This window comes from Bacillus rossius (genome assembly GCF_032445375.1).
Source record: "Bacillus rossius redtenbacheri isolate Brsri chromosome 4 unlocalized genomic scaffold, Brsri_v3 Brsri_v3_scf4_2, whole genome shotgun sequence".
In the NCBI taxonomy this organism is placed as follows: Eukaryota; Metazoa; Arthropoda; class Insecta; order Phasmatodea; family Bacillidae; genus Bacillus; species Bacillus rossius.
The window spans coordinates 10436182-10656726 of NW_026962011.1; the positions used below are offsets into that span (position 1 = coordinate 10436182).

General features: G+C 35.9%; 2 protein-coding genes across 3 annotated transcripts in view; one reads left to right on the plus strand and one right to left on the minus strand.

Moving 5' to 3' along the window:
- Positions 1-12253, minus strand: part of LOC134541909 (trafficking protein particle complex subunit 5) — a 12932-nt gene extending 679 nt beyond the window's left edge. The window contains exons 1-3 of the mRNA XM_063385652.1: positions 12005-12253; positions 5880-6006; positions 4048-4230 (exon numbers count right to left, since the gene is read on the minus strand). Of these exons, the coding sequence (XP_063241722.1) occupies positions 4048-4230; positions 5880-6006; positions 12005-12168 (474 nt within the window). The 5' untranslated portion in view covers positions 12169-12253. The remainder of the gene's footprint in view (positions 1-4047; positions 4231-5879; positions 6007-12004) is intronic.
- Positions 12254-33785: 21532 nt separating this feature from the next.
- Positions 33786-216217, plus strand: LOC134541911 (nuclear pore complex protein Nup98-Nup96). Of its 2 annotated transcripts, none has more exons than XM_063385654.1 (30): positions 33786-34011; positions 65133-65204; positions 69546-69755; positions 70079-70324; positions 75973-76311; positions 98617-98784; positions 99197-99297; positions 99667-99919; positions 109942-110125; positions 113182-113296; positions 125115-125252; positions 125833-126065; positions 126147-126233; positions 126314-126432; positions 130776-131015; positions 138713-138966; positions 139895-140050; positions 140269-140371; positions 141093-141221; positions 145292-145471; positions 146143-146531; positions 147309-147531; positions 156735-156944; positions 192808-193042; positions 199404-199670; positions 206857-207012; positions 207193-207348; positions 210882-210979; positions 214387-214630; positions 215480-216217. In XM_063385654.1, exons 2-30 carry the CDS (start codon positions 65150-65152, stop codon positions 215658-215660), a joined length of 5469 nt encoding a protein of 1822 aa, XP_063241724.1. In that variant the 5' UTR covers positions 33786-34011; positions 65133-65149; the 3' UTR covers positions 215661-216217. The 2 variants fall into 2 exon arrangements, with proteins under 2 accessions (XP_063241724.1, XP_063241725.1); XM_063385655.1 differs by having other exon boundaries at positions 33844-34011; positions 139895-139999.
- Positions 216218-220545: the final 4328 nt, after the last annotated feature.

Consider the following 220545-nt stretch of genomic DNA (forward strand, 5'->3'; position numbering starts at 1 on the left):
GTGATCAAAGATACAGTGAATAATTTTATTACAAACAAAGTAATAAAATTACATCAAATTTGAAATAATCTCCTTCAAAATACTCTCCTTGGCTAGCGATGCACTTATCCCAACTTTGATTCCATGACTGGAAGCATTTCTGGAAAGCTTCTTTCAGAATGGCCTTCAGCTGCTTCGTGATGGTTCTCTCAATGTTAGGAATGGTGTCAAAACATTTTCCTTTAAGCACTGTTTTTATTTTTGAGAAGATTCAGAAGTTCCATGGTGCTAAATCCGAAGAGTAAGGCGAATGTGGACAGACAGGAACCATTTCTTTGACCAAAAACTCAGAGATAAGAAGCAAGTTGTTTCACGGCACGTTTTTATGATGGAGGGAGACATTTGCCCATTATTTGGTCTCTTTCTCTGTGCATCATTTTGCAAACATTGCAGCCACCCTTGTAATATTCAGAGTTTAAAGTTGTTCATCTTGGAACATCACATTATTTTCTCACTATTGAAAAAAAAAAATGAGCATGACCTTGACGTTCGACACTGACTGATGTTCCTTCTTAGGGCGAGGAGAGCCACTTATTTTCCATTGGGAATCCTGAATTTTCATCTCAGGATCATAGCCATACACCCACCTTTCGTCTCCAGTTATAATTTTGGCCATGACATCCAGATCTGCATCAAGACAATCCTTCAATTCTAAGCAAACTGACAAGATTTTCCTTCTGTTCGTCAGTCAAAAGTCTGGGAACAAATTTTGCACACACTAGTCTCATTTGCAAATTATCAGTTACAATGCTGTGCACAGACCCATATGAGATATTCAATTATTCGGTTTGCTCTAGAAAAGTTAATCGCCTGTTTGAACAAACCATTTTTGCAACTGTTTGCACTTTTCATCTGTTTTTGAGGTTGAAGGACGTTCCGACCATTGCTTCGTCTTACTCATTTCCACTTATAAATCGCTCATACCACTTGTAAACAGTCACCACATTATCATCATACATGGGTTTTAACATTACATGAGCTTTCTTGATACTTTTCTGCAACTTAAAACAAAACTTAATGCGTTGTTTGAAATCCAAGATGCACAACAGACACGGTAAACATGACCCCACTCTTCCGGCTCTGGAAGCCATCTTACTAGTCACAAATTGTTCAAACTTGACACTTCAAATAGATGTAGCATCAGCATTTGCTGCTATAAAAAGCCATATACCATTTTTTTTTATTACATCTCGTAAGTACAATTCAGAGTGCTTCCTACTACCACTTATGTGCATACTGTAAACTTGTTTAAAACCTTTGTTAAAAATTATACAAACAAAACTTCAACTACAGTTTGTATTAAAATTTCTGGTTTTAAAATTTTTATGACAATAAGACACGATTTTTTCCCAGTCTGACGCAGAAACGCCTATATCAATTAGCGCTACAGAAGCAACAGTATTTTTAACCAATGAAAAGTAGTACAGGTTTGCAGCCTACATGACGAATATGGCTAACATGACAGTATTTTAAAATATTGAACCTTATCCAGTCACCAAATGAAAACAAATAGTCAAAGGTTTTTTTAGCGAACATTTTAAACTGCACAGCATTTTTTTTTGCAGCAAAAATTCTTTTCTACCCTCAGTTATAGCTTCCTTATCTAATTCCACCCTTATTTCTAAGCACAACTATCTAAGCTTAATACACACCTGAAAACTGGCAAAACTAAACTGTTGTTTTATTTTAGTACATTTGTGGTTATATAACTTGAACAATACATGCTGCACTATGTAAAAATTTATCTGGAAATAATATTTAGGCAACTTTTTTTTGTCATCCAACCCAGGGGAAAAAATAATTTTATTAGCTATTAATAGGGACGGGAAAATAATATTATGGTTTTATATTTTTGTTAATTTCTTTTTAAAAATTAAGGATTTCGATGTTTTGTGGTTTTATAAAAAAAAGCCCATACATGACTAGGTTACTCGCAAAAAAGCCTTTAAAACTTAAATATTTCCCATCATTAATTTCTGTAGTCAATTAAATTTAAAAAATTATCTACAGTATTTTTTAATAAAATACCTTTATGCATTAAGCATAAACTACAATAATTATTATCGACGATAACGATAACCTCTAAAATGAACATAATAATAATAATAATATACATTAATTAATATTGTAGAACTCCTATATGAAACATATAACTGTTCTGCACTTCACTCATTGAGTCATTGACCATTAATTAAACAGCCATTGTTAAGATTTGCTCAAGCAAAACCATACAAAGGCTGAACTGCTCGATTTATACAGTGCTTAGCAACTGTAGTTTTGTCTCTATATCATTTAGTTTACAACACAGGATGTGTGCTGTTGCATAAGAAGAACCTTCAAGAAAAGTTATTAGCTCTTCAATTGGCTTGCAGTATTCTGAAACAAATTTAGCCTCAACTTTGATTTGTAGCAGTTCTGCAGAGCTCCTCTCCTTTAGCCAAGTAATACCGCTGTTGTCTTAGTCTGGTGAATTACCAGATGATGCAAAGAACTCAATGATGTCAAATAGCTGCAAATGTAAACTACTGAACGGAACCACGAATTCCACCTCGTTAAAACTGGCTCAGGTAACTCCTTTACTTTTCCACTGGACATTCCATAGTTTAAAGGGTACAAATATATTTACCTTCAAACTCTTTTTTAATGTCATTTTCAATTTTTTCGCATAATTTGGGGATATATGTTCTACGAAGGGAACTAGCGGAAAGAATATCCCCACCTCCCTTAACATTTTTGTTTATCCAGTCACGGAATTTACTGTCGTCTAACTTTTCAAGTGGTATGTTCGCCGAAATAAATGATTCTGTGGTTTCCAAAATGAAATTTTAAGGCGTTTGTTGCTGGTACCGGGACTACCTAACCTTACTTTAATGTGAATTTGCCTTGCACATGTTTGACAACATTGTCACGTCTTTCATAAATAATTTTTTATGAACGTAAACACGAATTTGACGTATCAATTTTATTCTGTGCAGTAAATAGTGGATTGATCACTAAATCGATGTATTGAAAAGTGTTACAAATGCGCAAATGTATGGTTAATATTCCAATATCCGTGTCTTTTGTAATCAAACGTTCCACTGTGATTTAAAAATTTTAATTAATTTTATTTCACTTGGGTATCTGTTTTTAAACATTCAATCTCCTTATTTACGTAATGTTTTTGGTAGTTTAGAACACGTTCTCACTGGAGCATTGGTAGCAACACAATTGTCAAGCAGTGTGGCTATATACTGAAGCCATCAGCCATGATGGCCGCCGTATTTACATTTCAATTGCCGAAACAAAATATTATTTTTATGTTCTTAGTATGCTCAATGTTGTATTATTTACTTAGCATAAATTATTGGCAAGTTTGCATACTTCGTTTGTAGGCTGACGTAGTATTTTTTTATTTGTTCCCTCGCGAAAAGATCTACCAAGGTAATGTACAAAACCAATTTTCGTAGTTTTTCGCGAGAAAGGCCATTTTTTGAATTTTGTTTTTGTTTACCACAATATTCGCATAATTTCGCGAAAATTCGCGTAAAAATCATTACACCATTTTTTCCCGTCTCTAGCTATCAAGCACTGCCGGCAGCAGTTATAACACACAAGGGGGAAGGGGTAGGCGTGCGTCCAGATATTTTTTCTGTATCGCATCATAGGTGTTATGCCATTGTTGATTCCAGCAACATGTATTCGCTCACAAAGACATTCACTGTTGGCCTGGTGACATGGAATGGAGGAAAAAAAATGAAGAGACTTAGTCTCACCGCTGTAGAAAGGAAAGCATTACCAACACAACAAAACATTTCCCGAATTATCTATAAATCCACTGCTTCTTCACAGATAATTCCCAGACATCAAATCCTTGCCATTTGCTCGGTTTTCACGTTTGTTGTTAACACCCTGAATAACAATGCCACACCATAGTGACAACTGACAGCTAGCAATGAGGCCACAGCACTAAAATTTAAAAATCAAACAGATTCTGTTAACTTTGTAATACTTGAAGCAACAACTTACGAAACCACATCCATTGAGTACTGCCTCTATGATCCCTGCAGTGAACATGGCACAATTCAAGCTGCCCTTGTCTTTAGGAACAGAGATGAACTTGTTAACCAACGGCTCCTTCTCAATGATGTAGTACGTCCGCTCATCGTCGTTGGAGTGTTCCAGCTTGTCGGCCTCCCTCCCAAACAGGGCCTGCAACCAATCATCTCTCCTCACGTTTTCTACAGCAGTCTCCAAGAAAAAAGTAACAATGCACCAAGGCTGCACAAAAACAAAAATCCATAATTTCGCTAACAGAGCTTACATATTCAATGTTTGAAGAACAATTCTGATTACAGAACATCAACACTTGTCTCATAGTACGATGGGGATTATGAATAGGAAAGTTTCAAGGTGGCACTGTCAGAGAAAACTAAATCTTGCAAGTAAGAGGCTCATGAGTCATGACACATTTTTATATAATTTTATAATTGCGATACAGTTCATGTTCAAAACCACAGCAACAACAAATTAATGATTTTGGTGCATTGTATAAAGTATAAAGGGAATACCAAATGTGAAAAGTGACCCGATAGAAAACAGGAAACACTGTACTGAAATAATAACACAGTAGTAACTACACACTCTAAACGAACTAAAAATGCAATAATGCCATCTGGTAGCCAGAATCCACTTGAAAACATCTGAACACAAGCAACTCAGTTGGTGCCAGATTTAAGAAATTTCACTGTAAAATGGAACGTTTCAAAAGCAACCATTGAGATTATTGAGAGGAACAGTTTTTTCAGCCAGTTATTGTTTGTTATACTGCTTGAATATATCAAGATTCATTATACATTCTTTGCATTATCACCCACAGTAGTGCTTACATTATCATAAACATACTAGCCATATACTTAGTTCTACATTGGGTGAGGCCCGGTGGTTGGAGTCACATCACTCACCTTCTAGGCTTCTGCAAATACTTTTTTTTTTTTTAATTGAATAGAATTTGAATCACATACATCATTCACGAATATTAAATATTGTTTTAAACAAATTTTAATATACAGTGGAATAAAAAAAGAAAGGAATATACATTGAAGCACAATAGAGGTGTAGAAAAAAACTAAGTCGTTACAATCAATTGTGACATGTTGAGCAAACAGTAGATTCAGTTGCCACAATATAGCCGCTCATGCGGCAGCTGCCTCATATCAGTTGATTTCTAATAACAACTGAAAATACATAATGCTATTTAAAATTTATTAAAAAATTAAAGTCTGAAATATGAATAGTTTTTGTTTAAAAAAAAGCATTTATTTAATGGGTAAAGTAATTTTTATGAAATAAAAAACCATATTCAATCATTAAACTAAAATATTGAGCATTTCAAACACTTTAAATATGGGTATTTCTCCAAGTAATTGTAACTAGAAAAAGCAGCATTTTTTTTTATAAATGTATAATTATATCTTCTGAAATTTTGCAAATAATTATCTAATATTAACACCAAATTAAAGCAACCCACATAAAGTTCATAAAAATTACAAATGTCTGCTCTCGCACTGTGTTGATCCCATATTTATTGTTCATGAACTGCCACTTCGGCGGTTCATCTCGAAGTTTCCAATGATATTTGTTCGGTGCCCGAAACAAAATGGTGCAACAGAAAATGTGATTGAATCAAGATCAAACCAGTTTATAAAACGAGATCACGCTTGAACTCTAATAGTGCAACTGGCCATTACACACTTCTGTGTAGTACAATGGGATGCATCACATATTTTTATGAACCAAGTTAAGACTATTCTATTTCAATTTTAAGTTATATTTAATGACATCATTTAAAGCATTACAACCTTCCACAGAGTTGATTTTACGAAGAGAAGCATGTTGAGTAGCTTAATTTCACGTTTACAGTTCCTCTCTCGAACAAACAGCAAGTCAATGAACTTCATGCCAACTTCTTGCCCCATTTCAGCAAGTCTACAACAATGTTAAACAAACAAAACATGTTTTAATTAAAACTATGTATTTGAGAACACAATATAAATGATTACTCCACACTTTTAATATACAAGCCTATATGTAAGAGTACAATAATTATATTAGGGTAGTAATACTAATCCTAGTACTGAAGGCTATGGCTTTTGGCTAAGACTGTTGTGCAATTAATTTGATTAGTTTAATTGTGCAGTAGTTTTCTTTATGTGAACATTTAATAAATGTGTCTTCATAGTTCATAGCTTGTGTATGTTTTACAAATAAACCCTAGAAATAACACTATAACTACACACATTTACTTTGTTACTTACATAACACAATGATTGAAAAAAACTTACAAACTAATCAAACTTATGCTATTAAAATGGAATCTACTGACTAAATTTTCAACTTCATAAAAATAGCTTGCAAAATAAACAAACCAAATACATGTTGTGGAGTAATTTACCACAGACATATACCTGTAGTCAATTTTATTAGCTCATAGAACATATTTCATTACAAATTGTTCTGGGCTGTTTAAATTGTATAATCTCTGAGCACAAATATTAGTTCTGGTGTTATATAGCTTTATATTCTGTTTTACTCTTTGGTTGTTTCAAACGAATCTGATTAACTACCTACCCGATCAATCAGAAAAGATTTCAAAGGTATGAAAATACTTATTTCCTAATTAATTAATTTGTACTTTATCAGGTTATATCTAGATATAAGTTGGCATCAAAATGTGCCCTAAAAATGATAATTATTCACAACAAAAGACAAATTTCAATTTTTACAGTACTATACTTATAAGTTTGATATGTTCTTCATAAGAAGATTACATGATTAGTATATCAACGTAAGCACGAGCAAAAGACTTACACTCGACTCCCAATGTTTTATCCAATCACCTTGTCACCACTCACCACCTCTGGCTAGCTCAAAATTAGGTGATGAGTGGAACATACAGGTGACTAGCAGGTCACAAAGAAATTATTACTTAATGTTCTATCTATTACCTGTTTTTTTTTAATTCATGTAAAAATCACATCATATTTTGTACAATATATAACACAAAAAAAATTAAACTGTACATCTAGAAAAATTAAAACATGGAGCCATCGCCCGCCCACTGCCTGCTCGGCCCGGCGCTCTAACAACGATAGCCTGGCCCGGTGTTCAGACAATGACTAACTGGCCCGGTGTTCGGACAGTGACTGAATTACAGCCTTCCTTCCATTCGTCCGGGCAGTGTCCTGGGCTTGCTGACGTAATCACGGTGCATGGCAACAGAGGCTTCCACGAAATGCTTACTTCTGTCCCCAAGACGCAGCGATTTTGTCTCTTTCTCACACTCCCGTGACCGTGACTCACACGCCTAGCATGTGAAACAAAGCCTCGGTCGTGGAAAAACGAAGGAGAATTGCATCAGCACGCCTTACCATACAAAGAAGACCGCAAAAAAAATACTTCAAAAAATAAACTTATCAATTTTAAAAATAAAAACAATAAACCCAGAGAATTACGTTCACAATAACTTCGAAAGGAAAATTTTTTACAGCTAACCTGAAATTTTACAAAAAAATTTATAACATATTATTATTACTGGATTGTATGAAGAAGGCTGGAATCTGAGTTGTTACAACCTGGTGAATTCTGTCATGGCGTTGCATAGTTCGAAAGGCAAACTTAAAATACAGGGTAATTATAAAGTCTGTGAAACATTTCATGAAATTGGTACAGCGAAATGGAAAAGAATAACGTAACAAATTATATACCGCGAGAAAGAACAACTCTCAAAGTTTTTTTGAATGTAGCGCCAAACAGCTATTTTAAAAAACAACCGACAGGGGCGCTAGTGCATGTAGTTGCTGAAAATGGCTGCGAACCAGGCAGAGAAAGCCTTTTGTGTGCTTGAATGCGCCCGTAGCGTATCGGTAGTGAGTGTCCAAAGAGCTTTCCGTGGCAAGTTTAACAAAACACCACCTGTTACAATAGCATAATGAAGTGGTACAAGAAATTCGAGGAAGACGGCTGTTTGTGCGACGCAAAATGGTCGGGTCAGCCAGGCGTGTCATAACAGACAGTGGATTGTGTACGGGACGTGATGGTGCGGATTCCCAAGAAGTCAACTTATCGGGCTAGTGTAGAATTGAACATCCCTCAGCCAAAAGCGTGGAAAATTCTTCGTAAGCGATTAAGAGTGAAGCCGTACAAATTGCAGCTTCTGCAAGCCATCAGCCACGATGACAAATTGCTCCGACTGCAGTTCTGCATTGCCATGCAGAACCGTCTTGAAAACGATGACTTTGCAAGCAAATTAATCTTCAGTGACGAAGCCACTTTTCATTTCCCAGGAAGAGTCAACTGACACAACACACGCATATGGAGGACAGAGAATCCACATGCAACTCTTGAACACGTCCGAGATTCGCCAAAAGTTAACATGTTCTGTGCCATGTCAAACAAGACAGTTTATGGCCCCTTCTTCTTCGCTGAGAGAACTGTCACTGGTATCACCTACCTCGACATGCTGCAATTAAGGCTTGTGCCACAACTTGAAGCTGATAGCAGGGACTTCATCTTCCAACAAGATGGTGCTCCACCTCATTACCACAATGTGGTACGAGATTATCTGAATGAGACCTTGCCACATCGCTGGATGGGCCGTGGATGGGCAAGTGTTACTCCCGTGGCCACCACGATCACCGGACTTGACACCTTGCGATTTTTTCTTGTGGGAATACATCAAGGATAGTGTTTATGTTCCACCTCTACCACAGAACCTTGACGAATTGAGACACTGCATCGTAGCAGCTGCTCTTACCATCACTCCTGATATTCAGGAGTGGGTGCCCTTTTTATCACCTTCCAGTCAAGCATCAGATGCAAATAATTTTCAGCTTCCTTCAGGTACTTGGCCGTTACTGGATATAATTTACTATGGAATGGTTAATCTTCCTTTATTAGTATGCTAGCCTGGTATAGTGTTTTTAAACCCAGTTTACCTGAACAGATTTTACGATAACTTCTTAATACCGATACTACAAATAATAATCCTTAGATTCTGCGTTAACCAGAGTTATTTCTTTAACTGTTGTCCGTAAATTAACTTCTGTTGCTATTAAGTCATCTAAATTACACAGATCCACAAGAAAAAAAGAAAAGGGCAGCAGTCGCATCAATAAACACAATTTTTATTTTAAGATATAAACCATGTTTTCTCAGAAACCAGCTGTTTTAAGGGTAAAGACAGGTACATCTCGTGTTAGAAAAAAAAGCAGATTCAAAATTTTATTTACTTTACGTAAAAGCCCCACTGTAAGAATATTACCATACATTATTTGTGTTTGTTATTTTTGCAGCATCACTGCACAAACCACCTAATTTAACCAATAAACTATAACTTCTCAATCTAATAGGCATTTACAAACGTTTTAGGGTTAGAGGCACATATTTAAGGCTAGCCTACAAATGATTTAGCACAGAAAATAGCACACGCACTCGCACAGGGCACACGCACAGCACAGAACTTCAACCTACAATTAAATAACACACGCACAGAGAAATCGGAAGTTTATACAAAATATTTACGAAAATTAAAGGAAGTGCAGCGAAGGAAAAATTGTGTACATGTATTGGTAGCCTTGTCAGAGGAAAACAGCTGATATATGTGTTTATTTGTTTTGCGCGCGCTATGTGAGATGAATGGAAAGGAAAATAATTTGGTTTAAGTTAGCAAAAATCACAATTTCCCTCCAGGTCTCTGAACAATCGTACACTTCTAACCTTAAACAGAGTATCCTTCGAAGGGGTACGATGTTACAGACCTTTACATTGTATGGCATGTTTACGTATTTAACACTTTTTTCTGCACAGAAACTTTCTATCTGTAGTTCTAAAATGCTATAAAAATCGTAACTATATAACTAAAAAATGTAAACAACACTAAATGAAAATATGTCATTTTGGCGCCATTAAGGTAAACTGGCATAAAAATAATGTGAAACACTGAATTAAAATATATGACGCCTTGCAAGGTAATTCTATACATTTACAGAATACATATATTTGATATGAACTCCTTGTTCGCACAAGGCATCAACGATCGCCTGCCACGCATTTTTCTTGGCTTCTTCATTTTTGAACCTTGCCAGGGTTTTATCAAATAAAATTGGGGTAAATATGTAGAGTAGCTGTATTTGCGAAAATAAAATGTTAAAAATCAGAAAATACTTTTATTCTATGCTCTTTAACTTCCTCTTTTCATTAAACCCAGCGGAGATAAGAAATTCCAAATACTTTAGGAGATATCGAATTTTTTAATTTTCATCACAATGCCTGTGTATTCATGCGGCATTCAAAATTGTTTCTTGTTTACGAGTATGAAATTTTTTTTTCTTGCGACATTCACCATTGTTTACCCGCCTCTAACTTAGGTGAGGTTTTAACGTTTCAAATTATTTGTTATTTGGATTATGTTGCACAAGTAATAAATTTTAAAAAAAATTACGTGAGTTCCTACTGTTCATCCTTTGTCCCGGTTTGTTTTGATTTGATTTTTTATTTCATTCAATAAACCATACAATGGTATAGAATATGTCAAAAAAAATACAAATAAACATAAATACAAACACATAAACAGGTACAAGAACAGTATTAAAAGCATTACAAAATTAAAATAATATAACATAACAGCTGCTCTTCCATGAATAAGCACCTATTATATATTATATATAAAAGAAATTATATATAAAAGAAAAGTCATACATAAAAAAAATTACGAAGCTACCTCCTGTTCATAATCGTCTATATTATAAAAAGCCTTATGTGCTAAATAAAGAAATAATTCCTTTTTAAATAAATTATATTGGTACATATATTTTATAACTGATGGTAATTTATTGAATAATCTAATACCAAGGTCAGGTCAGTTACATTATAAATACTTTAAAACTAAACAATCATTAAAATTAATTAATATTATTTTTAATGTCCGCTTAGTTTGACAGTATTTATAATGTAACTGACGTGACCTAATCGACCATTTAAATTAATTAAGCATTCACGAACACACTGCAAAATAAAAAAATGTGACGTTCGAATGATAGTACAGGTCTTGTATTGCAAAATAAAAACGGCGATATCTCCTAAAGTATTTGGAATTTCTTATCTCTGCCAGGGTTAATAAAAAGAGGAAGTAAAAGAGCATATAATAAAAATATTTTCGGATTTTTAACATTTTTTTCCCCGCAAATTCAGCTACACTACATATTTACCAAAATTGGTTTGCTTTCAACCAGGCAAACTAAACTTATGTCGAAATTAGTCTCTTCATTCATGTTGTAATTGAAGGAGACTATTTAACTTCCCGCGCATAATATCAAAACAATAATGTACAAGTCTAGTCAAATTACGTACGCATTTAACATTTACAATTGCGCATGACCTCGGTGGTAAGCGAGTTTTCATTGGTCAGCGAGCAGCGCACAGCGCACAGCGCACACGCACAGAGAATATTAAAAAGTTGGTCAACTTTCTGTGCGTCGATCCTGTGCTATTTTCCCGTGCGTATGCTGTGCTCGAGTGTAGGTGGCGCAATTCAAAAACTTCGTTTCTATTTTCTGTGCGTGTGCTATTTTCTGTGCTAAATCATTTGTAGGCTAGCCTTTAGTGTTTATGGAATTAAATTTTAAAAAAACTGCTACTCTAGAACTTAACATTTACCGTTTTCGTGAAAATCAATCTCATTTGTGGCCTTTTGTTACGTTTAAGTGAACTGTGGATACGGTAGACGGATCGTGAAAACGGAATTACCTTGCGGCTTCCGATACGTTTTATCGTTACCTTGTTATTGTGGAAAGGGGTTTAACAGTATGTTATGTTATGTTATATTATGTAACCAATAAATAAATTTACTAGCAAAATTCTGGTGACCGATGGTAATAAATAACCTACTTTACAAATGTAGATAACCTAACCTAAAAAAATTACGTACTTAATTTGAAGATCAGGAACTGTTGAAACACGATTTTGGCAGTACTGAACTAACTCTGAAAACAGCAACGCATAACAACTTAAACTAACTTCTCCGCGACCTCGGCTAAATGATTTATCAAGAATACTAGTTCTAGGCCGAACTGCTGAAATTGTCATGCTCATTTTCAACAACGTCCTTTCATTACTTGTTGAAAACAATTTTTGGATCAAATTAAAAATAAACAAAAAACGATCGTGGCGTCATACACCATTGAATTGACTAGAGGAAGACTAAGATCACTAAATTGTAAATCACGTTCTGTCCCTGCCCGAACACGACCGAATATTCACCTTCGGCCAAACTCGGGTTTAATTATTTATGTATATAAATATATTTCTCTGTTTATTTTAATGTTGCAAGTCTGGACCATGTTCCCTAAGAGAGAAAAAATGGGTGAATGTACTTATGTACGCGTGTGAGAAGTTATACTTCTTTATTGGCATCATTAAAAAATAGTTTTTTAAGGCATGCTGACGCCGCCCGTTGGTGCTCCCTCTGGTCGCACAGGATGTTGTGTGTCCTCAACACCCAACTAGGACGTGTGCAACGAACGCACCCGCGCGTGTCGTGTAGTGTGAGTAAGGGCAGTGCGCAAAATGCCGGGAAGTAATCCCAGCTTCCAGTGTTGTGTGACATGCCCAGGGGGGTTTGGCGTTGCGCTATCAAAACATAGTGCCCACGTAATTTTAGGTCAAACAAAAATACTAAAACTTTTTATTTTCTTAAAAACTTTAATTAATAAAGTAATATTAATTCAGGCGTGTTTTCATCATAAATCTGGCCACTCCGCCCGACCGCCGCCCTCATAAAGGGCCGAAAATCTGGTAGCATTAGTTCGACGACTGTAGGTAACGCCGCGCGCGGGTCCCTTCCTTCCGCCATCCATCGGTGAAGGCGCAGCTTCTCGTGAAAGAAGCATTCCGCCCCTCCTCCGTCCTTTGTGGCAAGTAGTAGAAAAGCCCTCTGGCATCTCGCGCAGACCTGGTCGTTGTCATAACGGGCCTCGATCTGACATACAAAATCACCCCATCCTGTACTAAAACTCCATGCCATGGACCAACAGTTCCTCGCGTCTTCACGAAGCTGTCCATTTGCCCGCGATGTCCATTCCGCCATCCGCACCTTGTATAGTTCTACGAGAAGTTCGCACTCCCACACAAACTCCCGTGGATCATCCTCGCCGCCGATGCCCCTCTCCCCGCGGCCACACTCATGGCAGTGACCCCTCAGGTCCCCCACGTTATAGCGTCCTGAGGAGCCACCCGCTACCTTCCACATGTTTACTATGTCACTGTTCTCCGTGCCATCACCAGCCCCCTTCATTGTGCCCTGTACAGCATATTTCACTGCCTCGCCAACGTCTCTGCATATCGCGTTCCGCGCGGCGTATTGCCCTGTGTCACAAACGTCACTGGTTAACGTGTCCCATGCAGCAAATTTCGCTGCATCGCCAACGTCACTCATGTTCGAGTCCTGCCCAGCATATTTCACTGCATCGCAAACATCACTGGTTTTCGTGTCCTGCGCGGCGAATTGCACTGTGTCAAATATTATTATATCCTCCGTATCTCGCATTGCTCTTCTTCCCGTCATGGTTATCGGTAGTGCACCTATTTCTCGCCGATCGGTAACACAACCCACGCTCGGTATCGCGGTGTTATCGCACGCAGAAGGATCCCGACATGCTACCGTCTCCGGTCCGCATCGTTCCGACGATGCGCAGACACAGTTGCTTCCTGTTCCGCTGCCATGGCGCGCACCAACCCCTGTTGCCGCGTGTACGTCTGTGTCCGGCGTTCAGCATCCTGTTCGTAATGTCCAGTGGCCACTCTAGCTGGGCGCCATATGACGTCCCCAGGGATCTTAGTCCCATCCCGGTCCCTGATTTCTGTCTGAAATATGGATTATTACGAATTGCTCGGATAATCCAGTGAGAGAGTTGGGGTTCTGGCCTACTGGAGCCGGGACCGGGAGCTGAGGAAATTAGGTTCAGACAGACTGTTGGGAGTTGGAAGTCAGATCAAAAATTAAGAAATGTCCGCTAATTGTTCGCACTCTGATTTATTGTGCGGTTAGTCCGCCTCAGCCCTGATCGCACCTGTCCCGCAGTAACGGAAACACACGCTTCCCGTCGCACCGCGAAAAGAATAAGCCACCGAAACTCTAGTCCGTAGACGTAGATATATGAGTACTTTAAACTTTCAAAAACTACGAGTCAAAACGTAAGCACGTACGTGGCTGCAGGCGCCAGAACTCGTGGAGCACGGAGATGAGAGTCTATACTCCTCGGCAGAAAAGCGGCGACTGACTCCCTCCCGCCTCGCGGGCGCCCTGCGCCGCGCGAGGGGAGAGAGGTGGAGGGAGGGAAGTCGGTGCAGAGAGACCACGTGTTTGCAGCGAGCCAGGTGCGGCCACTACATAGCTACACATAAACACTAATGAACATAAAATTATTAATTAAGAAATATTTACAAATATACAAGAAATGTCCTTCTTTGATCGGTCTTTAACATAGGCAGTTACGACGCACGCAAGTGCGTCCCTAATATGTAGCACTGCACTGCACAACACTGGGGGGGAAACAGGGCATGCCCCCTCAAGTACCCAGGCGATGTACAGAAATGGCCTCTAAGCCTAGGAGGGCACGACGACTGTCGTCAGGTTCTATATCTATTTTGTTGGCAGCTTTTTTTCGAGAACCAATGAGCTGTTTAGCGGGCAGCTTCAACCAGTTAATTTTGTGTTACAGTGATGTATGCACATTTTAAAATTTCACTCTCATCATTTTTTCATAACACGCCTAAAGAAGTATAACTTCAAAAAAAAAATTACAAAATACCTACTGCTGAATTTTGAACCATGGCCCATCAGCATTGATGTCGTCCGGCCGAAGACCGCCTTAAGCCCGACCTGCAACCGCCAGCATCTGACCCCGCTGACGGAATGCACCCCTAGCCAAACATACCCGAGTCAGGCAAGCCTCCCAACTCTAAGGTAAAACTGTTGCCACGGCACTTATCCACACATAATTATTAGATGCCACTCACCAGTGATTTTTATATAATTTCCCCAAACCCCGTTAGGGGAAAGTGCGACGCAGGATTGCCCGGGTCACTCCCACGGGAACGTGTTAATCTATGAGCGTGAGTGTCCACCTTGCGGCCTTCCGCCTTAATCAAGTGAAGTGTTATGTCTACCAAATTAGGCCTCCATGTTTTTACGCATAAGAAATCACTAGAGTAGTCAACAAGTGATGAACAGTCTCTAGTGTGAATTTAGATTTTCAAACATAACTTCATGTAAATTTCATTAGCATGATTATTATAGACCTTCTGTAGCCTAATTTGCCTATAACTAATTATTAATAGAATTTGTGTACAATAATAACTTACTCATGTTTCTTATTTTTCGCAAAACATCACATTAGGATACTTGGCGCCAGAGAGTCCTACCCCCTTCCTCGCGCCATGGCCAGATGCCGGTACCGCGTGACTCGTGAACCAAGGGGAACTAGTGTTCCACAGGGAGCTACATTTTTGTCTTCACTGAACTGTTCATTCTGGTAATAATTATTATTAACTCATCGTCCTAACCCTTTTTCCTAATTCACCCCCGGGTCCTTTTACAGTGCAGGGTTTAACCGCTTAATGTCTCGCTCACGTGTGACTTAGATCCGCAGTGTAGTCACTTCACAGCACTGGCCAACTCCCAAGGACTCAGAACTTTAGTTAATGTGTTAGTTACACGAGCGTCGATATCAACTGTGTAACAAATCTGTTCGCTAAATTTAATTCATACCGCGGCTCACACAGGTGAGACTAGCCTCCGCTCGGTTTGTAATTTACGGGATTGCCCGCCTCCAATCGCCGCCCCAACCGAGACTGGCGTTAGGGTATCACTTAGGAAGCAGTGTCTTTCAACCTACGTAGTTTTACAGTGTAATGTATCGTGTAACTTCCTGTGTAAGGTATCGTGTAAATTCGAACAATGAAGGCTATGCCCAATCAGTGCGCGCTGCACAATTTAAAGATGTCTCAGAAAACCAGTGTACATTATTTGTAGTAAGTACCGCCGACGATCCTAGTAGACCACGCAAGGGGCGAAACACCCACACCCACATCTTGGTTAGAGCAGCTAGCCTGGCGTTCAGCCGGAGAAACACCTAGAAGCCACATATCTGCTAGGACACACGCCCGGTCTCGAGCATGAGAACTCAGGCGATAGCAGCATATTGACTGTACAGTATAACCACTGCTCTGACACAAGGTTATGACGAAAATGTGTATTATATTTGATGTAATACCAAAATAATGTCGGTTTTTTAAACATTAGAATTTACTCTGACGTCAGCCTCCTTAACTCTTACAGGCCTATATGTCACACCAATTTCTTCTCGTGCTGAGTAGTGCTTTGCGGAAGTGGTTCTAATCGCCGAGGGTGCAGTGTAGACTTGTGTTATCTTTTGCAGGTACTTGTTTTGTATTGTATTTTATTTTATATTTTATTTGTTTTTATATTTCATATTATTATTTTTTTTATTTTAGTCATTTTATTCACCGCCTTTAGCCAATCCGCGTGTTATGCAGGCTCGTGGAGGAGGGGAATCGCAGTCGCGGCACGTGGGGGAAGCAGTAGCGCTCGGGAGATTCTGGAAGCTAGACGCGGGAGGCGTTGCTCGACAGCTCGGATGAGGCCAGCGTCGGCAACCCAGCAAGTCGCCATCCAATCTGTGTCAGTCGCGGGACGCGGTCTAGGAGTGCTTCCTGTATATTAATAATAGCTCTTATTATTTCTTTTTTTTATCCATTTGTAGTCGCAATTACATGTGAGCCCTCGTGCCTGACACTAGTCGCCATGTGTTAGTTATTAGTTAGTCGTATTGTGTCAGAGTCAGGGTTATTATTAAAGCCATAGGTTTTGGATGCACAGCTACAGCGCCGCCTTTCTTGGTATCATACCGCAAGAGACGTCACACAGACACTACATCCTAACTATCTGGGGGGTCGCGATTACTGTACGGATGGGACTCCCCTTAAGTGTGCAGGGAAACTAAAGTGTGTGGAACCGGGCATCGCCATTATTGTGATTGCCAAAGGCGGGAACGTGGTAGCCCCAAGTAAAGGGTGTGTTTTATCGTACATAAAACCCAAAAAAATTCATGTAGACTTTTATTTTCTAAATCATCCGGGGCAGGATAGATCAATTTAGGCCACCAGCCACGAACCCTACTCTACCGCCCCTGGGCAGCCGGAGACGCGCCACTAATAACAGGGACTAGCCGTGGCCTTGTCAATTCTTTACTATGACTATTTTAGTTTACAAAAATAAATTCCATGGTAAATTCACTATCATAAAGTTTCATTTGACACATACATACGTTTGGTATGTCCCCTAATGTGGGTTTATTTTCAGAAACGTGGGTCCGCAATATTCCTATGAAAATGTCGTTACATGGTGCAAGCGGAGCTTTAACCTGTGAATTTTGTGTTACAGTGATGCGCGCACATATTAAAATTTCACTCTCATCATTTTTTTATAACGCGCCTAAAGAACTTGACGTTGACCCAAGTGTCTCCCCAGCTCCTTCAGGCCGTTATGCCTTGTCAGCGTCCTCTCTTGCATTAAGTGAAGTGTAGTTTGGTGATTACGATCAGGGATGCACCCGCGTGCACCCTGGAATGTCCTTAAACGAATACGTGTTTTGTAAATAATTCCTTTTATCTTGTAATTATCGTGTCAGTGTATTTCCTGTTTTCAAATACATTTTTTATAATACTTTGTAATGTTCTCAACTTGTGTTTACATCTTTTAAAAGAAATTTATAATGTTTCTTAATTCTTAAATAATTTGCATTTAATATTTTGTATATATTTTTCAGTGCCTATGTTATCATGTAGAACCGCAAGTCTGACCCGCCGCGCGAGTCGCGTCTCTCCCACGCCGGCCCGCTTCCCCTTCCTCCCCTCCGCAGCCTGCGCGGGCAGGCGGCGGAGTGTCAGTCGCTTGCAGGCAGCCGCACAGAGCTGAACTGCTACGCTCCGCTCCGCGAGAAGTAGCACGTTACGGAGTCCGGGTCGCAGCGTGGATGAAACGTCCATCAACCAACATGGTCGTCCAGGCTGTAACAGGATTTTCCGTGATAAATCTCGTTAACAAGATCGCGTCTTCTTCACTTCGCAATTCGCTCGAGACGCACGCTGTGCACATCTGAATTTTCGTAACCAGTACGTTTAGTCACGGGACTGCCTCCGCAGTCACATCGTGTCGCGCCTCAGTTATTACCAGTGTGTTTCCGGGAGTCTGGGTCACGGCGAGGGAGTACGCTCGTCCCGCAACGCATCGGCCTGCCTGCAATAGGGCTTCGACAGAATAAAGGAGCTCGTGAAAACGGACAGGAACATCTTCTCCTTGCAACCTTCTACATTTCCTCTTACCTATACACATTTCCCTCCCGGTCCCATGTTTAACGGTCCCGGTTATGTTGGCCTGAACTCCACTTTCTCTCTTCCTGGAGCTACGTGGGCAAATCAGGGCGAGTCTCAGGACAATTTGCAACAGGGACTTAGGGACCACCGGCCGAGGGACATCAAACTATAACTTCAAAAAATAAGAGAATTTCTAATTAAAAAACATTTATCATAAGCGTTCTAAGCATCCTTAACAAACCATCCACACAATTTCATTATTTAATGCTGCCATCGGCCGGGATCTGGAATTCGAGTCCTGCAGTGAGTCTAAGGGGCTGGTGGTGTTTATGGATTTTTTTTTAATGAGGGCACAAGGTTAGCTCGTACGTCTGATGTCGTACCGACTGAAGGCCATTAGCCCTGCCTCAGCCCGCAGTACTTGCTCCTGCTGGCAGAACACATCCCTGGTCAACTCCACCCAGATCAGACAAGCGGAGTAATTGTCCCTCCCCTCTGCACACCAACCCCTGAGGCAGTTCTGATCAGCTCGCGGCCCGGATCGGATGTGCGCGTACCATTGGGAGCCTTCAATCTTTGTCTCTCCGATTCTTCACGATTGGTAATTATAGTCACCACCAAATACCTTTTTCAACGCAACTCCCAACGCGAATCCGGGTCGGTTTTTTCTACGGTGCAGGGATTAACCCGGCTGTCGCTACTTTCCAAGTCAAGCAACTGAGTCTAGGGGACACGCTGGGGCCGATCGACCCACTCACAGTTAGACGAAAGAGCTAGCCTGGTGCCCTCTCGGAAAACACCCTCAATTTTCTCGCACAGCTCCTCACTCACTGCGGGATTCGCACCCGAAACTTCGGCTGATTGAAAATGGCGTCCCTGCGTGTGGCAAGTTGTGCAAAATAAATCAGCAAGAAAAACATTCGCCAAGCAAAACCTGACAGAAAACAAACCAGGAGAAATTTCAAAACAGAATTCTTCACGTCATTCCCAACCCGGACGATAAAATGGGCACGAAATTGCCATTTTGCAGTCCAGAGGCGATTCGGATCAGACATCCGGCGCGTCGCAGCAAGGAGACAAAGGGGCTCCAACATCCCCCCCTCTCATCGAACATTCTGGCCCAGCGCGTGATGCGGTCCACCGACGTCACCACCTGCATCCCTCCCCCACTGCGCCTGTTACCGTCCACCGCTTTGTTCGACTGTCCGGGCGCTCTCGCCCGTCGCTTCGCACGCCCATTCACATCCCCTCTTCCGCCGCGGACATTTTCGACCTCCGCTTTGTGCGGCTGTCTGGGCGCTCTCGGCCGCTGCTGCGCACGGCTATCCGCACTCCTCCCCCTCCATTCGATTGTTTTCGTCTCTGCTTTGTGCGGTAGTCCAGGCGCTCTCGGCCCTTACCTTCACATGTGTGTCCGCACCAACCCCTTCTATCGAGCTACTGGAGCGGCGCACGCAACCATTCCGTTCCCCCCCAATCGCGATCTCCGCTCTGTGCGGCTGTCCGGGCACCCAGCCTGCTAAGGCGCGCGCTGCACATCAACGATAACAGCTGTCCAAAGCACCACGAGTCGCAACACTAATATGTTTCACCAAACATCCAACGGGACATTTGCACACTGCGAGCAACCGAGAACCACCGACTTGGTGACAGGTTCACTGCCTTGGCAAAGCACGTGCCAATGCGCAGCGCGAACCAATACCATGTCACCAACCAACCAAGCGAACCACGAACAGTGGAACATAGACTGGGAGAATATTTGGCAGGGAAAAGTAGAGACAGGGTATACAATACCACCACATCCCACACTGACAATGCCAGTCACCAAGAACTAACCAAACACGTGTTATGGCATGCCCCACACCAAACCACAGCACAACCGATTGGGTACGACATCACAATGCCACCAACCAACACACGCACGGAGTCGGTGCGAACCGCCCCATGCTCATCGAGGTTACCCAAATTCAGTGGTGCGCCTCATGAGGGCCCCCGCGCATACCTCCACCAGTGCGAAATCCGACTCACGCAAAGCGGAACCCCAATCGATGAGTGGCCCGAGTGAACCAGCGAACAGCTGCGGAGAAGCGCCCTAACCTGGTGGCGCCTATGGGGCCGCTTCAATATGGAGTGGCAGAAATTTATAGAGGCCTTCAGCCAACGGTTCGATGCAGGTGCGGCGATGGTTCAATGCACCGCGCAATTCTACGGGAATACACAGCGAGTCGGCGAGCCCGTTGAGAATTTCGTGGCACACAAGCTATAGCTCTTCAAGCGCATATTACCACTCGCAGAGCCCACCAGAGCAATCCTTACCATCACCCTACTGTTGAGTGACGAGCTCCAACCATTCATGCGCGTCACCCACGTAAACACCGTCATGGAATACGTGCAACTCACGGTGACGACGGAGAAAAACGTTCTGAGGATGTGGAAGGAGCGCAAGTGGCCCCGAGCGAGAACGGAGCAGTCCACCCAACTGCCGACACCTGCTAGCAATCCAGGCACCACCACCCCAACCACAACAGAGGGGCCCCAACCTCAGGGAGCCGAGAACGCTACGCACCGACGGCCTGACGCGGCCGGAGGCTAGCACGCATTATCATTCGCCGCAGTGCAGGTTAGGATGCCCCCAGGGCACGTACCGTTGGCACAGGGACTGTCCTAGGGGGTTAAACGCCCGGCGCATGACACGACCTGCCTATCGGCCTTCCACCACTTCGCACAACCAGGAGCCGATGGGAAACGAGTAAGGGGGGGACACAGATAGAGCCCCCCAACCGCAATACCGACACGCTAACCAGGTGACGCCACGACCACGGCAAACCTACCCGCGACAAGGGCAGCACGATGTGAACCACCCATTACGACACTCACATCAGGACCCGGCGACCCCAGCGCTGCATCACGCTCAACCCCCGAGCGCACCCACCATGCCAACATACGCCACGCCCAACAGCCCGGCCATGGCGGACCAATAAAGTTACAACTCCCCAGGATGGGACAACTCACACAGCCCAGCGACCACCTGCTCCGCGTGCCTGTCGAGGTGAATGGAAGACCGACCCTCGCCCTCATCGACACGGGGGCGAGCCAGGTGTTCATCCACCCCTCACTGGTACCTCCCGGCACCCTCCGCCCACACCAGGGCGAACTCCAGCTGGCAACCACCACCCACGCCGGCCGGATGATAGGACACGCGGATGTAAAGGTAAGCCTTTGGGAGCAAACTACACGAGTGACCGCTGTTGTTGTGGGGGGCTTGGGGGAAGAGCTTGTGTTAGGGCAACCCTCCCTGACTGGCAGAACATGATGCCGTGTTGGAGATGGGGCCAGCTAAAATCAATGTGGGGTGAACTGAGAGGTTCGCAATGTATGCGGTGGGTCGAACACCTAGACCATCAGGCCCGACCGTAACCCTAGATGACCTCCACCATGATGTACCCCCAGAGTTTCGTTAGCGCCATCAACAAAAGTCCTGCACGAATGAAGAGGTGTGTTCGCGACCGCCGAGCCCTTATGGCACACCACTTTAACCGAGCACTCCATCGCGACCACCACTGACCAACCTATCTATGAATCACTCCGGGGTTATGGGTACAAGGATCAGAGGATCATACGGAAGTAGGTCACTGAAATGTTGCACAGTGGGGTGATAGAACCCTCCAACAGCCCCTAAAACGTGTGTATTGTTCTGGCCCCCAAAGGGACGGTACCCTGCGTTTTTGTATGGACTTTCGCCCCCTCAACATCGTAACCATTAGCGCACCACCCCCGCAGATCAGAGTCAAGATGGCGTTATCTGGCCTCGGGTGGGCCCGCGTGTTCAGCACGCTAGGACTTAAGTCGGGGTACTGGCAAGTACCAAACACCAAGGCCGGGAGAAAACCGCCTTCACCATCCTCGATGGCAGGCGATACCAGTACAGGGCTATGCCCTTAGGGCTCAAGTGTGCACCAGTGACTTTCCAAGCAATGATGACACGGGCGCTAGAAGGGTACCTCGGCCAGTTCGCCCTTGCGTATCTGGACGACGTTATCATTTTCTCGGAGACATGGGAGGACCACTGCCACAACCTATCACTAGTGATCGAGAGACTCGCCTTCCCACCACCTGACCGCGAATACCACTAAATGCCACCTGGGTACCGAGGAGGTGGAATTCCTGGGACACCTCGTCAACGCTGAGGTGAGCCAGCCTTAGACTGGCCACCTATAAAAGATTGCGGCCGCGGAGGCCCCACGTACGAGGAAGCAACTCCAAATGTTTATCAGCCTGGACAATTGGCTGAGGGTATACATACCCGACTTCTCACGGATAATCGCACCCCTCACCGACCTGCTTTCACCACAAAGGTGCTACCACTGGGGCAGCGATGCACAACGCTCGTTCAAGGAGGTGAAGGGCGCGTTCACTCGCTGCCATACCCTCGTGCGTATTGACCCCGAACGTCCACTCATCCTGCAGACCTATGCCAGCGCACTAGGGGTAGGCGCCGTCCTGTTACAAGTTGAACACCTAGGAGACAAGCACGTCGTGGAGTACGCCAGCGTGAAGTTCGGGCCTGATGAGCGTAGATACCACAGCAATGAGCAGAAGTGTTTGGCGGTGATCTGGGCAGTAAAAAAGTACCGGCCGCACCTCGAGGGCCGGAGTTTTACTCTCCGTACTAATAACCGCTGCCTCACCTGGCTCCAGATAATGCAAGGCAGGAAAGGGAAACTCATACAGTGGGCAGGGCCGGCGTGTCCATATAGGCGAACTAGGCAACCGCCTAGGGCGCCAAGTAGCTGGGGGCGGCGCAGCACGACACGTAATAGCTGATATAATATGTTAAACGATTATTGAAACTAGATGAATATGGATTTTTGTAACAATTTGGAATGTTTATATTGATGTAAGAAATTATTTAAAGTCCATGGTGACCTGTTTATGATTTGTAATAAGTAAAAAAGTAAAAAAAAAACAAGCCTGCTTACATTTGAATGTTGACAGAATATTAGGCTTACGTGCGGTATTTTGAGGCATGGTTAGTTTTTTTTTTGGGTGTCCTGCCCCCAGGGGGGTTTGGCCCGGGGGGGGGGGCAATAAAGGTTTTTCGCCTAGGGCGCCAATTTATCTTGCACCGGCCCTGACAGTGGGCATTACTCCTCCAGTCCTTCGACTTCGTGGTGGAACACATTCCAGGGCGAGAAAACCAGCTGCCAGATCCCCTGTCGTGGCAACCGAGCAACCAACACAAGGCAACCGACGTGGAGGTGTGGGTGGACATGCTGCTGCCCGGTCCCAACACCGAACACCTCTCGCCACTGAACACCTGTTCACGGATCACGACCGACGCCAACCAAACTGACCCACCACCTGACACCGCAACTGACGTCGACCAACGGGTCATAATCGCTCAACGACAACCAACCGAAATGACCCGACGACGACAACAAGCTGGAGACGAACTACACCCGACATGGAGAGACCAGGACGGCCGTATCATGCACCAAGCGCTGGGAGAGGCTGGGTCGTGGAAGACCTATGTGCCCTCCGAGGCGCGTGAGGCCATCCTGCGGTTCTACCATGACCACGACCTGGCAGGACATCCCAGTACAGGTCAGACACGACACGCGGTCGCCCAGCATTACCATTGGCCCGGTGTGGTGTGAGATATGAGGGAGTATGTCCGGGAGTGCGTGATCTGCGTGGTCCGCAAGGCGCGCCGACACGATGGGGAGCAGCAACAGCACCCACGACAACCGACCCACGCCTTCCAGACTATCGCACTCGATCTGATGGGGCCCTACCCCAGGTCGCCCAGAGGGAAGAGGTTCATTCTCGTCGTGAAGGATATGTTCTCAAGGTAGACAGAGGCATATCCATGCAGCAATGCCAGGACGTCCACCATCATTCAACTCATTACGCAAGAGTTCCTGCCTCGGTGGGGCTACCCACAGTCGGCCTTGACCGATAATTGCAGCCAGTTCATTGGCAAACAATGGCAGGACTGGTGCGCGCGGATGCATTTACAGCACCACACCACCCCGGCTTACCACCCCAGAGCCAACCCCACCGAGCGCATGAACCAGGACTTGAAGATCCAACTCCGTCTCCGACTGACTGACGACCACTCGAAGTAGGACCAACACCTCGCCGATGCCCTGTTCTGCACTCGCCGTCATGTGAAGGTAGCCACTGGCCACACGCCTGCCGAGATGGTGCAAAGAAGTAACCTGCGCCTCCCATGCGAATGGGCCACCCACGGAACACCGCACAATGGAAAAGGGACAGAGGAACGCGACCAGTGCCGGACAAACATGTATGAAGACGCACGACGACGACAAACGACCTACTCACAGAAGATCACCCCCAAGACCACGCAGGAGCCACCCCTAGTCCGAGCGGGAGACCAGGTCTACACCCAGGTCCACCTGCTGTCGGCAGCCCTTCGCAACTACTGCTCCAGATTGGCACCGTGCTGGAGTGGGCCTTAAAAAATCCAGAGACGTGTGGGTAGGATTGCATTATTGGTCAGACTCGGGGGGCGACGCATCCGGAAGATCCACAGCGACGATCTACGACTGGCCACGACACCAGGTGAGCTGATGCCGGAAGAACCCGACCGAAATGAGACACACGACGAAATGCACGACGACGAACAACAGGTAGCAGACGAGCTCAAACTGGCTACCGAAGAGTATGACCACGACATCCGAATCAGGACACCAGAAGAGACCCTCGACTACCTGGAAACACCATATGACGCACAAGACCCCACGCACTAGACGACAACGTCACGCCAACTGGGACAGGTGACCCGCCACGGACAGGTGACTATCACCGACGTCTCACTGAGCGACCCGGAGGGCCTATTGGGAGACACCGCCACCATCGTCGACGAACCAGACGACGTGGTACTCGGCGCCGCTGGACAACAACTACAACTCTGTGTGGCTGGGCCAGTGATCGCCCATTCATCAGAGGAGGAAGTGGCAACCCTACCTGAGGGCACAACACCCGTCGTGGAGGAACCCGACGACTAGGGAGGAAAAACCCCGGGTATACCCGAACGAAGAAGGCAACATTACTCTATTGTGCCATCCAACAACCACGACGCAAGCAACCGCCATACAACCCCGACGGAAGACTACAACAACAACACCACGACCACCACTCTGACGCCTCACGACCCACCAGGAGCGCCCGACAAACCACCCACACGCCAAGTGATGAGACCCGTCAGGAACAGGTGACCCCCAGGGAACCTTACCAAGTACGACATCGGGAGGGCCCAGAGGGGCCCCCGCGTCCCCCGCAACCTCGAAGGCACGACGGAGGAAACTCGACCAGCGTTGGACACGCACTACCACCTGCGACTGCCCAGAGCCCCAACCGCCTAGACATGCTGTCAAAACTAGGCCACCACATCACACCCCCACACGACCACAACACTGCACACCACCGCCTCATCTCGCCTACACGCGGCCCCACCATCCGCAGCCACCAGGTCCAGAGCGCCGGCCCCTCCAGCCGCAGCCACCCCAGGCATCATGATGGGGAGTCAACGACATGCTAGGGGTGCAAACTGCCGCAGAGCCTGATCGCGTGCATGGCCCGGGCTTTTTAAAGACCGGGGGGGGGGGGGGGCATTTGACATCGTACCGACCGAAGGCCATTAGCCCGGCCTCAGCCCGCAGTACTGGCTCCTGCTGGCTGAACGCACCCCTCATCAAGTCTCCACCCAGATCAGACGAGTGGAGGAATTGCCCCCCCCCCCTCCCGGTTAGCACACTAACCCCTGAGGCAGTTCTGATCAGCTTGCGGCCCGGAGCGGACGTGCACGTACCATGGGGGGGCTTCAATCATTGTCTCTCCTATTCTTCACGACTGGTAATTATAGTCACCACTAAATACCTTTTTCAACGCAACTCCCCACGCGACTCTGGGTCGGTGTTTTCTACGGTGCAGGGATTAACCCGGCCGTCGCTACTTTCCAAGTCAAACCACCAAGTCTAGGGGACACGCTGGAGCCGATCGACCCACTCACGGTTAGACGACAGAGCTAGCCTGGCGCCCTCCTGGAAAACACCCCTTTTTCACGCACAGCTCCTTAGACTCGCCGCGGGAATCGCACACAAAACCCTGGCTGATGGTACGTCTAACCAATGGGGTAGGTTGATTGGTCCCAGCGTGCTTCCCTAGACTCGGTGGCTGTAACTTAAGGGTGGTATTAACTTTTAGTAGACAATGGTGACACACCCTGTTCTGCATAAGGTGGCTGGTGCGTAACTACAGATGTAATACACGCCATAGGGGTACCCAGGAAATTTTTTCGGGGGGTGTTCTTCCAGATTTTTAAGAAAAGCTGCATAAATACAAAAAAATAACTATTTCTTGAGTAAATAAATAGAATAGTCTCAAATTTCATTTTTTAACCTGGGCTATTGTTGATATGTAATTTGTACATATTTTTTCTTTCAATTAACTTAAGTAAGATCACATTGCAATATTAAAATACCTACAAAAAAACCAAAAAGATATATATATATAACAAATATAAAAATAATTAGTTAACTTAACGAATTTACGTATGCATTTTACAAACTTATTCCTAATAAGTTGACGGCATGACAATAGAATAATTGCTCTATAATTTGATTGTAAGGGTGTTAGCAACTAAGGCCGGAATTACATCCGTCATTCGTCTGTCAATTACGTGACCTGCACCCAATAAGATGGACTGAAAAATGTCATCCACTCGTCCGTCTAAAGCTTGGTAACTTTATACTTTTGATGGGTGAACGGAGGAAACTATAAGCTCCTAATGTCTTCTAGGTGTTTGCATATAAAATATTATATTAAAATGTATTAAAGTTTGTTTAATTGTTTAGTTGATTCGAAAATCATTTCTTAGCTTACGTTTAGACACATTTCGAAAGCTCTTTTTTGAAACAAAATGGTAACTCTGTAAATGTGAAATTACATGCCGAAAAAAATTAATGAGTTTCAAGTACTTACTTTATATAATTGTTTAAGTAATATAATTACATATGATAATTTTTTCCCCAAAATTGTTAAGTTTTCTCAACAGTTGTCAGCATTGAAATGGAGAAATATTATGACGGACGAGCTGAATGTTGTAAATCACCAGCCGACCTCCGTAGCGTAGTAGGATGCACACCGGCTTATCGTGGGAGAGGTTCTGCTAGTCCCGGGTAAGGCATGGGAGTAAAATTGAGACTTATTCAAAATATACACTTGCGATAAAAGATGATGAAAAAGAATAATGAAATTGATATTTCTGGCTAAACGGATACCGTTCAAGGCCAAAATCCAAGCAGTGAAGTGAAGTAAAGTTGTATATCGCTTGGCGGCTGACGGACGAACGGATGACGGACGGATGCGACGGGCTGTTGTAATTCAGGCTTTACAATTCAAGTGTAGCAAAACAGAATTAAATCTTTATATATGAAAATCTTGTGTCACGATGTTTGTCCGGGCTAATATCCGAAACTACTGCATTGATTTTAATGAAATTTCGCACAAATATTTGTAACTTTGTCGAACTTTATATATAGGCTAGGTCGTTGATAGGCTACATTTTATTTCGATTAATGACAGCGTTTCCGAAAATCAGCTCCCAAGGGAGGTTAAGCACTGGCAACAGTGGGTACTCCATCTCCATGACAACGGGATTTTGCATTGTTTATGCCTTCTGCGTCTTCATGGCAACGGGCATCGCTTAGATCGATTTTTATTCAATTCGAGGCATATTTCTGTATAGATTTAATTATTATGTTATGTAAAATTATTTAAATTAAAAAATATATTTGTGCGAAATACCACTGACTGACTCATTACGATTGACTTGAAATCTTTCAACCGATTGAAACTTAACATAGTTACTCATTTTGTGATGTAGGTATGTAGACGCTCACGAAGATATGATTTTCAGAAAATCAGGTCCCAAAGGTGAGTTTTGAGGCTGTAAAATATAAAAATTCCAGTTTTTGATAGAAAATCACCATGGCAACGGCTGTTACTTTGTTGATGCTTCATTCGTCTCTATGGCAACAACTAATTCACTGTTAGTGCAGTCCTCTTCACCGTTGAAATTTTACGGAAACTTTAAATATCAAAAATTGCCCTTTTTTTTTCAATTTTATATCCTACAGACTTGAACTTGACAGTAATGTGCCTCATTTTATGCAGGATGACGTTTTCCGAAAATCAACTCCCAAGGGTGGTTAAGCCCGGGCAACAGTGGGACAGCGGGATTTAGCATTGTTTATGCCTTCTGCATCTCCATTGCAACGAGCATTGCTTTGATTTTTTTTCCATTCGAGGTGCGGCAGTGGCGTATCCACAAGGAGGGGCATGTATAATAAGCGGCGCAAGTGTTCTGCCTGTAGACTGCGGTAGCGAAGTACGGGTACATCAGTTGTACGTTGCGTGCTCGAGAATCGGGAAACCATCGGTGCTACTCGTTTTCTCTCCGGTACATTACAAAGCATTGTAATAAATTTTTGTCGAAATTAATTGCATTTTATTTCATTTATTATTACTGTAAATGGGATATTTAGTCTCTTTTTTTCCCATTAGTATAGCAGTGCGAAGTTGGGTCGAGCAGCTAGTATATTATATATAAAATTATATTGTTCTATTACAATATTCGCTAAAAACACCTACACATTGAGTTGAGGCCATTAAGCTACTGACTCAAACACAACTTCACACCATGTTGCACTCAACGAGGTCCCTTTCATCTGAGGTGAGAAATTTACATTTCAGCTTTTCAATGTTTGTAACAGTCGTTTAAAATTACGCACCTTGCGATAATCAAACTTTTTTCTTCATGTGATACGTACAGATGTACAGTATTTAAATGAAAGTACGTGACTTGACAACACCAACATCCAAAAAACGTCCCCCCCCCCCCCATGTTTTAATAGTTTTGTATGAAATTAGGTCGCAATCACTACTGTTACTCAATGGCCAATTCTACTAAGCAAATCTAAAACATAATCAAAGTAGAGTTGAAGTGATTATTTCATAGGCCAATCACCACAATTTGAGAATTTAGACTGACCTATCATGAACCAACCACTGCAATTCAAATTTGTTTACGTTTACTTACCAATTGAGCTGCTTGGTGACGTTATTTCTCTCGTTTCTCTGTGTTTAGAAATTGAGCTCGAATGACATGAGTGTTCATAATTTTCTTGCCTTATTTCTTCGGAAGGGGGGGGGGGGTTTGAACCCCCAAAACACACCCCCTGGGTACGCCTATGATACACGCACTGGAACTGAAAACGTGTGGTACACGTATTTATTATCAAAATATTTGGGTCCACGATATTGCACAACACTACTCTTGGTTGATAATTTGGACATAATTGATACCCGATATTACACGACACTACTCTTGATTAATTATGATTGTCTCTCCCTAAGGCAGTCCGTTAGAAGGGCGAGTTCGTTAGTTGTCCTGGAATCGGCCAGGTCCGTAATATGACTGACCTTAAGGCAGAAATTACAACGGCAGTGTTAAGCTCTGCACCGTAAAAAAAACCGACCCGCGGTCGCATGGGGAATTGACGTTAAGTACTATATTTACCAGAGTGAATAATCGGTGAGTTATTAAATTGAAGGTCCCCCACGGAACGAACACACGAACACATCCTTCCCGGGCCGCGAGCTGATCTGGACTGCTGGAGTGGGCTTTAGCCCTGGTGGTGGGCGGCGTTGTTTGATTTTTTTGGGTCTTGCGGAGGGGGGGGGGGGGAAACTGTTCCGCCGCACTCCAAACCACGAGTGAAGAAAATAAATTACCGTTATTTGTTTTTTATTTGAAAACTTACTTGTTAATTGCACATGACCCTTGTTTGAATATTAATGATTATATTATATGCATTATGAAGTTTTTAAGAAAGCTTTAGTTTAAGTAATTGAACAAATATTATTTAAAAAGATGAGTCAACTCAAAGAATACTGACTATTTGTTAAAAACAATGGTTATGTTTATGTTTGTGGGTTTGTTCTGGATATTTCTTCAGCACCTTGTTTCTTACTTAAATTGAGGATCTAGGCTGCGATGAGAATTAAGGGCGTTCATTAAACACTGTGTCCGGAGGGGGCTAACACTCGTGCTCTACGACGCACATTTCTTATCATGTGTTAATTTAAGGGGATGGCTTGATGGGCTTTATCCGTGAATTATTATCGGTTGTTTGCATCAGGTGCAGTTCGGTGTTAATATTTATTCACTGGGAGAACTTGCATATCTACTCCTCGTTTGACCCGGGTTGAGTTTGCGAGGTGTGCGTTCCACCAGCGGGTGCCAATACTGATGGGTCGAGGCCGGGTTTAATGACCTCCGGTCGGTACGACGTCAATGCAACTTTTTACCCAAATTATCAATTTTTAAAATGTAGCTAACCTAAACTATGGACTCGTTAAAAAGGTAATAATATGGAAACTATCAGCAATATCGCATTGGCATTTCGTAGAGTTATCAGAAATAATGCAAGGAAGTAAACCAATATTTTTCATAATTTTTTTTTATATCCTTGGTGCCCATCTACACGATATTTATTTAAAGTAGAGAGTTACTGCAGGATTTGATGCACTGGAATGAATTGCTTGGTAAAAAAAAACACTAATGCATTATTTTTATTAATGGAGCGAAAAACATGCAACACTACAAGTAGTTTAACGACTACTTATAACTTTTTTGTATTATCTATATATCAAGTAACTAACTCATTTTGAACATTGTGCTTGTCAGTTTAAATGTAGGCCACACTAGGCTGAGGTACATAATATTTTTCTGCAAAAAATCTACATGCTGCAAGTGTTTAAGAAATGCAGGAAATAATGTAGGAACTGCATTCTCCTTTAATGTGAATTGCTTCATACTTCTCTCAATAATATCAGGTTAAAATAAACAGAACACAATCTGTCAGTTGATGCCTTTCCAGTTTTCCCTTCGAACAGTTCGTATTCATTGTCTGTTAAAATATATGCATCCAAAGAAAATCCGTAAAAATATTTAACCGTATTTAAATACATTTAAACGAATTCAGGAATACATACTTCAAATGTGAAGTCATTTAATGGTTCAGATTCACTACAAATGTAGCATTTGCCGTCCGCCGCGGTCTCGTGTTCGAGATCGGGCGCAGGTCCTTGCGGGGTGGTTGGCTTTCTTAGAGATTTCTGTTCCGGGAGGGCGCCAGGCTAGCTCGGTGTCTAACCGTGTGATGGTCGTGGGTTCGTTGCCCCAGCGTGGTCCGCTAGAACCGTCGGCGTTGATGGAATTTGTTTTCTGATTAGGTTGGGTTGTTTAGGTTAATTTACATACACTGTTCTGGTTGTTCTACGGGTCGCATGTCGCGCACGGGGGGTGCGGGGTGGACTTTTTATTGTTCACGATTGACACTAGTTCATTACATTGGGCGCGAGGTTTACTCGGCGGTACATGACTGCCAATGAGGCGTCGGAACACGTAGAAGTTTTGACTACACTATTATTACAATTACACTTGATAAAACGGCACTCTGTGGTGCTTTTACGTACACGATTGCACTGCACACGTTATCTGAGAGGGACACCTGCGTGCCTTTACGTGCGTTTACTTAAGTCCTCACGCCAGTTGCAGTCGAGGGAGAGCGTTCGATTAGCATCGGCTAATCTCGTAATCTGTAACTTGCGACGCGCGGGCCCACTTGTGCGGACCGCGGCTCGCTATTAAATTAAAAACACGTTTGAGCTTGAATGTAGCCTGTGCCTGTGCACTGGGCGATTAAATAAAGTTCTGGGGTGGCGGGAGACGGCCCGTACCGTATATTGCACGGCCCCACGTAATGCTTTGTGGGGGGGCGTGTTAAATTGACGCGGCTGGGTTAGGCCCTACACCGGAAAAGGACCGGGTGCACACGGGGAGTATTAAAAAAAAGGTTTTGGTTGTGACTATAATTACCAGATGGACGTTCGGTGAAACAAAGAGATGCTGGCTCCCCGTGGGACGTGCGTCCATCCCGGTCCGCGAGTCGCGCTGTACTGGCTTGCAGCCCAGGCGCGAGGGGTGGGGTGAGCTCCCTGTCGCGCCAGAGTTTCTAAAGTTCCGTTATTCGTAAAAATCTATATAATTAACTAATTTTAAGTGGCTCTATATTATAATAAAACTAAATGATTAACTTAATCTCTATATATGTTTTAGAATTGACATTTAATAAGTTTGTCTAAAATAAGTTTGAATATTAGAGTCAAGCTGGAGACTGTCTGTTTCTTGAAAACTACTCCAGTGGCGAACGATAATGCTAATTTGGGGTGGTTTGAATTACGTCACACGTTCCACTACTGAATTTAGGCTGAAGGCCGCAAGGGTTGCACTCACAGCTGTTTTAGTAGAAAACTACACGTGAGTGACCCGGGCACTCCTACGTCGCACTTTATTAATTAGAGGCTTTTGTTTGTTTTTGATTACGTTATTATTGTATGGGGAATTTTGTAGGCACGGGGAGTGCATTGCATGCGTAATTAAAATGGTTCGCTATTCTCTACCTTGGGCTGCGGTCCGCTCACTTGACTCGGGTGGGCCATGGCTAGGGGTGCTTTCCGTTAGCAGAGCCGAGTACTGGCGGGTGCAGGTCGGGCTTTGGGGTGGTCTTCGGCCGTACAATGTCACATTGATGTGGTTTTTTTTTTAAAATATAATTAGTCTGTATTTTGACATTTAAATTAAAAAGTTTATTCAAACCACATAGCTGGGCTGATTTACATATTTCAATAACAATATCTGTCTTGCATATTCAATACATTATTTACTACACAAATAAGTGATATCGTCAATAATTAGTGTATTATTGGGGTCACAGCAGATGCTTTCTACTCCATGATAAAAATGTTTGCTTTTTCGTTATCTAACAGTAATTGGTTTGGATTCTTCCTGCATTAGAACCTGCAATTTAGGTTACTCATGTATTCCAACAAAATTTTTATTTCTACTTTACCCGAATATCTTGGAATTCCGTACTATTTTTCCTACGTAATTAATTTGTTGTAGAATATTGTTTTGTTTTGCTATTGTGCCCTATGTTCGTTTCAGTATTTCGTGAAAGGCGTTTTAAATCTTTCCTTAATATAATATTTACTTTATTTTATTTTAAAAAAATGTTAATTTTTACTGCAGGTACTATGAAAAATTATTGGTAAATTTTTCTGTTAATATCCAATTAACGTTGAAAATAAATTTGTGGTAATTAAATTTTTCTTTTTTTTTTCCGTTTTTCTACGGTTTTCTTACGAACGATAACTGTCAAAGGGTCAAAGCTTAGTTTTTGTTATGTTGATACGTACTGTAATTTTTGTTATTATTTGAGTTGGAAGAATTAGTACGACGCCATATTGTTGTGATTAAAATTTGCTCGGGATTATGGTTTTTTTTTGTCCTTGTTAAGAGCTAGAATTGAAGGAATTTGAAGTATTGAAGAATGTTTCTTTGTAGCGAATGAAATTTTGGGCTGATTAGTGTTCTAAGTTTTGTTTTTTGTAAGTATGATAATAGTTAAACTTGACAATAAGTAGGATTTTTGTTTCAAGAATGTCTCGCATTAAAACATTTAAATTAACTTATTTTCTTAGTATGTAAGTTATTAAAAACTATAAATGAGTATTTGGGTATTGCTATTCGTATGCAAATATTTATTTTGTATTAATGATTGAACTTAATTTAAATTACTTCAGGTGTGAGTTTGTGAATAACTTGGTTGATGCCAAAAACTTATATTGTGAGCCATTTTAGTCTAAAGTTAGATGTGGGGTTGGAAAAAAAATCTTATTGTTTCTATAGTTTTTATAGCCGGAACGTAATTTTTAGATTTACAGTGCAGCTGTTCCGAAATCTATATGTACTTGGGTAAGTGAATTCGACCAACACTTTTGCTGCAGGTTCGTCACTACATAAGTTGGTAAATATGTAGTTGGGCGGTATTTGCGGAAAAAAAAATTTAAAAATCCGAAAATCCCTTTATTCTATGCTCTTTAACTTCCTCTTTTCAATAAAAGCGGCGGAGGTAGTAAATTCCAAATACTTTAGGAGATATTGAATTTTTAAATTTCATCACAATTATAGCAGTGCGTTCATGTGGCTTTCACCATTGTTTCTTGTTTACGAGCATCTATTTTTTTATTGGATAATGATGTCACGTGATTGTTCGTGATAGGCCAGAATTCAAATTAACCAATACGTGATTATTTACTTAATTTATTGTTTAAAACGGTGTTTAATTACCGCCTCCAACTTAGGCGAGTTTCTAACGTTTCTAATTTTAAAGATTTATTTGTTATTGTTGCGCAAGTAATAAGTAACAAAAAAAATTTATGTGAGTCTTTTCTGTTCATCCTTTGTCCCAGTTTGTTAGGTCAGGTCAGTTACATTATAAATACTTTAAAACTAAAGAACCATTGAAATAATTTAATATTATTTCTAATGTACGCTTAGTTTCAAAGTATTTATAAAGTAACTGACCTAACCTAATCGACCATTTTCATTAATTAGGCATTCACAAAAACACGGCAAAATAAAAAAATGGTGACGGTCGAATGATAAACACAGGTCTTATGCAAAATAAGAACGGCGATATCTCCTAAAGTATTTGGAATTTCTTATCTCCGCCGCTTTTAATGAAAAGAGGAAGTTGAAGAGCATCTAATAAAGGTATTTTCGGACTTTTAACATTTTTTTTCGCAAATACCGCTCAACTACATATGATGAAATTTAAAAATTCGATATCTCCTAAAGTATTTTGAATTTCTTACCTCCGCCGCTTTTAATGAAAAGAGGAAGTTGAAGAGCGTCTAATAAAGGTATTTTCAGATTTTTAACATTATTTTCCGCAAATACCGCCCAACTACATATTTACCCATAAGTTGAACAGATCTGGGGGTTTATTCTAAGTTTCTCGGAAAAGAGTTCCCGATCATGATGCCACGATAATCGGAAGCTTTCTACAATATGGTATTCTAAGTTACTTTCATCAACTTGGAACCTTTCGATTCTCGGAAGCCAACGATCGTTATGTTTCGAGTATACAATTGCAGTCGAAAAATCTTTGCCGATCGGGAATTAGCAGCCAGTTGAAATCATGGCGGATGCACGATTTATGTGTACACAAATAGTTAAACATTGTCGAAAATAGTACATTTTTGGGCTTGATTTATTTTCACGATATTTTACGTAGGTGTCAATTGTGTTTAATATTTTGTTAAAGGAAATGTTTTCCCAGTAGGATTGAATATGTATGATTTTGGAGCGTTATTCAAGTAGTTGACCTAACAGTCACGAGAGGGCAGCAGGGCTTGCGGGAGTGCCAGGCAGTAGCGCGCGCTGCGGCGAGTAGGACTACAACAACACTTAATCGGAATTAAGTTTCGCGTCCATTACCGTTTCCCGAGTGGTAACAGTAATTACTGAAGATATGTGTATTTTTATTATGTATAAAATATTGATCCATAATACATATACAAATATCTTCAGTAATTACTGTTACCACTCAGGAAACGGTAATAGACGCGAAACTTAATTCCGATAAAGTGTTGTAGTAGTCCTACCGGCCGCTGAGCGCTACTGCCTCATACTTCGACAAGCCCTGCCATCTCGTGACTGTTAGGCCAACTGACTTTTATCCGTATACATATCACAATGCCGTTTTATAGAATGATTTGATATAACGTATATAAGTAAAAGAAATGCATTCCGTTTTTTTTTTTTTTTAGTTTTGCCTTCTTTCGGATGAGTCCTTACCATGGTTACCGCTTTAAGTTACAATCAAAGAAATTGAAAAATTACATAATGTAAGCAGTGCTCCAGATACATAATAACTAAGTGAGAATGTAAAGACGTTCTTTCTATAATAACAATATGATAACGAAGATTTTATGCAAGTAAATTAAAAAATAACCCAACTTTAATGATACATATTCATAAATTATTCGCCTGTTTCAGATATCAAAAGTTTCAACAATAATTCAGCGTGTGTATTTTGTTACAGTCGTGAAATTCGATGAAAATTTTCTCCGCAAGAATTCGGGGTGCTCCTCCATAAAATAAAGCAACATTTTAATTTGCCTCTCACTCACACGAGATCGCCGAGCAGCCATTATTTCAATAATACAATGACCGACCACGTGCAAACAACTCTAAACATTTCACACCAAATATCCCGTAAAAATAATTTAAGAAATAAGCATGTTTTCGCCAGGGTTGGGTAATGACGTGTAGAATATTAATATACTACATACGTGTAGAAAATGTAGAATATACGCTGAATATGTAGAATATTCATAAATAAATGAAAATCTACCTTTCAGGTAGTTGGAATATTCTTTAAGGGTATTCCAAGTATCCATTATTAAGCACACTAGCTCTGAAACTGCTAAATATTCCTGCATCTTCAGCACAGTTGGAGAGAGTATTTAGTAACTGGTCTTTCTTTCATTGTCCGTTGAGGAACCGACTAACCTTTAAACTTTCCAAGAAGTTGTTGCACGTCTACCACACGCTAAAACTGCATGATGTTGCTTCTGATGAATATTGAGAAATTCTAAAGACTATACATAATGCAATCTATCTATATGTATATATAGTATGTGATTTCGGTTAAGTATCACTAGATGAAACATAGTGTGTTTGTTCCTTCATGAATACTTTCAATTTATTATTACAAAGTTATAAGTAAATTTGACAACCAATCGTATCATGTTAATTTATGTACGCAAAGACACTCATTAAAAGAAGGCTGTAAAAAGATGAGTATTATACATGTAAACAATGTAGAATATTCAATATTTTACATTACATATTCTCCAGTGGAATAAACATGTAGAATATACATATTCTACGCTGTATATTCTACTGACCCAACCATGGTTTTCGCTTGCTCGAACACTTTTAAAATTACTTAAGATTTTTATAAATACTTTTATCAACATTGAAACATCTGGAAAGTATATTGTCTTATAAACTCTGTGTTTTTATTTATAAATTTGTTAGAAATATGAAGTGTTTTTTGGTGTTATGTTGCAGTTTTCAAATCTCATCTTCGCTGCCAGAAAAATTGTGGAGGGGGAAATCGTAACCCGAACTTTGCCAAGATAGTTAGGCCTCGGAACGATACCGCGTTTAGAATAGCAATTTCAGTACCTTTCGATTACGATCGTTTGGAACCGTGTTTTGCCGATCGGCCAAAGAGCTATATGTCGGAATCGATATCGAAATGTTCCGATAGAAAACGCTGGAAACTTAGAATAAACCCCCTGTACGACTTATGGTTGGTAAAATTCTTACGCCACAGCTTTTCTTCAAATAATATAAATATCCAATTTTTTTTTCAGTACCACAGAAATTCCTCTGTTTTCCTTTAAAACTGTGTTTGTAAATACCTACTGGCTGTAGAGAAGTTACTGTTTATTGGTTGCATTAGGTATTCTGTGCAGCGACACGACGGTTGCCACTGTGATTTGCATAGCAACTTGGGAAACCTAAGATTTCCAAAGATCCATTCCGAGGTTATATCAGTTCTCACGTTCACTGAAGAAATGCACTGTTGTGAATCTTAGAATTTGCCATATGGGTCTTTGTATGTATGTTTTGGAATACTTTAGTCAATGGAGGCATTATATTAATATTGAAAATACAGTAGAGCATCCCTCAACCGTAATTCCCACAAACGGAACTCCAGATATCCGGAACTAATTTTCCAAAAAAAATAAAACATTACAAAACATCTCCAAAACATTTCCGCACTGGAACGAGGCGTTTTTGGTTTTGCCTGACTGTACATGTCTTGTAGGCGCGCACGCGCACGTCTGTCAGAGAGCTAACTATAGCCAGTCTTTCCCGTGCATTGCGTAAATACACTGCTGGTTTTCGTGTCTGACGTGAATTACTATAAAGGTGTTTATGCTATAAGTAGTTTTATTGTTTCACTATGTCAAGTAAACTGAAAATTCTGGCTGGCCCGAGAGTATGTACACCGACTCCCACTACACACGCTGACACACGTGATAGCGAGTAACATTTTCTTCCAATGTGTGATGCTTTCAGTTTGTAGACATAATTTAGTGTACAAATATGTATTATGTATATATTTATACGTTAATATATGGTTAAACAGTCTACATTTACCTGTATTTCTCTATCTCTGTGTTTTTAAACGAGATGCTTGAAGTGTTATTCTTGTGTATGTGAAATGTAAACTGTGCGTGGCAGTGACTATACACTCTCCAGGAAGTGTGAATCACTAGCACGTCAACACAGAAGTAACAACACTGCAGCTGTAGTCCTACTACCTCCCCCGAACCCTCTTCTTCATCCTCTTCGCTCACGCACGCACCCACCCACAGAGAAAAGAAACACATGCCTGCCAGCTTGCTTAAATGAAAGTCATTCAACCGGCCCATAGGCCGGCCCTACCGCAACTCCCCTTACCCGGAATTTTCCCATAACCGGAATAGACCTCCCCCCAATGATTTCGGTTGAGGGGTGCTCTACTGTAGTTGAAATTCTGAGGTAAAAACATTAAAAACTTGTGTCATTCCATTCCAGATCATCCAGGGGTGTCCACCCCATTATTTCATTTTTGGATGAAATTTGATACATAGGTATTTTCAGACAAATATAAGAACTGGCATATTTTATTTTTGGAATTTTTACTCTAGTTTGGAGTTAAAAGCCCTTCAAAGTTTCCCTCTGTTTGGTGGAATTTTTTTCATCTGCAGCCAAATTAGAGTGATATTTCTTGCTTCAGCTTACATTTGTATTAACAGTTATTAATGTAGAATCGTGAAATTCATCATACTTATTCAGAATTTTACTTAGATTTCTTAAATCACTTTTAAAATGTAATTAAATGCCCAGAAATACACACAATTTATGTTAGAAGTGGAAAAAATGAATTACTAAAAATTGTAAACATCAGTTCAGTAATCCTATTATAATTTTTTATATTAATCTTTACAATCTCGGGCTAGAAAGAACTCAAATTTTCTACAAAATGGTGAAATAAAATTTGTGGATATTTACCTTCTCACCCCCCCTCCCCCCTTGAAGAAATGTTTGAGTGGATAGAGTATTACAAGTTCTTACATTTGTATGAAGATACCATGTACCAAATTTAATCCAGATCTAAGACGGTGGGGTGGACAATGTGTATCATGGCTGGATGATCTGGCATGGAATGAGCCACTAGAAAATAATATTGAACTGAAAATTATTAATATCGCTGTGTTTTAATTGTAGCATTCTCATTGTTTTTCCTTCAATAATAAATTTAATTTTCAAGTAACCACAAGGCCTTTCACAACTACCAAGTTTCACAGACTTTAGCTGGAATAGAAAAGAGTTTACTTTGCAACAATAAATTCATTTTCACAATTTTACATGTTTTAAAATGTCATTAGTCATAGATATTTTGAAAACTTTGGAAGGCAAATAAAATTAAGTGACTGACTTTCTAAAAAGAAATTCAAACTGTATGAAGTAAGTAGCTAGTTGCATTGCCTTTTAAAACTAAAAAGTTTCAGGTATGTAATTAATTTGATTCTTCTTATTGGTAGGCTTACAGTAAAAAAAAAAAAAAATTAATTTATATATATAATTGTGTGGAAAGTATGAAACATATATATTTTTATTTGTGAAAGCTAAGCATTTCAAGAACTTTAAAAATTTAACAATGTGTAATGTAAATTAAAAAAAAATTAATTTTTGTGAGGGTTACAATAAGAAAGCCCATAGCAGTTTTGAGCATTTCTATTGCTATGGTTAATTATATTTAGTGATTTTTTTACCCCACAGTTTATTTTCTTTGTAGCTATCCCACTTTTGAATTTCAAACGTACAGTAATAATTTTTTTAACTTATTTTGTAAGATATATTTAACAATTAATATCACTCATAAACACAATTTTAAATTTTATAATTCCACAGTCAGTGTGGTAAGAAAATTTAGCATGTATGCAAGTGTTTTATGTGTTTACCCTAAAATGCAAAGTGGTCTAGATGTAGGTAAACCATAAATATAAACTGGCAGGCCATTCGAAAGAGAACAAAATTAATAATATGTATAATGATTTATCTCATCATTTTTGTAAACAATACTGTTTACTCTTTATGCAATAAAACATTTGGTAGACCTATTAACCCCTTAACATATTAACCCGAGTATATTCGTTTTTTTACATTTGGCACGTAATTATTAACCCGAGTTTACTCGTTCGACTAACAAAAACGTGCGTGTGATTATATTATTTCGAGTTTTCTCGAATGAGTTACATGAGCTCTCGCTAGATGTCGTGGTAGGTATTTTCAGCCTTTGAAACAGACTTCCAGTAGTTTTATGTTACCCACTAGATGTCAGGGCAGATTTGATCCATCACGGTAGCCTACTTACACGCGTTCGCCGTTTGTGTTTGAAAAATTGTACATTAGATGTCTCTAATAGTACTATTATGAATTTATGATGTTCCCGCCAATGTTTATATATTTTAGCTGAGGTGTCAACATTACTGTAATGTGAATAATAGAAATTGTTCAAAATGAGTGATTCCGACAGTGAAGGAAGCGACGTGAGTGATCTTGATAAATTGGGATCTGATAGTAGCGACAATTATAATGACATTTCAAGCTCAGAAGAATCAGGTAGTGAAGAGATATCTGGCAGAATGTGGTGTGAGATAAACTGTAGTGTGCCAACTATCTCTCCTCCAAGATACCCATTTACAGGTAAACCAGGCGTCAATGTAAATGTAAATGTTGATGATAATTTTCTTCGTTATTTTCTCTTATTTTTTGATAATGATTTGGCTGAACTCATAGCTACAGAAACGAACCGTTTTGCATCACAGTACATTCAAACACATCCTCAAACAAAATGGAAACCAACAAACAAAGAGGAAATCTATGTTTTTCTTGCATTAGTTGTGGCTCAAAGCATAGTCAAAAAACCTACATATCAAATGTACTGGGCTAAGAACCCAATATTTGACACACCATTTTTTAGGAAAACCATGCCATTTCGCAGATTTGTTCAGCTGAAACAGTTTCTTCATTTTGTGGATAATGAGTCATATGATGCAGCCACCCATCCAAACCCTAAACTGAACAAAATATGGCCTATATATATTCATTTGCAAAATAAATTTTCTGAACTTTACACTCCAGAAAAAGATGTCACAGTAGATGAAAGCCTTATGTTATATAAAGGGCGTCTAGGTTGGAAACAGTACTTACCTCTCAAAAGGGCGTGGTTCGGAATAAAGTCATTCATGTTATGTGAATCGTCAAGTGGATATGTATATTCCTTCGTAATTTACACCGGACGAGGAACCAATTTTGATGATGAATACAAAGGCTTGCCAATGTCGTCACAAGTAGTTATGTCATTAGTGAAACCTCTTCTTGGGAAAGGTTATTGTGTCATTACTGACAATTTTTATACCTCACCACAGCTATCAGATATGTTGCTATCACATCGAACCGATTCTTATGGGACTGTGAAAACGACAAGAAAAGAAATGCCACCAGAATTGCGGAAACAAAAATTGCCGAAAGGCAGTGTCATGGCTTTCCAAAGAGGGAAGCTATTGGCATTGAAGTGGATGGACAAAAAACCAGTCACAATGTTGTCTACAATCCACAATTCTGAAATGAAAAGTGTTACAATCTATGGACAACAGCACATAAAACCACAAGTTGTGTTAGATTACAACAGTACAATGGGAGGTGTGGACATTGTTGACCAGCGCACAACAGACTATGTAGTACCCAGGAAGAGGGGGAAAAAATACTATAAGAAGATTTTTTTCCATTTAGTGGACCTAGCAATATGGAATTCATTTTTGTTATATTCAAAGTTGGGAGGGAAGCAGTCACATTTGGAGTACAGAGAGGCTGTTGTCAAAAATTTGATTGAACAGTTTCACAAGCCAACAATGTCGCCAGGACGAGGTAGGCCTGGAAAATCAACGAATCCACTGAGAATGACTGAACGTCACTTTCCAGCTACGATCCCTCCAACTGACAAAAAAAGCAATCCTACACGCCAGTGTGCAATGTGCAGCAGGGTGACAGATGCACGGGGGAAAAAAATAAGGCGTGAAACACGGTACATGTGTGAAGACTGTGGTGTGCCACTGTGTGTAGTGCCGTGCTTCAGAGTTTATCATACAACAGCAGACATTTAGGCAGAAATTAGTTAGGCTTACAGTCAGAGTGAAATGCATTCAAGAATAACTTCACAAATGTCAATACAGACTCGTGACATTATTCAGCTACTGTATTCAAATAAACATTCTTTTATTTATTGTGCTGTGAAAAAAACTGAATGTCTCACATAAAAACTTTGTTTTTTGTAAAGAATGACATCCTTGACATTACAATGATTTTTTTTTTTGTATTTGTGAATGTTCAGCTATTGCAATTAGTGTATACTGTACAAACCTTGTGAGGTAAATTTTTATACGAAGATCTATTCGGACTGACAACATTTACATATCATATGTACATATTTTGTTTTTCATGTTATTCAGGCAATTTTATAAAAGTAGATGTAATTTTGTAAAAGAAATATGGTATGTTGCAAAAGTTATTTCATTGGTTTCTATGTAAGCTTATACTATATCTGGCTAATGTTATAAATATTTTTAGTAATCTTAGTGAATATTAGCACTGACGAGTATACACGGGTTAGTAAACCAGTGTCCATTCAAAATGACATGATGGTGTGATAAATGTGAAATTTTAATGTATTTTGTGTGGTATGTCCATTTGCATATTGAATAGGTAAAATATATTGCTGCACAAATGTGATTTTCAGATAACTACTTTTGAGAAATAATTCTAACCATGCTGAACATTACTAATGTTTTTATAATAACTTCCAATTTGTGTTAAATGTTTTTATCTAAATATTTATCTATTTAATTATATTCCATAAATATTTATAATGTATTTACATATATTTCAGCAATGACGAGTATACTCGGGTTAGTAAAACAGTGTGCATTAAAAATTACATAATTTTGTAAAAAATGTAAAAACGTATGTTTTACATGTGGTACGTTTATTTGCATATTAAAAACAATAGATTACTGCAAAAAAACCAATTTTAAAAAATGTTTTTTTTAAACACATATATCTAGCCATAATATATATGTTAAGGGGTTAATCTTAAAATGTCAGAGAGAAATAACTAAAAAAATATTTTGTTTATTTAGCCCTAAAATTGATTTTTTGAAATATAGTTTACTTGAAAATTATGGAAACTGAATGTTTTTGGTACTGAATTTAATTAGAAAATAATTTTTGTCACATAGTTCTTATTAAATAGATACTAGGATCATATTTTGTTACGTATACACAAGTAGGCATATAGTTGCATAATCTCCAAAAGTATGTACTAGAATAAGGAAATCAAGTTTATTTTTAATTTTATTTGCGCCTCCTTTTTTTTATTGTCGACGTAGGTTAAGGCGATTGGTGCATGGAAAATATTACGACAAAACTAATATAACTGTACATATTTATTTTTGATGCTTCTTTTTAAGACATAATATACCTAGGATATTTTTAATAAACTTTTTTTTACTGAGTTATGTCATTTTAAATGCATTTATTTTTATTCCAAGCCAGAATTATTTAGAAAACACATAATTATGTTAAACTTAAGTATAGTTCAAGAAACGAGTGTACAAATAGGTTTCTGCACCTATAAAAATAAGAAAAAAATTTTTTCATCATCAAAATTACAGTTTAATATTGACAATTTCCATTGATCACTGCTGGACTACTTCAGGAGCGATTTAAAGAATAAATTTAAATGAAAATGAAAACATAATTGGCAGAACACTATTGAGTTATGTATATATTTTCATATCCTTTTGTTTTTGATACGATCCGACTCAAAACACGCCCTCTGGAGTGACAGTTCTAGTGCTGCGTGTAAAACTCTCGCCGCCGGGAAGAATGTCCCCGCGACGTGGCGCAAAGGGGCGGCGCTTGTCGGAACCAGGTGGTCCGGCGGAGCTCCAGCCGGCTGGCGCTGCCTGCGGGAGGGGAGGGGGAAGAATGGGGTGTAGAGGGAGGACGAGAGAGGAGGCCGAAGAAACTAAGGGTCTGTCAAGGTCGCGCTTCATAGTGGAGTTTATCTTCGCTCAAGCAAGGAAATTGTCTCTGTAGAGAAAAATTTGTACAGCGAAATTCTTTTTAGCGGTTATGTTTTGACTTGAAGTTAAATATTGACACGGTGATTATTCTTTGTGGTGGTTGTTTACACATATGAATAAATTTTTACCCTCCAGATTAATATGTTTTGACAGCATAGAACATCAGTTGTGTATTCCGGTTAGTTAGGGTATGCTATATGCACACTAGAATGACAGATCTAAATTTAACCAAAAAATAGATTTTATATTTATTAAAATTTATTTAGAACATCAAACCAACACTAGGCTATTCCATTTATATGAAATAAAAAAAAAAATTGGAAATGTTAGCTAGCGATGCCAGAATGTCGGGCACACTAATTACAAATGTCCTTTTGTAATATTACATTGCACAGAACACGGAAACACTAATACTTCAAGTGTTTGTTTACAGTTTTATTATTCTGTGCTACGTTATTTAAATTTATATGTTTAATTTATTTTGGGTTTTGAACTATATTTCTGACATTGTTAGAGACGTTTGGGCTTTTCTCTATGTAATTATTAAGTAAATGCGGCTTTGGGAATTACTTTTTTCACGGCCAGAAATTGCCCGAGGTTTCGGCGGAACTTTCAAAAGTTACGCTACTAAAAAGAAGCTTGGTTTTGGCCGTTTTGGTGCGTGCAGCTCCGCGTCAGGACGTTCCTGACGCGGGCCTACTATATGTTATGTTACGTGTGCGGTAATAATAGTATGTATAAAAAGGTTATCATCAGACTACTGATTGTATGTTAAGTTGCGAACGGGAATACGCGATTTTAAAGTTATTAACGTCAGAAGATATCATTAGTCCAGGTATAGCCATTTTGTTATTTCTCTATCACTAACGCTGTACTGACGCCCTGCAACTTTTTAACATTGCCGATTGATATTATTACTTTGTTGATGTTGCTGGGATAAACTTAAACCAGGCGCTATTAAATATTATATTTACTAAATTAATTAGCCTCTCAGTATTATTAATGGCACGATCATATGAACATACAATGCACAACTATCTTAGTGGTCTTGAGTCTATAGGTCTTATGTTTTATCGGACAATTGATTTAATTTATGATTTAGTGAATTTTTCGAACCGTAAATCCATTTTTAACTCTACGTGAAACATTGACATTTGCGAAGTCGTGCCCATGTACCTGGCAACGATAGTTAAAAAAAATTGGAGTGATATTTTGGTCAAATGGAATTACTGTATTGAGGGATACGTGGTATTTGTTTATTCGTGTGTAAGTAATAAATCAGTCTTAAAATCAGTTAATTATTTTGTCTTCCTATTTCGTATTCTAATTTAGATAAATATCAGATAAGCATGTGTTACTTGTATCACGACATCAAGATATTATTTATCAGTAATTAATATTTCATTTTATTTTTTTGTTAACTAATGTGCATAGGGCAGTGCACTAGACATCACTACCTGTGTGTAGTGTTGCGTTACACTTTTTAATGCATTAGAGTTCACGTAAAATGATAAATCCAAAATTTCGTTTAAAAGAATAAATATCAGCGATCAATTTAATTAATGTCCAGTATAACTCAGTCAGTAAAACATTCGGAAATATGTATAGGACCTGTTAACCTAAATATTTGTTAACAGTTAAACTGAACTAAGATGTGTTAGAGTGGTTTTTTCTCTCTCCGTATATTAGAGGTATGGGACATCAAAATACGCATCTGTCGCCCATTTACTTTAAATACAGAATTATAAACTACATATTGTGAAAACATTCTGCAGCAGTTTTTGCTGAACGGAAAAACACGGATGAGAAGACAGACGAAATGTGTTTGGTAAGTGATGTTTCGTCAAATGAAATGGAACAGGACAGTGCTTATCAGAATGAAATTACAGAACTACTTTTGTGCAAGGAAATGTATTTTACAAAGACATTTCAAGAGAAATCACCTTTAAATGAAATAGATCTTGCTGACATGGAAGAAATAGACTTAGATTTAGAGGCCAGGCCCCTTTCAAGTGACGAAATTTCTCTTGAAGGGCTGAAATATGTTTCTTGCTATATAGCTCACCGTTTCAGAAATAAATATCCTGACCTTGGCACTACGGATTTTAATTTGGAGGACGATAGCTGGATACATGTACAATCAAAGGGTAACTTAAAATGTCCCACTAATGAATTTTTTGAATTAATAAAGATAGCTGAAATGTGTTTTGATAATATTCATGGCAACAATTTGTGCAAAAAAGAGCGGATTTTTGAATCACTGACTAAAATTATTTGCGGAACTACTGAAAATAAATATCCAGAAGAAGATATATGCTGTTTTGTGAGGACAAGAACGTATATGCATATCAAGTATTTGAACATGAAATATTTTAACGAACAAGACCAAAAATGCAAAGAAAGAAATAAGATGAGGAAAACTAACTACCCTCTAAGATTTTTCAGTGTGATAGTGTCCACTTTCCTTCACCATAATATGTATGTTCATAATTTATTTACGATGTTTTTTAACTACTATATTTAAGAAAAGCATTTATTGTGAATATCGCAGCAATTATGTAGGGCTTGAGGTATTTATTGTATTCCAAATATTGAGTATGTAATTTTTATTGCCTTTATTAAAAATAATATATACGCTAACGATGTAACAAAATTGCGATATTTTTGTATTGCTATTGCAATTTCGTTTCTTGTAAACATTATTGTAGACTTTTTCATACTGAAATTAAATTTGCTATAGAGTTGTGAGGTAGGATGATAAGTGTGATTATCTCTGTGCTCTATTTCATAAAACTCGACAGGCGTGTCATATGCGACAATTATGTCAAAATTTACAAATATGTCAATTTGTAATTACAAGTGTACGTTTCATATAAAAAGAGGTTGACAGGCAAAGAATCTTAAATAGCTACAATTAAAAACAACTGTCTCATAGACACGACCGTATGTGACAATTAATTGTAGGTCAATTTTTTTTTTGATGTGGCCAAAAACAATCGCCCGCGGTTATGTGTATGTCAAAACATTAGTTGGCTTTCAAGTGGTGCGTGCGATAATCGAACCCTGCCATACCTTTGCATTTAGAGAACTATCAATTTGTACCACAACAAAGTAAGCAGTAAAATATTTATGCGACATATATAACCTTCACACATACAGTACAATGAACAGTGTGGATAAGATAAGTATTTTAAACCTCATTTGTGAGGGAAAGGAGGTGGTGTTTGGAAGATTTTCATGCTGTTTGACACATGAACAGAAAATGAACACATGGAAACGCGTAACTGAAAAAGCGAAAGCCATCGGAGCCTTTACAAGAAATTGGATGGAAGTATTATATCTTAGGGATACTACATGGCAAAACTGGCGCAAGAGAACAATTTTAAGTACAGATTGTATGTGTACCAGATTATTAAGTTAGGTACCAATGGACACAGAGGCATGTTAATCATGTGAATAATTTTTAGGTATAGCTACTCATCGTATACCGGCTAAAATATTGATAATAGAAGCAAGGTGTATTAATGAAATTGCGTCTTTTGTTACGAAAAGTTGTCGCGAGAGACAAAAAGAGCATGTTACAGATGTTTATTTTTTCGATTTTCGGAGATTTTCTAAGTCCCACAAGCAAAATAAATGTATGGACTTGTAATTCGTACACAGATACTAACCTAACATAACCTAAATCAACCTAACATCACATAATGTAACCTAACCAAAAGTAACCAAACCTTAACAAACCTAACGTAAGCATACATAATCTGATGTAAATAAACCTATGTTAGGTTGGGTTAAGTTAGGTTATGTTTGGTGATGTTATGTTAGGTTAGTCTCTGTGTACAAATTACATGTAACATTTAGCTTGTTTTGATTGTGGAACAGAAAATCTACGAAAATCGGAAAAAAATAAACATGTGCCACATGCACGTTTTTACAGGCGACTCATTTTCGTAACAAAAGAGGTATTTTTCTTTAATAAATCTTGCTTATATTATCAATAGTTTAGCTGATATTCAAAGCGTAGGTAGTCTTAACAATTACCTTCATGTGTTTGCAACAAGTAGCCGCTAGTATAGTATAACACTTAATATTTAGCCTCAGTAGTCTAATTAATATGGTTTAAGAAATAAAAAAAAAATTTCAGCTTTTGTATCTGCCTGTGCTAGTAATGGAACACGCCTTTGTGATATAGGATGCATATTATAATTCAATTACTAAAACCTAAATCTTTTTCATGCCCAGGAGAAAAAAGATAACAGAACAAAGACGGGAAGTGCAGGTGGGAAGAAATATATTTATGACGAGGCAGATCATATTATCATTGACATTATTGGAAAAGAATCACCTGTTCTTGAAGGAATAATGGCTCCTGAATCTTCTGGGACTGACATTGCTGCAATTACATTCGCATATCACGAGGATTTAGGAAATCAGATTGGAGAAGTTATCATAAATAATGCAGATGGTGTTGCTGAACCAACGTGTTAAAATGCATCTGACAATTTGAGCGGTACTTATCAAACACCATCTGCAAGCACGGGTGGCAACTAGTGATGGGTCGTTCGTGAACGATTCGTTCAAAAAGAACGAATCTTTGAGAGAACGAAATCTTGCGATTCGTTCGCGATGTAAAGAACCGGCTCTTTGAGAGCCGGTACCTTGAAAGATTCGGAAGAACGAAAACGCGGAGAGAACGAGAGAACGAGATGAGAGAACCGGCCACGCGCCCGGTCTGATTCGTTCGTGAAATGATTCATGACGTCAGGAGTCTGAAGAATTAGTAATCACAGCGTGCGCATGTTCACAAGAGCAAACGATAACTGATCAAATAAAATAGTGTAACATGAAAAGTATCTATACCTGAAAATGTCAACTGTTAAGTAGTGGTTTAAAATTGCTTTTTCACATTCACATACACAAATTTGGAAATAAAAAACAAAAAAAAACTATGAATTAAAAATAACAGGGAAAGTAACTACAAATGTTCAAACTTACCATTTTTGGGTTAATTAATGTACTTCATTTGTTTCTCTTCATATTGAATCGCAGTAGTAGTATTAAATTTTTGTCTTTTTTTCTCTAAATGTGTTGGTCTACATGTAAACACTTTACTGTCACTAGAGTGTAAATAGCCTATATATTAATATTTGTAACTTAAAAAGTAATAAAATATAAATAATCTTGTTTCATATACGCAACTGTGATTCACTGGCTACGGAAAGCAATGTTCAAATTCAAATACAAAAACACGTACCTAATACTCTAAAGGATGAACGAGTTACGACACCTGATAAAAGAGCCAGATCCCATACACAGAAAAGAACGAATTGACCGAGATGAACGAATCGTTCTGAACGAATCTTTTCACGGAACTGATCCAAAAGAACCGATTCGGTCAAAAGAACTGTTCTGCCCATCACTAGTGGCAACACAAGGGAAAAAACATAAACTCTGCAAAGAAGGAATATGAATTGTTAAGAAGAAAAAAAATTAAACTGCAAACGTTATTACTGGTACAGAAACTCGAAACAGCAAAACGAGAAACATTTTAAAATGGATCTAGAGTTACTGAAAATGGAAAAAGAAGCAGGCCTTGCGCCATCTGAATTAACAGCCACCCATCCAAACCCTAAACTGAACAAAATATGGCCTATATATATTCATTTGCAAAATAAATTTTCTGAACTTTACACTCCAGAAAAAGATGTCACAGTAGATGAAAGCCTTATGTTATATAAAGGGCGTCTAGGTTGGAAACAGTACTTACCTCTCAAAAGGGCGTGGTTCGGAATAAAGTCATTCATGTTATGTGAATCGTCAAGTGGATATGTATATTCCTTCGTAATTTACACCGGACGAGGAACCAATTTTGATGATGAATACAAAGGCTTGCCAATGTCGTCACAAGTAGTTATGTCATTAGTGAAACCTCTTCTTGGGAAAGGTTATTGTGTCATTACTGACAATTTTTATACCTCACCACAGCTATCAGATATGTTGCTATCACATCGAACCGATTCTTATGGGACTGTGAAAACGACAAGAAAAGAAATGCCACCAGAATTGCGGAAACAAAAATTGCCGAAAGGCAGTGTCATGGCTTTCCAAAGAGGGAAGCTATTGGCATTGAAGTGGATGGACAAAAAACCAGTCACAATGTTGTCTACAATCCACAATTCTGAAATGAAAAGTGTTACAATCTATGGACAACAGCACATAAAACCACAAGTTGTGTTAGATTACAACAGTACAATGGGAGGTGTGGACATTGTTGACCAGCGCACAACAGACTATGTAGTACCCAGGAAGAGGGGGAAAAAATACTATAAGAAGATTTTTTTCCATTTAGTGGACCTAGCAATATGGAATTCATTTTTGTTATATTCAAAGTTGGGAGGGAAGCAGTCACATTTGGAGTACAGAGAGGCTGTTGTCAAAAATTTGATTGAACAGTTTCACAAGCCAACAATGTCGCCAGGACGAGGTAGGCCTGGAAAATCAACGAATCCACTGAGAATGACTGAACGTCACTTTCCAGCTACGATCCCTCCAACTGACATAAAAAGCAATCCTACACGCCAGTGTGCAATGTGCAGCAGGGTGACAGATGCACGGGGGAAAAAAATAAGGCGTGAAACACGGTACATGTGTGAAGACTGTGGTGTGCCACTGTGTGTAGTGCCGTGCTTCAGAGTTTATCATACAACAGCAGACATTTAGGCAGAAATTAGTTAGGCTTACAGTCAGAGTGAAATGCATTCAAGAATAACTTCACAAATGTCAATACAGACTCGTGACATTATTCAGCTACTGTATTCAAATAAACATTCTTTTATTTATTGTGCTGTGAAAAAAACTGAATGTCTCACATAAAAACTTTGTTTTTTGTAAAGAATGACATCCTTGACATTACAATGATTTTTTTTTTTGTATTTGTGAATGTTCAGCTATTGCAATTAGTGTATACTGTACAAACCTTGTGAGGTAAATTTTTATACGAAGATCTATTCGGACTGACAACATTTACATATCATATGTACATATTTTGTTTTTCATGTTATTCAGGCAATTTTATAAAAGTAGATGTAATTTTGTAAAAGAAATATGGTATGTTGCAAAAGTTATTTCATTGGTTTCTATGTAAGCTTATACTATATCTGGCTAATGTTATAAATATTTTTAGTAATCTTAGTGAATATTAGCACTGACGAGTATACACGGGTTAGTAAACCAGTGTCCATTCAAAATGACATGATGGTGTGATAAATGTGAAATTTTAATGTATTTTGTGTGGTATGTCCATTTGCATATTGAATAGGTAAAATATATTGCTGCACAAATGTGATTTTCAGATAACTACTTTTGAGAAATAATTCTAACCATGCTGAACATTACTAATGTTTTTATAATAACTTCCAATTTGTGTTAAATGTTTTTATCTAAATATTTATCTATTTAATTATATTCCATAAATATTTATAATGTATTTACATATATTTCAGCAATGACGAGTATACTCGGGTTAGTAAAACAGTGTGCATTAAAAATTACATAATTTTGTAAAAAATGTAAAAACGTATGTTTTACATGTGGTACGTTTATTTGCATATTAAAAACAATAGATTACTGCAAAAAAACCAATTTTAAAAAATGTTTTTTTTAAACACATATATCTAGCCATAATATATATGTTAAGGGGTTAATCTTAAAATGTCAGAGAGAAATAACTAAAAAAATATTTTGTTTATTTAGCCCTAAAATTGATTTTTTGAAATATAGTTTACTTGAAAATTATGGAAACTGAATGTTTTTGGTACTGAATTTAATTAGAAAATAATTTTTGTCACATAGTTCTTATTAAATAGATACTAGGATCATATTTTGTTACGTATACACAAGTAGGCATATAGTTGCATAATCTCCAAAAGTATGTACTAGAATAAGGAAATCAAGTTTATTTTTAATTTTATTTGCGCCTCCTTTTTTTTATTGTCGACGTAGGTTAAGGCGATTGGTGCATGGAAAATATTACGACAAAACTAATATAACTGTACATATTTATTTTTGATGCTTCTTTTTAAGACATAATATACCTAGGATATTTTTAATAAACTTTTTTTTACTGAGTTATGTCATTTTAAATGCATTTATTTTTATTCCAAGCCAGAATTATTTAGAAAACACATAATTATGTTAAACTTAAGTATAGTTCAAGAAACGAGTGTACAAATAGGTTTCTGCACCTATAAAAATAAGAAAAAAATTTTTTCATCATCAAAATTACAGTTTAATATTGACAATTTCCATTGATCACTGCTGGACTACTTCAGGAGCGATTTAAAGAATAAATTTAAATGAAAATGAAAACATAATTGGCAGAACACTATTGAGTTATGTATATATTTTCATATCCTTTTGTTTTTGATACGATCCGACTCAAAACACGCCCTCTGGAGTGACAGTTCTAGTGCTGCGTGTAAAACTCTCGCCGCCGGGAAGAATGTCCCCGCGACGTGGCGCAAAGGGGCGGCGCTTGTCGGAACCAGGTGGTCCGGCGGAGCTCCAGCCGGCTGGCGCTGCCTGCGGGAGGGGAGGGGGAAGAATGGGGTGTAGAGGGAGGACGAGAGAGGAGGCCGAAGAAACTAAGGGTCTGTCAAGGTCGCGCTTCATAGTGGAGTTTATCTTCGCTCAAGCAAGGAAATTGTCTCTAGAGAAAAATTTGTACAGCGAAATTCTTTTTAGCGGTTATGTTTTGACTTGAAGTTGAATATTGACACGGTGATTATTCTTTGTGGTGGTTGTTTACACATATGAATAAATTTTTACCCTCCAGATTAATATGTTTGACAGCATAGAACATCAGTTGTGTATTCCGGTTAGTTAGGGTATGCTATATGCACACTAGAATGACAGATCTAAATTTAACCAAAAAATAGATTTTATATTTATTAAAATTTATTTAGAACATCAAACCAACACTAGGCTATTCCATTTATATGAAATAAAAAAAAAAATTGGAAATGTTAGCTAGCGATGCCAGAATGTCGGGCACACTAATTACAAATGTCCTTTTGTAATATTACATTGCACAGAACACGGAAACACTAATACTTCAAGTGTTTGTTTACAGTTTTATTATTCTGTGCTACGTTATTTAAATTTATATGTTTAATTTATTTTGGGTTTTGAACTATATTTCTGACATTGTTAGAGACGTTTGGGCTTTTCTCTATGTAATTATTAAGTAAATGCGGCTTTGGGAATTACTTTTTTCACGGCCAGAAATTGCCCGAGGTTTCGGCGGAACTTTCAAAAGTTACGCTACTAAAAAGAAGCTTGGTTTTGGCCGTTTTGGTGCGTGCAGCTCCGCGTCAGGACGTTCCTGACGCGGGCCTACTATATGTTATGTTACGTGTGCGGTAATAATAGTATGTATAAAAAGGTTATCATCAGACTACTGATTGTATGTTAAGTTGCGAACGGGAATACGCGATTTTAAAGTTATTAACGTCAGAAGATATCATTAGTCCAGGTATAGCCATTTTGTTATTTCTCTATCACTAACGCTGTACTGACGCCCTGCAACTTTTTAACATTGCCGATTGATATTATTACTTTGTTGATGTTGCTGGGATAAACTTAAACCAGGCGCTATTAAATATTATATTTACTAAATTAATTAGCCTCTCAGTATTATTAATGGCACGATCATATGAACATACAATGCACAACTATCTTAGTGGTCTTGAGTCTATAGGTCTTATGTTTTATCGGACAATTGATTTAATTTATGATTTAGTGAATTTTTCGAACCGTAAATCCATTTTTAACTCTACGTGAAACATTGACATTTGCGAAGTCGTGCCCATGTACCTGGCAACGATAGTTAAAAAAAATTGGAGTGATATTTTGGTCAAATGGAATTACTGTATTGAGGGATACGTGGTATTTGTTTATTCGTGTGTAAGTAATAAATCAGTCTTAAAATCAGTTAATTATTTTGTCTTCCTATTTCGTATTCTAATTTAGATAAATATCAGATAAGCATGTGTTACTTGTATCACGACATCAAGATATTATTTATCAGTAATTAATATTTCATTTTATTTTTTTGTTAACTAATGTGCATAGGGCAGTGCACTAGACATCACTACCTGTGTGTAGTGTTGCGTTACACTTTTTAATGCATTAGAGTTCACGTAAAATGATAAATCCAAAATTTCGTTTAAAAGAATAAATATCAGCGATCAATTTAATTAATGTCCAGTATAACTCAGTCAGTAAAACATTCGGAAATATGTATAGGACCTGTTAACCTAAATATTTGTTAACAGTTAAACTGAACTAAGATGTGTTAGAGTGGTTTTTTCTCTCTCCGTATATTAGAGGTATGGGACATCAAAATACGCATCTGTCGCCCATTTACTTTAAATACAGAATTATAAACTACATATTGTGAAAACATTCTGCAGCAGTTTTTGCTGAACGGAAAAACACGGATGAGAAGACAGACGAAATGTGTTTGGTAAGTGATGTTTCGTCAAATGAAATGGAACAGGACAGTGCTTATCAGAATGAAATTACAGAACTACTTTTGTGCAAGGAAATGTATTTTACAAAGACATTTCAAGAGAAATCACCTTTAAATGAAATAGATCTTGCTGACATGGAAGAAATAGACTTAGATTTAGAGGCCAGGCCCCTTTCAAGTGACGAAATTTCTCTTGAAGGGCTGAAATATGTTTCTTGCTATATAGCTCACCGTTTCAGAAATAAATATCCTGACCTTGGCACTACGGATTTTAATTTGGAGGACGATAGCTGGATACATGTACAATCAAAGGGTAACTTAAAATGTCCCACTAATGAATTTTTTGAATTAATAAAGATAGCTGAAATGTGTTTTGATAATATTCATGGCAACAATTTGTGCAAAAAAGAGCGGATTTTTGAATCACTGACTAAAATTATTTGCGGAACTACTGAAAATAAATATCCAGAAGAAGATATATGCTGTTTTGTGAGGACAAGAACGTATATGCATATCAAGTATTTGAACATGAAATATTTTAACGAACAAGACCAAAAATGCAAAGAAAGAAATAAGATGAGGAAAACTAACTACCCTCTAAGATTTTTCAGTGTGATAGTGTCCACTTTCCTTCACCATAATATGTATGTTCATAATTTATTTACGATGTTTTTTAACTACTATATTTAAGAAAAGCATTTATTGTGAATATCGCAGCAATTATGTAGGGCTTGAGGTATTTATTGTATTCCAAATATTGAGTATGTAATTTTTATTGCCTTTATTAAAAATAATATATACGCTAACGATGTAACAAAATTGCGATATTTTTGTATTGCTATTGCAATTTCGTTTCTTGTAAACATTATTGTAGACTTTTTCATACTGAAATTAAATTTGCTATAGAGTTGTGAGGTAGGATGATAAGTGTGATTATCTCTGTGCTCTATTTCATAAAACTCGACAGGCGTGTCATATGCGACAATTATGTCAAAATTTACAAATATGTCAATTTGTAATTACAAGTGTACGTTTCATATAAAAAGAGGTTGACGGGCAAAGAATCTTAAATAGCTACAATTAAAAACAACTGTCTCATAGACACGACCGTATGTGACAATTAATTGTAGGTCAATTTTTTTTTTTATGTGGCCAAAAACAATCGCCCGCGGTTATGTGTATGTCAAAACATTAGTTGGCTTTCAAGTGGTGCGTGCGATAATCGAACCCTGCCATACCTTTGCATTTAGAGAACTATCAATTTGTACCACAACAAAGTAAGCAGTAAAATATTTATGCGACATATATAACCTTCACACATACAGTACAATGAACAGTGTGGATAAGATAAGTATTTTAAACCTCATTTGTGAGGGAAAGGAGGTGGTGTTTGGAAGATTTTCATGCTGTTTGACACATGAACAGAAAATGAACACATGGAAACGCGTAACTGAAAAAGCGAAAGCCATCGGAGCCTTTACAAGAAATTGGATGGAAGTATTATATCTTAGGGATACTACATGGCAAAACTGGCGCAAGAGAACAATTTTAAGTACAGATTGTATGTGTACCAGATTATTAAGTTAGGTACCAATGGACACAGAGGCATGTTAATCATGTGAATAATTTTTAGGTATAGCTACTCATCGTATACCGGCTAAAATATTGATAATAGAAGCAAGGTGTATTAATGAAATTGCGTCTTTTGTTACGAAAAGTTGTCGCGAGAGACAAAAAGAGCATGTTACAGATGTTTATTTTTTCGATTTTCGGAGATTTTCTAAGTCCCACAAGCAAAATAAATGTATGGACTTGTAATTCGTACACAGATACTAACCTAACATAACCTAAATCAACCTAACATCACATAATGTAACCTAACCAAAAGTAACCAAACCTTAACAAACCTAACGTAAGCATACATAATCTGATGTAAATAAACCTATGTTAGGTTGGGTTAAGTTAGGTTATGTTTGGTGATGTTATGTTAGGTTAGTCTCTGTGTACAAATTACATGTAACATTTAGCTTGTTTTGATTGTGGAACAGAAAATCTACGAAAATCGGAAAAAAATAAACATGTGCCACATGCACGTTTTTACAGGCGACTCATTTTCGTAACAAAAGAGGTATTTTTCTTTAATAAATCTTGCTTATATTATCAATAGTTTAGCTGATATTCAAAGCGTAGGTAGTCTTAACAATTACCTTCATGTGTTTGCAACAAGTAGCCGCTAGTATAGTATAACACTTAATATTTAGCCTCAGTAGTCTAATTAATATGGTTTAAGAAATAAAAAAAAAATTTCAGCTTTTGTATCTGCCTGTGCTAGTAATGGAACACGCCTTTGTGATATAGGATGCATATTATAATTCAATTACTAAAACCTAAATTTTTTTCATGCCCAGGAGAAAAAAGATAACAGAACAAAGACGGGAAGTGCAGGTGGGAAGAAATATATTTATGACGAGGCAGATCATATTATCATTGACATTATTGGAAAAGAATCACCTGTTCTTGAAGGAATAATGGCTCCTGAATCTTCTGGGACTGACATTGCTGCAATTACATTCGCATATCACGAGGATTTAGGAAATCAGATTGGAGAAGTTATCATAAATAATGCAGATGGTGTTGCTGAACCAACGTGTTAAAATGCATCTGACAATTTGAGCGGTACTTATCAAACACCATCTGCAAGCACGGGTGGCAACTAGTGATGGGTCGTTCGTGAACGATTCGTTCAAAAAGAACGAATCTTTGAGAGAACGAAATCTTGCGATTCGTTCGCGATGTAAAGAACCGGCTCTTTGAGAGCCGGTACCTTGAAAGATTCGGAAGAACGAAAACGCGGAGAGAACGAGAGAACGAGATGAGAGAACCGGCCACGCGCCCGGTCTGATTCGTTCGTGAAATGATTCATGACGTCAGGAGTCTGAAGAATTAGTAATCACAGCGTGCGCATGTTCACAAGAGCAAACGATAACTGATCAAATAAAATAGTGTAACATGAAAAGTATCTATACCTGAAAATGTCAACTGTTAAGTAGTGGTTTAAAATTGCTTTTTCACATTCACATACACAAATTTGGAAATAAAAAACAAAAAAAAACTATGAATTAAAAATAACAGGGAAAGTAACTACAAATGTTCAAACTTACCATTTTTGGGTTAATTAATGTACTTCATTTGTTTCTCTTCATATTGAATCGCAGTAGTAGTATTAAATTTTTGTCTTTTTTTCTCTAAATGTGTTGGTCTACATGTAAACACTTTACTGTCACTAGAGTGTAAATAGCCTATATATTAATATTTGTAACTTAAAAAGTAATAAAATATAAATAATCTTGTTTCATATACGCAACTGTGATTCACTGGCTACGGAAAGCAATGTTCAAATTCAAATACAAAAACACGTACCTAATACTCTAAAGGATGAACGAGTTACGACACCTGATAAAAGAGCCAGATCCCATACACAGAAAAGAACGAATTGACCGAGATGAACGAATCGTTCTGAACGAATCTTTTCACGGAACTGATCCAAAAGAACCGATTCGGTCAAAAGAACTGTTCTGCCCATCACTAGTGGCAACACAAGGGAAAAAACATAAACTCTGCAAAGAAGGAATATGAATTGTTAAGAAGAAAAAAAATTAAACTGCAAACGTTATTACTGGTACAGAAACTCGAAACAGCAAAACGAGAAACATTTTAAAATGGATCTAGAGTTACTGAAAATGGAAAAAGAAGCAGGCCTTGCGCCATCTGAATTAACAGCTCATTTGACAAATTCAACAATATTTCCTGTTAACACTGAAATGTTGCAATTTGGTGTTTCAAACAGTGTAATTGAAGATGCTATTGTCATTGTTAACAATACATGTGAAAATAAAATATATATGTTCTACACATTAACATCTGATGTATATAATCTTGTGTAATGAAACCAAAATATTTAAACGGACATTTCAAGACAAGCTTATGTTAATTTTCAATAGTTATGCATATTTTGTACCTAATTATTCGTTTCAGTTTTTATAATAGTGGATAAATATTTGTTGATTTAATTATAATGGAAATGTCAGTGCATGATACAAAGCAAACTCATTGATATGTATATGGCTAGAAACAAAGAAACCACTTAAATGTTCAAACACATGTATCAGTTCTTGCAATACTGCAATAGCCTCTGGATCAGCTGCGTCAACATCCTCATGAGCTTCCTGATCCTCGCCTTCTACATTTTCATTGTTTTTATATGGTTCATACACCTCTGATCCTAGGCGTTTCTCAATGTTATGCACAATTATACAAGACAAGATAATGTTACATGCTGACACTGGCTGCATTCTCAGATGATTAAGGCATGGGAACTTCTCTTTTAAAATACCAAGCACATTTTCCACCAGTCGTCTGGTAGATTTAAAGGCTCGAAGAAAACTTGTAAGAGCATTTGTCCGAGTTATTTGTATTGGGGTATTTGTTATAATAAGCCACTTTTTTAATCCATATCCACTGTCTCCCAGTAATATTGCATGTGGAAATGGTCTCCATCCATTTTCCCACTGTTGTGACAACGATGAACATTGTAGTACTTGTGCATCATTTACTGAACTGGGCCACCAAGCACTGGCATACAAAAATTCTAGGTTAGGTCCACACACTACCATTATATTGATTGAATTGTTGCCATTCCTGTCTACAAATGAGACTTCATTATCATGTGGGGCATCTATCTTGATCAATGACCCATCTACAACTCCAGCAACCCTTGGAATGTTTGCTACACTCATGAAAAGCTGTGGAATTGCTTGGACAGATTCAGTTGGCCAGCCAACCTCTTCTCCAAGAAAGGTGTGAACCAGTAACTGACATAACTTATTTACACATCGGTGGATAGTGGCTTTTGATAAGCCATGTGCATCTGCATTTACATGATATTGTGCTCTTGTGCCCAGCCAATGCAATGCGCACAAAAGTTGTTCTTGAACAGTAAGAGCATGATTTCTTTTTGTTTCTGTCTGCAACTGTTGCCCTAACCTATTTATAATGTATTCAGCTGTTACCTTGCTAATGCGGAATTTCTCTGAAATTGAAGGTTAGGTTAATCCGTGGCCTAAAAACTCTACAAATTCGTCTTTCTCTTTCTTCATCACTCCCGCTACTGCTAATGCTGCTACTACTGTCCATTATGTCCAATCACATAAAATTAACCCACTATTTTAACACATTATTGCACTGCTGTTATTACCAATCATTAGGTGACACTAAATGGTTTACTTGTCACTTCCACTCTGACAATATTACAAATTTGTAAAATTATTAAATACAATTTACGTATCTGTGTTTCATAAAACAGTATTACCTGTCAGATGTGACACATTTGTCACATTTTTACCTGTCAGCTTTAAACTTTTATGAAACAGCTAGCCTATATGTCAAATTGTCATACATTTATACATATTTGTCGTGACATGTGTAGACTTGTCAAATTTTATGAAATGAACATATGTCAAATTGTAAATATGTCTGACAATTCATTGTCACCTGTCACCTGTAGAATTGTAACGTTTATGAAATAGGGCCCTGGTGTTTAGCTCGGTATCGTCTCAAAACATAAACTCTGAACTGGTGTACAATCTTCTTGTCTTGCATAAGAGGTGTAATGCAAGTCCTGTGAATGCTTCAAGAATCTGTACTGGGTGTTTCATGGCTAAAAATTATTCTAAAACACACTTTTTAGCTTTTTTCATTCTTTAAATATAATTTAATAATGAATAAACAGAACTACTCATCAGCCCTCAGAATATTAAATGTTTTTTGTATACAGACTGAGACCTAACTAATATTTTTAGGTAACAGTTTTTAAATCATCTGTTTTTTTTTTTAAAGCTCTTCACACCGTATGTGTACTCAGGTAGGCGGGGCCTTTTTCCAGTATGCTTAGTTTAACTGAATGGTGATTCACACTAAAACTAAAATGGTCAATCAAACCATTATTTGTAGGAATATTCAGTAGTTATTCATACAACCGTTTCATAACAACCAATATCTGTATATCTGACCAAAGCTGTGAAAACAAATTTTTATTGCACATTTACAGGAGTACACATTGATCATGTTATTTAATGTGAAAATTATTTGGTGGAAAGATTCTACTCAGTTTAACCTCTATAGGTTTTTTTAAAGGATATATGTATTTCTGTTTGTGTAGGCTTATATTTGTTCCTTTAGGTAATTCTTAAAAAAAGAGGGGGAGGTGGAGACTTATTAAGCCTACTGTGTAGCTTAAGATGTTTAACTGTAAGATTTTTTCAACTGTGATATAATATATTGTTTAATTTTTAATACTTATGGATTTTGTGTATTAGAAGTAGCCATAAAGTACTTACTGTACCAGTATTGGGAACATTGAGTGTAACAAGCACACGTCTATTTTTCCCAATAAATGTGATTCATAAATTAATTTGTCAATATCTTTGAATTAGAATGATTTAATTTTAAATGTTGATCAAATTTTGTACTTTTTTAATTGCACTTAATTTTGTGAAATACTTGTACTTTGATGTTTCTTGTAGCATCATCTCACATTTCATTGTTCGATTTTATTGCAATTCACTATACTGTACATAGTAATAATCCACTTTTTTTTAATCATTTTATGTCATTGTGTATAAAAGTAACATTTAAGAGGCCGTGTCAGTAAATGTTTATTTCCAATATTCTGCTCTAGAAGTTCTCTCTTTTAACAGTGAGATTTAGTGGCTTTTTCAACCGAAGGAACTGTAGCCGCAGCGCGTGATAAAGCTACTATACCCTTATCACAGGATTAGTGGGAAGGTTGACAGCTCGAGTTTACTCGACGAAAAATGTATCTGGTTCCTCGACAATCTGAGAGGATGACAATCTGACCGGCGGCTCACTAGGAAATTGCAGATGCAGGGATTCAGAATCAAGAAACCTCACTTTAACAAATGTAGTATGAGTCGTATCTAAAACTAAAACTAAAAATTTTAATACTTTAAACGTATCGGAATACAATTAATCTTCAAACATGTGGTAATTATTCTTTATCTGGATGTAATAGTCCGTGAAAAATAATGTTAGTTGACATTAAAAAGTATACGAAATTCATCATGTAACGTTTTAAAAGGATAATAACATAAATGCATATGCTTAGATATTGCATATGCATCACACACAATCTAAATACAATCTCACTTAAGTCAGACTACCTAATTTTTTACAATGCACCATCATACAGTTTAACAGAGGTAGGTGAACCTCTTATCGACGTTGTTTCAAAGAATTTAAATTTACAAATATTACTATTTATCTTAATACGATATGTAGCCTACCTTTATGAATACGAACATACAAAAAAAATATTGAATTTATCACATTACACAAGACTAAAACACTAACAAAACTTAATTTTATACATTGCTGTAGCATATTAGAAGACGAAATAACTCACAAGACTAACATTAAGAGGGCTGCATTACAAATTTACTTTACAGAGAAGAAAATATCCTTTCAGGATATTTCATTACCTCATTGATTACATAATACTGCCGTTGATGTGATCGTAGATATAAAGTATTTAAAAAATATATTCCATTATGTTTATGTAAATATTTTGAAAACGTTATTGCTTAAAGATGCTCATTATTTAAATAATAACGAATCTTTTACTTTTATGTACTGAACAAACAAAATACTTATAAGTTAATAAGAATAAGCTTAGTTGAGTAACATCTTCAATTTGTATTGAATTCAATGTACATATCGAAAATCATGTACAATGAATGCAACAGATTGAATTCAATAAATATTTTATCTTGTGAAACGGCCATAATATTGATGTAGATTAGGGACCGGAAAAATTCGCGGTTTCGACGGCCTTCAGGATAGACTGCACATTCCCCTGTACACTCGGGCAAATAACGGCAGTTCATTTGCTGCTGACTTGTTAGTCGTCTCAGCTTGTTTGTCTGTGATTCGATCCTTCTTTGGTTGGTGTTTTATAATTGGTTGAGATTCGTCCAGATGAACAGTAAGCCAATAGCAAAATCATCTAAAAGGTATATGTATTTGACTTCTAGCCTATCGCCGAATGAATCCGCGAATTTTTCCGGTCTCTATTAATTATAGATGCTCACATGCATCGTGAGAGTCCGTATAAAGCCTATTACAATTCTATAAGTATACATTAAAATGCTTTTAAAATATACATGTGTAATATAATTAAAACTTGTTTAAGTAAGATCATCACAAAAAAAATGAAAATCCTTCAACAGTAAGTGATGTTTTATAAGATTTTAACAAAACACATCTTACAATAAGAGAATACTAATCATACCACATAATTCAACACAAAATATACATTCCAGTAGGCGCTACGTAAAAACAACTTCTATTTTTATGCTGATTACTCTGCATTGTTTTATATATATATCATTATTTCTAACTTTTAATATTCTCTACACATTAACTGAAATTACTTATTTACAGAGTCTTAGCTAATGTTGGTCTGTACCACATACAGTTCGTACGATATCTCTACGCAAAACACATACAGTTCATTATTAGTAATATCAATTATATTTCATGAACATAATGAAATTAGTATAGGCCCTAGGTTGTTCACTGTTAATTGAGTACTTCTGAAGTATTTTCATTGTGAGTTAACATACATACCAAATGCCATTCTTCCAGTAAAGTTACAAAGAAGACAACAAGATAATATAAATATGTATGTAGTACCATATTTTAAACTCCTATTAAATGAATAATAACTCAATCTCTATTCTGGACTATTAAGTAATAATTTTTATTACTGTTATTTATAACTTAAATAAAATGACAACTAACAAATTAGTAAAAAATAGAATTACGTGCGATATAGTGTGACATTTGTACTTGGACGGCAAACGAATATAATAAAATGTCTATGACAATGTTAACTTTACTCATTATTATGGAAAGAAACAAAATGGGCAGATAAGCATATTCTACGCTGACATTTAAAAATGCTCAATTCAAAATGAACATTCCCTAGCAAGAAAATTTATTTTATATCACCACAAAAAATCAAACTGCGGCGTCATTTTCCCGATGACAAACAAAAAAGTTGTATGGTCGCGAATAATACATTCGTATAGCGTCACATCAGCGGAATATTCCCTTGGCATAAATGTGTGAAGTCTGTGGCACTTATGGAGAAGTAAACCTTCGCTCGAACACAAAAACAAATGAACGAACAGCTTTTTTTTTTTTTTTGATAAGATGTGCAATCGGAGACCCCTGGGGTGGTTGAAGAGTGTCAGGTCCGTCGCCAGACCAGATAGTAAAAGCTCAGGGGCTGAGGATAGAAAAGGCATATCTCCAAATTATTAAGTATAAATGTTGTCATGTAATTGTTAAAGACTTGATTACACCCAGGTTTATAAACCCATCATGATCATGAAGACACTGATCGGAAGGTAATGTGCAATACATTTCAATGGCGTTTTCAGTTTTTGCTAAATAATTATAAATATAAGCAAAATTTCAATGTATCTGGACAAATCAAAATATTGATAATATTATTTTCATCACAGAAATAATATATGATATGATAACTAAATTTGAAAAAAGCGGTTATGTTAAATGTATTGTATACTTTCAGTAGGCAAAATTTCCGGCCCCTACCTCTTATAGACTTTGAGAAAAACTGCCTTTTAAAATAACATTGATATAGATAGGAGCGCAAATTTGTGACACGGCCTCTTAATAGTGTTTCTACATAAATGTGTTAAGCTTTTTTTAAATGTCTATTTTACAACAAACTACTTTAAATATTACAATTTAATTTTCTTATGTGCATTTTGGGATACTTCTTGAAAAATTATTTGTGTGTTTACTCTTATTTCAGGAATGTGAACAACTAAAATGTTTCCAAATCTGAAGCCAGCTTTCGGCCAGCAAACTGCCACACCAGCGTTTGGTGAGTAATTTTTGTGATTTTTTTTTTTTTTTTTTTTTAGGTTTTACTATGTGTGGAATAAAATATTTTTATGTTCTGGGAGAAAAAAACATAAATTAAGTGTTCTAAATTTTGTGTTCAAACTGTATAATTCAATTTGTGCTCCAATTGGTATTTTTTGTGTCTACTAAATAATGATGGTACCTAATTTTGTCTACTAAATTACTAGACAGCAGATACTTTAATGTTTTTCTTTTTGTCACCTCCAAAGAATACAAATTCAAAACAGAAATTACATACAAAAAGAAAGATGTTGTAATTACTCTATCATAATATAAGGTTATCACAAGTGTTCTTAAATACAGGCATGTATGTTTATAACCATGAATTATGTTGAATATGAAAGAGTATGTATTTTATAAGCTAATTTTTGTATTTTAAGATTTTCATTAGGTATAATGTTTGTACTTGCATTATGTTAACATTTACTGTTACATTACAAATATTAAAATAGCTTGTAGGTGGCAAACACCCTTGAAAATCCAGTAATTAAATTCATACAGAGTTTAACAGAAATAGTATTGTAATGGTAATATTAGTATAGCCTATATAAATATTGTAGGATAGGATTGGGTGGACCGTTGAAATGGTTTCCTTTCTTTCCTACATATTTTGGGCAGTATTGAGAAGCAAAGGGTTAGCAGTTGTACAATTTAGCACTGCTGCATTGATTGAGGAACTAGTGTGTGTGATGGTAGAAAAATGTTTGCATGGGCATTTCTTCTTGGACATAGGCACCATTAATTGTGAGTGAATGTTATCAGGAGGGACTTACATTATTGACTTCTGGGAGTCTGGAATACCTGCCTATTAAAACTGGAAAAACGGTCAATAAATCTTATATAAAAAATAAACAGGTTAAGACATTAATAAATTTCTTAACAGAATACCTTTCTTTTCCTGCAAAACATACCAGTTGAAAAACTGGAATAATACAAGGATTACAGAGTGCTTGAAATTGACTTAATATATTTATAGATACTTATAACTTATGCTATGCTAGATATTAAGATACAGATTAAGTTATTAATAGTTATGGATTAAATTTTGATTATTGTTTAAAAATTAAAAAGAAATAGCTAAGAAAACTTATTTCAAAGGCTATTTTATCCAGATTGTCTTTTACACTTTTTTTTAGTTTTGGGGAGGGGGAGTGGTCTGTTTGTACATGCTCCTATGCCTCTATCTGGATCCACCTCCGATTGTTATGCAATCAGAATGAAGTACAAATAATAATAATAATAATAAACCGTGTGTGTGCATTTGTGTGTGTACACATATATTTTATTTATTTATATTTTTTATTGCAACTTGCTCGCTGACAGTTTGGTAACTTTAATGGTGGGCACGACATACTTATATACACATACAAACAACAATAATAATTACAGAAAGAATAAATACACAAATTACACAAAAATTAAAATAAAATATAAAATATAGGTTAAAGAAATAAAACAAAATACTGCAAAAGCAGGCACTATGGGCTGCCAGGTACTGCATGTTTGCTAGGACTAAGCTTTAGTGGGCAGTACCTGCAGGGAACCTACCATGCAGATACACCACAAGCAAGCAGTACAACAAACAGCAAGCACAGCATACGAGTATCGACCACAAGAAAACAGAACATAGATGAGAACAAAATCAAAGCACAATTTAGATGTGCAATTTGCAAAATAATCTAACTATAACAAAAATAGAACAAGTTATAAAGCAATTAAATATTTTTTTTTTAGTTCAAAGTACATAATGTAGATTGTAGGCAATTATTTAACTGGAGGAATTGAATATCAGTATTGTCGAGTAAATGGTTGCAATTTAGTTTTGTACTTTAGAAATTGTATACAAAGAGAGCATCCATATAAGTTCTACGATTAGAAATAAAATCTAAATGAGGTATCTGATAGTGTCTTAGTCGTATTATTTTGAAAATTTTATTTTGAATAGATTAAATTTTTACTGAACAATATTGTAGCTTGTATCTGACTAAAGCTAGGTAAAGAGAATGGAATCAATAGTAGAGGAAAAAAACAATTTGGAGTCCAAAATGACACCCAAGATCTTTTATACTAGAGGATATGAAATTTGTGTTTTATCAATGAAATAAACATGTCTAACTGGTTGTATTTCCCTAGTGAAGGAAATAATTTTAGTTATATTTTTATTAGGGGAGGCTATATTGATTTTATACCATATGTCAATTTCATTAATGTCTCTTTGGAGCAGAAAACAGTCTTTTAAGGAAATAATTTCTCTGTAGATTTTAAGGTAATCAGCAAAAAATAGACCAGAAATATGATAAAGAACCTGAGTTATATCATTAATGTATATATTGAATAGTGAAGGGAGATAGAGTACCTCCTTTAGAAACAACAGAACTAGCGAAATATAAGGAATTATGTTTAAGTTATACAAAGAAAAATCTGTCTTCAATTTAGCTAGTAAACCAATTTATGAAATTATGACATTATCACTGAGATCAAAGTTAGATAATTTAATGAATAAAATGGAGTGATTGAGAGTATCTTAGGATTTTGCCAGATCAAAATAACTGGAATCAACCTGCCCCCTGTTAATAACTTTATTGTAAACAGGATTGAGGAAAGTAGTAGTCATACCATTACTGAAGCCATGTTGATTGCAAGAAACATCAAAAGTACCTATTATAGAAATTGGACCAGTCATGATTTTTTTTATAGAATTATAAAGACCAAGATAATCACCAAGTTTATAGTTCCTAAAGATGGACTCACTAACATTATTCATAGAGTTAACATCAATATAGAATTTAATAAGCAAGGCGGATGTTATAATTCTTCTTTCTCAAGTATTTCAATTTTTTCTACTTCACATTGCGACAGGTTTAAGAAAAAAGGTCCTATAAGTTTTTGGAAGATCATATTTTATTATACTGTATTAGATCAATATTAGAAGTAAAATCTAGTAGAAATTGTGCCTTGGCTTATATTTAAGCATTGGCAATATTGGAAGTATGGTTAAAGGACCAATCAATACCTGGTACATCGAAGTCACCAAGTTTTATAAGATTGTCTTGATAGTTGACAAATATTTGATCTAGAGCTTCAAAATACATAGCATAAGTATTAAGGGTTGTTTTTGTTGGTAGATAGATATTACATAAGGTTAAGAAATTATTTGGAGCAGTTTTCATTTTGATACGGACTGCTTCTTTTTAAGGGTAATCATAGATCTGGATAAACATTACTTATGTTTATTCACTGCTGTGTTATATACATAGATGCAATTGGTGATTAGCAAGACCACTTACAGCACTACAACTAGCAATGGAAATACCAAAGAATATTGAAAAATATTTTCAATTTAGGCCAAAAATAATATTTAAAAGCAGTGCACAATATTTCTAACACACTATTATAAATGTGTTTGGTAGAATACAAGGTGGTCTATAACTAATTTGAACATTTTTGCTCTTCATGCCAGGGGAAAATACATATGAAAAATAACTACATATGTATGTTAGCAATTTTGCAGCAATTTCAAAATTTGTATAGAAGTACTCATAGGGAACTGAATGGTTAATCCACTATAACAGTGTAATCTCTATCATGTGACTGAGTTAACCCAAAGAGCTGAGGTATTTGTAAGTGCTTAGTTCCATTTGTAACATTTTGTCAAGATGATGAGATCTTAAATGGATTACTTAATTGAAACAATTCTAGGTTAAATGTGAATGCTGCTGGCTTATTCATGACTTATAAAGTACTAGTGACCCGCCCCGGCTTCGCACGGGTGCAATGCTGATACTAAATATACTAATATTAATATAAATATAGACTAAAAACAAAAGATAATCAACAAATAACAACAAAATATACCTATTCTGTTCAGTTCTTTTTTGAACTTAATTACCTTACTTACCTTAAACTACGATTTTCTATAATTAAATAAAAAATATTTTACTTACTATTTGCTCGACTAAAAACAAAAGATAATCAACAATTATCAACAACATATCTATCTCGTAGGGTTCAGCCAGTGTTTGCAATGTAAGCACAAAAAAATGTGTTTATTTACATGACATTAGAAACCTATGAAATTATCAGTGTTTCTCTACTATATTATGCATGCATTATACATATAAACCTTCCTCTTGAATCACTATTCTATTAAAAAAAAACCGCATCAAAATCCGTTGTGTAGTTTTCAAGATCTAAGCATACATAGGGACAGACAGACAGCGGGAAGTGACTTTGTTTTATACTATGTAGTGAAAATAATGTATCGTTTTACAACTGCTTGTTGACGAGCATTTGTTTATAGGTAGTGGATTTACTGGAGCCACCAGCGCCAGTCCTTTTGGTGCATCGACGACATTTGGGAAGACCCCGACAACTGGTTTTGGTACCCCGGCATTTGGGTCGACCAGCACCCCATTGTTTGGCAGTAGCACCCAGAACACTGGCGGCCTCTTTGGTCAGACCGCAACGCCAGTGTTTGGCCAGACTCAGACCACCCAGCCCTCGTTTGGCGGTAAATATAGGAATTGTTGTATCACTTAAGATTTGCTGAAGTTTATTCATAGGTTTCACTTGTTATTTGGATGATTTTTGGTTTTCTCGGGGTTTGGTCTGTGATTTTGTAGTTTTCAAGCATGAAAAATTTACTTTGGTCTAGTGGCTCTACTACTAAAGTTAAATATGGATTTTGCTCCCCATATATTGTATATCTACTTTACTATGTGGAATGTTTTTAAATAGTAATCCTGTGTTTTGTCTTTGCATTTTGTGGTTGATTTAGTGCATCCACGTTCTGTACAGTTAATCTTGATTACACGTACTTTGTTTGTGTTGTAGGCTTTGGTTCTAACACGAGTGGCGGTCTGTTCGGTGCCCAGCCGAATGCTAACACTGGGGGGCTGTTCAGTAACACTGGCTCATCTGCTTTCGGCCAGAGCAAACCAGCTTTTGGAGGCTTTGGCTCATCCATTGGCACTGGCCTGTTTGGACAGACGCAGCAAACTCAGGCCCAGACACCAGGGACCACTTCACTGTTTGGTCAGTCAAGTGGAACCACTAGCACAGGACTCTTTGGATCAGGAGGTACTGCACTTGTTATTCTGCAGTGTTATGGACTGTTATTAAAGTACCTTTGTATTATCAGTAATAACATTTTGATATAATTTTTAAGGAACTATTTTACCCCCAGATTTGATTTCTTTACAGAGTTTAAGATATTGTTCGAAAACTTAATACACAGTTTCAAGTAGCATTCATTTTTTTTCAATTGTAGTATTAATGCATTGAGGTTAATATTTACTTAAAATAAATTTCTTCCCTTTCCCTTAAGTATGTGGATAAAATCTGTGAATTGCATGCCAAATTTTTCTGCAAACAAATAAAAAAAACACTTACTGGGCAACTAATTTCAGTTTTAAAATGATATCAACACAATTACATTTACTTGGGTTGGTACTTGCAGATGCACTTGTGCAGATATGTTGTCTAGTTGGTGGGTTATGGGTTGTGGAAGCTAAGATTTTTGTATTGGAATTGATGAAAGGGTGTAATAGAAAGAAATTTTGTATTTGAATCGATGGAAGGGTGCAAGTGAAAGAAATTAATGTTATGTAAAGGCATGGAGGCTCTCTTGTTTTAGCGACAAGTTAACGAGCTACTTGCCAGCATCTTAATTCCGAGCAAGTGTTACAAGATGCTAGAGCATTGCTATATGTATTGTGGAGGCACAGGCTGTGGCTAGTTTGGTATGGCCATGTATTCTTTGCCTGAGTGTTGTGGTAAGGCATATTCTCTGCAGAAATTGATATTTTACAGTTCTAGCGGAGTTCTGCCCTTAGTAATGTGTTTTGTGATTATTGTTTAATGTTTATGGATGTAACAGTTGCTACAGCATGTGCTATTTCATGCATAGTTCTTAAAGAACTCTTATCTTACTATATATATTATTTTGACGCAATTTATCCTTTTTAAACCACAGGAAGATACACTATCGTATCACATTGTTATGTATGAAAGAAATTATGAATACACTGAACTCACATTTCAGTGTTCATATCACAGTCTGGTTATCCAATTGTGTAATCCCATGGTTTCCTGTATGCTCTGCAGGGTGGGTTGGTTCCTTGTAATTAAATCATGGCCCTTGCCTCTATCATTGCCAGAGGACTGACACTAGACATAGACTATTCTCATACCAACCTTGAAATAATGGACCAACTAGTATGATTTAAAGGTTTGCTTTGTCTTTGAGAGAAACTTGAGTATTTTCAGACAATCCAAAAATTATTTTGCTTCCTTAAATATTTTGTAGTTATAAAGGAATTTAATTTTAGTGTTCATACTCTTAAACACGTGATTTTATTTTTGTAGAATACGTGTATACTTTTGTGGTTTTTATTGCTAGATAACTTAAATCAGGGCCGTGTCTGGGGGGGGGGGGGCAAAAGGGGCATTTGCCCCGGGCCTCACATTCTAGGGGGCCTCAAATTTTATTAAAAAAATATATCAATATTTAAAGTGAATTCCCATTTTATATCTGGCGTAATAATAATTTGTCTGTAAATTTAGATACCTACCTATTTATTTAGTTTTGAAAAGCATGATTCCACAATAAAACCACACCGTGCTGTAACTTGTATGGTTTTATTTATAACTACTGAGTAAGTCACCGACATTAACGCCGGTCGCCGATAACTACTGTACTGCGGACAAAGCGAGCGGATTCATTACACACCACAACAGCGATTGTGGCGCTACGGGTGCTATTGTTCGATTCGAGAGGTCGATTAATGTGATGTGTGATTCGTTTTAGTTCCAAAAGATGTCATGTAATTAATGTAGGCGTAAAACTTTTTAATGTAAGATTGACGAACAACAATCAATATCCCTGTTTTAATCTATTTGTGCAACAAAATATGTTTCTAGTGAGATTTTAAAGCTATTAATTTTGTTTTTGCAGTAATGATTTTATTTCTTTTAATGATTTTGTTGGTTTATGAATCATACGAACTTGTTTATGATGTTTATTCATTTTGGTAGTTGTGTTCAACAATAGAGAAGTCCATCAGGCGGGAATAATGTAAACAGACCTTGATACTACACCAGAGTTTTAGTTTGATAATAATTGCTAATTGGTTGTGTTTTATAATAATGTCACAAAATGAGTGTGTGTAAATTTGATAGTGGTGCTTCCAAATGTAAAGCAAAAAGATGAGAACAAGAAGAAATAAACAAACTTCCAAAACTTACAACCTTCTTCACAAAGAACCATGAACCTCCTCAAACACTAGAACCATATGATTGTGATGGTAAGTTGCCTTTGACTTTACCATTTTCAAGCTCTTATAAAGTTAAAGAAAACACAGAAGTAACTAAAATAGATAATTGTAATCTCATTAACACAACTCCAGAAATCCCCATAACTTCTAGAAACTGAGCTAGGACTGAAAGAAGTTAAGAGTTTGATAGTGCAGTGTTAATAGAAGAAATCCAGCAAGATCCTACGGCATGGCCTGGCAATATCAATGACGAAATGATTAGTTATTGTTTTGATAAGGGGCCGGACTTTTTTAGTAATAATGATGGAGACTACACAGCTTCTGCTAGGCAATATCCAAAATGTACTCGTAAACTAACAACATCTGCATTTGTGAGAGTTCTTGAAAATGGAGAGCAACAGGAGGTAAAATGGTTATTGTACTCTAAATGTATGGGAAATTTGTTTTGCTTTGCGTGCAAACTTTTCAGTAATTGTAAACTATCAAAATTTGTAAATGGTTTTTCTAATTGGAAGAAAACAGAAGAAAAATTGAGGGAGCATGAAAACAGTATTGAACACAAAGCATGTTCTTTAAAATGGGTTTCAAGAAAAAATAAGAAAATGTCAATTTCATCACATTTTGATGCACAAATGACTACTGAGACAAATTACTGGAAGAATGTTCTTGTTAGAGTAGTGGCACTTGTAAAATTGTTGTGCAGTCGTGGTCTTCCTTTTCGTGGTGATAATCAGATGCTTGGATCACCTCGTAATGGTAATTACCTAGGAATTTTGGAACTCCTTGCTCAGTTTGATCCTTTTTTACAGGAACATTTAAGGATACATGGGAACAAAGGAAAAGGTCATGTATCGTATCTTCTGATATATGTGAAGAATTCATTGAGCTAATGGGCAACGAAGTTCGGAAACACATGCTAAATGAGATTAGACAGGACAAATATTATTCACTGATAGTTGATTCTACACCTGATGTTTCCCATACAGATCAGTTATCTTTTGTATTTATGTACTGCCTTAACGGTAACATTTTGGAAAGGTTTTTGAGTTTCATTCCAATTTACAGCCACACAGGAAGAAATTTAAGTGAAGTTGTAACCTGTACTCTAAAAGACAACACCATTGATATCCAGGATTGCCGAGGTCAGAGCTATGATAATGCAGCCAACATGTCAGGAAAATACGAGGGCCTACAAGCGCACATTAAATCAATAAACAGCTCTGTGCTGTATGTTCCATGTGCAGCACATTCAGTAAACTTAGTAGGAAAAAACAGTGTTGGTGAATGTATTCATGCAACAAAACTGTTTCTGTTTTTAGAAAAGCTGTACTCATTTTTCGCTGCTTCCACTCACAGGTGGTCAGTTCTTGAAGGAGTTATTTCGGAAAGCACAGGAAATATCGGAAAGCCAAAAATCACTGCCGAGAGCTTGTCGGAAACAAGGTGGTCATGCAGAGAAGATGCATTGAAAACTCTCGTCATTCATTATGATGAGATTGTCTGTGCATTTAATGATATGTTCAGCGACAAAAATGAAACGCAAGTCAAGTCACAAGGATGGAAGCGAACTCCCTCATGAAGAAAATGCAATATTTTTAATTTGCTTTTATGGCCATATTTTGGTACGACATTATGGAAAGATTCGGTGCAGTAACCAAGCATCTACAGAAGCCTGGACTCTATGTCATAACTGGTCTTCAACTGATGAATTCTTTGAAAGATTTTGTTTCCGATTTGCGAAATTGAAATTGAAGTTAAAGCAACACAACTAAGCAACCATGTGTTACAAACTTTTGTAGATACTAGATCTTCCAAAAATAAAAAAGTTTTTGGATGGAAAAGACGAACTTTCAACTGTTGTAACATCCCGCGATAATTTCAGAATTTCCACATTTCTATGCATTGCTGATAAGCTCCGCATGGAACTGGAGAAGAGAGCTGCTTCCTACAAAGATATTGCCTCAACATTTGGGTTTCTTTGTAACTTAACTACAGCAAGTGAAGATGAACTCGAATATAGTGCTACCGAGTTGGTCAGAAAATACAGAAAGGATCTGCAGCCTGTTATTACAAATGAATTATTACACTTATCATCATTTCTCAGAGAGCAACAAGTTGAAGACAGTGTTACATCATTCACTTCACAAAAGGTTTTGCAGCACTTATATAACAGTGATATAATTATGTATTTCCAAATGTAGCAATAGCACTGCGCTTGTATTTGACACTACCAATCACAAACTGTGGAAGTGAAAGATCATTTTCAAAATGTCAGTTTCCGATCTAACATGTCACAAGAGAGATTAAACTCGTTAGCGGTGATTTCTACAGAACATGATTTTGCGAACAGCATTTCATTTGATGGACTCATTAACTTGTTTGCTGCTAAAAAGGCAAGGATGAAGTTTATTGCAAAGTGAGTTAATAAATATGTAATTTTGATTGGTCGGGATCTGCAACTCATAAAATTGTGTAAATATTTGAGAACGATTTAAGACTTTCATAAATGAAGCAGAGAAATATTGGGGGTGGGTGTTGGCTATGAAATATTACTCCATTTCAACTAGAAAATTTGTTGTTATACATTTGTTTTCCCTGCATAAATATGTTTCGTATTTCTGCGTATACAGGCTGCATTTCATTATGGTACTTCTTGGCCTTTATTATGTTAGTTATTACATACATACATACATACATACATACATACATACATGTCAATGCAAATATGAGTTTTTCATATCTGAAAATTATCACTACAATAAAAAAAAAGTGGGGCCTCCGAATATTGTTGCCCCAGGCCTTGCATTCTCATAAAACGGCCCTGACTTAATAATATTATAATTGAATTTGTTTCAAAAATGGCCCAGAAAAGGTGTTGGGTGCAACTTATAAACAAAAAATCTTCCCAAAATGAGAAGAGTAATGAGAAATTGCCTAGTCTCTGTAAGGAAAAAAATGCGGCCCTGTATGGCTGTAAAATTAATTTTTTTTGAGTATGTAGGTATAAAATGTATATTGACAAAAGAAAGAATTTAAATATTTAACACTAATATATTAGTTATTGGCATTAATATACAGGATATGGGCACTACTACATAATAAAAATCCTTCTTTTCGTAAATATTATTTGATGGTGGTGTTTCCGTCTTTTTTGACTAAGTTCGATATATACAGAGAATACTACCCACCCAACTCTCCCAATAGAGACTATCAAATGAAGAACTTTTGCCAGCATGGAAGTGACATAACTGTTGCTATTTACTCTGCAATAGTTGTAAGCCTCTAATGAGCTTGTTGATAAGATGTAAAACCTCAGTAAAAAATACTGTTGGTTTAATTTTGTCACATGCTTATTAACTCTGTAATGATAATCATGACTGTTGTTACATGGCTGTTAGTAGTTTGGCTTGGTAAAGATTATTAAATATTTGTGTTGCTGTGTGTGTGTGTCAGGGTTTGGGGTGAGCACCAATGCCACAGCTGCAGTTGGTACCCCCCTGAAGTTCAACCCTGTGACCGGCACTGACACGATGGTCAAGAACGGGGTGTCTCAGACCATAAATACACGGCACCACTGCATCACTTGCATGAAGGAGTACGAGTCTAAATCCCTGGAGGAGCTGCGAATGGAGGACTACGCAGCCAACCGCAAAGGACCGCAGCAGGCGACCCAGGCGGGTGGTCTCTTCGGTGGCGCTGCACAGCCGCTGTTTGGTGGCGCGAGCACCAGCACCGCTGGCACCAGTGGGATGTTCGGCGAGAAGTCCCTCTTTGGGAGCACCACAGGAATGGGTAAGTTAACTGCTTTTTAGTGATCAACATTTGAGTCTATTTTTTTAAAAATATCCTCCTTGATAGTGTGAGATATTGATAATATTGACTGTCATTTGAATCATGCAGTTTTTCCATTTATTATCTTTCCTCAGATAAATGCACCGTTTTTACAAAATCAATTTTAAATTAATTTTTTGATATAATTCACCTATTCAAGTATTAACGTTCACAGTGCAGAGGCAGAGGTTTATAGTCATAAAAACCATTCACAAAAAACATAGGTCGGCCTGCGATCGTGCAAAAAGAAAAATCCAATTAGACTTTAACTTAAAAAAAAAAACAATAGGGTGAATATACTTGACCGTCTATAATACAATGTTAAAATAATTTCTTACATTGAGTTTTTATGTATCTTGATCATATTTATTTAATATATGCAGAACAATCAAATTCCGTATGTGTATATTTTTTCTCCATCAACAAACGGGAAAAAATGTAAACAATATCTGGTTGCAAGATAACCAACCTATGTAGAAAAAAAATATGGCAAATGAATCATGATGTGCTTCATTTATTTCTACAGGGTGGCCACTCGACCTGGAAACCTGGAAATTTCAGGGAATTTTGTAGCTACAGGGAAAAATCAGGGAAAGTCAGGGAATTTCATCAAAAATCTGGAAACTTTTCGTTGAAACAGGATTTTTTAAAAATATTACTAGTAAAATAGAAAATGAAAGGTAGGATTTATGTTGAATTTCTGTTTTCGAGACCTCGTGTTGTCTCGTAACATTTTGCGGCTTTCATACATTAAGTTGGTGCACCTGTCTCATTATTATTTATGGTTTGTAAATCCGTTATTCTGTTCTGTTGTTTGCATGATTATTAGGCCTTGCATATAACCATCTGCGCATGGCTTGTTACAGTTAGATGGATAGTTTTTGTTGTAAAACTTTCTTGTGGCGTGTTTTTTTTAACATTGTGAATAAAACAAGTTCGTGTATGTGTATACATTAATCCTTAAGAACTGCGTTTCATTATTTGTTTTTGTGTAAAAATGGCGGGATACGTTGATGAAGGCTGGCAAGTGTTTTTAGTTTTGGTACGTAAATATGTCAATTAAGGCTGACAAACATTTTAGTTGTGGTACGTAAATATTTATTTGTAAAGACAAAGTGACAAGTTTTCATAATGTCGTGCTCCAAACAAAAAAAAAACTAGCTTTAATTATAAATGGCTTGCGTGTGAAGATTTTTCACAATGGTTACTTGAAGACAAGTTGAATAAATTTTCAGCCCGGTGTTGTTATTGCATGACTAAGTTCAGCCTAAGCAATATGGGAAAACAAGCTGTGATAAGCCATATGAATGGAAAAAAACACAAAGAAGCAGCTGCAAACCGTAAGAAGTGTGTGGAAATAGACGTTCTATTAAAACATGGACAAAGCACATCTGAAGCTTCGGTTAGTAAGGACCCAACAGATGCCACTGAACCTGTTAGTCCAAGTCCAGTGACTGATATGCCTAAGAAAACTTTGCATGCTTTTCTATTAAATGATAGCATAACCAAGTCTAAAATATATTGGTGTTTGCATTCTGTGACAGAACATAATTCATTTAGGAGTGGTGCTAGAAGTGCTGACCTTTTTCCAATACTTTTTCCTGACAGTGAAATAGCCAAGAAAATTCAACTTAAGAGGACTAAAGTTACATGGGTTAGGGCCTTATTTCAAAACACAGCTGGTGAAATTGATTTCAGATTGCAACTATGTGGTTGTAGGGTTTGATGAAGTCTAAACAAGGTGGCTCAAAAGCAGCAGATGGACCTTTTCGTAAGATTTTAGGACTCTGAAAAAAATGAAGTTTCATCACAGTACTTTACGTCTGCATTTCTTGGTCATTCAACGGCTGCTGATTTGCTTATCCACTTTAAAAGCTCTCTGTCTGATATAAATTTAAGTAAACTTATACAAGTGTCAATGGATGGCCCAAATGTCAATCATAGATTTTTGAAAGATTTGTTGTTTGACTTAAAATGTGACGACCCTAGTAAGCCGACATTACTAGATGTAGGATCTTGTGGTTTACACACTGTCCTTTGTGTTTTTAAAGCAGCTATACATGAAACTAAGTGGGAGATAGTTGAATTTTTGAGAGCAGTCTACAACTTATTCAAAACTGTACCTGCACGAAGAGCAGATTATATACAATACACAGATACAAGAATATTTCCTATGAAATTTTGTTCTATTCATTGGGTAGAGAACAGCAAAGTTGCACTTCGAGCTATTGAAATTCTACCTTGTTTGTCAAAATTTGTGGAGTGTGCAGTGCGCGATAAGAAAGCATATACTAGACAGAATTAATGTTTTTCTGTTGTTTCAAGATGTGTCAAAGACAACCTGTTTGGAGCAAAACTTTCATTCTTTTATTCTCTTGCAGGTTTGTTAGAACCTTTCTTGAGACAGTTTCAGACAGAATCTCCAGTGGCTCCATTTCTTCATTCTGCTCTCTTCTCTTTGGTACACACATTGATGGTACGTTTTGTTAAGGAAGATGTCATTAAGAAGAATTTTCTTTCACCAGGCAAACTTATTTTGAGCACAGATATCTTGCTACATGCAAAAAATTGTTGATGTTGGTTTTGCTGTAAGAGATGCATTACAAAAAGCAAAAGGAGTGAAAGAACTTCAGATTTTGGAATTCAAGCAATGTTGTCGCCAAGCTCTAACTCAATGTACCACAAAATTGTTGGACAAGTCTCCTCTGAAATTCAGACTAACTGAGGCACTGACATTTCTTGATCCTGCTGTTGCTACTAAATCTGTTCTGTTCAAGAAAAATTTGGCATCATGCTTGGAAATATTGGTGAAACACAATTGGTTATCTGGTGTGCAAGCTGACAGCATTCAGCGTGAATTACATCTTCTTCTAGAGTCAGAAGAAGTGATTGGATGCATGACTGCATTTGAAAAACATTCTCGCCTCAATCATCATTGGATGAAGTTGTTTAGTTCACACAATGTTTCAAGCCAAGTAGTTAATTTTGTTGAATTTATACTGATAATTTCTCATGGAAATGCTATTTTAGAGAGAGGATTTTCGGTTAATGGTGACTGTTTGATTGAAAATCAAAAAGAACACAGCCTTGTGGCGTTAAGACAAGTGCACAATGCAGTTACCTTAGCAGGTGGGGTTGAGCATGTAAAAATAACAAAATCAATGATGCAGTTTGTTAGGAATTCCCATGCAAAATACCTTGAGGCTCTGCAGACACAGCAAGAGCTGGACAAAATTGAACATGATGAACACCAAACCAAAAAGCGACAAGTAAAAGAACTAGAATTGTTGGAAACAAAAAAATTGAAACTGGTAGAAGATATGAAGAAGGAAGTTGATGCCATCAATGCAAAAATAGACTTTATAAAAAAAAATTGAAAGGTTAATTTAGTGTGTTTTTTTATGTACATAATTTTTTGAACTTTCAATTTTTGAGGGTGTTAAATAATAGTGTGTCAAGTTGAATTTGTTTGTGTTGTGTGATATGTATTAAAGTTAGGGTTTCTTAGTGAATAAAACTGAGAAAATATACTTTAATATGTTTTATATTAAAGTAACAAACGATTGCACAGCAAGAATACACAACAGTCATAGACATATATACAAAAATATGTAACACAATGGGCAACGACAACGTGGCTATTCAACCAAGATCAAAATTTTCTTTTTCTTTTTTAACACTCCCACTAAAATTTTACATCATGAGAGCAAAAAAAAATATTTTACATTTAAACATTACACTATTACAGCTTATCCATTATTTGTTCTCTTAGAAAGACAAAAGGTTGAGTGGGCAATGGCTTTGTTAATATATCAGCAAGCTGATTCTTACTTGGGACATAGGATATATTTATTACACCATTCTCCACTTTCTCTCGGATAAAATTGTATTTGACATCTATATGTTTGGTTCGTTTGTGAAAAACTGGGTTATTAATTAACTTAATGGCACCCTGATTGTCAACATATTGCTTAATACAATCATATTTTTCATCCAAGTCCAACAACATTTGCTGTAACCATAGTATTTCCTTTGCAGACTCGCAGGCTGCATCAAATTCTGCTTCGGTGGTAGAGAGAGCAATGGTCTTTTGCTTTTGGCTTAACCATGTTACTGGCCCACCATTCATTAAGAATATATATCCAGTAGTGGACTTTCAAGTATCAACATCGCCTGCAAAATCAGCATCGGAGTACCCGATAAGATCATTGCTTTCTCCATACCTTGTGGTAGGGGAAAACATTTGCTGGTAATCAATACCAGGGACTTGATTGAACCCTCGTGCACATAATCGAGCCTTGTAACGGTTTACTTTTCCATCATCTCCCATCTTAATGGAAAATACCCACTTGGCTGTGAGTGTTCTGTGTCCAGCTCGCTTCACTGGGGTCCAAGTCTGATTTTCATCATGAGCACTTAGTTCTTCTTTAACGGCTTCCAACCATTCATTCTTCTGCGAACTCTTCATTGCCTCATCAAATGATGATGGTAAAACAAATTCCACTAAATTGGCTTCTAAATTCAAATTTCTCCTTGGTCTCAGATTCATTGGTTCATATGTAGAATCATTGAGGGTATGTGATGGTTCATAATTAGGATCATCATTCTTACAACTGAGCATACTTTTCTCATTCTCATTCAGTGAGATTTCATTTAAAGAATTATCACTCAAAGCAGGGTCGTTTTTGAGTATGACTTCAGAGTTATCCTGTTTGACATTTTCATCACTTTCTTCTATGAATATTTTTGCTATATTCTGTCTTTGTTCAGGATATTTATTCTCATCAAAAACAACATTTCTTGATACTTTAATTCGTTTTGTTTTCATGTTGAACATTCTGTAATTGGTATTATCATATCCAACCAATATCATCTTTTCACTTTTTTTTTCTAATTTGGTCCGCAACTTATCAGGAATATGTACATATCCTTCACTACCAAATACTCTTACATGCCCCAAAACTGGTTTGACTCCATTCCACAACTCTGATGGCGTTTTGTCTGATGTTTGGCTAGATGAGGTTCTATTAAGCAAATAAACTGCACAATTTATGGCTTCTGCCCATAAATCCAAAGATACATCACGTGCATACAGCATGGATCGAGCGCTTTCTACTATTGTTCTGATATCTCTTTCTGCACGCCCATTTTGTTCTGGGGTATATGGAGCAGTACATTCATGAACAATTCCTTCTTTATCTAAGTAGTCTTTAAATGCAGTATTAATATATTCACTTCCATTATCTGTATGCAAGGCTTTTACACTGTGCAGGTATTTGTTTTTCACAATTGCATTATATTTCTTGAAATATTCAAGAGTATCGCTCTTATTTCTCATGAAGTACACATGTCTGTAGCTGGTTGCCGCATCCTTGAATAATAAAAAATACCTCATACCTTGAACCGATGTATGACTCATTGGACCACATACGTCACTATATACTAGGTCACCAGGTTGTAGTTCTGCCCGACTTGATTTCTGGAATGGAAACCGAGATTGTTTCCCATAAGCACATGCTTCACACACTAAGTCAGTTTCATTACTTTTTTCAATATTTAAACCTTCAACTATATTGTTCACGCTCATTTGTTTTATTTCTTTAAAGTTTAAATGTCCTAATCTTTCGTGCCATTTTTTAATATCACTTTTATTTTTCTGCACTAAGTTGCATGTGTCAGGAACAACTGTTTCAATGTCCAGTTCATATAAATTGTTCAACTTCATTTTTGCACACATCACAACTTCATCACCATTGTAAATTAGAGCATTACTGTCCTTCTTTACTATGGCATAACCTTTTCTTGTTATCATGCCTTCAGAAACTAAATTTCTTCTTAAGTTAGGCACATGTAGTACTTCATGTAACATGCTTAGCTCCCACTGTCCATTGACACATCTTTTTATTAAAATTTTTCCAATTCCACATACTTCTATGGACTCTTTGTTCCCCAATGTCAATGATTTCTGAGTACAAGCTGTATATTCTTCAAAAAATTCTTTTCTATATGTCATATGGGCCGAAGCACCACTATCCAAGATCCAGGCATCTTCTTCTGAACCACTGCCTATATTTGACTCATCAACTACATTAAAAGCTAGCATGGTATTCTTACCTTGAACTGGTTTCTTATGTATTTTCTTTGGTGCACGACATTCTCTGGCAAAGTGCCCCCTTCTTCCGCAGTTGTAACATTCAAAACGATGCTTATCAGGTTTCTCTTTGCTAATTCTACTTGTACTAGGTTCATTTTTGGTTGATTCTTTCTTCAGTTTAGTATTAGCAACCAAAAAAGCCATTTCTTGTTCTTCTTCACAAGTAATATTAGCTTCCTCATCAAGTATTCTTGCCGTTAAGTTATTCAAGTTTTGTTTTTTAGAATCCAGCGACATCCATGCTTGCCTAAGTGATCTATATTTAGGAGGCAGAGTTCCCAATATTTTCGTGATTATAGCATTGTCGCTGATGCTTTCACCACTTTCCTTGAGCTGCTTTGCGAGATTTTCAACCTTTGCAATATGTTGTGCAACACTGTCACTTGGTGACATTTTATACTGGTAAAACCGTTCATGAATTAACATTTTGTTCAATTCACTTTTTTGTTCATATATGGATTCTAATTTCGACATAATTTCCAAGGCGGTTTCACAGTTTTCTATTAGGGTTATTTGATTTAAATCCATCGACGACGTGATAATGTACATAGCCATGCCATCCTTTTTTAGCCATGCATCCGCATTTGCTTCTGTTCTTTGTATCGAAATATTGATTCCTTTTGCTTTCAGGGCACATTTTATCTGGAATTTCCATTGCCTGAAGTTTCTTCCGTCAAATTTATCCACACTCAAAGTTCGTTCCATTTGGAGGTTATATGGTGTGATTTATTGGAAAATGCAAATTATGACTTCTTCTTTGCTGTTTTCTTAATTCTTCAGTTTTCAGAGTTTCCTGGGCCCATAACCTATTAAAGTTAGGGTTTCTTAGTGAATAAAACTGAGAAAATATACTTTAATATGTTTTATATTAAAGTAACAAACGATTGCACAGCAAGAATACACTACAGTCATAGACATATATACAAAAATATGTAACACAATGGGCAACGACAACGTGGCTATTCAACCAAGATCAAAATTTTCTTTTTCTTTTTTAACAATATGCTACAAAAAATGCAAGTACCAGCAGCTTGAATAGGTATGTACCTAGGCCTGAATATATCTCAATTTTTACTTAAAATTTTAATTAATATTGGAATTTTAACTAGGCCTACACTGTGCATTTGTTTCTCTTTTTAATTTTCTTTGTTAGAAATAAATATTTAGCATGATTTGTCTGCATGTATGTGTTGTTTACAACGGGCCTTATTTTAAAATTAATTTTGCCGATGATTTTGACTGGTCAAAAAAACCTGGAAAAGTCGGGGAATTTTTTCAGCTGAATTGAGTGGCCACCCTGTTCTACCTGCTTACCAGTCTGAATAAATGAATTGAACACAAGTTTTTGAATATGTTAGTTAAAGAAATTCATCCTATGAATATTTATTTCTTATTTTGGTGTGCTTGTTTAAGCTTCAAAATATATATTTTTTTCTTAAATGTAATGTAACCTCAGTTGTATGGTGGACACATGTTCAAAACGGAATTTTACGTTTGAGTTTTTCGCAAAATGTTATGCAAAAGATGCAGCACATCTGCATCTCACCTTACAAAACATGAAAGAAACCATTTTTATAGTAATTACTACTTCACTGTTGTGCACTATGCCAGACTGACAAACTGTAAATCAGCACGCCAACATAGGTTATGAGAGAATAATGTGCGGTGGTGAAGGATGTTGTACACAAACGTGTACTTGAATAAATTAATATTTTCTTTAACATACGTTTGAACTTTAATGCAGGGTTTAATTTTAGGGCGCCAGAGGAATACAACATTGAAAGTAAAAGTAATATTCTTAATAATTATTTTATTATATTAAACATTTTAGCATGAAAAACCTCGAGTCATGGTATCATAAAAACAAATATTAAATAGCTAAATTAGTCCAGTCTATGGTTTTCTCGTAGACAATCTGACTCTTAAACAAAAATAATTAAAATGTATTGAATTCCTTGAAGTTTTCAAAACGTAAAAGTTTTGGGGTTGCACCGTTTTGCTCGAGCACGAGATTCCTAGCTGCAGGACTTCTGGTCCTGTGTGTGGTTAATTTGCAATTCATAATTAAGTTACCGATCTTTGCCAAAAAGTCAATGTTCACGTAATTTAGTAATAGATTAAAATTTGTCCTAATAATGTTTATGGCGGTTAACGGTAAGATTGCGTGTGCGTCCCTACACAAGGACAATGCCGGCCATACCTTATAGCTGGACGATTATGATCGTCCAGAAAATCTGTCGCAACTCACGGAAATTAAATGCCTGACATCTGCATCCAATGTCAGGGCGTCTCTGACAAATTCCCTTGATGTAGACTTAATTTTCACAGTGCTAACGCCGAAAATAACCTCGCCACGTTTATATATTCCCCGAGAGAATTAACTTCACCACACACTAAAAGGCGTCATTTTCACTCCTTTTTTTCTTCTCTCTTGATTCAATGTATTGTTAATTGAAATAGGCCAAGCACGGCCGTGACACGTACGCGTCCTTTTTAGGTGGGCCAATAAAACGTCACTTTAACACAAGCATAGGCTCGTCGAAGCTGTTCCAAAGCCACGCGATTTATTTACATCAGCCGTTGTCATGACGACGCAGCAAGAGCTGCGCGCGCCGCCATGCGAGAAACAAAACAAAACACTGCCGAAAGTCCGGGAAGCGGCATTAACCTCGAATGTAAAACAATAACAAACAGTTTCAGTTAGTCTCATAATACCGTAGTATTACAATGTATAAAAGTAAGTCTGTGAAAGTGATTCTAATGTAGAAGAAAAATTAATTTATTATCTGTCGATGTAGAGGTCTGCTTGATATCAAGGTCGGCTCTATTCAGGTTATTACTGTTACAGGTGGGAGAAACAGGCTTGGAATGAATAGCCCAATTAATTACAGTTTTATTTATTTACTAACATGTACACTGTTGATTAAATTATAACAATTTAATTGTCTGTCCACAAATTAATCATACTTTTACCTTCCCTACTGGAGCTTGGCTCGACAGTGGCTCTTTCTACTGTACGTTTCTTACCACGCATACACACTTGTTCACCGTGCACACAACACCGCACCAGAAGCTCTGGTTCCTGGTGCTCCAATCGTCAATCGTGCTCATGAAGGCTGTCAAATGTCACCTGCTATCGCACACTCGGGTCACTCACCCTCTTCACTTTACTGCTCTCACCAGTCTCGCACTTGCTTGCTGGTGTTGCCACCAGCCTCTGTCACGCACCAGAGATCTTGTTGCCCTGTGAAGTGTCACGTCTTTAGAATCCCCAACTAAACATTAAAAGCTGCAAGAACAATGATATCCTGGTTACACCATAGTGCTCTTGGAATGCGCAGAACGTACCAGGAGAGACAGTAAGGCTTTATAAATTGGAAAGGCGCTGGTAGAGGGGAAGTAGGAGGGGTGGGAATTACCTGGGTCGCAGCTGAGTTTTTCAGAGATAAGCTTGATCAGCCCGTCACTCTAGCTATTATGACAACTACAGTGAAACCTTGTTTATTCGTTCCCGCATTGTAGAATTTCCCGGTTTTATTGTTCAATGTCCGTGGTCCCAAAAAAATCCCGCAAGAACAATGTTAAAAAAATCCCGTTTCCATCGTTCACGAATATTTTTTAACCCGGTTTAACGGGTTGAACTTTACAGGCTTTGTACCGATTTCACATTCAAATTCCCGAGAAATATTCCAGTTTACGCGTTTCTACACGACACGCAATACCAATATTTACATATGGCGGCCATTACTAAAAGAAAACGAATAAAGTGAGCATGATGCTGTTGCTAACAGGTTCACCAACTTCGATAAAACAACAGACGAAAGCTAACGCTCGCACGATAGTTCTTGCTTTGTGCGATAATCGATACAACAATATAACCGTGGTCGATATACTGTACATACTAGCCCAACGTAAACACGTTTCTATTTAGCGACAGTGAAATACTGCGAGAAACATAGACGAAATTGTTTATCCTAGCGTTTCCGTGGCCGGCCGTATATGCGCGAGATTTTCTTTGTTTACGGTAAATTAGCTTTACGCATTTAACTCTAATGCACGTGTGAAATTTGTAAAGGTTCATTGATATGTATCGGCCTACAAAAGAGGTTAAAACCATTAAAGAGCGTTTAGAAATTATAAATGCCGTTGAAAAAAATCCAGACGAAAAACGTGTTGATTTGGCAAAGCGCTATGGTATTCCTCCATTGACTCTTAATTCTATCTTCGCTAGAAGAAATGAGATTCGGAAACAAGCAAGTCAGTTCGGCCAGTCTTCAAAAAAAAACGGAAAATGGCAAGACAGTCGAAATACAGTGAGCTTGAGAAAGTTTTGTTTTCTTGGTTCCAGCAAGTTCGGGCATCAAACATCCCAGTGGATGGCACACTGATCAAAGAAAAAGCTCTTCAAATAGCTTTACGACTTGGAGTTGAAAACTTCACAGCTTCCAATGGGTGGATTTGTAGATTCAAGGAACGACATGGGCTTGCCTACAAACAATTGTCTGGAGAAAGTGCTGTAGTAAATAAAGATACTACTGAGCAGTGGCTGGAACAACTTCCACAGTTATTAGATGGATATTCTCCAAAACATTCTCCATACAATGCTGATGAGACAGGGCTGTTCTTCAACTGTCTCCCCAACAAAACCCTTTCATTAAAAGGTGAATCTTGCCATGGGGGAAAGCAATCGAAAGAAAGAATAACTGTGTTGTTATGTGCAAATAGTGATGGAAGTGACAAAAGGAAACCCATTGTAGTGGGAAAATCAGCAAAGCCAAGGTGTTTTAAAAATGTTAAAACACTGCCACGCCAATAAAAAGGCATGGGTAACTGCTGATATTTTTAGATCATTTTTGTGTGAACTAGACTCCAGCATGGGCACTTACTGTCGCAAAATCATTCTGTTTGTAGACAACTGCGCAGCTCACCCGAAGGACATGTCTTTTTTACGAAATGTGCGAGTAGTCTTCTACCCTGCAAACTGCACTAGTGTGTTGCAGCCATTGGATGCAAGAGTAATCAAGTGCTTCAAGCAACAATACAGAAAAATGCTTGTGCGGAAGGCAGTGGGTCTGCTAGATGCCAGAGAGGAGAAGTCCAGTAAACCATTGAAAATCAATGTGTTCCAGGCCATCCACTATTTGTCAGTTTCGTGGAAAAACATAACAGCGACAACAATTTCCCACTGCTTCCAGAAATGTGGCGTTGGAAAGGTAATTTCACCAGTTGATGAAATTGTGACGGAGAGTGACAAGGAGTTCGAAAAAGATTGGGAAAAGCTGGGTGAAGATGTTGGCTTCGAAACCTACTGCAGTCTGGACGATGATTTTGCTACGTGTGGTGAGGTGAGCATTGAGATGTTGTGTAGCGATGCTCAAGGACAAAAGGAATAAAGTGAAGAAGAAGCAAATGAAGATGATGGAGAAGAGGTACCCTCATTCTCGGAAGCACTAGCTGCTTTCGACAAAGTGAAGGCATTTTGCTATGCACAGAAGCTCGGAGATTTGGAAGAAGACAGAATTTCAATGATGCAAACCTTGCTGTTCAGTCTTAAAAGAAGTTCTGATACCAAGCAAACAAAAATACAAGACTTCTTCAGTAAAAAATAAGTGTCAAGGAGGATGTGAGACTTGTGTTAATTACAGTTCATTTGTACATTATTTCCCCCTTTTATTTGATTTAAATAAGTGTATTTCTTATTGTACATTGTATTAATAACACCAAAAATATTTTGCTGCATAAAAACTCATCTTATAATTTCTCTGCATTATAAATAAGAAAGAAGTGTGCATCTTATAACATGTAGTGAGTATGTACCTTTTAAATTTTGAATAATACATACGTAATTACTTGCTTAAAACATACAAATTTGAAGTTTATTTTGTTTTGTTCATTTAAAAAAATTAAGGAAGTATAATTTTCCAATATTGATAGTGTGTATACAGTGTGCTGCTGGTGTCAGTTTATGGAAATACCTAACTGATTCACTGAAAGTTTTTGCAATAGTACATACATTGTGCATTTGGTAACTTTAGAGTGTGTTCCCACATTGTAGGATTTCCTGGATTATCCGTTTTTTACTCATGGTCCATTGGAAAACGGATAATCAGGGTTTCACTGTAGCTGCAATACCCGGTGTTGCTCGGGCTGAACACAGGGTGTAGTTAGTAATTGTCTTATTAATTTGAATGTCAAGTGTGAAAATTAATTTATATCACTTTCAGATCCCGACAGACGTTCTGCCAGTTTATAGTTATTTACCTGGTCTGTATGTAATTTAGACTTTATAAAGCAATATAGAAAGAGCTGAAGAATAAGAGATTACTAATATTGAAAAGATTCCATTATCTAGCTAATGCTCGGCCTGCATTGCAATGCCTCAATCAGTTTTGTTTTGTAATATGTTTGAAGTAGTTCCACATATACAAATCATCTATCCATCTTTCTATATATATTTTTCTCTATCTACATCTATATACATCTACGTATGTATCTCTATATCTATTTATCTCTTTATATCTACATATATACAGTAGAACCCTGTTATAATGAATCTGAAGGGAGTAGTTTATATGTTCACTATAGAGGGGAAACTTTATATCTGGGAAAACTTTGATATTGGCAATACCTACTCAAAAGCAAAATCTTAACTACACATAGGCCTAAGCCAAGAAAAGAACGAATTAAAATACTCAAAGCAACAGTTTTATGAGCAAATGCAGATAATATTTTTAATGCACTACACATGTACAAACTTTCTATTAATGGTTTTTCGACATCGGCGTATTTTCCTTTTTTCAGGTGTTTAATACTTTGTAACATATTCGCAGCTTGAGAAAGAAGATTGTTCAGCTTGTTTAATATTGTACTTAATTTGAATGTTGCAATTCCCAGTTCCTTTGGTATTAACACGTGCGGGACAGTGGGGTTGGAGTCTACCTTTTCAATAATGTCCAGTTTATCTCGCACAGATAATGCCTTATGTTTTTTACCACATTTTTCACCCTTATTTATGTACGTATTTCTTATTGAAGCACATTTGTAGCTTAATAACACAAAATTCTTTTTACCGTCAAAAGTAAATAAACGACAAATAACGAGTATGGCGCATCAAAGATCACTACATATCATTTAGTATCGCAGTTGCTTAAGCTGGAACGAAATTATCTTACTTTCTATGGAACAATTTAGTCCACAGAGTTCTATCTAGTGGTAGTCTTACGAACCTTACTCCCGAAACGTGAACGATAAAAATGAGACGTAAAAATATTGAATTTGCTGCTATAATGTACATACGTATTTGTGTGGCGGTAATTTATTTATAATTTTGATAACATATTAAATGTACACGTGTTCGCCCATTCTTTAACTATGCATGGAAAACTATTTTTTATTTTTACCTAACTGATCACCATTTTTGGCTACACGTAGCCTACCGAGACCACTAGAATATGACTTGTTTATAATAATATGAACAGTGGACAATCGAGTAGCGTATTGCGGAGAAAAACTTCAATGTAATCCAGAATAGACGTTTTGTGAAAAAACTTTTAATTATATGAAAATATTTGAGATAGATGTGCATTATGTCGGCAAAATTTGTTCGTGGTACACGGGAAAATGTATCAACATTGACAAAAGTTGTGCGCTATATCCAATAAATTAATACGTAACCTCACATCTTTTTGCCGGGACTGAGACGGAAATTCACAATAAACGGGAATTCATTATATGCGGGTTCACTATAAACGGGTTCTACTGTACTTCCCACTATCTCTATTTCTTCTATATATAAGTCTCTATATAGCTCTATACATCTATAGGTATATCTCTTTATTTAACCCATTTCATTCTCTATACCTCGCTCTATCTCAACTTATCTCTCCGTCTATATTTCACTATATATATATATATATATATATATATATATATATATATATATATATATATATATATATATATATATATATATATATATATCACTCTATCTCTGTCTCTCTTTTATATTTAAATAAATTGTGTCATGTGTGCGCACTTATACAACAAAAACAGAATTAAACACATTTTTTGACACGATTCGTGCTTGAACTATTGAAAAATTGTTATACCGTCTCAGTAACCTTCATGGGCATGCGCATAACAAATCACCAAAATTTCATCGCAATCGGATGAATGGTATAGGAACGCATACGGCACAAACAAACAAAAATTAAAGACATGACAAACACATCAAACGATGGTGCATTTAAAATTCAAGGCAACTCTATCTATTGACGAAGTTAAGAACAAAACTGTTATTAGTGCCTTTATTTTGCTAGCCGCTGCAAGCTCCACTAAGCAGACTGGTCTCACCAAGGAAAAAAATATTAATTTGCCAGACCTTACTATGTGTATGATTGTGTGTCAGACATAGAGAAATGACACTCACTCACTATTTTTATGTCTATGACCTATGATTTTCTCTGTTATAAAATGAAATTATAATTTTTTCACTCCCTTAGGGATGGAATTTTATATTAATATGGGGTCTATGTGTTAATCCAGGTTATAAGTTAGCTGTAGGCCAAATTTCATTCAAATCCATTCAGTAGTTTTTACGTGAAAGAGTAACAAACATCCATTCATCCATACTTACAAACTTTCACGTTTATAATATTATTAGGATACAATAATAACTAAACATTTATGTATTCTTGTTAATAGTGTAAAGCCATACTATCAGGTGTGGCTTGTTAGAATTAATCAATCATCATGCTTTCTACAATTTGCTGTAATCTGGTTTCTATCTGGCATACAATATCTCAAGTTGAGCTTGTCACTGTATATTTAAAATGCAGTAAAAAGAGATTAGCATAAAGGTTTTCAGGTTTGTTGCTTAACTTTGTGGTTTTCATTGCTAGAGCCACAGTAGTTGAATGTTCAGATCATTTGTCTCACTAAGGTAATCTAAATTCCATTCCCGGCGGGGTCGAACGCAGATTTTCGCTAGTGCGAAACATGGTGGATGTTTCCATGAGCAGGTGGGTTTTTTTGGGGTTCTCTAGTTTCCCTTTCAAATTCATTCTGTCAATGCCCCATTCTCATATCATCCCCTTCATTATCTATAATGACTCCAATGTTGATGAGATGTTAAACCTTAAAAGCATTTCATTTTCATTGATTGAGTATTTGTTAACATACAGAACCTTATTTTTACATTCCCGGGATTTATGAATTCCCGTGATTTACGTATTTTTTTACTTGCACCATATAATATTAATGCATTGCTTTCCCGCTTCATGTGGAAAGCATTTCCCACAGTCTATGTTGCAATAGCATTGCATTTAATAGCAAACCATCAGAAAATTGTAGACAGAACAATAAAAGTTGAAAGCAAATTGTGTGAAGTTTTGTTATGATACATTACAGCGTGAGCATGTGGTCACTGCAGCTTTGTTTGCAACTGTAAACAACTTACTATTTTTTTTTGTGCAATGTTCCACGGTAACCATATAGCCATGAACCAAAACTTTGGTGACGTGAAAGCGAATATTAAGAGGGCAATAAAGAGCTTCATTTAGAGCTGTTTTAGTGGTCAATGCGACGGCAAGTAGAGGTCAAACCAGTTAATGCAGATGAATGAAATTTTTACACATCATTGAGGAAATGTATAATGAATAGGGGTGGACGGGATCCCGAAATTCGGGATAAAAATCGGGAAAAAAACCATTCCCGAACTTCGGGAAAATAATATTTCTCCTCGGGATAATACCTCGGGAAAACAAGTTTTTTTAAATTGTAAAAACCTTCGTCGTACTAATTTTTATATTATAAAAATACGTTATGTATACATACGTCCCGTAACAACTTAGTATACGTATTAAACGAACAAAGTACAAAGACATCACAAAAATTAAATTGCATATTATAAACATTAACGTAAATTCAACACTCGTTTATAAACATAGTTTAAAATAAATCTCTGACTAATTAAAGAACTCAATGTTGAATATTATTTTTAAGTTTGGCGAATGTTAACGTCTTTATCGTGTTTGTAGGTTATAATTTGTGTTGAAAATTAACAAGAGCAACAATAAGCAGTGTTGCCAAACGCGTAATACTGGAAACTCCATCTTGGTTTCAAATGTTTATGCCATTATAAACGTCTTTCATAAACATCAGAGGGTTTTACGTTTTAGTAGTTGGTCACTATGTAAGAATGAAAGTGAACAATTAAAAACAAGTGGTATTTTTAAAGTAAACGAGATAATTATTTCCAGTAAATTTCATTTAATAAAAAAGGGTAGTTTATACACGTTTGTGAATGATGGAGCCTGGCATTCCAGGCAGTAGCAAAAGTGAACCAGGTGTGTCTTCTGCGCCTATTTGGAAGTTCTTTAAGAAATTACCAAATAACAAGGTGCAATGTACTTTGTGCCCTTCTGTCCTGAAAACGGAATATGGTTCCACAACAGGTATGCACAGACACTTAACACAACATCCGAAGGCAAAAAATGAGTTGGCCATTCTTCAGGAAAAATACACATCTTTCAAATTATCAAGCAGAAGTGAGAAAAAGTCTGTTAAATCAGATGTACAAACAAATCAGCCCAAGCTAGCTAATTTTGTCACCTGGGGTATTGACCACCCCAAGTAAAAGGCTTTGACAAAAGAAGTAGGTAAATGGTTAGCAAATGGTTGCCATCCATACAGAATTGTTGATGAAAGAGGCCTAAAAAATGTTTTAAAATTGGATAAGCCTCTGTACAGTCTGCCATCGAGCAAAACATTCGGCAGGAAAATAATTCCAGAGTTGTACGAATAAACTGTCAACAGTTTGAATGCTAAAATAGGCAGTGCCATTTCCACTGATTTGGACTATAAATGTGGATGGTTTATTAAAGAAAAGACTTAAAAATACGCACATTTTAAAAGTAAATATCATTTTCTGTACAAGAGACAATTTACTGCTCTTGCTCCCGATCCCAATCCCGAAAATATAATGTATTTCCCGACCGAATCCCGTCCCGAAGTAAAAATGCTATTCCCGTCCTCCTCTAATAATGAATGATCTCAGTTGCCAGAATGCGGTTAATGTTGTTATTAATAAGCAAAATTAATTAGTAAAAAGGTTTATATTAGCGCAAATTTGACAACTGGCAGAAAATAAAGTAATCGGAATAACAAAAAAGAAAAACTGAACGATTTACATGTAACATTCTTTTATAGTATATGATTTTTGGAAATAATTATCTTTATACAATTGCGAATTACTTGCACATGCGTAAGTCACTGCACATTCATGTTTGAGCCGAAAATTTGCCACTTCACTGTTTGGAGATAGAACACTTTTATTCCATACCTTCAGCAAGACCCGAGCGCTGTAGATAATCCTCGCCATTAGAGTGGTCGGGTTCCGGCTGTTATCTGCGCCAGGTTGAGTCTGGTTTTCGATAACACATGTCTTGTCGGGTTACTCTGCATTTCTCTTGTCATTGCGTTCGCGTCCACCTCATTTACATTATTCTTAGAGTATTCTTTGCACATATATATTTTATAGTACCGTTTATTTACAAATATTTAACTAGATTGTGGATATACAATTAATAATTTTTAGTTGCTTTTAGGTTACTTGGCATCAGGGCCGGATTTAAGATCTGGGTGGCCCGGGGCCCACTTGGGTGGGAGGCTCATTGATTCAAGGTGTTGCAATATGTAATGCAAAATCACAAAATGAAACGAACACAAGTTTATTTACCAAATTTATTCACGCAAATAATTCAGTTAGAATTATTTGATTTTTTTCATTAAAAAGTATAGTATAACATAACTTATAACACATACATATATTACAAATCAGCAAATGAATAGCATTATAAAACCATTATAATCCAGGCACTTTCCTTGATTTTTGTGCTGCAAAATCGCTTACGATGTTACCAAAGTCCAATTCACGCAGTATATCTGACTCGATGCTCATGATAGCCAAATTTACAAGTCGTTCCTGCTTCATGGATGTCCTTAATTGGTTTTCAATTAATTTTAGTTTTGAGGAGCGCTCGCCACTGCAGTTTGTTACCATAAAAATTAGATATATCCTTAAAGCTATCTCAATTTTTGGGAAAGTGTCCTGTACACCCTTTTTCATGATAAGCTTGTACATGAAAAGTTTGGCTCTTCGTCAGTGAATATATTGGCAAATGTTACAAAGTGACACAGTTCATCAATAAATGTAATATCCAAGTCATCTGAATAAGACCTGACGAGCTGCTCTGCTGCGGCCTTAAGCTCATCTGAAGACAGTTCTTTCATATGGCTAAAAAAGCTAAATTGGCTTGCTATATATTTATATGCCTGAAGACGTTGGTCAAGAGAAGTGATAAACTGATCAATAACAGGCAAGAAAGTTTCTGTTCTGTATTTTTCAGAAGGGCTGAGTTGTACTTCTTCCATGTGGCCATAATCCAATGGGTTAAGACGCACATTTTGGCGCTTATGTCGTGTTTTCATCTGAACATACTCTGTTGAACCAGATAGCTCTATGCCTTGCTTCTCATAAATTTCGAAGGAGTCACGCTTTGATGCGACATAGTTTTTCAAGCTGGTCAGTGATGCCACAGCTGTATTTAGATCGAGTTTTGCTTGTTGTAGATTTTTACTAGTAGCATCTGTTCTTTGCAGGATATCATTCTAAAAGGTGGTGTAAATACCAATTTCAAGCTGATTCATCTGTGTTAACAGTCCTTCTGCTTCACACCGTACACAGCCTTTTTCTTCTAAGTCATCCGCAATCTGTTTAAGTACATTCTTAATCTGCTGATAGTCGAGCTTACATCTTATTTTCAAGCAAATAATAATAGTTGTATAAAAATTAAATGAACTAAATATACCGTGGGATATTACTTTGCAAGGCATTTATTGGGGGATAAGTTTTACAGATTTTGCAGTTCCAGCACTTATAAGCACAGCACAAAATACGAATAATTACACAAAACTGTAAAGCTGATTTGTAAACAAAATACATAAGTTACAATAGTTTACCTCGCGGTTACATACAAATTGATAATATACCTACATAAAAATATTACATGTTTTTAAAGCTATCATGTTGTTTCATTACGTAGCATATAAAAGTACTAGCTGCAGTACCCGGCATTACCCGGGCTAAACACATGGAGCTTTATTGTCTGCGAGTTAAAGCAAACTGGATAACGCTATATGTCAGTGTGTTGGACATAGAGAAATGTCACATAATTACTGTTTGTATGTTTATGACCTATGATTTTTTGTTTATCCATGGTGATCGGTTATTTATTATTATAAATTATTAAGATCATTAATCGAAATAAAAACTATCATATCTCTCAAGTTGGAAAAAATTACACATAAATGCCAATTTTCATCGAAATCGGTTAACTTGGTGAAGAGTTGACTGGAAACAAACATCAGGACACTGGATTTATATATATTAAGATCTCTTGTTTGTATCCCATTTAACACTAAAATGCATTTTATATATAATGTATCACATATATAACACATGTATATTTCATGAATAGTAGTTACTGAAGTAAAAAGGTTTTTTCTTTATTACATAATAAAATACACAATATAAACTATTCATAACGTAATTTCTTCTTGCTTTTAGCATTCTCAGATGTAGTTTCTGCAATTGGCGTACTTTCTTTAGTCTTTGTGCTTTCCTTTAACCTTAAATCAAGGTAAAAAACACATGTTTTTATTAATAACACTGCCTGAAGCTATACACTGAAAACGACCCATGAAAACTATAAATAATTTGTGTACTTACTTATTTTCCTCTCTCCAATTTGCTAGATTTTTACCTCTATTCCGTTTTCTTCGCACAGACAAATGCAATTTACCACGAGCATTACCTTTTAAAAAACGTGCGTTTGTTTTCGCCATTTATAAATGAACATCCATTCATATATCCCGAGCTAACACAGCAACAGCAAGGAAAACGAAATCCGACTGCCTGTCAGTGTCACCCCACCCCTTTCGGTCCTTATCGTGGGACTGAGAAGTGTCGCCTATCGCGAGGGACTCAGAGCAATATCGGTCCAACACACAATATCAGGCGCACATGTTACGCTTCAAGCAGCTGGAATTTCTAGTAGCTATTTATCCCACTCTTAAGTTTATTTTGAAAGCTCTCCCCTTTATAACTATTGCTCTTTCACAAATACAAATTACCCAAAATATCTCATTCTAAGAAAAGCATGCAATGCAAGTGTACATGTATTTTAGTTTGCATAAACAAAAGTTAATTAAAAAGAAATATATCCTAAGATATACTGAATGGAATTTCTTTTTTAAACCAGCAGTAATATAGATACAAAAACAAGTTAGAGTTTGTCTAAAGTTCACTGTCATTAAAGATTTTACAATAAATAGTTCAACTCTATTTACATATCCATACATTTGCTCATTATAGAAAACATTTAACTAAACTAGCACCAATTACAGAATTCCTAGTTTTTTATTAAGAAAACATTCTGAATTTTTTAATGAATGTCTTTTAGTGACATAAAAAATTCCACATGTGCTTAAAAGTCTCTCGGTTGGAACACTAGTAACAGGTACACACATGTTACTTTGTAGCAGGAAGCATAGTTTCTGTTGTACAGAAATTATTTATTTGCCTTAACTTCTCTAAAACTGATATTTGCAACTGCATAGTTTATTCTAGTTATAAAACAAAATTGGTCCTTTTTTAGTTTATAAATGGAAAATAACCTCTCTTTTTTTTAACTTGTATTTTTAGGTAGTTTGTTATTGTTTGTTGACTACCTGTTAGTTGTTTAATTAAACATTAATTTACTAATTGAGGCTGGAAAATTTAACTATATTAAAACATGATTATATAAAATAAGATAATTTAATAATATCTAACTATGAAATATATTGATTCATGAAATGAGAAGTTAAAAAAATAATTTAAAAGTAAATGTGCAAGATTGCGAGACTATGTACATGGTTACAAAACAAAGAACATTCCAATACCAGCTTAATGTGTGCTGCAGTGAAAATTCACGTACCAAACATTTATACGGAAATGCGTTTCATGTGGTAACTTTGTGCGAGAAACACTAAAAGCAATTTATGTTAAGTGAAGCTCTATATTATTGAATTATTTTTTAAATAAAATTTTTAAATTTTAATGTAAGTTAATTAAAAAATGTCTGTCACAATATTACAAACATTTCTTTGCAGCTCAAGCGGTGGGTAATTTCCGTTTGTATTGGCAGCCATGCTCTAAAAAATCAAGTTTTCATTCTTTCAAACTTTACCGTGATGGTGATATATTTATTTACTATGTATTATATTCAAGAACGTTAAAAAAAAACACAGAATGTTTGATGTTTGAAGTTTGATATGTACTACTGGCACATGTAGCTAAAAAATGATGCAAGTTCAAAGTATGTAGTTGCACAAAAATGAAAAGGGTACTCATGGATTTTTAGGTTATGACAGACACTTTCATTTTTCAGTAATATCGGCCGAAAATTAACATGCGTATTGTGAATTTGCAGAAATGCATATTCAACTAAATACCTATCTGCAAAATCTGCTTCTGCAGATTCGTATCGGCACAGCTCTACTTTGTACCCTTCATAATCACATCATTGACATTAGAAGAAGGAAGCCATCTACCATAAATAAACATGATACTATCTTACAGTATCTTAGCTAGTATTGCTAGAATTTTATTTTATTCCCCCCCCCCCCCCTCCCCAAATTAATAAGGAAATGGAGGTGAATAGAGATTACAAATAATAATAATTTAGATGAAAATTATAATAGTTTGTTTTGTTGTAAATGTTTTTCCATCCAAATTAATTATGGCTCAATACATGCATACTATATGCCAGCCAATACAACACTTTAAAAAAAAATTATTTTTTTTCAAAAAAATGTTTATAAAAAAGCAAATATGGTATATTTTCACACTTTAGACTGTTGTTGGAGGTCTTCAACTTTGCAACATGACAAGATGGAAAAACCCTTGAAATACTAAATGTTATGACAGATAGCCGTTGCCATTTCAGACTCAGGTGTTTGTAGAAGTGCTGTGTGGCTGTTTATTTACACTGTTTAATACTTTTTTTTAGGGTTTGGTTCGAGCCCTGGTTTTGGATCAACCACACAGTCAGGTGGACTGTTTTCTAAACCACCTCAATTTGGAGCGCTTGCAACTACTTCAAGTACAGGATTTTCTTTCAATACTACCACTACTGCAAACCCATTTGGGGCTGCTGCTCAGGCAAAGCCTTTCGGAGGTATGTTAGTTGATACCTGTTTCATGTCTATTGCTACCATTCTTCCAAATTTATTGTGCTTTGTCTCACAAACTGTTAAGAAATATTTTTTTTAAATAGGAATTGTTAATTGTCAAATTAAAATAAGGTTATTAATATAATTTTTCTTTTGTGTGTACTAATTTTACTAGGAATTTTTAGCATGTTGGGTTGAAACTAGCAGTTATTGATATTTAATAGTTAACTACATATACTCATGTTTAAAAAAATTGTATTTAATTTTATAAAACATTTGGACACATTAAAAGCACAGTAAATATGTAAAAGTAGTTTTTAAATTTGTCATGTGTGTAATGTGTAGCTTAATATAACTGATTTATACACTTTCAGTGACTAAATAATTAATTTTTGCAAAAAAAAAAATTTGTTTCAGCTGTGGCACCACAGCAGAGTAACTTATTTGGAACACCTGCATCACAACCTTCTACAGGATTTGGAACAACTAATTTTGGGTTCAGCACTCAGCCTAATCAGGTATATCATCAGAAAATGTGGGAATTGTGAAACTTACCAAAGCAGCAGCAGTTCTTCAATAATGTACTTCACTTCATTTGAACCACTACAGGCTTTTTTTCTAAATTATTGATTTGAAAAATTTTATTCTAGGTTTTCTTATAATGTACAGTTTAATCTACATAATACAAGTAGATTCATTTGTTCCAAAATTTTCAATGCTTTTGGCAGTTTATTTTATCATTCATTCAGATCAAACTTTACCCAAATACGTAGTTTGTTAACACTGGTATTTAAAATCTAAGTTGCAACTTTAAAGTTAAATAAAAATTTTTTTTCTGTTCTAAGGAAGATTGTGGTTTAATGCAAGAATTATTATTTTTTCTCCAGAGTATTGGCCTGTTCAACCAAAATAAGCCATTCAGCCTCAATACAACAAGTACAGGATTTTCCTTTGGTCAGAACACAGTTACCAACACTGGAAGCTTGTTTGGGGCAAAACCAGGTGGCACAACAAGTTTTGGAACATTTGGAAGCACTCCATCCACTGGTTTTGGAGCTACTGGTACATCTTTGTTCAACCAGCCCTTCAAACCGGCATCTACAGGATTTACTTTCAATCAGACAGGTGCTACTAACACAGGTGTGTGCAAATATTTACCTTGGGTTTGTTGAATTATTTAGGGCGTATCTGGGTCAAAAAATTCATGAAAGTCATTAATCAAATGAAAGGTAATGAAAGTCAGTGCTGTATATGGTTGAAATACACTGTGTGTAGACAAAAATAAAGTACAGTAAAACCTTGGTATAACAAACTTGAAGGCACTGATATTATGTGTGTTTGTTATAGCGAGGTTCCTTTATAATGAGGTGAATTCAAAACCAACGAACAAATGATTTGTGATACAAAGGGTTTTTTCTGTAGCCATCATTATTTCAAAAAACACAGAAGTAATAGTAGGTACTCAGTATATAGATACAGTATACACGAAGTACTTACCTACTTTTTAATACATGCTACAGAGTCCTCGAGCAGAGCAAATGAAGATTAAGCAAACCAATCCGATTTGATTACAGTACATAAGTATATTTTATATTACGTAATAATGCTGTTGGGAAAGAATTGTTGACAGCGTTGAATTTGGAATGCCAAATCTTTTAGCTATTTCTGCTTTTTTACCTCCTTGATCTACTGCGTGTAGATTTTCCAGTTTCGTTGTAAGAGAAATTCCTTTTCGTTTTTTTTTATCCATTTTACGAACACTAACAATAAATTACTGAAAGTTAAGTCTCATTTATTACCGCACGAGATTTTTCCAACCATAACCTATTTACAAGCGAACAAATTTAACCCAGAAAAACTTAATCTCTAAACAAGATACATAACTGGTTAAATAATTTATTTCCCCCTATAACATGGAACAAAAACAACTTTCTAAACCTACAGGTTTTAATTAAGAAACACTTTCACAGAATCTGTATCCGTTATCGGCATTCATTACAACACGGATAAACGATCACACATTTTCACAGAACAATGATGTAAATTGTTCACGTGATGAAATTTTCTAGGCAGTTTCGGAAGATGGATTAATCGAAGTACAATAGCTTATGTTGGTAGTCAAAGTGCGTTTCAGTACGTCCGTAACTCTTACTTCTATGGCCAATCAGTTGTAAGATGGCGGCAGTATTGTTTACTTGCCAAAGCGTAATTTATTTACGAAGCAAAATTGAAAATTTATGACAATCCTACAAAAATATTTTAAAGATTTTTCCATTTTACCTTTGCTGTAGCAGGTGTTTTTGGCGTGCATCCAAAAAATGCTTGGTTATTAGGATTACATAGCGATTTGGCGGTACTTAACATTTGCTTCGTTATACCGAGGATTTCGTTATAAAGGAGTTCGTTGTGCGAGGTTTTACTGTATGATGCCAATGGGATTGATATGAAACCAATGGCAGATAAATGCTGTATTTGTGCCTGTTTATTTGTTGCATAGTTTGCAGCATCAAGTTCAGTGGAAGCAACTAGCTTTGTGGTCTGGTTACTGGCTGGTTCCAATTTCTTAAAGAGAATGTTGAAAACACATCTTCCACCTTTGTCAGTTGTTTCATCGCAAAGGACACAAATATCTTTACCTTCAAAATCTTTCTTAATGTCATTTTCAATTTTTTCGCCTAACTTGGGGATATATGTTCTACGAAGGGAACTAGCGGAAGGAATATCCCCACCTCCCTTAACATTTTTGTTTATCCAGTCACGGAATTTACTGTCATCTAACTTTTCAAGTGGTATGTTCGCTGAAATAAATGCTTCTGTGGTTTCCAAAATGAAAATTTCCCTGTCATATTTCATCTTCTTTCCAACTATAGCTACCTCTTCCAGTGTTGCAAGGCATTTGTTGCTGGTACCCGGGACTACCTAACCTTACTTTAATGTGATGTTTGTAGGGTTGTGCGAGAATGAGATTTAGGCCTCGAGAAATTTTCGAGAAAGAAAATATTTTTCTCGCGAGAAACGAGACTAGAATGAGAAATTTTTAAATAATCAAGAATTACTGTAGATATCACTTTCAAAATACATTGTTCTGTACATAAAACTGTTGTTTATCATATAGAATGTCAATTTAGTTGCCTGTGCACAACTGACATGCACCACACGTTATGTAAGCCTACACTAAATTATAAATAAACATTCACTCACTTAGGTAAATGTCTAGTAGCTAACATGTTAATTGTGGTTCCCGTTGACTTATCGCCACTTTTTGTGTAATACTGCCACACTGATATGTAGGGACCCCAGAAAATGGTAAATAAAACTGGCTCATTTCGGTGTAAAAAAATGACAAAAGCGGTGCAAAAAATTGATGTAAAAATAAGCAAGCGGTGCAAAAAATCGGTGTAAAAATAAGGAATCGGTAGAGACCCCAAAAAATGGTGAAAAAATTATGCCATTGGCTGTGTAAAAAAAAACCTCATAGCGGATAGGCACTCCAAAGTAGCAGACTCTGCCTTACATCGGCCCTTTTTGTCTGTCGTTTCATCACACAAGAATACAATCTGTTTGTCTTCTACAGCATGCCTTACTGCTTCCTTATTTGCCTGGCCAATTTTTGGGACATAAGTTTCTCCAAGAGTGTTGGCTGATGGCAAATCCCCTGCACCTTAAATGTATACATAACTTACAATATGCTTATAAATAGGTAGCATTTATAAGGTTATCGCTGAAAATATTAATGGGCTAATTTACTCAAAACAATTCTAAGCCAAACCTAACCTAACCTTTCCTTTTCAAGATTACTGCTGGATTACAGAGTCAAACCATCAATAAATCAGTCAAAAATATCTTGTGGTGTGCTCACCATTTCACAATGCAATCCAACCTATTTAAGTGTTTGCTAATCTGAGGTACTTGCATATTTATTTGAAGTAAAGGTAAGTTGGGCCTAAAGGTAAGTTAATTGATAATATTGTAGGCCTACATATGCTTATGAACTTTTATTAGAGGGTAAAAACATTTCTAAATAAATAAGGCTAACCTTCAACATGGGTGTTAAACCATTCCCTCATAGCTGGATGATCAGCTTTTTCCAAAGGAATGTTAACCTACAGCATTATATTAACAAAATCAGAAACAAATTCTTGTTTTCTGCACTTTCAAGCTTGTTTGCTTTATTCACGCTGTCGCCTATCGAGATTTGTTTAGACACGGTAGAATTTTCTTGACAAAATAATGTCTTTTCTGTTTTGTTTCGTGTGTGTCATTTGCCACATGTTTTTTGCACGTGTCTTTTTGTGTCCAATCAACCCGCACGTTGCAGAACTTGCACATCATAATTTTGACCCGCTGATCAAAAATATAAAATCCATCCGATTTCATCTTTTTTTTCGCGATCAAACATTGTCGAAGTTTTCGGCGTCTTAGCCATATCACAAAACTTACAAAATGTGGACGGTATTTGTAAACACTCATAGATATGTGCACGCAAAAATGACTGCCATCTTAGCTCCATGCAATTAAATTAGGTTAGAAAAATCGACACCAGTGCGCCTTGCGGCAGAAACAACCATTATTCAAAACACGAAAACTGGACAGTCAATTTTGTTATGTTGGTAGTGCGGACATATCGATTGTTGACATTTGTTAGATTTTGTTTTCATTTGCGATGGCAATATTTACTGCTTGTAAACAGAGTAATAAAAATACGTGGATTTCAGTAACGTTTCAAAACAAAGATAATATCAAGGCACTAGTCTTTCAGTCTATGTTTATGATGGCGTAAATAAATACAACTTGCGACATAATGACATTATTGTGTGCGAAAAATCGTGAATTTCGCGACTATGTCGAAATCATAGGAAAGTCGCAAAATTTGTTTAAAGTATCAAATTTTCGTGTTATTTCGTGAATTTCGCCTTTCACCATTTTTCGGGGTCTCTACTGATATGTCCACATCTTCCATTTTACCGTCAAAGTTTAATTTGACAACAAAGTTTACTTCTGTTAAACTGTTCTATTCTCGCAACACTTTTTTTTCCACTTGGTTACGCCGCAGTTAGAGATAAAGCAGTATTAGGAAATTATTCTCATATTCCTAATAACATTTTACAGGCATCACATTATTTATTCATACCCGCAGAGTAGGTTGCGTAAACGGGAAACTCTGGTACTGTAATGAAAACAGAGAAATTGATACTAGGGAGGCTTTGGCGGGATTCATTACTCGTGACATCTTACGACTGAGTGAAACAAAGGTGGACAAGGAAATGGGATGAACATACTATTTATTCTGCCTTTTCAACGGGTTTGAACACACACATTCACGTAATTTTACGTAATACAAGGGCGTGAATTGTTCTGCGTGTTCAATCCATTCCTTTACATTCCAGTCCATGTAATAATCACATAACTTGCGCAGTCTTTTATTGGAAATGAAATAAGAAACGGAACAGCGAAGCAGACTCGGTCTGGCAGAATGACCACCATTCCCTTTTGTTCGTTAAAAAGTAAATTTTGTATTTTGCCATAATAATCAACATTTCAGTATGCTATTAAACATTACCGAACAAAATATTATTACTAAATTAAAGGTAATGCTTTTTATAACTTTACCGTAATAATGTGTATGTAAACAAAACCAATTTTGTAGGTTAGGTTCGAACGTATTTTATTATGTATTACGCTTACGTAATTTAAAAATTAAATACGGCAGTTTTTCTTTCAGGATAAATTGGAATTTCATATGACAGTTTTTATTCACAGTTTCGGTTATTGATAAAGGTTTTGGATGGTTGACTATCAGCTAGTTTAATATCTCTTAATGATTTCATCATGTTTGCTTTGTGTTCTGCCAAATCATTTTTCGTCCAAACAGGCAGACGGGTTTGGTATTTTTAAAACATTTAAACTAAAATAATGGCAGTGTGTATGTAATGTTCAACATATAAAAATACAACTATAAATATCAAATTTAGTTTCCATTCCAAATTGAGTTGTTACCGGTACCAAAAAAAATTCTCGTTTTTTTTTCGAGAAATTATTTTTCTCGCTCGCTGTTCGAGAATGCAATATTTCTCGAAATTTTTCTCGAGGTTCGAGATCTCGCACAACACTAGATGTTTGCCTTGCACATGTTTGACAACATGTCTTTCATGGTCCACTCTACAATTACACCATTTGCAAAGCAAAATTTTGTTTGAGGTATACAACCCTTCAGATTTGAACTCTGCTGCACGCGACTCGGGGATGGCTTTAATTTTTGGCATCGCGGTAAAGAAAATCACACTCAATACTACCTCATGCTGCATGAGGTAGTATTGAGTGTGTTTGTATGAGTCATGCACAATGATATAACCTCCACAGATACAACACAGACCACACTATAATCACCAAATATAATTGTTTTTGAACATAAACATGAATATGACGAATCAATTTTATTCCATGCAGTAAATAGTGGATTGATCACTAAATCGATATATCGATAAGTGTTACAACTGCGCAAATGTATGGTTAATATTCCAATATCCGTGTCTTTTGGAATCAAACGTTCCACTGCGATTTAAAAATTTCAATTAATTTTATTTCACTTAGGTCTCTGTTTTTAAAAAATTCAATCTCATTATTTACGTAACATTTTTTGTAGTTTAGAACACATTCTCACTGGAGCATTGCTAGCAACACAATTGTCAAGCAGTCTGGCTATATACCGCTTCGCTGGCCATAATCTTGACTGAAGCCATGATGGCTGCCGTATTTACATTTCAGTTGCCGAAACAAAAATATTATTTTTATACTCTTAGTATGCCCAACATTGTATTATTTACTTAACATAAATTATTGGCAAGTTTGCATACATTGTTTGTCGGTTGACTTAGTTTTCTTTTTTAATTTGTTCCCTCGCGAAACGATCTACCAAGGTAATGTACATAACCAATTTTCGTAGTTTTTCGCGAGAGAGGCCATTTTTCGCATTTTGTTGTTGTTTACCACAATATTCACATAATTTCGTGAAAATTCGCGTAAAAATCATTACATCATTTTTTCTCGTCTCTAATCATCAACTTAAACTAGTAACAGTTCGCACTCTTAAGTTGAACTGATATATTGTAAACTTCAATATTAAATCATTACATACTTTAATAACATTTTTGATTCAATAAAATTAAATAGTTGATAACACGGGTCTGCAAAATTTTTTTTTTAAGTTTTTTGTTAAATGGTTAATATTTGTTTTAATTGTCTTAAAAGTAATAGAAAACGGTATTCATATGATATATACCACGTCACATTTATCAGATTTAGATATAGTATTTGAATACGAAAAAGAACAAAACAAAAATTTAATAAAATGAATGAGAATCATTTTAGAATATTTTTATAAAGTTTTATTGAGTCTGTAGCTATTAAAATACAACATTAAGGTATACATGAAGAAAACAATAATGTTTTATTTTTGACAAAAAGCTGCGTTTTGTTGGTTTTCCTTTATGATTTTTTATTTCATCTCTGTGTATCATCCAGCAATAGTCCGCCATCATATTAACATCCCAACGGCCTTGATATCTTCTTTCCATCTCTTTTATGTCCTAATGAAACCGTTCACATTGTTCTTCACTGTAGTCGCCTAGATTTTATGGGAAACAATCAATGTGAGACTTCAAAAAATTAATTTTCAGACTCTTATTACAGCCTAAATTTTTATAGGCATTTTAACATTTCTTGGCCAAATTTTTATACACAGGATCTTTTGTGTTGCCTAGAAACTTAGATATGACATTTTTAAACCATGCCAGGCATTTCGTTCCAAGGTTGTCATCACTTTTTCAAATTCTGTATCCCTAATCAGTTTCCTGATATCAGGTCCCGTAAATATTCCCTCTTTCAACTTCGCATCAGAAAAGCTAGGGAAACATGAACAAAGATACTTGAAATTATTTCCATCTTGTTGTAATGCCTTTACAAACTGTTTGATCAAACCAAGTTTGATGTGAAGTGGTGGAAGCAATATTTTTTCGGGATCCATCAAGCTCAGATTGATGACATTTTTTACTCCAACTTTCAATTCCATTCTAATTTTCTAGTGATGGGATTTTCGATACTTCGATACCTCGATACCTTCGATACTTGACGGTATCGAAAAGTATCTAGTATCGAAACTGTAAGTTCAATACATTTTTTCGATACCGGAATGCTTGTTCATGTGTATTGAATTAAGTTTTGAGTCGCCATCGTACAAAATACAACTACAGTAGAACCTCGATGATACATTCCCGTTTCATACATTTTCCCGTGTCATACGCCGATTAATTTTGATCCCGCCGAAAGTACTATATTTACAATGGTTTACTTTCCCGGAACATAACATTTATAAAATCATTAATTTCCCGTTTCATACGTTTTTACGAAGCGGAAAAGTCCTAAAATTCACAAATTTTTTTGTTATATTCCTCCTGATAAACTACGTTTTAATGCTTTTATTTTGAAAAAGTTCATTGTTTACCTTTGCAAACGTAAGAAAATAACTTTATCCTACCATAGATATGGATAGTATCAGGAAGACTGTGCACTTCGCTAGTAGCATCTATGGCCAGCACCAAGCGAGACTAGTGGCGCAAACTAGCAATGATTATGAAAATGGTGCACACGCTTTACCAAGGCACGGATTTCATATTTTGTACATTCATTAATCTTAATCTTTGAACTGAATATACTCGTTTGTTATTGTTTTCTTACGATAGGATTGTTTTTGTATTTTACATTTCTCAAGTTAAAATTTTATTGAAAATTGTTCTTTTGCATAAAGTTGTTTGTAAAGTGAAACAAACAAGCAAAAATTTCTGATTTTCTTTTTCAATAGCCTAATTTTTTTAATTTCTTATTTAGGCTTGGTGACTTTTCCCCCCTCCAAGAAAGGTTTTCATAACATTTTGTAAGGCCACTGTTTCTCATGTCAGCTTTACTTGATTATGGACTGTATTTTACATTTCTTGTGGTTTAATTATATGTATATATAATGATGAATTAATATCTTACATTAATATAATGAAATTATTTACACATTATGTATTTAAGTTTAATCTGATATTGTGCTGGTATGCTATATTGAATTTATATAGTTTAAAACTAATTTATGTTATTTGTAATAATTGTTACTTAATGGGAAAATATTTTTCCCTGGAGTATCAAAAGTATCGAACTGAAAAAACAATACAGAATCGAGTATCGAAAGTGTGGTATCGTCCCACCTCTATAATTTTCCAATCATTTTTTTTCCAATATAAATTTCTTGCTCTACTGTCCCATTCACAAATATAACAGGGGAATTTTGTGTAGCCTTGCTGTTGACCAAGAAGCATGCATATGATTTTTAAGTCACCGCAAACTAACCATTTGTGTTCTGTGTATTTTATTTTCTCCAAAACAATTTTCAAGTTTTCGTAAGTTTCTTTAAGATAAACTGAATGAGCTACAGGTATCGATGCAAATTTATTGCCGATATGCAAAAGGACAGCCTTTAAACTTCTTTTTGAAGAATCTAAAGAGTCGCCATTCTTGTGTATTGTATTCAATATTGAATTTTTGTATTAAACCGCCAATATCACAGCAAAATACTAAATTATCCTCTTTCTTAAAATACTCCAAAAATTCTTTTTCTCTGCTTCGATACCAGTAAAATGTAGTTGCAGCATCTAATAAATTGTTTTCTTTTAGTCGAGAACCGAGAAGTTCTGCAGCGTCCTTAGGTAATCCAAGATCCTATACCAAATCATTCAGTTCTTGCTGTTTTAAAGTTCGAGGGGCATTTGTAGGATGAAAAATTTCACCACTGCTTTGCAGATGATCACTTTGTTCTGAGTTTTGTGATAAAGGCGTTTCGAAGCTGTTAGTGTTAGTAGGAACTGGTATGGGTAATTCGGGTCCATGTGGAACTGGCTTTGTTACAGACGAAACATCAGGGTACACAATTTTGGCACGGTTTTTAGAATTATATCCTGTTACATTGGTCAGACAAAAATAACTATCATCTGTATGATTTTTTAATTCCCGCCACAACATAGGAATACCGAATGACAATGATTTTGATTTACCATAAGTCCACTGTCTTAACACTCCAACACATAGCCGGCATACTGTATGCGGAACCCACTGTTTCTCTTGGTAACATAACCTCATTCTGAAGTAAGCATTTATTACAAATTCTGTTATTTTTAATCTTTGCTTAACTATTGTATATTGTCTGCAAATATAGCAAAATACATTTGGATTGTTTTTGCAACTCTGAGGAGCCATAGTTAAAGATTTAATAAAAATCTTTTACTACACATTTTTTTTGCAGTTTAAACCACTATGATTTTTTTTGATACTTTTTCTCACAGGGGAAAGGCAGGTTAGTAACAATAGATTATAGGATGGTCGGTGATACAGTGTAGAATAAAAATATAGATCATGGAATCAATTTTGTAAAAAAAAAAAAAAAAAAAAAACTTGATCAAATGAACTATTATATATTTATCTATATGCAAAAAGAATGTGACGTGATACGTTAAAACAAAGTTTATATTTGCTATATACAGACCAACATTACATGTTTGTGATAAATTTATTTAAAAAACTTTTTCATCGCAGATCTGTGTAATCATCACAATTATGAGTATTTCTATAAATGTCATAATTTTGTATATTGTAAGTTATTTTGTATTCACATTATATTATAAAAATATAATTTCATTATATGTAGAGTTTGAGTTATTGATAATTATTATATTTTACAATTTCTTGTTAAGACACCCAAATTATGTTAAGTTTTTAAATATATATTTATATTGCTATATTCTATTCATAGACCAGAAGTACACATTTCATTCCTTTGCTGTTATAAGGGAATCAGTACCAGTTAATCTTACACATGTACTGCCAAATCATATATTTGTCATTGTTTTTAAAGTTGAGGAATTTTTACAATGTAATGATCCTTGGTGCCTGTGTTTGCTAATTCGTGACTAAAATAATGTATGAGCACCAAGTCAGAACCTAAGTGGTTTGGAATCCTCTAAAATTTTGGTATTCTCCCCTCTTTAAATAGATATTGTAATAGAAATATGTACATACCTGTGTGACAAAGTAATTGAGTATGAGGTGTTTATGTTGAAACCTTGGTCCAGGTGGTTTGAATCTGGGAGGGCAGCCATCACTGTTCAATAACCCAGCAAACAAGCCTGGAGGTCTTTTTGGCACCACTGGAAGTCTTTTTGGCAGTGGTGGCCTCGGCACTGGATCCACTTTTGGCACAGGAACAGGGCTGGGTGGATCCGCCCTTAACTTCGGGACAACCACAATGCTTGGAGGGTACGTATCTCAGCATGTTAGTCTAACTTGGTCACTCAAAGTAGAAAATATGTCCCTTCTGGCATAGCAATGTGAGGAGTAAAACAAAAAAGAGAATGTATCTCAATTTAAAAAAAAAGTAATTGAATCACTGTATTCTTAAGTAGCTACTTTTTATGAGACCACAAAAAAATGTGGTATGATCAGTATGTCTACTGGCCCATGAACGTTCTGATAGAAAAGAAAAATGGAGCCTGCTGACACAGTGGTAAGACACTGGAATAGCATTCCAGATGATCCTAATTTTGATTTCCAAAACCACTGCAAGAATGCTGGGCTAGTTTATAAGTAATGGGCCATGGCCATTTTATTTTCAAATATCCCTGTTTAGTTTTGTGTGTTATCATTAATGATATTGAAAAATAAAATTTATATAATGTTCATAAATTTTGAAAGCATTTCTAGATGCATCCCTGTTTGTATATGTTCCTCAGACATCCCCCCCCCCCCCACCCCTTTTACTCTACAATTAGAAGTTGGAGAATTTTACAGTATTTTTAACATATCTAACGGCTATGAAAAAAGTGATGCATCTTTAATTTCACTTAGGTAGCACCAACTGATTTTGTTGAGCCCTTTATGTAATGTGAAGACGTTAAAACATTAACCAGAATTCATGCTCTACTGGAGGTAAGAAAAAAGGTGTTTTTATGATTAAGTTTGACACAGGAACATTTTTGTCTCTAGGTGCACGGTGGATCTACATACATGTCATAAAAAATGTTAACTTTTTATAATTGAAAAATAGAATTTGTTGTGCTGTCAATATTTGTTTTTACACCCAAGGGATTTAAATTTTGATCAAATTAGCAATTCTTGTGGTCGCCATCCTTGAAATGTTAATGTGCTCAGAATCTCCATTTTAGGGTCTAAAAAGACCAATTGTATCACTAAATAGTTCTGAGAAGTTAGGTGTGAAAGTAATTTCCTAGAGAAGTGACTATTCCTTGTAAAAAAAACATCTGAAAATGGTATGTTTTACAAATATATATCCTTGATTAGCTCACAAACCTGACCCAACAAACAGTTCAAATTATTTTACAGTATTTTAAAAGGAAAGCTTAACAGCCAAATCTTTTCGGTAAAAATACAGTAAGCTTTCAGAATGCTTGTGTAGTGGGGCAATGTGACATGTATTTCGGGCTACCCGTGTTCATGTCTTTCTAACGTCCCTTTAAGCCTCTTGTGACACATAAAAAAAATGCACTGCACCCAATTGGAAAGGACATGGTTGAAAGAAGGTCCAGACTTTTTTTCCTTCATATTTTTCACTAGGAGGTGGTGATGATCATTTTAACTAAAAGGTGAGCTGTGGCAAAATAACTCAAGCTCAATATTTTTTGTACTTTTAAATTAAAAAAAAAAAAAACTACGATTATTTATACGTAGTTGTATACTACCCATGAACTGTAGGTTTTCCTAACAATTTTTCAGCCCTGCATCACAATAATGTGTGTGTCTCCTCTTTTAATAGACCTTTGTTAACCTGATGTTTACATTCATTACCCATTATAATACATAGCTTGCAATTGCTTTGGTGTGCTGCTATATTTTTTATAATTTACTTAATCTTATGTAAACAGATATTTACATTTTATTCAAGCAATATTTTATTTGTGGGGTGCCTAAATTAAATACTGACCCAGCGAAACGGAAGTTCATTTGTATTACTTCTACTAGATATTGCTGCATCACAGTATGCAAGTACAGTGCTGCTCCAAGCATCTAGTGAGACATGAAGCAACTATGCTAATTAAAAGCTAAATTTCTAGCACAGTGATTAATGGGTGCTATTTGCAGTTGCTTCTCCATGTTTATCAGCAGAGTGAAATATACATATTCACAGAAATGTAATTTAATTTGAAAAATATTGTTTTTACTTCTTTGAGAACTGTATTGTTAGTGTTTGTGTGTGTTTGTTTAATTTTTAAGGTATATTAGTTTTATTTGATTAAATATACGTGGTTGTTTAATGTGTAAATTCTCATACGGACACATTTCTAATGTATCAGTCTGTTCTGCTACTGCAGTTTTGCAAGTATGAACTCGTAACCAGCGCTTGTTGACCTTGTTTCGGTGAGGTTAAATTCTGTATAGTGTGTGCACGTGTAGTTGAATATCAATATTGATAGCATGCTGATTGCATGCAGCATGCTTGTAATCTTTCTTGATTTCACGCTCAGGTTATGGTATTTGTTAATTTATTTAAAATTGATACACCGTCGTAGGGTCTCTTATTTTGTGATAATTATTTGCACTTAATATTGAATAAATAAGAGTGGGATAGAATCCTAAACTTTTTTTATAAAAACAAAAGTTTTGAATCATAAAGTTAATTTCAATCCCAAGGTTGTCGATGCAGAAATTTTGGAAATACTTCTATTCTACCTTTTGTATTGTGCACAAAAGTCTTAGTTAATTTAAATTAAAATTAGTTTTTTTCTACAAGAAATTTAATGATTTTGTTTGATTTTGCTAAGAAAAAGTTACCATTAGTCAATTTATTCATGCATACTATTGGCAAACTATGAAGGAGAGAATATATTTTTTTTCTCAGCTAAGATTTTTTTTATAGTGTCCCTTGAAAATTATTGTCTTAACAGAGTTTCATTTTTCTATGTAATCAGAAGTTACTAAAAGAAGAATTTTGTGTGATGCAACTGCAGCATAATATCATTTTTATTCTGACTTGTTTATAAGTTTTTTAAAATTATTATTATTACATGTGTTTACCTTATATTTACTAAGTATTTATTAATATTTTTTAAATTGTATATATCTGACAAGAAAATTTCATTTAATGCTTATAACATTGCTAGTAAAAATTTATCTTGTAGCTTTTGTGCAGACTATAAAGTGACAAATACATATCTTAAATAATTCAAGTAAAATTAAAATTGTGATAGAACCTTTGGTTTAGGCATAGTGGTGTGAGATTGGGCTTGGACTCTATATATTAATTGAATTAAAAGCCAAGGGGTTGCCCTCAATTAAATTGGTTTGTTCCTTGTTCACAGAGCAAACGCTGGTCTGCAGACGAGCCAACAACCCAACAATCAGATCCACCAGCAGATCATGGCGCTCGCTTCTATGCCTTTCGGAGACTCTCCCTTGTTTCGAAACTTGCTTCCTGTGAGTGTAAATCTGCAATACAATATTTTGTGTGTGAATCCCATGGATCTGGAGCAGTTGGTACAGCATCTGTCTACCATGTCTTTTCGCTAAGTATTATTGTCATGTTGTATGGTAACTTGTTTGTATGCACATTCACAAAAAATTATCAGCATTATACTATCAATAAAGCTCTATAAATATTTGTGCATTTGGTAAATTGCTTTGTCATTATTTGTTATGTTTATTTTTAACTGCACATTAACTGACTTGTCAGTGATATGTGAAAACATTAAATGTTTTTCTTACAATTTTATTTATATAATTTTTGTGATTAAAATTCTAAAAAATAAGTACTATTATGTTGATGAATTTTGCAATCATAATCACTTGCCAGTAGTAACAAATAATATAAACAAACACTAGTAAAACATCTTGCTGTTAGAAAAGTGAATCTATTTCTCTAATTTAAATCACACTTTTTGGTTTAATTATTTCAGATTTTAGTTTATTAAAGATGGGACGAGACTCAAAAACTCCAGCTGAGTTGAGCAAGTAGCTAAAGTTTGATTAAACATGAAAGTCGAGTTCATTGTACTAGACAGGATGAGACACTTATCTTTTTGTTATAGTTTAGTATATATTTGACATGTGCAATGAGTAATGACCCATTAATCACGTACCATTATTTTGCAAAGCACTTCACAGCGTAATCTCATGTTTGCATTATCCCAATTTTTTTAAAGTACTATTAATTTGACATTATTACACTGCCCGAAAAATTAAAACACTTATTCCGCTATTTATGTTTCAAAGCATTGAAAAGATACAATTTTGGAATGGCCTGCTGTACTATGCAACATAGGAAACACAATATCAAAAGAGAAAAAAAAATTGGCAGGATATACATTTTTCTCCCCTACTACAGTGACAGTCTTGATAAATCACTGTTTGGCACAAACCAGAAAATCTTGCACCATGTATCTTCATATCTTTGACCATCTAGTAATAATGGTGGATGGTTTTATTTTTGTGTAGAGCAAAAGTTAATATTTTTTTACACAAAGTAAATTATTTTTTCCATAAAGAAATCCTTGATGGGACATTAAAAAATTCCTAAGTATTGCCATTTTTGAAGTCGGGACATAAATTTCCAACCAGAAAATGACAGAAGATAGGAAAACTAATACAGAGTTAATACGTATTCTGTTTGTTAAAATTTTTCATTTCTGTAATAATGTAGTTACTGTGCATGATTTTTGGCATGCCCATTAAATGACATTAAAAATATACCTGGAGAAGATGATAGCAGTGTGTTTTAGATGAAAATATTTTTAAAAAATCTAAAAAAGTTATTTTAGAGTATTTTAATGTTGCAAGTATATGCTGCAAAGATTAATTGTTTTAAATCCGACTTGTTACTAAAAAAAACTTAATAGTTGGGGATGTAATTCTGAATGAGAACATTTTGTCCATAAAAATAAAAAAAATTTTTTGTTTCTTCCTAACATGTTTTTAAGTCCTTCTCTAAGGGATTGTAATACAAGTAGTTTACCTTTTAAATGACTGGTTCAAGTGGGAAATTTTTAAAGAAAACTTAAATATGTATATTTGATAGTTATATTTGAATTATTCTTTTGACACAAAATACTAATTTGTTGAAGAAATACATACATACATTAGTATAATGCTAATGGTACATAGACACAAACACCAGGAACATAAAATTATTTTCTATAATCATGAAGTGTGGATTTGACTCAACTTGACTCATAGGTATTATAACTACTGAACTTGGCTCGATTCGACTCGACCCAAAAATTATTCGTCCATCTCTATAGTTTATATACATCTACTTTGGCACATTATGGCATAAATAATAGCTTCTCAAGCATGTTTTTTTAAATTTATATTTTAACAGTGCAGAGTTAAAGTTTAATATCTAATATGTAATGCAACTGCAGCAGCAGTGACAGAAAACTTATAAATAGGTATTGATCTGTGTGTTGGCCGAAGTTTATTTGTTGCTAGCCATGGATATGGGTTTTAAATGCTTGGCTTTGTCCTCCAGAGTTAAGTAACTGCATTTTTATGTCATAACTTTCCTTAATGTAATGACAGTTTCTAAGAATGTTTACCCATATAAGGCCAGCATATTATTGTGTGCTAGAAAATGTGATCATCAATGCTACACTGTTTGTAAAAAGTTAGTTGAGTTTTCATTTGTTTCATAACTGGAAATCAAATGCATCAAGCAAGGGAAGCAGAGCATTAAATTACATGTTAAGTTTTGCTGTCAGTAAGCATGCCACATTTGTTGAAGTTTTGCCCACTAACATAATTTGTGATTGGATTTTTTTCCTTGCGGGGGGGGGGAGGGGGGGTATGTTTGATAGCTAAAATGATATTATAGTGGCTGTACCTTATCAGTTTTTTTACCTACACATTTTGTGGTAGGGCTGTGCTAATATTTAGCTAAAATTAATTGAGGCATTGACAATGAAAAGGAGGTAAGTGCCATTAATGCTTTTTTTTTCCTCAGGTAAAGATAAACTAATTGAGTTTAAATATACTACCATTGACTTATTTTGTAGTATTATGATAAAATTTGTTGTACTTTTGGTTCCTATTCACTTTCGCAGATTCAGTAGATCCTTCTTGTCCTGGGAAAATGGCAATGTGGTGAAATATGTCACTTACCTCCTTTACAATGTCAGTGCCTCAATTATTCATACATCATACATCATTCAGTATTTCAAATAGGTTCTTCTTACTTTTGAAGCTTTTGTATACCACCTCATGAAAGAATCCAAATTGGTTCAGAATTTGTCAGTTTATAAAATTTTAAATGTGTTTACATATTTTGTATGTGATTAAATATTTATTCTCTCTAAACAAGTGCACAGTGAACAGCCAAATGGCAAAATTCAGATGGAGATTTTTGAAATTTGTAAAACAACTGAACTGAAAGTAGTTTGCAAACACTGCAGAGAAAACATTAAAAAAAACTGAAGCTTTTTTAATTATGTTTCAATGTCTATAGCTATAACCATTGACATGCAGTATCTGTTGATGATGCATGAAAACAATGAAGAAGTTATTGTTAAAAGTGACATTCAGAATTTTTCCCGGGGAGTTTTTTTTTTATGTAAGAATATTTGGATATTTGTATTCTAATTTAATTTGAACTCAAATTTTATTTTTGCATGGGCCTAATTCTTTGGTGAATTTTCGATATAATATCTTTGATCATACTTTAATTTTCTCTGGTGAATCATATGATCAATACTTTTTTTTTGCTAAGCTGATGATGAGCATTTCGTAGCTATAAATACTTTTTCTGCGAGTTACTGTTTGTTGCGGTTTGGCTTCTGAATATATGTAATTAGGATTGCAAATTTGAAGAACTTTTATTTTTATTTTTTATTTACAAAACTGTTAAATTTGGTAGAAAAGCTGTAACAGTGCTTCTTAAGAAAGAAGATAATAACATATTTTTAATAATTGGTTGGTTGATGCGAGTGGTCAGCTTGACCTGCTTGAAAGCCTTTACACTTTACAGCCTTTAACCCAGAATTTTTTGAAACTTATTACTCAACCGATAAATGTAAAATCAGTCTTATGAATATGCTTTTTTAATTACGCACATTTGGAATGATTTTCTTGTGCAGTAATGAAATGCAGACTTTACAAGAGAGCAATTTAAGTTTAGTGGCTATGAAAGGAGAGAGTTGGTAATGATAAATACTGGTTTTATATATTGCTTTCGCTTGATGGTGTTGACCGAACAGCAAAAGAGCAAGACAGTGTGACATTCCTTTAGTGATGAAATTTATTTATTATGCAGATTACAGGTTGTAACTAAATGAAAATTTGGGGGGGAATGTGTGTTAATTTTCATATTCCGAAGATGTCTCGGTGCCACAAGGCTGAAGTTGATTATTCAGTCTTATCCCTTTTCATGGCTTGTTAAATTATGGACACCTGATTGAAGGTTTGTTCGAAAACTGCTATTCTTTAATAAAACTAAAACAAATATAAAACTTTGCAAATGAAATAAGAACTAAAATTTGTTGATAAAGTTAATCACCTAATAATAAAATTATTTCCTAAATTTAAAAAAAAAAATTGTTTTATGAATCTGTAAATGTTATGTTTATATGACTTTAGAAAAAATGCCCAATATTCACTTTTCATAAAATTTGATAATTATTTTAGATTAACATTCATGAAATTGCAAATTAATATTGTTTTTTATAAAGTTGAATTTTTTTAGATCCAAAATTAAAAAATCATGGACTTTTAATGAGAGAAATTTTCACCTGAGCTTGAGAACAGTGACATTTTTACCAATTATAAAATAAATTTCTATGAGAGTTTTTTTAAGTCCAGTATATACTTATACTCAAAGGTCATTGTATATTTGAATATATTACATTTGAAGCTGTCTCGTAGATTGTCAAATTTGAGATTGGATTTTTTGTCCAGGTAGTCTTATGTTCACAGACCTTATATTCATAATCTCTACTTTAAAAGTACCCCTACATTCCGCATGTTGTAACACTACATCCCAGCCACTTTCATTATATGCTGGGTCACTATGACGATGTTATGATGACTGACTATGGATGCAAGTAGAGATTTAAGATGTCTGGCACCACCAGTGTTTTCCATAGGCCTGAAATTTAGGGTCTATGAGACACAGTGTTGATCAGGTTTATGTTTCAATGAACATATTTGCATTGAAAATATACTTTTTTTTAAATTGCTGTTCAAAAAAAGCTGTTACGTGTTCCAGTGAAATATTTGATGGAGAATGACATAAAGACGAAATGATAGACTATTTCAGAAACCACTTATGGCCATTTTGACGAGGTTGTAGGCTTAGCCTATTGCATCTGTTATCCTAATCAATGAACCCTATGATCGACTTTTCTTTTGGCGGAACCCCAACTCCTTAAAAGAAAGTTATTTGACAATAATTGTGCCTGCTTTGTATGATGTTCTTCCTGACTCATGGAACCCCTGTGACACTGCCACGGAACCCCAGTGTTCTACGGAACATCTTTTGGGAACAGCTGTTCCAGATAATAAATACTACATACTTGTATGGCTATGATGCTTAACATTAAAAAAAAAAATTTGACGTGACAACGTCTAATAAATTGATGAACGCCTGCTGCACGCATGAAAAAGGATGACTCATTGTCCCGTTATGCTTTGTCCTGTTACACTCATTGTACGCTTGCGCCGCATCTATCTCTTTTCACTCGATTGGAACAACCATCGCTTTGACTTTTTCGAGGCACATTAAACTTGAAACACTCCCATTCGTTTCTTACTTTTCCTTGCTATCATCATCCTATCTTTAACAGAATAACACAGATTGGAATAAGTTAAATAGCAAACATGTATAAAAGTTGAAGTTAAAATAATCTCTTCGTTAAAGTAATAAACATATTTGCATTAATGAGTGCAAATAAAAGTAAATTTATCAATTAAATTGTACATTTCATTTCATTCCTTCTTTGTATCCATAAAAAAATAGTGATAATTCAATAAAAATGATTCAATTTTATTCATAAAAGTATGTAATCATTTCATCAATGTTTTGTTATGACGTCACGTTAAACTATCGTCCATAAACCGACTTTACAGACAACCAATTTTTTAGTGATAATTAGAGTATTCATTTATTTTCTTCAGAGAGAAGAATGTGAGTGATACGTTGCGGATTTTAGGTGAAAACTCTAAAAATAATTTTGAAACATTCTGTTTGTTGAATAATGTAATTATTGGTGCAGTTATTTACAGAAGTTTCATTTGCCTCTCATACTAGGAATTTGGCTTTAGAATTGGAGTGCTCTGACGATAATGATTGAAGTGATTGTAGAAACTGCTGCTTCTTGAAACTTGTAATTTGCAAGTTTGCATCTAATATTCATAAAGCCTCATTCATCTCCAACAAATTCACTTGTTCAATACTTATTAAACAAACTTATGTTAGGTACTCAAATATTAATTTAACATAAAAAATTTTGTTTCAAGAATTTTCTTACACATATATTAGATTTTGATAACAATATCAAATGTTTGCACAACCTAACCAGATTAATACAAGTGGTTTTTGAAAAACACTATATAGAACAAAGTTTAGCCTATCTGTGCTCGATTTTGAGGCTTGAAAATCTTTTATCCTGAAAAATTTGAAGTTTTGTGAAAAATTTTTGTAGCCTGTAATTTTTTGTCCATAATTATTTTTATAACTATTTTAAGCTTTAAGACAACAGTGGTTGAATTGCATTAAAAAATTTTGTATTGCATCTGTTGACTCCAAATATGAAGTCAATAATCACAAATAGCAAAAATTTGAAACATTGCTTTAAATACCTTTTATTGCAAAAAAAAAATAAACAAATAATTATATTATTTTTTTTGTCCATTTGTGTTTTCTTGTTTATTTGACTAAAGCTTCTTTGTCTCTTAACATTAGTTGGTGTGAGAGTTTTTATTTTATATATATATATATATATATATATATATATATATATTAGGGATGGGTCGGTACCGGTTCTCGGTTCTCGGTTCTTACGGTTCTCAGCATTTTAACCGGCACCGAGAACCGCAGCTAAAATGTCGGTGCCGGTGCCGGTGCCGGTGCCGGTACCGGTACCGGCAGTATAGCAAAACCCTTTACGAAAATAGTCCTTCACTATAACTTAACTGCAGCATGAAATGGCTCAACTCACGTCCAAACCACATATGAATTATTTTTTTGGACTTCCGTGGAATAATATTCATCTCTAACTATAAAATAAATAACACGTGAAAATATTTAATGTTCTCGCCACATCTGTAAACAAAGTACGTTTTACGATCAAAACATAACAGTTGAAGGTGCCATAGATGTAGTTCATAGAGGTGTGCAACTCTATGACGTGCCTCAGCAGAGATGTGAGAACAGAAAGACGCCATGTTTGTTTCAATTTGTTTTTAAAAATAGGCAGTTAATTGAGTCGTTGATACGTAAGTAAGGGTGACTGGTGTATTGCAAATTCCACAGAATATTTGTTTAATATAATTAATGATTGATTAAAAATTTTCCGTAATAATTTTTGGCGTTATAAAATTTTATGCATTTTTTTGTGCAGTGCTTTGGAATGTAAGTTCACTTCATCTGCAGCCATCTAGTGTAATGGCTAGTAACTTTCTTATTTAGACAAACGGGATTTTTTTGAAGGGGGAAGTTACAAAATGCTTGTTGACACTTGTAAAGTATAATTATTCTGGCCAAATAGAGCAAATTGTGTAAGAAATGGCATCAGAAGTGTGGCAGTAATTTACTGTTGACTGTGCAAACATACTGAATTCAATGTAGGCAATAAGTTTGATGGACAATTTAATATTCTAATTCTTTGAAAGTTCACCATCATTGTATTTATTTCCATTATAGTAACTTTTTCTTTTTATTCCTATGTTATAAGTAGGGTTTAATTAATATAGTAAATTTTAGTTTTATTAAGGTTGGTGTGTTTACTGTAGCTTGAAAACTATACTAAACCTTTTAATTTGCTTTGATAGCCTCTTTAAAGACTGAATCATTATGCCAATGCATTTCTTTGTAAGCATACAATAAAAAACATTGAGGACAGAACAATACAAACAAATTATTATTTTCAGTGTTATAAACAGTAAATTGTTGAAGTTGTAAGTATGGACACATGCTTTTTAGTGCTTTTTTGTAGCCAAAACAGTAAATAGTTTATTACTTAAAACACCTCATAAATAATGTGTGAATAATATTTATTTTATTTTTTTAAGTCAGAACCGAGGAACCGAGAACCGATTTTTAAGAACCGGTACCGAACCGAGAACCGGGAAAAAACAGGAATTGACCCATCACTAATATATATATATATATATATATATATATATATATATATATATATATATATATATATAAATTTTTAAATATTGTTATTGATGTTACATTTTTTTTATACTGTTATACTGATTGTTTAATTTTGTCTCTGTACTCTTATTGAGTAAATGATGTGTAGAGACTTTTTTTTTTGCATATTTGTGGCATTTTTGTTTAGTGATATTTGTTTTCTGTTTTGGAAGATCTTTTATTGTGTTTTTATATATATATTTGGTTTTTTTTTTTGCAGAAGTGATTTGGCTTTAAGAATATTTTCATCTTTTAAATGTAAATTTTTGGTGTTTCTAATTGTGCCACAGCTTTAATTAGGTACATTTTGATAAGTAGACATAGTTATGTAAAGAAAAATGTTACAGTAATATGCTAGAAATAAAAAAAAAAAATTCAGTTTTTCTTAATACTTTTTACCCACTCTTTAGCTTGTGTTATTTATTGTTAACCAACTTGAAAAGTAACTTATCAAAATATGCTGATGAACTATTTTTATAGCAGGTTCAGCTTCCTCCTGTATTAAAACATTTATTATCTTTAGGCCTGAGAGAATATCAGTTTCTTAGTTTCAATTGAATTCGAATACCAGATTTTTTTTGAATATTGAATTTGAATAGTAAGAGTGAGATTAAAATCCCACGTAATTTTTTTTCCATACCATGAAACAAATAAATGGGGGGGGGGGGGGGGGGGGGGGAGAATGTGTAGTGTAGTGGCTTCTGGGAAATTAAACAAATAATACTAAAGTAAAAGTTCAGCTACAGTAAGTTATATGTAAAATGTTTGTTAAAATATTATGAAATAAAAAATTGTTTTTAATTATGCAGCTAATCTAACTTACCCTAACCAACCAACCTCCCTATTTGCCTTATTTTCCAGGACCTGCTACTCTACATAATGATGCAGAAAACTTTCACGAAATGCAAAATTATGTGAAATTCAATGCATTGCATTTCACAAAAAATTGTAATTTTTAATTTAAAATGGTGTATATGTAATTCGTTATTATATAAGCTCATATTTACATATTTAAACCCTTCTTATTCAATTTTCGTTAATGGCAGCAGGTAAACTGTATTTTAGTTCAGCAATGTTATTAACATACTTTAATTATTCATGTTTTTAAAATATATTTTTTGAGATGTAATGTTTGTTTCATCATAGATACATACATAATGTAACTTAAGCTACTACTGTGTTGCATATTGTATGGTTTGTGACTGTCAATTTATATGCCGTTGAAACTATGGCGTTTACTTCTTTTAATGGCCATTGCATTAGAGTGTCCGTATTTTATGGCGTTGTAGTTCATGGTTGTTGACATTTGTTTATTTTTTCCCACTTCTGTTGCATGTGATGAAATGAATACTAATAATATTTTGTTTTCAAATTTGAAATGACAAATATGCCATGTTTTAAATCATTCATACAAATTTTTCTGTTTCTGTTTAGTGAACCATAAATTAAAAAAAAATCGAATACTTGTTGGATATTTAAACATTGCCTATTATTATATTTTTTTGCTATGAATTCTTAGAAATACATGAAAAAAGGGTGTTTATATCACACAAAAGACTTTGTCTCAACAGTGAAACCCGCCTTCCGATCAAATAGGAAGGGGGGTTCCGTCCCCGACTCACCCTGGGTAACTATCAAAACTAATAAAAAGGAAAACCTGAGATATGTATTAACCTCTAGAAAATTTACCCAAGTGGTCGAGCAATCAAAAGGATTATATTCACAAACAATGACGGCTAGTCTTTGGCAAATTAAAATAAAAAAATTCAGAGTACTACTAAGCAGAATTTTAATTACGGCAACTTCATTTTCAGGCCTCATAAAAATGGAAGATTCGTACATGGCATTTACCTACTTCTACCTTAACATTAATATAGCAAAAATATAACGCTAATAAGAAATCAGAGGGGTATACAAATCCAGAAACTACTGATACAATATAAATAAATATGACAAAATGCAATTTAAATAACTGTATACTTATGAAAGTTCAAATGTCCTACTGGGAGCCGGATTTAAATATTTGCGCACGTCGATACATGCTTTCACGTCTTCCTGCTTAAACACGATCAGCTGTTAGCAGTGACCTTCACAAAATATAGACAGTACAGTGAAAGGCGCCGGGTTTAGTTCCGTGGGCAGAAAAGGAATCCAAAATCAAAGTTTAAATTACAAATATCTTGACGTATGATGTAAATTCATGCAAATTTGTGCCGCACTGAAAATTACTCAACGTCATACTAAGTAGCATACACTTGTTATATTTTCAGCATATCTAATGGGTAAGTCTAATCAGCACAAGCCCACTGTGAAATGTGCGTCGTAGATGAGAGCCCATTGCAAAACTATGCTTCTTTCAAATATTCTTTTCTTGTTCCACAACCGCTAAACAAATACTACGCGTCACCTCTTTACCTTAGTGTCATTCTTGATGGTATCGCAGCTCAATATGCCTCCGGGCAAGGCAAGGCCCCATGACTGCTGATCCCGGCATGGGCTGGGCGGTGCAGAGTCGAAGCGGTTACGCTTGTCTCGCGGCGTGGTCCCTCCACACGTCCAGTCGCAGCGACTCTCAGTCCATCAATCCCGTGCCCCACAGTTCACACCGCCACCGCCGGCACTCAGGCGCTGATAACGTCATCCGCGAAGCAAAGTACCGCTCCCAGTAGCCGGCCATAGAAACACAATCGATATATTAAATATTTACAAATAACAAAGCCAAACAAAGAATATCCAATAAAAGAAATAATCACAATAATTAAATAATTTAAAAAAAAAATACAGCAACTGACCTTTAGAAAATTAAAAGGGTGCTTTAAAGTAGAAATAAATCCGTAAAATCAATAAAGGCAAAATAAAAATAGTATAAATGTGGCCCGGGGGCCACAACAGTGAACGTTGGTATTCAATAAACTCACAATGTATGCTATGTCAAATATTCGTAAGCAAACATATATTTGTTATTTCGAAGTATTAGTATTAGATATTGAATACAAATAGTTTATTATTCGTTTACGAAAATTTGAATATTCGCACAGGCCTAATTATTTTATTTTAAAGAGAAAACAGACAATTTTTTTGGGTGGTGTCATAAACGTATCATTTGGTTTACGATTGGTAATTGGCAATTTTTCATTTTCTAAGCTTCCAATTAAAATGCTTTAATATAAGTGTTGGGTTTAATCCCAATCTTGAATTTCAAATTAAAACCACAAAATATAGTAAATAAATTATGTTTACTATGGAGCATTCAACCCATTAAATTTTTATTTCACGAACTAAGTTTCCCAAAACAATACATATCATAATTTTTTTTTGCATAATTACTTATTTACGTATCTTTTAGAATGGTAATAGGATATGTACGAAGAATAACCACAATGACCTTGCAATCTTTAGAATTGTGTGTTCAATTTTTGAATTGGCTAAATTTACTCCGATCATTCACTTCAAATCTTTTTCCTCGTATCCCAAATCTTTGATGACGATCAAGGATTCAACCAGTTTTAAACTTAAACTTGGTAGTCAAATTTATCCTGAAATATTTTTTAATGTTTACAGTTTTTAAGCATTTAATACATATACACAATATATTTATTGCTGGTTTTTATGTGTTGAAAGAGCAGCATAAAAATGTATGTATTTTTTTATCACAATTAAAATGTGTATTCATTTGTAAACAATAAATAGCTTAGGGAATCATTTCTTAACAGCACTGCATGTGATCTAGCTCTTAACCTGTGCATAATTGTTTGTTATGTTATATTTTAAAATAGTTTATTACCAATTATTGTCATATCAGAAAATTGTATGTTTGCCCGTTTTAACATGCGTGTTTTTCGTATGTGTTTGAGTATGACGGACTGTGTTTCTCATGGACGCCAACAGGCCACAGGAAAAACTGAAGAGCTGTTAAAGTCAAGCAGACCCATTACACAGAAAGACTCTCCCAATCAGTTTAAAGTCACACCTAAAGGAACAAGCAAAGTCAAAGTGAGGCCTATTGGGATTACAACAACAACAAAGGTATGAATGACTCTCGTGTGTATTGACACTTGAGTGGGAATTTTTTTTTGTTTACTTATGTACTATGTTATGTTTCACTACATTGAGTTAATTTTTTTAAATTATTTAATATTGTAGAATTTTTTATCATTTAGTTTTATTTGCATGAATTTTTTAATCTTTATTGCCGACTCATTTTCCTGTTCCATTTTCACTGGTTTTTTTTTATATTTAGATTTAATAGTCTTTCACTGCAATCGTACCACTTAAATTATTTGGTTTGTTAAATTTATTACCCAAGATTTTTACCGCAGTTTTATAATAATAAAACTAACAGAAGTTGCTTTATAGCAGCTATCTGTAATTTACTAATTTTATTTTCAAATATTTTGTTTCAATATTTTGTTTGGGAGATAGTTTTTTAAAGAGAGGTATTCGTCTATAATATTGACTCATTTAAAATGAATTTCAAGCAAAAAAAGATTTAACTTTATAGTATACATTTCTTTGAGATATTTGGTTCAGTAGAACACATATGATTGATATTTTTTGTAACCATTTGCTATCACATTAATTTTTGTGATATTTGTTTGCTTTTCAGAACTCTCTCTTTGATGGTATAGATGATGAAGATGCATTGTTGGCCACCACTTTCCGCCCCAAGACCAACAGTGTGCGGCGTTTACTGATCAAGCCAAAGCCTAATAACGATTCGTCAGATGCAGTTGTAACTGGGAGCTCTCCTTCGTTTGCGTACCGCACAGCACAGGCTGGGTCTGATAAGGAAAATGAACCAGATACTAGTACAATTGGAAGCAGTCGAAAACTATCTTGGTACCTTCTGTTATTTTATTTACTTAGTGCTTTGAAGGAAGGCTAGTGTAACAATTATTATTTGGATTTTGCTTTTTATAGGTTGCAAAATCATTCAGCCCAGGCCTCTCCATCAGAAGAATTACACCCAGAAGAAAAAGGAAAAAGTAATTCGCCTAACAAGTGGAGGTTAGCTTTAGATATTTATTACTTTTCATTGCATCAGATGCATTTGGGAATGCCTTGTTACGGTGGTTGTTTTATTTCAGCCCTGGCAATGATGAAAATAATGTTGTGCTGACAGACACAATATCAGATCTGAGACTTGGAAGAAATAATTTTGGTGCTGATTCCAGACGTGATAGAAAAATCAGCGGCAGTAGTTCAGGTCAGTACATTGTGGAATACCTTTTGTGCCTCATGTATGAGAGATCATAATATATGTGATTACCAACACCATTTAATTTCCACATGTCAATATATTCTACTGAAAAATTAATAATGGTAATCTGTATAAACAAAATAACAAAGATGGATATTACTTTATGTTTAAATAACACAAATTATATTATATGGGCCAACAATAGTTTTGGTGCCGGGGTTTTTGGAGCTGATTTTATGTGAATTTGGCACCTAGAATTAAAATATGACATTAGTCTTTGCGTAGGAGGTCAAATTTCTAATATTAAAAATTTTAGTTAAATGTACGTTTTACGTTAGTTTAGGTTAAATCCATGAATTAAATCTAAAAATTAAACATGAAATTTGTATTACTGAATTACACATATATTATATTATACATATAGTGTATTATACAAATATTATTAGTATATACTAATATTATTATATCTACAAAGATATTACCAAGTCATTGATGGAACCAACTAGTTACTCAACACATCGGAAGCTTCTTTTTCGTTGAATATATATTGGAACAGTCCCTGTTTAAACTTCAGCAATAGTCTGCCATCATGTGTGTATCATCTTCCTTGATAGCGGCCTCCATAATTTTAATATCTTGATTAAATCTTTCACCTTGCTCCTTACTGCTGTCTCCTAAATTTTCGGAAAACGGTCCAGGTGGCTGTGTAAATAGTGCACTTTAATACTCATATTGCACCCAAGGGATTTGAAATTTTTTAAGCATATCGTTTACCAGTTCAACATGGTTTTCTGTCTTTCGTTGGCCCAGAAAATTTCTGATAACTGCACCAAATGAAGTGCAGGATTTTCGCTCAGCCTCATTCTTGGAATTTACAAAGGCTTGATCCTTAATGATTTTTTTTAATTTCTGGCCCGTTAAATATTCCTGCTTTAATTTTTTCCTTATTCAAGTGAGTCATTTCCATGCAAAGCATGATCCTTCATTATCAAGAGCCTTTACAAACTTCTTCTTAAGGCCCAGCTTGATATGCAGATGAGTGGAGAAAAGATGATTTTCTTTTGTTCAACTAAGGGTTCGGTAATAACTTTTTTCTCCAACGACCATGTCTTCTCTCTTAGGCTACTCTTGTCTAACCCAGTGGTGTGTTTTGTCTCTACTATCCCAGAGGCACAAGAAACAAGGATATTTGATGTGGCCACTTTGCTGACTGAGGGTTAATTTTTCCATTTTTAAGTCCACCCAAGGATGTTCACGATACCTTATCTTCTCCAAGACCAAAGCTCTGGTGCTATATGTTTCTTTCATTGTTGTTGAGTGAGCAATTGGTATTGAACCATATTTGTTACCATTGTGTAGAAGAACACATTTCAATTTTCATTTTGAGCTATCAATAAATAGGTGCCAACCTCTGGAAAATATTCTGGAAGACACATTTTTTCCAGGACTCCTGTAATATTGTAACAAAATACAAGATTTTCTTCTTGAGAGGAGAATGGTAGCAGACCCTTTTCTCTTGTATGATAAAAAGTAATTTTGGTTCCTTGTTTCAATTAATTTTTTTCCTTCAACCTGGAAGCCAGTAATTAAGAAGCTTCTTCTGACAGATTAAGATCTCTGACGAGGTAATTTAACTCATCCTGGTAGAAATGTTGAGGAATTGTTGACATTCCCTTATAATCACTGTCACCTTCATTAGTATCAGAAGGGACAACACTCGTCCTCGGAAAGCTCTGGAAGCTGGTGAAATCATGGGATCTGGGATCAGTACTTCTTTTGAGTTAGGGACTGGGTGCCTTGCAGACAGATAAGTCATCTTGCTATGGTTGTTTTTATTGATTCCAGTAATATTTACTAGACAGAAATAACAGTCATCCCTGTGGTTTTACTTCTTTTGTCACACTAAAAAAATAGAGCTGTTAAAAAAAATATCTAATTTCATATTTAGATTCAGGCCCCAAGTATAGCTAAGCTAAAATCAGTTCCAAAATCCTAGGCACCAAAAAAAATTTTTTTTCCTTGTTTGCCTGTGTTATTAAACACTACTTTCCACAATTAATTTAACTGTCAAGTCTATACATAAAATAGAATATAGTTTTCTCTCAGACAAATAATTTACCAGGTTTTAGCTCCTCATGAAACTCTTATGCAAATAAATACCTCTGAGTTTTAATGATTTGTATACATTCATCTGTTAAGTTATAAAGTTCAGAATAGTGATGAAACAAATTTTTGCAAAACAAATACAGTAGAACCTTGTAACATTTTTGAGGGGAGCATAAAGAAAAAAAACTTGAGCAGGAAATATCAGTTTAGCACTTGTCAGTGTTTTAACCTTTTACCAACAGACTCAAAGAGCTTGTAAACAAATTTAATGTTAAAACCACTGATGGGTATACTCGATGGCTCAAATTTGCTTAACCAAGCCAAAAAAAAAATTTTCAACCATGTCTTGCTTCCAGCTTCTACTTTGTCTTTTAAGACACACTGCAACATTTCTTTAAAATTGTCTCACATTTTATGATGACATTTAGAGTGGAAATGCCTATTTTAAATTATTTCACCACTTGAAAATGTGTAATTTTGGTAATCATACCTGCAATTAAAATAAATAAACTCTTTATCAGCAATAGAAAACACTTTTTTTTCCCAGAATAGTTGGCAAATTAAAATATTGTAGGACTATACTCACATCTGAATACAAGCTAGAATGGCAAGGAACGGAAAGATTTATTTATGTATTTATTTCAAGACAAGGGTGCCAACTGACACGCACTGCGTTCATTATGTACCTTTGATGTATTGAATACACAGCGTTAGCCAGCATTAACGTGTAGTGCTAGTTTTCTGGTGCATTTCCATTTTGTTTTCAGATAGATACTATGCTTGGGTTAGATATGTGTTGCAGAGATAATTATAGACGATAGGGGCATATCTGTAAGAATCTAACTAACCAAGGAAATTCTTTTTTTGTATTAAAAATTTAACTTTTTTTTAATGATGATGTGATATTACAAATAGTTTTCTACCTCATGGTAGTGGTAAAGGCAATGAAGTAAAGGGGTCCTAAAAAGTCCTTAATTTTATTTCATTAGAGAGTACGGACCATTTATTAAATTATAGAATAACATAAATTCATACTATCTCATAGTATGGTAAGTACTAAGTATGGCATTTAGTATTTAAGGATCATAATAATTGTGGTTTTAAATTCTGCTTGTTTCATTCTGATTGTTGTTGTTCTTCCCCCTCCCCCGTCAAATCTGGTAAATATGGTATTTAATGTTTTATACTCAGAATTGATGGTTTTAAGTTCTAATTCTCATTGCAAACATTGATGGTGTTCAATGATCACTTAAAACATCACTACTAAAAAATAAAAAATTAAATACTAGATTAAAACATTAACATAGTTATTTCTTAAAAATGTTAACTTTGTAGAAAAAACTATAGGTTTGGGTGTGTAATCCTGTTTTTGACGTGACGTCTAATAAATCGAAGAACGCCGGCTGCACGCACGAAAAAGGATGACTCATTGTCCCGTTACACACATTGTCTCATTACGCTTTGTCCCATTACGCTCATTGTACGCATGCGCCGCATCTATCTCTCTTCCACTCGATTGGAACAACCATCGATATGACTTTTTCGAGGCACATTAAACTTGAAACACTCCCATTAGTTTCCTACTTTTCCTATCATCATCCTATCCTTAACAGAATAACACAGATTGGAAGAAGTTAAATAGCAAGCATAATATTTGCGGGTGCACGGGAATAAGGGGATAAGTCAAATGTTGGCAAAAATGTTTTTTTTTATGGTATGGAATAAAGGAGAACAAGCTCTACAAAAAGGTCCAAATGGGTTAAGTCTAGCACCCTTGTGTGTTATTCTATGGCACTGAACTTTTGGAGTTACATCACAAACTGACAGTTTTCGTGCGTGAAAAAGGGGATAAGTAATTTACAATGACATTTTGACATATCCCCTTTTTCCCACGCACCCGCGATTATATATGTTATAGTTAAAATAATCTCTTCGTTAAAGTAATAAACATATTTAAATTAATTAGTGCAAATAAAAGTAAATTTATCAATTAAATTGTAATTTCATTTCACTCCTTCTTTGTATCCATACAAAATAGTGATAATTCAATAAAAATGATTCAATTTTATTCATAAAAGTATGTAATCATTTCATCAATGTTTTGTTATGACGTCACGTTAAACTATCGTCCGTAAACCGACTTTACAGACAACCAATTTTTTTTCCATTGTAACTTATTCATTATTATGAAAAACAAATTGTGATATAGCAATATAGAGGATTGTGTTTATTGTTCCGTGCAGATGAGAGCGTGGTTGTAGAAGACATTGCCCCGCTATCAGCCAGTGGGGATGCCCACCCTGCGGGTATAGTCCTGCGCAGGGCAGAGTACTACACCATTCCGTCGCTTGCTGAGCTGGCCACGCTTGTGGCCGAGGACGGGAGCTGTGTCGTCGACAACTTCACTGTCGGCAGGGAGGGCTATGGCAACGTGTACTTTCCCGACTCGTTTGATGTGGCAGGTCTCAATTTGGATGAAATAGGTAGTGTTTTTCAGTTATCTGATTTGAGCTATGTAAGAATGCTAAAGAAAAATGTGTTTTGACCTTTATCAAGGTTGATGAAAATTAATACCGTTCATTACAAAATAAAAAAATGCCATATTTCAAACGTGAAAAATTAAAATACAAAATATAATGAAGCATGTATGCATGTCTGACATATTTGATTTTAATTGTTACACTCCCAATTGGGCTTTCATCCCCTTCTCTCTCTTTAGTTGCCTCCTCGGGTCCCTTGCATCTTTCACCCTCAGAATTTCTTCCTCCAGCCTATTCCACTTCCTCCCTGTCCTCATTAGGAAAGCATACCTCCCTCTTTCCGTTCGCTCCTATTCCCTCTAGAACTTCCACCCATGATCTCTCCGCCCTTTATACCCAAATCTGTGTACCCCAGTTCCCCTCTCCCTTTTTCACCTTAAACTGCCTTATTAACCTTTCTACTCTTCTTCTCTGCTGTAATGCTTCCCACCCCAATTCCTTAATCATCTCAGACTATGTATTTCCCTCCTTTTGCTCCTCCCTTCTCTACCACATATCCATCACCCACCTTGCTGCTCTACGCTGTACCTTCTCCAGCTCTCTTACCTAGTCATCATATAAGTATCCCAGATCACGGTCGCATACTTCATCACTGACCTAACCAACGTGGAGTGTGCCTTTCTCTTACCCTCCTCCCTGCTACATGTAAGGTCCTGCCAAGCAACCCCAGCGCCCTCCTCCCCTTGTTCACCATCCGCTGAACCTGTTTTTCCAATTCTAGGTTATTTTGCAGGGTCACCCTCAGGTACTTAAAATCTTCTGCCTCCTTTATCTCCTGCCCCTTCGAGCTATACACTTCCCTTGTTTGTTACCTTTCTCTTCCTCGTGAATCAAATAACCTTTTTCTGTCCAACATTCAGCAACATCTCGTTCTCCTATGTCCGTCCTTTTAGCCTGATCAGATCCCCCTGCAGATGTAGTCCTTCTCCCACCACCTCATACATTATGCCATCATCTGCAAACACACTCATCCTGGCCTTCATTCTCTCTCCTATATTGTTCATCATTGTCACTTCCCTCTCTCTAGACCTTTTGTCTCCCAACAAACCCTCTGTCTTCTATCTGTTTGGAAGTCTCCTACTCAATGTACCAACCTGTCATCCTTTACCAACAACTCTTCCTCCTACATTAACTTCTTGTGCTGCATCTTATCAAACACTTTTTTAAAGTCCAATATTGCTTTTATCTGCTTCCCTCGGTCCACCGCTTCCCCTAGATTTTCCAGCAACCTTGCTTCCTGTTTTTCATACGAGAACCCTCTCCTGAAACCATTATGTCTATTGTCCATCCACCCTAAGTCATTAATTTCCCCCCACCACATACATGCCCATCAGCTTCTCCATTACCTTCCCTACACAGGATGTCAGACTGTCTGACATTTAATCTGCCAGATTTGTAGGGCTGTGCGAATGTGACTTTTTCAATGCAAATCAAATGTGAATCAAATAATTGCAAATATTTGTGAATAGCGAATAATTTGTGAATATTTTCTAATTAAGTTCTAAGTATAAATCTGAATAATTACAGTCAAAATTTGGCATATTATAAATTGTTGTTTAAAAGAGTAATGTTCTATAGCTTTATATACATTTTTATTACTCAAGTAACATGTAAATTTTTATGTCTCTTCTAATGGTTTAGTAATAAAACACAATCAGTGATATAGAAAAATGTCTTCATCAAAAGCCAAGCCTACACCTTGCCATCAACATTACGTAAATTGCAGTGCAAAAAGACCAATTCCTTTACATGTTCTGGATCCAGGCATTCCATCTTGGAAGTGACAATGTTCCCAGAAGCAGAAAAACAACGTTCTGAACTTCACTTCTTCTTCTGAAAATTAAAAACGGCAAAAAAATGTTTATGAAAGTAAACAGATTTTCGATGTATCAGTTTTATTTTCCGCAGTGTCAAGCGATTACCAATCAATATATTGAAGTGTTGTTTATTACAACTGCTCGTAAGCATGGTCAATATTCCGTTCTCAGAGTCTTTTGGAATCAAACGTGTCAAGGCAAAATAATTTTTAATGAATTTTGTTTATCGTGTCTTTTTAATTTTATCTAATTATTTACGTAACATTTTCAGTAGTTTAAAAAGCGATTGCGCTGGAGCAATTCTAGCAACACAATTCTCTGGCCATGGGCCACTCTGCTGGCCATAACCACAAACGGATACGTTTTCTTTTTTGCTGTAGCCATGATGGCAGCTGTGTTCACTTTTCTATCGTTAAAAAAATTCTCTAGATTTGTATTAGTAAAATTAATAGAATGGTGACCAAAGAGTATGTGTGCATTAGTTATTATTGAAAGCTGATGCGCTGGAGGGCCATTCCATTGTCACGGGTGGGACACTTGTGTAGCATTTTATTTATTCAGGGATTTAAAATAAGCTTTAAAAATATTTATTGTATATTATTTTTGCAGTGTGTGAACTACAATTACAATGCTATTTATTGGTTAATGGTTTACTTTTAAATTTTCTTCTGATAATTAAATACTAGTGCCTAAACATTTGTCACAGGTGGGACAGAAAAAAGACATAGCCTTAGACACAACAAGTTTCTTGGAAAAAAACTCTGTGAATTTATGAGGGTAACACAATTGAACTCATAATAATCTTATATGGGAGGCATTGATCTATACAGTACCACATGAGAGGAGGAGCTAAAACACCAATATTGAAAATAATATACAACTTTGTTCTGTCACCGGTGGGACCACTCCGTGTCACGGGTGGGACACAATGAGAATTAATCAAGTAAATACAATTTTAGACCAATTAAAAACTGAAAGTTTTCTTTTTAACTAAGTTCATGTTTGTTCATGGACATCCAACTGGCAAGGAAAGTCATAAAAACACTATTTCTTATGTTTTTCACTTCAGGTGTTGGCAACAGAGAAAGAACCTGTTCAAATTGCACATAGGAGACATCTTTTTCAACAGCCATCTGAAAAGATTTTTATGTATTTCAAACTTTCAAATTCTTGTGCCAGTAAATTTGTAATTTTTTTATACATGTATAAAAAATACTTGTCATGGCTTAAATCATTGCTTACAATAGCAAAAGAACGTGTAGCTCCTTTTACCCATGCACAAGCTGAGAAGACAGTAATTTGTTTGTGGTTCCAGTGAGCAGACTAGATTTCATCTTGGGGCATAGCAGAATAATTTTCTGCAAAATCAACTTGTAAAATAATATCATCATCCTCTTACATTTCTCTCATATCCTTAAATGCTTGTGATTGAGCTCTTAGAACCTCGATGATACGTTCCCGTTTCATACGTTTTCCCGTGTCATACGCCGATTAATTTTGGTCCCGTCGAAAGTACTATATTTACAATGGTTTACTTTCCCGGATCATACACTTATAAAATCATTAATTTCCCGTTTCATACGTTTTTACGAAGCGGAAAAGCCCTAAAACTCACAATTTTTTTTATATTCAGCCTTATAAACTCCGTTTTAATGCTTTCTTTTTAAAAAACGTTCATTGTTTACTTTTGCAAACGTAAGAAAATAACTTTATCGCGCCATAGATATGGATAGTATCAGGAAGACTGTGCACTTCGCTAGTAGCATCTATGGCCAGCATCAAGCGAGACTAGTGGCGCAAACTAGCAATGATGAAAAGTGTGCAAGCGCTTGACCAAGGAACGGATCTCATATTTTGTGCATTCATTAATCTTTGAACTGAATATACCCGTTTGTTATTGTTTTCTTATGATCGGATTGTATTGTATTTTACGTTTCTCAAGTTAAAATTTTATTGAAAATTGTTCTGTTGCATAAAGTTGTTTGTAAAATGAAACAAACAAGCAAAAATTTGTGATTTTTTTTTTACAATAACCTATTTTTTCTAATTTCTAATTTAGGCTTGGTGACTTTTCCCCCCTTCCAAGAAAGGACTTCATAACATTTTGTAAGGCCACTGTTTCTCATGTCAGCTTTACTTGATTATGGACTGTATTTTACATTACTGGTGGTTTTATTATATGTATATATAATGATGAATTCATATCTTTCATTAATATAATGCAATTACTTACACATATGTATTTATGTTTAATCTGACATTGTGCTGGTATGCTAGATTGGAAAAAAATTTTATTACTGCCATTCCCTTTTCATACACTTTCCCGCATCATACACCATTTTTGTGCCCTCCGTTGAAAAGTGTATGACAGGGGTTCTACTGTACATGCTTTTTAAATACTTGTAATTGAAGTTCTTTTAGTGTTTCATCAACTGACCCATTAGTTTCAATGAGTTTGGGGCGACCTTCTATTATATTTCCACTGTTTCCAGTTGGTTCTAAGGCAGGATGTATCTGTCTGCTCATCAATTAAAGTGTTAAGATTATGAATGCATTTAGTACAGTTTCCAGTCATGCAGTTCTCATTTGTCAAATCACAACAGATTATTTCAAGAAGTGTGGAACTGTTTGAGGTAAAGTTTGGAACTTTTTTAGCGACAGCCTCAAGAAGAAAAGTGAAATTTGAATGGTATTGGCACACACACATACATTGTGTGGCATTTCACTTGTCAGAATAACATGCTGGGGACGCAATGCATAAAATGTGGACAGTTTTACTGCACCAAGGTTTTCATTATTAAATAACTGATACGCTTCCCTTACCGTCATATTCATGTGACGTTTTTGTAGCTGCTGTCTTTTACCAGTTTTCGGATCCTCTGATTTGACATCCCTAATACCAGGTGACAGGCGACTGATATCATCACGTTCATAAAATTGCTGGACTAAAGACAAATTTAAACCAAGTAACGAGATCAATTATCAGGGTGGCCAGCCAACCGGGAAATACGGGAAATAGCCAGGATTTCTTAAAAAAAAAAACCAGGAATACCTGGAATCAACCAGGAATTTTTATTATAACCGGGAATTTTTTTTATGCAGTAATGAATGATGATAACATACGGCTGTTAAAAGCCTATGATGGAGAAACTTGAACGTGAGCATGTTCACCACCCATCGAAGCACGACAGTATGCTCGTGAGCTATATTTTGTGAAAGTTAATTTGTTCATTATGCATTTAAAAACTTTTTTAGTATGTAAGAAACCGTTAAAAATTCAGACTTCCATACTTATTATGATTCTGTATTCAAAAGCAACAGCATTTTGGTTGAAAATGTAATTTCTCGCACGGCATATTGGTAAGACTAGTTTTGTATGTATATATTTTTTTTTACTTTGCGCTCATGTTGTTGTCATGGTATCACGGATACTTTTCTCAAGTTTTTTTTAAAGTTTAGTTGTGCAGGACGTTGTTTTGAATTTTTTAATCTTAACATGTAATTTGCGCAGACTATCAAAATGTCAAAGAGTTCGGTCACCACATACAATGACAAATATATGGAAGAGTTTGAATGGGTGGAGAAAGATCCAAAGTGCAGGACAAAGGCCATTTGCAATTTGTGTAATGTTAAAATCAATATCGGTAGCATGGGAAGAACAGCATTAGCCAGCCATGCAAGAGGGGCAAAACACGTGCGTTTGGTGTCAAGTAATTTTGGTGACGTGAGATTATAAATTTTTTTGTTGGTGGTAGATTTTGTTTTAAGCAAGTTCGTTGATTTAATTTTTAAGCCTATAGTTAAGTTGTCTATTGTTTAACGCCAATAAAACATCATATTGTGTGTGCTTTGTGTAACAAAAATTCAAATTGTATGCAAATATTGATAAAAACCACCCTTGAAAAAACCTGGAAAAAACCAGAAATTTTATTATCCCAGAAGAGTGGCCACCCTGATTATTACCTACAATATTTAACTTGAAATTAAAACTGCAAAATGAGTTACTGTACTATTGGCATAATTAGGAAAAAAAATGTCAAAAAAGAGGACATTGTCCTCTTAAAATAATAGGTATAATCTATGAATTTAGCTGACAGTTAGTTAATGTATCACCAGCGCCACTGATCTTGTCACGGGTGGGACAGGTCAAAATGTTTAAATATATATAATTGTACTATCTTCATCTGTCCAAATTTTTTTTAACATTATTCACTCAACTAAATCCTTACTTCCACAACATTATAACCCTAACCTTAAACTGGGTGTTACACAAGATACACTTATTTAAGTTTTTTGTCACGGATGGGACAACTAAGCACATGCTTTTCTTGTTTCAATAATATCACAAAAATGGCTTACCTTACAAAACAAACTTTAAGAACAAGGTATTAACATCACTATGAATAAACTGAGAACACTGAAAGTAAGTAATGAAGTATCTACAATGTTGCCAAAGTAGACAACAAAAATTGTGTCACAAGCTGACAACTTTCAACACTTAAAACACAACCAATTACTTTCATACATTTAAATATATTTTCAACTTTTTTGTTTTGGCAAATTAATATAGCATATATTTACTTCTCATTTCCCTGAATAATAAACAATTCTTCACATTTTGAAAATTTTTGCTCCAGGCTCACTTTGTTATGGAATGGCCCTGGAATCGTTTTAAATAGTTTTACACTTTTATATGGCACATGGCTCGCCCAAAAATTGTGCTAAGGACAACTGGATATAATTAATTAATTATGCTACACATCACGTAAAGTTTGTATTTAAATCGTAAGCATTTATGATAATTTTCATGCTACATTGGCTTTAACTGTTCTCAGCATGCCCATTTACCTAACCTAAAATTTGATGTAAGTAAAGGTACACTTACAGTTTTTTTTTCTTCCATTAAGTCTCTCGGGAAAATAATTTCTCGAGGTTCAACATATTATTGTATCACATGTTTTTTTCAAACAAAAGTAATATTTTATTACATTCAAAAACTTTCAAATATTTGAAATTTTCGAATACCTAATTTGGTTTCGAATGTGAATCGAATCAAATATTTGATTCGCACGAATATTTGCACACCCCTACAGATTTGCCTTATCCGTACCTCCCTTGTAAATTAGTACCACTACCGCTTACTTCCATTACTTTGGCAATTTTCCTTCCCCCAAGAATTGCTGGAATATCATCATTAGGTATCGCCTTATCTCCTTACCCCCCAACATAAGAGAAGAAAAATGATTGTTGTATTCTACAGGTAAAGCTTTGTGTTGGATACAGCTTTGACTGAGAACTTAGGAACTAGTTTGTTATGAGGTGGTTTTTTTTTATAAAGATGTTCACTGTATAGAATTTTTGCTCCATCAGGCAGCATATCTCATAAAGGAAATAAACCAGGAAGACAATGTGAAAATGCAATGCTACGTATGTGTTTAATTTATCATGTATGAAAGGTTCAATAAATGATACTTAAAATAACAATTATTTTATTATAATTAATTACTCAGATAACTAGTTATTGTAGAACTTGCTTCTCTGCATGGGTTAGAAAACTCAAATCAACCCTCTGATTATTAATATAAGGTATATTCTTACTTGTTGATCAATCAATAGTTCCATGTACCTAGTACAAAAGTAATAATTTTACTTCAGAAATATGTATCAAAATCCAAAATGGTGTCACCAGATTTGTGTTTTTTTTGTTTGATTCCCTGATAACTAACATTTGTTCTTTGTGATAAATGGGCATTTTCAAAATAATATTTTTTAAAACTGTTTTTGAAATTGAGGATTAAAAGTTTGTGTTCTACTGGATTCCAGTGCACTTCCGACACAAAGAGGTGACGCTCTACCCAGACGATGACAACAAGCCACCTGTGGGCCAGGGCTTGAACCGGAGAGCACAGGTGACGCTGGATCGTGTGTGGCCGATGGACAAGGCAAAGCGAAAGCCCATCGTAGATCCAGAGCGTCTTGCTCAGATGGGCTATGAGGAAAAACTACTTAGAGTATGCGCAAAACTGAATACCAGGTTTTTAGACTATCGGCCTCAAACCGGATCATGGGTTTTCAAGGTAAGGTTAGCACTAATTAGTATAAAATATCTGTCATTTCTGTAATATTGGTTTCATTAAAGTCTATTATATTGAAGCTAGCTAGTTCATCCCTCCAATAATATATATGTTATCTGAAAAACTTGTATGATATTTCTTGTTAAAGTATATTCATTTTTATAAGTTTGTTTAAATGTGTTTACAATTAATTTAATCGAGAAAATTATCAAATAAGCTCAAAAGAACACTTGGCCACACATTGCTAAAACATAAATATATTATTATGTATGTTACCACTTAGTTTTATTTCTAATAATAGTGATTTTGGTTATTAGTTGAACGTAATGAAAGTAGGACTGTACTAGTAGAAAGACAACATATTTTTGCACAGGTGCAAGTTTGCAAAGTTTTGTTTGTTGCACCATTTTCTCTATGTCCTGCAAGAGAAAGTGGGGAAACGTGAGTTACCAGCTTAGCACCAGCACTAGTACATTTTCTGACCACTAGGCCACTTAATTTTTTTTATTATGCTTGTGTCCCATATTTCATTATAATACTGTACATATTAATTTTGTCTTTACTCTTGTCACTTATTTCCTATACATTTAATATTTATTGGAAACTGCACACTCTTTAAATACTTTTTGAAAGTGTTGATCATTCATATATCATCCATCAATCATCCACCAATCATCCACCAATCATCCATCCACCAATCATCCATTGTCATCAACTGCTTCCAGTTTGTGGCCTGGTCAGCAATGATCATACAGGTACATATATACTCAATGTGAAATAAACATAACCAGCATATTTTTAGCTGTCTACAAGATCCTGTGTTTTACTTGTTTTGTAAGTAGTAACTGTGAGAATCTTGTATTGTAAAATTGATTTCATAATATGTGTTTTTTTTTGCTTATTTGTGAGTTTTCTTTTCTATTTTTGGCAGGTTGATCACTTCTCAAAATATGCTCTCAGTGAATCAGATGAAGAAGATGACCCACCTGATAATGCTAGCAAACCAAAGAAGGCAACAATATTAGTGAAGAAACATGTAGGTGAAACTTTAGTTGCCTCTCAGCAACACTTAAAAATATCCAGTTCTGTAAGTATTAATCGTCTGACATGTTTCTCAGAGGAATTTGTTTACTTTGTTCTACTTTCTGTGAAGGGGTGTTGTAATTGTCTTATGTGAATGCATACTGAAATTTATTTTTGTAGACAAGTGTAATGTGCATTCTGCATATTTTGTTTGAGTATTACCGGTTTAAATGATTTTGTATTAAAGTTCTTAATAAAATATTTTTTATTATTATTTAACAGGAGACTAGTATTGCTAAAGATGTCAGCAGACATGGTTTATCTCTGGTTGAGGATGATCAAGATATGGAAGATAGCATGTTCAAGACACCAGAACATGATTTTGGTAAGAAAGTTGTAGAAAATACCATAAATAGCAATTTTTTTACAGCTAATTACATTGTTACAAATCCGGAAAGGATAGCCCAGTTGATTAAATAAATACTGTTTTATTTATAGCCAGTACTTACATTATTGCATAATTAAATTACAAGCAGAACAATATGCATATACCAACATTTTAAATTGCTTTTTATTCATTTTTCAAACAATCTCAATGCAGAATCATGACAATACAACTCAAATTGACTATGAAAATAATTTTGGTGCTACTTTGTGAAATGTTGCAGTGACATGTTCAAAGCATCATGTTGCAACAGTACATTTTGTATTTGATACTATGTTCATACTTAGTAGTTAATATTAGTATTGTGCATTATTGCCTATTTGTTTCAGAACATAATAACTGCTAAAGTTGTACTCATTAAAGGACCATTGCTTGTTGCCATGCTACCATTTCCACACATACCCATCTTTTCACCTAATGAAACATGCCCGATCAAATTCACTTTCCACATTTAAAAGAAACAATAAATTAAACATGTAGGTATATTTAGCTTATTCTCAGTATTGCTTTGATTTACCTAATACAAAAATCAGATTGGTTATGAAAATATATATGTATAATTTTTTTCTCTTATTTTTACAGTCTTTTATTAGAAATATGATAGAGAGGAAATTGAAATATAAAAATAGGTTTTAGTGATGTAGCAATGCTTTGATTCCAGGTGACCTTGAGACAGCAGTCAGTCCAACTTCGCAGCTTGCAAGGCATGTGGGGGCTTCACCACACATGACACGACTAATGAAGGCTTCTTTGTTCATGGATGATGATGATGATGATGAATTGCAAAATGGTAATTGAGAACATATCATGCATTTTCATTTAAAAAAGAATTTTGAATGTTTTATTTTTAAAAGGCTCTATTTAGTATTGTCTTCTTTAGTGGGGAACCACTTTTTATAAATATTTTAAGGTGCTAGTAAAATGTTGACAACCGTAAGTGTTAATAAATATATAATTTGTAAGTGCTCAACTTGAGTACAGGACAAACAGTAATTAATTTTAAGGGAAAAAAAATAAAGGAAAGCTATCAGTATTTGTACTTTTTTTCCCTTTGGTTTTGCATTATATTTTTATTAATAAATGGTTGAATGATTAGAAACATTAAATTTTTTCAGATAAAACTGGATGAATAAACAGTAAGGGCAAGTTATTATTTCATGCTTGCCACAAGTGTGACCAAACTCATTATTACTGAAACACTAAGTAAATCGTTATCCATAGTATAGAATGAAATTGATATGTTTGGCCTGAATAAGTTTAGTTTCTATTCCACCCTCTGTCCCCTTCCCCGGGAACTGAACAGAATACCTCTTTGTTCACTGTTAGCAGTTTCTGTTAAAGTAACTAATGATGCCATGCACATATTTAGTTAAAAATAAATTACTTTGAATGAAATGCTATTTTATAGTTCTTATTGGTTGTGAAATCTATATGGAGCAAATTTTCAGTGCATCTACCTACCACAGACCCCTTTGTGGGATAGTTGAAAACAAATTTGCTAGTAACCACCCTGTAGGAGACTGCATTTCTGCCAACATTTATGATTTGGTGGTGATGCTCAATATTCTTTACTACATCTCACGCCCTCATGGCTTACTCAAATTTTTTTAATGCTTTTTTCAATGATAAAAATGTTTCACTTTGTTGTGTTTACGTGGTTTTACTCACACCAGCAATTAGTTGCGAAGAATTGATAAGTGTATCTTTTGTGTGTGTTTGTACTTTCATGACTAGCACCACTAGCACAATAGTTAATACAGTTGCCAAGTATTGACTCATTATTGATGCAAGGTCAATATCAGTGGTCAACTTGACTTTCTCAGCTCATGCATTATTTTCTTAATTCTGTATTTTGTTTTGATTTGTGTTTGTGATGTGCTTTATGTATGAACATTTGCCAATGAAATTGGGGGTGTTTAAGATTTTTTAACTCTGTAGTTTGGAAAGTATGTGACTGTATCTAACACATATAAGTAATGACGAATGCCAATATAGACTCATTGGTGAACTATTAGCCAATTTGTCAAAATAAGCTGATATAAAGAGTAACACTTGCATTTAATCAAAAATGGTACTCCAACAGTCACTTACTTCAGTTAAAATTATTAAAGCTAATGCTGTAAAATATGTAGTAAATGTTCAAATTTAATAGTCACAAAATATCAAATACTTACTGCATTAAATTAAAACTTGGGCACACAAACTGTTTTGAGATTTCATTACTGAAGAAAAGGGTATCTACCCTTGTAAATGGAAGCTAGCTAAGGTTATACCTATACATAAAAAGGTAACAAGCTTAACGTTTCAAATTACAGGCCAAGTTCTCTGTTAAATGGTTTCGCTAAAGTTTTCGACAAAATAATATTTAAACATTTAAACTTTAACTTAAAAAATCAACTATCTGACTCTCAACATGGTTTTAGAAATGGTAAAACTACTACGACCAATTTAGTTTCGTTTCTTAACCCTATCTATTCTCAAGTTATAACTCTTGGTCAAGTTGATGCTTGTTATTTTGATTTAGGAAAAGCTTTTGATACTGTAAATCACCAAATTCTTCTATATAAATGTGCTAAATTCGGCTTATGTAATAAATATATATCCTGGCTGACTAGTTGTTTAAACAACAGAAAATATTTTGTAGCAATACAAAAAGCACACTCTGATCTACATCTGGTTAGTTCTGGTGTACCACAGGGTGGTACACTTTCACCTCTACTTTTTAATATTTATATTGATGACGTAACTGTTGGTTTAAATCATTTGATTGGCACTCTTTTTGCAGAGTATCTAAAAATATACAAGAAAATTTCATCCATCTACGATTGTTATCTACTCCAGTCGGACATCAATTCAGTTATTGAATGGTGCAACTTAAACTTAGTTCATCTTAACAAAGATAAAACCACCATAATAACCTTTACTAGAAAATTATTACCCATCAATTATGAATATAAAATAGATAACTTACCTATCTTTAAGACCCCTTTTGTGAAAGATCTTGGCATCCTACTTAATTCTTAACTCTTTTTTCATCTACATATAGATTCCCTTGTATCTCACTCGAGAAAAACTCTTGGACTTATAAAATTCATTACCTTCTATACATCCAATCCAGATTCTTTACTATCCCTCTACACAGCTCTTGATTCGATCAAAACTTGAATATGGATCAATAATCTGGAATAGTATTACTAGTAGTGATAGTGAAAAACTTAATTCAATTCAAAGTATCTAAATATATAACCCAAAAAACAACCAAGTTAATAGATCTTAACTTTCTTTTAGGTTCCCTTTCTGATAGAAGAAATATTCTAGATGCAATGTTTGTTCATAACTGTTATAACTACAAACTGTTAGGGATGTGCGAATCCTTGATTTTCAGTTCGGTTCGAATCCGATTCGAATCCCTGGCAATATTTGAGATATATATCCGATTCCGAATATTAAGCACAGAATAATTAAAAATAACTGATTAATTTAAAAATAATGTGTGTTCTATTTTTTCTAACTGTAACTACTGGCAATTATTTATTACACTGAGATTGAAATGTTTATAATTATGTAAACTTAATTAATAATAAACACTTTAAAATATGAAAACCAAAACATATTCGATTCTCCAACTCAATTGTAATAAACTGCACGCCACAGGGAAATCTCAGTTTTATAAACGTTTCAGCAAACGAAACCATTTTTTCTCCAATAAATAGCCAAGACGTTTTTTTCTTGTAGGTATGTAATTGTTTTTAGTTTATAGTTTTCTATACGACGAAATTCGTAATTATAGTTTAAGCTCTCGAAATCTCAAAAATTTTTTAATGTCACTGTGGTAATTATTTAATTGACATATCTTTCTTTGATACATCATATTATAAATACTTATGTAATAGTAGCCTAATTTTATTTTTCACTGCTAGTATTTTTGAGCCATATTAAATTAATTTATAACTTTTGCGAATCCATTTACGTACGACGATTCCGGGTTCGGGTAATTGTGGATTCGAACCGTACCCGAAAATATCGGGTACTCACACATCCCTACAAACTGTTTTGTCCCAACATTTACAAACTACTGTAATAAAAATTCCTTCTTTCAACAGTCGCACCATCTTTCAACAGTCGCAAACCCCAATTTTATGTACCTTATATAAGACTTATGATATAATTTACTGATTAATTAACAATTACAATAAATATGAGGAATCCCTATAGACAAAAAATAATAGAATTTTTAATAAAAAAATTAAAAAGTTTTTTCTTCTGCTTATACTTAGATTCTCAAGTGTTAAATAAATAAATAATTAACTATAAATAAAAATTATGTATTAATAAAGATAATTTATTTTTCATCCACATCCGGAGAATTTAAATTTTTGATTTTGACTTGTCTAAATTTGTTTATTTCATCTCTTCCTGTAGAGAATGATTGTTTTATTAATAAATTGTTTATTGTGCCTGTGTCTATTGTTTATTTTGTCCTTTGCATTTTGTTTTTTTGTATCTTTTATTATGATAAGGGTTTTTTCATTATTTTCGTTTCTTTTTTATATCCCCGTGCACACCCTAGTACCCTCTTTATGATGTGTTGGTGTGCATGTCACAACTGTAATAAATAAATAAATGAATAAATAAATTACCTCAACGAATTGATGTGTACATGCTGATGTATGTTTTTGGCAGTTCTGTTGGCTAAAAATGCATTCACATTGGGCCTCAAACTTGGTACTACACAGTTTGCATGTACAGTCTCTGGTCTAAGCCAAGACTTGTAAAAACATAAATAAATACAATAAATATATAAATTCAATATTTTAATAGTAAAATGGTCCTCACATTGAATACTATTTATTTTTACAGATTTGGAAGCTGCCAGGATGACTAATTCTGCATTCGGCAGTCTCTTGCGAGTCCGTACTTCAAAACAACAGGCAATGGAGGATGTTGTTGAAGAATTAGAAGTGACTCCTGTTCCTGGTTCCATTATTCGATCAAAGTTCACCACTGATGACACTAAAATCGTGCCTCATGTTGTGAAAGGTAAGATTACCATTCAGTGTTTCTGTGTACACAGGTGCTTTCCTTTTAACAGTAAATATTCAATTACTGGCTTTCTGTTTTATTGCATTAGTATTGTTTTTGATGACAGTTTATATTTAAACTAGAAACCATTTTGGTATAAATAGAAATGGCAACTTTAAAAAACCATTTAAAATTAGGTATTTTGAAAGTATATTTGTTTTATACACTGCTTCATTTTATATGCTGGTAAACTTCCCATTACGGAGCATGTTGAAAGCAAAGGATGTGAAAAATGCAGTTAACACGAAATAAATTTATGTGCATATTATTATTTTTTTAGTTCATCAAAATCAGCTGTTGCTAAATGACCTAGAATTACTCATAGTTAAAGTAAAACCCTTCTAAGAAAATTTTGCAATCATTTCCTGCATAATAAGTTTGAAAAATTTAGCATCTGTCTTATATTAATACATACATACAATTTTACCCTGTTAATAAATATGTATTCCCTGTTAATATTCTAAATTTCTAAGTATGTACTTTGATAAACTTACTAACAGAAATTAAATTTATTATGTTCTCATGCTTGAGAGATTAAAAAGAAATAGTTCCTTGACCTTTTTATTTGTTCTTTTTTAATTTTCTGAATGTTTCCTTCTGATTAATTATTGATTTTTTTTAAAATCCAGAACAAGTGGTGCCAGTACCCACCAGCCCTCTACCAATGACTCTACCAACATGGGTGCCTGTGCCAACCACACGCCCCACTGTGCGTGTTTTGAAACACCAGCACGAACGCGTACATTTGGCAGAATCCATGTGTGGACGTGTGGGCGCAGCGTGCTTCGCAGACGTGAGCCTCATGATGGGTTGGAAGTTTGGTGCCAGCTGGGGCCCGGCGGGATCCTTTGTGACGCTCACCACGCGCAACATGGCGGCTGTGGTGCCCTTACGCGCTGGGCTGCTCGACCTGGGGGCGTTCACTTGCGGCCGGCCGCAGGGCGACTACTCCCCGTGCATCGTGCAGAGGCTGAGACTCACCGGCGGAGACTGCTACAGTTTGAGTGGTTCCTTCCAGGTTTGTGCCTCTGTGCTGCGTTTGGCTGTGCAGGTACCCTCCTCGAAAGAGGTGCCTGGTTGGGGGGGGAGGGGAGAGGACGAGAAGGAGGAAAGAGTGTTTCTCCTATCACTGGTTCGCAGAAATGTAAAACATATCCTATAGGTGATTAATTTAACAAGGGTAAACTAAATCAAGTATATCTCCCAATTATAGTAGCCATCTTTCATTGAATTAATTTTTTGATTTAACTTACATGTGGGAAAAATAATATATTTTTTTTTTTTACAATACAAGGAGACTTTTTTTACTGGTGTTTCGGTAAACATTAAAACTTTGACAGCTGAATATTATCACCAAACTAGCTAATTGTGTATGAATATTTAACTTGTTAATTTTATGTGCAATATATAAAAAATTTTAAACTGAAAAGAAAAAAACAGGACAAAAGAGAGAGAAAGATAGGGGAGATTAATCTGTGTTTGCTGGTACTGGAATAGGAGAGATGTTGACCATAATGACATATTAAATAACTTTTTTCACTTTTTTTTGTCCCGTTTCTCCTCTCTACAGTGCAGAGTCCGTTCTTTTTTTCTAAGTTTTATTGTGAAAAATAGTCCAATTATGCCAAATAATAGTTAAAAGGTAAAACCCTGTTCTGGTGTATTTTTGAGTCTCTTGGTGGGTAGGGCAATTAAGCTCAAAAATTTGCACACTGTAATCTTCTTAGTGTTGTACTGCATTTTTGAAATTGTAATGTTTGTTGTACTGTATGGTAGTGTGCTGGAAACTGTGCAGGAGACTGTAGAGGGACACCTGGAAGTACAGCTGAAAAACAGTGTCCTGAAGATGGAAGAAGAGTGCCCGTTGTTCTCTCCGAGTCCCGGCTTGGATGCCCTCGACCTCCACAGTCAGCTGGCCAACCAGCTCCAGGAACAGGCCGGGCCGGACCGCTACCTCACCTACTGCGCCCAAGTGCTGCAGCTCTGCGTGGCTCTGTGGGGCAGCTTGCCGCTGTCTGGTAGGTTTCCAAATCTCAGTATGGAGTGAACTGGACTCCCATTCCATCCGCCCATCAATCTATGTATGGCTTCCTGCTTCCTGTGGTCACGGATATATTCCACCTCCTCCCTGAAATACTAAAAAATTTATCATTCCCACCAACAAATGGAAAGAATATAAAGATAAAAAGCAGAAAAAAGTGCTTCTATCCTACCCCTCCTCCTGCAATTAAATTCTGTGTTTATGTTTGTGGTTTACAAAATTTACTCTAGAAAAAACCTGAATACTTATAATCTTAAAGATGTAAGTTGCTAGTTAAAAATTAAAATTATTTCTGAAAGTATTGTTGGCGATTTTGGTAGTGCTGTACATCAGTTCTTACACAGAGAGAATTTTTAACAGTGTCGGTCACAGCCAAACAGAATCCAGATCATTTTTGTGTGCAGCAACTTTGGTGCACTAATGGTGCAGATTGTATAATGTTCAGCTAATAAAATGTGCTTCAAAATCAAATTTACCCCTGTGGAAATTCAAAAAAACTAAGCATGCAACAGTGAGTTTCTTAACTGGTGATATAAAGCTATGCCTTTTGAAAAGTATTCAACATACCACATATGGCTTGCATATTTTATGCCAATTTTTAGTGTAAAGAAAGTACTGCGATTCATATGCGAATTTTGGGTTTAAAACATAATGTACTGTGTGGTTGAATATGTGCTTATTTAACTAACATATGATGGTTTTTAATAAATATAATTCCATGAGTAACTATAAATTGAGTAATCTAAATATCTCAACAGTTGCGTGAACCTCTGTGAACAGCGCAGTTATTGTAAGTGTGTCATGTATGCCGTCAGACTCGTCACGGCGCCTGCAAGTAACATGTCTGCTGTGGTGTTAGGCGAGGAGAGAAAATTCTAAAAATAAACCAGCCAGAGAGGGAGCAAGAGAGTGAGTGAGTGCGTGCGTGTGTGTGTGTGTGTGTGTGCGTGTGTGTGTGTGTGTGGGGGGGGGGGGAAGGTTGCGCATGGATAAGGCCACATGATAGTGCTGATGGTTTTCCCTCCTTGTAAATGTCCTCTGTACTGGCACCCACACAATTAACATGTCTACCTTGACAGGTGTTCATGATGCAACTGTGCCCAATCATTATTGTTTTTGATTGAGATTTCTCACACTTTCAACTGAACATTCTGTGACAGTACTGCAGCCATTGCTGGTGTTAATAAGACAACCTTTTATATTCCGTCAGCCTCGTATGTGCTAGATTTTATAGACAGAACTGACAGAGTAGCTTGCTGCCGCCTCTAAAAAAAAACCAAGAGTCAACGCCACTGTTGTATTTCTTACGCCCCAATAAGCTGAAAACTGGAACACTTTACTTGTATCCATGAAACTCTAGTGAAGGCATGCATTTCTTACGGAGGGGTGACCCTTACGGTGAAAATGTTAGATTTTTTTTGTCCAAAGGGAAGAAGACCCTTCTGTTGGTAAATACGATAAATATAAACTCTGATACTGACTTAAGTTTTTCATTTAGTTGTTTGTTTGACACCTGTGTATATTTTTAATTATTTCACAATGGATTAGCTAAAATTTACTTCATATATTTTTTTACATATTTTTTATTGCCATATTTTATTGTAACTCAGAGTAATTTACTTGTGTTCAATATCTGGAGTGGATTAACAGATATAACAGGATCATAGAGAATATTTACCAAGTAATTCAAATACAAAATAAAAATGTACAGCTGATAAAGATTGTGACATAGCCTAAACAACTCATGAACTCCTGCCCTCTGCTAATAATAATGTAACTAATTTGCGTAATTATTTTTTGGTTCATAATTAATATGTATAATGTTTCTCTATTGCATAGGCATTTAAAGTATTTTGATGGTGCTAAAATAAGTATTAATTAATCATTGTTAATTTTGATCGGGTTTAACGTACAGTTTGGGGTATTTTTTAAAATTATTTTATTCTTTGGCTTTGTTCTGGTTTCTTAACTTAACGTGATGCTTTTGGACAAATGACAAAGTGCCAGAAGGTTTATAAAGAATGGAAGACAACAATGGGACACACGGGTGCCCTGAAGTAATTTTATTTTTTGTGTACTTATCTAAGAGATACGTCGCTGAAAACTCATCACGTGGGCACATGACTGCACAGCATTAGCCGATAAGGTTTGCTGGATGTTTTTCAACCAGCCAATCAGAATGAACTAGTAGGTCTTCTGATGTGAAATTCCAGACTTTTAGAGAACATTTTGCAGCTGCACACCTTCTGTATATAGTCATGTATCTGATTCTTTTGTGTGATTGGTCAGGGTAACCTCTCTTTGTTTCTAAATTCGTAAAGGAAGGTAACTAACTGCGTGGTGCAAGCCAGTTGTCGCTCTATTGCTGCTGCATACATTCGCGTCGTTGGAAACTCGTGAAATTCTGATGAGAACTCCTTAAGTGACAGTTTAACGCCTGCTGGTCAGGGCCAAGACAAGATTCAAACTTTTTTTGCTATATTTCATTAGAAATTTGACCCCAGGCATCGTCATTGGTCCAGAGTAACCGTCGTCAAACATCCCCTCCCCCTCCCCATCAGTTAATCTGTGGGATGGCGTATCTAGTTAAGTATTCTTAACTAAGGGACTTATTATTTTTATATTGAGAGGCATGAAAGAAAATGCCATGATCTAACAACATGCGAGACAGTAGTTGCTTATTTGCTGTATGTATCTATGGTGAAACAAAACATTTCATCTCAAAAAATATATTTTAAAAACATAAATAATTTTTTCAGATTCCATATATAATTAGCAGAAAGTGTGTTTATAATATTGCTGAACTAAAATACAGTTTATCTGTTGCCGTTGACAACGAAAAGTGAATAAAAAGGGTTTAAATGTGTAAATATGAGCTCATTTAATCACTTATTTTAGAACACACAAATTAAAAATATATATTTAAATTTTTCGTGAAATTGGCTTAATTGAATTTCACAGTATTTTGCATTTCATAAAAATTTTCCTGATCAATTTGTAGAGTAGCAGGTTCTGGATAATAAGCAGAATACGAACTGAAACGAAAGTTATTTGGTTAGGTTAAGTTAGGTTAGCTGTATATTTAAAAACAATTTTTTATTTCATAATTGAAATTTTTTTTAACAAACATTTTACATATAATTAGTGTAGCTGACATAACATAACCAACCTTTAATTTATAATTTGTTTAATTTCCCTGAAGCCACTACGCTACATATTTACTTTATTTTCAGTATGTATTTTTTACATGATGTGAAAATAAAATTTTATTGCGATTCTAAACTAATTTTTACTATTAAGATTAAATATTCGTATTCAAGAATAATGTGGTATTCATATTCATATTCAATTCAAACTAAAAAACATACTCGCACAGGCCTATAGTCGCCGCACGGTAAGTTCATACTTTTAGGAAGCCCTGCTTCAAGCTGGGATCTATTTTCAAGGTGACTATGTATCCTTCCGCCAAATATCAACTATAACATTGCCATGTGGAAAACCATGTGACTACCACATGGCAATGTTTTGGTTGGGTAACTGTCAAATAGGGATGTAATTAATGGATAATAAAATTACACTGCAATTTTTATAATTGGTTAAATGTCAGTAGAAAATATCATAACACCATGTTTAATAATTCAAATGTTAAATATAAAAAAAATCTAAGCAAATTTTTATAGTTTAGAGTTTAAACCCAGCGTGGTGCTGTGTCTTCACATAATATCTATAAAAATTGATGTTAAGTTTTACTAAAGAAATTTTGCTGCTTCGAGATTACTATATCACAAAGTGCTATGGTTGAAAGCATGAAAATTATGTCAGTATCATTTATGAAGAATTTAACTTTAAGAAATTATTCAGTTTGATGTAGCTATGTAAACTGTTAGTTTCCTAAAGCCGTGAGTGCCAGGCACATCACTGCCATTACATCGAGAGGTCATTTGTGAATAGAAAATAACAAGTTAGGGTAAATATGTAGTTGGGCGGTATTTGCGGAAAAAAAATGTTAAAAATCCGAAAATACCTTTATTGTATGCTCTTCAACTTCCCCTTTCATTAAAAGCGGCGGAGGTAAGAAATTCCAAATACTTTAGAAGATATCGAATTTTAAAATTTCATCATATGTAGTTGAGCGGTATTTGCGAAAAAAAAAAATGTTAAAAATCCGAAAATACCTTTATTATATGCTCTTCAACTTCATCTTTTCATTAAAAGCGGCGGAAATAAGAAATTATAAATACTTTAGGAGATATCAAATTTTTAAATTTCATCACAATACCAGTGCATTGATGTGGCGATTATCATTGTTTCTTGTTTACGTACGAGTATCTACTTTTTTTATTGGCTAATGATGTCACGTGATTGTTCGTGATAGGCCAGAATTCAAACGAACCAATACGTGATTATTTAGTTCATTTATTGTTTAAAACAGTGTTTAATTACCGCCTCCAACTTAGGTGAGTTTTTAACGTTTCTAATTTTAAAGTCTTATTTGTTATTTGGTTTATATTGTTGTGCAAGTAATAAGTAACAAAAATTTTTTACATGAGTTGTTACTGTGCATCCTTTGTTACGGGTTTGTTAGGTTAAGGTCAGTTACATTATAAATAATTTAAAACTAAAGAATAGTTAAAATTAATTCACATTATTTTTAATGTCGGCTTAGTTTGAAAGTATCAATAATGTAACTGACCTGACCTAATCAACCATTTTATTAATTACGCATTCACGATTCGCATATTCACGAACTCACGGCAAAATAACAAAAATGGCGTCGCTCGAATGGTTCCACAGGTCTTGTATTGCAAAATTAAAAAATTCGATATCTCCTTAAGTATTTGTAATTTCTTAGCTCCGTCGCTTTTAATGAAAAGAGGAAGTTGAAGAGCATATAATAAAGATATTTTCGGATTTTTAACATTTTTTTTCGCAAATACCGCTCAACTACATATTTACCCAAGTTAGTAACACTTTTCTGGCACTACGAACCGAGTCAAGTATCGGTTAAAGGTGTGTGTATTTTTATGTGTCTATGTGGTTTGTCTCATATAAAAACTATATCACTTAAGTATGTACAATGCAGAAAAGAAATTGTTGCCATAAAAAACTTAACTTAAGAATCTGTAATAAAATAAATATATTAAATAAATCGAAACTCAGCAATAAATTATCACTACCATCAATATTATGTTATATCCTGTAATGAAACTAATGTTTAAGAATCACATATAAACACAGCAGAGAAATTACATATCACTAAACACGTTATCCAGAACACCTGTAATTAAAAAGCATACATTAGCACATTTACCCTGAGCATATATTCAAATGCTGTATTTTTTTATGGTTACAGGTGTTAACAAAAAGTCATAACAACCTACGTAGAGTTGAATTTCTACTCAAGTTTTTTTAAAATGCATTCTAATTATTGACAATTATGTTTCCTAACCTAACCAAAATTAACCAAAATTTACCAAACCTTGCATGTAAATAAACCTCATTTGGGTTGGGTTAGGTTACATTATGTTGGTTGAGGATAGGTTATGTTAGGTTAGTATCTGTGTACATGCCCTTACATTTAATATGTTTTGCTTGTGGGACATTACCTAATATATAAACGAAAATATAAGAACGTGTCTGTTTGTAATTTGCCCGACATTCAAAACAAGAAAGCTGCGAGGAAGGTACTTTTACACTATTTTACAAACACGCCCCAACCTAACGGAACGTTTTCACGCACATACTTTCATAACGTGTTAATTAGTCACTCACTTTTTCACGGTCGTGACGCCCAGATCTAGAAGAAATGCTGTCATTTCTGCGACATCACCCTGTTCCAGTTGACCTGTATTCATTAACATCGTAACTCTTCGTGCCACGTTGATAATATCGTGCTGTCTCCTTCTTTACATTCATTTTAGTAACCTAACAAACCGTAATAACTAACACAAAGTTACACTGTAAAAGCAATAGTTCACTACAAGTTACAATTAAGACAACCCTTTAAAATTAGAAAATTAATTAGTACACAAATACACTGGATGTTTTCGGAAAATCAGAAGTCGTTTTGAGCAAACAAGTGTTCAACATGGCTCGGGCCGACACACAGTTACGTAGGTGATTCATCCGCAACAGCTTACAACGTCATCTGTAAACAAAATAACTTAACTTTCGTATATATTAAACAATATTACTCCAGGATCTGGAAGTAAACATATGTGAAACATTTTAAGCAATATTTATCGTTATTTCAGCTGTTCAAAATTACATACTAAGGAACTATTTCTTCAAGTGTGTAGCCAACATACCAATAAATATCGTTGCCACGCGTGTTTAAAAACTTACATATAAAATTAACAAATACAAATTATTTCAGTATTCATACACACGTACGGAAACGCAATAGCTTGATAAATTATGTCGTCCTATTTTGTTTATTTATTTGTCAAACAAATTGCACAATAGTGAACCAAATATTCTTAGTTCCATTTTTCAACAGTTCTTCCCAAAAGTACGAACTTACCGTGCGGCGACTATAGTTATTGTGCTGAACTGCTAAACTATCTTTATGTTTTGCTGTGTGAGTCGGTCGGTCGGTTGTTCGTTCGTTCAGTCGTTCGTTCAGTCGTTCGTTCAGTCGTTCGTTCAGTCAGTCAGTCAGTCAGTCAGTCAAGCACATGGTTTAGGCTGCTTATTCAGGTTACTCAAACGCGTTAGTTCCTACTGGTTGGCAGTGCCTCACTCTTTCAGTGATTTCATTTTTCCTTTGTTTATTTTTGTTTTGCCCACTGCTAAAGTCCTTAAACTATTGGTGGGCATATAACTAAATTAAATAAAAGTACAGTAAAAAGAAAAAAAAAATATTATTTATAAAGTATCTATTTTAACTTTCCCTATTACAGTGAAACCTCTATTTAACAAATCTCAAGGGACCAAAATTTGTTGTGTTTGTTGTACAGGGGTTTGTTAAATGAAGGTTTTGCACGATATATTTCTAGTCATCATAAGGTTTCACATAAATGGCTAGAACTGGCTTTTTTTTACTGTTTAATACGATATGAGGAATTAAACATGAAAAAGTACATAGAATACACTTGTTTAATGGCATGTTTTATAAGGTCAAAATTTATCACTAAAAATTATCAATTCCAATCCCCAGTGCTTCCTGGAGTGCCATTTATTGTAAAATTGGCCATAGACGTTGATGTTAGATGCCCTAACCTCCATTAGCCAGTCAAAAAGTATCTTGTCCAAATCACCATTTTTACATGCTTTCACACGTTTTCGATTTGTTCCTACCAGAGAAGCGTTGATTTCGATCTGTTCCCGGTTGGATAATATGGTCGAAAGTGTACACGCCGGGAAGTCGAAACGTTTAGCTATATCACTAATTCATTTTACAGTAGTACATAACGTTTTGATTTCCGTAACTACGTGTGGAAATAAATAAACAGTGAAAACAGAAAAAAACGGAATTGTACTACACCATAGTTAAAAATATATGTGTGTGCGCATCTTTAACCATAGAAACGCAAAATATACTAGTTTTTCGTCTTGCCAGAGCGATGGTACGAGAGGTTTCCGCCACTAGTGCTAAATGTACCCGCCATTTTGAACAAAGTGTGGCATGTATACATGACGTATGTTATCCATGATGCTTTGTTTATTTGTATTCCGCGATGGTGCATACTATTTTAAGGTTATACGCATGTGTATTTTTAAGCCGTGATTGCAAAAAAATTAGTGGATGTCTTGTAGGAAATGTTTATTTTTGCGTGTTTTTCAAAATCGGGTCAGTTCGTTGTAAAGGGAATTTCACTATTTCGGAACAAATAAAATTCGGTATTTAGAGGTTAAAACAGCATTGATCTTATGGAGGTTCGGCGAGACCAAAATTTTATTTCGTTGCATGGGGTTTTTTCGTTAAATAGAATATTCGTTAATAGAGGTTTTACTGCTATCTTATGTAATTTTAATATAACTTAACTATTCCAACAATTTTAAACTATTTTTTATGTAGCCAACCCACCCAACCATTCTCACCATTTGTAATGTAGCTAACATAACCTAACCACTCTTGTATCACAATGCTCTTTTGGAAAAATGTTAGAATGTTTCGAAAAAGAATTTTGGATATTTTTTCAGTTAAAGATGCTCTACTTCAGAATTACCACGTAAGGAAATTCCAGGGTTAAAATTATTTAAAATGAAAATTAACATTGTTTAGGTTACTATGAATATTTTCTCATATTAAATTCACTTAATCACACAGTTTTCCTTGACTTCAAAGGCCTTCTCGTCTACTGAGTTTTCCAGAATCCAGTGGGAATAAAATACTATAGGTAGTTTAAAAGAAATTATAAATTGGTATAGTTGATAGTTATATTTTACTTATTCACTTGACACAAATGACTCATTCGTTGAAGACATATGAACTTTAATGTAATGCTAATGGTAAATTAACATAAACACCAGGAACATAAAATTAATCTCTAAAATTTCTGCATTTACTCAAGCTTAACTCGTTTTAAGAACTGAACTCGACTAAAAAAATTATTAATTATGGACTCGATCAGACTTCAAGGCATTATTACTTATTACTGAACTTGGCTCAACTCTACTTGACCCAAAAATTTTCAGATTTGCCCATTTCTACCAATAGGTTACATTTTGATAAGCATTTCAAACTACGTACTTTTGTTGTTAATTTTGTGCTAGATATATTCTTCACATTGTTTTCTTTGTGTAAATAAGTCAGATTAGTATTCACTATTAATATTTTTTGCTTGAAGCATTGTGGTCACTCAAGAGAAGTTAATTGTTACCACAGCAGGGTAATGCATACAAGTTAATGTATGCAGTCCCATGTAAAAATATGTCTGTAAAAATATCTGGAATTTGCCAAAAATTATACTTCAGAAAGGCTGTTAAGTAAAGAAAACAGTGTCAGTAAAGAGAGATGTGAGTAAATTGTGAATAATAATATTTTATGGCTGTATAGTTGAAAACCTATGGTAGTAAGTAAGAATAGAATACACAAAAAGAGAGTATTTGCTAAAATAAGTGGACCTGTAACAATGTAACTTTTTGAAGCTTTATTGTTTAGTGTATATAAAGGCAGGTTGGGATTGGAATTTGGTCTAGCTGAGCAAGTTTAGTTTAGTTGTGTGTGTGTGTTAGGTGAGGAAGTGAGTGCGCACCAAAAGGCACTTCTCCGCCGGGAAGCAGTGAGTCAGTGGCTGCAAGAGGTGGTTTCCCCAAGAGTTGAGCAGGAGACAGCAGAGATACAGCAGAAGCCCAGTGAGGACGTCGAACGCCACATTCCTGCCGTCCTATCTTTGCTGTCTGCATACAAGATAAAAGAAGCCTGCGACCAGTTGCAGAATGCTGGTGGGTACACGGTGTCTTTTGTTGTTATATATACAGTATGAGGACCATCCTCATTTTAAAGATTAATGCATATCAAATAAGCCCTATTGAAGAAGAGGTTTTTACATCGTTTTATCTCATAATCTTCGCACATTTTATGCTAAAATCAAGTTTGAAGAGTTGGGGTCTGATTTTTATGCGCGAGAAGTATTTTTGTTTGTATTAAGTTTTTCATAAAACAAAACACATTGCATGGAAAGTATGTTAAATTAAAAAAGTAGAGTAAACAAAAGCATGCCAATCAATTTAATTAGTCAATTAATTAGTCATGCAACAAAAACTACTTTTCTTCAACTTAAAATAGTAAACTGAAAACAGTGACCTGAACATGAGCCGGAACAACGTAGAGTACCGTACCCATAACCATTGTCATAGAACACAAAAGAGTGCAGACTATCCAATGTAGTTTACTTGGCACGTAACAGAGTGCGCTCATTGCATGCAATCAGCGAGCTATCAATGTCAATATTTAACTACGTGCATTCACATGAATGAAGCTATCTATAACACTGGCTATTTTTTATACACGTTACACAGTAAGGACAAACATTTTTCTGTTAATTAAATAAGTAAGGGGTAATAACATACTGCAAGTGGATTTTAACTTTAAAATACATTAGGGATGTGCGAATCCTTGATTTTCAGTTCGGTTCAAATCCAATTTGAATCCCTGGAAATATTTGAGATGTGAATCCGATTCCGAATATTAAGCACAGAATAATTAAAAATAACTGATTAATTTAAAAATAATGTTTGTGCTCTTTTGTCTAACTGTAACTACTGGCAATTATTTATTACACTGAGATTGAAATGTTTATACGTTACCATTATTTACGTTTTCCCGTTATTTGCACTATATTCTTCAGGTCCCGTTCAGTTCCCATTTAATCCAATACAATACTTTCACGTGAATTACGTCTCAAAAATCGAATCCATCCCGCTATTTACGTCACGTAACAATCATAGTAGGCCTAAAAACATTGTAAAAAACGTAACTTTTATAGTCGCAGTGAACATTTTAAATCGCAAAATATACATATTTTATAACATGAAAAGTTGCTTTTATTTCTAAACATATAATAATTTAAGCCTAGGCGTGTAAAAGTCCGAGTAATTATAGCAGGAGACAATCTAAAATGTACTAGGGAAAAACGTAAACTCACGAATGTATAAACGTTCTGATACTATATTTATGTCACAACTTAGCCGAAATACTGGTACGAGACATAAACTTCTCAAGGTAAAATGAGCGGAGTCTTGGTAACTGTTTTATACGTATTTTAAAATTTCGGAAGTATTGTACAGTTGACGCATATTTTTTGAACCAACCATTTATTTCTGAGGATCGTAAATAATTAATTATTGGTATCAAGACATCAAGATAAACGTAAACTTGAACACGTCACGGCAGCGAGAAAACTGGTGCGTATACCAATAAACTGGTATTAGAACTGGAAAAAACTGGTACACGGGAGGTGGAGCTTATATTTTTTTCCGCTAAGCTCGATCTATTGGCTGGCTGCTGATGGAATGTCACGAGTCTGGGCGGAGCGTTGAGTGAGTTATACTGCGCATGCGCAGCTCAGAGAACAGAGAGAGCCAGCCGGCGACTACGCCGTGCCGAAACAACAGCTGATCGAGTACAATGATCTTTCTCCGCGCACGGCGCGCTATTGAAGGTAAATTTCCAATTTGCGGCCCCTTTTTTTAAAATGTTTTTACTGTGGTGCAATGCGTATGTGTAATGTAGCCCGTATTTGTTATGAACGCTGCAGGATGCGACTGTATTTTAATTAACTTTAACGTATTTCTTACTTTCCCTTTATTTACACTTTCCAGCTTTTTACACTTTTTTTACTTTGTCCCCATGAAAAGTGCAAATAAGGGGTTTTGCTGTAGTTATATAAATACTTACGTAATAGTAGCCTAATTTTATTTTTCACTGCTAGTATTTTTGAGCTGTATTAAATTAATTTAAACTTTTGTGAATATTCGTAATACTGTTCGAATCCATGTACGTACGATTCCGGGTTTGGGTAATTGTGGATTTGAACCGTACCCGAAAATATCGGGTACTCGCACATCCCTAAAATACATTATTTTATATGAAAAAAGAAGTACCGTGTTTTATCGCATAATCGTCTCACATTTTATACTAAAATAAAGTTTGAAACGTAGGGGTACAAATTTTATGTAAAAAAAAAAAAGTTCGGTCAAGTTATTTATGAAAACAAAACCCATTCATGGAAAGTATGTTTATTTAAATATAAGTGGAGTATATAAGAGCACACCAAACCATTTATATTAATAACTTTAAATTAGAGTCATGCGAGTATAGGATTTTTAGGTCGAGTCGAGTTCGAGCGAGTATTCAAGAAATGTTTCGAGTTCGAGTTAAATTCGAGTCGAGTAGTAAAATCCATAAATATCCATTATTTATATATAACTGTCATGTTTAAAGACCAGCAAATATCAAGGCCCTATACAAATCTTGGGTGTGAGGATCCTCATTGCTGTATATATTTTCATGGTCTTTAATAATTTTGTTTCTTTTGAAAATGCAGAGTATTATTAAAATTTACTTGTTAACAAAAAAAAGTATTAAGGCATGATTTAATTACCGACACCGAGCAAAATTTTATTCAAAACCATAGCATAAGTGCAAAAGTATTTGTCAACATTCTTACCAGCCACCACAGTAGAATCTCGTTATAAAGTACAACAATAAAGCCTCAACTTTTATACCTACTTAGTAATGAAAGTACTTTATTCTGAAGTTACCTTTAAAATGTAGTACTTTTGAATTTTTGAAAATAAAGTAATAGGGGATCAAATGATAAGCTTGGAAGCAAATATTTGTAAAACAACAAGAATTCAAAAAAAATTACTGAACATAATACAGTAGCTTAAATTCTAGGCCTACATATACAAAATTTATATCTGTTGAACACAAAATGACATATGGTTTAAACTATTTTGCAGATATGTACATATATTGGGATAGAATTCCCTTGTCATATTCTAGGCGAAGTCTCTTGCGACCAGCAGATAAAGATGACTGTTCATACAGTTTAATAATTGTTTCGCGATCTTTTATTATGGTAAATATGTAGTTGGGCGGTATTTGCGGGAAAAAAAATGTTAAAAATACGTAAATACTTTTATTCTATGCTCTTTAACTTCTTCTTTTTATTAAACCCGGCGGAGATAAGAAATTCCAAATACTTTAGTAGATATCGCCGTTCTTATTTTGCAATACAAGACCTGTGTAATTATAAGTATTTTCGTATTTTTAACATTTTTTTTCGGAAATACCGCCCAACTACATATTTACCCTTGTTTTAAAATTTCCACTTTTTACTTCAAAGTAAACTGCTTGCGTTTCTTTTTATCTATTTGGCCATCCATCCTGATTAAAATATTCAATCAACAATATTGTTTGCCTCGTGCCAAGTCAAACGTAAACAAATCTCTCATCCATAGATAACCATAGCTCCGCACTAGTAGCGCACGTCGCGAGCATGGCTGTGCCAAGCAACATTCCGACCATGGCAAAACAAAGCGTATCGGCCATGTTGTGACACCAAAACAGTTTAAAAATTAACCTGCATAAATTAACATTATATTGGATTTTCTATTTTGTATATAAGATAAAATATAATTTTTATTTAACGTTTGTATCTGCGGTAATTAAAATTTTTAAAATGTGCTCTATAAATAACCAAAATATGGCGCAGCTAAAAACAATTGTCTTGAAAAGGGGCGAGAGAGTAATCAATTGTTTAGATCGTCTCATGCACTAAAGTGTGTGATCCATGGAGGACGAATGGCGCGTTATACTGTGTTTGTTTACGTTTTATACTTTTTTACGATTCTTGAAAGTGATAAAAATTAATCATAATGTACATTTATATTAAAGAACCCCTGCGCAAACACAGTATCTATTATGTAAAATTTTCCTGATAGCTGGAAAAGAATGGTCGTATTGAAAGGTAGGATACGTTTTAAAGTAGGGATGGGACGAATCCACATTTTGGTCGAATCCGAATCCTTGTTCGAATCCTCAGTGTTTGTCATCGAATCTCGAATCCCAGTCCCACACTAAACTTCACATGTTATTAAAAAAATCACACATTTATTTTAAAAAAATACATAGGCCTACGTATTAAAAAAAAGCACATGTGTATTTATAAAAATTATAAAATAAGTGCATAGTGTATACACCTGATATAAAATAGAGACAAATAACCTCAAAAACCACACATGTAAGTTTTCATCTGTCTAATTCTCTGTTAAATTAATCCTTCCTATGTTTTCAATAAAATATGTTTGTATAACAGACACTATTTAAAAAAAGTTACGTTTTTTTCTGCAATGTTATATCATTGAAGGTTGGAAATGATCGAGTAGTTATGCTAATTGACAAAATACAGCGTAGTTTATCTATGTTTGTACTATTTCCGTTACCTTTACAATATAGTTTAGGTATACAATTTTCTAGAGCTGGATGAACCTCAGTTCTCTGGTTTCGAACCGAACCATAGCAAAAAAATTTTGAACCTTGCCGAACCGAACCTCATACAGAAATAATTGTTTTGAATTAAAATGAACCGACCACCAGCATTTTGGTCTTTAACTGAATGGTGAGAAAGAAAGGTTCTCCAGCCATATGTAAAATTAAAACATTATATAGCTTAGCTTTATTAAAACATTGCAAAACATTTTATAAGTAAAGTTTATACAAAAAATAATGAAGGAAAGAAAACAGTTTAGAGAAAATCATATACTTTTAATTCATGAAGAAGTTCCATCTAAATTTCCAAAAAACTATCTTCCTTTTTCAGTGTACACCAACCTTCATTTTAAAAAAAAATATTATTATAAAGATGAACATTCAGCATAAGGCCACATAACATATTTTTGTGGTAGACATAACCTAACATTTTTAATAAGTAAAACTTTTTAATAGGACATAAAAAAAAGTCGAATGTGAATTAAGTTACCTATCTACCTACATTACAAAACCCGCTGACTGCTGTTGCTGTTTTTTTGGAAGAATGCTGCTCATCAGAAGAAACTTAGACATTTTTTGGGGTGGTTCTGGGTCATCTGGATCGTCATTATCTTTTCTCCATTTGGAAAACTTAAACGACATAAGCCTGCTCATCGCAAATCACCTCAAGAACAATTATATTGTAAACGTAACGTAAGAAGTGTGGTTATAGAAATTTGCGTCGGAAAAAAGAAAACACGAGAAATAATGATGGCTGCCGCGACTACGCTAGTCAACTTAGTACCGTACTGTAAAATTTACTGGACCAGTACTTTTAATAAACAAGATTAAATTAATATTTTCAGTACCTGACTGTTATAACCAAAAAGGCCAAAGAAAATAAATACATCCCAGTAATTTAAAATACGTACCTAATTTACGTAATCATTTTCTACCGCATTTGTCTTGTGTTAACTTGATCACGTTAGTTTTACCGAAATACGAGTGTTCTCGTACATGCGCTTTAATTTAACGTATGGGGTACGTAATCTTTGGTGATTTTACAACACTTCTCGTATACGCACTATAGTTAAAGGTATAATATACAATACCTTTGGCATTTGTACGATAGTTTATATTACGTAGTACGTTAATGCATACAAAATTCTCTAAAGTAAACAAAAAACAATGCGTGCCTATATGAAAAAATGCTATGCGAGTTATGCGACCAATAATTTTTTTTTATTATTTTGTCTGCGCTTGAAACTGTTGAGGCGACGATTATGAGATAAAAGTCGGAATATTACAAGTAATGGAATTTTGTTGTGCTGTTTTGTGGATGGTCTCAAATGGGCGTTAGAAAATTAGAAAAACGTAATTTTTTTTAAACGAACGTTCGGTTTTTCGAAAATATTTTAAGAGGTTTCGAACCGAACCGAACGTAAGGGTTCGGTTCGGTTCGAAATTTTCGAACTTCGGCCAGCACTACAATTTTCAATTACTACCTAAAACTCTTAAAAACCCACTTCGAATCCCACCTCGAATCCTACCTCGGATCCTACGAATCCTCGAATCCATAGGATTCGGTATATTCGACGAATCCAAGATTCGAAAATCCCATCCCTATTTTAAAGTGAAATATTTTTACATTGTTTACATTGGTGTTTTAAGCGGGAATTTAAAATTATACGTTCAACTGAAAGATACAATGGGTTTATTTTATTTACATGCGCAAACAAGGTTAGTTAACACGTAATTTTAAATATTTTTATACTTAGGCCTAACCAAAAAAGTCTGAAAAGACATCATTAAACTCGAACTCGACTCGTGAGTCGTGAACGGCCGTGCCGAGTCCGAGCACGAATTAAAAACTCGAACTCGAAATTCGAGAACTCGCAGGTCTCTACTTTAAATAGAAAAACAAAATATTTGACCCGAACGCGAGCCACTTGAATCTGTGACGTGAACAAACGCGTAACTATTGTCATAGTACACACCACGAAGGAGTGCGGGCTATCAAATGTAGTTAACTCGGCACTCGACAGAGCGTGCGTTGCATGGATCCGTGAGATATCAATATTCGAAAATGTTTGCACGCTCTATACGGGAAGGAACATGACTAGAGGTACGTTAAAAGAGAATTTACAAACACCTTTCATAGCATTTATTTTGTGATCTGTAGCAATTTGTAGCATTTATAAAATTAGGAAAATAGCATTTTGTAGCATTTATAAAATTAGGAAAATAGCATTTTGTAGCATTTATAAAATTATGAAAATAGCATTTTGTAGCATTTATAAAAATAGGAAAATAGCATTTTGTAGCATTTATAAAATTAGGAAAATTTGCATTTTGCAGCATCTATAAAATTAAGATATTGTAACGGTTCGTTACTTACAAAAATAAAAAAAAATTAAAGCATCGATTTTCGTTGTTTTATTCTTTGAAATTATAATGCACAAACGAATCCAATGTTTCCAATGGTTCATTTACTCGTTTCATTCATACATCTGCCCGTCGAAAAAAAAACTGCTGGTAGCTAGCGCAAGGAAAATTAACGAAAAATAATAGCGTAGATTAAGTCCTTCAGTAATGTTTTGCTGCAAACACATGAAGTCGGTGCGGCCTCAAACATGGCCGCACCCAGCGAAACCGAATTTCGCCCCGAGCCAAATGCCGACGAAGGTGGCCGCAATTTCTAATTATTGTCCGAAAGAACATAAAACAAATTAGGTTGACTTAATATTCGGCCTGGCTCCGACCACCAACGTGAAATTATCCATTAGTAAATTACATTATAATTTAGCGAGAAGCCACCGAACGCGACCTACTGTGGCAGCGATCGACAGACGACTGGTGAAATCCTGCCACACTCTTCTCCACGCAGGGAGTAGACGTCACATGACCTCACCGACCAATCACATGCACGCTTCTTTCATGCTACAGATACAAGCCAATCACAGAACAAGTTACAACACATGAAAAAACCTTTTACATACAGAACTCTGGGCTTCCCCTGATTTATCTCTTTTCAATTTCACATCGAAATCGGGGACTTCCATTCCCGTTCTCTGTCCCACACCGTGAGAGAGCAGTTATCACTCAGTTCCCACGCAGGGGGGAAATTACCGTCTTTATCTCGGTTGGCGGGGAAGCACTGTTTCTTTCTCACTCCCACTTACAGGCCTCTCCTGCCTCTCTTTCTAACCATCACACCAGCCCAGACACAGTCCCGTGATTTATAATTATATTACAACACGTTAATAATAATTAAGAACAGCAATCATAATACAAATTACTTTACAAAATTAAAATCATTTAGAAATAACCTGAAAAAGTAGGCCTAAACAGGTAAAAATCTAGTACAACGGCTCATTTGTGACTAATTACATAAAAATTAGTAATGATTAAAAATGTCTAATAAAATACAAAATACCTTCTTAAAAACATAGCAAATGAAAATAACATATACTAGTATCCATAACTTCTGATTATACTGTCTCATAACATACACACCACTCTAAAAATATTGACTTATTTATATTTACCTATACAAAAAGAAGTTTAAAAGAAAATTATTTTATTAGGAGGGCAGGGTCTTGCAATGTTACAATATAAACATGTTATACTATTTATAGCTTGAAATAAATAGTTTTTAAAATATACATTTTTTTCCTGTGTACTGTCAGTCAACAGTTTACCCATACCTATATTTCCACTCACTTTCATTACAGTACTACACCCACAATGTAAATATTATTAATCCTACTGGTTGAACTTTAACATAGCACAAGTCTCCAAGTTATTTTCTGTCAGTTTCCTCCTCCTGTCGGTAAGCACAAGATTGTAGCTTCTGAAAAACCTTTCAGCATCTACGCTATTGACTGGTAACCAAAGAGATTTGATAGCTGCACAGCAAAATTCTTCAAAGTTTGGTCGCATTGCCAACAAAATCTGAAGAACATCAACTTTGGCTCCTTCTTTAAGCTGTTTCACCAACTGCTCATGGAGATATAGGTAGCCTTCCATAAATTTCAAATCCACAGATTTGAATGCAGGCAGTATTGATCTGTTTGCATGAACAGATGCTTCATTAACCTGCACTACTTGTCCTGCAACAGCTGGGTTGAAGAGTTTGCCTGATGCCCTGTATAGATTGTTGGCTTCACATGGACCCATGTGCAGTACAAGCTTCATGTGTGCTTTTGTACAGGCATTTTTCAGGTTTTCAGTCATTTTTGCCTTCATCACTGTGTTGTTGCAACGAGACAAAAATGCTGCAGTCTACCCAATGACAAATCTATTCTTTCAAGGTGGTCCCAGATGATATGACCACAAGGGTACTCAGAGCCTTCAAAAATAGTAATCAGTATCATCAGAGGTTGACAGATTTCAGAAACAAATCTGATCTGTGTCTTTACCTGCATTTCCAGTTCTGGGGTTTGGAGTGTTTCGCATACCAACAGACTACTTGCATTTTTATCTTTATACTGAGAAAGAAATTTTGTAAGAGGATCTAGGTATTTGTCAAGATAGACAACACTCTTAAACCACGAATTCCATCTTGTGATGACTGGTTTTGGAAACAACACAGGAGGTAATTCAGGGTATTCTGACATCAGAAAGTTAATATACAAATTTTTTATCTTTCTGCCATGAAGAAAGGACATTTTCAGGTTAACAGTAAGTCTTTTAAGTTCTGGCAGTTCTGTCATAAAGACATCTCCAATGAGACTATCTTGTGGGCCCAACATTTAAAATGTATCAAATGGTCTCCAACAAGAACTTTCAGAGCAGAGAAGCAGGTATTCATATACCGAGCTGAATCTGACACCAGACCAACAATGTGATCATATGAAATGCCATATTTCTGAACAGTATCTACTATGGCTTGACTACATGTTGTCCCTGTAGCTATATCAAGAAAAGAGCAACGGGCAAGAGCAACCTTTTGTTTTGCTGTACTGCTTACAGTTCTAAACAATACTGCAAAAACACATTGTCCTTGAATGTCAGTCGTTTCATCAGCAACTATTACAATGTCTTCTCCTTCAAATTCTTTGCAAAGTCTCTCTCTCTCTCTCATCTTCGCCACACGTCTACATAAACTCGTCTCAACTTGTCACCCGCTGGCAAGTCACCAGATCCCTTAACATATTTTGACAAGTATTCACGCACTGCTGGATTATCTAATTTATGTAGTGGTATGTTTGCCTGAAGGAATATCTTCACAGTATCCATGACAAATTCTGATTTTTCCTGCTTGGCTTTCTTTGCATTTTCATTTATTTCAAACAAACTGGCTTGCCGCTTGCTGGACTGAGGGTCACTTTCAACAGATTTTTTTTTTGCTTTTATGCACACCTGACTGACAGTGCTTGTCCAAGTTATCTTTCTTCTCCCATTCCAACCTTATATTACATATCCCACAAATTAAAATTCCCGATTCACTTCATAAAATTTTTCTTCTTTGTATTCTCTCGCACGGTCTTTAATAGTTATTTTGGGTCGCTCCATATCTAGAGAAAATTATACCTACTTCCGCCGACGCACAAAAAAAAGCAACAAAATGAACACAATACACCGACTAGACAAATTTCACAACATTTGTACACACATGGTGATCTGATCTGATCTGAAAGCAGCCAAAACAGTGTGTGCGCGGTGAAATTAAAAATGCATGCGATAATAAACGCCTCGAAACGGACAGTGTGAGCGTGCTGACCGTAAGCTGAGGCTCGCACACGTACATGTAGTTCGATCTTCCAACGCCAGATCAACGCGGTAGCACTTCAGATGTGCTGCGATCTGTTGTCAATATTCTAATTACATCTACGTACGAAGTCGATTAGTCGAATCACAGCTTTTGTTCGCAGCGAGCTTGTGCCGTGCCGTGTTTATTGTGTTGTAATTTCTTGTTAGTAAACAACCCTCGGAAGCAAAAAAATAGCAAAATCGAAAGATGTTTCCTCTTGATTTACAGCTGATTAGATAATGTTGCAAGCTAAATAATTTTCAAACAAATAATATTGATATATTGTGTTCGCACTATGTTAGCGGGCATGGACGGGATTATTTTTTACTATACATTCGACAGTAAACGCAAATGCGCGACCAAAATTCTACGACTGTGTTTGCCGAATCCTGAATAACGTATGTATTTGCCGTTAAAACATTAATGGTATACTTAGTTTGTTTTAAGTCTTATTCTGAACATAATATTTTGTACTGAAGTGAATATTCTCAATGGTAGTTATTTGTTGTTTGTGGCCAATCGGCACTTCTTTTAATGATCTTACAAGTTTTGTAAATCGTCGCATATATTTAGCAAAAACCCGGAAATTTCGCATCTATTTCGCATTTATCGCAATTGCGATTTTAACGTACCATTAAACATAACTAAACATGAATTATGGACGCTAACTAACGCTGGCTACATTTTTCTAAGCGGTACACAGCGGCGACGCAAATGAACCGATAAAGGTTCTAACGTTTAAAAACGTCTTTAAAAGAAAATTTACACATCAGACAACCTCGTATTTCCGTTAATTAAATAAATAAGTGGTAATGTCCGAATAAATATTACATTATTACTTTAAAATACATTGTTTTATACGGAAAAAAATACCTACACAAAGCGCTTGGAAACTAAAGTCATATGATTATGAAACTAATAAAGATGAAAAAATTTTATAACTCCTTGGCAAAATAATCAAGCAATTAATCCCCAGAAACTCTACATTATTTCAGTTAGTGCCTGTGGTCAATTATACTCTGTGTAGTACGTCATGCATATATGTTTTTTTATGTAAGGCTGTAATAAAGTTTACTTAAAAATACTTTGTGTCTATTATGTTATATTAAATTTACATTTTTGCTGAAAAAAGTTTTTAGAAACATAATTGTGCTAACATTTTATGATGGTTTCAGTTATATACCTCAGATAATTTATCCTAGTGTAAAGTAAAACTTAAAATAATTTTTTTTTTCCTACATAACTGTAACAAATACAAATTCCTCAATCACGCAACAATCAATATGTTGAAGAAAAATATTCCCATAAACTTTTCTGTGCTAACATTTTATGTTAATTTCAGTTACTCACCTGGGAAAAATAATCATCATGTAGTACTTTATTGAAAATGGTTTGTTATTATATTGTTAAGAATTTTACTTATAAGTAGAAATTTTATATCTATTATGACTATTATGACTTATCAAAGTGTTAGGAAAAATTCCCAGAAACTTTTCTGTGCTAACATTTAATGTTAGTTTCAGTTATACGCCTGGGGTAAATTATTATTGTGTAGTACTTCATTCAGAATCGTTTGTTTTTTACATTACTGTTCAGAAGTTACGTACAAATACAAATTTTATCTTCCTTATGCGTGCCTTATCAAAATGTTGAAGAAACAAATCTCAGTAACTTTTCTGTGCTGACTTTTATGTTAGTTACAGTTGTACACCAGGGGTAAAATCATCATGTATTATGTCATTGAAAATGGTTTGTGTTTTTTATAACTATTAAGATGTTTACGTACAAAAACAAAATTTATCTCATCATAATCTTCAGAAAAATTTCCCAGAAATATTTTTGTGCTATCAGATTATGTTAGTTTCAGCTATAAACCGGAGGTAAATTATAGTTGTGTAGTACTTCTTAGAAAATAGTTTTTCACATATTTGTTGAGAAATTTACTTATTAATACCAAATTTGTCTCTTTCATGCCATATCATTTCATTCTGAAAAAAATCCCCAGAAACATTTTTGTGCTATCAGATTATGTTAGTTTCAGCTGTACGCCTGGTGTAAATTATCATTGTGTTTTACATCAAATGTAATTAATTTAAACTATGCATATGAGTCCAGTCAAACTAATGTAGTTTAAGTTCTTGACAGGATTTTCAAACATCCTCTAAAAGAGCACTGTGATACTTCAAGTAGTGTACCTTTTTAACTAGTGGTTGGGATATGTGTGTGTTGGTGTGTGTGTATATATATATATTACAAATACTGTTTTATAATGAAAATGCTTGATTAGTTTTAGTTAGCTCTATTCAGAATACTTTAAAATAATGTGATTGTTATAATGTTTGGTTAGCTTAGTTAAAAATACTGTTAAATCATAATGAATTACCGGTTTAATATTTAGCTAGATAACTTAAACTAACCAACCATCCTTCATATTTTATAGTATTATTATTATCAATTGTTTGCACTATTTCACAGTACAGTATAATCTCGTTATAAATAGAGTTGTTCCGATACCATATTTTCTGATACCGATACCGATACCCCGATACCATAGCCGATACCATTCCGATACCCCGATACCAGTGTTTTTATTTTAATTTTATAATTTTACATGCCAATGCTGTTGTGCAGTAATGTAAAAAAATAAAAATATGAATCAAAATTTAAAAGATACTTTTATTTTTACTACACTAATAAAAATAACAAAGTAATAATTGCAATATGTTTGCACAGTATTAGAAAGATGGCAAACTAAAGTAAATCTGATGCCCATTTTATACACACATTCACTTTACGTAAGATAGTGCAAATTTTGTTTCAAAAACACTAATTGGTTTACATGTTCAGGAAGCAATAGACTGCGGTGATCTGTAACAATAAGTCCAGCTTGCGAAAAGACTTGTTCAGAGAAGACTGAACCAGCTGGTACAGCAAGCCAGAATTTTGCCAATCTCTTCAGATTCTTGAATGGTGAAGAACCCCAGAAACTAGCCGGGGATGTATCATAGCTGACAGGAGACTTGCTAAGATAGTCATTCAGTTCACTCTCAACACTGGTTTCACCAACAGCGAACCTTTTGTTTTTGGCCTTCTGACTTATCAGTCTTTTGGTTACCTAGAAAATAAAGCAATGGACATTAAAAATCAACTCTTATACAAGAAATTTTTATTAAACTTCCTGAACCATTAAAATTTATGTTACTAACCTGCAAAAGAGAGTGTTGATGATTTTCTGTTACTTTTTAACATTCATTGTTGTCATCATCATCATCATCATCATCATAGCTTTTACTATTCTTGGAACTAGCAGGAGGTTCAATGAGAGAAATTTCTTCGGAAATCAGTTCTCTGCACTTTCTCAAAGTGTTGTCAATGTCATCATCATCATCGAAGAAACTGGATTTGTACCTAGGATCCAGCACTGTTGCCAAAATATTAGCCTTGGAGTCAAAAAGTGGAAACCGTCTTACCAGCTCTGAATGTAGGTCATTCAATAAACCTGTCACATTCTGTTTTTCCAGTTCTTCTTGCAAGTCAAGTAAAACTGATTTCAGGCCATGAATCAAAGGCCAAATATCAGCTATAGATGTGTCTCGTTTACTGATCTCATTTGTGAACTGAGCAAAATGAGATAGAATTGTTAGGACATTGCCAGCCAAGACCCAGTCTGGTGGTTGCAAGTTTGTAACTTGGAATTTATTTGCTACAACTGAAACAATAAAAAAGTTATCTTACGAAAAGGTACATTTAGGGCTTGTTTAAGCATTTTGTAAATATGTAAAAATGGGACAGAATAAAATGAAATGAAAATACACTAACCTGCAACTGCATCTTTCTGCTCAACAAGCCGCTGTAGCATAAGAAATGCTGAATCCCATCTAGTGGGTTCATCTTGTAATAAGCACTTTTTTTTTTGACCCAATGATAACTGCGCTGAATTCAAAGCCTTCATTCCAGATTTTGAATGCTTAAAAAACCCAACAAGTTGTCTTGCCATTTTGAGAAGCTTTCGTACATTTGGATGGTTCAAAACTGCTTGATTGACAACCTAAAACAAAAATAAATGGAAAATAGGCCTACATAAAATGAAGAAAATTACTAGTAGAATAGCCTAATCATGAAACTGATCCATTAAGTTTCAAAAATTAAGTTCAGCAGATTGATAGGAAATCTCTACAATAAATTTAGTAACATACCTAATAGTTAACTTACCAGCTGGATTGAATGTGCTGATCAACCCACATGCACAACATTGAGTTTTGCTACTGCTGCAACCATGTTCGCAGCATTGTCAGTGACTACTGCTTTCACCTTAGTTGAGATATTCCACTGTGCAAAAGCAGTTTTCATGTTCTCAAATATCAATTGGGAACTGTGTGTAGCACCTTCAAATGGCATCACTTCCAAGATCAAATGATACTTTTTGAAGTCAGGGTCATGGAAGTGTGCAGTAATGGAGATGTAATCCCTATTTCCTACAGATGTCCATAGGTCTGAGGTGATGCATACTTCATCTGCTCTAGTCAAAATCTCACTTATTTTTGCTTTCGCTTCTTCGTACATTTCAGGTATCAAAGAATTGGCAAACAAATTTCTACCTGGAATGTCATATTTTGGACATATCTTGTTCATCAACACTTTAAAACCCTCACTTTCCACAAATCTATATGGTAGTTTGTTCAAGCAAAGCATTTCTGCAATTGCTCTGCTTATTTCTTTCGCCCGTTTGTCATTTTTCTCATACTTGCAATTTTTATTGTAAGTATCTATTAAGGTAAGTTGTTTACTACTGCTACTTTGTTCAGGAATACTCTGACTGGTAGATGCAAACGAAACACTTTCGTGTTTTTTTGACTCCAAGCTTTCAGCTTTCAGTTTCAACACATTTTGATGTGCATCACAATGTTTCAAATGCTTGATAAGATTTGATGTCGTGAAACTACTTTTATTTTTACCACCCCGAGACACGATTTTACCACAGTGGTTGCATTTCGCTTTACTTATGTCTGTCAAGTCTTTATAGAAGTATTTCCACACACTAGACATTTTTTTACCAGTTAATAATACCTCATAGCTGCTAAATAAAAAAACGTAAGACACGTAATTGCAATCCTAAAAACGGTACTAGTCGAAAACACTAAACACTCGTGAAACCGTAATAACGTAAACAAAACAGTATTTGTTTTTCAAGCATTGCAAAGATGTCAGTGTAATGAAATATATCAATCGCACACCACGTTTTTGTTGGCATGCAGAAATGTTCACGGAATAGTTCTTTGCTTCGTCACGAGATGTCGCAGTAGCGTAACTGGAACAATATCGATAGTATCACGTGTTTTTTTCGAAACTTGTACACGTCAGCATTGCCATACCTGGTGATATTATCATTGGTGTGTCGTAGAAGTTGCTTTTGTTTGTTATTACTGCTGTGTTGTGCAGCGTGAGCACCAGATAGGCAGGCTATAAAGATAACGATAACGTGAGGTATTCACTGCCGGCAATGGTCTATTATGTAAGCAAACACAACTCCCATTTAATTACTTATCAGACCAACTGGTTGAAAAATATTGCTGATAATGCTTAAAAGGCCGGTTGTATTTTTTGTAACCCGATACAAGTACATTTAAAAAAAGTTAAGTATCAAAACAACTCTAGTTATAAAGTACATCAATAAAGCCCCAACTTTTATACTTAGTAATGAAAGTACTTTATTCTGAAAGTCTATATATTTACCTTTAAAACGTAGTATGTATTTTTGAATTTTTAAAAATAAAGTAGTAGGGGATCAAATTTTAAATTAGCTTGGAAGCAAATATTTGTAAAACAACAAGAATTTAAAAAAAAATTACTGAACTTAATACAGTAGCCTAAATTCTAGGGCTGCATACACAAAATTTATATCTGTCGAACACAAAATGACAAATGGGTTAAACTATTTTGCATATATGTACATTTATTGGGACAGAATTCCCTCGTTATCTCCTAGGCGAAGTCTCTTGCGACCAGCAGATAAAGATGACTGTTCGTACAGTTTAATAACTCTTTAGCAATCTTTTATTATTGTTGACAGTGTAGTGGGCACCAAACCTAATGACTGTGCCACATCTGCATTTCCCCTTCAATGTGAACTGCTTGAGTTTCTTTTTATCTTTTTGGCCATCCATCCTGATTAAAATATTCAATCAACAATATTGTTTGCCTCGCGCCACGTCAAACGTAAACAAACCTCGCATCCATAGATAACCATAGCACCACACTAGTAGTGCGTGTCGCGAGCATGGCTGTGCCAGACGACATTCCTGTCTTCATGGCAAAACAATTAAAGCGTGTCGGCCATGTTGTGACACCAAACAGTTCAAAACCTAACCTGCATAAATTAACATTGGATTTTCTATCACGTATATAAGTTAAAATTAATTTTTTATTTAACGTTTGTATCTGCATTAATAAAAACTTTTATAACGTGCTCTACAAATAACCAAAAGCTGGCGCAGCTAAAAACAATTGTCTTGAAGAGGGGCGAGACAGCAATCGATTGTTTAGATCGTCACGTGCACTAAAGTGTGTGATCCATGGAGGAGGAAGAATGGCGCATTATACTGTACTATCTACTATGATTCTATGAATCGTTGAGACATTGTTTTGTTTATGTTTTATACTTGTTAACGTTAACGATTCTGGAAAGTGATAAAAATTAATCATAATGTACATTTATGTTAAAGAACCCCTACATAAACACAGTAACAATTATGTAAAATTTTCCTGATAACTGGAAATGAATGGTCGTTGTATTGAAAGGTAGGATACGTTTTTAATGTTAAAATGAAATATTTTTACATTGTTTACATTTGTGTTTTGAGCGGGAATTTAAAATCATACGTTATTCTGAAGTATGTTGTAATGGAATTTCACTGTATTTTTTTTTTGTAACAACCGATCCAACCGTTCACACAATTATATAGTACACCAATCCCTCTCTTAGCATGTCTTCAAATTGCGCTAATTCATTTAATTTTACTGCCCCAGTCTTGAATAGCACGTCTGTAAATTTCAGTTCGCTTGAAATCACCACAGGCAAAAAAAAATGTTGGGCGTGATGCCACAAAGTCTGCTTCAACTCTGTAAACAACAGATGTGCCATGGCATGCAGTTAGCTATACGAGGGGAGAAGTGATGCACGCGCAGGTAACTACGCTATTGGCTGATGTACAAACATCAGCTATGGCAAGTTCATTTGCTGCTATTGGGTGTACAGGACCAAATAATTTTACGTCTGCTCATATACTGTCGGGCTGTATCGTTTGTTGTCGCCCAGCTACAGACAGGTCTAGCCAGTGGCAGGGAACTTGAGAGTGTAATGCATCGCGTTCAAGTGTTTGAGACAAAACTATAAGTATTACAGCGTGCAGAATATATTGAAGGCCACAGTTATTTTGGTCACATTTTAGTTTTAAGCAAGTTAACTGTGCGCACAATCATATGTATCGTAAATAAGGACTATCAAACTTTATATAAGTCTGATGCTGTTGATTGTACTAGCGGGAATATATTTGACATTAAATACTGGAACAAATATTAACATATGATTCACGTGGAGAAAGGTTGTTAAATGAAAGATTTAAAAAAAAAATCATTTACATACAGGATTGGTGTGAACTAAGCAGTGATACGTGAATAAGCACTTTAATTTTGAAGTACATAACCACCTATCTCCTGTTACGTGGTTTCATATTTGTCATACAAAGCATTCGATGGTAGGCTTCTAAAGATAAATGGTGTGACGTATTTATCGTTGAGTGTTAGGTATTCTACGCATTTATATTACGTGAAGAATATTTTCCTACACATTTTAAAACACATTTAGTATTAGCCTTGCTATTTATGGAGACTAATGCTTCAGAATATGCAATTTCAAATAACACATAGTACATTTTTAGGAATGCATTAGTCGTGCTAAGTGACGGATTGGAGTACTTATAATGTGCTTAACCTAACTACTCAAATAGTAAACTACTTTGTGTATCAAAAAACTCTTAGAGAATGATGTGAAAAAAAAAGGTCAGAATTTAAAAAACACCATTTAGAGTTTTCATTTTTATCTTGAAGAGAGGCATTTTCTTTTTTACTTAGGAATTAAAAAAAAAATATTAGGTGTCAACTCATATTGTATAGAATATTAATTTTAAGTTAATTAAAAAAAATGAATATTTGATACAGAATTTCAGAGTAAAGATGTAAAAAAATTTTACCCCAATTATTTTAATGAAATTGTGTTTTAATAACAAATTTTTTGCACTTCTTTAACTTATTTTAACACTGCTTTTGGTCAATTTTGTTTTCAGTTTTCTGAAATCTGTAGTTATGCCTCATCTAAATGTTGATGAAAAAATCCCAGTAACTTTTCTGTGTTAAATTTTTATGTTTGCTCAGTTGTACGCCTGGGGTAAATTATCATCTTGTAGTACTTCATTCAAAATGGTTTGTTTTTTACATAACTGTTAAGAAGTTAACTTATAAGTACAAATTATATATCTGTTATGACTTGTCAAAATGTTAGAAAAAATTCCCAGAAACTTTTCTGTGCTAACATTTAATGTTAGTTTCAGTTATATGCCTGGGGTAAATTATTATTGTGTAGTACTTCATTCAAAATGGTTTGTTTTTACATTACTGGTTGAAGTTTACGTACAAATACATAAATTTTATCTTCTTTATCCTATGCCTTCTCAAAATGTTAAATAAACAAATCCCAGTAACTTTTCTGTGCTAACTTTTATGTTAGTTACAGTTGTACACCTGGGGTAAATTATCATCATGTAGTACGGCATTGAAAATGGTTTTTTTTTTTACATAACTGTTAAGAAGTTAACTTATAAGTACAAATTATATATCTGTTATGACTTGTCAAAATATTAGAAAAAATTCCCAGAAACTTTTCTGTGCTAACATTTAATGTTAGTTTCAGTTATACGCCTGGGGTAAATTATTATTGTGTAGTACTTCATTCAAAATGGTTTGTTTTTACATTACTGGTTGAAGTTTACGTACAAATACATAAATTTTATCTTCTTTATCCTATGCCTTCTCAAAATGTTAAATAAACAAATCCCAGTAACTTTTCTGTGCTAACTTTTATGTTAGTTTCTGTTGTACACCTGGGGTAAATTATCATCATGTAGTACGGCATTGAAAATGGTTAGTGTTTTATATAACTGTTAAGATGTTTACGTACAAGTAAACAATTTGTCTCTTTCGTGTCTTAGCAAAGTATTGCAAAAAAAATTCCCAATACTTTTATTATTTTAATTAGTGATGGTTCGAATCCCATTTTTCTCGAATCTGAATCTCGAATCCGAATCCCAAACAGTACCTCGAATCCACCCCTCGAATCCGAATCCAGTTCAAAAGGGTTAATTATAAAATAATTTATAAGTAAGAGAAAAAATTAAACATTATGCAGAATTATTTAACCCTTTAAATTTTTATTTAAAAAAACAAGGATTTTGACACGGTCTGGATCAAGACGATTCCGTTTTTGGTCACATAAATGTTTCCTGCAGTGCTGAACAAACGTTCAGAGAACACTGTCGCAGGTGGTGAACACACATATTTTTTGGACAGTTTATGTAGCCTGGGTGAACATGCAGACTGAGTTTTCCTGTATTCGAGAATGTTTATTTCTGGGTTAACTGTAGGATCACGTAAGAATCTGGTCACTTCATCAATTGCTGTAGAATCCGACTTGGTGGATTTAAGGCATTCAGGCATTATCTGTGAGTACAGTGATTCATGTATCCACGGAAATTGGAAAACGAAATTCAACATCCGACGGAACAATATTTTGTAGTTACCAACTTGACATTTGTTTAAAGTCCCAAATGAAGGTAAACGCTTTCCTGAAAAATTTAATGGAAACTGAAAGGCGCCATCTTGGCTTCAATGGTTTTAGGCCATAATAAATATTGTCGTGCATCTTTTAAAATTAAGCCTCACTAAAGCATAGTGATTAATATGCCCGAAGTTAAAAGTGACGGGGTGTTTTCTCTAGTTTACCCATTAAAATTTTTTATATTAATATTAGTTATTTTTTATGTTGCTCAAAATGATTGGCTAACAAATTCATTGGTTGGCCATCATGGAATTCTCAGATAATACATATTTCAACGTTGGTAGTCTACACAAACCAAACTTGGTCCTAAAAAAATTCATAAATAGAACGTGTATCAGAATATTTAAAATTGAATTGCGATTAAAATAATAACTGTAAATGTATTAATTTTTGTCATTCATTATTTCATTGTTATTACTACATGTGCGACCGTAACTTGTGATGAAAGTCGGCATTATTGTTGTATTACTAAGTAACAGATTTCTCGGTAAAGTTATTTTAAAAAAAAAAAAAAAACAAGATTCATATTTAGTCTAGATCCTTAATGTGCTTTATTTTATTTTTTAGCATATTCTGAGAATACATATGTGATTTATGCCTTATTTAATGCCAATGTAGCGGCAATGCATCCATGTTCATGAATATAAAGTAAGTTTCCCAAATGAGTACATGCTTCATAATTTTTTTTTATATAATAACAAATTAAAAGTACAATACAGTAGAACCTCGTTAATCCGTGATGCGCTAATTCGGGAATCGGATAATCCGGGACGATTTAAAAGAGAAGAAAAAAAAGAGAAGTAAAAATTGTCAGCGCTTAAAATTAACGTCACGCGGGCCGGCGGCCGGCAAACACTACAAGCCATCGCGTGGGCCGCCAAACTCTGCAACGCTGTTTGTACCGACCCTTTGTGTCGCCCCCCTTTCAGCTGTCACATTTGTCACTTTAAACTTGAGGGGGATGTCCTGACTTCTGCTTCCCATCTCCCTTTGTTTGTTTCCACCCGCCAACGCACGGCAGGCGCCTGGCGAGTGACGTGTCTGGCTGGCATTCGGCTGTATGAGGGGGAGGAGGGGGGTGCAAGGTCAGCACGATGTTATCTTTCTCTCTTCTGTTGTAAATGACCGTGAACTAATGGCTAGGCAGTGCTGTATTTTTTTAAGCCAAGACACTAATTCGACGACGGCGGGCCCTTACCGTGAACGGCCTTAACCCAGCTGCACGCCGGTGTCTGAGAAGCTTGACAAGACCTTCCGGGCTTTTAATCGCTAGTCCGTGAAATTCGGTAATCCGTGATTATCTCAGTCCTGACCATCACGTATTAACGAGGTTCTACTGTACCTCAATAGGAATTGTTCCAATGAAAACGTAAACAGGCCAAGTAAATTGGAAGCATTTAAGTTTTTAAAGTACTACATTTACATCAATATTTTTTCCTCGAATCCCGAATCTTTTCCCTCGAATTTTGAATCTTTCGAATACTAGCGATTCGGTGGGATTCGAGGATTCGACCGGCCCATCCCTAATTTTAATGCTTTATTTTGTTTTCTGTTATGTGCCTAGGAAAGTTTTCCTCATGTGGTAACTCATTTAAAAGGTTTGTTTTTATTTAACTTTTTTTTAAAGTGCAGAATTTGTCTCTGTAGAACTTAGAAAAAAAGATAGATAGAAAAAAAATAGTGCCAGAAACTTTTGTGCATTCTTGTAAGGTTGTTTGCACTATTATGCTCTTTTTAACCATGATCCAATGAATTAAAACATTAAAACCAAGAATTATCTTTAGAACATGCCTCTAAAAGTTTCACCAACACTTGCTGAGCTTACACAATCTTTGCTTACATAAATATAATTTCATATATTTCCCATCTGCAGCAACTGACGACAACAGAAATGTTAGGGGCATTTATATTGGTGGGCTGGGGGGATAAAAAGTAAATTCAATTGATTGTGAAATTTAAATTGTTGGTGCAACTGCTACAATATAGCAGCTTACGCTGCAGATGTCATATCTCTGTTTATTTTTAATGACAGAAACTACATGCCTAGTGGTATTTAAAAGTTATTACTAAATGAAGCAATCTCTAATGAAGTATGAATTGTTTTTGTTTAAAAAAAAAAAAAATATTTAATGTAGAAAGTAATTTAAATGAAATAGAAAGCACTTTTAAAGCATTAAACTAAAATAACTAGCATTGTAACCTTGGTGCTGTGCTCAGGATTAAACCCTAATTATTAATAATAAATGTCCAGTGGAAGCGTCAGGCTAATTATCTAAAAGGATTTGCCAGAGGGGCACAGCCCACTTACAAACACTGCAGCGTGGGGGTATCCAGTTAAGCATACCACCAGGGTGCATCCATGCGCCACCAAACACTCCTACTGATTATCCTACTCATGCAAGCGAAGTGTATGGGGGCACAAGAAAATCGTGTGTGGGGTCTTTGCTAGAAAAGACAGTTAAGCAGAAAGTGATAAATCATAAATACAAATAAAGAACATGAGTCGCACTCAACAACGTTATAATTTCGCAAACTTAACACATATACATACACTGTCAACGGATTCGATGCCAGCTAGAGGCATGTGCGTAGCAAATACAAATTAGCATACATTTAATGAAGTTTATTCCCTTCACAATGATTTTCACTCCTTATGTCTTTACTGAGTCCTTACTTATGGAAAAAACTAGGGTGAACCTTGTGCCCAAGGTACTCTGATTCAACAAACAAATTACTACTGCGTATCTCTTACAGTCGTACGAAACAACAAGCAACAAGCAACAAGTTAATATTCTTTCTCTCTCTCCGTTACAAGTTGAATTTCCTAGGCATGCCCTGGATCATGCAGTATAAAACAGTCGCCTCTAACAATGGGGATAGACATTTTCTCATTTTCTGTGCGAAATTATGACTCAGTTACCACACACTATAAGAGAGGAGAGAAACCAATATTCAAGTATACGTGCGTACGCATTACGTTACGGCCCGGAGGCGAGCGAAGACCAAAATCATAGTGAACATTATGTCATTACACACGTGATTCACAAGACGTACGTTGCTGTTAACAACTTTAGGAACTGACTCAATATACATACAGACTATACGAGCGGTCCAAACACGTGTAGGGGCAAGGAATTATGTACTACAAAATAAACCAACACCTAATATAACGTTAATTGTGCACTCCTCGAAAAAAACATATTAAATATCTATTACTCATAGAGAGCGTAGTCCCGCGGACAGAAATGCAAGCCCAAGAGAGAAGCGAGGGATCGGTTACATGGTTTGTTACAGCTACAATTTTCAGTGGGTCTCGTCATGATGACATTCACTGCCAAGGCTAGGTAAGCGTAATACAGAGAAGTGCTCAAACAAAATATGCTAGATCACGGGGGGTATGCCTTAACCAAATGGCTCCGGTCGGGGGTACAGCTGGGAGGAAAAGAAAGAGGGCAAAATCGAGGCAAAACGATGCGTAAAATTACGTCATACGGAGCTGAAAGCTCTTATGAAAAAACAAATACAAGGGCGGCATCGGGCACTTAACGTGCTTACTTCTAAACCAAAAGCAATCAAAGCGTGGTCTGGATGCCGTTGAAATAAGTTAAGAGTCCACTGCCGACAATGCAAGTCGCGCAGCAACTAAAATCAAAACCACATGCAGGAGGGAGTAAGCAAATGCTTCCAGCACAAAGAAAAATAAATTAAGTGAAGGTCAAAGTCAAAAGGGATGGCTACATGAAAATCAAGGCTGGCAAGCATATTTAATATTTACGTTACTCGCACGGCCATCGTGTGCACACACTAACTCCGTCTCCTGAAGAATTTTACCTAGACGAGCTGCCCCTCGACCGGGCCAGAGACGACCTGCTTCCACCAAGAGAGACCCACGAAATAGACAATTAAAAGTTATACGCGCTCATTTATACTATTCGCTAGATGGCGTTGCAGTCGCTACAATTGAGGAGAGGCTAGGGGGAAAGAAAGGGAAGGGGAAATTGGCACCTTGAGGCGGAGAGGGGGTAAGAGGGGAGAAGGAAAGGAAGGCTGCGGCACGGAGATGACGTCACAGAAGCGCGGCGGGCGCTTCAACCCCCACCCCTTACGAAGTCTTCTGCCCTGTGAGCCCGAGCTTAAAGTCGTGTTGAAGTTCAGTGTTTGTGACATGAGCCAACTTCTTGTATCTTGCGAACGCCTTGATTCAGACGATGTAGAAATGACTTGAAACTAGCCGGATCGTGCCGCTGGAGGGGGGCAGCAACGTGTTCGTTTCAGCGGTGCGACGGGTGGCAGCTCCAACAGGGGACCGCGATCTCCTTGGTGCTGCACAAGTAGAATACAGGCGACTCGCGTCCGACGTGTCGCTGACAGGTCCCCCTCCATTTTTTTCTGAAGTGAAAGAGAGAAACGATAAGCGCCGTATCAGGTGACCTATTCTGGCGGTACAAGGTTGCAAGGGGGTCAGGCAGCGCTCGGCGCTTTTCCTCGTCTCAGCCACTCAGCGCTAAGTGGCGGACATCGGAACTCTGCAGCATCCTTCCCGCAGACGTCTTCTGGCGGGCCGAGAATACCTCTAGAGCTGAACCGCGGCGGCGGTGGCGTCCGAACAGCGGAGAGTCTGTCACCAGATCTCCACGCCGTCCAACAGTCTCCTCACCCCGCAGCAGTCAAGGGCTGGCGGCGTAGGGGGCGGAGGGGCAGCGGCAAAGCAGAGACGTAGCAGGCTTCTCGTAGAGTTGTCCGCGCACAGCCCAAGGGAGGGGTAGAAAGGAGGCGCGCGCGCTTGAAGGAAACTGTAATCATCAACTGAACTGCGGCTGAACACTATATCCTGTTACTAACAATTCTACAATCTAATTAGAAAACATACCTAAAGAAGTAATACACACACCAAAAAAAAAAAAAAAAAAAAACTTAAGTATCTTAAGGCTTCCACTAGCCGCCAAAACGTTGCATTAATTCACTGAATGAAACGCTTTAGCTGTGTTACGTGTGCCTTACGCCACTTACGTTTATTGCTCATTAGCTGTAACTGAACAGTGTTAGCTGCTAAAAACTTAGTAATCAAAAACGGCCCGTCATAGGGCGGCAAAAGTTTGACGTTTAGGCTAGCCGCTAATGAGGGCAAAACGTAAGAGCGGCAGAGCACAACGTCGCCAACAGCGAATGAATGGGCTGCCCTTTTTGCATCATAATTTCGTGCCACGTTTTCCCTAGCCTTAGCTAAATTCTTAGTAACGTCTTCCAAGACATGATCTAACTCTACACTTGACAAACTAGAGTCGACAGGTGGCAACCCCCACTGGTTGAGCAAGGGTAAGGTAAGTTCCCTCCCCAGGAAAGGCACGGAGGGGGGATGCCCTGTAGAACTGTGATGAGCTGCGTTCAAACCAATATTTAAAAGTTCAAGATCGGCGTCCCAGAGAGTCTGGTCGGCGCGGTAGAACGAAGTGAAAATTCCCTTGAGAACCTTGTTGGTTCTCTCACTCATATTTCCCTGTGGAAAATACGGTGAACTGTACACCGGCTTTACAGAAAATTCAAACAAGAAATTTTTGTATAAGTTCGACTGAAAGTATTTAGCGTTGTCTGATACTACAATACACGGCGGGCCTAAGATTTTAAACACCTGTTCCTTAAGAACTTTTACTATGGACGACGCCTTCATGTTTTTAAGGGGGGTTAAAACAACAAATTTAGTAAAAATATCTAGAATTACTAATAAGCATACGTTGCCCTTTTTTGATCGCGTCAGCGGTCCGAAAATATCAATATGCAGAACCTGCCAAGGGGCGACGGGAGCGTCGGCACAGTAAAGCCCTACTTTAGCATTGTGTGGGGGCTTTGATAGCTGACAGTCAATACAGGCGCGTACAAAATCGCGCACGTCTTGACGCATTTCTGGCCAGAAAAAATGTTGGGCAATTTTACGATATGTTTTATCTATTCCCATGTGCCCACCCACAAGTGAGGCATGGAAATATGTGATAATCATACCCTTAAGTTTTTCAGGGACGACAACTTTCTGAGCTCGTCCTGACGGGCCAGCATACACTAACAACCCATCCTTCTCGGCAAAGGGTAAGGCCATTCCACATTGCAAATCGTTCCGGATTCGAATACATGCAGGATCATCCTGCTGGCAGGCTTTCAGGTTTATGAAGGATTCGGGGAAGATTTTGCACACCGAAATAAACTCAACCGCATCCGGGGGGGAAGGGTTATCAATTTCAAAATCATCCGGGTTGAACATTCTAGATAAACTGTCGGCCACAACGTTCTCCGCACCTCTTAGGTGATGGATTACAAATCGGAATTTTGACAACCGCAGTATCCAACGCCCAAGCTTCCCGAGCTGCGAGGGATGATTGCACAGCCAACTTAAGGCCTGGTTGTCTGTATACAGGTCGAACTCTCTACAATCCAAGTAACACTCGAATTTTTCGAGTCCGAAAAGGCACGCAAGGGCCTCCTTCTCATAGGTGCCCAAGCGGCGCTCTGACTCTGAGAGGGTTCGACTTGCGAAAGCAATTGGTCTCAATTTTCCGTTCTCCATGTGTCCGAGGACGGCTCCAAGGGCTACTGAGGAAGCATCAACCTGCAGGGCAAAACGTTTATTGAAGTCGGGGAGAATTAACACGGGGGCGGAACACAAACATTTTCTTAGAGATTGAAAGGCCGTTTCCTGTTCCTCACCCCAAACAAAAGCAGCGTTTTTCTTTCGCAACCGATTCAACGGCGCGCAAATCGTGGCAAAATCTGGGATAAAACGCGCATAATACCCCAGCATGCCGAGAAATTTTTGAATTCCCTTCAAAGTCTTTGGACGCGGAAAAGTAGCCACGGGGGCGACCTTATCCGGATCCATGTGAAGTTTCCCTTCTGAAATTACATAGCCTAAAAATTTTACTGAGTCTTGTGCCAAGGAAATTTTATGTGGATTAACAGTAAGATGCGCGTTTCTCAGACGTGCCAAGACTTGCTTAAGGTGATCAAGATGTTCTGAAAGTGAATTACTATATACAATTATGTCGTCGATATAGTTAAAAACAAATTTGTATTTAAGGTCGCTTAGCACATGTTCCAGAACACGGCTCATGGCTTCGCTCCCGAAACTTACACCCATCGGAATTCTGTTGAATTCGTAGTGGCCAAAAGGGGTTGAAAAGGCAGTGTATTTTCTACAGGCGGGATCAAGCAAGCATTGATGGTAACTGTCGTTGAGGTCGATGATGGAAAATATTTTTGCTTTACCCAAGTGTTGTAAGGCGCTCTCTACCGTCGGTATTGGCCAAACTGGATGAATTACCTTCTTGTTGAGAGGTTTAAAGTTATGCACAAGGCGCCACTCAGAGCCCCCCTTCTTAGCAACCAAAAAAGTAGGGGTGCAAAACTCGGATGTCGAAGGGGTAACGACGCCGGCAGCGAGTAATCTGTCGATAATGGCGCGCATGGCCTGCAGCTTAGGGGGAGAAACCTTCAAATATTTGGCAAAAACGGGCACTTCGTCGGTAACATGAAAACGAAAAGGCAAGATGTCACATCTGCCGATCTTACGTGTTATCACGTCAGGAAACTCCCGCACGAGAGCGGCGATGGCTTGATCGCGCATCGCGTTATCGGAATCATTGCAACTCATAACTATGGGTTCGCGGACCTCATGACGCAAACGAATTTTTACAGCAGGAGCGAAATCAAATTGCAATTCATGGTTGGCGGGACTGAGTCGACAGCGTGATTTGCCCAAAAAATCTAAGCCAAGGATTAGATTCGGCAAAATCCCGGGGACAACGACAAACGGCCAACTCCAGGAAAATCCATGGATTTTAAAATGAATTATAATAGATTTACATGTGCGTATGCCTTGCCCGTTAGCGACAACGATATTCCTTACGGAATCATCCGATACAACTCGTTGTGAAAGTTGAGGGTACAACTGCACTAATGTGATGAAACATTTTTCACTAATAACAGACCGGGTAGCACCGGTATCGACTAAGGCTGGAAATAAATGTTTCTGAATTTTAATTGGGAGGAAATGTAAATGAGTGGGTTCAGAGGATTTTTTGAGTAGCCGACGGATACGACCTCTTTTCCGTCCCGTCCAGATTAGTTTTCCGCACGAGGCTGTCTCTCAGTTCCCGTGCAGTCGCTCCTATAATGTCCCACTGCCTTACACCGAAAACATCTACGTTGATTTATTTCCACCCGCGGAACAGTACACTCATACGTGACGTGTCCAAAGGCGCTACAATTTGCACACCTGCCGGCTCCGCGGCGGGTGTCCAAGGTCACTAGCTGCCGTGACTGGGTCAAGGTCGCGGACCGCGAGCCCACGGGCGCGGTTACCTCAGGCGGTAAACTCATGGCCGCGCGAGCTGCGGCCCGCGCCTCGGGCCCAGGCGTGAAATGGGCAGAACGCTCGCCGCGAGGCAGGCTGTCAAACACACGAGGCGTGGAGGTGTCTGCCACGTCACGGAGTTTCGGGCTACGGGGAGTGAGAACGGGGGGGGCGGACTGCGACGTAAAAATACGTCCGTCAAAACGAGAGTCATTTTTCACCGAGCTGGGGCGCTTTGCCGGGAACTCAGCTTGATACTTAGCAAGAGAAACAAGGCGACTTTCCACTTCGCCCGCCCAAGTCCGTAGGCTTGCGAGCGAGGTGGGAGGAGCGAGCATCGAGCAGTTCTGCCACACCACAGGGGCCAAATTACCCAAAATAAGTTGGACAAACTCCTCTTCCGGGGTACCCAGCTCTAAGGCTCCCGCGTACGCGGTAACCGACGTGACATATTCCATAATGGTTTCATCTGGGTTTTGGAAGCGCCACACTAGCTCCCTCTTACAGGCATCTAGAACCCTAGGCGGACACACTGAACATACCAGTGATTTTTTAAACTTATCAAAGCTCGTACCCTGAGCAATGGCCTCATTTAACAGAGGTACATGGATGTCCGTAACTTTACTTAAGAGTGCTTTCAGAAAAGCCTCAAGTGGAACTAAATTTAATTTATGCAGGCTCTCAGCCTTAATCACAAAATCTAAGATCTGCCTGGGATCACTTCCACCCAGGAACGGGATGGTTTTAAGGGCGGCAAAAAAAAGTTTTATGTTAAATGAGGACGAGGAAGGACTCACATCAGCTGGGGGCTGCCTGGTCGTGACTTCAGATGCGGCTCCTGCGGATTTACGCAGGTAGTCAACCAAACGCGCCCTCATCTCGGCGACGGTATCGGTGTCCGCCACGGGCAGACCATTTTCCTCGAGATGCAGCGCCAAATCGGTCTTGTGCAACTGGTAAACCCAGCTCACGGAGACGGCCATGGTGCACCGAAACAAACATTACAAACGGATTTATCACTATAATCTGCCTAAAGAGCAGAGTAGCGCAGTTTTGCAGCGTGGGGGTATCCAGTTAAGCATACCACCAGGGTGCATCCATGCGCCACCAAACACTCCTACTGATTATCCTACTCATGCAAGCGAAGTGTATGGGGGCACAAGAAAATCGTGTGTGGGGTCTTTGCTAGAAAAGACAGTTAAGCAGAAAGTGATAAATCATAAATACAAATAAAGAACATGAGTCGCACTCAACAACGTTATAATTTCGCAAACTTAACACATATACATACACTGTCAACGGATTCGATGCCAGCTAGAGGCATGTGCGTAGCAAATACAAATTAGCATACATTTAATGAAGTTTATTCCCTTCACAATGATTTTCACTCCTTATGTCTTTACTGAGTCCTTACTTATGGAAAAAACTAGGGTGAACCTTGTGCCCAAGGTACTCTGATTCAACAAACAAATTACTACTGCGTATCTCTTACAGTCGTACGAAACAACAAGCAACAAGCAACAAGTTAATATTCTTTCTCTCTCTCCGTTACAAGTTGAATTTCCTAGGCATGCCCTGGATCATGCAGTATAAAACAGTCGCCTCTAACAATGGGGATAGACATTTTCTCATTTTCTGTGCGAAATTATGACTCAGTTACCACACACTATAAGAGAGGAGAGAAACCAATATTCAAGTATACGTGCGTACGCATTACGTTACGGCCCGGAGGCGAGCGAAGACCAAAATCATAGTGAACATTATGTCATTACACACGTGATTCACAAGACGTACGTTGCTGTTAACAACTTTAGGAACTGACTCAATATACATACAGACTATACGAGCGGTCCAAACACGTGTAGGGGCAAGGAATTATGTACTACAAAATAAACCAACACCTAATATAACGTTAATTGTGCACTCCTCGAAAAAAACATATTAAATATCTATTACTCATAGAGAGCGTAGTCCCGCGGACAGAAATGCAAGCCCAAGAGAGAAGCGAGGGATCGGTTACATGGTTTGTTACAGCTACAATTTTCAGTGGGTCTCGTCATGATGACATTCACTGCCAAGGCTAGGTAAGCGTAATACAGAGAAGTGCTCAAACAAAATATGCTAGATCACGGGGGGTATGCCTTAACCAAATGGCTCCGGTCGGGGGTACAGCTGGGAGGAAAAGAAAGAGGGCAAAATCGAGGCAAAACGATGCGTAAAATTACGTCATACGGAGCTGAAAGCTCTTATGAAAAAACAAATACAAGGGCGGCATCGGGCACTTAACGTGCTTACTTCTAAACCAAAAGCAATCAAAGCGTGGTCTGGATGCCGTTGAAATAAGTTAAGAGTCCACTGCCGACAATGCAAGTCGCGCAGCAACTAAAATCAAAACCACATGCAGGAGGGAGTAAGCAAATGCTTCCAGCACAAAGAAAAATAAATTAAGTGAAGGTCAAAGTCAAAAGGGATGGCTACATGAAAATCAAGGCTGGCAAGCATATTTAATATTTACGTTACTCGCACGGCCATCGTGTGCACACACTAACTCCGTCTCCTGAAGAATTTTACCTAGACGAGCTGCCCCTCGACCGGGCCAGAGACGACTTGCTTCCACCAAGAGAGACCCACGAAATAGACAATTAAAAGTTATACGCGCTCATTTATACTATTCGCTAGATGGCGTTGCAGTCGCTACAATTGAGGAGAGGCTAGGGGGAAAGAAAGGGAAGGGGAAATTGGCACCTTGAGGCGGAGAGGGGGTAAGAGGGGAGAAGGAAAGGAAGGCTGCGGCACGGAGATGACGTCACAGAAGCGCGGCGGGCGCTTCAACACAATTTAAAATTAACCTCCCTGACAGTAGGAAAGGTTACGTGGATTGTGGTTTCAAGTAGCAGCAAATGAACACAATTGTATGGTTTGGTTTCATTAGAGGCTTTTACTGTTGATTAGTAGTTTAGTATCTTTTCATTGCCGGTTTCTTACATTTGAAAATATCTTACGGCATTACAGACCAAACTGGTAACAATGTTGGATTCTTATTTTTGATACATTACATTGAGTACACTAACGAATAAAATAGAAAAAAAAGGGGGCGGGGAGGGGGGGATCACCATTTCATGCTATACTAAGTTCAACTGTTTAGGAACATTGAGCTCGCAGGCTCATAAAACAAATATATGTGTTTAAAATACAATATTTTATAATAATAAGGAAAACGTCCTAAAACTGGTGGAGTTATAAAGCTGTTCTTCACTTCTTTTTGAGGGGTGCCGAAAGATGGAGGGAGACTCCGTTATAGAGGCTTATGAGTTACATTTTGAGGTGCAAAAACTGGTGCCGAAACTGGGCCGCCATCTTGAACTGGTCTGGGGTCCTTGAAGCACTCTGGAATTCTTGAGTACTCTGGGATTCTGGAACTCTCTGGGATTCTGGAACCCTGCCTATAACCAATAATCCACATGGATTAGCTTGGTTAGCAGGCAGTTTATGCTGGGCGAAGTTAAGCCCCAAAAAAAGGCAACCTAACAGGTTTGTGTGGGACGAAGTGCCGCTTACCTTAGCTGGCAGGGTGAAGTAGATAGTGGCTGTCCCTGGGGGTGATCCGGGGACGCGCGGCGCGGGAGCTCGCGGTAGCCATAGAAGAAATAATTATGACGAAAACCAAAAAACTAAAGTTACACTTAACTATTTGGCCAGCTACGAAGAAAAACTAAAAAAAATCTAGGCGACATGGCCTGGCTCAGAAAGCAACTACATTATTGCCGAAAGCGGATCACGATAGCTGCTGGTCGTTACTGCGACCTGTTGTGGAGATGCGCGCTGGACGAGAGCTGCCCTAAAAATCCCTCAAATGGCGCCGGGACGCTAACTTAAAATAAGCCCGGTCGTCTGTTCCTCTGGAGGAGGGGATCGGGAAACCCGAAGTGCTCCGAAGGGCTCCGAAAGAAAAAAAAGGCTCCTGCGACCTATCGACTGAGTGTGAGGTCGACTGTTTCTCCTGGTGGGGATAGGATGGTCAGTAGTGCGCTCTCGCTCTCGGTTTGTCCTTTCGCCGATAGATGGTGTGGGCATGCGGATCGGAGTCTCGCAGAGACCATCGCGGCACTTGGTGGCCGCCATTTTGCACGGGGGTGGGGGATTTTAGCCTTGAAGTTGGTCATTGCCGCGGCTGGCCGATGACCGCTGTGGACCAGGAGGGGGTGGGGGGTATGTCCGGTGAATGACCTGCCCTGGGAGAGTTCGCCGGCCAGACGTTGGGACGTGCGGCGGAGCTTGAAAAAAGGACACCAAAACGTGTTAGAGACCGCAAACTTCAGCACACCTCCGAGAAGGGGTGGAGGCGACCATGGGAAGCTTAGGGCGGCTACTTTCGTCACGCGTAGCGCTAAACTCGTGACGAAACGCGATGGCCAGTGGATACCGTTGCTGATGGTAGCCCTGTAGTCGGCTAGACCCAGCAAATTTGGTGGGAAACGGCGGTGAGAGCACTATACTGCTCAACAAGCTAACCTGCCGGTACACTCGACCGAACAAGTTTGGATGAGGCGAAAGCAGCGGGCGAAAGAGGAAAATTAAAGTTATAAAAAAATTTAAAATTTTGTAAAACTAAGAAAATAAAAAAATTTGTGCCTAAAGTAGCACTGATTCGGCACAGCATTTAAAACAATATATGGATTTTTCATGTAAGTGTTTGTAACACTGATACACCAGTATTTTTCCAAAATTTATTATATATTTTTTAAAATTTTGTTAATAATTCTCTTATATTTACATCAGATTGAATTAACCTGCATAAAGTCCGTAAAAATTCTGGACCTGTATGCTTGCGCTGTATTAACATGAGATCATCAGGAACTGCCAAGACTGTTAGTTCGTCTTATAAAGTTCCCAGCGCTCTTAACATAATGGTACAACAGGAAATGTGATTGAACTATGATAAAACCAGTTTATGAAACAAGATCACGCCTGAACTATGATGGTGCAACTGGCCATAGTAATTTCAGTAGGCAGCAGTTACACTCTGCCACATACACACACAATTAAAATGTGCACGAACAGCAATATTTTCCATCACAGCAAGCTTCAAAACAGTTAATTGGCATATGGTGTAGGGTACTTGTTTTTAGCCAGTAAATAATAGAATTAGTGCTACAGGAGATTCTGAGAACTTGGGGGAACAGTTTATTTTTTTTATTTACTGCTTACAGAAGACAGTAACACAGCATATGTGGACACCATTGTTTATATCTGAGGTTCTGAGGTTTCACAGTTTTCATTCTAGGTAGAGGAAGCGGATTGGGGAGTAGTTGAGTTGGCAAATAAGCAGTGTGCACATGTGCAAAATAAGGATCTATTAATACATGGTGGAAACTTAGGCATTGTGAGAGGCAGCTTGCAAAAATGCTAAGGCATCCACATCTTCGTGTAATGGGTTCAATTGGACGAGTATTATACATATTCTTGATGTTATAAATATTGTTGTGCACGTGCATTGTTTTTAATCTAAAGAGATGGCTAATTTGACATGACTTTACCAGAAAATTGCATCTACATTTTTATTTTTAATATATTTCCATTTATAGTTTTGTATGAATACTCTATTGTTTAACAAAGTGAAGATGAAACAATATATCAGACTTTTGTATTAATGAAACTTGTTACCACTCACCACCTCCGGCTAACTCAATCTTAGGTGATGAGGGAACATACAGGTTAGTAGCAGGTCACGAAGAAGTTCTTATGCAATGATTCATGTATTTTCTTTTGTTTTTTATTTACACTTAAAATCAAAATATCTTCCGCACAATAGAACACAAAAAAGAATTTAATTGTACATCAAGAAAAGAAAATACGAAGCCATCGCCCGACCACGGCCTGCTCAGCCCGGTGTTCAACAATGACCACTCGGCACGGTGCTCAGACAATGACTAATATACAGCCTTCCTTCCCTTTGTGCGGGCAGTGTCCTTGGTTCGCTGACGGAATTTTCAGCCAATCATGGCGCATGGCAACAGAAACTTCCACGAAATTCTTACTTCTGTTCCCACGATGCAGCAATTTTCTCTCTCTCATACTCCCGTGACAGTGACTCAAACGCCTAGCGTGTGAAACAAAGCCTCAGTCATGGAAATAACGAAGGAGAATTATGTCAGCATGCCTTCCCACACAAAGAAACCAGCAAAAAAAATTACTTCAAAAATAAACTTATGCATTTTAAAAATAAAAACAATAAACTCGGTGAATTACGTTCACAATAACTTCTAAAAGGAAAAACTTTACATCCAACTTGAAATGTGACAAAAAATTTATAACAAATTATATTATTACTGGATTGCATGGGGAAGGCTGTAATCTGGGTTGTTACAAACTAAACAAGTTTTTTTTTTTTTTTTTTTTCTCTATCTCATAGAATTTTTTTTACCTTATGGAATACACAATAAAAAATTTAATGGCTAATAATGTGATTATGTAATGTGATGGTTTTCTAAATCTTTTTTTTGTATAAAATATGTAGGTCTAGTATTAGATTCTAAATTATATTTTCATAAACATGTTGATTATTTATACTTCTCTTGTCGAAGGAAACTTTCTATTATCAAAAGAATCACTTTTTATTCTATAAATTCTGATTCTGTTTTTTCCCTTTATTTTTTCGTAATAAGATCTCAATTTGAATACTGTTTAATTATTTGGAATGACATTAAGATATCCTATATTAATAAAATATAAAGTGTACAAAACAAATTAATTCAGCTGATTACTGTTAAGAAATTTCCCTATTCCTCATTAACATTACTTGCTGACCTTATAACTTATCTTGATTCTCTTTTTGATCAGAATTGCTATAGTTTTGAAATTAAATGTACCACCTCCTCAATAACACCGGTCTGAGAGTTTCACAATTTAACAATTGCCTCCTTTCAACATTCTGTACTCTCCATAATAATAATATTAATAATCTCATTTTATTACTATTTTCAAACTACAATATATTAAACATGTTATCCTGGTCTGTTTGTCCTGATTTGTAACATAATTTATTTCATACTTACTAGTATTCCTAGTGTTTCTTGTAGTTAATTAAAAGTTGCCATTATATAAACACATTTCCTAATTCAAAGTTTTGTTGATAGTCTCATTGTTTTATAACAACTCTGATGTATTGTATCTTCATTCTTTTTTGTGTTGTTTATGTTTTGTATTGTATATAGCGGCATGAATCATTACTGTCCTTATCATATATGTATGTCTCGTGCCCACCTCCCAAGTCCTTGGCTGTTGGTGGGCATGTAACAAATATAAAATAAAAATATAAAAAATATCTTTGCTTGTGTTATTTTCCAGGAGACCATGTTGCGGCCATGCTACTCAGCCTTACTGGCAGCACCCCAAAGGTCAACAAGACGGTGCAGCAGTGTCTGGCTGATTGGAACTATGTTGAACTGGACTACTTTGTCAACCCTAAAAGGCTACGCATGTTCCTACTAGTTTCGGGCATGCCAATTTTCTCATCAAAACATGGGATGATAAACGTTTTCAAGAATCTGGACTGGAAGAGAACGTTTGCTGTGCACCTCTGGTAAGGAAGTGATAAGGAAGAAATTTTTGTATTATTAACATTAATAATAATAATAAAAATGGATCAAATTCCTATTTTCTCGCATTTAAACCCCAAAAATACCTAGAATCTACCCCTCAAATTGTAATCTAGGTGTCAAAGGTCAAAAGTAAAATAATGTTCAAGAAATTATAAAATAGAATTATAGTGTAAACATTTGGCCCTTTAGATGTTTGTTTGACTGACCAAGTTTCCAGAATTAATACATATTTTATTTTATATCTTTTTTAATGTGTTACATGCTCATCAACAGTTGGACCTTTATTGTGGGCATGGCACAAATACATAAGACAATATAGTCACGCAAATACGTGAGTACTGACTTCCGGTAGGCACCAAGAGAAGGGAAGCACTGCAACAGGAAGGCACTACCACAATTGGCCAACATACGTAAGCAGCCTTAACCACATACTTGCCGGGACTACAACAGACTAAACAAACAGAAAAAAAAATTCAGTAAAACAAAGAGCAGACAATCAAAATTACAAATAATAGTTAGGGATGGGAAATTTGATTCTTCGATACCCCGATACCCATCGATTCTGTGAAATTAATCGAGAATCGAGAATCGGGGAAAAACGTCGATTATTTGCATTTTCGATTACCTAACCTAATCTTTGCGTCAAAATTTAACTACAAACATACAAAACATATGTGGTACTGGAATAAAAATACCAAAACCAGCATAATATGCTTTCTAAAATAATTTTCCCTGAAAATTTTAAACATTCGGAAGTTTAGTGAAGATTTTTGCCCATTACTACTGTTCATAAATCAGCTATACACGTCTGTTTACTAACAAATATATACCCGTAATTTTAACTACATATTGTTTTGATTTACATACAGTAACCTTTTTTTTATTCCACGGTAATTAAGGGTAATAAAAAGGAATATAAAAATTTATTGTATCCTCGCCGCAACGAAAATATAAACGCCGAGGACTCGTACCAATAACATAATACAACTGCGTAACGTAACCTACAAATGTACCATACCTTTAAACATTTTAAATGATTATATACTTATAAATGCCCCGACTGTTAATAGTTACACTTATTACTGCCGGCTTTAAATATATTAGGCGTGGCTTAGGATAGCAACATAACATCACGAGATACCATAGATGTAGTAGCCATAGAGTATATATCCATGGATTAAATACACTGCTACAGCTTGCTGCCGTGCTGTATGGCACGATATAACAATTTGCTACGAGAAAAAAAAACGGGCGCTTTCATTTTATCACAAATGGTCATTGGCGCGTTCAGTTTTACCGAATCAGTAAGATTAGATAGCTAGCACGTGGCCGCCGAATCAACTAAGGAAAGCAGCATCGGCAAAACGTAAACACGTGCCTACTAGGTAAGTAATTTATATTGATTGCAGCGACTTCACTTCGAAATTGTTGTATATCTGGAAGTATTTGTACTGTGCTTTTAAAATGCTTTAAAAACATTGTATACTTCCGAGTGTTTACTACGTTTTTTTAATTACGATCATGTCAAGTGAAGTCTGGGAGCATTTTTTTATTGATCCAAACGACAACAATTATGCAATTTGCCAAATTTGTAGTACGAAAATTTCGCGAGGTGGTTCTTCAAAAACAACAACAAACATGAAAAAACATCTTGGGAAACATACCGCGTTTATTGAAAATACCAAGAAGAGAAAACTTGATTCAGCAAATAGGGGCTTGGACTTACCAGCTCATGCAGAGAAATCAATTTCCTTGCCCTGCAACAGTGGTTCATTGTTTTCATCACCTTTGATTCCAGTCAGTCATCAGCCTTGTTCATCTAGCAAAAGCAGCAGCACTACTTTGTCAATACCCCAGTCATCTGCTTGTACAATACTTGAACCTGATGATCCTAGCTCACCTAATCCCACAGACATTCTAAGCAGTTTCAAACAGTGCCAAATGCTGAAACCGAAACCAAAACCAATAGCCAAGAAATCCCTTGTCCAACCAACACTCAAAGCATTTATAACTCAAACCTCACCTTTCAAACCAGGTGACTCAAAAGCTAAATCAATAACTAGACATATTGGAAGAATGATGTGCCTAGATAAGCAGCCTTTTAGTATTGTCGAGGACAGAGGGTTTACTGAATTTGTGAAATTCATGGAGCCAAGGTATGCAATGCCCAGTAGGAAACATTTTTCGAAGAAAGTGATACCAGAGATGTACAATGAGTGCACAGAAAGTGTTAAACTACAGCTGGCAGATGCAGAGTATGTGAGCCTTACAACAGACATGTGGACTTCAACTAATAACGACGATTATATGAGTCTGACGGTGCACTTTGTCGACAGAAATTTTGTTCTGCAACATCTTTGTATCGAGGTAATTCCATTTATTGAATTCTCACACACAGGGTCGAACATTTGCACTTTTATCACAGAAACTCTTCAAGAGTGGAATCTGAGTGAAAAGGTTGTTTGCATTGTGAGAGACAATGGTAGGAACATCGTAAGTGCCCTAGAGACATCACAGTTTCAACATCTCTCTTGCTTAGCGCATACATTTCAGCTTGTTGTTAAAGATGGGTTACTTAACAACAAGAATGTAACTAGTTTGACAGCAAAATGCCGCCGCATTGTTGGTCATTTTAAACACTCAAGTAAAGCATGCAAGGAACTGAAAAATGCTCAGTCTGTTCTGAGTGTAAAACAGCATAAAGTCATCCAAGACGAACCCACCCGATGGAATTCTACATTACACATGCTGCAACGTCTACTTGAGCAAAAGCAGGCAGTCACCCTAGCTGCAACGAAGCTCAATTTGCCTGCAGAACTTTCGACTGCAGAATGGAATTTACTTGCCCATGTGTCTGACTTACTTAGCATTTTCAACCATGCTACACTTGCTGTTAGTTCTGCAACTGTGACTGCATCAGAGGTAATACCGATTGTTAACAGCACACGCAGAGAGCTACAAAAGCCAGCACCCAATGGCTCAGGAATTCTGGGTATGAAAAATGATCTAATTTCTTCATTGAACTTAAGGTATGCAGAAGTGGAGCAAGAAATTTTGTTTGCAGCAGCAACACTTCTTGATCCTCGACTAAAATGCCATGTGTTTGTTAACCAAAAGTGTGTTGAAGTGGCACAAAATTACTTAATTGAAGAAGCAACAAAAACCAACTGCTCAGAGCCTGAGTTACCCAATGTCCAAACAAAGCAAACAGCAGCACCAGCAGCGAGTCATGGAATGTGGGCATTTTACAACAACATCATGAATGATGCCAAGTGTGAATCAAAGGAAACCTCTGTGAAGGATAAAATAAACACTTACCTTCAGGAACCAATTCTTCCTCCCACTGCAGACATTTTCAAGTACTGGAAGGAAAATTACAAATTCCCTAACATTAAAAAACTGGCAAAAAAGTACCTTAGCATACCACCATCCACAGTGTATTCTGAGAGACTTTTCAGTACTGCTGGCCTGATAGTTGACCAAAAGCGTCATCGATTAGACCCTGAAACTGTGCGAAGGCTTGTTTTTCTAAACAAAAACTTGTAAATTGTTTTGTTTACAGTAGTGACATTTTGTTGAGTTTTGAGTAGGCCTTATGTTTTTTTAATACATTATTTTCATCCTCTGGGTTAATTTTTGTATGATCTAAAACTAGTGATGTCTAATTGTTAAAAAGTGAACTACAATATCTTTCTTTTATATGTACATAAATTAAAAGTTTAAAACAGTTTCTACAATTTGTATAAGTGTGGAATTTTTTCTGAAAGCTGTTTAACTTCCAAGTATTTGCTAAATGTGTGTGGCTTTAAATAAACCTCTTTAATTCAGAATTCAAGTGAAATTCTCTGTATGTTAAAAAAAATCTCCTATCAGTTGCTCGATATAGGAATCGAGAATCGATAGGGAATCGAGAATCGATAGAGAATCGAGAATTGGGTATCGAGAATTGATATATTGGAATCGTCCCATCCCTAATAATAGTCGATATAACATAACAAATATATATAATTATTAAACATAAAATTTGCATTATATATTAAATATGTATAATAAAAGACAAGTTTCTAAATTAGATCTAATTACAAATGCTAAATAAAGTGAAAGAATGGACTCTGAATTTGTAGCATAAAAAGTTATGCATTTCATTAAGAGTAATTATGGGAACTATAGATTAAATAATCTAATTTTGATAATAATGTAATGTATAACTCAAAATGATGCCAAGATATTTTATTGTAAAGGTTTGGAAATTAGAGTGTTATCCAATTTATAATCATATTTAATTGGTTAATATTTTCTGGTAAAAGATATGATTTTGGATTTATCTATGTTGAGAGTAACAAATTTAACTTTTCACCAATTATTAATTTTGTTAATGTCGGTTGAATTAAGAAACAATCATTAAGAGTAATATTTTTATAAATTTTGAGATTGTCAGCAAACAGTTTACCAGTAGAGTGATTATAAGAATCTAAGTAATATCATCTATACTAATATTATAAAGCTGAAGAATTTTGTTTGTTTGTTTGAACGCGCTGATCTCAGGAACCACTGGTCCGATTTGAAAAATTCTTTCAGTGTTGGATAGTAAATTTATCGAGGAAGGCTATAGGCTATATTATATTATCAATAACATTAGGGATCCTTACTAAAAGTCCAATTTAGAATCAAATGCGTTGGAGGGGGTTAGATACAACATGCATTACACGTACGAAGTGTGTGTTGACAATGCCGCAGGCGCTAGAAGTTTATTTCCTATTGCCTATTAACATTGTTGCCACGCACTAGATGCCTTATCATTCTTAATTTTACCATACAAGTAAAAAACATCCGTGTGATATTAACAACGAAGCAATCAGTACCCTCATAAGAGTTCAATTAGTATTTAAATACTTTTTATCACTTTAAATCGCAAACCTAAACTATTGTTTTTTTTTTCTCTCTCTGTGTTTAATTTGTTTTTTTTTTACTAGAATTTTTTTTATTATTTTAAATTAATTTTCATTTTTCGGACCATCAATAATTTTCCTCTCCCGTTAAAATTCTGACAAGGACTTGTGTGTGTGTGTGTGTATATATATATATATAATATATATATATATATATATAAAAGCAAAATATCACTCACTGACTCACTCATCACGAGATCTCTAAAACTATACATCTGATTGACTTTAAATTTAGCATAGTTACTCATTTTGTGATGTAGACGCTCACTAAGAACGGATTCTGAAGAAATCCGATCGCAAGGGGAGTTTCGGGGGCGTAATATATCAAAATTTCCAGTTTTTGGTAGAAAATCACCATGGCAACGGCTGTTGCTTTGTTGATGCTTCATTCGTCTCTATGGCAACCACTATTTCATTGTTAGTGCAGTCCTCATCACCGTTGAAATTTTGCGGGTACTTTAAATATCAAAAATTACCCTTTTTTTCAAGTATATACATTTTACAGACTTGAAACTTCGCAGTAATGTTCCTTATGTTACGCAGGATGACATTTTCCGAAAATTAGATCCCATGGGTGGTTAAAACCAGACAACAGTGGGTACTTTGTCTGCATGAGAACAGGATTTTGCATTGTTCATGCCTTGGGCATCTCCATGGCAACGGGCATCGCGCGGCAGTGGCGTACCCACAAGGAGGGGCATGTATAATGAGCGGTGCAAGAGTGATCTGCCTGTAGACTGCCGTAGCGAAGTACGGGTACATCAGTTGTACGTTGCGTGCACGAGTCTGAAAACCGTCGGTGCTATTAATTTTCTCTCCGGTACATTATACAGCATTGTAATAAATTTTCACTGAATTTTTTTTTATTTACCATTACTGTAAATGGGAAATTTGGCTTAATTTTTTTCCATTAGTATAGCCGTGCGAAGCAGGGTCGGGCAGCTAGTTTATAAATATATTGAGTAAAGGTGACAATGTACCTCCCTGAGGGACTCTAGAAATAGCATTATAAAGAGGAGTTATGATTGTTAATGAATACAAAAAAAATTTCATTTTTAAAATGACTATAGAACCTATTGAACATACTTGACACTTAAACCAGAATTAGATAACTTTCCAAGTAATATAGCATGACTAACACATAAATAAGCCTAATTAACTTAAATAAGTTGCCAGTGTTTAATTTTTTAATGTACTACATTTACTCTAATAAAGTTCCTCTCTCCCCCCCCCCCCCCCCCCAATCTAATTATTCGAATAATAGAGGGATTCAAGGATTTGACTGGCCTATCTCTACCTAGAGCAAAATTTATTTTTGATCTTCCATATTGTTTATAAAATTGTTCAATTAGGTATGTGTGCTGCAATGTTGATGTGGTCATGTATTGTGCAGGTACATGTGCTCGAGAGTTGCGACAGTGGTAGATGCTCTACTACTGTACGAGGAAGCATTCAGGGCACAAGATACGGAGCCCTACGCATGTCCCCCGCACCCACCGTACGTGGAGGATGACTTGTTGCATGTGGAGGTGAGCAGTGGACGCCCTGTGTGGGACCTGTGCTTCCACCTCCTGAAGCTGTATAGCGACCACTCTTACCCACTGCAGCAGATGCTGAATCCCAGCACACACACGCCGGACCCCTTGGACTACCGCCTAAGGTACGCAGGTTACATACTTCCGGGTTGGATGGAAATTTTTTTCTTTTAAGTGGGAGAAAAGCTCTCTTTCTTTCATTCTGTTTGTTTTTAATCTTTCCAGTGTCTCAGCTTTACATCTACGACATTTTCCACTTCAAGATATCTGTACCATAGTCTCGTTACATGTAATCAAACATGTAGGCTCATTTAAAACTATTATTTTGTTTGGTGAATAATAAACTTTACATACGTAATGTGTAATATTCAGTCACATCTAAATTACTGGCTGGCAGATTTTCTGCTTTGCGACCTATCCATGGCATTTGTAGGACCATAGAATAAATTAACTTGATTCCCAATACATAACTGTAAAGTTAAAAGCAGCAGCAATCCAAAATTAATATACCTAGAGTGAAAGTCTGCTGTAGCGAATACAGTCTATGACGTAAAGTCCGCTATAACGATAATTGCCATCGGCACCGTCAGTTTTGCATATGCTGCGTAGGATAAAAATTTAGGAAATAACGAATGCAGCGTGGGCTCATTTTCGCTATAGCGATAGATTACACACCTGTAATTTTGCTCTAAAACAATGAGAAAACATCTACAATTTCCTTAATAAATGAGAAACAGCTTCGCACAATTCCACGCATCCGGCAAATGAAACAACGCGCATGATGTGGCCGTCTTGGCAACACCGCACAAGGTGGGGCCCCACAGCGAGCATAGCTTGCCTCGCAGCGACGAAAGCAAGTGTCGTTAACCCACTGCGACAGGGCACCGCTGCGAGCATTACTTATTTAGAATCACGCCGACTGTAGCCCGTAAATTAGCATAACTCGTCTCACACTTGCATCGTAAGCATTGCGTACGGTGTAGTTTCAGTGTACGGCACTACGCGCATTGTTGTTTACACGGAACTTGTCGAGCTCGTCTCTTCTAATCAAAACGAAGCGGCGTCTGAAGATTATGACAATAATGACGACGTACCAAGTGTCGTATCTGTTCCGTCGAAAATGTCAATGATGGAGGCACTTGACACAATCAGTCGTTTTTATCAGCATACAAATGCTTCGACGAAAGATTTGATGAACTTCCAAGAGGTCCAGTCGTTTATTATGTCCGGAAGTCTAGTGAAATCAAAGCAAACAAAAATTGATTCGTTTTTTAAAAAGTGATTTTTAATTTGGTGTTACTGACCAATTGTCGGAAAAATTATTTTATATAATTTGTATTGTTGTCCAACGTAATTAGAGATTTTTTTAATTTTTTTTTTTTTTTTGTGTTTGACATTTTTCATAGGTTTCAACGTGAGTAATAATGTGACAAATTTTAAAATAAATTTCACTTCATCTTTGAGTTTACATATTGTTAGTAAGTATTCAAAACTCCGCAGATATGCACCCGATATCATCAGCTTAGCGCACATGTCTCCAGCAAACCAGCTGCGGTCAAAGCGACAGGAAGCAGCTGGCATGACCTTGCGTGACCCCGCCCACCCGTCTCCATGTAAACAAACAGCTGTGCGCTTAACCACGATGTGCGTGACGGCCTTATCACGGCCACGCTGTCTCATTTCGCAGTCGGCAAGTGCTGATATAGCTTAAAAATGTTATTTTAGTAAGTTTTATGTATATTTCCTTTACTTTTGTTGTGAATTTCCATAGTAAAAACAAGCGAGAAAATAATATATTTTAAAAATGCTACAAAAATAAGATTTTTTTTTAAATTTGGGCTATAACGAAAATTCGCTATAACATAAAACTTTTGGCACCATTATAAATTTACATTATAACGGACTTTTACTGTTTTTTTTTTTACTAGCAAATAGGTTTTAAATATATGTGTTGTATTTCGCTACCTTTAATTGATGCACATCAGCATTCACAAAAATCATATTGATAACAAAGACAAAAACACATGTGGTGGTAACAATACTTATGCCGCTGTCTGCCTAGAAAGCTGGTTCACAGGCTCCACTGCAGGGCACAGTGAGCGTCATTGTGTTAATTCTTTCACCATTCTCCCCATTGCTAGTAGAGATAACTTGGCTGTCTGCAGTTTATTTCTAACTTAATTTATCACACCATTCCCACAAGTAAAGCTGCTTAAGTTACAGATAACAAGTGACATTTGCATAGGGCCCCTGAGTGGTAAATAAAATTTTCAGATTTCTTCATTAAAAATTAGCAAAAGCGGTGTTAAAATTCACTTTAAACCACAAAAGCGGTGTTAAAAACTTGAAAAAAAAAGTGTGTGTGATACTGTAAATATAGGTATCTAAAATTATTTAAGTTAAATAATTTTACTTGAACCTACTCATTTCTGAATACCCTAAACAAATAGGTTACATATATTTATAGGACAAACTTTTGATTTAGACACTGATTAGTTCGTTCCCATAAACTAATCTGGAAAACTATTAATCCCTTTAACAAAATCTGTAAAACACTGTTGACCAACTAATCATCATCAGCACACCATTTGAAAATGAATGTTTGTTTACATTTTTCCGCTTTTTGGCGCAATTTAAAATGCTTGTGCTGCTCTGTACGGCTGGGTGACGAAGTAAAGATAGTTCCCAATGTCCCCTATAAGAGTTTACAGGGCCTGGTTCACCCATTAATCTGCTTGATACTACGACGTTGTTCCATCTATATGCCAGTGTTCCCTGCTGACGTGGTATGGCCACTCACGTAAGGCTGTTCCAAACACCGTTCGCCACCGTTTGCCCAATCATCTGCTTGCTTTTGTATTTATCCGGTGTCGCTGTTCCAAGCTGACGTCAGTGCCCCGAGCGGTGTGCGTAGGCTTTAAAACTTCGCCTGTATGTCTTATCTATCCAAATATTATGCCGGAAAGGAAAATAAACGCAGTAGTTTTGCGTATTTTTACAGTATATTTTTGAGTTTAACATTATAACGTGAGCGTGTGTAAGCTTTTGTTTGCTTTAGTGCATTTATGACTAATGTTCAGTGGCGGCCATGTTGCGGTGTTTGTTTACCAGTGTTGAGACAATTCTTTTACCCAGTATTTAAATTTTGCGTAAAAACACTGCGATTTTGCGTTCTAATACTAAATTTTGTGTAAAAATGCTGTGTTATGGCGATTTCGCGTTTATCGTCATTTAATCGCAACCGCGAAAAGAACAGGCCCCTACATATGCACAGCTCAGAATTTACTCTTTATTTTGTACACTAGAGGTTAGGCCTGTGCAAAGATTTCAGTTTTCTAATATAGATACTAATAGTTTATTGTTCGTAATGTATTTGACTGAATACTAACACTTTGAAATGATGTACAATTGGTTTCAAATATTTGTCATATACCAATGTTCACTGTTGAGGTCAAGTAATTTTTGCAATATAAATAGTAAATACCTAGTTAACGTGTTTTAACAAAACCAATAAACACTAACAAAATTGTGAACTAGACTTGACATTTTAAACACACTCCTAGTTATCAATGCTGTTCTACTACTTCAAATTGTATTGGAAAAAATTATGGGGACAATTAAAAATTCAATTTTTTTTTTTTACTTGTTAACTTGAAAACAAACTATCACATTTCTTAATTTTATGATGTGTACCAGTAATGGAGAAAAAAAAAATATTAGGGATGGGTTGGTTCTGTAATTTTTTCGGTTCCGGTTCCATTTCGTTTCTTGGAATTCGGTTCGGTTCTTCTCCGGTTCTGGTTCCAGTCTCATTGGTTGTGAGGATAATCAATCTTTAAGAAAATAAAAAAAAATTACTGTCTCATCGGTAGTATTGTATACAATGTTCGCATATAGTAAACTTCTCATCTGCATCAAGAACAAAATGTTCCCACACAGACAACATTGCTGCAACAAAACAAACTCCTCATGCAAAAAGTTGAAAATATTACTTCCTTTATTAATTTACGTGCCAATAACAAAAATTATTTATCGCCTAAACCACGACAGTAGCCAAAACAAAACGTTGAAGTTCTGGCTGTGTACCAACCTCCCGGTATTATTGGTCGCATGTGTTGAAAAATTACAGTAAATAAGTATCATGTTAAAGTAACATCTAAAAGGGTGTTAATTGTTTACTTCAATTTTCACATACATTTAAAACCATATGGTTTAATTTTGGAATGGTAAAATAACGTTTACCATTATTAAGTTAAAACGTATGAAAAGTTGTGTAATCCATAGCAAGTTGGTCACTATGTTCACAAAAACATAGCAGCGCAGCCGCGGCATATTACCGTAAATAAATGAAATAACAATATCACCAAGACGGAAATTTCGGAAAATTTTCCAATTATATGTATTTTGCTACATTACAGAATAAAGTTATCCCTGCACTAAATATAATATAGAACATAGTTATGGCTGTGATTGCATCAATTTTCTTAAGCGCATTGAGTCACGCGTGAGGTATGTACGTACGGTAACGTCTGTCTGTTTTAGATATGCGGAATGTTTTATTTACCTAGGTATTTATTATTTATACAATTATACATAATGAAAAACACCATTAAATAAATCATTGTAACACGTCTTAATAATTATGCCGAACGGTTGTGCTTTAAATTTGAAGTGTAGTGAAAATACTGAAAATGAACCTTAACCCCGTAACTTTAAAAAACCGGTCTTTTCAGTACCCGAAAATGGTTCCAGTCTGGGGGCCTAGAACCGAGGAACCGAAGATCCGACCCGACCCATCCCTAAAAAATATATGATTATGGACTACAATCAAAATCTATCTGCACTCTTTTGCCATGAATGTTTAGAGAGTTGAATGCAATAGCTGCAATGCTGCAACATGTATAAATATATATTAATGATCAATCTACCACTACAAGCACAATAGAAGCTTATTGGTTTCATTTATCTATGTCGAAAAAGACATTGCAACTAAAAATAAAATTAAACATAATTAAAGGTTCCAGATTCAAGAGGAAATTTACAGTAAATGTGTAATATTGCTGAACTAAAATACATTTACCTGTCCACCGTTATTAACAAAACGGTTTGAATAACTCATCAACTGCTTTCAACCTGCAACTGGGTTAGCAAAATAAAATGCCTCCATTTTCGTCTGTCCTTCCACCATTCCTCCTCCTTCACTCTTGTTTCATTCTCTCCTCTCTCCAGTGTTCTTTAAGTACCGTATTTGCTTTATGTATTTGTTCTTTAAGTGTTTTCTTCCTGTGTACTTCAACGCCATCAGTTTTCTGGAAAGTCTCTTTTCCAAATCTCTGAATAACTATGGTTTTAAATGAAAATATAAGCTCATTTTGTTAATATTTTGAAAATAATTGAAGAATGGAAATTAAAAAGCTGTAAGTGACAACATGAACAGTCAAAAAAATCAATTTAACACTTGCAGAACATTGTTACATACCAGGTAGGCCCAGCAATGCAACCCAGAAAAATTAGTAAATTATATGACACTTTAATCACTTTAAAAGTTAATTTTTATATATAATGATTTTTAAGTTTGATTTTTTAATTTCGTATAGTTGCCAACATTAAAGATAAATTATTCCCTTCAGATAAAAGTTTATTATGTAGTTGCATTAAAAATGAAAGAGTTCAAGGCAGTCTTTTATTATTATTGTTCAAAAACAAATAAAAATAAATCATAACTTATATAATAGTTCCAGACGATGTATCACATATTCACTGTAGCGCGTCACTCGATTAACAAAAAAATTCAAGTTTCTTTGTTTTAATTTTAAGTTAAAAGTCTAAAAATTAATTTTAAAAAAAGTTACATTTCAGTCTGGCCCGACTATCATTCGTAACTTTACTGCATTTTTTCCGGCGAGCTGCAGACGACGTGGCCGAACGTAGCGACAGTCGAGTGATGATTACTGTACACCACGCAGTTACCTTTCTTTACAAAGTTAGAAACAAAGGGAGGCAACCCTGTGGGCCAACTGACAAATCACAACACAGATTCAGAAAAATGACCATATAAAGAGAAATAACAGGAAAAATGTTTTTCCCTAAAAGTCTGGGAAGACACATCACACCCCCTGAAGGCTCGCTCTGATTGGCTGACGAGGTAGCACCCATCGAAAGTTCTGGTCTATTGCTGTTCAGTCGTGCGCTTACGTGTTGGGTCTTTCCAACACCCTAACTTGAGGCGTGAAAAATAACTTGCTGGCGACAGTGTGTCTCGCCGGTCTTCCTTTCTTTTGAAACCTTGTAGAATGTTAGTCTTACTACCCATTTCATTTTTAATATTCAGTAAATAACTTCATCCATTGGTTGTAATCCATATCCTCACACTGATAATGACACTTGCATTCAATCTGAAAGTGACAGAGACAAAATTTAAACTGTTACTAATCTATATATGCAATTAACTTACCTATGCAATAAACATATAAAACATTTAATTTTATTGATTACATAAATTCTAACATCAGCTACAAAGTACTGATTGCGATGGAGGCTGCTGCTTGGTTGCTATTTTCTTCATTTTTGCCATTACCTACATATTCTTGCCCATTTGTTCTCATTTTCTTTCTCATTTCCTTCCCCACATTTCTGCTTAAAAGACATAATAATAACAACAACAACAACAACAACAACAACAACAACAAAACTGATGGCACTTTTTATTTTTTATTTTTTTTATAGAAAATACAGCAAGCACAACCTGGTTGTTGCTACAATTAAAAAACCACTCCGTACGGCACTTATAACCTTATTTCATGTTATTGGCCTTGGAATGTACCTACATCCTTTTTTGTTGAAAATATAATATTTGATAAAACAGGCACTAACAGCCTCTTTTTTTTCTTTTTTTTTTTTTTTTTCCAGGCTGTAATTCTGGTTTTCAAAGTTACACATTTATCTGTGAAATGAGTGAATTTTGCATTTATACACAGTATTTTGTGGTTTTTGAAAATATTCTTTCCGTACGTATTTATTGTAATGTGATGCAATGGGAAATATTTTTTCCAGGGAATCCAATTTTCATTCTAACTTCTTGTATTCTAGGATAATTTGGAATTTGTATTCTTAGTTGATTCAAACTAAGATTCTGATATTCATTTAGGCCCTAATTCTACATATTTTATTGGGATTGTGAAACTTCTTTCATTGTCTGCTTGAATTAAAAAATTGATTATGTAATTGTGTACCATTGAGTTACTAGGCCAATGTCTATGAGGTTGTTTAATAGCTTTATTTATACTTGTTTTTCACTTGTTTATTTTGCAGTTGGCTTGTGATGGTGATCATGGATGCAATTGGCTACTCGAACCTGTCAGAGTACTGTGCAGCTCAGATCCATACCAGCTTTGCCTCTCAGCTGGAGAGCCATGGCTTGTGGCATTGGGCTGTGTTTGTTCTGCTCCATCTCAAGCAGAAAGCCAGGTGAAGAGACACTTAAACTGTTACTTTGCAACATGACATTGCATTTGAGCATTTCCTTCTGTTATAGCTGACATACTGTTAGAATTTCCCTGGTAATAAGTGTAAATATCTAAGTACCTTGAGAAACTTCTAAACAGGGATTTACTGTATTAACAATGTGGTTTTCTTTTTTTTTTACAGTCGCAAGGCTGCTGTACTTGAAGTATTGGGCCGCCATGTCGAGTTGAACACACAAAAGGACTACCAAGACAAGGAAGCTTTTGTTATAGAACATTTGAAGATTCCCAAGAAATGGATTTTTGGATCCAGGGCCACTCTTGCACTTTCACAGAAGAGGTAATAATGTTCCTCACTCTCTCTCCCCCCCCCCCCCCCCCCCCGCCTCTCACTTCTTCTCTCTCTTAATGTTCTGTCAAAAGGCAGGTTTTTGGCAAAAACACAACATGGAACAGGGATATTGGGAGAGGAATTGCCAATGGCCAATAGTAGGGAACTATCCTGGCATTTGCTTAACCGAACTGACACCACCTCACTCCATTTTCAATTGATTTTATTATATAGATTTAGCAAATTTTTGATACTTGAACATAATCTTTTTTTTCTACTACTACTTCTATGCTTATTGTTATCGGTAGTATTATTGAATGACACAAATGTTATATGTTGCAGTTTGTACTGTTTGCAGTTTGTACTGTATGTACAACACAGATGTTACATATTCATATAATATCTTCATATCTTAAGTCATTTAATGAAAACGTGGGATGTTGTAGTTTACAAGGGAATCTACTGCTTATTTTATATTTATATTTAGTTTGTTTTATTGTTATTACATGACAATACACGAAAAATGCTTCCCTCCTCCCTGTTTTCCCATTCTTTGGACATGGCCATACCATCTTATTCTTGCTTTTTCAATGTTCTCATTTAAGTCCTGAACTTCAGCTCTTGCTTGCACCATCTAATACCTGACTCTGTCCCGCCTAGTAACTGCCGATATACTCCTCAAAAACTCATACCTATTGCTCTGATTTTCCCAGCATCTCTCTTATCTACAGTCTCAGTCTCTACTCCATAATAGATTATGGTATAAGGATTATTCTTCTTTACATAATAAAGGAATTGCTAATTCAATATGTATTTTAATATTTTTTCCAAATTACTCTTTGCAATTCTGAGTGTAACCACTAGTTATGTTTGAATACTGTTATGTTATCTATGATTTTTATATTTTAAAATTTTAATTTAATGACTAAATAATCTCTGCAGAATACTGCTTATAGATGACCAGATTTGATTAGGTTATGATTTTGATACTCTGTAAAAGTGAACTTTTATCTGTAATTTTGGAATGAAATAATTTGTGATTATGTGGTAATTTGTAAGAGCTGTATTGATTGGCAGTACATACCAGGAAGAAGTTCAAATAACTGAGAACGTTAGTTTGGAAACTTTTAGTCTTGTTTGAACCTCCATGAAGACTTCTCGAATATTGACGAATTCCAGAGTTTGGAAACATTATTTTGAACCAACAGGATTGAGTTTCACATTTAAAGATACTTTAACTTATGAGTAGTTGAAATTGGTGAAATTCTACAAGAAGAAGTTAAAACTTATTTTAATTGTCGTCAAGTGAGTTTTGTGTTATAAGGACATTAATTTTTGTCCATACCAAGATACAAATAAACTAAGTAATAAGAAGAGGCCTAAATTTCTATTTATTTAGTGAAAAATATTTTCTACAAGACCATTTGGAATTAAGAAGATTTGGCACAAGACATCAGTGTGAATAATCAACAAAATTCATACTGTGACAAACTCATTTAGAAGTGTGTGGTGTTTTGGGGCATAGCCAGGGGGGGGGGGGGGTTTAGGGGTTCAACCCCCCCCCCCCCTAGCACCAAATCTTTAATTAATTTCTTATTCATCACTCAAACAAATTTCATATTAAAATTAATAAAATTTTTACGATTACAATATTTAAATTTAAGTACCGAAAACTGCTAAAATAGCACTATTTTACACCTTAAAATCCAAATTTTCCCGGGGGAGGACCCCCGGATCCCACACTTTAATATTTGTAAGGGGGGGGGGGGGGGGAAGCATGATTCTTAACACCCCCCATACACAAATCCTGGCTACGCTACTGGTGGTGTAGACTACAAGACAAAATTTGCCAGCCACATTGAAGAGATTACAGTAGAACCTCGATGATACGTTCCCGTTTCATACATTTTCCTGTGTCATACGCAGATTAATTGTGGTCCCGCCGAAAGTACTATATTTACAATGGTTTACTTTCCCGGAACATACACTAATAAAATCATTAATTTCCCTTTTCGTACGTTTTTACAAAGCGGAAAAGTCCCAAAATTCCGAATTTTTTTTTTATATTCCTCCTTATAAACTATGTTTTAATGCTTTTATTTTGAAAAACCTCCATTGTTTACCTTTGAAAATATAAGAAAATAACTTTATCGTGCCGTAGATATGGATAGTATCAGGAAGACTGTGCACTTCGCTAGTAGCATCTATGGCCAGCACCGAAGCGAGACTAGTGGCGCAAACTAGCAGTGATTATGAAAACGGTGCACGCTCTTTACCAAAGCACGGATCTCATATTTTGTGCATTCATTATTTGTTGAATTGAATATACCCGTTTGTTATTGTTTTCTTACGATCTGATTGTTTTGTATTCTACGTTTCTAAAGTTACAATTTAATTGAAAAATTTTCTGTTGCATAAAGTTGTTTGTAAAAAAACAAACAAAAATTTCTGATTTTTTTTTCCAACAAAGACTAATTTTTTTTCTTTATTTCTAATTTAGGCTGGGTAACATTTTCCCCCCCTCCAAGAAAGGACTTCATAACATTTTGTAGGCCATTGTTTCTCATGTCAGGTGTACTTGATTATGTACTGTATTTTACATTTCTGGTGGTTTTATTGTAAGTATATATAATGGTGAATTAATATCTTTCATAATATAATGCAATTATTTACACATATGTATTTATGTTTAATCTGATATTGTACTGGTATGCTAGATTGGAAAAAAAAAATTTATTATTGCCATTCCCTTTTCATGCACTTTCCTCGTCATATACCATTTTTGTGCCCTCCGTTGAAAAGTGTATGACAGGGGTTTTACTGTACTTTATTGAGTCAATCCACTGATGTTTTGCCGTTGCTGTTACCTGCGAGAAGTCCATGTTCTAGCTGATTGAAGCAGTCGCTGTTCCGTGATACTGCTATTTGCAGTCGAATTATACTTATCTAACTTTCGAACTTCGTTGCAGATCTTAGCATCTATTGGAAGAACCATCGCCTATTTGAGAGAGAGTTAAGACCTACATGTCTGTTAAATGTCCCTAACAATATGTAATGTTTACAGAAAACTGGTGTGTACTGTGCTAATACCATTGCGGTTGATATTGTTCGATATTACAAATAAAATAATAATTGAGATAACCAATTGGAAAACTAAAATGTCATTTGTTGAAATGTGGTAATTTTTTAACTATTGTGTCAATTTGTGTTCAATAGGAATCTTGGCTTGGTTCTTGATTTGCTGTGAACATCGTTACTTTCCCATAGTGTTCATTGTGGAATAAATCATACGTTTCATAATAATCAAAATTTATTTTTGTTTTCCATCATTTATTTGGTATTCTCAAATACTAGATTATCTTCAAGTTACAGACTTAAGTCGAATTTCATGTCTTGTGCTCACTTGTTTAATGTTAATGTTTCAGATATTGGTATTATTGGTAAAGGACATACTGAAACTTTGTTGTAACCCTCTTAATCATAATTTTTTTTTCTTCGGCTGTATCAATATGAGGTAATGAATGACTTTGTATTGCATATAGGTATAAGGATGCAGCATGGTTCCTGATCCAAGGAGAACTATGGAAAGATAGTCATGATGTGATAATGGAGCATATAGCAGCTGATGCTATCATTTATGGTAGGCAAAAAATAAATGAATATTTTTTTAGTTACAGTAAAAGCCTTTTGAGAAATTCCCACTATAAATATATACAATTTTACTCTTTTAATAAAATGTGTGTACTAGTAAGTCTAGATTTCTAAGTACCTTAAGAAACTTCTTAAGAGAGATTTACTAAATTTGCTCCTCCTTTTTATATAATGATAAAAATGACATTTGGCTGCTTATGAATCTCATATCTTTACATCAGAGTATACACAAAGTTAAAAATAAAATTATCTGTGTAGTTTGTATGCAGTTAAAGGGTTGGGGGAGGCAAATAAAACATGATGGTACATCAGTAGAGGCACGATTATATGGTAATGCGCGATAAAACGAAATAACACCGAAAACCGCTTGAAAACACGAAATAAAACGAGTTTGTGCGAAATCCGCGATATGTCACGACATTTCGTCTATCCTGATTATTTACGTTTTTTTTTTTTTTCCCATTCTGTAAGGACAATTCACTATCTTCAGCACAATCAAATATTTCTGACAGTAACTAGCAGCCATATATATTATATGCGACGGTGATTCATTATAGATTTTAAAATGAAGTCTCGGAATTAACGTAATATTTTCTTTAAACGGTAATCTTGTGTACCATAATAATTTAAGATGTTGATAACTATGATACAATGGCCGCCGTTCACTTTCTGTAAATACAAAAATAACAATCTTCCAAAATATGTTTTTCTAAGATTACGTTTTTAATCATTAAAATATTACGCACTAAAGCGCATTGCTTTTACTGTTTTTTTAAAATAAAGTACGTAGGGTACGAAAAAAAAATTAACCCTTCTTAACGTAACGATTGTAAATAATAAATAGTACATGTTTATGTCGGTATTAATTTTCACGTGCGTATGTTGGTATTCGGTATGCGTTTGTATTCGCATCTATTCTCCATTGTTTTGATCTTTGCAGCACGGAAAGTTTTTGCGTATTAAGAGGTTAAATTCTTCCTATGTGATTAAAAATTTGTGATAATGCCTAAAACGAAGTTTTCTGCCAGTGACCGATCGAAAGAATTTTCCAGCGAAGGATTTTATTTCAGTGATAAAATGTTAATGTGTAAATTCTGTAACTGCAGGCTAGACTACGAGAGACGCGATACGCTTGTGAAACATGTCGCGAGTGAGAAACATAAGCGTTTGAGGCAAAACTCATCTGTTAAACGACATCCTTGTCTAAGGGCCGTTTTCACCAACGCCTCCTAAACACACCCTCAGCAAAGGACTGCTTAAGTTTAGGCGTTCCTTAAAGTCAATTCTCAGGAAATTGGTTTTCACCATCGTCACATTCACTTATGTAGGGATTGCTTAGTTAGGGACTGGCTTGCCATAGAGCGAGGGTTCGTACAGATATAAGTACTAATAGTTTTCAGGTTGGTACTTCGAACTTTTTGTCACGTGACATACATAAGCCAATCAAATATTTTAACTAAACAGTAAACAAATATCTGAATGTTTATTAATTTCGCGGTAATTGGATGTTACGGTGTTAGTGTATTTTCACGGAAAGTAGTAGCTATATGGTCGTTGCAAAGTAGTGTGAAAATGTTTGAAACAAAGAGAATGAAAATGCAAAACTTTTCTTCTGATGAGAAAATGAAGGTGTTGAGCCTAGTTGAGAGGCATAAAAATATAATAGAAAATAAGAGGACGGATGCTGTTTCGAGCAAAGAAAAGGACGCAGCATGGTAGAATTTATCGCTATTGTAATTTTGTCTAAGTTAAAACTAAGTTTTAATAGCAGATGAAAATAAAAAAAATATCAATTTTTTTCCTTTAGAACATACAAAATTCCTTGTAATAAATGTTCTTTTAAGACTTTTCAAAAGAAAAACCTTTAATTATTAATTATTAAATGAGTTCTTAAATAAAAGTGGAGTATGCGAACATTCTCGAATGTATTTATAATAAAGTATTTCACATTAAGTTCACCTTAAAAATGTTCCACAACTTCAGCAATAACATTTATATCAAAAATAAAATGTACACCTTCGGTTAGTTCTTCGTATTCCTCCACGGCATCCATTTTATTTTTCTTGTTTTGGGACAGTAAGTGCCGCTTAAATAGTTAGGGGCCCGATTTCCACCACTTAAACTAAGGGATGCTTAAGATTACTTAAGAGTTCCTTAACTGTTGGTGAAACGATTCAATGTGCTAGGCAGCCCTTACACATGCCTTAAGCAGCTCTTAAAAATTAGGGGACAATGGTGAAACCGGCCATAAGAGTCTTTAATGCCATTAATTTGCTGTTCAACCCAAGAAATGTGAGTAGGGTTAGCATAGAAGATGCAAACCTACAGAAGTCTCTGCATAACTTGCCTTCTGTTTCCCATCTTCCCATTGATACATTCATACATGGCTATGTTGCTTTCAAAAAAATAATTGAGGATGAACTTTCATTGCCAGAAACAAGCCAAATTGATGTTGCAAAGGTACTTTGCTCCCTTAAAGGGGACTACAGTGAATTTGCTCAAGCCAGTTTAAGGGCAATCTGGTTCCCAACATCAAATGTTGATGCGGAAGGTTCATTTTCCAGGTACTCACTGGTAGTTAGTGACAGAAGACAACGTCTCACTCCAGAAAATGCGGAAAATTTAACTATGATAGCATTTCAATAAAACCGTCTTAATAGTAACTTTGGAAGTGCTTAATTGTGTAATTTTGTAGTGTATGTGATTGTAATTAAGTCGTGAAATTTTTAGTAGTTATTTAAAAGAATTTGCAAATGAACTTAATTATCTATGAATTTGCAAATGAACTTAATTGTAATTAGATCATGAGGTTTTAGTGTTTATTAATATTTGTTTTAATAAATTTGCATGTCGTACAGAAAAACACGAAAATTTTGCCGTGAGTATTTTGAGTAAAAAAATAAAACCATATAACACCGAAATCTTTATTTCTTTACACCGAAATTTGTCTTAAAATAACACCACAAATATACATCAGTAATATATTTGATTTTATTTGGAGAAGGTTAATGTTTTAATCCTGGTCTTGTAATTTTAATAAACATAATACATATTTTTTCCCATATTCTGAAATTTCTCAAGTTGAATGCTGTGAAGTCTCCATAAAAGATTTAATGGCAGGATTCTTCCTTCATTACTCTCCAATTGAGCCTGTGTGATATTGTCTTGCTCATAGTCATAATGTAAACATGAAAAAAAAAAAAAAAAAAAAAACAGGGACTAAAATCTATTTAATACACTTCAATATTCACATTTTGTCTATCATAATGTGACTTTCGCTCTGTGCCCGGCATCCAATATCATCCCTAATGATAGTGTTCACTTGAATTTTATAAACTTGTGTCCTTACGACCATAGGAACACTGCATTACCAACACTGTTTTCCTTGAATCACAGAGGACTACGAATACCTGCATGAACTGCTGCAAGAGTTGGCTCCCTCCGAGCGAAGTGCAACCATCTCCAAGTGGCCTACCATGGGGCAGGTGCTGTGGGACTTCATCAACATGCAGTCGGGTCTGAAGAGACTGCTCAGTGAACCAGATGAAGTGACTGCTTACCACCTGGAGAAGTTGCAGTATGAGCTGGCAAACTTGTGTTCCAGAATTGGCTCGCTTCCAGTTCCTACTGCCAAGCACACGTAAGCTTTAGAATCAATTCATTTCAGATTTTTTTTTCATCTTAATCAATTTTATGTCTTCTATAGAATTTTTTTTTTTTCCTGAAAGTCTTGTTATCTTACTTGCAACACTATTAATTCTTACCTATATTCTTGGGCACCACTATTCATAATAAATGTTAATCCACATGTGTATAAACAAAAATATTAGTGGTATTTTTAATCAACTTTGTCTTGCATGGAATGGAACTAAAAAAAAATCATTAATTTTTTCATTATTTTATTTTCTATTAACAGTTGGTTTGAATTCAATGTAACTACGTTTTTTTTAAATCGTGATTTAATAAACATGAATTTAGTGAAATCGTGATACAGTAATTGTTGTTATTTTAATTGTATATTCATTTTAATTCACCACACATTAAAAATAAATTAATCTGAAAACTTATTAATTTGCAGTTTTCAAGAAGATTATGTTGCACATTTCCTTTACTTTTAACTTGCCATCTACTCCCCTTCTCAAGTTTTTAAATACAACACAACCCGGGTATTAAACAGTTGAGAAAGAAAATCCAACTAATACACAATTCAGTAAATGATAAAGTATACATTTGGCATATAGGTTTAATTTTTTTCCACTTGCTTTTAAAAAGACTAGGCAGATTTTGACTGAGGAAATGCCACCATTTTACTATAAAAAAACACAGGTGTGTGAAAATGATTAGACTCAAGGTTAGTTTCCTAAAATGAAAACATTTTGTAGTCTAAAAAAGATTTTTTCACCCATTACACTGAGTCAACAATTTTCACATGTGTGTATGCTTAAAGCTTCTAGCAGGTAGCTTTGAACTAATGTCAGAATGGTTACAGTTTGTGCCAGGTGGAGATAGCAGAGCGCATATCTGCATTGTTCCGCAGTTTGTCGGCATGTGCGCAGTCGCAGAACCAGTTGCGAGCCAGTGCGATGCTGTGCGACAGTCTGCCGCTGCCAGGTGACTACACGCAGCAAGCTCTGAACCAAATATCCAGCCAGTATGTTTTGCCTTCGTAGGGCAGGCTTGTGAACCAAATTGTAAGAAGACGGTTCAAGAAACAAGTGGTAGAACTTGAACATATGCTGTTTATTAATGTTATCCGTGTAAACATTTCCAGGCATTGAGATACTTTTTGCATGTATAACATGATTGTACATATTTATGGACCATTGTACTTTATCAGAGTGAAATTTCTGTGATTTCATCTTCATTTTTTTTTTTGGAGTTCATGTTTTTGTAATTGATAGGTAGTCGAAAAGGACTACTAGTAATATTAAATAATATAGTGTGAAGATTGTGATCATGTTGAATGACTGTTTTTAAATAACAATTATTGCTGTGATTGTGTTTGAATGGTTGTTTTTTTATCTTAAGTCTATACTGTAAATTATGCTTATGTTTTGTACAGTTGACATGTATTCACAGGGATGTGGCTGTTACTTGGCATAGTTATTTTTGTTAAAAGTTTCTAAAAATAAACTGTACTGTTTGTGTAGTTCCAGTAGAATTTTTTATCTTTAAACTGTAAATATTTTGTGCTTAGCTTTCACTGAATAAATAATTTTGAAGTAAATGTACTTATTTTCATGTAGAATTTGTTGTAAATATGGGTGTGTTTATAATTTCGATGGAGAATAATAATCTGCACAGTAGACCCACATTACGTTACATTATCAGGGTGTCCTCATTCTTGAAATTTGGGGGAAAAGGGAATTTACTTTAAAACCTGGAAAAGTTTTGAAGAGTTCCTATGTGATAGTAATTTAAGGTAAAATTTCATCCTCCAATATTCCATCACCCAGACTTTAGACATGTTTTTTTTTTCTTCCAGATGGTGTTTTATTTCATAGTTACACACACACTAGAATGACGTATGCAAGGTTCTGTTAGAACAGAACTAATGCAGCTATAGAGGTAGTGAGGCTGGATTGTCTTTTATTTCAGAAATTGCAAAATATGTTAATTATTTGAAAAAATTTGTCTGGGGAATTCGTAATTTTGGTCGTGGAAAAGTCAGGGAAATTTTGCTACATATTTGTGTGGACACCCTGATTATGTAAGATTTTTTTTGTATAACAAATCTCCTTTTATGAACCTTGAATTAATTATTCACACACCCCACCCAAAGGATGTGGTACAAATTATAACACGAAGAAGAGAGAATAAATGTTTCTCTGCCAGTTTAATCCATGTCACATATAATGACATCCATACAATTTTGTTCATAATGAATATGTACATGAACATTAATAAATTTACAAAAAAAAAAGTCTAAGCCCAATATGTTAATTTGTGTATGCAAGAAAGCTGGTCAAAAAATTCACGAGAAAAAAAGTAAACTGGAGGAATGTCCACAAAATGTTTCCAGCGCCTTTTGTTAACTTGCATTTTGTTATGTTGATGCCCTACTTCATTGTGTAGTTGCACATTTGTCATCTTGAATCATGTGGAAGTCACCTATGAAAAGTTTTAGCTTTCTGAATTGAAAATTGACATGGTGCTGTGATTAGTAGATTTATTTTGCATTAGGTACATTTGCATAAATGTTTCATTTTACTCTGTGATGTAAAAAATAATTAAAAATTTCTGAGACAGTTCATCAGGTACATATTTTTAGACTCCTAGAAGACAGGCCAATAAAGAATTTCACATAAAAGTTACACAACAGTCATCACTCATTTTGACCAAGACCCATTGTCCCAAGATGTGATTTATAATTAGGGTGCATATGCATCAAATACCTATGATGTAATAAATTTTTAATTTTTATTAAAAAAAAATAAGTATTTCGCTTTAAATATGTTGGTGAGATTTCCTTTCTCAATAAATTCATTCACATTAACGGCATTAGTAAAGAAATTTGATCTTCCAGTGGCAGTGCGGTACGTGCTTATAAGATATGATTAGATTTCTGCAAGGGGAGTTGTTTGCAAAAGTTGTTTGGAAGTTAGGGCTGCTCACTGGTTTCTCCTGGTCTGCAAAAAACAACCTCTTCGTTATGTGATCAAAAATTTGTGAAACACTATTAACAAAGCTTTGAAACAGAATTTTGTATTTACAATGCATTGCACTTCCTCGGGTCATCAGCACAGAAAACTTGTAAAGTGTTGACGGTGACAGCACCAGTGCCTGTCCAACTAACAGTATTGCGGTCCCATGGGCAAGATTGTGGTGTCCTCCAAATAGCTTTTAAGTTTCCACTTAAGTAACCTAGAATGTCCTCATGTACCAAGGAAGCTGCTGCATACTCAGTGTTAATTTGTGTTTGGCGGCTCAGACAGATGATGAATGTAGCATGTGACTGCGCTGTTGTTTTATCAAAGAACCAGACTCAATTTGATGGAAAGAACATTTGGTGTATATTTTACTGTGCCTGGCAGATATCTTGGCGTCTGAGGGAAAGGGGAGGGCGAAGAGAAAGCGATACCCTATTGTCAAGGCAAGCGGCCAGGTTTGTACTAGCAGAACTAAAAACATTCGGCACGTGACTTCCTACACTACGTAAGTCTGTATCCACGCCCGTGGGGGCCCCAGGGCAGTAAGGCCTTTTGGCTAAGAGCACTGGGTTACCAAACCAAAAGTGAGAAATCCTATGAATTGTACTTGCACTACATAAGTGTAACATTGTGTAAATTGCAGTGGTTGTGCTCGAATATTTGTACTCATCTGTCAGGAAAAGTAACAAACTATTATCTAAACCTGCAACGTTTTACTTTGTCTCTTCAAATATACTTACGGGGTCTGCTAATTATTATGCTTACCAAAATTAATTGAAATGTTGTTAACTCAGTAACTAGCGAAAACCAGACACAATTTATTTTGGAAAACTAGGTCACTTAGTATGTAAAATAAATTTAAAACTATGCTTTTCAATTCATTGTGTTCTCAAAGTTATTTTTAAAAAAAGTCTTACAAGAAAAAGCAAACGACCAAAACATTACGCAATTGTAGCTCTCAGCGCGAAAGCTATCTCACAGTTGATGACGCAGGAGCCAGTCTAGCCCTTATCGTTCTCCGGTTTCCGTACCTAAAATGTTCCATTTAGCGCTGGATGTACATTTAAGTAAACATGGAGCTTGTTTTGTTATATTTGCTGCTTTAACTTCATGTCAGTCGTTTAGGAAACACCTGACTCCCAACGTTAATGGCATTTAAAAAATGCTTGTGTATGTGTGGCTTTATATTTTAATGCACCTATAATTTATTATTTATAATAAATGTAAATACAATTTGCATTCTACTTCCACCTTAGAATGCATATTATAACCTTCAAAACCTCATATATATTCTATGATTTGTTTAATGTAAGTGTGAAGTTCTCTTTCCATGATAATTGATTGTATTAGGTGATGAAAAACAAAATTAAGTTAAAATTAATTACTATTACGTATTACTATTTGATTGTCAGCTTTCATAGTGTACAAACAATGCAGAACATATAACTTACAATGTTAAACTTTCCATTTAAGCCACTTTTGCGCTTTTTTTGGAGTAATAGCAACTTAGGTATACCATAGGATAAATGGTTTTTATTATTTCCTGCTCTCCGCTATGTATCACTTTACCGCACCTCTGCGAGCTGCCACCTTCGCCTTCTATTTTCGGGTATACACTGAAAGGCGATATTTTCCTAACAGCCACTACACGGCTCTTGGCTACGTGTCGCCTGCTTACCCCCTCTTCTTTCTCCGGTCCCGCTGTCCCCGCACCCCCGCGCTGAGACACGCCAAGATAACTGCCGGCCACAGTATATAATTTTAAAAATATCATGTTAGGAAAATGCTAAGAAAAAACTTTTGCATGTCAATCAAGTGGGGTAATACTTTCCTTAAGGCCCTGTCACACTGTCAAATATATTGTATCCAATAAATTGGACAACAAAATTTGAAGGGTGATTTTGGATGAAATACGTCTTCAAATATATTGTATTCAATATTATTTGACGAGCAATGTAAAATATATTTGAAGTCATTTCACACTATCAATTTTCTTTGAGTGAGCTCGTTTTACCAAACATTCTGTAGAGAACTGTAAATGACAGTATTTAGAATCAAAAACAAATTTTGGGTCAAGGAACGCGGGCTTTTTTAAGTAGGTTATATTATTCCAATTTAGGTATATTGTGATCATACACAGTTTAAAATTTACGTGTTCCAGGTGTTTGCAATGCCTGCATTAAGAGCATCAAAGTGTTTCAAAAGCTGTAGCTGTAATTGCAATTGTAGCAAGTCTCAGTAAACTAGAAGAGAAATCTAAGAAAAGGAAACGCAGATGGTGGACGAGACAGTGGATACTTTCCCGGCAAACAAATGGTGTTTTACCCCTTTTTGTCATGAACTTCGATACGAAGATGCCGATTCATTTCCGAACTATTTAATGGATTCTGAAAGTTTTGATCTTCTTCTTTCAATTGTGGAGTCTCGCATTGCAAAGAAGGATACTCATTTGTGCCAGTCTATACCAGCAAAGCAGAGGCTGGCAGTTACATTAAGATTTTTGGCGACAGGGGAATCATTTAAAGTCCCTTATGTTCTCTACAAGTATTCCACACAACACCATCTCAAAATTTTTACCTGAAATTTGTAGTGCAATTTATAGTGCTCTTCAAAAACAATATTTAAAGGTATGTTTAGTAAGAATAAAACATATAATTAAATGTAAATCTGCAAGTAGGCATATCCCTTCTCATTCCCGCTTATTTTCTCACCCAACTAGCTGCTGTTGTATGGACACTTTCACTTGTATTTCATCAAAATTGTTCCTATACTTTAAAGTGAATGTGTTAATTTTTGCTGTGTTTAGAAATTGGCAATTTTGTTTTATTTTGAATTAAGTGTATTTACTGTTACAAACCTCAACCTGAGCCTTTAAGCTAACTTCACCTCAGTCACATTATCTCTT

What these genes read in the sequence shown, in the direction of transcription:
- LOC134541911 (XM_063385654.1), top strand. Translation starts at nt 65,150, where the DNA reads ATGTTTCCAAATCTGAAGCCAGCTTTCGGCCAGCAAACTGCCACACCA. An exon ending in AGGACTCTTTGGATCAGGAG is followed by an intron (nt 70,325 to 75,972) that starts GTACTGCACTTG and finishes TGTGTGTGTCAG; the next exon opens with GGTTTGGGGTGAGCACCAAT. An exon ending in GGGCAGCTTGCCGCTGTCTG is followed by an intron (nt 147,532 to 156,734) that starts GTAGGTTTCCAA and finishes TGTGTGTGTTAG; the next exon opens with GTGAGGAAGTGAGTGCGCAC.